This window comes from Pholcus phalangioides, unplaced genomic scaffold (assembly GCF_987345545.1).
Source record: "Pholcus phalangioides strain wild (caught in Gottingen) unplaced genomic scaffold, Ppha-v1.0 ptg000015l_1, whole genome shotgun sequence".
Classification (NCBI taxonomy): Eukaryota; Metazoa; Arthropoda; class Arachnida; order Araneae; family Pholcidae; genus Pholcus; species Pholcus phalangioides.
Genome location: NW_028301608.1, coordinates 3,302,942 through 3,511,459, shown reverse-complemented (window position 1 = coordinate 3,511,459; position 208,518 = coordinate 3,302,942). Strand labels below are relative to the sequence as shown.

General features: G+C 36.5%; 8 protein-coding genes across 11 annotated transcripts; 1 reads left to right on the top strand and 7 right to left on the bottom strand.

Annotated features, from left to right (window-relative positions):
• Positions 1-5,129: 5,129 nt before the first annotated feature.
• LOC149075262 (transmembrane protein 216-like) lies at positions 5,130-38,362 on the bottom strand. 2 transcript variants are annotated; one of them, XM_089242581.1, is made up of 6 exons: positions 38,208-38,362; positions 23,646-23,659; positions 18,504-18,597; positions 17,157-17,249; positions 9,834-10,035; positions 5,130-5,301 (listed from the first exon to the last, which is right to left on the bottom strand). In XM_089242581.1, the coding sequence occupies exons 1-6, from the start codon at positions 38,218-38,220 to the stop codon at positions 5,286-5,288; spliced, it is 432 nt and encodes a 143-aa protein (XP_089098707.1). In that variant the 5' UTR covers positions 38,221-38,362; the 3' UTR covers positions 5,130-5,285. The 2 variants fall into 2 exon arrangements, with proteins under 2 accessions (XP_089098707.1, XP_089098708.1); XM_089242582.1 differs by lacking the exon at positions 5,130-5,301 and having other exon boundaries at positions 9,830-10,035.
• Positions 31,740-38,201, bottom strand: LOC149075263 (caspase-2-like). Its single transcript, XM_089242580.1, has one exon. It carries the CDS (start codon positions 38,048-38,050, stop codon positions 36,782-36,784), a length of 1,269 nt encoding a protein of 422 aa, XP_089098706.1. The 5' UTR covers positions 38,051-38,201; the 3' UTR covers positions 31,740-36,781.
• Positions 38,363-58,215: 19,853 nt separating the features above from the next.
• On the bottom strand, positions 58,216-63,244 carry LOC149075261 (caspase-2-like). Its single transcript, XM_089242579.1, has one exon. The coding sequence runs from the start codon at positions 62,666-62,668 to the stop codon at positions 61,709-61,711; it is 960 nt and encodes a 319-aa protein (XP_089098705.1). The 5' UTR covers positions 62,669-63,244; the 3' UTR covers positions 58,216-61,708.
• A 4,728-nt stretch (positions 63,245-67,972) lies between these two features.
• LOC149075260 (ATP-dependent DNA helicase PIF1-like) lies at positions 67,973-69,172 on the bottom strand. Its single transcript, XM_089245382.1, has 2 exons — positions 68,683-69,172; positions 67,973-68,460 (listed from the first exon to the last, which is right to left on the bottom strand). Exons 1-2 carry the CDS (start codon positions 69,170-69,172, stop codon positions 67,973-67,975), a joined length of 978 nt encoding a protein of 325 aa, XP_089101508.1.
• Positions 69,173-89,296: 20,124 nt separating this feature from the next.
• On the top strand, positions 89,297-141,535 carry mRpS33 (mitochondrial ribosomal protein S33). Its single transcript, XM_089245381.1, has 3 exons — positions 89,297-89,876; positions 104,568-105,687; positions 141,246-141,535. Exons 1-3 carry the CDS (start codon positions 89,297-89,299, stop codon positions 141,355-141,357), a joined length of 1,812 nt encoding a protein of 603 aa, XP_089101507.1. The 3' UTR covers positions 141,358-141,535.
• Positions 108,447-110,335, bottom strand: LOC149075259 (caspase-6-like). Its single transcript, XM_089242578.1, has one exon. The coding sequence runs from the start codon at positions 110,128-110,130 to the stop codon at positions 108,799-108,801; it is 1,332 nt and encodes a 443-aa protein (XP_089098704.1). The 5' UTR covers positions 110,131-110,335; the 3' UTR covers positions 108,447-108,798.
• LOC149075258 (mitochondrial intermembrane space import and assembly protein 40-B) lies at positions 122,367-139,174 on the bottom strand. 2 transcript variants are annotated; one of them, XM_089242575.1, is made up of 3 exons: positions 138,933-139,174; positions 129,507-129,590; positions 122,367-124,055 (listed from the first exon to the last, which is right to left on the bottom strand). In XM_089242575.1, exons 1-3 carry the CDS (start codon positions 138,952-138,954, stop codon positions 123,709-123,711), a joined length of 453 nt encoding a protein of 150 aa, XP_089098701.1. In that variant the 5' UTR covers positions 138,955-139,174; the 3' UTR covers positions 122,367-123,708. The 2 variants fall into 2 exon arrangements, with proteins under 2 accessions (XP_089098701.1, XP_089098702.1); XM_089242576.1 differs by having other exon boundaries at positions 138,913-139,149.
• A 17,179-nt stretch (positions 141,536-158,714) lies between the features above and the next one.
• On the bottom strand, positions 158,715-200,180 carry LOC149075256 (solute carrier family 41 member 1-like). 2 transcript variants are annotated; one of them, XM_089242573.1, is made up of 12 exons: positions 200,076-200,180; positions 196,036-196,270; positions 189,239-189,715; positions 183,543-183,650; positions 182,247-182,318; positions 181,669-181,813; positions 175,003-175,149; positions 174,191-174,338; positions 173,999-174,072; positions 171,920-172,054; positions 159,508-159,656; positions 158,715-159,106 (listed from the first exon to the last, which is right to left on the bottom strand). In XM_089242573.1, exons 2-12 carry the CDS (start codon positions 196,192-196,194, stop codon positions 158,921-158,923), a joined length of 1,800 nt encoding a protein of 599 aa, XP_089098699.1. In that variant the 5' UTR covers positions 196,195-196,270; positions 200,076-200,180; the 3' UTR covers positions 158,715-158,920. The 2 variants fall into 2 exon arrangements, with proteins under 2 accessions (XP_089098699.1, XP_089098700.1); XM_089242574.1 differs by lacking the exon at positions 200,076-200,180 and having other exon boundaries at positions 158,781-159,106; positions 189,239-189,678; positions 196,036-196,164.
• Between the last annotated feature and the right edge of the window lie 8,338 nt (positions 200,181-208,518).

The window sequence follows — 208,518 nt, the reverse complement described above, 5'->3', positions numbered from 1 at the left end:
AAAAAAAAAAACAATAATAATAAATAAATAAATGAAATAAATCAAATGTCAAAACAAAACTTTCACATAATTTGTAGTATTTTTGGCAACAGCAAGGAGTGCAATTTTATGAAATACGCATTGCATGATTTTCAGGTAAGTATATGCAATTATTAATCAATATAATGTTGCAATGCTTAAGATCAAATAGATTCATAATTTAACTGATTGAGGAGCATAGCCAAATCAAAAGAAACTCTCGATGTCACTGATTGAAAAAAGATATTGCTTCATGTGTCTTTTGAAAGGTAATAAGTTAGTAATGTTAAGGATAGCAGGTGGTAAAGAGTTGCAAAATTTAGGGATGAGGTAAGTAAAATGCTTCTTCAGAAGAGTTTTGTGGATAAGTGGTAGAGAGTATATATTGTTCAATCTAGTTGAGAAACGGGAACTGTTCAGAGGTAAAGCAAATTGTCGTTTAAAAATAATTATAGTAGATTTGTAGAAATAAAGCTGACGTAGGGGAAGGATTCCAAGACTGTGAAAAAGTTGTTTTGAAGGAGTCAAATAGTCACTTGTGATAAGTCTTATTGCTCTTTTTTGGAGTTTTATTATTGGTGTAAGATTTGAAATGAAGTCGCCACCCCAGATAGCTAAACCATATAACAGAAGGGAGTGAAATAATGAGTAATAAAGTATTAACATGAATGAGTGATCTATATATGGTTTTAGGTAATATAGTTTGTAAATCACATAGCAAAATTTACTTTGCAAATATTTTACATGAGTTTTCCATCTGAGGTTATGATCAATATGAATACCTAAGTATTTAATCGTGGAAACCTGTTCGAGATTCTGGCAGTTACAAGTTGAAATGTTTTGGCAATTATTATTGTGGAATATCAGATTATGGTTGAAGTTTATATTAGTCATAGAAGAGAAGAACATAAACTTCGTTTTTGTTACATTTATTTGTAAGTCGTTACTGATAAACTAATTACGAATTATTAATAAATCGGCGTTTATCAAATTTGCAAGTGAATGGTCGTCATCAGTTGAATAAAGCAATACTATGTCATCTGCAAATGTTATGATTTTACCAGTTAATTCAATGTTGCAAAGATCATTTATGAATATGTTAAATAATAATGGTCCCAGAACAGAGCCCTGAGGTACGCCTTTGATTGTTTCTAATGGATTACTATGATTTTATCCAACTTTAACTATTTGAGATCTATGACTAAGATAAGAAGCAATTAATTTATGTGCATTACCTCTGATACCAAAAATATGTAATTTATTGAGTAAGATACGACGGTCGACACTCTTAAATGCTTTTTTTATGTCCAGGAAAATGACAATAGCCTTTTTGGATGTATCAATTTTTTCTACAATATACTTAGTGAATGTTAAAAGGGCAGTCTCTGTGTTTCTGTTTGGAAGAAAACCATATTGATTGATAGAAAAAAAATTTACATGCGAGAGGAAAGAAAACATTCTATTCTTAATGATAATTTCAAAAAGCTTTGAAAGTGACGACAAAACTGAAATCGGTCTAAAGTTGTTGAGATCATTTGGATCACCATTTTTAGTAATCGGGGTTACAACTGCTAATTTTTATGATTCGGGATTTCATATATGGGCATAAATGAGCATTGAAATAAATAGATGTGGGTCTAAGTCTATTGTCTATATGAGATGCTTGTAGTTTCTTCGATCTTGCAGCCTTGAGAAATCTGTCTCTGTTTGATTTATTGTCAAACTGCATCACAATAGGCTTTATTTTATCCTTAATTTTGGTAGGTACACGGTGAAAGGCTGTAACACTATCAATCATTTCAGGAACAACTTTTGATATTATGCTTGATTTGAGAGATTCTATATCTTCGTCCGATGACTCTGGAAGTCCCTGGATTTCGATGTTGCAGCGGCGGGAATATTGTTGAAGTTCTCCTACTTCACTTTGCAGTGTTTTGAGTTCGGATTTCAATATGGAATTTTTAGATGCAAGATGTTGTTGCTTGTTTCGAAGATCGGTTATTTCGAGTTGATACTGACGATTTTGATCGGAGATTTTAGAAAATTCTGCTGCAATGTATGATTGAAAGTTTTGAAATTGCGATTCAAATGATTCATTGATAGCAGAAATTATTTGTTTGAGATCGGTGGGTAAATCCTTCATACGATGTTGGAGATTGATGGCCGGAGATGAAAATTGGGGGGCTTGATGTGATAACAATTTAATTATTTTAAGTTATAAGACCATATTGCAAGAAATACTTTGCTTAGGTACTTAGGTAAGTTTGCAATAAAAACAGGAACTTAAGTCATTTGATTGAATGATAGTTTTCATTAGTCGTTGGATATACAAGGGTTGTTTAATAGATAAGGATAATCTCTGAGATATTAGCACAATTACTTTTAGATTATTGTAATTATAATTAATATTTATAATTTTAATTATAATTTATAATTAATATTTGTAATTGTAAATCGAGAAACTATCCATTCTTAGAATAAGACAACCATAAGTATTCTTTATGGGCATTGTATAACATTTTATCATGTGTATATATTGTTTATAATTTGTGTTAATTGCATTTTTAATTGGGTTGCTGTATTTTTGAAATATATGACAACCATATTTTTATGGGCATCTTTTTATCAGCCACCTCATTGGGCATTTTGTCTGTTGTGGCGTTGTATTTGTATTTGTATATTTATAATTATATGTAGTTATAATTATCATTCTTCTCAAAACCTGTCAGAGCTTTGTGGTTTATTTTTTGGCATTGTTCCAAATTCAGATTGTAGCAATTACTTCGGAAATTAATTATTATAAGTGCCTTGCAGTAAAACAAACAAAACATTTGTAACTAAAAGAGTTGAGCTGCACAGAGCAAAGTTGAATTGGAGAGAAAATTGGAGAGACAATTCATGGAGACTCTGCACTATCATTAGAAGCCATTTATTTGTGTATTGACAAATTTAAACACAGGTCACCCATTCACTGAAGAAGAAGAGTGTCTTGCCTGAAATCATTGAAAAATTCAATGGCAGCATCATGGAAGATCGCAGATTAAAAGTGCTTGAGGAAGTTGATGTTGTGGGCATTTCAATTTCGCAAAATTCATGAAAAATTGGAAATGAAAAAGCTTTGTGCCAGATCGTTAGGTCCCAAATTGTATGTATTTGTTCTCTGGTCTGTATTTGTACATATATTTGTGTTTTGTGATTCATAAATATTAAGGAAAAAGATGGGTGCTACGATTACTGACGATTGATCAAAAGGGAATATAAAAAGTTAAATTGTTGTGATATTGGTTTGTAACCCTGAAGACTTTTATAGCCAATTTTTTGACTGTGAGTGAAACATGTATTCACCACTATACGCTAGAGTTAAAACAACAGTCAAAGCAGTGGATGTAATCCCAAAGGCTGTATTGTCTTCTAGAAAAACGATAGCCAAATTTTTTTTTTTGGGGGGGGGGAGTGATTTTGTAGGATACTATTGTATAGCAACCAATAATCCAGCAGATGGCGTTAGTCATCCATGATTGTTGCTGTGAATGCTGCGAGTGCATACTTATATATGTATATGTGTACTACGAACAGAGAGAGTCGAGACTTCGGAATGTCCGGATGTGTTTGTACTCAACTGTGATGTAAATAGTTAAGTTTAACCAATAGTAATTTAAATAGTAATAAATTTATGTAATAAAGTATTTTAAATCAACATGTACAATATAGTGAATCCTTACACTATAATTTTTAAGACGTTGTATATATAGACTACTTTCAGAAGGGTCAGACAATAATTGGAAAACATTGTGCCATGTTTCTGGGGAATTTAAAAACAGCTGCACATGAAACGGCCAACATTGACACACACACACAAAAGCCTATCTCACCAAGCCTCCATCACCAATGCTCCACAGCAATGGCCAAATTGCATGAATTAGGCCTTGCGCAAATCTCTCATCCACCAAATTCTACGAATTTATTCTTGCGTGACTTTTGTTCCCCAAAAAAAAAACTGTTCATCAAATGAAGCAGCTGTAAATAACTTTTCTGGTGAGTTAATTGAAAGGAGTTGTAGTTTTCTCACTGGATAAAGGGAAATTTGGGCATCAGTGAAAAAAAAAAAAAAAGTATGTGAACCTTGAAAGAGAGGCTATGTTGAGAAATAAAAATTTTCTAAAAAAAAGAAGGTATCTAAAGGTAAATAAGGTACAGTTTTTTTAACCTTACTTATCAAATGTCCTTCACAATCTTATTGATTTTTTTTATAATTCAGGATTCCAAAATTCTTTATGAATATGGTAACATTAGGGATTTCAAAATCCATGACATCCCTCTGATTTTTAGGCACTTCAATAGAAATTTAATTTTAGAAATATTTGGTGACACCATTGACCAATCTCAGTAACTCATAACACATCACTCATTTCACTTCTGAAACATAAATGGCAGCACTGAAAAATCAAAAAACACTACATGTGTTAGGTACACACACACAACTCACTAGGTAGTGAATCGCCCATAGATAGTGATAGACTTGAGTCGTGCTTGGTTTGAAAGAAAAGTCTCAGTAACTTGTCTAACCACAGCACACTGGTTGGTAATCTCTTGATTATTAAAATAAGAACAGGGGCTGCCAAATCCCTTTTAAACATAGAAATTGCTCTCATTCGTAAAAAAAATTGCATCCTAGAACAAAGACTAAAAAAGGGTAGTCTTGAGATATTTCATTAAATATATATATTTCAGTACCTTGAATTATCCAGAATCTAGACTTTTTGAGACTCAGATTATTAAGACCCTATTGTGGTAAATAGTTTCTATACACGTATATACTCATGTATAAGCCTTTTTTTTTTTGGTTGAAAAATTTGTTACTTAATTTGGCAGGGGGGGGGGGATTGACTTATACATGGGTCAGTTTTTAAGAAGAAAATATTTAGCCCCACTTCACCAAATCATGTAGCTACATGGCCTCCACACGGCTAGCTTGAACATTCGCAAAATCATTGGACTACTTTAGATGGTGTTACTAATCAGTAAAGTGATTTTTGTACCTATGAACCCACAGAACCAATGATGTTAAAGGTGAAGCAAAAAAAATCAAAGACAGCTCATACATGAGTATAGACAGTAATTAATGGTTTTCATTTTCAAATGTAAACGTCATTTATTGAAAAGGTATATGTAAATGAAACTACAAAATTCTGCTAATTGTATGTATAAAAAAAAACTTTTAATTTGGTCTGTGACGGAATGAAACACCACAACTGATCTGTTGACTATCACCTGATGGACAACCTATGAAAGAAAAATAAGAATGTCATCTGAGCTATTTCAAGCAGTTGCTGCAAAGCTAGTAATAAACTAGAGGGAGGAATTAAAAAGACTGGTATAAATATCAATTATAATTATCAACTAAATTTTTCCCTTTCAAAAAATACAGTGAAACCTCCCAACAGTGGGATTGTGAAAATGTGGCCATTATTTGGAAGTAATTGTTGTTGAGAGATTTAGTACTTAAAAAAATTTGATTTCATTTACAATAATTCTGGCTATAATTAAAATAAGTGGATGCATTGTACCTATAAAACTTTTTCAAATTGCCAGAGATTTCTGATAGGAAATTTTTTTCAATTGTTAAAAAACTTGGCAGTTTTCCTTTTTTCATCTTAACAGTAAGGTGTCAAGTTCTTCAGATGCTTTTGTTTTGTACTTAAGGCTAAACACTTTAGTAGGATTGTGCTAAAATAACTGAACTGTTCTTTGAAACCTCGTTTGTCTGTCAGCCACTTTTCATGCACTAATGCCCATACTATCTTGATAACTTTAAAAGTTTATCTTTGAGACAAGGAAATTTTCATTTTTATCTTAAGGAAGGAGTGAACGAAGTAAGAAGATGCAAATGGTTTTAACAAGAAAGTGACAACTTCATGAACAAAAACATGTTACTATACTGTAAACCTCGTCTCCACTGAAATGCATTCTTCAATAAACTGTACTGATCCTCTGTTACACCAGCCATTTGTCATTATTTAGGACAGTGTTTCAATTAGTGATTACCCGAGGGACACCCCCCCCCCATCAAACTGCAAAAGGGAATCAAGGGCACCCCTTCCCCTCCAGGCTACGCTATAACTGCTTGTTTATTTTCACTACAATTTCTGCTTTGTTCTTTTCAGAAACATATCCAGTGTAGCCCTTAACAACTTCTTGTGGACCCTCATCTTCAAAACCACTGACTTATGGAAGGGAACCATGCTTATTCTCACAAGTTTAAGGGCTAAAATTCCTAGAGAAAAAAAATCTGGGCTGTTTTTTTCCCTTAGGATATGCATCATTTTTATTTTGTCTGCATGTCCAAAAGTGGTCATGCTCAACGTCAATGTTAATCCAACGGGATGCATTTCGTCCTACAAAACTGTGACCATTGTTTGGAGATGACCATTATAAAAGGTTTCACTGTATATTGAAAAAAAAATTAACATGTTATAATAGAAAATAAAATTAAAGACTAATATAATTTTTTATATAATTTTAAAATATATATATTTTTTAATTTCACAACAGATTGTTTCAATACAAAGGAATTTTCTGAATTTGAGATAATAGAGCTTCTAGATAAATAGCTTTTACTGGAGTTAAAACTATTTACTTTATAAACTGGATTTCAACCTGGCTCCATATAGAAATACTTTTCCGTCTGACTCTATTATTTCCGCTTTTTTTTTATTCATTATTGTTTTGTTTCACTTTTCCCGTGTAAGTGTATTTCATGATTTCTGGGGTTATTGTAAATGAAAACAAATATTATGAGTATAATGAAGCAAAAAAGGCTTTCGTGGCCATAGTGTAAATTAGAATTTAGCTTAAAAGTTTTTGGGTGTTTTGGCCGACGTGAAGTACAGTTTTCATCTTTCGACGTTTCGTAGACCTCTTTTTATAGTAGGCTTCTCAGACCTCAACAGATGTCCCCCCTCCCCTTGTCTTGTCTCACTTATACTGGGTTGGGGGATAGCTAAATGGTTTTGTGTCCACTCAAGGGCGCGGTAGCCCGGTCGATAAGATGCTCGCCTAAAGTACCAAAGGATGTTTAGAGGTGTCGCGAGTTCGATACCCAGTTCGTCCTTGTCAGAAAACTTTCCTGACACAGGGGTACAACAAAAAACGGCGACTTGACCGCAGCAAAAATTGCTACCGCAGGGAGTCCCCCATCGAGGGGTTAGCGCACCAACCCCTCGACGAGTATAAAAAAACAAGCCTGCCGTTCGGAATGGGCAATAAATTGTAGGTCCCGGTCTAATTAACCCTCGTGTGCAGAAAAATGACCGTGGTGCGACAGAAATGATCAAATGATCAACTCATCGTGTCACATGTGTTGTCCTGGGATGATTTGCTGGACTGTCTTATACATAACTAAGTGGATAGGATACATGCGCTTTGAATGGGGGGAACTGTCTACTTTTGCCCCGCCACCCTATGTCTCAAAGGGTGATCCCAATCAGAGGCGTAAGCAGGATCAAGGAGGGCACAAAAGGCATGCGAGAAGGGTTGCGATGAATTTCTTGAAGACATTTTGAGTTCTTAGCCTTCAAATGACATTGAAATTAACAAAAATTTATCATAATAACACATATAAAGCTATTGTCTTCCAAATTTTAATTAAAAATTTTTTTTTTGCATCAAAAGCATTTTTTTGATCGTTGGGGTGGGGAAAATCCCCCTATGCTTCCCCCCCGCATGTCTCTGATCCCAATATACATTAGGAGGGCGAGGGTAAAAAAAGGCTAAAAACCTGCTGATGTAATACTTGAATGGCCCACTTATTAGTGAGATATGGTCGGATGGATTTCTGTGCTTTTTCCACATTTGCCTCATGTATATCAACAAATCCAAAAGATTTTGTCATTTTCATTATTTCATATCTCTGATTTGCAAATCCATTTTTCAGAATTAACAGCAAATAATACGGATCGATTACGTAGTATGGAAATGTTTGTCAACAAGGGAGGAAGGAGAGAACACCTTCTACATAGTCTTGCAGCCGAATAACGATAACTCACAGAGAAAAAAAAAGTTTGGATAAACCTGAGTTTCTCAGAATAAGGGGTCATTCAAGTATTACGCCAGCATTGATGGGGAGGAAGGGGGTTTCCGATTTGTGACTTTTGATGACGGGGGGGGGGGGGGTTTGGATGATGCTTACGTCATCAAGCACCCTTTATGAAAATATGAAATATTCTTAATGGCATCTTACAAATGTGCAAAAACGAGAAAAAATCTTTCGCTAGTTTGTGGGCACCTGAACTAACATTCACCCTAATGATAAATCCCTTACAGAGCCACTTCAGGAATCTCTAAATGTTTCATGAATCCTTCAAGTGATCAGGAAATGTGTCCGAGCTGCTCAAGTGCTCTGGAACAGGGCAACGCATTACTCAAGTGATCCGTAATTATGCCACAAATCACTTAAGTAATCTGGGAATGTTCCATGTATAACTTGAGTACCACACTGTGGGGGGGGGGGGACTGCTTAAGTGCTCTAAAATTGTGCCACATGTCACTCAAGGGATCTCTAGATGTGCCATGGATCGTTTAAGTGTTCTGGAACTGTGTCGCGGGCTACTTAAGTGATCTTTGAATACGTCACGGGCCTACTTCAATGATCTTAAAATGTGTCATGGGCCACTTAAATGCCCTGGAATTGTGCCACGTGTCATTTAAGCGATCTGTAAATATGCCACTTAGTTCATTTTTACAAAATTGGGTTTGAGGGGGGAGGGAAAAGCTACATCAGATAACCTTCAGGGCCACATTTAGTCCGTGGGTCAAGGGCTTAACATATATGGCTTAAAGGGTGGGTTGCAATGAATTTCTTAAAGAGAAATTTTTTGAGTTCTTACCCTTCAAATAGCATTGAAATTAATAGAAATCAATTATAACAACATATAAAGGTATTTTCTTTCTGAATTTAAATTTTAAAAAATTTTACGTTAAAAAATAAATTGTTTTCGTCTGGGGGGGAGGCACACGAGCCCCCTATGCCCCCTTCTCCAGCGTAAGTTTCTGATCGTTATGAGGTGGGGACAGTTTTGATGATATTATGAAATTTTTCTGACAAGGGGGAGCGGGGCCAGAGTTTTGCTGATAAGGGGGGTCGAAAATGGATAAAAATTTGCTGATGCAATACTTGAACGGCCCCTTAGAAAACAAAAAATTTCGATGGAAAAGAAATTAATAACATTATCTGAAGTCCCAATAACTGTAAAAAAAAATTTCCTCAATATTATGATATTGGTCAATTCTGTTCTTTGGAAAAGTAATAACAATACCCATATGATATTGTTATCTATAATTTTAATAAACAGCATTGACTATATTTCAAAATTCAACTTTTCACTTGATCCCATCGGTAAAACATTAGAATGTAATATGTATTGGTATCTGTGTTAACTGTATTGTCTTTATATGTTAATTAAATTTCAAATTTAAAAATTGTGTTATAGCAAAATCACTTCAAGCAAGGGATAAGGGGTCATTCAAGTATTACGTCAGCATTGAGGGGGGGGGGGGTTCGGATTTGCTGACTTTTGATGATGAGGGGGAGGGGGGTTTGAAGGTTGCTTACGTTATCAACTACCCCATTTTGAAGATACAAAATATTCTAAGCTGCGCTGACGAAAGTTTGCTGATGGGGGGGGGGGGGTGTCAGTGTTTTGCTGGCAAGGGGGGAGGGGGTCAAAAATGGCTGAAAATCTGCTTACATAATACTTGAATGGCCCTAACTGTATGTTAATGTAAGAGCAATTTGCTAACTTGCTCACTCTATTTACCTTACGAATGTCATCAAACTGAAAATTGCAAAAAGTGATTGCACTCCAAGTAGTATGAGAAGCATAGTAGAAAGTATGATTTCGATCCTCAAAACATATGTCTGCCATGTCAAGAAGTAAACTACACTCACAACCACAGGTATTGTCAAAAGAAGGGAAATCGCAACTGTTAAAATTCTTTCAGTCAAATTCCCTTTTTTACCTAGAATATTAAATATGTTTTCTGTAAAATGAACATAATTTTCAAATAATACAATAGTCATGTATCAATGAAATTAGCTTTTTAATGCATATAGAATTTTCACTGATGAAGCTATGAAAATCAAAAATAACATGAATGAAAAGGTTAAAAAAATATTTTTTTTGATAAATGTTTTTTCTAAATGCATTTTTTAAATTTCTCAAGAAGATATATTGAAAACAAAATTTTGAAACAATTCATATTTTTATTATATTGACACCAAATAAAAGTAACAAAGCATATTTTTAAATGTTTTACATCTAGTTGCCAAAAGGCATTACCTTAGTTTGACTGTGATAAGGAGCGTTAGTGGTGAAATCACGACCACCAGCATTGTTTCCAAACAAACATGAGCTACGCAAGATTATAAAAGAAAATGCCATGAATGAATGAACGCCAGGGTCTCTGCCACCGGACTTATCCCGTTGCCGAGATCTCAAAAAAAAAAAAAAAAATGACAGAGGGCATAGGTGAGAGTCTCTGTTTAAATTATTTTTCTAAAAAAAATGTGATCGAATAAGTAATCGATAACTCCTAACTCCTGTGAATATGCAATGTTAAAAATATAATAATAGTTCGTCTCTACTTCGCTATGAAAGCTTTTTATTTCTCAAATAATTTCATTTCATCAATTAATTCTTTTTAATCAATTATATCTTTTATTACATCTGAAATTTTTCCTGATAATTTTGAAATTATTTTTTCATTAATTTAAAATTTTCATCAATTATGAAATTATTCCTTTCAAAAACTCTTAATTTTTTCCCAAATTATTAGTTTAAACAAAATTCTGAAATTACTCTTGCCATTCCAAAATTATTAGCTCAATAAAAGTGATTTCTATCAGTAATCCTACCAAAATTGACACCAGTATGAAGGAAAGTCCATCTCCACTGTCCTACAGTCAAAGTTGATGCACATAAATTATCTGGCAGAGTAAGATTCTTATAATACATAATGTGCATAACAAATGAAAATATATTTGAATGGTCTTCAAAATGTGTATCATGAATAATAGGCTCAAACTAATCCCATATTTCTACCCACTGCTTCTTCATGGTTGCATCATTTGGAAGTCTGCAGGGCTCCCACTCGTCCTTCTTTTCCTACTTTTTGGTAAAATGTCCTACTTTTGTCCTACTTTCTTGGTTTTGTCCTACTTTCTTACCAAATCCTATCGACAAAACTTGTGTAATTGGTTTTAATTGAGCAGGAAATTATTGATATATTGCCAAATATTACAAATGTTGGAGAATGCAATTAATGATTCTGCCAAAGCAGAAATTGTATCATTTTTAAGGTAATTTAGAGAGGGGGGGGGGTATGTGGACCATTTGATTAATTTTTCATTTGCTTAGTTTGAGAGTTCAACAAGTATAGTAGTCATTAAAAACTTCTGTCTGGATGGAAAAATAATTTGGTATTTATTACTTCGTGGTCTTGGACAGTAACTTTCATCATTCAAAATTATGGTGCAAATAGGTGAAACAACAGTGTGCATTTCAAAGCAGTTGGATACGTAGTCCTATTCTAGGTTTGGTGATTCTGATGCTACCCAATGACATTCAGTTGTCTTCTGTATTTTTAAGGCATAAACAATATTTACAATGCTCAGCAAAGAGCTAGAAATGGAAATGCTTCATTTATCAAAAATGATTACACTGGCATTGAACAGTAAAATGTGAACAAAACAGAAAAATTTAAAAAATGATGAGCAACACAGTAAAACTATCTGGTTCACCTTGCCTTATATATGTCGGATCTTGTAATTGACACATTTTTTGCATTGTGCTTTCAAAAGTAGTCTCGAAGGTGCATCATTCTTAAAAAATTTATGTCTTCGAAATTTTCCGTGCCTTGTCGAAGAGAGTTGACAAGCTCGTCACTTTGGAAGACTCCAAAAAAGAATATAATGTATATGAGGAGAGACAGCAAAGAATTATCTGTTGTTGCTAGTGCACTGTTTTGGCCAAAAATTGGTTTTGTAACCAAGTCATTTGTCATTTTGTTTTGGCTTGACTGAAATAGTGCTAGGGGAAAAAAAAGTTAATTCAAAATTAAAAAAAAATGTTTTTTAATTATTAAAAAAATTTTTTTTTTGAAAAAAAAAAATTTTTTTTTTTAGGGATTTTTTTCCATTACGCTATGGTTATGTTGTCTAAGGGAGTTACCCTCCCCCATCCTACTTTTTAGTCCTGCGTTTTCCTACTTTTTCTCATTTTTTAAGTGGGAGCCCTGAATCTGTATAAACTGCAATCATCTCTGTCACTGTAGTGTTTATAATCAAGCACAAAACACATCATTTTTTATAGAGGAAAAAAAAAAAAGACCTGAGAATAGTTTGTTAGATTCAATCACAGGGAATCAATGATTGGTGAATTTAGCATGAGAGAAATAAAAAACTTTTATAATTAGAGATGAGAACTATTATTATATTTTTACCATTGCATGTTCACAAGAGTTTGAACTTTTCATTTCAAGAGCTCACAAGTCTTATTTTATCATATTTTTTTGTAAAAATAATTTAAACAGAAGCTCATCTACATCCTATGGTGTTTTCCTTTATAATCTCAAGAAGCTTATGTTTCAAGGAAACAGTTATTTTCCGGATATTATGCTGAGGTGAGCTCGGAAAGAAAAGTCATCACGTCTCCGCCGGGACTCGAACCCAGGCCCTCTTGCATACCGGGCAAGCATGCTACCATCTACACCACTGGAGACACATGAATCTGCCTTCCTAATTTCACGCACTGTGTCGTGAGGCGCTGAAGTAGAGGCATTAGTAGCCTCTCTTAACTTCAGGAAATGGCCCCTGGGTGGGACGGTTTAGAGAGATATAGATGGCTTTTTTCTCAGCCAGAGATATCAAGGAAACAGTTATTTTCCGGATATTATGCTGAGGTGAGCTCAGTTTCACGACACAGTGCGTGAAATTAGGAAGGCAGATTCATGTGTCTCCAGTGGTGTAGATGGTAGCATGCTTGCCCGGTATGCAAGAGGGCCTGGGTTCGAGTCCCGGCGGAGACGTGATGACTTTTCTTTCCGAGCTCACCTCAGCATAATATCCGGAAAATAACTGTTTCCTTGATATCTCTGGCTGAGAAAAAAGCCATCTATATCTCTCTAAACCGTCCCACCCGGGGGCCATTTCCTGAAGTTAAGAGAGGCTACTAATGCCTCTACTTCAGCGCCTCACGACACAGTGCGTGAAATTAGGAAGGCAGATTCATGTGTCTCCAGTGGTGTAGATGGTAGCATGCTTGCCCGGTATGCAAGAGGGCCTGGGTTCGAGTCCCGGCGGAGACGTGATGACTTTTCTTTCCGAGCTCACCTCAGCATAATATCCGGAAAATAACTGTTTCCTTGATATCTCTGGCTGAGAAAAAAGCCATCTATATCTCTCTAAGCTTATGTTTGTTTAGAATCATCACTGCTGGTTGTGACATCACCACTAAAGCGCCCTATATAAATCGAAACATCTGTATGATGACTGAAATTTCAATATTTGTACCAGTTTGGAACAAGAAGAACATTTCTCATAAAAATTTGGTAAATTAAATGGAAAAATGCAATTTTGTTGGTAATCTAACCTGAAATGCAGTTGATTTGGTCAATATGAAAAGTAAAAAAGTCTTGCATTTGCTGGTATTGGGCATCATTCATGAAGGATATAAATACAAAAATTAATTAATATCTTTGGCGTATGCGGGGGGGGGGGAGGGGTTTCGGGGTTTCAACCCCCCTTGAGCCAAGATTATAGTGTTATTTTGCAGGGAAAAAAAGTAAAAAACCCCCGCGAGAAAATTCTGCGTACGCCTATGATTAACATTATGCAAACTATATTCATATCCTCTACAAATCGCATGACAAATTAATTTTATTAAATATCAAATGTAATATACATAGTGATTCCATAATTCCCTTGTTGCATTTTACTAGCAAACCATTGGTCTTATTTATCCAATTAGGAAAAGGATTCAAATAATGTGTAGAAGTCATATATATATATACACACATATACAGGGTGGTAACTATCGATCGCCCAATAATTACGCATGGGAAAAGTGTTTTCCGTTTTTGGATCAGACAAATATTAAGTGAGTTATAGGGTTTTGCAATTTTGTGACGGGTCATTTTTCTAATGTCAGTTATGTGCCAAACTACGAACGAAAGTACATTTCTCCACCAGCAGCGGGTTGTTACTTTTTAAAAATTAACTGAAATATTCAATCCCATTAGAAGCCAAGTTCTGCTATCTTCCTCCACGATTGGCATTTTTTCTCTCCATGTAGTGTGATATTATAACCTTGTTATTATGTGTAACTTACATATGAGCTTCTTTCCCTATGTTGACAAATTTATCACCAGATTTATAAAGTGTTAGCTAAATGTGGTTTGACTGCAATTTTTTCAGCCGAATCAACATTTTTTCCAAAATGTGCAATTTGTTTTCCTTCAATATCAAGTCAAATTTTTTAAGGGAAGGTGCATACAGTGCGTATGTGTTTACTGCACGCTCGTTATTTTATGTCGTTTTAATCAGATAACATGTTGATTAATAAAACCGCAATATTTCTTTGGATTTTTTTGCACTTTCATCAAAACTATTATGCGTAAAAGGCTCCAATGAAGGATGTAAAAATGGTAGCTTGACAAATGTGTGACTGGTGGAAACAGTAAAATAACAATTCAATCAGAAACTTTTAATCAAACTTATTGTTATGAATTGAAATATTCAAAATAATTTTTGGTTTCAGATTTTTTCTATTGGTTACACTACTCAATACTGATTTTGTTCTAAAAAAAATTTCAGTGATTTTAGGGTGCTTTTGGGACACTGATTCCGAATCTGACACATTGGTTTTATCAGATCTGCTCTAGTTTTTGGGATGAAGTGAAAGTTGAATTTCAATGGTAATACCATAAGCCAGGTGCAGATCTATGTGGGGGGGGGGGGTGATCGGAGTGATTACCACAGGAGTTTTTCACTAGGAATTGTGTGTAATTATTGGGCGGTCGATAGTTACCACCCTGTGTATCATTCATGTTGCAAGGGGTTGTATAGTCATTAAAATACAAAAATTTGCTTTTTACATGACACCCTGTTTTCAAAAACCCAATTGAAAAGTTGTTGCCTTGTCTCTTCTGAGGATAAGGACCTCCTCACACGGGGAAACTAAAGTCCTGCAACTGATAAGAGAAACAGTTTCCTAAAGACGAGTACATATATCGCTATAGAAACCCTCACACGGCGAAATTAGAGACGAAATATCAAGCGCAAATCGATCACTTGGCGACTGGTATGCTAGTCGCCAAGGTTTCTTTTGTTGAAGTCTTGGTTTCTTTTGTTGAAGAAACCGCCTCTAGCATTCCTTCATATTTTCATCATTCGAGTCAATTGAAAATCAATCTAGAGAGAGTATATATAATTATCAGTTGAAAGGATTTAATGAAATTTCGACAGAATTTCAGCTCACAGGTAAATACATAATTTCTTTATTTAAATTGGCATTATTTTGAAATTATGAAATCAGGGGCGTCGGAATTGTTTCGAAACTGTGGGTGCTCATCTTTAGCTTTATATCACAAATTTTAATTTCAGAATCAATTCTCGGGGTGCTCGGATCCATGCCACAAATTACCGTGGGTGCTTGAGCACCCTGGCTATGACGCCACTGAATAAATTGTAAACCAGGCCTGTCATTTCAACTTTTTTCCGGGGGCGGGGCAAAGAACATATACTAACTGTAGGTATATATATACCAGTTCTAGTGTATTTTTGAAAGCTGGGGCGGCAATATTCCCCTGATCCCCCAGACAGATGACGGGTCTGTGGTAAATACATGGGCCCACCCACGGCATTTCAAAAGAAGATGGAGCATCATGAAAATTAGATTGGGTAAAAAATTTCAGGAGTAACCAAGTGAATATGCCACGTAGGGCCTCAGAAAAAAATACAAGGCTTGGGGGCCCACAGGATGCTCTTAAAAATGGCCCTGGGTAAGCACCTCCAGAAATTTTCAAAATACCGTCTATTTTCACAACATGTACCAAAACAACCACGTGTTCTATAGGGATGTTCCCTGATTTTCCCCCTTCCTTAGAATGTCTGTAATTTAGGTCATGTACATGCACATCTGTGTATGGGAGTATTCTGTGAAAATCATTCTCTGAAACATAAACAACAATTCATGTTGTTTGTCTCTAGCTTTACCTACAGTTTATTTTTTGCCTCTCGGAACCGTAGCTTTTACCATTTCATTTCCTGAAACTACTCAAAATCTTACGTGACAATACTTTAACTATTAAACAATAAACAAATATAATAATCAATCCAACATATACGTACTGAGAGGTATATTTATTGAAGAAAAACAGACATTTTATTGTGATTTTTTTCCCATTGAAATCAGTTAAAGCAAATGAAATGATACTAAAAAATTATAAAATGTTTTTTTTTACCATTTTATTTTCATTTCAAAATGATATCATTTTGTATAAAGAAATTGCGTATTTATCTGAGAGCTGAAATTCTGTAGTAATTTCACTTTTATAATGGAAACTATTTTACTTATTTCTTTGTAACGATTTTTATTTTTTGATAAATTTTGATTTTTCCTATCCCTGTTAACAAGATAGTACCGGAAGATAAGAAGGACAACTATACACTGTGCTGTTTTTACTCAGTTTCTTGGGCTTTGAATATTTTTTTGTAGCTCCGTGTGATGGAGAACAGGCACCTCGACTCGTTCAAGTCAACTCAACTCTCAAGTTTAGGCAACTCGAGTTTGATTTTAGTTTCCCCCGTGTGACGAAGGGCAACAAAAAAAAGTTCCACGTTTGTATGAGAAATATTGACTGAGATGTTTGAATTAAAAAATTGAAAAAACAGCATAAACCAACAACACGTAACAGCATAAACTGACAATGTTTCTTTTCCTCGTTTATGTGGTTCTTTCCAAACTTTGCTCTGATTTTTGAATTCAAATATCTCAATTGGACGTGGATTTTTTTTTGTTTGCTGAAAAATGACTCAAGGAGATAATCAAATATTTTATTATAGATAAATTAAAGATACTTACCAAAGAAATTGCGCATATACTCTATGATAGAGAGGAAGAGAAGAAGTAGAATTTCAGAAGTAAGGTTTCCAACTGGATACGGGAAATTTATACCTGGGATAAAAGTTCATAAAATTCAATAAAGGTACAGATTGATGTACAGTAGAACTTTTGTTAACGAGCAGTTTGGTTAACAAGCAATTCGCATAACGAGTAAAACTTTCAAAAAAATTTTTGATTTGATTAATGAGCAATGATTCCCATTACGAGCAAAAATTTTGCTCTTTATTTATTGTCACGTTATCACAACTGAGCTGATGGTTTTTCACTTTCCTCCACACATTTACTGTGGAATTGTGAGCAATATTCTTCAACTCGAAAAACTAACACCCATGTATGAGCTTGACTGGTTATGATATGAAACTAGATGTCGCATTGTAACCATGCACATGAGCGCTTAGAGCGAGTTTGTTTTTTTAAATATAAATTCTGCTTGGCCGAGAGGTGACTGTAGACCAGTGGTTCTTAACCTTTGGAAACCTGCTGCCCGGTAAATCTCTATTACGTAAGTGAAAGGCCAGGTCATATACCCAACTAATGAGAAATTAATGGAAAAAACAAAACTCTGCGAATCACTCAACGGCCTGGTGTGACTAGTGTTAGGGCCCGATACTGGGCTGTATTCTGGTGGTTGAGAAACGCTCTTGTAGACAAACTGATGAACCTCCATTGCTTGCAACATAAAAATCTTATAGAGGGAATCTTTTCTGAGGACGAGAAAAGTGCCTCGCATCAAATAATATGAGAGAAATGTGTAAAATGCGGGAATCTGTGCAAAATTCTGTAGAAAAGCATCAATCAAATAAAGCTATAACAGTGTAAGAGAAATGAAACCGTCCAAGAAAAATGAAAATTAGCGATTTTTGAGAAACCCTAAAAAGGAGGCAAAAGCAAGTATCATTAGATATATTCTTTTCCAAAGTCGGACAAAGAGAATAAGTTTGCAGAAAAATTGGGTACTTAAGTCACCTAAAACACTAGCCTTCCTCTCTCTCGTCGTTTAAAGTAAGTTTATTTGTTAACATCATATTGCATGTTTATTTATGGCGTTATTATATCATATATATTTTATTGTATTATTTATTATATTATTATTGTGTTGTATTATTGAATGAAGCCATTTTTATTAGTCACTTATTTGTGAATGAATAATTGTGGAACAAATTATACGAATTTCCATTATTTCCTATGGGGAGAAGTTTGATTCGAATAACCAGCAGGTTAGCTGAACAAATTAAGCTCGTTAACTGAAGTTTGACTGTAGTTTCTTATTCAAGTAAAAAATCATTCAAGCAAAAGAGTACTTACCTTTGTATATTATTAAAAGAATTTCAGCGATAATATACATTGCAAAGAACCACCATTCAAAAGAAAGCAAGATCTGGTATGAAAGGGAAGACAGCTGTAACATATTAAGGAAAAATGTACTATGTAGAATTACACACACTATTAAAAACTAAGATACTTGAAAGCTCCAGACAAAGGACTATTATCTGTTATTCTCAAAAAAGTGAGACGTAGCACCCAAGGATGCTCTGAGATTGGTCAAGAGTGTAGCGGGATATTCAAGGGTAAAACTATACCAAAAGTAGTAAGGAGGCTGTGATTCCCAAGATGGGCGTTAAGGTCCCATGGGGGGACATTGGAATGTTCCAGAGGGGTGGTGGAAACTACGGGTATAACATGGGATCCTGTGGGTTAGATTGTGTTGGGGGCGATGGGAGAAAAAATTTCTGAAGAAGGGGGGGGGTGCCAATGGGACAAAAAGGTTGGGAAACTATGCCCTAGACCAGTGGTTCTAAACCGGGGGCCACATGGCCCCCCTAGTGGTACTGGGATACTTCAGGGGGGCCACAGAAGAAAATGGAGAAAGTGGCCATGGCAAGTGGTTTGGAGGGCTGCAGAGAGCTGAGAAGAAAAATTAAGGTGACTATTCACTTACAGAATCTAACAAAACCACCCATAAAACCCAGGGCCGTCTTAGGGTATGGACCCACCCGTGCCTCACACCTGCATTTTGCAGCAGGATCCCTAGGATGGGGTTTTTTTGCAGGCCCTCGGCTACATTTTGCACAGACCCCTCCTCTATATTAAATTATAGTGCGAAAAACCAAAAATTATGAAAACCATATCAGGCCCGGGGCTGCAGTTCTGTCAGTCCCACTCTTGTGAGGGGTCATGCCCGGAGGTCTCATGTCCATAAGTGGATCCTACCTTATGATATTTTGTATAGTACTATAAATTTTGAAAATAAGTAGGAAATATGTAGGCTGCTTATTTCCAGCTAACTATGAGACTACCATAGCATCACTTTGCCTAGGGGGGCCCATGATGTTGAGACGGCCCTGAATAGAACTCGGACTAGCGTGGAGCTCAATAAATTCTAGGCCAGTGGTCTGGAGGCCAATCTTATTTGCAAAATTTTCATTCAGTATAAATTCACTGAAAAAATCAATTCAATACGTATAAAGGATTTTGCGTATCTTTTTTATTTACAATAACCCCAGAAGGCATGAAATGCACTTATACTGGAAGGGGAAAAAAAAAAAATAATAATAGTCAGAACGGGAAGCACTTCGCATATAGAGTCAGGTCGAAATCCCCAATAGTGGAAGCAAATCTTGCGTAAAAGGATCTTGCTTCTAGATGAGGGCCGTAAACTCTGGCTAAGACGGGGGGGGGGGGGGGGCACGAGAAAAAAATATGGTTCAAAGGGGGCCACAGGCAAAAAAAGGTTAAGAAACACTGCCCTAGACCATAGTTTCCCAACCTTTTCGTCCCATCGCCCCCAACGCAGTCTAACCCCACAGGATCCTATGTTATATCCGTAGCTTCTACTGCCCCCTTGGAACATTCAACGTCCCCAGGGGGCGTTAATGCTCACGTTGAGAAATCACTGGTCTAGTCAGAATTGCATGGATCATTACAAAAGTAAAAAGACTTTGGGTATCCCTGGTCTATATAGTCATAATGGGGAAGGCTGTGTGAGTGTACACACATCATTGACTTTACTTCTGGCCTGAATGGTGATCTTAGCTCTAGTATTTTTTCATCATAGAAGGAAAATTGTACCTGCATAGTTGTGTGGTCATATGCTGCATTTGCCTCTTTCAGAAAACACAGATTTAAAGATGTTTTGCAGTGCAATACCATTTTACTAAACTAAATGTATAACATATTGTTAAAAATTATGTTGAACACATGAAAAATTTCGGCAAACAGAGAATTTTTGCTTTATTTCTCAACACATTTATGGATGGGATATTTAGACAATTCACTAGAATCCCACTAATCTAAACCTTGCTAATCTAAAAACCTGCTTAATCCGAACGGCTCTTGTAAAAGTTGATGTGTGTGAGAAAGTGGAAGAATCAAAAATAGAAAACAAGAGCTCATAAATTCTGTATTGTAATACGTTATATTTTTCTTACGGACAGTGAATATATGATTACAGAGCCATCTTCAACAGAAGCTGGGGCCCAGTGTGTCTCAACAATATTACAATTTTGGGGCACCAAAAAAGACCCCCCCCCCATTAAAAAAAGAATTAAAGCACAGAAATTGAAAATTCGGCACTGATAGCAATTTTAAATGAGAAAATTTTCCCAAAAGTAATGATGATTCAAAATTAATGAAATTATTTCAGAATTGATGAAAATTCAAAATTAACAAAAGAAAAAATTTCCAAAATTAATGAAAGAAATAATTCCAAAATTGATGAAAATTTAGAACTAATGAAAGAAATCATTTTAGAATTGACAAAAATTTTGAAGTCACAAAAAAAAAAAAAAATCTAGAATTGATAAAAACTCAGATTTAATGAAAGAAATAATTCCAGTACTGATGAAAATTGAGAATTATTGAAACTAATAAAATGCCACAATTGATAAAAATTAAGAACTAATGCAAGCATAATAATTTAAAAATTGGTGAAAGCCTCCAAAAATTTATGAAACAGCACCTGTCGCATATCCCCTAAGGGTGGCTCCACATGATCATACCTCATAATGATGAATTACATAGTTGCCTTGAAAAAAATTTTCCATCTTCATTTGATGAAGCGATGAATACCTAGTAGACAGATGATTATGCGGTTCGTAGCCATCTCAAAAATATACGTGTGAGCACAGGTTGTATTATCATGCTGCTTCGCATATTGCAGGGCAGTTCCACAACTTCTGAATGAGTCTTTGGTGGTGGAGCACTATAATCTAAGCCATCCCTTGACGAAAAGCCATTGCCAGTTGAAACTCCAGAGACGATTTCTGCACCCATGAAAATTTAATGGCTTTTGGAATCTAATAATAACATTTTGACTACGTCTTTTTCCTCTGCTTCCTTGCAACCAGACATCAAATTCTTTTGTCGTTTCTTGATAATCGTGAAAAGCGAGTGTTGGCCATAATTTTTTCTAGGTTTTCTTCAACAAGGTTTCTGTCATGTTTTCCCCATGATACTGCAGCCAAGTAAATTAAATTTTTTACTGAAAGGAAGATAATCATCAGATTTTATTGACTTTGTCATTGTTAAATAGAATTATCTGATCTGTAACTTTTATCCCACCCTTAAGGATACGTACTATTATTACAGTTTTGAAAGAGTCATGTTTAAAAGATTAACTAACTTTAAAGATTAATTAAAAGTTTAAACTTTTTGCTAATCTGAACAGGTCCCGTCCCAGTTACTTTGGATTAGTGAAGTTCTAGTGTAATTTATTTGGGTATATGTTTTCCCTTATCTAAAACAATTGAGAGACCAAATTAATGAAAATTAAAATACATACACATTTTTTTCTGTATGCCTTGAATATTTTTAACTTTGTTTCTACAAAATATAAGTAAAAAAATTGAGCTCTAATACTAATAAGTATACAGCATAGTTGTTATTCAAAAATTTGGCCATTGATGCAGTACTTTCAGATGAATTTTGGAGTGCATTTTCAAATTTATCACATACGCATGTATATATATGCCACTGTTTATTTATTCAGTGAACTAAAATTCTATAGAAATATTTTATTTATAATTGGTGAACATTAAAATTTCATTACCTTTTCATTTAGCATTTAGTCTTCTTTCTTTAAAGGACAATAGGAAGTCATTTTCTGTTGTATATACACTGAAGAGCCAAAAAAACTGGTGCACCTGCCTAATATCGTGTAGGGTCCCCTGCGAGCCTGCAGAAGTGCCGCAACACGATGTGGCATGGACTCGACTAATGTCTGAAGTAGTGCTGGAGGTAATTGATGCCATGAATTCTGCAGGGCTGCCCATAAATCCGTAGGAGTAAGAGGGGGGTGGAGATCTCTTCTGAACAGCACGTTGCAAGGCATCCCAGATATGTTCAATAATGTTCATGTCTGGGGATTTAGGGGGCAGACGGAAGTGTCTAAAGTCAGAAGAGTGTTCCTGGAGCCACTTTGTAGCAATTCTGGACGTGTGGGGTGTCGCATTGTCCTGCTGAAATTGTCCAAGTCCTTCGGAATGCACAATAGACATGAATGGGTGCAGGTGATCAGACAGGATGCTTACGTACCTGTCAGAGTCGTATCTAGATGTACCAGGGGTTCCATATCACACCAACTGCACACGCCCCATACCATCACAGAGCTTCCACCAGTTTGAACAGTCCCCTGTTGACATGTAGGGTCCATGGATTCATGAGGTTGTCTCCATACCCGTACACGTCCATCAGCTCGAAACAATTGGAACCGAGACTCACCAGACCAGGCAACGTGTTTCCAGTCCTCAACAGTCCAATGTCGGTGTTGTCGGGCCCAGAAGAGGCGTAAAGCTTTGTGTCGTGCAGTCATCAAGGGTACACGAGTGGGCCTTCGGCTCCGAAAGCCCATATCGATGATGTTTCGTTGAATGGTTCGCACGCTGACACTTGTTGATGGCCCAGCATTGAAATCTGCAGCAATTTGCTGAAGGGTTGCACGTCTGTCACGTTTAATGATTCTCGTCAGTCGTCGTTGGTCCCGTTCTTGCATGATCTTTTTCCGGCCACAGCGATGTCGTAGATTTAATTTTTTACTGGATTCCCGATATTCACGGTACACTCGTGAAATGGTCGTACGTGAAAATCCAAATTCCATCGCTACCTTGGAGATGCTATGTCCCATCTCTCGTGCGCCAACTATAACACCATGTTCAAACTCACTTAAATCTCGATAATCTGCCATTGTAGCAGCAGTAACCGATCTAATAACTATGCCAGACACTTGTTGTATTATATAGGCGTTGCCGACCACTACGCCGTACTCTGATTGGTTTCATATCTCTTTATTTGCATATGCATGCCTGTACTAGTTATTTTGGCTCTTCAGTTTATATGACATACTTTATAGCTGATAGCTATTCAAAATCCAACACTCTGGAAGTTGCCAAATTTTTGAATGTTAACTCTATTAAAATGAAAAATACTTAAATAGGTTTCATCAAAGGATACAGCTTTTCCTTCATCTATAAAAAAATAAAAATAATGAATGAAACACACATTTGCAAGCTCATATAATTATATCACACTACAAAAAAAATGCTAAAATGATGCAGATAGCTATTAAATGTTTGATATTTTAAAGGGTAGCTTACCAAGGGTTTGAACTCAAAAGCAAAAAAAAAAATTCCTAAGTCATTTGAAGACTGCTTATCATTTTTCAGTATATTTTGAACTAGTATGTTTTACCAGTTATATAACTTTCTTTACAAATGTATGAATATGGAAATAAATTTAACACGCCAAAAAGAATGAGGCCAGTGAATTTGAAAAAAAAAATTCTTGTTAGTATACAATATAAACACCATGAACCATTGGCACTGGTCTACCAAACTGACATTTTAATGAAGCCACCAAGCTGTACTACAAGTGTTACCAAAGAGCTTGGAAGCAGGGGGGGGGGGGGGTCTGGTGCCCTGGGCACTGAATCAGAAGGGGGTGCAGAATTCACCCCAGGGTTGTCATTTCAAATTTTTCCAGGGCGGGGGGACAAACCTTTTCCGGGGGAGGGGGGCAAAGCACATGTGCGCTCCCCGACCCCCTAAATAACGGGCCTGGAATTCACCCTTTACGTGTTTCTTCGACATTACAAGGGATGCCAAAATGCCAGCTTGCCCTGGGTGACAAAATATCTAGTTGCGGCCCTGGTCCCAGAGGTTAATTTGGAATTCTTACACACAGGTAACAGACACAAACATTTATTGAATGTATAAGCAACATGAAATTTTATTGTTCCTCTAATATTTTTGGGGATATGGTTCAGTTTTCTGGGAGTAAGAAACACTTTCTTTACATAAAAGACCAGAACTTGATGAATACTAGGCACTAGGTTTCCACTGTGGCAGAAACATTGGCATGATGGCAGAAATTTTCTATTTTGTAATTACTCAATTGGAGTCAGAGGGCAACAAGAGGCTTCTTCATATTTCCATGAAGAAGCATCTTCTGGCAACACATTTACACATTATTCGAATCTGCTTGATTCGCTCAGTTTAAAACTAAGAGGGTGTTTCTTTTAGCATGTGATAGTCAAAAAAACTTATGGTCTCGCTAATCTGATACATAGGTATTAAACTCATGACACCTCTGAAAAACTTCTTCAAACATTCTTTGGTACAATATGAATTCATTTGGAATATTATATGTCCCTGTTCTAAAATTCTTCTGAATTGAGACCAAATCCAGGCTGTGTGTAAATATTATTAGGATATTTGAGACTTTTTTATGATAACCCACATAATAATTTTCTACAGTTTGGGAATTGCCTTGTGTGCAATTAAGTTCACCAGATGAATATTCAGATATCTCTGATGTCCCAAATTTGAATAATAATGCCTCTAATTTTAAGCCCCAAAAAGAGATCCTGATGAAGTGATTGAGCAGTATCTGTGCAAGAGTTGTCAGCTAACTTTAATGGAACAATTGCACAAAATAAAGTTTAATTAGGAAAATGGTGAATAGGTAGCAGAATGCTGCTCAAAAGCACTCACATTTATTCAATAGTAAAGAATTATTGGGAGATACAATGGTCTCTTATACTTATATAAACCCTTTAACTTATAAGACGATTTTCTTTCTGCGCTCCCGGTCAAAGATATAGGTAAGTAACGTTGTTCCACTGATACCTCTCTCATTTATGTAGTCTTTTTTTTTTCCTTGTTCATTGCACCGATCCATAAGTGAGAGATCACAGTCATATTAGAATAGATTCCTGTATTTGATTTTACCAAGAGAGTTTTCAAAATGCTAAATTTGTCTCATATCAGATCTTGATAGAAATCCATAAAATTATTACCAATCATTGAAAAAAAACTAGCATCATCAACATCTAATTTTTTAATTAATAATTTAAAAAAAAGTATTTGGATTATCCCAATATCTCTTGATGATTTAATTTATCACAACCTCCAGATTTGGTCTGAATTAAATTTTCTAACATCCAATAATTTCTCATTTATAATTATTATATAATTCTCATGCACTTTTATAATCAATCATTTTCAAAAAATTAAGTTTCGCTAATGTTTATACACGGTGATCCAACTCTTTGACCTGTCATGAAATAATTATAATTTATATAATAATATTATATAATAAAATTCCACTGATTGTATAAATAATTTTTTTTTTCGAGAATTAAAAACATATTTTTTTCATATTACATGCACACTGATACTTTCAGTAGCTGTTAGTCTGACGTGTGGTCAAAATGGTTTATTTCCCAGGAGCAGGTTTTTTATGATTAAGCAATATTTTTAAATTCTTTTGTTTTAAATCATTATTGAGGCATTCAATAATGATATTTCTAATGATTTGCCACCTAATAAGACATCTTCCGATTAATATTCAGTTTCAAAAATTTGAGACTCTGGGGGACTGGAAGAAAAGAAAGCATCAATCTCAATTAGACCAGTGAAAATCGCACAAAGTAAAGAGCAAAGTTTGGAACTTGCCTCCAAAGTGTGTAAGAAAGCTGGATTTGCCATATAGAAATACTTAGAGCCCTGAAGAAATTGAATACCTATCTTGTTTGTCTTAGTCAGAAATCAAAATCTTTTGATAAAATTAAACATTCAAGATATAGTCAATGGATAAGATTGTTTATTGATGAAAATAACATTGGGTAACCTGATTCTGCATTTTTTTATAGATGAAGCTTGATCTCATCTAACTGGCTACGTTAATAGTCAAAACACCAGAATTTGGTGCACTGAAAATTCTAGTGTTCAAATTTAAAAAGAGTACATTCAATCAGAGACTGAAAAATAAAATGCTCTAACTCTCTAAAAAATTCCCAACTTCGAGGTGTGACTGCAAGAATCTCCCTGTTAAAAAGTCTCACCATATACCTACAATGGTACAAATATTCAATTATTACACTTCACTTCTGAAATATAGACGGCAGCACCGAAAAATCAGACACTATCTACACACTCATACTTATGGCACAACTCAATCAGTAGTAAATTGCCCATGGCAATAGACCAGAGTTGTACTCGGTTTGAAAGAAAGAGAAGAAAAACACCTGTAAAGAGTGGCCACAACCTAGTAAAAAGAATTTGTGTTTGATGTGAATGTTGTTTTTGTATTGTGTATTCATAAATGTTCTTTCATTACAATGCGAGTATAGTTTTCGCTTTATTTCTTTGTAGCATTCAAAAAATATTTCATATGTTGCATAACCTTTGAATCACTCTGTATATGAACTACCGCTAGAACAGAGGAAATTGGGAAAAGAATTTTCACCCAAAAAAAAAGGAAAAAAAAACTAATGGCACATCTCCCGATAATGCATTTTTATAAAGATGATCTGCTTTGTCAATCAAACATCACTGATAACAAAAAAAAGCTCAGATAAAATCATGAACTGAAAATATGATTACAAATTCATTTTCTCTTTGTAATCAGTTGCAGTGTTTTTGTGTAACAAAATTGCATTATAGAATGTAAATAAAATATTTCCTATAAATAATTACAAAAATTTATTATCCAAAATTACAGGAGATCAATATTTTTGTATTTTCTTCCCTCATAAAAATGGATTCAACAGATAAAAATTTATACAACTGTTCAAAGTACACTTGTGATAGAAGCATGTGTCATTAAACATTAACAGATTTTAGCATATGCTCCATAGGAAAAGACTTCAAACTTTCTTGCAATTTATATGCATAATCAGAAACACATTTTAAAATAGATTCCATAAAAAATTTTTTTTGTAAACTAGCATTAGATTTAAAAGAATTTTTTTTTTTTGCCGCATAAAATACAGTGGATAACACTTGGAATGTTTCCCCCACCCCCATAGTACAACGAATTTTCACGGTTCCAGCTCATACTAATACTCATTGAAATTTCTTGTTTAAAGCATTTTCCAGCTTACATTATTTTATGATGGTTTTTTGAAAAACGTTATAAGTTGTATCCACTGTAGTAGTACAGTAATTACACACAAAAAAAAAAACACTCCTTTTAATGTAATAAGTGGGATCCACTGTACTACTACAGTGGATCCCGTTTATTACATTCAAGATAAATGTTGTTTGAATATGCAAATTACTCTGAAATTCTTGCTGTGACGAAATAATTTTTATCTGGAGAAGGAGTGTTTTCATAAGCCGTTTGAGAAGAGAATAAGTCAGTTTATTATTATATAAATATCACTATTGGTTAGAGCTGAATTGCTTCTATTGTTCCCGCATTGCTTTTTGCATTTTACCATTGGTCTTTTAATTGTACCTGCAACACACTTCATTTGGCCCTTGGCTTGATTTTATATGCAATAGCATGTTTTAGCAACAGGAAAGAAAGCTCCGTCAACCAAAAAAACATGGTCGAGACGACAAAAAAAGTTCCAGTACAAGTAGATTTTTCTCAAGGATCACCCCATAATTGTGTCCCACATAGGTAGAATTTTTCTTCTTGAGCCCCTCCCCCTTTCCGAGTTATCTTAGTAAAAGTTGAAACCACGAAAATGAGTCGTACTTAACGGAAAAGTGCTCGAAGTGGGAGCCACTGTACTATAAAATGTAGATTGCTTAAAAATGAGATTTTTTAATAAAAATAAGGCAATGGACACCAGTTTCTAAAAGATATGCTTTTTATGACAACATCCCCCAAGCAGAATGTTTTGCATTGTTCTGCAATGAGAGCTTTCAGTAGATTAAAAACAACTGTTTTAACATTTAAAACTCCCATAATCATGTTTTCTGTAACAAAGATTTCTTTTTCTTTACATTTTCCCCCAGGATTGTGTTCTGCACAGGGTTGTTGATTTTTGATTTTTTTTAAATGAAATATAATATATATTACTAACATACTATTCATTAATCTATGCTTTCTTTAAAGAATATAGAATTAAAGAAATTTAAATTTACAAAAATAAAGGCTATTTAAAAAATATTTGTAAACTAAAGATAAAGAATTATATATATATACTTGTGAAATATTTCAGAACATTTTATTAAGAAAAGGGGGTGAAACACTTCTTGAATAGATATCGTACATCAAGTATTAAAAATTTTACCCTGTGTGAATAATTGTTCATTTGTTTCATTAGAAACAATGGTTTGAATGCTTTGCCTACTCTTAATCTGTTTCGCTATTTGGAATGAACTACACCTTGAAAAAATCTTTTCAATGCAGGCATCAATGATTTGGCTGTAGTTAGCATGTTTACAAATCACATATCGCTCTCTGTAATCACTATCTTTACCCAAAACATTAAAAAAACAATTCCACCATTCCAAATCAGACATTGTAGCAACAACCTTAGGGTGAAAAAAAAAAAATTTTTTTTTAGCATGAAATATATATATATATATATATATATATATAGTTCCAACTTTCCCAAAATCTTTAATGTAATTGCCAAGAAACCAGAGCCACATTTTTGTTTGATAAATTCAAGACCCTTATTTCTCTCTTCTTTTGTGACATTAACTTCCGATTAGAAGTTAACACTGATGAGCTTAGAATAAATGCATCAAAGTGTGCATCTGTTAATGATTGTTCATATATATTTTCATACTCTGATGGCAAAACCTTTTTATTGTTTGATGTTGATGCTTCTTTTATCTTCAATTGCAGCTTTTTCCATGCCAATACACATTCCGGTATATAGCAGTTGTGTGTGTGTTCCTTTGTACAAAATCATTAATTTTGGCTATTGGTTTCAGAATTGCAATCATGTCCTTGACATTTTTTTTGAATCAATATTTAAGATTTCAATCTGATTCTAAAGATATTACAATCTGAGATTTGTGGTCTTCACAAACTTTGGTAACAACTGACGAATTTTTAACATAAGAAGAAAATCACTATAAGTATTCCATCATACCTCTGCAGAAAAAGACCAATGCACTTCCACCTTACACATAATACCATGCTTTTGAGAGATGATTGCGGAAGTATCTAAATATACTTGTAACATACTCTGTTACATCAGTTTTAACCAAATCTTTGGCTAACAAGTTTAAAATGTACCAATATGCAAGTCCTGAAAAGCCAAGCTTTTCATATAGAGTCTTTCTGGAAGAAACCATATTTGCAGTAACAAAACTTGATATGTTACATTTGAAGTTTTCTTCTGTTCACTTCACTGAACTAAAAACCACATTTGCTAAATAATTTCTAGCATGTGATAAGCCGGATGTGTCAATAGTATCAACATGGATTACCACACCGTTTGATAATGAACAGAATTTATTCATTATGTATATCCATCCATCCATCGCCATGCACTTTTTGATTTTCTAAGTCACTTAAATTTTAGGTAACCATTTATCAGCTAAATTTGTACGACTATGGTATCTGATATTTGATATACATATTAATATATATATATTATAATATTATAAAAATATTTGCAAATATAATATTTAAATTAATTGATATTTAAAATAATTTTATAAAAATTTAAATCACTTTAGAGCTGCATAAATAATTTTATTCAATTTCAACAGATAATTTTTCATATCTGAAAAAAATTGATTTAAATCAGTGATTTTTTTTAAAAAATCAGTTGATTTAAATCACAACCCTGGTTCTGCGAATATTAAAGTTTTTGGTATATTCTGCTTTGGGGGATAACATCAACCACAAAAATTTAACACAAACTTTGTGAGTTTTGTATACAACTAACAAAAGAGAGACATGCACAATGTATATTTTCAAAAATTTGAGTGAAGTGCCATCCACTCCAATCATTGAGCAATTGCGTTAATATAGTCTTTTTTTTACTATTAGGGTGAAGATACTTCTTCCAAATGGTATGATTTTTGTTACAATGATTTAACAATTTAGTAATAGAATGAATTATATATAATGAAGATTCTAGCTCTCCAAAACAAAAAACCTTGACAAAAATGAGAATTTTTACCAAAATGACAAAAAACATCTTCAAAATATTGGTGCATTGCAAAGAGACATTACTATTTAAAAAAAAATTGTTTTCATCAAAAATAACTACAAAAATCTCTTTCATTGTGAGATTCTCAAAATACTATATTATCAATATAAGCCACATCAATAAGAACCCAAAGGAATAAAAATCCTCCAAATATGTTACAATACATTATTACAAATATATTTCAAAATACAGTGACACTTCGGCTAACGAACGTCTTGGCTTACAAATTTTTGGCTAATGAAAATTTTTTCATGATTTTTCTGCCTTGACTAATGAATACAGATTCAGCCAACAAAAATTTTGGTTGACATGGATAACATAAAACAGCCATGTCATGAGCTGAATTTTAGTGCCAATCATCATATAATTTCTGTCACTCAAGCCCACCCTAGAATTTTTCCAGTTTTACTTTCACTTCTATTTCTGAAAGTTATTGAATCATTTCGTATAAAATGATTCAGCCAATTGAAAATGCATAAAAAAAAAGGAGCCTGTGTGTTCGAGCAAGTGTTCTTTCAGTGCAAGATTCTTATCATCAAACAGTCTTGGCATTCTACGACAAGGAGCTTATCTTTCCTATCTGCATGTAGGTATCAGACACAGAAATGAGCTGACCAAATCACAAATGGATGGAGACACCTATGAGCTCAACTTGGTTGTGTAGAACTACATAGCGTAGAATAAAAAGATCTCAGTACCTCATCTTCCTGTAAATTCTTATTTAATTTTGAAGGTGTACATCCTTCAGTCATTTTGTCTTTTTTATAGTGCTGCTTGGTGTTTTAAAAAATTGTCTTTAAACTTTGAACCGAATCTGTAATGAATTAAATGAATTTTCATAGAAAACTGTGGGAAATTTTTTGGGATAATGAATATAATTGTGGAACAAATTATCTTCATTAGCCAATGTATTACTGTGTATAAATTGCATTAGCAGTGCTTTGGTATCTCAATACTTTCTAGGTGTGTGTTTTGTACTTAATATATTTCATTTTTCTTTATTTTCTCATAGAGTTGTGAATAAATGGAATAGCTTAACCCCGGGGGTTGTGAATTCTAACACAATTGACACGTTTAAAAAGAAATACGATAAACATATTGGGGTAAATCGAGAAGCTATCCATATTTGGAATAAGACAAGCAGTGCATTGTGTATTTCATTATGTATGTATATATAGTATTTACTTTATGTAATTGTACTTTTAATTGGGGGTTGCTGTATTTAAGACATATATGAAATACATATTTTTTATGGTCATCTTTTTTCAGCCACCTCATTGGGCATTTTGCCTGTTGTTGCCTCGTATTTGTATATCTTGGGTGTCATAATGGTGCCAAGTGGATAACTTGGTAACCAAACATAGGGTCCAGTGTGGAGATATTCTCAGGTTCCTTTGTAGGAATAATAGTTTTTTAAGTTGATTTATTATATTTTGAATACTTGCAACATTTTCATGGTTGTGGCACAACCACCCCTTGGAAGAAATTATTTTTCAATTACAGTAGTATTCTCTATTATAGCAAGTACCTGGTGTACTCCCCACATTGTTTTTAAGCCCCCCCCCCCAATATTTCCAATACTTCACTTCTTGATTCAAAAAGAGCTTCATAAATGACACAGTAGCGTTATTAATTGTTCATAATCTATAATGTAGATATTACCCCTTTACATTCACATATTACTTATTATTGTGTTTTTAATTTTCAAAAATATATAACATATTTTGAAATAGAATGATGTTTTCTGAATCCCCCTGTACAAAACTTTATCTATTGATTATTTGGTAAGTAGCTGTTTAGCTGAAATGAAACATTTTTTAGTTATGACATATTTTAGCTTATGTTGCAAAAAATAAAAATAAATTTCTTATTTGGATGTTTTCATTTTGGAAAATCTCTCATGACCCACACTATGGGAACCACTATTCTAGAATATGTACTTTATTCCGTTTCACACGAATTGAATAAAAAGAAATGTTTTTAAAAATAATTTAAGGGAGTGGATGGAGATGAGTGCAAATCACAAACTAAACCCAGGCACAGAAAAAAAATTATGAACTTGTTTTCTATAATTTGTACATAACACAGTTGAGCCTGTAATTATCCAAAAGAAATGGAAGCTAATCCCCACTTAAAAAAAAATGAATATGAACAATGTTTCTTAAGTTTATTGCAGTTTTGGTGCACAGCTGAAAATGTTTCAGCCCACACAAAATTTTTATGCACTAAGCAATTCGCTATACTGTACAGTGATACCCCAGCTAACAAAATTTTTTTAGACATTTTTACCTTGGGTAATGAATATTTTGGTGGATGTGAATTCACTTGATAACATAAAACAGCCACTTCGTGAGATGAATTTCCGTCTGATCATTATCAGAACTAATTTTCCTTGAGCCAGATTAATTACCAGTTGAATCAGTGTGTATAAGTTTAAAGAACCCTTCCCTCTGTTTTTCTTTCAGAAAGATTTGAAGCCATTTTGGGTAAAATAAATGATTAAGCAAACTGAAAAACACATTAAAAAATAGCCTATACTTGGATGTTTTCAGTGCAAAACTCTTAGCGTGAAACTGAATGGTCTAGACATTCTATAAGATTTTTCCATCTGCATAAGTATGAGACAGGAATGAGCTAACCACATGATACAAGAAGATACCAATGAACCTGACTGGGTTGTGTACACAATGTAAAATAAAAAGACCTTCAGTATCTCATCTTCCTTTAAATTCCCTTTCATTTGATTTTGGAGCTGTTCATTTCAGCCTTCGTTTGGTTTTGTCTTTTTTGCACTGCGCGTCTTCAGTATTTCATAAAACTTTTTTTTTTTGTAGCAATCAATGTTTTCTAACAACCTAGATGAGTTCAAATAGAGCCACTTGTGCAGAGCAACAACAGATCTGCACAGCTATAAATAAAACTAGAAATGTTGATTGATAGTAAATATTGTCTTGAATAATAGTTGTATCAGCTACAAAAGCTAAACGTTTTAGGAATTTGTTACATTCATATAAATTTCACATGAAAAATCTGCACTTAAATCATTTTCAATATTTCTTTGATGATATTACATACACCTGCTAGCCTAAATATATATCAATGTGTGTAATAATTTATTTTGGTTGTTCTCATACAAGAGGTTTTATTGCATATTCTACAACACAATAACTTTCGTTATTTAATAACAAAAAGATGAATAAATAAAATTGTCAAATGATTGGGCAATTAGTAAATTAAGGAAAATAATTTATAACCAAGATTAATGATAAATAATTTAAGAAGAAATGATTAGTAAATAATACAATTAAAAAGTAACAGATCATTGTTACACAAGTTTTTTTCTTCTCAATTTGGGATCGATTGTAAAATCATCAAGCCCCACACATCAACTAAACTATACCGTAAATCAGAGTGATTATAATTGAAGTCCCCATACTCTGAGTAGAAAAATTTTAATTCTATTATTAATGAAATGAGAAAAAAATTCAGTTTTTGATTTACCAGGTGAAAAAGTGGTGCTTTTTTATTGCATTTTACATTTTCCCATGTAACATATATATTAAAGTTTCAATGGATTTTTTCTCAAAAAAATGCTTATCCGAATACAGCCAAATTTTTAGTATATCTTAATGAGACCATGCGAGAGATTTATCAAATTAAAAAAAATAGTTAAATTTTTGACCGTGAGGTCAAAAAGTGGCACTTTTTTATTGAATTTTTCTTTTCCCCATGGACCATATATAAATAGTTTCAATGGGTCCGAGTGCCAGTAGACTGAAACTGGGCCCGAGCGGAGCAGTGGTAAGATGCTCATCTTCCACTATGAAGGTTACCATCAAGGTCCGTGGGTTAGAATCCAGGCATTGAAGGTCAGAAGCAAGTTCTTTACTTACTGATCCTGGGGCGATCACCGATGGATGGGAAATTCATTGGTCAACCTTGGCAGAGTTGGGTTCACACAACTCTGCTGGTTGGAAATAGCCGTATGACGAAATATGGCCGGAGTTGGTACGCGGTAAAGTAGTAGACTGAAACTACTCAGACCTATGTAGTGCCCATTCTTGTACACATATTCCATTGAAACTTTAATATGTATGTTACATGGGAAAATGTAAAATGCGATAAAAAAGCACCACTTTTTCACCTGGTAAATCAAAAACTGAATTTTTGTTCCATTTCATTAATAATAGAATTAAAATTTTTCTACTCAGAGTATGGGAGCTTCAACTGTAATCATCCTGTATAACAATTTCTCTTACAAAAGCTCATGCATAATGATTATCGCTGCATTCTGATGCAAGTTCTATTCATCTTACTTATATACATACAAGACCACAACAGGCAAAAATGCCCAACGAGGTAGCTGAGGAAGCATTCTTTATTAGATTAAAATAATTTTATTTTCAGAGAAAGGACTTGATACGAAATTAATAATTTTTATTTTGTGATATAATTCCAAGCTCTCTAATAGTTATAAAATCTATCTGACTGGCATAACCAAGACACACAAGAATCAAAATATTCACTTGTATACACACACCTTAAGTATAGCATACAGCAGACTATCGATAACCTGGTCATACGTTAGTCTCTCTCATCCAGTAATCTGGTGTTTTTTCGGTGGGCTTTCTTGAGGTGTGGAAAAGGAAAACATGTCATTGCATTTCTTTGCACAAAAATTGATATTATTAAAATTTCGGTTTTTCTAACTAGCTTCCGATAATCCAGTATTTTGGTAATCTGGTACAACCCTAGTCTGATGTGCACTGGATTAGCGACAGTCTGTTGTATTTCAATCAAGACGACACACTTATCAATCAAGAAATATTATAGCATGAATATTCACACCATCAGTTAGAAAAAATAAATAGCCTAAATTAAAATCAATATATGAAACTCTTCCCATATATTCAACACAGCAGACATTTTAAAATACTTTTAAGACACAAATACTTTTACAGGACGAGTTTCTCAGGCTAAACGAATCCACTAGGGTTCATCTTTTACGTTCCCTTTAATGCTAGCGGTTGTATTAACTTCCAGGCAAACCAGTAGGCTAATATGGAAGAAATATTGTTGCATTGAACTCAAATGACAATTCTTTAGCCCAGAAACAGTTTCTACTGGTGATGGCTGCGTAAGTCTGATCAGTCACATAAATAACTAAATATACATGTACAATATACATTTTATATATATAATTTTTTTTCTCTCTCTTTGATTAGCAATACAAGATGCAACCAGGGCTTGACATATTGGAGTAAAATTAAGGCACTAGCCAAAAACCTCTTAGGAAGCATTCATATTTCCCACTGAGAAAAATAGTTAAGAATAATGTTTGACTTTCTCGGGATTTTAATGACCCCCTTACAAGTGGGACATGGTGAATTTTTAAAAAAAAACATTATGTACTCTCTTTGGATGCCATATCAGTAATCACAAATAGAAACTGTTAGAGTGATAATACAGTCGAATCACATTTTAACGAATACCGTTATAGCGAAAATCTCATTTATAACACACATTTTTCTAATCCTCCAGGTAAGTTTACATAGGAACAATACGAAAACCTCGAGTTCCTTTATAACGAAGTGATTTCTCCGGTCTCTTAGAATTCGTTATAATGGGATTCGACTGTACTATGGTCGTCATAAAGAACCTGGGATTTAACAAGCCATGGATATAACCACTTAAGTGTTAAATTTTCCGTATCATCTACGTATCACAAAATTAGAATATTTAAAAAAATTTCTAATAGTAGGCTATCTATCACGATCCAAGAAAATCCATTATTTGTACAAAAACTTCAATATCTTAATGATCAATGCATCAGATACTGATATTCGGAACATATTTGAATACATATAGTTTCTAATACTATAAGCATCAATAGCATAAAACCATTTCTAATGAAGCTCAGTTAAAATCATACATAACACAACCATTATTTTGAATAAAATGCTTTGACCTATTTAACAAAAATAATTTTTTACCAAATCAATAGTCTTCAGAGATTACGGCACAAATGAATTGAAATCTTATGCAACAAATGCCCTCAAAACAACTGTTATACAAATATATTGAGTCACGAATACAAATATATTGAGCTAGATATATTTAAAACAACAAAATCATTCTTAATCATTTGTTAGTTGAAGGAGAGAAAAGAAAAAAAAAATCATATTTTTGGATTGAAATAAAGTTTTTTATTCCAGCCGTCCACGGTGCACGATGTCGCCCCCATTTCCCCATCATTAGAGACATATTTTTGCACATTCCGATTAACCTGATCTAACATTTCTCGGAGAGGCGTATTCCATGAAAGCTCCACGAAAACACGCACAAGTTCCTGACAATACCAAGAACCTAGAACTTCATTGCGAATAGAAATATTGCCTTCAACGGTGGAATAAGATGTGAGCATGTCTGTTAATAAAGGCAACCTTTCTATTTTCTCAGTTTTAATTTCAACGTTCCTCACTAATGCATCAGCCTTATCTACATTTGTAGCACTAGCTTTCATATTGTATGTATAGGCATCGTCTCCTCCTTTTGGCACTCCCGAATCATGATTTTTACCTCTACAAGCTTGAATAAAAAACATTTTAGGTTTCTCTTGAAGAGCCGGACAATTTCTGTTATTGAACATCGCTTTGATGTCCGATATAATCACCGGATCTCTATCTACTCCCAACACAACATTATTCAACCCATGAGTGAGAATAATCACTACGCAAGAATCACATTGCTTATGTTCTGGAAGATTAGCAAATTCCTGTAATTCGGTTTCCATCTGTTTGGCCTTCAAATCAGTCCTGAATATCACTTTGTAACCTAAGTCTCTGAAAACCATATCAAGTCTTATAGCATCCTTCTCAGATCCTAAGCGAATATCTTCCTTGAGAATGAAATTCACATTATTTATCAAGAGGCAAAGACCCCTGGGTTTGCTGGTCATTTTATATATAAATTCCCCGGTCTTTAACTCAACAGCTGCTTTCACACAGAGCTCACTGAGACTTCTATCAGAAGGGGCGTGAGCTTTAGTTCCTTTTGGAGACACTGTCGATTCACCATACGCCTCTTGGTCAAAATTGAATATCTGTGTTTTTGGCAACAGTTGCTCAACAGTCACCAACGGTACTTGCACATCAACCTCGACAGCACCCTGATCTGAATATTTCTTGAACAACTCTGTCGCCTCCCTGTGTCCAGATGATTCCAAGGCTTCGATGAATTTACCGAAGGCGTTGGGACCACGAGTCCGCAGTTCGAGAAGTAGATTTTGTTTCCTGTCAGTTTCGGTCTGATGACTGTAGATGTCTTCCAACATATGTCGAGTAAAAATTTTTTTGGGAATGAGGAAACACATCAATTGACTGAGATCAATCAATTGGGCCAATTGCTTATGATTGGTTTTTAAAAAGTTCCTGTGCTCAGTATTCATGCTGGATGTTTAATGAGTGAACATGCATGTGAGAAATACAGTGTTGAGATGTGTGCAAAGCAGCGAAGTGTGGGGGGGGGGGAGAGAGAAAGACCACACCGCACAAAGGATCATGCACAACAGTCTTTGAAACAAGCAAGCCAAGTAAACATCGTACCTGGTTTCACCATCTCTAATCTAATACTAGGCGGTCATGTCCAAATGCGCGATGTTTTATAAATATTTATTTCAACTGCGATCACTGTCAAAAGCCTTATCTCATTTCATGACACACTCCGTCCACGATATCATCACCCCATCTCAGTACCTCTGTCCGGCTCTGACTCATTCCATAACATCATGATGCAATCGCACGTTCAAATTCAAACAAGTGCAGTCAAGTCAAATAAGGCACCTAAAAATGAGAAAGATGACTCCTTATCCTCCATCTTCGAGCCAAAAACTGTTGTTTTTGGTCGGCCGTGCCAATACCAGACCTGCACAAGCGACTTTACCGCACACCACATCCGGTCATAAACTGAAGAGCCAAAATAACTAGTACAGGCATGCGTATGCAAATAAAGAGATATGAAACCAATCAGAGTACGGCGTAGTGGTCGGCAACGCCTATATAATACAACAAGTGTCTGGCATAGTTGTTAGATCGGTTACTGCGATTTTTGTAACTAAAAGCTCGGAGAAAAAATGGCGGCTTATTCGTCACGCGTTTGAGGTCGGCTTTTTCTTCCTGTTTGCTAAATTTTCAGGGTTTTTTTTTTCTCTGTTTCGCTTAATTCTTCGCTTTTGTTGTTTTTTTCAGTGTTCAAACGTATATATAATATTTTTTTTGCTCTTTTTGGCCAACTAGTTAGTATCTGGGGTGTTTCTTCAGTGACGTAGGTGTAGATACTTCTAATACTGCATTGTTCTCTCCCAATGAATACCATCAATCATTGAATTCTCTATCCTCTAATATGTTTTCTCCCATGGAGACATTGAATGACTTACCTTCTACATCGGCGGAAAATAATCTCTGGGTTTCGGACATCGGCCCCAAGGACATTATTCAAAATCTATCTGGATCAAACTTACAGTTCACCGTCAAGATTGTTGGAGATACGACCATCCCTAAATCAAAGCCCAAGGAATTACGTATGTGCCTTGAACAAAAATTCCTGAATGCAAAACTCATCGATGAAATCCGATTCGCAAGAAATGGTGACCTACTTCTCACTTCAGCATCACCTGAAGTTGTATTGGAGGCCCTATCGCTGTCCTCTATTGGAAATATTCGGGTCAGAGCGACTCTACTTACTGATACATTATCTTCAAAACTGCTTCTGAGAGATATTCCATGTTCCGAAAAGCTGAGTGATGTGGCGTTAGAGCTGATGGACAATGGTTTGGTTCCATTGTGCATTAGACGTTTTGTGAAAAATAAAATACCCACAAATACTTTGTTAATTACCATCTTGGGCAGTTCCATTCCTGCTGATCTCAAATTATGGTTCCAAATCTTCCATCCTCAAGAGTTTATAGAAAAACCAAGCCAATGCACTCGTTGCTTCAAATTTACCCATCGTACTAAATTTTGTCCAGTTACGATCACTATCTGTAGGACCTGTGGTGATCATCATGATACAGAATCATGTTCAAATGCTCCTAAATGTATAAACTGTGCTCAAGGTCATGATCCCATGGACAAGAAGTGCCCAACATATATTAAAGAGGCAGAAATAATCAAGTACAAAACAATCAAGCGGATTCCAATTCATCAAGCTCGCAAATTCTTCCAAGATAAATCGCCAACTTTTGCTGACAGAGCAAGTATAAATTGTGTGCCATCTACTATCACAGACTTAAAAATCGATATCCAAAATTTGGTCCGTAAAGAAATCGAATCAATGCATGAAAAAATAATTGAAGATGTGAAAATCTCCATGCATGCACTGATCACTGAAGCTATTCAGTCAATTGTTCCAGATCTGATATCTCAAGTCATCAAGGAAGCTGTACCACTATTGTCATCTGCACTTAACAGTGAGCTGATCGCATCCGCATTCACCAGTGAACTGCCTCATAAGAAAAATAAAGTACAAGTTCCTCTTTCAAAGGATACTCCTGCACAGCAGCCATTGCTAGAGTCCCCTACAGTCACACCAAAGCGAAACTGTTCAAACCATTATAATCAATGATAATTTTTTTTGTTTTTCTTTTTCCCCTCTCTTATTTCAGTACAAGTCGGTACTGTTTTTGTGTTCAACTGCTAGATTTGCAGATATGTTCATTTTCAATTTTACTTCATTGAATAAGCTATTCATGGTTTTCAAGATTTTGTTCTTTCTACTTTAGTCAAGATTATTCAATTTTCTGTATGTTTACATCATTGAAGGTGCTTCAATGGAACTTGCGCAGCATCAATAACAAGAGATTACACCTTCTTCGTTTTCAAAAAGATTATGATGTACTTTGTCTCCAGGAGACATTCTTTACATGTAATGACCGTTTCCACTTACCAAACTTTATAATATACAGATGTGACCGAGACAACAGCTCAGGCAGAGGTGGTGTTCTCACTGCTGTTCGCTCTACATACCCTTCACACGTTATTCATAAATTCTGTCTTCAAGGCGTTGAAGATTTATCAAGATTCATTTCCATAACAAGTACATTCATATAGCAAACACCTATTTGGCTGACACTTCCGAAATCCCTACAGTCATGAATACTATTCTTTCTAAAATCTCATCTCCATTCATCATTGTTGGTGATTTTAATTCGTCCCATTCTTCTTGGAACAGTCCTCGAACAGACACAGCTGGCAGAAATCTTTTTTTGTGGCTTCAACAAAACCCAGTTTGTCTGATCCAACCCAAGTGTGCCACTCATTTTTCAAGCAATTCGTCGAACACAATAGATTTATGTTTTTGTTCTTCAAACTTAATGGGTAAAATTAACTGGTACAGCAGTGACTCCCTTTACGACAGTGATCATCTGCCTATTTGTCTCGACATCAATCTTCGGGTAAATAAATTTTCTCGCAAAATAGCCATCACAAACTGGGATTTTTTCAAGGAAAAGTTGACATCATTTGACAATACTTGCTCTTTTTCTGATCATGTAGAAAAATCCTGCATATCAGCTACAAAAAAGGTGCAATCACATCCTCACCAGTATAATGAGTATTTTGATTCATCCTTAAGATCATTGCTCATCTGCAAGAAAAGGTCATTCAGACAATATCTGAGATGCCCTTGTCCTCCGTGTTGGATCATCTTTAAGAAAAATAATGCAAAATTCAAGAAGGAGCTCAACCTCCGAAAAAGGGAATTTATGTCAGAAAATATTTTTATTCATGCCACTTATCCTAAGATTTTTACAATTCTTAGAAAACTCAAACTCATCCAGTCTAAACTCCAAGTGGATCGTCATCTTGTGTTCCAGGTTAACAATTTAGAAGTGGTGGACCCTATGGATCAGCTAAATCTTCTCCAGTCATCTCTTATAAATAATTACACTCACAAGGTCTTTGACTGTTTCAGTGGCCCCCATCAAGACTTCTCTAGTTTAATGAATGTTCCGATTACCATTGGAGAGCTCAAATCTGCAATTCGTCGTACTCCAAACACATCGCCAGGTCCTGATGGTATCAACGCTAAATCATACTCTTTAATTCCTGACTATCAAATTCATCTTTTGTGTGCTGAATACAACAAAATTTGGCTCTCTGGAACTATTCCAGTGGATTGGAAGTATGGAAAAGTAATTTTTTTACTCAAACCTAATAAAAGCCCAAGTTGTCCTAAGTCTTATCGTCCACTGACATTAACAAACGTAAAACTGAAGATTTTGGAACGAATAATTCTGTACAGACTCAACTGGATCTCATTAAAATACAAACTCTTCCCAGCGAACATTTATGCCTTTAAACCACGTTCTGGATCTCAAACCTTCTTAATGACTTAAAATGCTTTATTTCTAATACTTTCAGGCTCAAAGAATTTGGCGTCATTGTTTCTCTTGATATTAAAGGCGCCTATGACTCTGTCATCTATTCTGCTCTTTTATACAAGCTCAAATCTTTTGGGTTTCATGGTACTTTCGTTAAATGGATGGAGAATTTTTTGATGGACAGAAGATGCATCATTAGTTGGAGAAACCATCAGTCAGATTGGATTGACTTAAAAAGGGGATTGCCTCAAGGATGTGTTACTTCTCCATGGCTATTTAATATTTATATTTCTGACATTCTTTCTCACCTTCCCAACTCCATTCATCCCTTCATTTATGCTGATGACATTTTTCTTTGGATCAGTAAATCAGACTTGAATGTCGTTACAGACGAATTGAATTCTGCCTTAAACCTTGTTTCAAATTGGATGGATCAGTGGGGATTTGTTCTGTTGACTGAAAAATGCAGTTACAGCATTTTTACGAAAAAAAATGTTCCTTTTCTCCCAAATATCCAAATCAACGGTGCTCAGATAAATTACGAGGAAAATATCAAGATTCTTGGAGTTATTTGGGATCAAAAGCTGAGTTGGAGCCCCCAGATCAATCACATTTCCAAAAAAGCCATTAACATTTGTAATATCATGAAGTTGATTGCAGGCAGGCTTCGTGGAGCTAAAGGGCATAAACTTTTGGCTATCTGTTCTAACATTACTTCAAGCTTTATGAATTACAGTTCATTCTTGTGGCATAATAGCTCCAAGAAAAATATTCAAAAGTGTTCTGCTATCTATCACCAATCTCTTCGCATTGCTACTGGTCTTCCAATCTCAACACCGATTCCTCTGTTACTCAGCATCTGTGGAAAACCTCCATTTTCACTGTTTTTGTTAAAAAATGCTACTAATCATATTATCAAAGCAAGAGCTTCCCATTACAGCTCTGTGTTCAAACATATCTGTTCTAATTTCAGTTTTGACCGTCAAGGCTTACATACTAAAATTTTGGATCCTTCTATTATTCAATTCATCAAGGACAACAATTTACTTATTCCTCTTCAACCTCTGTTTTTTGCGAATCCTCCTTGGCTTATCACCAATATTGATTTCACAACCAGTTCTCTTCCATTTCAAACATCATCAAATGATTTCCTCACAAAGCAACTTTTTTATGAACATGAACAAAAATTCTGGTCTTGTTCTACTATTATAGCTACAGATGCCTCAAAAGGAGCTCATACCTCTATTGGAATTTTCTGTGCAAAAACTCGTAATTCATTTCAAGCAGCGCTCCATGATTGCTCATCTGTCTTCACTGGAGAATGTGTTGCAATAATGATCGCAGCACTAAAATTCATTGTCAGTAATGAAAACTACATAATTTTATCCGATAGCAAATCAGCTATTCAAGCAATCGCCAACATCAACCCAAAATCACATTCCGTGGTTTTAGCAACTTTTTATGCCTTATATTTAGCATCATTGCGGGCGACAAGAATCTCATTAGTTTGGTGTCCAGGCCACAAGGGGGTCTTCTACAATGAGCTTGCAGATCATCTAGCACGTACAGCAGTTGATTCCGAAAATCCAGTTTTCCCTACATATGCTTACTTCGAGGATGTGATTAATCTTTCACACAAAAATTGGCAATCATCAATTCATCAATATTTTTGTAATCAACCCCTTTATCCAGTTGCAGATCGTTTCTTCGATGCTGTTAAAAAATTTTCGCCCTATTTTACTAGCCGCAAGTTTGAATCACTCTTTTATCGTCTCATGACCAACAGAGCACCTACCAATGGTTACCTTCACAGAATTCATCAAATAAGTTCACCTATCTGTATCTGTGGCAACAATTGTGAATCTAACAATCATTTCTTATTTACGTGTCCTAAATGGTCAATTTTTAGGGAATGCTTTCTGCAGAATGTAGGCCTTGGTAATAATCAGATATCTGACTGGCACACACTCATTGAAGTGACTCCGAGCACTTTGATCAAGGAATTTGAAATTTTCATGGGAAAATGTAACCGTTTTTAACATTGGCTGCTTTCATTTTTCTAGAAGCTGAGATTTTTGTGGTTTTTTTTCTTTGCATCATCTACCAGTTTGTTTGTTTTGTTTTGTTGTTTTTTTTTTTTTGCTAAGACTGTTTCTTCATTGTACTTTGTTCCCCACAGTTCTGTTGTTCCTGTTCATCTTCGCAAATGTTTTTATACAAGATTGCACTCTGACGTTTTGAACTAAAGCTGTCCTAAAGCCCTTAGCAGGCATAGAGGACGTTAATCTATCTGTATCGGTTACTGCTGCTACAATGGCAGATTATCGAGATTTAAGTGAGTTTGAACATGGTGTTATAGTCGGCGCACGAGAGATGGGACATAGCATCTCCAAGGTAGCGATGGAATTTGGATTTTCACGTACGACCATTTCACGAGTGTACCGTGAATATCGGGAATCCGGTAAAAAATTAAATCTACGACATCGCTGTGACCGGAAAAAGATCATGCAAGAACGGGACCAACGACGACTGACGAGAATCATTAAACGTGACAGACGTGCAACCCTTCAGCAAATTGCTGCAGATTTCAATGCTGGGCCATCAACAAGTGTCAGCGTGCGAACCATTCAACGAAACATCATCGATATGGGCTTTCGGAGCCGAAGGCCCACTCGTGTACCCTTGATGACTGCACGACACAAAGCTTTACGCCTCTTCTGGGCCCGACAACACCGACATTGGACTGTTGAGGACTGGAAACACGTTGCCTGGTGTGGTGAGTCTCGGTTCCAATTGTTTCGAGCTGATGGACGTGTACGGGTATGGAGACAACCTCATGAATCCATGGACCCTACATGTCAACAGGGGACTGTTCAAACTGGTGGAAGCTCTGTGATGGTATGGGGCGTGTGCAGTTGGTGTGATATGGAACCCCTGATACATCTAGATACGACTCTGACAGGTACGTAAGCATCCTGTCTGATCACCTGCACCCATTCATGTCTATTGTGCATTCCGAAGGACTTGGACAATTTCAGCAGGACAATGCGACACCCCACACGTCCAGAATTGCTACAAAGTGGCTCCAGGAACACTCTTCTGACTTTAGACACTTCCGTCTGCCCCCTAAATCCCCAGACATGAACATTATTGAACATATCTGGGATGCCTTGCAACGTGCTGTTCAGAAGAGATCTCCACCCCCCTCTTACTCCTACGGATTTATGGACAGCCCCAGTGAAGGTAGGTAAAGAACTTGCTTCTGATGTTCTATGCCCGAATTCAAACCTATGAACCTTGATGATAACCTTCACAGTGGAAGGCGAGCATCTTACCAATGCGCCATTCAGGCACCTGCTCTAGCTAGGGTTGGGCGTGCTCCTAGTGACATAATCGTTAAAAAAAAGCAGGGTAGTGTAGCGATAATGAGACATTCTTTCTCGTTAGCCCGATAGCGATAATACTGACGTCAAACTTGCACTCAAAGATGGCGAATGAGTCAGCTTAGGATATGAAGCACACGCCCTCCTCCCGACAAGGGCGAAACTGACAGGGCTTCAGCCCAGGAAGCTTGGGACCATTTTTTTCACACTATAAAGGGGTCCGTGAACATTCCAATTTGGTGCATGGCCCCCACAAGGGATGGGCTGACAAAGCTCCAGTCCTGGGACCCGGTGTGATTTTAATCACTTTTTTGTTTTTTCACGCTATAAATTCATCATAAAGGGGGCCCCCGTGAAAGTCTGGTCGGGGGGCCCGTAAAAGATCCCAACCTAGGGGACCCTGCTGCCAGAAGCGGGGCCTACCTTTAGTGGCAGACATTCGGCAAAAGGATTTTCTCGGGCTAAAATGAGCGGTCCTGATATATATATATATAGTTTCTTTTTCTATTTTTAATTTTGATTCTTCAAAGAAAGAGACTTATTTCTGGATATTGGTGTGAAGGTTAACTTCGAAAAGAAAAGTTGTGTGTTTCTACCTCCTCCTAACCAGATCATGGGTCCACCGCTTTGTCTCTGCCGGGAACCGAAACTGGGTGTTGGTCAAGCGCGCTATCCAATTCACCAAAGTGCAGCTGGTTAAAGAGTTAGCTTTGCCGAAAACAAAATTCCTCAAACTTCATAAACACGGGCTGGAAGTTGTGTAAACCCAAGGGTTTGAACAGTGTGAACAAGCTTATGGGGCCCCAGGGAATTGTTGCTGAGACGTTTGCTAGTGCATTCCAGAAACAATTTTCCCCCAATCATATACAACATATTGACACCCAACACGAACTTAGAAGGAAAGCTGCCGAATACATCCATCATCACTTACATTCTAATCCCCAACATCTACAACTTACTGATGTCATGGAGGTGTCTGATATTATCTCCAATCTCAATACAAAAAAAGCTTGTGGAGCAGATGGCATCAGTAACCTTACTCTTAAAAATCTTCCTAGTAACATGTTATTCAACTTGACAAACATTTTTAATGCAGCCATAAAAAAACATTACTTCCCAAAGCCGTGGAAGCATGCGATGATTAAAGCTATACACAAATCGGGCTCGGACCCCATGCTGCCAGCTTCTTTCCGACCCATGAGCCTGCTTTCCAATATCAGTAAAATTTTTGAAAGGGTCATTTCGACCCGACTGGAGACCTACTTAACCACTAATAACATCATTAGACCCGAACAGCACGGCTTTCGCCATGAGCACTCTTGTGTAACGCAGCTCATGCGGGTCACTGATTTCATCACCACTGCAAAAAATAACTACGAGTTTGTCGCGGCGGCTTTCCTCGACATTAGCAAGGCTTTTGACCGATGTGATCACCCGACCCTTCTTGTTAAACTCATTGATCTTGGCTTCCCTCCTCATTATATACTTTTCTTTTATTATTACTTGACCGGGAGAACATTTAAAGTCAAGCATGGTGACAGGGTATCCACAGTTAAAAAAATAACAGCATCGGTCCCTCAGGGTAGTGTGCTCGGCCCTCAGCTTTTCTTGATATACATCAACTCCTTTCCGGCACCACAGGTGGGCATACTTGCCCTTTTTGCGGATGACGCTGTGGTGCTGTGTAACGCCAGGAAAGCTTCGCAAGCCGTAAACAACCTGCAGGAGACAACTGATGAAATTATGGACTGGTGTGAAGAAAACGATCTAGTACTCAACCAGGAGAAATGTCAGTTTGCATGGTTTGCTAGTAGAACTAAGATCCCACCCTACAGACGATTGTTTATTGGTGAGCACCCCTTGAGACCTGCACGAAAGGTTAAATATCTGGGGTGTATTTTGAACAAGACTATGACATTTACTCCTCATATTAAGTATGCCTGTAACAAGACCAATAGCATTTTGGGGGCTCTCAACAGGATTATTTTCCCTCAGGCGAAGCTCTCGATTAAGAATAAAATTTTACTCTTTAAGTCAATTCTTCGACCCACCCTCCTGTATGCCTCCCCTGTTTGGGCGCATGCCTCGATGACTAACATTCGAATTCTTCAACGATCTCAAAACAAAATCCTAAGACGCTTTACCGGTGCCCCTTGGTACGTCAGGAATGAAAACATCCGCAGAGACCTTCGATTAGACAAAATCTTTACCTACATTAAGCAGCTTAATAAAAAACAGTATGAGGCCATGGAAAACTCAAATTTTGAACACATCAAAGAGTTGGTCAATTATAATGTGGCCCCTACCCCTAGAACGTCGGCTAGAAGAATATCCTTTCGTAGGCCGAAACAGATTTTCCATCTCAGATGGGAAAATCTTAGACAAACACAGCTGAGTTGGCTATTTTGTATATAGTTTTCGTTTTGCATTATTGTAACTTATCCATATATCTGCATTTGCACTGTTTATTTTACTCGCATATACTCGCATTACTCACATATTTACCCGCATTTACTCACATTACTCGCATTTATATGAAAAATTGGAAAAAAAAAAAAAAAAAAAACTTCTCCCTTAATGAAGGGGACATGCTTTGAACTGGTGTAATTATCTTTTTTGATGTGGTGGACTTTTGTTTTTTGGAACTCGCAAATTTCTATTTTTCACATGTACATGCTCACTGCCTCTTTCAGCTAACCTCCTTTGCTGGTGTGGGGTGCTTGTGACTGTTGGTTGTGGTGGCATATTTTTGACTTCCTTACCTGGCAGAGAGATCTGATGGCCATGACCATGACGCACGGATTTGTCCTCTTTATTCTACACATTCACACACTCTCACTACTAACAGACAAACTCTTTCTCTCTTCATAGGCCTATCTTGGCCCGTTTGGATGTCCCACTATCAGCCCTTTGGAGCTGGGGATAGGGGTAAGCATCTGATGCTGGTCTGGTCTGGTAAACACGGAACAATTGCACTTTTTGCGGACGACTATCCTGTATTATGTACAACGCAGGCCTACAACGTTACAAATATTCAATCATTACACTTCACTTACAATTTGAAGTATAGATGGCAGCGCTGAAATATTAGACACAAACTAGCTACATACTCAGACTGTTAGGTGCACTCACTTTGTTCCAGACTCTGCCACGAAGCTGGACTAGAACAGATCTCGGCAACGGGATAAGTCCGGTGGCAGAGACCCTGGCGTTCATTCATTCATTGCTGTATTATGTAGCAGCAGAAATGCAACACAAGCTTTGGAAAATTTACAAGACACAATTGATACTATTGAATATTGGTGTGATAAATCAGCGGTCAAATTAAGTTCTGGAAAATGTAAATTTGCTTGGTTTAATCGTCGCCATAAACTCCCTACACAACCTTCTTTTCGGTGACCAAATGTTAAGACCCGTGGGCCAAGTTAAATAACTAGGCTGCATACTTAACAAAAATCGCTCCTTTTCATCACATATCAACTTCGTCAAAAACAAAACAAATGGTGCAATGGGAATGTTAAACAAGATTACTTTCCCACAAGCCAAAAAAAAAAATTATCACTTCAAAACAAAATTATTCTGTATAAAACAATTCTCAGACCCACCCTACTATATGCATCTCCTGCATGGGCACACTCCTGTAAAATGAACATTAAGAACTTGCAAACTGTGCAAAACAAGATTCTCAAAACGTTTACAAAAGCGCCCTGGTTTATTAGAGGAGCTAATATTAGAAGAGATTTGGGGGTATTCCCGTAACCCTCGAAAACTGAGATGGCCTGCGCACCTCTTTCGCTATCGTTCGTGACGTCAGCAACAGAAGATCCACTATTGTCCAGTGTACAGAACCAGTTGTACACTTGACATCGGCATGTGATGGTGATGCTCGTGGCCACGTGTCTCGATTTAATTTCATTATAAAAGATCATTCAAATCATTTTTATAGTTTAATGATAATTTTAAATTAAGGATGCCGACCCCATGCTGCGTTCCACGATGTAATGGAAATTATAAAAATGGGCCCTCAGTTAAAGTTTATAGTTTCCCCTAAAACGATGATGTGAGAGCAAAATGGACGAAAGCTATCAACAGAAAAGATTTTACGCCAACAAAATATAGCAAGGTAAGATTCTCCAATTCATTATTTTGTGTGTGCTTGAACTATTATTTCCTAAATATAATACCAAATATTTATAATATCGCACCAAATAATTATATACACAGTATAGTTATTCTAATTCTGAAATTTTCACGTTTTCCTGCTAAGAAATGAGTTGCTATTCAATGGTTAATAATTTTTTCACACATGATATTACAGTAATTAGACAGTTTTGTGTGTTGGCTGAGTCATGAGCCACTAATTGTGATTTATTAATCAAGCATGTTACGCTTTTAAGGCGACACAGGACATGCGAAAGGCAATAAATGCAGCATGTAATTAAAAATTCCTGGTTAGGAAATAGGAAACATAGTTCATGAGATATCGTGCTCACAGCGACAAAAATTGATTTGAGAAAAATGCGTTTAAAGATTGAAGTATGAATTTTGATTAAATTATTTTTTCTCGAGCCCAATACCATACGGATTCATGGGAACAGCCTCAATGTTCAATAATATAATCAGTTTTTAACATTGCCATCATGTTTCCATACTTTAATTTAGCATTTTAATGTTTTGAGATGCCTGCCACTTCAAACGCTCAAACACACAGCAAGTTGAGAAAAGCCACAGATTAAAGAACTAATGAGGCAAAAATTCACTTGAATTTATTTTACAGTCCGTATTATTTTACCATTTAATGTGTTCTGTAAGTAATATTTGAAATTTATTATCAACTAACCCAAGAAAACTGACAAGAAATTAGTTGGCATAGTCAAGGACTCGTTGATTTGTGAATTTGTGGTAAAAAAAAATATCAGTGTGTGTGTGAGGTTTTTCTTCATATAAGTAGTGGCGGCATTAGCATGAATAGATTTTGAGATTTTGTGGTAACTTTTTGATAGAAGAAACATGATTACAGTTTATTTTGGAAGACAAAGTGTGCAAAAGTTTGTAGACGAGAAAGTTTTCGAAAACTATCAACAACAAATCTCATTGCATTGACATGCAAGTGCATGACATTTCAATTTACCTAATATTATTTACGAGAGATTGCTTCTATAGTTTTTCTAATTTATCTTGTATTGTAGGTTTGTGAAAGGCATTTTCTTGAGCAAGACTTCCAGTGCTATGCCGAGGCTTTTGATGAGAAAAAAAATGTCTCCATAAGAGTCAAGCTGGAAAGACCACATTTGAGGGCCAGAGTTATATCATCACAGTTTCCAAATCAGCCATCCTATTTATCAAAGCCTTCGTCATCAAGAAGGGTGAGATGAGACAGAGGCAAAGAGACAGAAGCGAGAGAAAGCACACTTCTTTGCTGCCCTTGAAGAAAGCCTCCGACAGAAGGATGAACTGGAAAAACTCAAGCAATTTACATCACTCTCAGAATTTGCAAGCAAAATTGAATTTCTGGACACTGTATACCGGACAGTCATCAACAGAGGTAATGAAATTCTATTGTGCCACATTGTCGATGCACCTGCTCCAACAATTCAGAGTTCTATAGTAATTTCTAATGATCTCAACATCACTCTGTACTGTAATAACATCAAACTGGAAAAACTTGGCAACTGAGAACTATGAGACCACTGCAACCATGAGAATAACAAATGCCAGTTTATCAGAGTTATTGAGTTATGCAGGTTCTACTGTGTATATATAAATAAAACTTGTAAAATTCTATTGAATTATGTAATGCGCAAATGTCCTATTTTTTCTAGTACAATGATATTGCAATATTAATGTTGCTCATTATGGTCCAGCAAATATGTTGTAGATAGTGAAACCTCACAACAACGATACTTGGATATAATGATAAATCCCTCTACAACAATATTTTCACAAGTCTCGTTTGGAAATGTTTATACTGTTATTGTTAAACTGCTGCCTCTCTTTATAACAATCTCTCTGCAACGACATTTTTATTTTGATCCGAAGAGTATTGTTTCACATCGAGGTTTCTCTGTAATTTGATGTAGCCTACATAGTTGAAATTAGAGCATGATATAAATGTGATTCAATGAAAGCAAGCTATTTTCCAAGCGTGGAAATCCAACTTATTTTTCTGAAATGTGTTATGTCTTTTGATATGTTGAAATAAAATTTATTTCCCAACAAATAGTTTTTTAATGAATTTTTTCATTCCTTGGGATGAGAGCAACAAATTTATAGATGTGTCATAATAGTCTAAGTTATGATAAAAAGAAGTAATTTTTTTTCATTGAATGTAGCGAAATCTCGGATGAAATAAAGGCATTAACAAATAAATAAACCTTTCACTAGCCGAATCCACATTTGGATTGATTTTCATTTTTCTCCCATCTGATCTTAGTTAACTATCAAATTATTAGATCAAATGAGAAATTTTCAGACTTTTTTTTCTCATGCCAATATAAATATAAAAGAAACTCGAAAATGGAGGATTTTAAGAAAATCGTAGCACAAGAGCTGCCCCATGAACAAGGTTTTTTGCTTTTAAAAATGATGATCGTAATTTGGTCTTCAGGGAATTTTTTAATTTTTAAGCTTTACTCTTTAATCAGAATACATTTTGAATTGAGCTAAAAATTTTTGCAATAAAAGTTTATAAACAAAGAACTCGTCTATATAGTTCCACTCTTTCAACTGAGCACTTCTCAATCACAGTGCGAAAAGCTCTTGAATACATCGAAATTCACGGAAGAAGTGGATCCACTAATGGTGACGTCACAAACGAGTATGCAGGCCATCTCAGTTTTCGAGGGTTACGGTATTCCCCACGTATTTGACTATATTAAGAACATAAATAAAGATCAATTTGACAGAATGAAAGAATCCACACACCAACATCTTGCAGATATTGTGGATTATGATACACAAGAACTGAGGAAATACAGAAGGCCACACCAAATTTTTCATTTAGATTGGAATACATTATAGCTGCCTTCTCGCTAGTAAAAAGTTGTATATATTGGTTTAGAATTGAATCCTACATGTAGCTTGTTTTTCTGTTGGGATTTCACCTCTCACATTTTAAATGGAACCCATGTATATATACAAATACAAATACAACGCCACAACAGGCAAATTGCCCAACGAGGTGGCTGACTTAAGAACATCATGGATCCCCGAGCCCCTACCTACTACTGCTACACCACATATGCACCCCCCAGCGGAACCCCTCAACGAATCGGTACATGCGGGAATGTGCGTGTACGTGTAGTGCAACCTGACGTAAAGTTTGTTTCTGTGTAATGCTTGTTATGTGTAGTGCTGTCATCTGCCCCCAGTTTTACTAACTATGAGTGAAGTGTTATGGTTGAATGATTTACCGTTGTAGGACTGTTGCTCTCTGTGGCGAGACTTTTTAACGGGGAGATCGGCTCGCATTTGCGCCTTGAAGTTGGGAACCACAGAAAACCAACTTCAGCCGACCACCAATGTGGGGTTCGAACCCGGATCCTCGCATCACGAGTCCGGCACTATACATATAAATAATTGTCTTTTCATATTGTAAATAATATTGGTTAATGAGCACTTACTGAATGGAACTCATTCTATTTTGGTCTCATTACTTTAAAAAAAAAAAAAAAATTTCTTACTTGGAACAATTGGACTGAATTATCATTATTGAATTTTGTGTACTGTGACAAGAGAAAAATGTCTTATTACATAGTGATAGCTCTATATTTTGAGCAATTCTAATCTGAACTCTTACATAAATGGCAGAAAATTTCTGCTAAGTACTTGGATAAATTTCATTTTCGTATGTGAGGTTTTTGCGCTGTGACACGCATTCATAGGGTGACCATACGTCCCGTATTTCCCCGGCAGTCCCGGTTTTTTCGGTCGTCCCGACTTTTTAGCGAAAGTGTTCCGGTTTTTCCATCTCTTTATTTCTTCTCTAAGGGGTTTTCCCGTTTTTTACACGAAGCATACTCGAAGTTTTATTCTTTATTGAAGTCAAAAAATCAAATTATTTTCCCACTCATAAATAACATTATGATAATTACAATTATAAATAAGAATATAAATCTCTCACATTTGTCTTGGTGAACGTTTATTTCGTGGAATTCATTTAAATTTACTGCAATTTGAAGTAATGCTTTATTTCCCGCCATCTTGATTTTTAACTAATTTCGCCGATATTTGGCAACTTTGTTTACTTTTAGCGTCATTTTAGCGATAATTGGCGATGTCCCGTATTTTGAATTCCGATTTCCTGTATTTCTTACGAAGAAATATGGTCTGCCTACCCATGCAGTATTTTCTCCCCTTTTTTCCACCCGTGAACTGAACTGACTTTATGGTGTCGAATGGTGTTTGTGGCGGTGTGCTTTTGAAATCCCAAATTAGGGACCTGGTACGAATGTATAGGTTGTGGTGGCAATAACTCCCTGGCATAATTTTGTTTAGCCTGTCTTGTTCACTTTGACCATATTTCCTCTCTTTTTTTCCTTCATACACTCCCTTTTTCTTTTCCTCTTCATAGGCCTTCCTGTCTATTTCGTATGCCGACAGTCGTCCTAGTTGGATGGGGAATCGGCTCTACATTCTATTCTGGTCATAAACACGCGTAGTGTGGCGTCATGTGCTAAGTGGAGACCGGTAATTCAGAAGGTAAATTATTCTTCGAGCGCTTTTGGTTCGTTGTAGATAGTCAGGGTGTCTACCCAGCACCTCTCTGCTTATGACATCAGTAAGTGGTCCATTTTCCCTCAGAATATTCGGGGGGAAAAATTTCCTGCTCGTGCCAGTATCATCGTTGTGAGGAAAAGAACTGATCGGGCTGAGAATTGGAGATTTCTATGCCCCACATCCAATCACTATGCGGTATTTCCCAAGTTGTCGCCTGACGTCAATAAAGTTTTTTGGAAGTCATAAAATGCCTCAAACATCACGTGATAAAATGGTCATTATGTCCATTTTGGAAAATTGAAGCGGATCAGTGTTAGGCCGCGACTCTCATGACGCGAGACATTTTGTGAAATACTGTTCTACTTCACTATGCGTTATTACATCTACCGTTGGTTCATCTTCATCACTTTCAACTTAATCGTTGACTTTCGTAATTATTTCTCCGTCATCCAAAAAATGATATCCCGGATCGTTGCTATCAATTTTCAACCACTGCGAAGATCCTTTCACAACAGGACTGGAATACAGGGAGTTCCTGAAGCATATCTACGCTCAGTTCACGATTGTTGATTCATCGAATCGAGGGCCAATTTCGGTGGACAAGGGAATAATAATTATTTATGAAATTCATTTTTTATGAGAAATAAAATTTTTCTCAAAGATCCTTCAGTATTTTTGAAAAGTTGGAGTGGGAAGAAAGTAACATTCCCAATCAAGTACTCTTTGGTACATTTGATTACGCACCATCTGTGAATGTTCCCGGACACATAATTCCATTATGTACATAGGTTTTAAACATGGGATACGCTCATTGGCGAAGATCACAATGACGTCATTTAAGATCTAGGGAAATTCTAACTCCGAAACTTTCTCGTGACGTACTAGCCGAAGAGCCGAACATTACCGTTTCAGACTATGGCTGTTACGTTTGGCAACTTATCGCCAAACACCAGGATTCATTAAAGATCACGAAATATTACAAAGATATAAAATTTTATAGCAACATATGATTATCATAATAATGATATACAATATAATATCACAACTCAAAAAAACATGCTTCCGACTACTTTATTAATAAATGTCGTTTGCGGCCTACGGCCCGCAAACGGCTTCGTTCGGGCTCGGACGTCGCTTCGCTACTCCGGCCGTTACAGGGGACCCCTGCCCTCGGACTGGAACTCGAGTGGGTTTACATTGTAATTCGAACCCACAACCTTCGATACACCGACTGGCACACGCCTATTGCAGCTAAAATTAGGTATATGGCGCCAACCAACAGTCGCCGGAAAAACGCGCGCCAATAAATATATCGCGCATGCGCATTACATCGAGTTCCGAAGTCACGATCGGGTGTGACGATTTAGTGGTCTTAGCCAATGAGGCACATCCCATGTTAAAAATCCTATGTACGGTATGGAATTACGCTTCCCGTACCCGATCATAGGGGCCGTTCAAGTATTACGTCATCATCGATGGGGGGGAGGGTTCCGATTTGCTGACGAGGGGAGAGGGTGGGGTTTGGATAATGCTTACGTCATCAACCACCCTTTATGAAAATATGAGTTAGGATTCAGAGGGGCAGAGCTGATGACGAAATTTTGCTGACGGGGGGGGGGGGGAGATGGTCAGCGTTATGCTGACAATGGGGGGGGGAGGGGGTCAAAAATGACTAAAAATTTGCTTACGTTAAGCCGCGTATACACTAGCGCGCGGATCGTGCAATGCAACCATTCGCAAGCGCTCGCAATGCGTTCAGTGGGTACGATTTCCGAAACGAATCATCATCATCAACGATGGCTCCATCCGAGAGCTGTTTTAACGCCATCTGTAGGTTGTGAGCGGCGGTAACAACTATTGAGGAACGTAGATAGGCCAGTGAGTAGTTTTTGTCATAAAAAAAAATGTCTCGTGAGGTAAACTTGGCTTTAGTTGTAATGAGTAGTGCGGTCATATTAATGGCTGGGCTAAATAAAAAAGAGAGAAAACCTCGACGTTGGTGGAGGACGGAGCTGTATAAAAAACGGTCTGGCGCGGAATTAATGTTGGACTTAAAGGCTCAGAGTATGAGTGGGCAATACAAAAATTTCTCAAGGATGTCTCCCGATTTCGAGGATCTTCTCAAGAGAATAGGACCTTTAATTTCGAAGACGGAAACTCGTATGCGTTCTCCTATCTCCGCTCAAGACAGGTAAGCTCATATTGTTCATACGTTTTGCTTGTATTCCCCCCCTTCCCTTCTTTTTCAATTTTAAAAAGAAAATCAAATCATTGCAGACACAAATTCCTTTTGGAGTTTTATAATTGTCATGTTTAATTCTTTTGTTACATTTATTAGTCAAATTAGTTCCTTATAATTGTGCATATCTTATCAGCTATAAGCAGCACATTTTAAAAAATGTGCTGCGATAAATGTGTAGTTCTTATAGAGCGATTTAGACAAGTTTTGGCGTGAATTTGATAGTAATTGTAGTTGCTTAATAGAAAATAAGCAATACGAAGTCAGCCAATGCATAATGCGAGTATAAATTTATACAGGTTGGCTGTAACGCTGCGATACCTCGCAACTGGAGATTCGTATACCAGTCTGCAGCAATCAATTGGACGAATAATTCCAGAGGTTTGTGCAGCACTTATCCAAGAATTGAAAGGATACGTTAAGGTAATTTTAAAAAATTTAGCTTGTTCGATATTTTTTATTGGTTTCTTGTGGCTCCCGACTTCCCATTTGAAAAACAGTAAGCATCAGACCCACAACATATATATAACTTCATTACACGTTAATACGGATAATCTCACCACTGGATTTATCACATTGCGGAGATATCTTTCAGCCCAGCTTCGTGGCAAAGTTGAACACATTATGATGTGGTTGACTGCACTACACACATAACTCGCCTCTTCCATAGGAAATGGTAGTAAATTGCAGTATGGACAGTTTGAAAAAATTACTCAAAAATGTTTTCTCAAAAATTTCAGTTTAAATATATTTATTGACAAAAGAAAAAAAAAATTACACATAATCATCGAAATCATCATGTGACTGTTGGCTATGACTATTAAAATGACGATAAATGACAAATTTATTAGGACTATAAATGGCTTTCGCGAAATAAGACGAGGAAAAAAAAATTTAGGCTCTAGATAGGCTCAGAAGCACGTACAAACACGCACACCGATAATGACGCCGTCCAAACTAGAAGGAAGAATCCCTTTGTGTTCGTCGAAAAAACCGACTCCCAGTGGACCGGTTCAAACAGATCAAGAATGATTCGTTAATCGTTCGCAACACCGTACAAATTACTGAACAACCGATTGCGAACGCTTGCATTACACGATCCGCGCGCTAGTGTATACGCGCCTTAATATTTGAACGGCCGCATAGAAAAAAAGTATACTTATATTTTTCTCAATGAGGCCCGATACTCCTTTACGGAAATTTTTTTTTTGTCCCATTGGTGCCTGTGAAAGAGAAGTTTTACTGTATACTTGTTGGCCTTACCCATCGGTAAAACATCGAGGACACACTTTGAAGCGCCGTTCGACGGTACGGCATTGATGCACATTTTACAACGCACTCCTCCCCCCCCCCCCCCCACACAAAATACAGTAAAAACTCTCGGATGCGGTCACCCCTCTTTCACGGTCAAATAATTTCCCATTGTATGATTGAAGTATGAATTTCTATCCGCCGATTAATGGTCATCCATCTTTTAGGTCAAATTTTTTTTTGCCTGCAAAAAAGTTCTACTGTAACTATAAAAAAAAAAACTGTTTTCTGTTATTTTTGTTGCGCTCATAATCTTATATTACATGGAAGGAAAAAGAAAAAAATCCCTTTTCTCCCTTTCTGTTATCAGCACTTGAACAAAAGTTAATCTCTCCCACTAGCAGTTGATTGACGCGGAGGGAAGGATAACATGTTATCAGGCAAAGCTCCCTGTACAGAGCTAGCTGGGTTCGAGATGAGAGGCTTTTAAGACATGATAAGGGGTCACTAAAGCATTACGCCAGCATTGGGGGGGGGGGGAAGAGGAGGGGGCTTCGGATTTGATGACAACGGGAAAAGGAGTTTGAAGGTTGCTTATGTCATAAACCACCCCTTTTTTGAAGATATGAAATATTCTAAGCTGCTGACGAAATTTTGCTGACAAGGGGGGAAAGGGGGGGGGTGCTGCTGACGTAATACTTGAATAGCCCCTAACTCGGGATTGCTGCTGCTGTAAGGGTTAATTGTTAGAACCTTATTTGATTGACATTGATTCCTTACATGCTTTTTTTTTATTGCAATAACTCTTAAATGAGAATAAGAAAGAAAAAAAAAAAGAATTTCAAAATGAAAATGTAAGGTCTTCATACAGTATATTGGAGTCAAATAATGGCCCAAAACAAGATGGTTCTGGACAGTTTCCTCTCAATAAAATGAGAGTAACAAAACAAAATTGCAATAAAATTTATTTTTAATTTGATTAATAAACTGGAGTGTATAACACATGAATAACACATTCTGATTTCATGGCATCGTGTCTTTCAGTCTCAGAAAAGTAAAAAAAAAAAATTATTGAGGGCTATTTTTCATGAAATTAAAATTATTTTTGGCTTTTAAGAAATTTGGCTGGTGAATAAAGAATTTTTTCGATTTGTCTTTACATGGAGAAAAAATCTAGGCGCCAACCAAATATTTTTTGTGCGAAGTTTCTCCTTTTGGCCAATAATCACAGATAAAAATTTTAGGTGACAATACCAGTTTTTTAGTCACTATGGCAACTAGGATTTGTCAAGCCTTGTCTGACAGTGCAAGTTAAATATCAAAACACATATCTAACATATATGAACATATAGCTAACACATTACAAGCAATAAAATGCTTTAAAAAATATTTTCCAAAAACGTCAACATCTTCATACAAAATACAAATATCAACAGAGAAAAAAGTTAATATGAATTTAACTTCATCAACAACATTATAGCAAATTTATTGATAGCAATACCCGACAACATTCACTTGCAAAGGGATTATGAACTTCACTTGAGTGTGAATGAAATAGATCTAATACTGTAGAACAAAGAATATTTTTTTAAATTGAGATGAGGCTTAATCACAGAACAGATGTGCTATGACTATTGTGTGTGATGTGAATAGACCTTATCTTCTTTTCCAACTTGATTCCCAAACAGCATCACATGAAATTGGCCAGGCATTTAACCATTGTTTTGGGTATAAAACTATATGGTGATTCCCATCCAATGTGTTATGATACTGTAAGATGTTTGATAGTCATTAGTCCAGGATTACACTATAAAATTTTAATAAAAGTTCTTTTATCAAACTCAAAAAATGCAACCAATAAGTGCATCAGTTATGTACGAACATATGCAACCGGTGATCTTATTGGTGGAATTTTTCAAATTTTATAAAAGATATTTTATCAAACTTTTATAGTGTAATCCTGGCCTTAGTGAAACAAGTATGAAAACTTTAGGAATTCCTTCATCAGACTGGTGAAACACAACCTTTTTCAATCTTTAGAACAGATTTGTACAGCAGGGTGCGGCTGACAAGGCTCCAGCCCAGCACAATTACCATAATTTTTTTTTGCCTTTTCATGCTATAAATTCACTGTGAAAGGGCCTGTGAACAGTCTGGCTAAAGGGCCGCCCAAAAATTTCAGCCTGGGGACCCTGCTACAGAATATGGGGGAATCAATTATAAAACACACTGTGTTTTATAATTGAAATACCATTCAATTTATTTGAAGTTCCATTTATTTAAACATCTAAACTTTCTGAAGAAATTGTTAACTTCATAATGAATATTTTTATTATTAGCAATAACTCATTATAGATTCAATAATTTCAAGTGCAATTAAATTGACTTAACGTTTTTCATAACCATTGCTGGATGAAAAAATATCAGAATTTTATCTTCATATATTATAAAGTTGGATACATGAAGGATATCGTTGAGACATTTGGGAAAGCAAGTTCACTCCACAGACCAGTATTTACCAAATTAAGTAATATAGTGTACCTGGGGTGGTAGATTGCTGGGATAGACCAGAGCAGCAGCACAGGGTATATATTGAATACTATGGATAATCACTAATTTAGTTATTTAAAATTCATCTAATTCTAAATAACTTTTTAAGGTTTTAATCTAAAGGTTTCTAAAATCTTCGTATAATCAAACTTTTAAAACCTCTCACCATGACCAGCAGAATATTCTCAAACTAAAAGTTGTCATTGGGGGGTGATTATGGATTGGTTTCTTTTTGAAACACCCTGTATTATAAATTACTACAGAATATTCTTATTGAAAATAATAAAAATTATTCTCAAATTATTTATTAAGAATATCTTCATTGAGGAGAATATTCTCTGGAAGGACTATTATAAATAACTTGAGAATAATTCTTATTTTCGATAAAAATATTCCGCAGTAATTCCTCAAAAGTTGTTTTCTGTCTTCAACAGATGATTTCACTGCCACAACTAAACGCTTATTTACACATGTTAAGTGATTTAGTAGTTTAAAAAAATTTTAAATTGTCCAGTTTTCAAAAAAGTGTTTACATGTTAAGTGATTTAGTAAATGTCCATGGAATAATTTTCATAGGAGGCCATGCCCAACTAGCACATGTGCATAAAGTCTACTCAAAGGGAAGGAGAGCGTTTTTTTTAGGCTTGTAGCTCCCACAACCAGTAATGTGAAATAGAATTGGCCCAAATTGTGTCTCCAACTGTTTACATGTAATATATTTGGCACAGAATTTTTTTCTATCGTTTTATATTTTAAAACTTATTTGATATTATATCACAACCAATGAAATGAAATAATAAATATCAATTATGTATACTTAATATGTCTATATTATATATATATATAATTATTGCACATTCTTTTTTCTTTGTTTTTTTCCATTTCTTCCGTCAGAAACCAACCTGGATTACAACTAATATTTTATAAATATAAGGCAAAAATCTCAGGTTGGGACCGTTGTCCCCCCACCACTCTGAATGAACCCACAATTTACTAAGCAATTTTTCCAGTGGATTCAGAATAAAAATTTATAAAAATATGGTCAATATCTGGGGGGTCTCCCTCTTGTGGGTTACTATATCAAAGCCTATAAAAAAACATTTCAATTCACAAAAATCCTGTATGATAACATGCTCTGTAACGATATAACAATATTACTTCATTCCCTGATTCGGCCACACTTCCCATAGTGCTGATATGTTCCATCTATAACGATACTTTTCCCATATAGTCCCTTGAGCATCATAATATAAGAGTTCCACCGTAACTTAAAATCACAATGCCCTAAAGCAAATAAATTCATATGAACATTGAACCACAGCAGGGGTGTAAACAGAACCAACTTTTAGAGCACTGGTAGATTTTGGGGTAGAGACAAAGAATAACTTTCATAGAAATTCTGAGTTACCAACCAACATTCAAAAGTATAAAAAAAAAGAACTTTCTATCAATATTTGAACTTTTCATCATCTTGGAAATAGGGGCGCTGGCCTTTTGTGCATGCATACACCTGTGCATCTTGGTCAATAATTTTCAAAAAATGTTCTCAACATATAACCACTCTGGATTGAGGAAATAAACATGTCCTTAAATTTTTGGGTTAAAGTAAAGTGTTTTGTTCCACCCATCCATGGTGACAGATGTAGCTTCCTTCTCACCATCATGAGAGACATATTTTTGAACTTTTCGATCAACTTCAGCCAGCATTTCAAGAAGCGAAGTATTCCAGGATCGCTTCATGAGCACGAGAACAAGTTCTTGACAATACCAAGCACCAAGGACTTCATTACGAATAGAAGTGTTGCCCTCAACAGTAGAATAAGAAATGAGCATGTCTGTTATTAAGGGCAATCTATCATTTTTTTTAATAATTGAAACATCATTTCTTGGTAGGGCATCAGCCTTCTCCAATCCTGTTTCTTCAGCTTTTATTTTGCACACATCTGCAAAATCTCCTCCTTTTGGCACTCCACAATCATAATTTCTCCCTCTACATGCTTGAACAAAAAACATTTTGGGCTTTTCATGGAGAGCCGGACAATTCCTGTTATTGAAAATTGCTTTTATATCTGATAATTTCACTGGATCTTTGTCTGTACCATATATAATGTTATTTTCTCCGTGAGAAAGAATTATCACAACACACGAATCATAAAGCCAATGTTCAGGTCTGTTAGCAAATTTTTGCAACTCTGAATACATGTCCAAAGCCTTCAAATCTGTCTTTAGTATCACTTTGAAGTTAAGATCTGTAAACACTGTCTCCAATAATATAGCATCTCTTTCAGACCCTTTGCGCTCATCTTTCGCAATAACAAAATTGACATTGTTTATCAAGAGACACAAACCTCTCGGTTTACTGGTCATTTTATAGATAAATTGTCCCGTCTTCAACTTGGTTGCTGGTTTTACATTCAATTCCCATACTTCACCACTAGAAGGAGCATGGCTTTTCGTTTTTCCTTTAGTCTTCTCTGATTCACCAATGGCTCTTCTGTTCAAGTCAATTTCGCCTGTTCCCAGCAACAATTCTGTCACAGTTGTCATTGGTGTTTGAACATCCAAATTGACACTTGCACCAGAACATATTTTAAAAAACTCTGCCACTTCCCTGTGTCCTGAAGAGCTTCAGTGAAGTTATGGAAATCATTTGGCCCATGCCTTTGCAGCTCCAGAAGTAGGTTGTGTTTTCTATCTGTTTCAGTCTGAGCGCTGTAGATATTTTCCAATGTCTGTCGAGAAAAAATGTTCTTTCGAATCAGAGAAACCATCAATTGATTGAGATCAATCATTTGAGCCACTTTCTTGTAATTCGCTTTTAAGAAATTCTTATACTCGCCATCCATGATGTGGATTTGGAACAATCAGTTGATGACACCACAATTCTCTTTGTGAGACGTAAACGGCGCCGTAACTGCACGCACGTCCCGATTCCGAGAAATGATCATTTTCAGTGGAAAAACAATTTTTTCTCAATTACAGCACGACTCATAATTGTCGAATAATTCTTGTCATCCATACCTGCCAAAGCTGCATTAAGAGACCTTTTTCAAGCGGCTTTGATACCTGCTGCTGCTTCTTCAATTATACACCTGACAAAGCGCTTGAAGCGCTCTGCCTGCTGACGGCTTCATGACTCATAATTCCATTCAATACGATTATACAGGGCTTTCGGCTACTATAACGATCCTCTGATCATTAGCAGAAATGAAGAATTGTATTAAAAGTAAAAAGAGATGCCAAAATCATGACAAAAACAAAAGCCAAAAACAAAATCAAGGAAATGAGAATAAGAAAGGCTTTCGATTATATTCGAAATAATATTGTTATATTATTCCATATTCCCTTTATATTATATTCACAAATACAATAACAATAATCAAAGTATGCAATTATTTTGTCAAAGTTAAATCAAAATAACAAAAACCGTGAAAAAGACATTGTCACAGATAATGACAAAAGCATTAAATAAATCATAGTCACAGATACTGACAATAATAAAAACATTATTTAAAAAAATAGTCAAAGGTCATTAGTTATTACAATAACAAAAGCACAACAAACAAAACAAAGCAGTCACATATATAAACATTCAAAGCTACAAATATAAAGGCCAGGACCGGTCAAATACATAAGCCGGATATATTGCATATATACTAGCTGATACCCGGCGACGTTGCCCGCCCCGTAAAAAATTTATATATGTATAGCTTATTAATTATTTCTTAATCAAAAAAATTTCTGCATCAAGTAAGAAAAAATTACTTTTATTTTTAAATATTCTAATTAAAATCTTCAGGCAATCGCTTGTGGATACACAATATTTTTTTCTTTTTCCATCTGGTGTGTAGATGTACAAATTTTTGCTATTACCAACAAATGAACTATTTTTGCTATTACACAACAGTGACGAAAAGGTGTCCGTGTGAAAAAATGGGCTCAAGTAGGTTGATACCTGCCACTGCTAACGACTGGCCTTGAGCTTTGTTGATTGTCATGGCAAAAGCTAAACGAATCGGGAACTGTAATCGCTTGAAAGTGAATGGCATTTCTTCGGTGATAATTGGGATACGTGGAATTAAGACTTCTTTTTCTTTGTCACATCCAGTTAGAATCGTTGCTTCAATGATGCAATTGTGCAATTTCTTCACGCAGAGTCTCGGTGTGTCCAAATTTCTTAAAAGCATTATAGGTGCTTCGACTTTGAGGGTCAAATTGTGTGGTGGCACACCCGGAATATCCAAAGGAGTTCAGAAAATCTGCAGGATACAGAACTAAACGTCTGTGACAGTGTCAACCGATTTGTAAGATGTGGAGTCTCCTGGAATAATTTTTAGGATTTTTTCGTTGATCTTGTTCACATTGTAATTTTTCGGTGCCAGAATGGCTCTCTCACAAAGCCACTCATGGTTTTGGTCATTTTGTTGAATGTTTGGGAAGACTTTGTCTGCAAGTTCTTGAACTGAGTTTAACAACTGGCAAAATCCATTTGGGAACGTAATCGGTCCAGTTCTTGCGTCTACTGGTTGGTCAACTGATGTGAAAATGATAGCAGTCCTGAGTCATTTTGCAGTTGAACTCGCATGTTGGTGGATAATGATAATTTTTCAACTTCGTGCCAGAGTGTTGATGATTTGAGGCAAGCATTGAGTTCATCAGTTGGCGTTGAACATTTTTATTCCCAGTTTTGTCAGCGTAGTTGTTGTTCTCTGTTGTTAGCGACGTCATAAGTCCAGCTTGTGCAGCGAATATTATTCAAACGCCTTTTACGCATTTTTTAAATTGAAACTATACCTCTACGATGGGCTTTTGATGAGCTAAAGGCCGCATTAGCACTTACAGGATACCCTCTATATAGGCTAGCAGAAATAAACGGCGCTCTTGCCAGGTTTTCTTCAATTACTGGAAGGATTGGAAAAGTTACAAACCGTTATAAAGGAATAAACTGTTATAACAACAGAATTAACGGTGTGACAAACCATTGTAAAGGCATATATACACGTCTGAAACGCATTGTTGGAAACCACGGTAACCAAAGTAAACGTTCCGAAATTAATTGTTGAGTCCCCAAAACCATTATTGCCTGACAGTTTTTCTGCCCATTTCGGGCATTTGCCCAGCTCTGACGAACTTTTAGAGTAGCCTGCGGTTCAATCTCGGACCTGTTTGGTATATATGCAAAATCTGGCGACGATCGGTCTAAAACTGTAGATTTGTATAAAGAACATACATACATACTTTCGCATTTATATATAAGACTAGCTATAATACCCGGCGCTGCCCGGGGTTTCTTCAATGAGGCTGTTAGAAACACGTGATATCTCCCTCTTTCTTTGAGGGACATGCAAACCGTGTCTAAGTAAACCAATATGGCGACTTCCTGTGCGACTCATGAAATAAACAAATCTAGATTTAAAGAAACATAGAAATGAATATATACTTTTCTTTCCTTTTTTAAGGGGTGCTATGTATTTCTATTCCCCCCCCAAAGTTCAAGTTAATTATCTGCCTGTTTCAGCTTTCAAAAATGCTTAATTAAAGCTGTGGAATTTTTTTCGATGCACTTTACGGGGCCCATAACTAATTTTAAAAACATCCTAAACTATATGAATTTATGCAAATAAATATCAAAAGACAATACGGAGACATTAATTTTCATGCTTGAGAAGATATAAATAAAAAGTTGAAATCAATGTTATTGCATGGATATCCAACTCAAAAGTAGATCCGGCTAATTACTTCATACATTATACTTAATTTTCTGGGTTTCGTATCTCCAAGCGAATTCAATATTTCAAAAATCGAGAATTCAATTTAATTTTTAAAATTATTGATGTGGCAGAACCCCCCCCCCCCACTAAATTTCCGTATTTATGCAGTTAAATCGGCAAATTTTAATACTGATTTCTATGAGGATCACCCTTTTCCTGACCATCAAAGCGATGATGGTGATGATGAGTCTATTCAAAAAGCCTCATTACTGAGAGTATTGAAAATGTGGCAAACCATTATAAAGGCATAAACTATTATACATAACTGACAGCATTAAAGAAGTGACAAACCATTGTAAAGACATAAACACGTCTGAAACTCATCGCTAAGGAACCACGGTAACCAAAGTAAACGTTCGGAAAGTGATTGTTGAGGCCCAAAAACCATTGTTGCCGGACAGTTTTTTGCCAATTTGGGGCATTTGCCCTGGTCTGGCGAAATTTTAAAGTAGCCTATCGTTTGAGTCGGGTCCCATTTGGTATATATGCAAAATTTGGCGACGATCGATCTAAAATTGTAGATTTGTATAGAGAACACACACACACACACACAGAAAATCAATTTTATATATATAGACTATGACATGAATGTCGCTCTCCACTTGTTAATACAAGATATACAGAAGACTGGATGTTGTGAAGATATTTATTATTTCAGATGTTAATTTTTTAAGGAAGGAAAAAACGCATCTCTGCCTCTACCGGGAGTCGAACCCGGGTCCCTCGATTGCCGGACGAGTGCTCTGACCACTAAGCTACAGAGGAGATAGAGATTTTCCTTCGCTAGAGCGTATATATGCCGAACGGAACCGTGCAATGGACGGTGAAACCGATCAGCTAATAGCTCATGGACGACGAGCCACCAGAGGGCTATATATATGACATGAATGTCGCTCTCCACTTGTTAATACAAGATATACTTCTGTATATCTTGTATACAAGATATACAGAATCTTTATATCTACATATCTCTCCACTTGTTAATACAAGATATACTTCTGTATATCTTGTATTAACAAGTGGAGAGCGACATTCATGTCATATATATAGCCCTCTGGTGGCTCGTCGTCCATGAGCTATTAGCTGATCGGTTTCACCGTCCATTGCACGGTTCCGTTCGGTATATATACGCTCTAGCGAAGGAAAATCTCTATCTCCTCTGTAGCTTAGTGGTCAGAGCACTCGTCCGGCAATCGAGGGACCCGGGTTCGACTCCCGGTAGAGGCAGAGATGAGTTTTTTCCTTCCTTAAAAAACTAACATCTGAAATAATAAATATCTTCACAACATCCAGTCTTCTGTATATCTTGTATATATAGACTAGCTATAATACCCGGCGTTGCTCTGGTACAAAAATGGGAAAGAAAACATGTTGCGAACTTGTAAAGGATAATAAAAATGAGAGGAACATTTTATAAAAACAAAAATGAGAGAAAAACATGCTACTAACTTGTATAACGACAAAAATGAATGAAAAACATTTTGCGAACTTGCATAATTAAAAAAATAAATAAGGGAACATGTTTTGAACTTGCACAATTGCCAAAATGGTAGAGGAATGCGGATTTGTATAATTACAAAAATGCGGGAGAAAACATGTTGGGAACTTGTATAATAACAAAATTGAGAGATAAAACATGTTGCAAACGTGTATATTAACAAAAATTATAGAAAAAACATGTTGTGAACTTGCATAATTACAAAAATAGATAAAGGAACATGTTGCGTACTTGCACAATTGCCAAAATGATATAGAAATGCGAATTTGTATAATTACAAAAATGCAAGAGAAAACATGTTGCGAACTTGCATAATGACAAAATTGAGAGATAAAATATGTTGCAAACGTGTATATTAACAAAAATGAGAAAAAAAACATGGTGTGAACTTGCATAATTACAAAAATAGATAAGGGAACATGTTGCGTACTTGCACAATTGCCAAAATAATATAGAAATGCGAATTTCTGTCATTACAAAAATGCGGGAGAAAACATGTTGCGAACTTGCATAATTACAAAAATTAAAGTATGTTGTGAATTTACAAACTATCATTCTAAAGCTTTATGATAAACAATGTTTTTAGTCTTTCCTTCCGGAGCAAATATGTACATATAAGTTTTCAGGTGATCCCACCCTGGAGCATGCGACGTAAAGCTGGCCGTGGGAGAAGCATGGATTTTCCAAATTGATACCTGCAACTTTGAGAGATTGTCCTTGAGCTTTAATGATGGTAATGGCAAAGGCAAGTTTTATGGGAAATTGCAATCTCTTGAAATCAAAAGGCAAGTCAGTTGTTATCATTCGTGGAATGAACACATCTTCACCTTTACCACTGCCAGTCAATATTGTCGCTTCTATGATGTTGGCCATAAGTTTCTTGATGTTTAGCCTGGTTCCATTACACAGTTTTGGAGGATCCAGATTTCTCAGAAGCATAATTGGAGATCCGACTTTTAAAACCAGTCTATGAGGTGGCAATCCCGGCGGTTCCAAGGAGTTGAGGAACTCTGTTGGGTAGTAGGTGGCTTGATCATTTTCAACGACTGTGTCAAACGATTTGTAAGCAACTTAGGGATCGGGAAGCTTGCTTTGTATTATCATGTTTATTGCATTAACATTGTCGTTTTTTGGTGACAAAATTGCACGCTCGCATAACCATTCGGTGTTTTTAAAATTTTCACGGACGTTGGGAAAAACTTTGTTGATAACTTCCTGGAGCGACGGTAACAGCTGACAAAAATCAGGGGGGAAAGAAAATAGCATGGTGGTCGGATCCGTTGGAAAATTGCCATTGCCAAGACGCAGTAATTCATGCGAGAATTTTTGCATCGACGGATTTCTCTGTAAATAAACTCTCATATTTATCTTTAGTGATAACTTTTTAGTGTACTTCCAAAGATGAGATGCTTTGAGACATGCGTTCAGTTGGTCCACTGGCGTTGAACGTGGGATGACAGGGAGAGTTTGGCGAAAATCTCCTGCAAGAACAACTACAGCACCTCCCATTATACTCGAGTTTCCTCTGATATCTTGCATGGTTCTGTTGAGTGCTTCAAGAGACTTTTTGTGGGCCATTGTGCACTCATCCCAAAAGATGATCTTGCATGCCTGAAGTACTTTGGCTTGACCAGTATGCTTGCTGATGTTACAGACGGGATTTTCCGACCATGTCATATTCAAAGGCAATTTGAGAGCCGAGTGTAGTGGGTGCAGTTCGTCCTCCATCCAGTAACGTTGAAGCAATTCCAGAGGAAGCCACGGCGACAGCAATACCACCATCTTTACGTATCTCGGCCAAAAGCAAGTTGATGAGGAATGTTTTTTCTGTACCTCCTGGTGCATCAAGAAAAAAAAGTCCACCATTTCCATCAGTAACAGAATGAAAAATAGTACTGTATGCATCTCCTTGTTCTACAGCCAGGGATTTTTGAACTATCACTAAACCACACATGCACCTCGTACATATTCCCCTATGGAACCTCTCACTATTAGGTGTATGTTGGAATGCGTGTATGTGTTGTGAACCTAACGTGAAGTTTGTTACTGTGCAATGCTTGTAAGTGACTGCCATATATTTATCAAACTGCGAGTGAAGTGCAATGGTTGATTGTTTGTACCGTTGTAGGCCTGTTGCTATCTGTGGCGGGGCCCATAGAAATTCTTGACTCATATTTGATTCGCAGGGGCTTTTGAAATAGGTCGTAAAAATCCACTTACAGACAGGGATTCTTGAGCTGTGAATCTCAAACTTTGATTCGCAGGGGTTTCCAAGATATGTCAGATCACGATACAAACGTGATTCATAGGTGCTTCCGAGATGTGTCATTCAAAGCCACTAAGAGACAGATGCTCTTGAGTTATTGTTCCTGACCTAAACTTGATTTGCAGGAGCTTCAGAGATGGATCGTTCAAATCTTCCCATAGTCAGGGATTTTTTAGCCATTGGTCATGACCCAAACCTGATTTGCTTACCTTGATTTGCCATGGCCCAAACAGTGATGGGGCTACGACTCAAACTACATTCGCAGGAGCTTCATAGGTAATAACTGATTCAAATTCACTTACACAGAAAAGGATTCTTAAGCTATGTGCCACTACTGGAACTTGATTCGCAGGGGCTTCTAAGATGTGTCTTATAAATACACTTACTTTCCTGTCACGAATGCTCTAATTGCGTCACTGGTTTCAATATTTTTTTCGAAAAACTAACAGCCCCATGATTCGCGAAACTGATCTTGTTGATTTTCGGTCTCCGCTGAAATATGTTATGTTATTTGTTTAATCCATTATACCCATGCTTTTGGAGATGGTAAAGATTTATGATCAGCCATATTGACTTCGGAGGAATCAATTGCCCGCGGCAACGTTTGTATTTTAGGCAGTAGATGTTCTTGAGCTATGGGTGATGACTCAAACTTAATTCGCAGGGGCTTCCGAGATGGGTCGTATAAATTCACTAACAGCCAGAGATTTTTGAGCTTTGGGCCACCACGCAAACTTGATTCGCAGGGGTTTCTTACTTGAGTCGCTCAATTCCACTTGCAGTTTTTTTGTTACTATATCAAGATTCCACGATCGATTTGAACGCCAGAACCGCTGCGGTCCTCCACCACTTGGAGTCCTGTCGCAAATGCACTTATTGCGTCACTGGTTTCACTAATCTTGAAAAATAAACACTCCCATGAGCCGCGAAGCTGATCTTGTTGCTGATTTTCGATCGCAGCTGAAAAATGTTAAGAACCTCTTCTCTTGGAGATGGCGAAGATTTATGAAACGCCATATTGACTTTGGAGGAATCAATTCCGAAAGGCCACGTTTATAATGACAATTCGTGAAATTCCAATCATAATTTTTGCCTTGTTAATTGATATAGCATGGATACACTATATAATTTTATTTTAAGGATAACCATCCACGTTATTCAACCGGTATATTTATTTTCTGATAGACTACAAGAAAGTAATCCAGTTGAATACGACATCAAAAACAGTTTTCCTAAAGGAAATATGAAGGATCAAATAATAAACTCGTGGGAGTATATTGAGCAGAGATTCGTCTTTTCTCGGATTTCTGACACGGTGTAGAGACAATTGGTGAATCCCTCGAGTCCTCTCTTCTCGTTTTTATTCCTCTCTTTTGGTATCGTTCTTCTCGCCAAATCTGTCCTTTTCGTTTTGTGTCGTCACTTTATCTGTAACAAGGAATTCACTGCCGAGATCTATTTTCTGGATCCATCCATCCATCCATTCACTTGCTATAACTCTGTGCGCGGAGAACCCCCTGGAGTATCCAATAATTCTCGGAGGGCGCTGCTGAAAATAAAATGGGGACAATTACTTTTGTGTTCGTCTTCTTATCCCCAAGTGAAGTCGATTGGCATCACTATTCCGAGTACTTATGGTGCTGTTACCATCACGATTGCCTTGCACTCGGTGGAATACTTCAAGTAATTTATAAACCATTCCTTGAGAATTACAATGGCTTTTTTTTTCCTTTTGTTTGAATTGATAGTTTTTAATTCATTTTGAAAAGAGTTGTACTAATCTGTATTAATCTCCCCAGTGTTTAAAATAACGGTGGATGAATTCGAGTGAGTATTCTTATGTGGTTCTGAATTGATAATAGAATGATATTATCCTCACTGAAAAGTGTGATAAGTGAAGTAAAATACTGACACTAGTTATCGAAATTAAAAATGTCTAATCACATTCACAGCACATATTTCTACAAAGGTTGAGTTAAGAGGTATGCTTCCAATTACAAAATTTTTTCAAATGTTGTGCAGTCACTTAAAATCTCAAAATTTATTTGAGAGGTCGTATACATAAAAAATGAGGGCATTTACTTTTTTTATACAGTCCCCGTGTAATAAAAACTCTGATTATTGATGTGTAGATCCAGCTCTGAAATGTCATTCGCAAAAAAAAATTCATATTTTTCTACAAAGGCCACAACAAGCAGAAAAGCACAACGAGGTGGCTGAAAACAGATACACATAAAAAAAATATGGATTACAAACTTAACTGAAATGAAGAAACTCAGAACAAGAACAATTATCACGAGAAAACAAATAAATACTAAAATAAAACTAATAAAGCAAATGATTATGATAAAATAAAGTACACTGTCTCCCAAAGAAAACAAATTATGATTGTCTCTTATATCTATGTATGGATAGCTTCCCGCTTTATCCCGATATGTTTATCGCACTTTTCTTGAACGGATAAATTGTGTTAGAGTTCATGGCCCCTGGGGTAAGCTATTCCATATGCTCACAACCCTATTAGACAAAATTTCCTGCGACACAACGGCCTAGAATTGTCCTTTAAAAATCGATACAGGCTGCTCAATCGGCGATTTACGGTTTTAATTCATTGAAGATGTTTTAAAATTCTTTCAATGGCGTATATAGTGAGTGGTCACTTCAACATGACCATCTCGTTAATATTTTGTTGGATCACTTTTAGCCTTTAATTCAGCGTTGATTCTTCTTGGCATGGACTCTTCGAGAGTTGTTGACAGGTAGTTCGTGAAATCTAAGACCACGGCTTGATAAATTTGTTTCCAGTAGAGTGAGATTGGATGGTTGTGGATCTAGATGTCTGATCTGCAGGAATTTTACTATAGACGGATATTTTATGCATATATAAAAATCATTTAAACCATACAGATTATCAACATTCATAAATTAATATTCAACATGACCTTATTTATTCTTGGTAATTGTTAGCGAATACGTGAGAATTTTCGTATCATTCAATCTAGTTTGTACACTTATATAAATACATATATTAACAATATACTTAATATAACAAAAAAATAAATCCATTTTATTCCAGACGAATTTGCGTTTTCTTCATATCACTTTCCGAAGTATTATGCTACATGCATGTGTGGTCGAATTTACTTTCGAGAAATGAGATTTCCCTTTTTTGTTTGGAGAAATATCTTGAAGATGATGAAAATTTGTTCTACATTCATAAGGGGCTTGTTGAAAGAAACATACGTTTCCAAATGGCTTTTATTGTAGCTCGTTTTTCTCAATAAATCTCTATCAAGGACATCAGACACGTTTTACGAAGGCGCATCGAGACCAAGCTGAGTGAGAGTTTTTCCATTCATCGCTAAACATACATTTTCAAGCAATATCAAGCTTTTATCGAAAATGTCTAATGTGAAATTCAAGTCCAAGCCTGGACACGCTTTTCGTGCTTGCATAAAAATATCTTCGCTCAGATTGGTTTTGTGCTTTTCCCACAGATCTTTGGGGTTAGATGGGCTGCAAGTTGTGAGTATGATTGCAAAAAGTTTTCGTAATTGAGCAGGAAAGGACGTGAGTGACGCTTCAGATAATGTCATCTCCCAATGCTGGTCGTCTTCTAGCAAACCGTGCTTCTGGCATGCTTCCCTGAATGTTTGACACACTTCTCCTTCAAAAGTTTTTAGATCTGTGAAAGAAGTCGGACCTCGAATGGTACGGAGCAATAATCTCAGATAGTAGCACTCTGCATTGTTTGGGTGAACTGTATAGACTCGTCCTAATGTGTCCGTTGCTCGAACATCGTATCCTGGTACTGGATAGCCTTTTTTCCTCTTTGTGAATATTTTTCTCGATGTGTCCCATGCATAATATTTGGAAATTTCTGAGTACAGCAACGTTTTTGCAAATAGATCTTGTTGGCACAAAAAGAAAAAGGCTGTCAATGTTGTATTTGGGGGTTGGGTAGCTTTCTCTCGAGCGTTTTCGTCAGTGAAATAGATTCGTTGTCCATTTTCTAGGTGAACGCTGAGATGAACAACTGGTGGATAACGATCATGAATTGGAAAATTTAGAATCCTCCAAATTGCTTCATTACTGCTGATATACCTTCCCATTTGATATTTTGTGATCTCGTCATTTGGCCTACTTCCGTCAGCTAACTCGAAAACGGCCATGTCACTGCCCTTGTTGACATACTTACAAATGTATTTGATTGATTTCATGGAGTTGCAGTATTCGACATTTATATGAGCCTGGAACATCTTCGAAAGCAGTGAAGTATATGGTACGACCCATTTGTTGTCCACTTCAATCTCATTACAACTGTTGTTCACTTTTTAATTTGATATTTGCTGTGTGTCCACCGTCTCCAGGTTTTCGCCTTCTGTGTAGAGGATAGCCATCATCTCCTGTTTCAGTTTCATGCCTCAATTGTCGGGGATATTTTTTCGAGCACTTTCCATCCATCATGCATGGCGAATTGGAATTAAGGGCTCCCATGGTCCATGAATCATATTCTTCGTAATGACTTCAAACAACAGAGGATCTTTTTTTGGATCTGGAAGTTCTGCTGATATGACACTGTCTATCTGAGTTGGACGAATCTTATCTTTGAGCCATATTAGCATATGAGCATGTGGAAGTCCTCTTTTTTGCCATTAGACTGAATACATCCAACAGCGACATTCCCCATAAACATAACTCTTGGTTATTACGTCAATAAACTTTGTCAGTTTTTGTTTAAAAACTCTAGTGGTCAAATCATGTCTATCACTTGGCACTTGACCGACCATAAGTTCTTCTTTAACCTCGGGCCAAGCAGGATTACACGTGAAAGTGATGAATAGATCTGGACGGCCATATGATCGAACGTAAGACATAGCATCTTGAGCATACTCGTGCATATGCCGTGGACTTCCGGTAAACGTAGCCGGTAAAATGACCGTTTGGCCGATGTCATACATTTCCATCGCTAGCTACGGCATCTCTCAAGTGAATGTAGTCATCCACTCGTAGCTTCTTTTGGTTCAACCTTATGAAAAGGAGGCGCTCGCTCTCAATTTTTGCATACATATCAACGACAAATTGATGAAAAGGTTGGCGACATTTTAAAATGTGGTTTGAACACTGATCCCTCATCATTATTCTATATGCATAGAAATCATTGGCAGATACTTTTTTATTGGTTGATAACCCTGTGTTGGGATCAGTTTGCTTAAGATTGAAGTGATATCCATCTTCCCCTTGCCAAAACAGCAATGGATACTGAAGGGCATCATATGAGCGATGCGTTTCCGAAATTCTTTGAAGAACATCATTTCGTTTGTGAATGACTATGTCCCGGCTATCGAATTCATTCCCAACCATGATTATTGCCACCTCATTAATGGTGGGAGAATTAAAGCGTCGCTCATGTTCACCCATAGGTTTCTTGTCCGCTCGTATAACGATTTTATATGCATCAGAAGGCATTTTTTCCAATGCCGTTTTGAACAAAATAACTAAATTGTTATTATTATGAAGAAGTCTCTGCAAATTTAGTACTACATCTTTTCTCATTCCTGAAATATTGTCGCAGCGTTGGTTGGCTTCGATTTCTTCATTGCCCATAAAATACACTTGTGGAAATTTTGGGCTTTCTTCGGTTTTGGGAAGAAGAGATCCAGCTTTATGATAAATTTGACCTTGAATTTTGAAAGTTGGCATGAAACCTGTTTCTTTTACAGTTGCTGTTGTGCCAAAAGATGTCATTTGGAAGCATGAATTATACTTTCTTATATTTTGCAAGAAATGCTTTGATTCTGATGTTGTGCCCGACACGTAAGAAAGCAATGGTTCCGGAGGTTCATTTAATTGCAATATTTTCACTTTTCCATTTGAACAACACATTCCTGGTGATTCAGTTTTGAATTTTTTAGCTTGACAATAATTACATTTCTGATTTATTTTTCCAATTACTACTTTAGGATGGTACTGATAATTGCAGTTTGGATTATAACTGAATGCTGCCAATTCCAAGTCAGATGCTGTTTCTTTTGATTGGCCATGACGATTACGGTCTCTTTCTAATCGATCTCGACACTGCTGAGCTGTTTCTTCTACTCTAGCTGCTGCTGTTCTTGTCCGATCCTGCTCCAGCCGGCTCATTCGTTGATCCGTTGATTCTTCTTCTCTAGCTACTGCGGTTCTTGTCCTATTCTGCTGAAGTCGGCTCAATCGTTGATCCGTCGTTTCTTCTTCTCTAGCTGCTGCGGTTCTTGCCCAATCCTGCTCCAGCCGGCTAACTCGATGATCTGTTGTTTCTTCTCTGGCTACTGCAGTTCTTGTTCTATTCTGCTCAAGTCGGCTCACTCGTTGATCCGTCGTTTCTTCTCGTCTAGCTGCAGCGGTTCTTGTTTTATTTTTTTCAAGTCGAATTCTGCGTCTGTTCATTGTTTCCACTGCTCTTGCTGCTACAGTTCTTCTTTTGTTTTCTTGTCGTCGACATTGGCGTTGGTGAAAGTTTTCGGTGGTTCTCAGTACTTCAACTCTTCTTTGGTTTTCACAAAGTCGTGATTCCCGATTTTCCAGCGACTCCGATTTCCTGGATAATCTGATTTTTTTTGTTTTTGGATTGATAAATCCTATCGCTTTTCGTTTTTTTGGAGGCATTTTGGTTACGAAACACTAAATAAAAATAATTTGGAATTATTGTAAACACAAAAAATCAAGCGTTTAGATAGATATACTGCATCACTTCTGAATACAGAGATATTTTCTATGATACTGACTTGGCCTTTGTAACAGCTTGGATTTCCATTTCTCCTAGCAACAATAGCTGATGCTACACGGTTTTCTCCATGTACTGGCACCATTAAAGAAGTGACAAACCATTCTAAAGGCATAAAAACGTCTGAAACTCATCGCTAGGGAACCACGGTAACCAAAGCAAACGTTCGGAAAGTGATTGTTGAGGCCCGAAAACCATTGTTGCCCGACAGTTTTTTGCCCATTTGGGGCATTTGCCCTGGTCTGGCGAAATTTTAAAGTAGCCTATCGTTCAAGTCGGGTCCCATTTGGTATATATGCAAAATTTGGCGACGATCGATCTAAAATTGTAGATTTGTATAGAGAACACACACACACACAGACAGAAAATCAATTTTATATATATAGATATATAAGGCAACAATATTGTTTATTGCTAAGTTCCCTAAAATATAAGATTGTAACGAATCTATTTTTCCAGTATGGACATTTTTACTAACTCTCTGTGGCCTTACAGCACTTAATGCGTTTTGTTTGTTTATACGTTGAAGTTGAGAAGAGAAAATCAATCTTCCAAGAGAAGAGAACGTGAGATGGAATGTGGCTTCCGTCCTGGAACACGGAGGAAAGAATAACAGGAGGTAACATCAGGAACGAAAATTGAAGCCGTTGTGGCAACCCTCTGGGCTGACGAGTAAGCCCAAACAAGCCGCTCTTTTCCCTATACTTAACATGTGTTTTGCCGGATCGAATTCTTTTAAAATATTAATAACTAAATAAATTTAAGCACCATGACCATTCAATGCGTCTTCAGGTAATCTACATGATCTAATAAAGGGGAAAAATAAAATCTTATCCTTATATAAGAGGTTGTTATATTTTTAATTTATTTTTGAAAAAGGGGAAGATCACTTTTCACTCCCGACTTGTCATAGGTTTTTAGTTCAGTGCTTCAATTTATTTTAAAAATTTGATGCATCACATTAATGTCTATGGATATGATTAATTAATATAATATGAAGCTGCAATAAAATGCAATTTCATATTTTTTTCTTTTAACTATTTATCTTGCCTTTTTGTTTCGTTCATCATTGTGATAGATCCGGGACATTTCCAAAGTGTTTCAGGCCCGGGGGCGCTCGTCTTAAGCTTTACATGAGGAATTTTGATTTCTGAATCAGTTCTGAGGTGCTCGAGCACCTTCTGACAGGGCCGTAGCTAGGATTTTTGCAACCCGGGCAAACATGATTCAGCCGTCCGGGGCAAACAGCATTTTGCCGCTCCCGTGCCTCAAAGTACTTGAAGTGCTCGAACGTCGTCCGCCACTGTGTATTTATGGTTTTGCTGCCTATAGGCTGCACAAATTTCGCCACCCTTCTTCCGTTCCACTCTCATATTCTTGAATACGTATTACTGGAAATATATGCCGCCTATCTGAACTTGAACTTTCCACTATGTAGATGTATTGAGAAAAAAATATTAAAAAATAATAAACATTTTTTACGAGCCGCGATAAGTCATCTCTCTGGCCTATAGTACACTCATGTCCATAAATTAAGGATAATTCAGAATCACACGGAAATCGAAATCTAAAGTAAAAATTTCACCTGTAGAATTATCACACACATCTGCAAGAATGATATGCAAATTTCAGGAAGCCACCAGATGATGCCGATAGTACGTCACAATGACGAGAGTGTAAGAGGGGGTATATAAGGAATGGTGGCAAAGAAGTGAAATTGTTCACAAGAGTTCTGTAAGGCGCTCAGTGCCATACGCGAATAGTTATGACACAGAGGACGCATGTGGATGATTTTTTACGTGGTAGAATTATCGGCCGCCTGGAATGTCGGCGTACTCAGATGGAAGTATCCGAGGAACTTGGAATTGCCCAAAGTGTCATCTCTAGGCTTTGGCAACGATTCCAAGATAACGGAAATGTCAGTAGACGTTACAGTACAGGTCGCCCCTGAGTTACAACGCCGAATGAAGACCGGTATTTGGCAGTAACTGCCAAAAGAAGCAGACGGAGCACAGCATCCGACCTGTCTCATCAGCTATCTGCAGCCACGGTTACCACAGTTTCAAGGCAAACCGTGTACAGACGTTTGGGAGATATTGGTCTATATGCTCGCAGGCCTGTCAGATGTGTTCCGCTCACGGCAACTCACTGTCGGCAGCGATTAGCCTGGAGTAGAGAACATGCAATGTGAACATCGTCACAGTGGGCTTGTGTGATGTTTTCCGACGAGTCCAGGTTTAGCTTGCAGTCTGATTCACGTCGGACTTTCATATGGAGAACGCCAGGTACCCGTTACCACCAAGACAACATCATTGAACGACACCGTTACGGTGGTGCAGCATTGCTCGTTTGGGGTGGAATTATACTGAGTTCCAGAACAGATCTGCATGTTCAAACCGGAACCATGAAAGCCCAAATTTATCTGGACATCATTCTGGAACAACATGTACGTTTGTTTAGGGGTGCCATGGGCGCAGAATTTGTGTTTATTGATGACAACGCCCGTCCTCACCGAGCAAACATCGTAAACGAATGCCTTGAATCTGAGGATATAACCTGTATGGAATGGCCAGCATTCTCACCAGACTTGAATCCGTTAGAGCATGTGTGGGACATGCTTGGTCGACGAGTTGCAGCCCGTCAACCACCTCCTACATGTGTACCGGAACTTCGGAGAGCATTGCTTGCTGAGTGGAGTGATCTTCCCCAAGATCAGATCGATAATTTGATACTCAGCATGCCTAGGCGTTGTACGGACTGTATTTCATCGCATGGGAGACATACAATGTATTAACCATCATTCCAACCATGTAATAGTACGTTTTTGTAAAGGAGATATTTTTTACAATTGCTCCAGGGACTAAAAATCATAGTTTTTATGAATGGTATCATACATACACCATCGTTTTTGTTCCTTATCTTTTGTTTAATAAATGGGCTTTATGAATAAGTAACGTTTGTTTTGTTTCTGAACCTTTATTTGCCGGAGCTGGCATTATCCTTAATTTATGGTCATGAGTGTATTTAGAAAAACAATCTGGGCTGTTTTTCTCTCTCTTCATTTTGTACCAATTACTTTGCTTTCAAAGTGACGTGTACGAAAATTTGACAAAAAAGTTTCGAATTGAATTTGAAATCTAAAATTGTGTCTGTGTTCGAGTTTTTGCCTGGAATGAAGAAATATTTCTACAATATTTTAATATAAACAGCTGAAAGGCATTATATATGCTAAGGTTTTCGCAAAAAAAGTCAGATTTTTTCAAACACCATCAAGTGTCTTTAAACATTGTATTTCTCTCAGCACTGAGGTGTTACATACTTTGGCATGATTTTTTTAAAATTAGAATGCCGAGAAGAAATTTTGTGGCACAAGACATGGGTAAATTTTGGTTATTTTTGTAAAAGGTTCCATGTTGTTGAAGTTAATATTCGAAAACAAAAGACAACTAAAATTGTAAAAGCTTTCGTTCAATTGTATAAATATATCCAAAGAATTTGAGGGGGAAAAATCTAGCTCCTAAAGTGAATAGTAAATTTTTAAATGATTTTTAAAAACGGGGATGTTTCTCATAGGAAAGCATGGGAAGCCACGGTTTGTTTAAGCTTACTTGGTCCCTTTAATAGAGCGATCACTGGCTTCATCTGGCAACCCAGATTCCCCATGCTTTCTCAACGGAGGCGCTGGTCGCGTCACCTCCTGTTATTCTTTCCTCCATGGTCCTGGAAGGTTGTCTGTTTTGAGTGTGCTTCGAAATAAAGGCTTCTTCGTTAAGTTCTGTAGTTTCGTGTATAAATTGGACACCCCCTCCAATATCAAGTGTATAGGGATATTCCACCACCTCACGGAAAAGAGACGCACCTCCGACACGACGTCCCCTTATAAGACTAATTTATTTTCCTTTAATATCGGACGAGTGGGGGTTTCTCTCCATCATTCCCCCCCCCCCCCCGGATTTGCGCTTATCTTCCTCTTTTTTTCTAGTTGATTACTCTAAATTAGAGAACTTGACTAAATTAGTAAGTAGTTTTTGTGTCAGAGGTTGGATTAGTTATAATTACTTTGAAAATTTATTACAATACAATACAATACAAATACAACGCCACAACAGGCAAATTGCCCAACGAGGTGGCTGACTTAAGAACATCATGGATCCCCGAGCCATTTTTTGGAGGACCTACCTACTACTGCTACACCACACCCTCGCCCGCGGAACCCCCAACGAATTGGTACATGCGGGAATGTACGTGTAGTGAAACCTGACGAAGTTTTTTGTTTCTCTGTAATGCTTGTTATGTGTAGTGCTGCCATCTGCCACCAGTTTTTCTAACTATGAGTGAAGTGTTATGATTGAATGATTTATCGTTGTAGGACTGTTGCTCTCTGTGGCGAGACTTTTTAACGGGGAGATCGGCTCGCATTTGCGCCTTGAAGTTGGGAACCACAGAAAACCAACTTCAGCCGACCACCACTGTGGGGTTCGAACCCGGATCCTCGCATCGCGAGTTGTTTATTTATAATAAACAATTTTTTAAATATTTCTTGAGGTATTGTTGATTTAAGTACAAAAATCAACATTTTCTCCGCAAAAACCCTCCCCTCCACATTCGGAAATTTCATTATTAATGGATGAAATTTTCTCATGGGAGGGGATGGGGGGGGGGGTTATACACCGTGGCGGACTCTATATAATATCTTTTTTTTCTTTTGAAACTAGCGAAATTCTCACATGAGGATTATAGGCAGGAAAATACGTTTTTTTTCTTGTTTATAATTCTTATTCAAGATTCATATCGATGAAAGAGAAAAACTGAAAGAAATAACTCCCTTTTTTAAGATGCTGAAGAAATCTTACAACTCTTGAAGAAAACTAATACTGCATAACAAAAATAAAATCGAAAATTGCATTAGGATCTTCAGATTTTCATCGCCATCAAACTCATACTGAGATTTTTGGCCCCTTCTGAAAGGTGGTTGTCATATCTTGTCAAGCAATCCCAATTCTTGATAAAGAATTTTTACTGCATTGATTTGTGATTAAGACCTTCCATCTTGAAAGATCATTCATTGGTTGACCACTCTAAAGCAGAGCTGCCACAAAATATTTCTCTCGTTGCGACTCGGTGCTGTAAGGATGTGCGTGGCTAGTGCATATTTCCTCGAAAGTGTACCCCCCCCCCCGCCCCCCTAACGTTTACGAATTCAAAGTGTCAACAGTAACGAAATTAGTCTCTCACCGATACCTAACACTTTTTTGAACAGTGATCACTACCCCCCCCCCCTCACTTGAAAGTCATAAAAAACAGGGCACTACAATCGATGATTTAGATTCGTCTTTTGACTCCACCAACATAGCTGTATCTAGCTTCCTATAGTTTTGCTCTAAACTGATGGTTATCAATTTCGCCTACTCTTGAGGGCAAGACCACTTACATTGTCAACTTCTGCACAGCCCTCAATGTGATCGGAATGAAAAAAAAAAAAGAGTTTCATCGATGGTCATACATAGCTGAGCTGATTAACTTTCAACTGTTTTACATCTCTCCTTCTAATGGCAATAAAAGACTACCCAAAGTGCTCTTGAAAAATCCTGCATTTTTTTCAGATGTTCTCTTCACACATTTTCATTTCCTAAACACGGTAATAATAATCGCCCAAGTTCCCAAATTTTTTGGTTCGCGGTGCCATTTGTGAAGGACAAATCTGTCTAAGCTAGTCTCAAATAAAGATTGGATTGTATACGAAAGGGCCAGATTATAGGAACAGGGGAAAGGAAGAGGTGACTAGACCAGAATTAAATTTTTAGCTAATTCCCAGCTCTCGGGGGTCGACTGTCAGGAAGAGATGTCAGCTCCCTTCGTATAAAAATAGTAATTTTCTTTGAGTTTGCAAAGAAAATTACTATTTTTATAGTAACTTCTTTGCGTTTGCAAAGAAAACGCATTTCCAATAGCACCAATAACTTTTGACTTCTGGCGTGCCTGCCTTTATGTGTCAAAAGTATGAAAATGCTTTGCCTTGAATCACAACATAAGCCTACTTAACACCTACAGTGCGGTTTGATTAATGTCAAGACAATTATTCGAATTCCCAAACAAAATGCATTACATACGGAAATATGAATTAATAAATCTATTTGGTGAGACATATTGTGTCCGTCCTTGCCCCCCCCCCCAGTAGCTTACCAAGGCGAAAAATAATGCCGCGGAGAAAACATCTATCCTAGTGAAATAAAGCAGAGCCGGACTTAGGCAGATGGGATGGGTGTAGCTGCACTGAGCAGCAAAAACGGTATAAAAGTATATTTTGATTACATTTCGACAAATTTTTCACAAAGCAATAACTTAAAATTTTGTCCAAGACCTCTTAAATTGAGACATCAAACCCTCAGGCCAAGGTTTTAACAACAACCCCCCTTCCCCCCGCCGACTAAGTAAACTGAAACGTGCAGATGGATCTGGTGCCGGGGCGCCGGACCAGAGGAGGTGCTAAATTCTTTTAGAATTATTAAAAATTGCACAGGATAGGCCCAATGCATGCTTGCCCGGCTGAAAAAGTATCTAGTTGCGGCCCTGGGTAAAACGCATCCAATATATAGGTGCCGGGAGGCTCACTTGAAAATTTTTTCAGTGGGCACTACCGTCCAAATTTATTTACAAATGGTCTTTTTTACGACCATTCAGTAGTGGCTTGATAGTCATTCTCGGGTGTCAATATAAGCCCGATGCACACGAGTGTGTTCATGGACACTGGGAGGTAGCGTATGCAGGATTTTCTAGGAAGGGGAGGGGCAGTGTGTGTTTCACATTTTTTTTCCCTTCCCCGGGAGGGGAATTTCGTTTTTTACTACAAAAATTCACCATAATATCGGGAAATACTATGGGGTGTGAATACATATCGGGTGTACAGTAGGCACAACCCCCCTTCCCCCTTTGCGTATATTGATGCACTGGGACTGGTGTGGGGGGGGGGGAGTGGAAATCCAGTTTCAGCCCTATCGAATGGGCGATCCAGACATCAGCCCCACCCAGGGCCGTCTTAAGAGTATCATGGGCCCCGGGCCAATTGATTTTTCAGAGGCCCTACCAAACAAATTCTCGAAAATTTCAACCAGATCTTATTTTTGTGAGGCCCCTCTTTGCTTGAGGCTCTCGGGCCGTGCCCGGGTGGGCCCATGAATTAAGACGGCACTGCCCCCCCCCCTTTTGTTCCGGTGCAGGGAAAATGTACACTTCCGTTCCAACCTCCATGTTTGGTACGTCTACTGAAATAATTTTCTGTTTCCTAGTCGGAAGCCTCAATTTTCCCTCCAATTCTAAATTCACTTCCCTGTCCTCAATCTCTTTCATTCTCGTCGAGTTTGTTGACTGGAAAAGTCGCAAAATTTTTTCCTCCTACACGAGTCCAAGCTGAGATTAATTCCAAGTGAGAAATACTCGGATCCATCGTCAAAGAGCTCAGGCGGAAGGCCTGAGTTCTTTAGTTAGAGACGTGCAGGCTGAGTGTAAAAGGACGAGGCGTGGAACGAAGGAAGCCGCAGGGCTCGGCACGGGTCACTTTTTTCACTAAAAGTCACTTTTTTAGAAACTGGTCACTTTTATTACGTATTTTCAGGCCCAGGTCACTTTTTCCACTTTTTTAGCAAAAAAACCTCGGTCTCGCGCGCTTTTCTGCTGTTAGTGTTTTTCTTTTCTTCAAGGAGGAACTTTACCTGTTCAATATCGCTAATTTTCTCCCTCCCTTCATTGAACTACGATCGAAGGCATCTTATCTTCCCGGGAGCATACCGTGTGACGTCAGCATAACTTGATTTCAAGGCGCTTGGAAAAAGTAAGCTCCTTGGTTAAAGAATCGTCATTTTATGGAAAAGCCGGTCGGAAAAAAAACTAGCATAAAAGGCGTACTTACAACAAAGAATTTTTCCCCCCCCTATACTACCATTTTTTCTTATTTCCCCACGTGCTCACTCGTTCTTTCATTTTCATCTTATTTTAAAATTGATCCTTTATTTTATTTGTTTTAAAAAGTTTTAGTCCTAAGGGCCAAATTCCTTTCTCTGAGCATCGAGCAAGTTACATTTGTTGTTTGTTCTATCGTTACTTTTGTTAATTTTTTTTAATGTTATTTGAAATGACGATTAGAGAGCCCGTGCAGAAACTAACTTACGCGCAGCGGGAGAATACCAAAGCGCGTATTAAAGACGCGTATTATTAATACGTATTAATACGCTTTGGAGAATACTCTTGTAGCTGGCCAAGGTTAAAGAAGCTCGCATGTATTTTGAATTTACTTAAAATAAAAAAAAAATCATCCGATTGAAAATCGCGATCTATCGACAAATAAAATTCGTACTATTTTTCTAACTGGATTTAAATCTCAGCACGAAACCGTACCCCCAAATTTGGTCGAAAGGAGAACTATTTATGAAAAGATCACAGAATCCTGCAATTCAACATTTAGTTTAACACAAGGGTTTCCAAATCAGATGAAAATTTGTCATCAGGCTGATAAAAACTCAGTTGACGTGCATGCGAGCCGTAACTGAAGGCGGATTTAACGATGGGCACACCGAGCGCGCCTTTGGCCCCTACTTCACATTTTTTCCTAATTTAAAGGGCCTAATATTAATTTTTTTTATGCCCGGGCCGTAACTTAATTTAGAGCATCTTCACGATACTGATTGTTGACTTAATATTGTTGGATTGTTTTCCTTTTTTTTTCTCTCCATGCACGTGCGGGAACCGGTTGTTCCGACGCTGTATGCAAATCGGCGGCGGCGTACCCTCACGGGAGCACGGATACATAGACTGGTTTTTTCTCTATAGGTGAGATGTCTGTTTTTTCCGCATGGATGTATGTCGGGATTCGATTTGTTTCTCTCTTTTGATTGCCGGCCGTATTTTTGATGAACGAAAATGATCTTGTTTTTTGTTTTTGCAACTTTTATGGAAAAAGAGTTCAAAATGAATGAGTCGGTACGCTCTGCCCCCCAAGAAATATCGACATCTTGCGCGCCATTCTTGATGTGTAAAAAAAATCTTATTTTTAGACCTCGGAAGTTATTAAAACTTTTGTCTCGAGTCTGTTATGACCGCAATAGGAGAGGGCGGGGGTTTGGTTCCACGGGTGTTGAACGAGGAAAGGTGCCGAGTTTACTCATTTTCTGTTAAAAAGAGTGGATACCGACCCGGATTGCTACATACCGTGATCAGATCCAAAAGCGGGGGGGGGGGCAATGCCTTGGACGGCGTTTTTGATGGAATGGTATATTTAAGAAAAGGCAATAAAAATTCCTTTGCAAAATTATCGAATTTCACAGTCAAGGGGCAGTAAAATTACGTTTCCCCTCCAGAAAAAACAATTGTATTACGGCCATGGTAAATCGGGTGTCCCGGATGGGGACGAATTCACTATTTTTGTTCGTTGAAAGTTACGGGAGGAGTCAGCGCTAACGTGGCGACTTGTTTTCGCGCTAAAATAGGTAGCCCTGACAGCAGCATCCATAAACTCTGTATCAACCGCATTTATAAACCCCGTATGTTGTTGATTCGATTTTTCTGTTCATTTCATCCTAATTTTCCGTATTTCCCGATATATTTCTATTGATTTTCGCATATTGCCGCATATTAGGTTAATTCATATTATAAATTATATATTTTTTTGTAATTTTTTATGTGCCCTTTGTCAGCCATCTTGAATTGACTACCGCAAAACGGCGATTCCTTGGCGCGAAAAAAAGTCGCCACGTTGGTGCTTACAAGGTTCATGGGGAAATTTACCGGGGAAGGCCGCTGAGTATCTTTTTCTGTTAAAAATTACGGGGGGAGGCCAAAATTATACTGTTTCCAGGGGTAGGAACACTGCGCCAAAATTAACATCTTGCGCCATCCTGCTCCAATAGTGTTTTCGTATTTTTCTGCGCCAAATAGCTAATTTTGCTTCGTATGTCCAGAATTTCTTACAGGACGCCAAAAAGTTTTTGCTCCTGCTTACCGTGAAACGATTCTTTCTAAGAGCGTGTTTTATATATATATTCCACTGTACGCCTTATTTAAACTGTCGGCCTTTCCATCGTGAAACCCCGATTGTGCAACTGAAGATAGTTTGCAATGGTCTTTCAGCTTTAAAGTGCAAATGCGAGTCAGTTGCCGTTTAAAAAAAGTCGCCACTGGAAGCAGCAGAAATTACTGTAGTCGATCGTCATTGCGTCAAATCCAGATGTTTCGTGAAAAAAATTTCCATTCCGGAAGTAAAAAGTGTGTTTTCGCCGAATTACGAATGTTAATTTAGAAACTTTGCCGAATAACGAGTGTCAGATCGCTAATCCCGCCAAATAATGCGTACTTAATCGCCAAACGTCGTGTTGATTCTTCCGAAATTCTCCCCCATTTTGCAATATCTTTCCGAGTATAAAAAACTTGAAGTGCTGCTGTTCAAGACAGCAAATAGTGCCCTCAGTAAGCAAAAATCATCTTAAATAGACTGGTGTGAAAAATTTTATGACAGCCTCTCTTTCAAACAAGGTGTCAAAAGCCTGAAACACCAAAAACAAAAAACAAGCTGATGAAAAGATTTTTGATAACAAAAGACAGTGCAGTTTTATTTTGAAAAGGGATGAGGGTTAACGAAAATACTCTTGTTAATTTCCCTGCTCCAATAAATATCTGCTCCAAATCCTATATTTTGTTGCTCCAAAACTGATCCGAATCCTATATTTTGCTGTTCCAAATCCTGAATTTGCTGCTCCGAATCCTGAATTTTGCTGCTTCAAAGCTGCTCCGAAATGGACTTTGTCATTTCCCACCCCTGTGTTTCTGGGTAAAGGAGTAAATGTGGTTTTTTTTGCACGGGTGTATGTTGCGTGTAAAAAAAGAGAAAATATATATTTTTACAAATTTTTCTTTCGAAAAGCAAACAATTTCAAAACTGGTTTATTTTCTCCCTCACCCAAGGACAGTATTATTTTGGTGCCCCGCCTGTAAAATAGTACTCGCCCACTTTTCTCAGTCCAGCCATAGGTGGAGATACTTTAAGGTCTTAGGGGTGTGGCACGATGACAATTGATATACATCATATATATCTTTGACGTATCAATAAATATTGGTTTTGCTGGAGATGCCCTGGACCTCCCCCTTTCAGGGGGGGGGATCTTACGTTGCTTCTATGTATACATCAGTAGGCTCTGCCATTGACGCTGGGGGGAGGGTGGATTGCCCCTCCCTCAACATATAATAATTAAAATAATTTAGTTAATTTAATAATTTGAATACTTTATTCAATTTAATAATTTAAATACTTTATTCAATTTAATAATTTAAGTAATTTATAATTCAGTAATTTAAGTAATTTATAATTCAGTAATTTAAGTAATTTTTTAATTTAATTTAAGTAATTTTTTAATTTAATTTAAGTAATTTTTTAATTTAATTTAAGTAATTTTTTAATTTAATAATTTAAAATGTTAAAAATTTTATTTTATGGTTTTTAATCATTAAGTAAATTTCTTAAAATTTGTTGGAACATATTATACAAACCTAGGTATGTAAATCAAATTTGTACTAGTTAAAAAACGTTTGAGTACATTTTGTATACTGTCATTCATAGCATAATATGAATGAAAAATCCACTGGAATGTAGATGGGACAAATTCTCTCATCAAATTTTGTGTTATTTCATTTTTTTCCCTTCTTTGAAAGGGAAAAATTTTTCCTGCTTTGAAGTTTTTCCTGCTTAAATTGATTTTAAGATGGGTTGTGGAAAGCAACATGGGGGAAGGCATTGCTGCTGTTACTTAAAAAGGATGTAATGTAGTTATTCTCTCACACATAGTTGTTGATAAATTTGATAAGTTATTCAAAACTTTTCTGGTTAGCAGAATGCGTTTGAGTTTGATTTAATTATTTCCCGCTATTATGTAAAAAAAGCAATTTCAATGAGTTCTATTGAAATGCAAAGTTAAAACTAAATTCAATTTCAATTCATTCAATTTGGTAATAAAAATTCATTGTCCATTTGGTCTCTCTCTCTAAAAATATTTTGGTCACTATTTGGTCACTTTTAAACATTTCGGTCACTATTTGGTCACTTTTAAACATTTCGGTCACTATTTGGTCACTTTTAAACATTTCGGTCACTATTTGGTCACTTTTTCAAACATTTTGGTCACTAATTTCACTAATTTTGAGGCAGTGATCCGTGCTGACCCCTGAAGCCGTCGCCGGGAAAAGGATTCATAGTGTCGTCCGATAGTGGAGATAGTGACCGTGAGTCATCAGAAGAGCTGACGGGTGTCAAGCGTCGAAAGGGTAAGTGTTGCATTTATTCAGAGCACCCGACGATTAACTCTTTTTTGGCGGGAAATTGTTTAAAATGGAAAGGGATTTCATATGCGCACTCGGTCATACGCCGTCGGTAAATGTTAAGGCGTCTTGGGCAAAACTAATTACTGTCACCAGGTATGCAAATCAGGATGCAGATAATTTTCACGAAATTGTATTTGACTGTTTTCATTAGTAGTTTCAAACATTAGTAGTAGAATTAAATAGGCAATATGAAGAGCAATTGCCAATAGGTAGTTCTATATGCAGTGATCCCGAGAGGATCAGAAAGTTGATTGATTTGTATTATAAGTGTACTGAATCTAAAAGTAGTAAAGGTATGTTGAAAAAACAAATGGATCTAGTTAAAAAAGTAGTGACATTTTTTAGAAATGAGTGTAGTCACAAGATCCCAGGTAAGAAAGACAGGAAAAAATCTAAAGCAGTAAAAGATGATAGTGTATATTCAGAGGTGCAATTCTCGAGTTCAGAATCTGTATCTGAGGGAGAATCAGGTAAGTCAAAGGGTGTATTTAGCCCAAAAGGATTTTCATACACTATGGTGCAAAGAAATAACAGTGAAAAAATCAAAGAGTGTCTAGCGGAAGAAAAAAATCAGACTTTAACTGATCTTCAGTGCAATAGAAATGAGGAAAGTGTCACAAGTAGTGAAATAAGAGAAAAAATAGTGGAAAACACACATGATATGGGAAGCTGCACGGCATTGACCAATGATAAAGGTTTGGAGATAGCGAAGGCAAATAAGGAGGTAAAGACAACTCCAGCAGAGCAAAAGAAGAGGAGTACAGTGGTACTAACATATGACTCTGGACTTGGAGCGCATAACTTTGAAGAAAATAGTAATGAAGTTGCGAAAAATCATAGTAATGAGGAATTTCAAGAAAATAATAGTCAGATAGTAAATAAATCGAGGAATAGTGCCAAATTTGGTTTTTCGTTCAAGCAGCTAGAAGAAGTGGAATCCTCAAGTGATGAAAGTGATCAAAATACTGAAAGAGAGGAAGAACAAAACGGTTTTCAAACCATACTTAACAAAGGAACAAAAAAAGCAGATAGGAGGAAATATAAGCCTCCAGATATATATCTGACTCAATTGGAAAACTGGATAACTCTGAGGAGTAAATTAAATGAGATATGTGAAAAAAGTTTTAAAGGAATACAAAGAAGAGGGGACTGGGTACTGCAAGTGGAGTGTATAAAGGACTGGGCAAAAGTAAAACAATTTCTAAATACCAATGGATATGAGTTCCACAGTTTCAAATTGAAGGAAAATGAATCAATAAAAGTAGTAATAAAGAATATACACGTGTCGTGTACCACAGAAATAATACAGGAAAATTTGGAAGCATTGGATTTTGAAATTGACTCAATTAACAGACTGGTGAGCTTCAGAAGCAAAAAGGAATTACCAATGGTCGTTATTGAGATGACAAAAAATAAAAATAATGAAAAAATTTTCAGGCTTGATAGCCTTTTGAACATGGCAGTAAGAGTAAAGACGTGGGGGACCAGTTCAATGTTTTCGATGCCAGAGGTTCTATCACAGCCAGGCCAATAATGCTAATAATGCAGCCAGGTGTATGAAATGTGGGCAAGGACATATGACCCACGAATGTTTGAAGAAAAAAGAAGATGGTCCAGGTTCGTGTGCGAATTGCTTAGAGGATCATATCAGTGCTTGGTCAGGATGCAAAATGAATCCAAGAAATAAAGGACTGAGGTGGTATGACCAAGGGGAAAAAAACAATACAACAAGTGATTGGAAAAGTTTCCCAAAGAATATAACAAAAATACCAATAAGAACTAATCAAGCTTCAGGATGGACAGGTCCAAAAACAAACATTCCTCAAGCACAAAGACAAACTAAACAAGGGGAAAAGATTCGAAAGGAAATATCAAATGTAAAAAATGATAAAGTATGGATAAATCCTAATTGGCAAAAGAAAAAGAACCTTTTGACAAGACAGGAAAAAAAAGCAAGAAAATGAAAGGAATGCTGAAAAAACAACAGGCAGGGAAGAAAATTTTTGGGAACACAGGAAAGAAAAACAAGATACAGATAAATTTGCAAAAAGGGAAATGAAATCATCAGAAGCAAGAACAGTTGTTAAGAGGAAAGACAGACGAGAATGGGAGGAGGAAAGAAATGATGAAGGTGAAAATTCAAGTAATTTGAACTTTATCATAGAAAAAATAACTAAAGTAGCCATGAAATATATATGGAAATTTCTGGCTGCACAAAGTAATGCAGGAAAAAAAGAAATACTGACAGAAGCATTTAAGCAAATCACAGAAGTACTTTTACAATGAACAACGAGAGCAGACCCTTGGAGGTGATTCACTGGAATGCAGATGGACTAATTAACAAAATAGCAGAATTGAAAGAATTACTCATAGATAAGAAAACGGATATTTGTTGCATAAGCGAAACACACTTAAAACCAGGATGGCAGGCAAATATCCAGAATTACAATTGTGTGAGAAAAGACAGAATGGATGGAAGGAAAGGAGGTGTGGCAATATATATCAAAAATAATTTTAATTTTGGAAAAATAAATACTACAGCTTCCTCAACCACAGAGACAGTAACAGTGGATATTGAGTATAAGGATAAAAAACTGATAAGAGTTACTGCCATCTACAAACCACCGGGTAATTCGATAGATCTAGGGCTGTTAAAAGAAATTATGGACTGTAACCACACAAGTATAATAATGGGTGATTTTAACTGTAAAGATACTTCATTTGGTTGTAAAAATTTCAATCGCCAAGGAAAAATACTCAAAAGATTTTGTGAGGCAGAAAGGATAAGAGTGCATACAGCTGAAGATTCAACTTATTTTCCAAGAATTATGGCAAATCAGCCAGATATACTTGACATCATGTTATCCAAAAGACTTAATATTTATGTAGAACCTAGAGTGCTAAATGAATTGGATTCTGATCATTTACCAGTTGAAATAATCATGGACTTTTCAATAATGCACAAAATGGTAGTAAATAGGATCACAAATTGGAAAAAATTTCAAGAAAAACTGCAACAGGCACCGATCCTTACAACAAACCAAAACACAAAAGAAGAAGCGGATGAAATGATTGAGAAAATAACAAATCAAATTTTAGATTCAGTAAAATATGCAACTACGGTCACGGTCAATCTCTTTCCAACTTCACCTGCAATTTTTCGTTTTTGAGTGTCCCGTTTTTCGCATCCAGCTCAAGACCTCTGTCTCTCAGGAAATCATACCCCACAACTGCATTGTACTTATGGCTCAACTTACCTTCTACTACATATAGTTGATGCGTTCGAGTCCCCTGCAATTCCTACCTGGACCAAGACGCATGCAGTGTGCATTAAAACTTGTCCCGTCATTCCCCGTATTTCTATTTTAGGGTCTCTTACATATTCATTCGCGTCCGGGAGAACGAAATTTTCTTCATCGTGTCCGCTGCAATAATACTCAGGCAAACCCCCGAATCCACTAGAGCCCGCGGACCATGACATTTTCTATTTTTATACAATGACGACCGTACAATCGGAAGAGGCAAACCACCAGCGGTATTTTGACATAGGTAATGAACCAGTTTTCCCTTTGGCCTCTTCAATATGGACGGAGATACGGGAGGGGGGCAATCCCCCCCCCCCAGCGTCAAAGGAGGAGTCGACTGATCTAATGTATATTTGCATATATGAATTGACATCATCATCATCGTGCTCCCCAGCAATAATAACTGTATCCCCCCCCCCCACAGACTTCCAAGTCTATCTCCGCCTATGATCTTCAATGTCTATCAACTGTACCTGAGGCGAACTGATGTACAATAGCGTCGACACAATGCATCACTATCGTGTGGTGATGAGGCCGATGCGCCTAACGATAACCGGGGACGCTAGAGTAACACGTGGCTGCGGGCAGAAGCAGCAGCAGCGGATGCAGAAGGTCGGAAGCTGCGGTCTACAGTAGCTACAAAAGGTTGGAAGCTGCGGTCTACAGCAGCTACAAAGGGTCGGAAGCTACAATCTACAGCAGCTACTGGTCGGAGGCAACGGACGGCAGCCCAGTGATATGTGGATGAAGTAGGGCGCCTAACACACACACGGCGTTGCTCGTACTGTTAGCGATCTCAACTTGAGTGGGTGATATCCACGGATAGTGCAACAGGAGGTGGTGTCTTCTTTAATATTGGAAAATGGCGAACATTTCCACTGAACCACGATGAGAACGCAGTGACGGTGCCATCAACAGTAAGAAATAGTGAACATTCCCACATAGAACTGAACTAAACGAACGATGAGAATTCATAAATTGACCATGTTTCTGATTTGACTTACCGGGCTTCCTTTCTGGATGGGGGCCAAATGTTTCCAACAGGACTCTACTTCCTGGTGGAAAGCAGGCGTATTCATATGTGCTGTCGGATTTCTAGCAATTTTTATATGTTCTGTTTAATAACATGTTTAAGAGGGAAATGATGATCACTTTAAGCGAATTATGCTTACATTACAGTATTTTATTTAGCAAAAAAAGGGTTTTTTTTAGAAAGCATCACTAAGTATTTTAAACTCACGATTGGATTTTAAAAAAAATGTCATTGCACTAACATATATAATTAACCAATTAGTAATTATCAATAATTCGATCGTAAATTGCATTGTGTTTGACATACAAAAACATAATTACAGTATCCCAGTGATAAACGGAGGCAAGTTTAAAGTATAAAAATACTTAATTTAGAAGTTTAAACACAGCAGACATCAATATAGGCACACTATAATGTATCTCATTAACACTATAAAAGTTTTTTGTATGTTATCAGCACAATAGCAGGTAACCTACCTTTATCTAATGTATCTGAGGCGTTACACATTACATACCAATTCAACAATTACATAACTGGACATTACGGGTTAAGGGAACAATAGATTGGTGTATTCACCCCGGTACTCGTTGGTGATCTTCTTGCCTTCCTAGGTCTGCACCTCCTCCACACGGCACTTCGATTTTTCATGTACCTGGACATACCATCATTCTCGGCTCATTGTCCCACGACTCTCGAGTCCTCTCGACTCCTCGCTATTCCAAAACCACTTCCATCAAACCAAAAACTCCTCACTTCTCTCTTCTATCTATTTTTAACTTCTATATTCTATGTTCCTTCTCCCATCAGGCCTCCTGATTTTACATCCTCGTCGGCTCCTCCTTAGAACCCCGGATTCACTCCGTTTTGTAATTTTTCTTTCCGTACTGCATTTTAATTTGAGGCGTCAAGCAAGGGCAATTCCACTGGACTTTCGCGTGACCATTCCTGAGAAGATCTGTGCTATTCATCTGCCCTAATAAATTTCGCCCCTTCTTATATAATTAGAACGCCGACGTGCACCGGTCACCTTCATATTAATACCTAAGGCCACCCCCATGTTACTTGTAGAGCACAGGTGCTCTAATGGGCAATGCCGCTTTGTATTTAAATTTCCTCTTTTGATCCATTTCTACGCGAGAAATATCCTTACTATTCATCAATTCTAAAATTTCATTATTCTCGCTCTCCATAACTTCTCCACACCTACGCCTCAAGAATCGAATCTCATTCCGTGACAGCTCCTATTCAAGTATTTTAGAAAAACACCTTTCTCCTGTCACCAAGCCCTGGGCCTTGCCAGGTGACAATTACACACCCGTGTGAAAGTCGCACCAGCAGTTTGCTTAAGGATAGCCTATGCATCACGATTCGATCTTTTTCAATATATTCTCACTCTTCAATACCCTCTCTTTCTTTTCAAGTTGCGTTCAAATTGCATCTTCTTTTTAGTGGAGGTGCCAAATCTATTGACATACACTATTCATGTATTTTGAAATGTATGACATCCATATTTTTATGAGCATCTTTTTCTCAGCCACTTCGTTGGGCATTTTGCCTGTTGTAGCGTTGTATTTGTATTTTCCATTTTACATACCTATTCCATAGCTTCATACCTTGCCACATGAATTGTGCTCCATCGGCAGTTGGCTTAAAGCACCTTCTTTTCTTACATAACTTTTTATAACTCGTGACCCTCCTGAACGTGTCCTTTACAACTACCAAAAGCCAAGCCTCAATTAATACTACAACTGTTACCTAGTCACAATTACCCATTTAAATAAATTAACAATTTTAACTAATTACCTTTATATTCAAATAATTACGAATAATTATGAGCGGAGCGGACCCGCTCGTATTCCTCCCTTCCCAGAAAAGAAACCAACAACATCAGTTTTGGTTTCGCTCAGGAACCCCCCTTCCCTGTGGATGTGCGAGTGAGCCACCGAATAGACAAGTAAAACCTCCCATTCTTAGAGGAGCTACACAGACCACTCAAAGCTTCCATCAAGGCATATCACACAGAGCACTGGAAGCGTGCATAATATATACATTTTTTGTACAATAATTTTTGTTTATTTTTAGTCGATTTGCTATTGAAAAATGCATTGATAAATTGGAGAAATTTTTTACTAAAATTTACAAGGATTTTCTATCACTTTCAGAAATTTGAAGTCGTTATCCTCCTTTAACTGTTTGAATATTTAAGTTTGCTTTCAATGCATAAATTTGTTGGTTTAAATGTTGTTTGTTGGTTTGTTGGTTGGTTGAAATGTCTCGCGGAACATCAGTGGAAATGTCTACCTTGTTTGCACAACTGTTCCGCGATGACACCCCGACCTGCTCAAACTGTGGGAAAGACCACACGAGTAACTTTCGTGGATGCGAAGTCTACAAAAAATTATATGCAAAATTCCAGGAGCAAAAGTCTTCCTCAATGGTGGAACAAAATGACGAATTCATCGCTCCCAAAGAAATTCGGAGATCAAGAAAAAATTATACGAACACGTCGTTTCTCCCACGAAGTGTATTACGCAAATTTAATGAGCGAAAAAAGAAAATTTCGCTGGATGTACAAAAAATGAAGGAAAAGAATGCGATTGGCCGAGCCAGCCCTACGGACCTCCCAACGGAACTTCTAACTCAGCGTGTATCAGCTGAAAAACACAAGTCCCGATCTACGGACCTCCAACGCAGTGCTGAAGTGAAACGTAAAGCGACAGACGGGGCGAGTGAGCAGCCCCGATCGAGCGACGTCCATTCACGGCGCAGCCCGAGCCCACTGCATACCGTAAGCAAGGCGGGTAGAGCCAGCGCACCACCCACGGAAGAAAGCAACAAGACACCCGGACTAGGCCAACGTGATTTAGTGGCAGCTAACCCGGACTCTGATGCGATGGATGCTAGTGATAGCCCCGCAAGCGAAATCTTCCAAATAGCACAATTATACATGAAGAGTATAATGAGAAAAACATCACGCAAAGACAAGCGTGAACTAATCCAGGAATTTAAAAAAGAAGCTGGACAGTATCTCGCCCACTAAAAAAAAAAAAAAAAAAAAAAAAAAATTCCTGAATAGCTTGCAGAGTAGCAGCAAGCAACTCAAGAGCAATTAAAGGCTCATAACAGCCGGTATTAATTAATCGGCATTTTCTATCTTTTTCTACGTTTCCCTTAACCATCTTTCCAAGAATATTTTCTCCAAAACATATATAAAAACTTAAAAATTTTGAGGCATTCCTGAATTTATTCAGAAATGACTCTGAAAATAATTAAAAATATTTCTTCTATCTCTTTTCCTAGCTTTTTAAAAATACTAATACTATTCCTCTTTCTCTTCACCTTTAAGCTAATATTTTTTATCTCTTACAAAATTGCATATCATGTGACTTCTCTCGTCCAATTAGGTACATGAACGCAACCGACGAATGAGGTGCGACCATGGCGCAAGATGATGACGTCAAAGGAGCGATCACTTTTCCTCCGAAATATTAATAAGTAATATGACTAACCAAGCTCGTCTAGACATGTTTAATTTAAAAAATTCCTAGTTAATTAATGAAATTCTTTAATTAACTGTGGGTCCCCCACTAGACAGTTCTCCCAAATTCTGACCGACATACATGCACTCTACACTTACACGAACATTTGCGCCCTTGCCTTTCTCTTCATAGTGGTCCCCCGCGGGCCGGTTTTGAAGGCGGCAGATGTCTGTAAACAGATAGGCCCCGCCAGAAATCTTTGAACTTGAACTTGAACTTGGTTCCGCGATCAGATACGAAAATGAAGATATCGTGTAGTTACGCAAATTATCGTAGAGGCTGAAGCAACATGATTGGCTGTGTGGAATCAGTTACGAAAAAATCGCGGAACAGCGGTGCATTTGCGAAATATGTGACCCGGTCGCCTCAGCTAAGTTATGGGCCTGATGATATTACAGAGTTCACGCGAATGCTGAAAATTATCTAGGCCTATGTTTTACGAAAACACATTGAACAAACACTAATGAAAATTGAGATATGATGAGAATTAGAAATTCATTAAAGAACAACATAATTCCAGAAATGATGAAAAAATTTCCATAATTAATAGAAAATGATTTCAGAAATAATTCTAAAATTAATAAAAAATAATTGAAAATTATTTAAAAAAATAATTTTCTCTCCAGAATTGATAAAAATTCAGAATTTATGATATGGTATCACGAGTATCACGAGAGCTGATACTGAGATTCGGCACGGTCATTTTCGAGAGTAAGTGTGTGAATAGGTAGTCAGATATTTCCAGCTAAGTAGGAATCCCAGAACACCACTTTTTCCGGGGGACCCATGATGTTATTAAGACGGCTCTGCATATGGGAGTCGTATACTTTTCTGCAAATACTATCAATCAGGAAGAACTACTAAGTACTATAAAACCAATACTTAATAATAATAAATATACTTAATAAATAAAAATACTTAATTATAATAAACTTTATACTTAACTTACTAATTTTTAATCGATTTCAAATGCTACTTTTCAGAAAGGTTGGCAACTAAAAATTTCTCTTGAAATGATTCTCTGTATCCTCCCTGTATGTTTACGAGGTACATGTATGACAGGGGTCGTACATGTACCTCGTTTTTCAGGGCACCTTCCAATGTCCTATGAACAAAATTATAGACCTCTGGGTACTCCCCCCTTCCCAAAAAAGAATTGACCCTACGTACGCCCCCGCTTTAGCCACATAAAACTGAAAGTATATCCGGTATTTCTGTGCTGAATGTGTGTGCTCAAATAGTATCTATTTTTCTGAAGTACACTGGTTAATAACGGGTCATCAATTTGTTTCCCGCTATTACAGCGGCATTTGGGACTCCACACCAACCACGTATGGTTCTGGTTCAATTTGTTTCGAAGAATAACAACATATAATATTGTTTTTATTTGACAGATGGCAGCAAGAGTTCCAGTTTCATGCCAATCTCTCTACGTAACTTATGGAAATACATAAAACGATATTATTCACCGTCACGGGTCGAACGAATTAAAAAAAGACATTCCATCATAGTTCATTCGAAAAAGGAAAAAAATTCCTCTATGTATGTCACTGGGCAGATCTCGAACTCCAAGCTCGCATAAACAAAATGTTTGGTTTTTGAAATAATTGAAGCCAACAAATTCGTAACTGGATCGTAAGTAAGTATAGATAATATATGATCAAGGCCGTAGCGGGGGGGGGGGGGGGAAGGCCCTGGTCCTCCCGTAATGTGAGAAAATGACTGAAAAGGGGGAAAATGGCAAAATCGATTGTTTGACCAATTTGGTTCCCCCGAACGAAATTTCTGGCGACGGCACTGTATATGACCCAAATTTGCATCGCGACTTGTTGGTTAAGGGAGCCACTTTTACGAGGCACGTTCACATTCAAGGATTCCCAAGACGCTTCAACTCAGCTAAGATGTTTTTGGTAGTTTTCTAACTTCTAGGTGCAAAGACGAACAGGTCTCTTACAGGGCAATCTTAAGAGCACCAAGAAAGTTTTCTGAGGCTTCACTAAAAATGCTTGACTACGAATTTAAATGCTCACTCTCGAAAATTTAATCAGATGTCATTTTTGTGAGACCACCTTCTTTTCTTGAGACTAACCGAGCTTAGCCCGGGTGGGCCCATACGTTAAAACGGCGTTGGTCTCTTATGCTATGGCGTCGATAGCCATCGCTATCAGATGAAGCGGAAGAGTTCCAATTTCCTGCCCAATATAAATCATATGGGCACACAGGGTATTGATGTAATTACATCCACTGACTTATTGGCAAACAATGATGCCAGCACTTCGGGAGAAAAATTTAATGAGACGTCCACAGTGAACACACAAAGAGTTATACATAATAATTCTAAAATGATTCATGAAATTAGTGAAACGGATGAAGAGGACAGGAATGCTCACAGTGACAATAACGATGATTTTGTTACAGTTAATCGAGCAAAAAAGAAAAAAACTAGTACTCAAATGAATACTAACAACAATGAAAATGTTGTTAATAAGAATGGTGGCAAAAATGTACTGTCGGGTCCAAAGGGAATACCCCCCATCATACTAACTGATTGGGGCAACAAATGGTTGCAAGATTTTGCAGAAATAAAAAAAAAATGTGATATATTGCCTCAATTTAAGACAACTGCTAACACGCTGGTATTCCAAGTATATTCTGAAAGTGATTATCGTACTGTAATAAAATTGTTTGATAATAAGAAATACAAATACTATACATACCAAATGCAGAGCGAGCGTACGATAAAATTTGTAATTAGGGGTCTCCCCGCTAATGTAGACACCACAGAAATTAAAATGGATCTGGAAAAGAAGCAATTTCACCCTATTAAAGTGTCCAATATGAAAAATCTTAGAACTGGTAGAGCTCTACCTTTGTTTTTGATTGAAATACCGATTTCTGATAAAAATCTTGCTAACATAACACAAATTGCAGATGTAAATATTGAAATTGAGAGGTACCGAGGTGCTCAGGGTCCCATTCAATGTAGGGCGTGTCAAATGTATGGACACAGCTCTTATGGATGCAAAAACGCCCCGGCGTGTGCTTTTTGTGGTGGTAAACATGAGACTAAAAATTGTAGGGACAAGGGTAACCCAAGAAAAATTAAGTGCTTTCACTGTGGTGGCCCTCATACGGCCACATATTCTGGCTGTCCAAAACGACCAAGTGCAAATCTGAATAGAGCTAGAATTTTCTTACCATTGTTACCACCTGATGTAAAAGAACAACATGAATCTGAGACACTATCTACAGTGACTAATGAAAAGTCACTCAAACATGACCACAATATTGTACAAGCTGAAAACTTACAAGAGACTGTAATAATAAACTCATCAGAAAAACCAAAAACTTGGAATATTGTCAATATTAATGAAAAAACTGATGTCACTCAGATTTCTAGGGATATAGAGAAACAAAAAATTCTACACAACACCATATATAAAGGTGTACACCCGCTTGCCATAAAAAACAAGAACCTGGAAGTAACTCCACTTGAACTGACTCTACAACTCACTGAATTAAACGCAAAAAAAACATTTTCTAAGGTGCTTCACCAGTTATTGATAACATCTGAACGAAAAAATATTTCTTCTATATCGGAAGCTTCAACAACCAGTTTCTCTGAGGAAATGCTGAATACTGGCGACTTAAATACATCTGGTGAAGTTGGAAATCGAGGGCTCACAGAACTTACACATTCTACACAAAAACCTACAAATCCAGTACACACAGAGTCACATATACAGGACACAACGACTGTGAATCAGTTTGGCCGAGACAGAATCATAAATTCAAATGAATTCAAGCAACTTAATGTCGTCCTTAGCAATTTTCTTGGTGCTGCTGGTTTCTCGCACGTAAAAATAAATTTATTGATACAAGCTTTGATTAACATTTTACTTCTACCCAACAATTAGTACGCTAAGAGAATCTGCACCTAGACCATTGAGCATAATGGCTTGGAATGCCAATGGTATAAAAGATAAAATTCCAGAACTTAAAGAGGAATTATTCACTAATCAAATAGATATCTTACTTTTATCTGAAACATTCCTCTTACCAAGCCAACGTATCAAATTAAATGGTTTTAAAATAATAAGAAATGATCGAATTCATAACAGAGGAGGAGGTACTGCTATTGCAGTAAGAAATAGCATACCCTTCCAAGAAATAAATCTCCCGTTGTCTTCTCAAATGGAAGCAACAGCGGTTACAATTCATGTCAATGGTATTAATATGATATTCTGTGCAATGTATAAACCTCCCAGGAACTCTATTGATTCTGTTTTACTTGATTTCTTGTTTGATACAAATATGCCTATTATGATTGCTGGTGACTGGAACTGTAAGAACAGACTGTTTCATAGTCGTGGTAGCAATAGATGTGGTAGAATATTACGCCTTTATTGTTTGAGAAGGTTTTTATGTATTCACTCCCCCAAGGTGCCAACCCATATTCCACCTCAAAATAGATATAGGCCGGATATTATAGATTTTGGTCTGTCAAAAAACATCCTTTACGAGGTGGAAACACATACTAAAGTTATCTTAAGTTCTCCACATAACCCTGTATTTTTTCGGATCAATTTCTTGTGCCCACGTAATAAACGTATTTTTAAACAAATTAACTGGACAGGATACAGGAACATGCTTGAAAATGAATCACCCATTACCTTGGTAGATCCAGGTGCTAGGGAATTAGATGATGCAGTAATTCAGATAACTCAGACAATAAAAAACGCACTGCATGAAAATACAACAGAAATAATCCAACCAGATAACCAATATGGTCTTCCAAGGGACATATTACAAAAAATCAGACACAAAAATAGAGTTCGTGGTCTGTGGCAAAAATATAGAAGAAGATCAGACAAAATAGCACTTAATAGACTCACAAGAGAAATAAAAACGGAAGTCACTCACTTTATTAACAATAGATTTACTGATTTTATTGAAAATGCAAGCGCAGAAAATAATAACATATGGCGTGCTTGGAAATTATGTAAAAAAAAAGGCATTTCCAATGTCAACAAAATTCAAGGGGATAACGGAATTGTTTTCTCAGAGGAACAAATTGCAGAGACTTTTGCAACAGCATTTGAGAGACAATTCTCCCCAAATCACGTGCAGGACATCGAAACTCAAGTTCAAATGCGACATAGAATAGCAGAGTTTATTCAACATCATAGACTCTACGGTTCTCAACACTTCGAACCAACTGACATCATAGAGGTATCGGACACTTTATCGAAGCTAAACGTCAAAAAAGCTTCAGGTGTCGATCATGTCTCCAACTCTGCACTAAAGAATCTTCCCACATCAGTTATTGTTTCACTCACTAACATTTTCAATGCATTACTTTTTGCTAATTATTTTCCAACTTCTTGGAAACACTCGGTTGTAAAAACCATTCACAAAACAGGCACAGACCCATTGATGCCAAATTCTTACAGGCCAATCAGTCTTTTATCAAACATTAGCAAGGTATTTGAGCGAATTGTTCTAATACGCTTCGAAAAAATTAGCACCGAGCTCAATCTGGTAAGACCTGAACAACACGGATTCAGAAAAAATCACTCTTGTGTTACTCAGCTAATGAGAGTAACTGAATATATTACGAGTCATTTTAACAACAGAGACTACGTTGCAGCGGTCTTTTTAGACATTTGCAAAGCATTTGACAAGTGCGATCACCCAACACTACTTGTCAAACTTATTGACTGCAACTTACCACCTTATATAATAATCTTTTTCTATAACTATCTTGTTGGGAGAACATTTGAGGTTAGAATCGGAGAAAAAGATTCGTCAAAAAAAATAGTACGTGCATCGGTTCCACAGGGAAGTGTGTTGGGCCCACAGCTCTTTTCAATTTACATTAATGATATCCCGGCACCTTCCAATGGAATAATAGCCCTATTTGCTGATGATGCTGTGGTATTGTGTGGCAATAGAAGTGCAACACAAGCGGTCAATAACTTACAAGAAACAATCGATGACATCACGGACTGGTGCACCGACTCAGACATAGTTTTAAATCAAGAAAAATGTAAGTTTGCTTGGTTCACACACTGCCGAAACACTCCCCAGAATAGAAGAATTCGCATCAACAACACAACACTCTGTCCAGTCTCAAAGGTTAAATATCTCGGCTGCATTCTAGACAAAACCTTATCATTCATACACCAAATTAGAAATGCACGCAACAAGACTAACAATATCATGGGTGCACTCAATAAAATTACCTTCCCACAAGCAAAGCTAACCATGAAAAATAAAGTCTTACTCTTCAAGTCAATTCTTCGGCCAACGCTAACTTACGCCTCACCAGCATGGGCACATGCCAACAAAAATAATATAAAAATCCTTCAACGTGGACAAAATAGAATCTTCAGAAGATTTGTAAGAGCTCCATGGTTTGTTAAAAACGAAAATATACAAAAAGACCTTGGTATTCCTCATATTTTTTCATATATCAAAGAACTCAATAAAACACAATTTGACAACATGGCTGATTCGGAGTACCAGCATATACGTGACATTGTTGACTACCATCGTGACCCAACTCCACGTATTTCGGCAAGGAGGAAGGCCTATCGTAGGCCTCAACAAATCTTTCATCTCCAATGGGAGAATGAGAGATAATAAAAAAAAAAAAAAAAAAGTAAAATACTATGTACATAATTCTGACAATTTGGCATCTATTTATTTTTTAATATTTATCTTTCTCCTTTATGTTTTTCACCCTTTGATAATTGCATATGATTGTTTTGATTGTGGCACCTATTTAACTTGTGCTTGGCACCTATTTAACCATATCTAACCGCATTTAACCGCATTTAAATCAAAATCAAAAAAAAAAAAAAAAAAAAATTCTCCATACTGGCGAACTGAGCTGGTTTGAGGTGTGTATTTGTGCGACCTGCTTTCTTCTGTGATCTGGTTTTTTGAGGGTTTCTTGTGAAAATTATTTGTATAATATGTCAATGGACTGCTTAATGTAGAATGATGTTTAATGGAGCTTGTCAAATAAAAATTGCATTCGCATGTACTTGACCACTGCCCATTGCCATGTATGCTGGATTTCTTTCTCCGTAGGTAGAAGAGTTGTGACGGCATTTTACACGACCAAATCCCTGGGCTTAATTTTGTTTTTTAGCAGTGACCGACCAGGACCATTCCTCCCAATATTTGTCACGTTTGTTTCTCTTCTTTCTTCCACTGTACATACACACGCACAACTACACTACAATTTCTTTCGTTCTTCATAGGCCCTTCACGGCCCGTTTGTAATCCCACAGTCAGCACACACGGAGCTGGGAATGGGGGAAAAACTCTAATTCTGGTCTGGTCTGGTCCTGCCCAATATAATATAATAATATAAAAAAAAAAGGGAAAGGGGTCTTTAGCCATTTAAATGTACAAAACATGCTCTTTTTTCAACACTCCTTAATTTCATGGCCACTTATTTAAAGGGCCTGTTTGTGTGTAGCTGCAGTATTTCATATTATATTCTTTTTCTCTATCGCCACTAGATGGCACCGCGTACACAATTATTATCTATGTTATTTTTCCCGCCTTTTGAGGCAGATGTTCTTTTGTATCGGCTCGAGTCAGTCGTACCTTTGCTTCATCTCATTAATAAACGTTTTTTGTTATAATTGAAACCTTTGCGTTCTCCGTATATAACGGCGCGTTCGTCGTTCGTGTACATTTTTTGGCGCCCGAACAGGGACTCACTGCATAAAGTAGTCCTGACGAGCTTTGGCTGCCGTGACGGAGGTGCCCACGACGACAGTTGAGCTTTCCGACGCGGACACCCGTACTGAAAGAATTCTGCTGCAGCTGGCGGAACAACAACGAGTGCTTTCGCAGTTGATGACGCGTTCACCGTCTACTACTACTGAGGTAAGAGACAGTTATTTGCCTCGCATAAACATTCCGTCATTCGCGGGGTCGTATATAAACTGGAACAGTTTCAAGGACCTGTACGAATCGATGATTCACAAAAACGAGCATTTGACGAACGTCCAGAAATTCAGCTACTTGAGGGCCTCTTGGAGGGTGATGCAGCGGCGTTGATCAAACACATACCAGTGTCAGAAGCCACATACATAGAGGATTGGGAAAAATTGCTTCGTTTTGATAGGAAGGTGGTCATAATTTCGTCCCTGATAAAGACGTTTCTCGAACAGCAACCGGTTTCTACTCCTGATGAAGCGAAACTCAGACACATTGCCGATACTTCGGATGAGATTATTCGAAGTTCGCCTGCCATTGCCGATGAAACTGTTGCTCTGGACCCTTGGTTGATTGAAATCTTGCTGGAAAAAGTTGAACCAGAAACGCGACAGCTTTGGGCTCAAAAGACAGCAGAACAAGATTTTCCAAAGTTCGGAAACTTCGTCGAGTTTCTCAATTCAAGATGCGCTGCCCTCGAGATCTTCAATCCTGAAAGGTCAACAAGCGGAATTCAGGTGCCACAGAAATCAACATCATCACCTAGCGGTCTCAACAGTAGCTGTCCATCATGCCACGGACCTCACGGACTACATAAGTGTCAGATTTTCAAATCCTGGTCAGTGGCCGAGAGAAAAAACTTCGTTCGCAAGAAACAGTTATGTTTCAACTGTTTCTCCAGCTGTCACAAGATATATGAATGTTCGTCGTCGTTCAGGTGTTCGCGATGTGATCAGCGGCATCATTCAACTTTGCACGAAGTTGTGCCCACTAGTGTTACCGCAGCGTTATCGGATATGCCTGTATCTACCGCGTCTAAGGTGTATGATCCCACAGTGTTGCAATCAAATATTTCCGCTAATGCTTCTTTCTGTACGCTATTGCCCACGGCTCAAGTGTGCGTCTTAGATGCATCAGGTAACCGTCATGTTATCCGTGCACTTCTCGACTCGGGCTCTCAGTGTTCCTTCATCAGTGAAGCATGTGTTCAAGCATTGAGTATTCCCCGCAAAAATGCCCGCTTGACTGTGAAAGGAGTGGCAGCTGTGGACGCTGGTACCACTAGAGGGTTAGTGAACTTAAAATTGTATTCTACCTATGATGATAATCATTATATTGATATTGATTCGTATATTTTGAGAAAGTTAACGGATCCATTGCCTACTGAGTTTGTCCGTTCGGATGAACTAATTCTTATGCTGATTCGCATAAATTAGCTGATGTTTACTTTGATAAGTGTAAAAACATTGACATTATTATTGGAGCTGAGCATTTTTTCTCTTTGATACGCCCAGGGCAAATACGGGATAACGATAGTGCACTCATCACCCAAAATACATTGTTTGGTTGGGTACTGTCAGGAAAGATTCCTACAAAATGTAATGGAGCTAATAATAACTGTCAGTCTAATACTTATTTTATATGTCTTCATTCTGAATTGGATGTCGATGAAACACTTCATGGTTCCGACGAGATTCCTACAGTGCCCCATGAAAACTCTCTCCCCCTGAAAAGGAATTTTGTGAGAAGCATTTTCAAGAGAATTATCAACTGTGCACGGTAACTTATGGAACATCATCGGCCCCCTTCCCCACTACTAGATTATTGCAATCAATGCCCACTACTAGATTATTTGACAAACGCTATAAACATTTGTTCGCCGCCGCAGCTTATCGATGTTTTGAAAGAGCATGGTTTTCATTTGAGAATGTGGCGTAATTCATTGGAACCAACTGAACATATTTCTTGGGATGTCCCTTCTGAAAATGCATTCTTTGAAAGTTGTCACGGTATCTTACGGGTGGGAGGACGTTTGCAATATTCCTCTTTGAATCGTTCTCTTTCAGCTTGTGGAGTTGACTTTGCAGGACCTGTCAACATACAACATACACATCCAACACATTCAATGATTTTGTTCACATGGAGGTGCTAAAAAAAATTATTTACAGTGATAATGCCATAAAATTCATCTAAGTAGAAATGTTATGTTCGAGTAGTCGGCATTCAAACTACTAGAGGTATTTTTGAAATTTTTTTTTAATTTGTTAATCAGATGCTAAGATATGTGTTCTACTGATGAATCAAGAATAATATGACACCATGTATATATTCTTGATAGGGTGGGAGTATGTTTGTATGTAGCTGTAGTATTTCATAATATATTCTTTTTCTCTATCGCCACTAGATGGCACCGCGTACACAATTATTATCTATGTTATTTTTCTCGCCTTTTGAGGCAGATGTTCTTTTGTATCGGCTCGAGTCAGTCGTACCTTTGCTTCATCTCATTAATAAACGTTTTTTGTTATAATTGAAACCTTTGCGTTCTCCGTATATAACGGCGCGTTCGTTGTTCGTGTACAGGGCCCCTTCAAAGATTGCGTAATAGTCGCTCCGTATTCTTCTTTTTTCTCTCTCCCCTGTAACACTGACACCTATCTCTTGACCATTGTATTGCCACCTGCAGGCAATTGACTTTATGGCTTTATTTCATCTATTTTATTTACGCATCCCTTCCATGGGAATATGCTCCTTTTCTCTACTGCTTGTAGGCCTGTTGCTCTCTGTGGGAGTGACTTGAAGTCTGTGACTAAAGTCAACGTGTGATGTTATCGGCTCGCATTCACGCCTCAATGTTGGGAACCACAGAAAACCAACGTCAGTCAACCAATGACAGCGGTGGGTTTGAACCCGGTTCCTCTCGATGATACAAGCAGGCTGCAGACCATTCAATAGCTGCTGGAAAATGCAAGGCGGAAGATCTACGCATTTATAGAGATAACGATCGAGTTGTATAACGGTGCTAGATTCGGTTAAGTAATCGGTCTGGAAAAATAGTCCTCAACTGTACAGACAGAAGCACTGGGGTGGGAGGGGGGATGACGTAAGTATTTGGAAGTCTTGATCATGTTATTTAAACAGCTACAAAGACCACAACAGACAAAATGTCCAGCGAGGTGACGGAAAAAAGGTGCCCATAAAAAATATGGATGTCGAATCTCAACTAGTATATCAAACAGCTACCCAATGAGAGTAATAAAAACCAATAATTATGATAATATAAATATACTGCCCATAAAAAAAAATATGTCTCATCTAAGTATGGATAGCTTCATGTCTATAATATTCAGATATTTCGGGACTATGTGGTAAGTCTCATCACCTTTCTTGGGGGAAACCGTGCGACCCAAGAACGTCAATGAACATTTATTCAGGTGAAAGATTAGCAATGATGACTCTAAACGGTTGAAAGTGGTTATCAGGAATAGTAACGGCCTACTGAAACACCTGCACACGAATATTCCACAAACTGCCTAGTTTCAGACGCAGTGATGCTTGGATGAGAAGCTGGCAATTTTTTAGAACTTGATAGCTAATTATCTTTAATCCCAGTTACAAGGTCTCTTCATGTAAAAGTGGGTTTCACAGGAGGAATTCCACACACATTTCCCTTTTGGACTTTTTTTTTTTTAAAGTTTTCAATTTACAAAGAATTTGTTCAATAAACTCTTTTACAGAGATGACGATCTGAATATGATAATCTAATTAACGAGTGTTCACACAGATCGCCTGAATTTTACTTTTATTTTTTCAACTGGGGTACTCCCTAGAATTAGTTCCTTTAAGACGACAGATGAGTATGAATGAATTTAATTAAATTAATAAAACAAAATGTTTCCGACATACAAAACCAATTTTGAGGTCTGAGCATTTCATTTAGTTGGGTGGACTTTTTTTAAAGTGATGTTTAGAGTGTCTTTCACAGGCGACACAGAGACTAGGAAGGATAAGGCCATTTCGAAGGACTAGATAAAAATGGTCATATAAGTGGGATTAATTTTAATTTATACGATGAAAGATAATTTGTACACACATAATAGTTGAATACATTTTCCGGCACTTCTCACTAGGTAGTAAATTGCCTATGGCAATAGACCTGAGTTGTGCTCGGTTTGGGAAAAAAAAAGAAAAAAGTTGAATACATTTATAACAAAAAGATCAGTTTATATCAAAAACTGATTGAAAAAAGATTCGAATTCCAACTCTACTTCTAACACGTTAAATGGGCGTAAAATAATTACAGACGAAACTTGCTTATTTATCTAAAAAACGAAGTCCTATACGCACACACAAAAGATTGAATAAAAATAATAATAAATATTTGCGGAAATTTGCGCGTTCACAGCAAAATTTTGGACATCATACCAGAGATAGGTTCGGTGTACCAAAGAAGTAAAATCAAGACGCACACGCTTGCAAACAGCGCAACTAAAATATACGGCAATGCAACACGTAATATTCGGCTCGCGAGCCGATATATCCGTGATGGAAGAAACGGGCCAGAAATTTTCGGATTGAAATACAACTTTTTATTCCAGCCGACCGTTTCATAAGATGTCGCTTGCTTTACGGCATCCACGGATTCGTATTCTTGGACTTTCTCGTCGACTTCATCCAACATCTCTCTCAATTCCCAATCGCAAGCTTTTTCCATCAACACTCGCACGAGTTGCTGACAGTACCAGGCACCGAGAATCCTGTTTCGAATAGCGATCTTACCTTCGACCGTCGAGTAGGATATTAACATATCTGTTAACGTAGGAATTTTTTCAATGGTTTCGGCTTCCGCTACTGAAACCACTTCGTGTGATTTCTCGTTATCATAAATCCTGCAAGCATCGGCTTCGTCTCTTGACTTTGGCACACCATAATCATGATCTCTTCCTCTACAAGCTTGAATGAAGAACATTTTAGGCTTCCCTTTAAGCGCTTTACAATTTTTGTTGTTGAACAAGTCCTTGATCTCCGATATGGATACAGGGTAATTGTCGATTCCGTAAAGAATGTTGTTCAATCCGTGAGTTAGGATTATTACAACACAACAATCGTAAATCCAATGTTCAGATCTTTTCACGAATTTTTCTAGTTCTTCCTTCATTTTCTCCCCTTTCAAATCCGGTTTCGGCACCACGTCGAAATCGAAATCTTTAAATACCATTTCCAGTCTCTCGGCATCTCTATCAGATCCTTCCCGCTTTTCGTTTTCGAAGTCTACGTTGTTAATTATGAGGCAGAGGCCTCGAGGCTTACTGGTCATTTTATAGATACGTGGGCCAGTTTTCAACTCCGTCCCCGGTTTAACGGTCAATTTGTAAAGCTTGTCTTTATTTGGAGCATGCGATCGAGTCTTTCCGAGTGACTGGATTTTATGACGTGGCTCCGGATGAGCATCTCCACATTGGACGGTAAGGGCTTGTAGACCTTCTCTTTTCGCGGAATCAACTGCTTGTGCGTGGCCAGAAATTTCGAGAACTTTGACGAATTTCTGGAAATCATCCTGGTTTTTGGTAAGTCTTTCAAGAAGTCTGCGTTTCCTTCCGAAATCAGTCTCTTCCTGGTAAATATCCTCCAAATCACTATGGGGCAGTATTCTCTCAGATATCAAGAACGGGGCTAAATGATCCAAGTCTATAAGACGTAAAAATTCTGAGGGTGTAATGCTCAGACACATTCTGCATTTTCTGTTGATTTCACTAGCATATAAAGGCAAAGCTCGCAGACCTCGACACGTTTAACATCAACGAATTCGAATTTTTGAAGTATTGCGCGAAACTGGCAAAAAACACAAAATCATCGGTGATTGCCACTTCCCTATAAAAAAACATCACTTCATAGATAAGCAGCTGCGAACGAGATAATACCTGCTTCGACAAAAAAGTCTGTCACATGTGATGAATGATTTCTTTTTTCAATCTGAACTTTAACAATAATCTTCGATGACGACCCAGTTCCAATTCTATAATCTCTGTAATCAGTTCCATTCAATGAATAAGACAGAGCAGATAAGCATATTTATATCTCTCTTTGTGTAATGTACAGTACCACATTTTTAAATACTTTATAATAAGTCAGGTTCGATTCCGAATTTTTTTCGCTTTCATAAAACGATTTTCTTTTGCATTTTTCACGTTGGTACCACGGTACCGAGAGAATTATTGTATGTAGAATTATAGACGGTGGATTTAGTTTATGGACAAAAAATTAAAAAATTTTGAGTTATAATTTTCTTGCGAAACGCTAGAAAATTTGACAAATATTTTACGATGCGTGGGCGCGGTTATAGCAGTCACAGCTTCCAAATACAAGAAAGCTGACAGAACTGCGGGTTGCGCCAAAGATCAATCTCATATACTACAATGACACGCATATGGAACGATACTCAAAAGAAACGGAAAAAAATATCGTTTTAAAAGCTCGTTTTCGTTATATTTACACTCTGAAAAGTGCATCGAAACCAGAAAGTAATACACAGAGTTTTATACAGGGTGTCCTGTAAGTTCTGATTCAGCCTTTATCTGTCATCAACCATTCGTCATAGAAGCATGGTTCTAATTTAAAAAACCCTCAAAATGCTTTCAGGAATCACTCCGTACCAATTTTGAAAATATAGTGTGTGTAATAAAATAAAAAGTCTAAAATTTTTATACGGTACCCCCATCCTCTTCCAATTAGGAAGTTGTTACCCAGTCTCTCCTGACGCCAACAAAAATAGTTCCACGCTTTTAAGTGCAACATTAGTCGAAATATATGAATTCAAAATTGGAGAAAGGGAAGAACAGCATAAATGAGAGGATGAAGCTTTGTCCGTAAGTCTATGCTGTTCTTTCCTAACTTTTCTCAGATTTTTGAATTCAAATATCTCAGCGAATATTGTACTAAGAAACGGGATTTTTTTATTGTTGGCCTCAGGAGAGTCAGGGCAACAACTTTCTGATCGGAAGACGGGGAAAAATATAAAAATTTAGATTTTTTTTTACTACGACACGCTATATATTTTCACACTCAAAACTGGTACAGAGTGATTCCTAAACACACATTTTGAGCATTTTTCAAATTAGAACCATACCTCTACGACGAATGGTTGATGAGATAAAGGTCAAATTAGGACTTACACTACACCCTGTATAAGCGATTATCATTATAGAAGTATCGTTATACAAGTAAAATCTGTTGGACACCCACCGTTTCATTAAAATCCGTCCAAATTAGACAGCCTCTCCAATTTGACATCTCAGAAGTCAAAATATAGAGATACAGTATTGTGGACATTCTGTATTATAAGATTGTGGTTCGTTCCATTCAAAGCCATCCAATGCATGTAGGGAGGTGTCCAAAGTGACAGGATTTACAGTTTATGAGATTTTCATTGTATTGTAAAAATCCATTTTCAAAGGGCCTCGGCTCAAGGATAAAAAGACACGAGAATAATTAGCAGACCATAACAGTCGAACTTTCCTCAATAGGCTACGTGTCGTTCTCTTTTATTTTTCTTTTCATCACAAAAAGCATTACTCTGTATCCATTCTAGTTCAATTGATTTAAAAAAAAGTAAAATCCCCCCCCCCCATTTTTTTAACTCGGCACTCGATCACACATGTATAAATCAATCACGTAAAATCATCACATGGTAGGGCCAGAACTAGAGGGAGGCAGAGAGGCAACTGCCCCAGGAGCCAAAGTTCAGGTGGAAGCAAAAAAAATCCGTTATAAAACTGCCAAATTTTAAAGTGGTGGGGACAAAAAAATCTCCTTTGCCCTGGACGGCAATATAATCCCTCTAAAATCCTAGTTCCGTCCGTCACATAGTATATACAGGTTTAAAAAGTTAGAGCAACATGTAAGGAATTCTTCATATTAAAACCTTAGAGATCAAAACCCATTGCTGTTAAAAAATTATAATATATCCATAAAAGAAAAAAAGACTTTACCTTGTTTGCAAATATGGACGTATTGAGACAAATTTTCCCAAGTCAAAATCTTTCATCACACCGGACAGATTTCCTAGAAAACGAATCGCAGTTTGAAGAATGGGTAAAATATTATGTTCATGTACTGTATAATCTTCCAAATAGACTGACACAAATACGGTTTTTTTTTCTCTCATAACTATTAGTTTAACGCTTAAACGACCGCTCACGAGATTTCTCGTGTTTCAATGCTGCGACGTAAAAGACCGGCAAACGAAATTTCTCGATTTTTAATTTCCTATATGTATTTGTTTTTCATTTTCAAACGTGAAAATCGCCGGTCTTATTAGAGTAAGCCTACGGGAAATAATATGCGGTCATTCAAAAGTGTGTTAATGTTTTCTTTCAACTCACTTGAAAAAATTTTATAACACACACACGATGTTCTTTGTTTAAACTTAAATTTTATTAATACAGTACAATATTTTGCATCGTATGTATTAAAAACTTAATATCATACTCGAAACAACAGATAAGCCATTAAGGATTATCTGTTGTTTCGAGTATGATATTAAGTTTATAATTAATTTATAACTGAGGTTTCCTAGCGGATGGTGCCTACTATCCATCCTAGCGAATGATGAGATTTATGAATGATGATATCCTATTTCTCGCAAATATAGTAGTATATTATATACGCGTGCGACTTCACTTCATCACCATAGTTCGCCACCAAATGGCATTTGTGTCGCAGGCTCCTCATAAGCTGAAAAACACTTGAAGGGTTGGCGGTGGGGATGATCACAATATCAGTAAATTATTATTTTTGATCACAGTCTACCTCTATCATTGACGCTGGGGGAATTCATGAAAGACAAAAGTTCGGCAATGGCAGTCGACTAATACGTTTTTTTTTCTCAAGAAGCCCGTTAATGGAATATTTTCTCGCAAGTTGAAACTTTTTTTTTTAATGAAATGCGCTGTGTTCGTAACTTGGATTAATACAAGAAAATCAAAACACTTAAAACTCGAGATACCGTGGTATTTATTTTTAATACAATTAAAACTTTGGTTACTGTGATGTCCTTATAAGAAATGACTAAAAGAACTAAAGTGATAAGAACATACAACGCCACCTAGTGTTGTGTAAGGGGAACTATAGTTCCCTCGGACATCAAGTAGACAAGATGTCTAAATGTTCTGCTCTTTCTGCTTTATAAATTCTTCCTATATACACTGCTGGCCACCGTAAATGCAACACCCTGAAGGAAGCATGCAAATAATATGAAATTTACAACATGCATTAGCGGAGGTGAGATATGCAAATGATTAGAATTTCAGCGCAGACGCACATCACGCGCGCCTGTGGCGCCACTTCAAAGCGCTATTTAAGGCTTGGAGATTTCGACGATTTGAAGTACGGCAATTGTGTTTTTCTTGTGGTTTTTTCAAAAAAACGATCAATTATGCCTCGTAGAAAACAGCGATCATCTTTTGATCAAGTATCCGAGTTCGACAGAGGAAGGATAGTGGCCTACCGAGATTGTGGATTATCTTTCAGGGAAATCGGTAGTCGTGTTGGACGAAACCAAACAACTGTAATGCGGATATGTGATCGTTGGATGCAGGAGGGTACGACGGACCGACGTGTTCGATCGCATCCACCTCAGTGCACCACTTCACATGATGACAGGCGTATGGCAGTGACGGATCGCTCAGCCACATCACGAACCATAGCACAGCACATTCAGTCTGTATCGCATCATCCAGTGTCTGCGCGTACCATTCGACGCCGTTTACAGCAGAGTGGTCTGTCCCCAAGACGTCCATTGCTTCGTCTACCCTTGACGCAAAACCTCAGACGTCTCCGCCGCCAATGGTGCGATGAAAGAAGGATGTGGACGGCACAATGGAATGAAATTGTCTTTACTGACGAGTCACGCTTCTGTCTGCAACACCACGATGGTCGGATTCGAGTCTGGAGACACCGTGGAGAGAGGATGCTGAACAGCTGCGTTATGCACCGCCACACTGGTCCTGCACCGGGTATTATGGTATGGGGCGGTATTGGATATCACTCTCGCACTCCTCTAGTACGCATTGCCGGTACTTTAAAAAGCCAGCGCTACATCTCCGAGGTGTTGGAGCCAGTTGTCCTTCCTTACCTTCAGGGCTTACCCACAGTCATATTTCAACAGGATAATGCGCGACTACACGTGGCACGCATTGTCCAAAGCTTCTTCGTCAATCGCCAGATTGAATTGCTTCCCTGGCCAGCTCGCTCTCCGGATCTTTCGCCGATAGAAAACATGTGGTCCATGGTTGCTCAACGATTGACCCAGATTACATCCCCAGCTGCCACACCAGATCAACTTTGGCAACGCGTGGAAGCTGCTTGGTCTGCTATACCCCAAGAACACATCCAAAGTCTCTTTGAATCAATGCCGAGGCGTGTGGCAGCGGTGATCTCCAACAATGGCGGCTACTCTGGCTACTGATTTTGGCAGGAACCACACTTCACAGAAGTCTATAAATTTAATCATTTGATGCTTGGTCAACATGTTATCTACAAAATAAATATTGTTGCGATATCTCTTGTCTTTCTTGGTGTTGCAATTTGGGTGGCCAGCAGTGTATATGTATGTAATCTATCTAAGTCTAACGTAATAATAAATACTCATCAAAATAAATACCCATGTGTTACCCACTCGGCTAACAAAGTGTTAAAGAAAACACAACAAGTGGCGACGAGGATCATCTCAAAAGTTGGATAGAGTATTTACTCGAAGACTGCAAAAGGTAGGAGAAAAAGTCTTTCATACATCTCTGACGATGGAAAATTTGATTGAAGAGTTAATAAGACAGAATCAAGCTCTAATGGAAGCTCTCAAAGAGCAACGAGGCTCAACGTCAACAAACCAAAAAGTGACGGTTTCGTTTGATAAATACGATGAAGCTTCAGAGACTTTCGATTCGTTTATAGAACGTTTCGAGGCGTTTTTAGACATTCAAAATGTCCCAGAAGAAAAACGTGCTAAAGTCTTAATTTCGAGCATTTCTGCAAAGCTCTACAACTTGTTGAAAAATTTATTGTCTCCGGGCAATCCATCGGAGAAAGAATTCGCCATTTTAAAGAATGTTTTGAGGAACCATTTGAATCCTAAAGCATTGATTATAGGGAGTAGGCACATGTTTATAAACGGAAAGCAGAACGAAGGCGGAAGCATCAGTTCGTATATAGCCGAATTGCGACATCTCGCAATCGCGTGCGATTATAAACAAGAGATGTTGACACCATGCTTCGGGATGTTTTCGTTAGTGGGCTCCGAGATAGAGCGATCCTCGATCGTTTATTTGAGGAAGACGACATCGAGCTAGACAAAACAATAAAGATCGCGCTGGCGATGAGATCATCGGGAAGCCGGCAGAACTGAAGGTAGTGAAAGCGGGGAAAAGGAACACGAAACTGCCCACGCAAAACAGAAACTACTCTGCCGCGGCTGTCAAATATCAGCCGTGTATACGATGCACAGGGACAAATCACGATAAAGACTCCTGCAGATTTATTGCTAGCAAATGTCGCTTCTGTAAAAAAATCGGGCATATAGAAAAAGCCTGCTACGCGGCAAAGAAGACTTAATCGACACCTAACAAACAGAAACAGATTTCAGTTGAGGAAAACGAAAATGACGTTTCCATGTTTGGGTTAGAGAGGGTATTGAGTGAAGAGCCGAAAAAGCCTCCGATGATGGTTACTGTCAACATAGACAATAAACCAGTGAGTATGGAAGTTGATACAGGTGGAACAGTATCAGTAATGAGCTTACAGAGATTCAGAAAAATCTCGAAGAAAAAAGTTCAACCTACGAATTTAGTATTCCGGACATACAACGGAGAAAAAATTTTCCCAGCGGGATATGTGACTGTGAAAGTGGAGTACGGAAAACAGAAGTTGCACTTAAACTTATATTTGGTGAGGGAAAATTTAGACACGAATTTTGGCCGTGAATGGATATACAAAGACTACCAACCAACTACCCAAAATACCAACTAGACTGGAACTCTCTTAAGGCTGTGAGGACCGCTAATGACATGGATCCCAAAAAATTGTTGGATGATTATAAAGAGATTTTCGACAACAAATTAGGTGAGATAAATAACCATGAAGTGGAACTAAAGCTAAAACCAAATGTTACCCCAGAGTTTCGTGGAGCGAGAACTGTGCCCTTCGCATTAAAAGACCGGGTTGAAAAAGAAATAGACCGGCTTGAAAGAGAAGGCATTATCGAGCGAGTTGAAACTTCAGATTGGGCTACACCAGTTGTTCCCATGGTGAAACCAGACGGATCCATAAGGTTATGTGCAGATTATTCTGTAACATTAAATCCTAAGCTAGAGGTGCCTCAGCATCCCTTACCAACGTTTGAGGAAATATTCTCATATTTAAATTGGGGTAAACGATTTTCAAAATTGGATTTCAGTCATGCATATTTGCAAATGAAAGTGCACCCTGACAGTCAACGACTCCTAACCATAAACACTCATAAGAGGTTATACGCCTGTAAAAGATTGATGTACAGCCTAAATGCAGCTTCAGCAATATGGCAAAAGTACATTGATGGGTTATTCCAAGGAATAGATGGTGTAAAAGTTTTTATGAATGACGCCAGAGTGACCGGAACAAATGACGAGTCACATCTCAGGGCTTTGGAAAAATTTTTCAAAAAATGTCAGGAGCATGGGCTGAAGTTAAATTTGAAAAAGAGCACATTTTTTCAAAAAGAAATAAATTTCTTAGGTCACAAAATTGATGAAAATGGCCTAAGTGAAACAAATGAGAAAACTGAAGCAATTTTGAAAGTTCCCGCACCGAAAAACGTTCAGGAAATGAAAAGTTTTCTGGGCATGGTAAATTTCTACGGGAAATTTTGTCCTAATCTGAAAACCATTGCCTATCCTCTCAATGAGCTGACAAAAAAGGACGTTCCGTAACGTTGGTCTAAAAAGTGTGAGACTGCATTCAAGAAGATCAAAAAGGAAATTTGCACAAAGCGAATCTTGATGCACTATGATCTTACACTACCTCTTACTCTTGCTTTGGATGCTTCTCCAGTAGGAATAGGAACAGTTCTATCACATGTCTTACCAGATGGAACAGAAAGACCAATTGCCTTCGCTTCTCGTACGCTGACAAAAACGGAACAGAGATACTCCCAGATTGACAAAGAAGCTTTGGCAATTATCTGGGCAGTAAAGAAATTTATGCTTTACTTGAAAGGCCGAAGATTTACTCTCATAACAGATCAGAAGCCTTTGGTAGTGATATTCAGCTCGAAGAAAGGTCTACCAGTGTTGACGGTTACTCTTCTGCATTATGCCTTGATCTTACAAGCATATCAGTTCGATATCATTTATCGTAACACACAGAACCATGGTAATGCAGATTGTCTTTCCCCGATTACCTTTAAGATCGGAAGACTTAGTTGTCAAGGATGACATAGAACTCTTCCAGTTGAATCAAATCGAAACACTACCAGTGAAAGCTCAACATTTAGCAAAAGAGACACAAAATGATGAAGAGTTGGGTCCATTGCTGAGGAAATTGAAATTCGGCGAACCTTTAGGAGGGAAGGAACTCGAGTACACCTTGCAGGACGGATGTATAATGCATGGCCAAAGAGTTTTTATTCCGAAGAAATTTAGAAATTAAATTCTTGATGAACTCCATCAAGGCCACCTGGGCATTGTTAAAATGAAAGCAATTGCTCGATCCTACGTCTACTGGAGGGACATTGATAGCGACATAGAAAAAGCTGCTAAAAACTGTCCAGATTCAAGTCCGATCCAGTGAAAGCAAGAGTACACCATTGGGAATACCCGATTGCTCCGTGGGAGAGAATTCACGTAGATTTCGCAGGTCCCATATTCAAGCATATATTTTTGATCGTAGTCGATGCTCATTCTAAATGGATGGAAGTATACCCGATGAAATCAACAAACACGTTCAAGAAAGTTGAATGCCTACGGGACTGTTTCTCTCGATTTGGACTGCCTTTAGTGTTAGTGAGTGACAATGGTCCTCAGTTCGCGTCACACGAGTTTGAAATATTCATGAGGAATAACGGGATAAAGCACAAAACGTGTGCTTCCCTTCAAACCATCAAGCAACGGGCAGGCAGAGCGATACATTCACACCTTAAAACAATCCCTTCGGGCGATGCAAACATTTCCCGGAAACATATACCAAAAAGTGAGCACGTTTCTGTTGAATTACAGAAAAGAGCCAAATGCGACTACCATGCAAAGCCCAGGAATGTTATTCCTAAAAAGAGAAATCCGAACTAGGATAGACCTAGTCTTGCCAAATATCAAGAACAGGGTTCAAGAAAGAATCAGAAATGAGGTCACAGACTTATATGACCGAACTTTCGAGCCAGGAGATCGTGTGGCTGTGCGAGATTACAGATCCGCCAATAACAAGTGGAAGTTCGGAACTGTTCTCAACAAAGACGGAGTTCTACACTACACTGTAGATGTAAATGGAACTCTCTTCCGACGATAGATGTAATCTATCTAAGTCTAACATAATAATAAATACTCATCAAAATAAATACCCATGTGTTATCCACTCGGCTAACAAAGTGTTAAAGAAAACACAACAAGTGGCGACAAGGATCATCTCAAAAGTTGGATAGAGTATTTACTCGAAGACTGCAAAAGGTAGGAGAAAAAGTTTTTCATACATCTCTGACGATGTAAAATTTAGTTGAAGAGTTAATAAGACAGAATCAAGCTCTAATGGAAGCTCTCAAAGAGCAACGAGGCTCAACGTCAACAAACCAAAAAGTGACGGTTTCGTTTGATAAATACGATGAAGCTTCAGAGACTTTCAAAATAAATACCCATGTGTTATCCACTCCGCTAACAAAGTGTTAAAGAAAACACAACAGTTACTTTAATTTTTAAAACAACTCACATTTTTGAATAGAATGAGATAGATTTGTTTTGGTGCACAGTGAGACAGTAAAAAAAATTGTAAATCACTACATCCAAGAAGAACAACGGCATATTAGCAAATCAGGACGAATTCGGGGGAACAAATCCACTCCACACGTACCAATCAGGGGTCTGTTCAGCCGAAATTTTGTTTTGTTTTTCGAACCCTTCACAAAATACAAATTAATAAAACCATAAATCTGGCATTTCGTTTCTTTTGTGATAAATTAAATTGACTCAAAACGCTTTCCACAAAATTAATGACCATTTTCACAAAAATAAGGAAAATTTTCACAAAAATAGGACCCTACAGGTCTGAACAGACCCCTGACAATGTTTATCATGTTCATTACTTTGCTGCAGAAGCGGTGGTCATTCATGTAAAAAAAACTTATACTGATGGCTTAAGGGTGGATGATGATGGCGCTCAATGATAATTACCAGCATAGATGTTGGCGTTTATGTGCAGGGCTACCCCATCCCACGAAGAAGATTACGGTGCATTTTTGCTGCACAAAAGTAACCCCCTTCTTAAGAAAATCCTGCATGCGATACTGTCCATCGATCTAGCTTATTACCTTCCCCCATTTGAGAAGTCTCTTTCCCTCCCCACCCAAGTTCCAATTTTATTTCCCATAATGAAACATTTCCTCCTCTAGAAAATGAATTTGTATCTAAAAATAAGCATCGTTTCTGGCACGAGAAATATTCACAAGTACCCATAAGCCGGTGGTTCTCAAACTTTTGTCACCAGCGGCTCCCTTTCCCAATTCATGATTCATCTGAGTCTACCCAGAAAAGTTTAGTAAATATTTTCTCTTATAAAAGAATCACTTCAAAGAATAAATAGGCACACACACATCAATATCTCCAGCTCCCCGTGAAACCCCTTGGAGCCACGAAGCACACTTTGAGAAACACTGCCATAAGCGGATACAGGATCTTGGAAAAGAGGTGGCGGATTTCCACTTCCACAATCCTGCCTATACGAACAATACAAATTTTTTGGAGAACGAGAATACTGTATCCGCCATAGAGTAATAATAGTATATATCTTTAGCCTATGGTATCCGCCTATGCACGTACCCGACCGGACGACGCAGAGCAACACCACCTACAGAACAAGGCCTCCGCACGAAGCTTGTGATGTCAATGAAGGTCATTTCTCCTATTGTCATTGGATATACTGCAAAGGTAAAAATATCGCATGCGTCGGCCTGCTATATCCAATGGTAATAAGTGAAATGGCCTTTTTCCATGATGTCACAAGCTTCGTGCGAAGGCCTTGTTCTATAGGTGGTGTTGCGCAGAATCAGAGAAACTTCAGGAAAACGTGCATGCTTAGAATCGCGCAACTTTACAAAATTTATTCTCCGCTCGACCATCTTCTGCTCTAGGTGTTGGCTCGACCCGACACGGTGCTTGTGTGTCTGTCTTCGCGGTCACGTTAGGATAGGTGCGAATATGTTTACACATGAATACATCAAGAAATATTAAACACGGGGCGCATGGGCGGTGTTACGGGGGGGGGGCTGCCCCCCCCCCAGCATCAAAGGTGAAGTTGACTGATCTAATGTATATATGCATATATGAATTGACATCATCATCATCGTGCCCCCCCCCCCCAGACTTCCAAGTCTATCTCTGCCTATGACAGGATGCAACTAGAAACGAAAGTTTATTCTGCTGCCCGGGGCCAGTACTCCCTTTTAGCGCTCCCCCCCCCATATTTTAAATGTAAAAAGAGTAAGCCGTCTTGAGTCGCCTGTCTTGCTCCAGCGCTAGGGGCACCAGATCCCCCTTGTCCCTAGACTTCCCTATTGCGAATATGATTATACATCTGCCACGGAGAATGCCTGTAGATATAAATCAACCTTTAAACAACGTTTCAATCGTATTGCCCCAATGACATCTAAAATCTTAGAATTACCAATATATATATATGATACGATTGCCAATACAGACAGAGAACTGATGGAATGCACTTCTCATGCAATAAGTACTGTCTCAAACTTTCCTCAATCGGCTGTGTGAAATTTCATTTTAGATTTACAACGAGGTACTGTAGTCAGTCAATGTCTACATTATTAAAAATTATAAATTTAGAGAACAGAAAAATATATCTAATGTAATTCCACTGATTTTAAAAGCTAAATATTTTAACACAAACAATGCCTTTAAAGACTAAATAGTATCTACCAAAAACAGCAATATTAGAGAGCTAATGTGTGGCATTTTCCAACAGCAACATAGAAAAGTTGCTAGATGAGTATTTCACACTATCAGCTACTTGAGAATTTATGAATAATAATTTCTTCATGTCACAGTCTCAATGCATAAAAACACAAATACCACATAAAATCACACACACATGATTTTACCTAATAAAGATAATATCTATACAGGGTGTACAACAAAGGGGGGGGGCATTTTACTGGCAAGCCATTGATTCTAAAGGTATACTCCTGATTAGAAAAAGTTTTCAAATCATGTGTAGTACTCAGATTTGTCATTCATGTTTCAATGAGTTGTATAGTTATTAAGATAAAAAAATTTAACTTTTTACACGATTCCCTGGGTGCCCCAAAACCCAATTAGAAAGTTGTTGCCCTGTCTCTCCTGATGCCAAAAAAATCTATGTTTCTAAGTGCAACATTTACTGAGATAAAAACATGGAAATTTTTTTTGTTGGGATCAGGAAAGACAGAGAAACAACTTTCTAATTGAGTTTCGGGGCACACAAAAAAAACAAAAAGTAAATTTTTTTTTCACTTTAATAACTACACAACCCCCCTGAAACATGAATGACATATCTGAGTACAACATGTTATTCGGAAACTTTTTCTAATTGGAAGTATACTTCTAGGATCAATGGTTCACCAATAAAATGCCATACCCCCCTATTTGCTATGCACTCTGTATAAATAGATGTCTCAGGATAGCAAAAACATATTCACACAAGCAGTTAATCTTTCGTTATGCAAAATGCAGTGAAATTGCTTCATTAAATTTTTTACTCAGCACTTTATTAGAAAATTATGCATTTCTACTATATATATATGAACACACTTTCTACACATTACATATAAATATATATATATAGGTGGACAAAAAAATTAATATGCACTCAGGAAGTGTGCATTTGAAAAAACATTGCATTTGAAAATTTCAGACTGAAAATAAACATTTAAATTAGTGGTTTTATCCACTAAATCAGTATTCAATTATTTAACCTCCTATTTTAGAATCCAGACAGGATTACAAAAAATTATCCTTTCAACAACTCTGATTCCATCTTCGTATTCGGTAACAACTTAGAGATCTGACTGTGATGATTCAACTCAAATGATCTAAATCATTTAATTTTTTGTAATTACCCAAGGTTACTTGTCGCAAACTCTCAAATGCATGTTTAGGAAAATATGGAAAACAACTTGAAAGTTATGTGTTTATATACCCTTTGAGCAAAAACATTTCCATAATAATAATTTGCTTGATAAGCTTGATTTAAAAAAAAAAAGGAAAACCTTCTGCCCGGTTCGAAAGATACCTTTATCATGAACTTATTTTCACTAGAAGCACAAATGCATTTCATGAAGTACAAAGTTAAATTCTTACAAACTTGGTAGTTTGTTTAGATTCTTGTAATTTTCTTGATTTTATACTTGTTTTATTTTCTTAATGTTAACCACAGAACCATACAGAAGTTTTGATTTTACATACTTTTTAAAATGTCTCAATCAACATATCCTGAGCATCAAACTGAGTTTTTTTATCGTTATTTTGATCAATTTTGTTGAAACTAACTCTCTCTGAATTATATTTTTCTATATTCAGTGAATTAAATGACTGCATGTGTGTACTTCATGTGCTATTTCGTCTCACTGTTTCATGAAAAACTAAATTTTTTAGAGATTAAAAATTTATTTTCAAATTTTATTTTTCCACACTACCATCACTTTTATAGCTTATTAACTGGGAGCGTACCACAGTTCTAAGCTGATTCAAGATGGCTATCCTTTGTGCCTCCACACAAGGAATTTAAACCCAGACCTGTCAAAACAAAGGTTGGTGCACTAACCGCTTGTCTGGAGTAAAAAAGTTGTGTAAAAGCTGACAGTAAATATTTACTGAAATTCCAATAATAATTTTTTTAATTTCAAACTTTTTTCCCGTACGACTGATGACAAAGTATAGAAACATCTCATTCACACATTCACAATGTATTAAGTATGTCCAATCATTAACTCCTGTCATTCTCAGTGCCTAAACATGAAACTCTGATGCAAAAGTATCAAGTTTATCACTTGACACATATATTCTACTGGTAACTGTTCCAAAGATATCTATTTCTCTGGAACTGATACGGTGCTATCCGATGAATCCGAAGTTTCACTGACTGCAGCTGTCTCAGCTTTTATTTCTTCCCCTTTGTCAACATGGTTTTTATCAAATTCCATTTGTTCTAATTCTTTCCTTTCATCTTCATCATCTCTGGCATACAATTTCGGATACCTGGCCATGCAATCATTGAGATCCCGAAATTTCTCAAGACACTCGCTGCCTTTTGGTTCCGCTGAGCTGTAGTGGAAACAGGACAAGGATTCCCTGAATTCAACATTACAAGGACCTATGACCATAGACCCAAGGCAAGGGCAACTCCAGTTTATTTCACCATTTGGCAAAACTAAACCTGCAAAGAAAGATACAAAAATATATAGTATACCCATCAATTTACAAGATGTATGCTTTATTTAACAAATTTAGCAAATATATTTTTCAGCATCTTCAAAACAAAGAGCCAAAGGTGATGGTCATTTTTTGAAAACGTTAACAGCTGTAACATGGCTGCCATCCCATCCAGTCAGAAATTAAATGACGTTGATTCAGTGTACAACTTATTAGTCTGCTTGAAAGAAAACCACCATAGTTGTAGACCACCATGCCGAGAAATGCAAATTCCAGGAGAAAAATCTGAACTTATAGAGCCAATTGAATTGTTTTATGCCTATCAAAAACATTTGTTTTACCATCAACAGTCATAGTTTTAGCTCCATGTTTGATTAATTGAAAATAGAGTCAGACACATTAAGTACACATGTATTCACTTGCATAACTTTTAAATTAGATGAGCTCAGCTAAATGAAAATGTAAGTAGAACCATGAGATATTTTTGTACACCTTGTGCAAGATTTCATACATGCAGATCAAAAGAACAAAGAATTGTAAAACAGTCTGTAAAGTTTAAATACAAGAATGAGTATACAGTGATGCCTCGGCTTAAAAATTTTTCAGTTAATGACCATTTTAGTTCGTATGAATGCATCTGAAAACATAAAACATGAGCTAAATTTTCGTGCCAATCTCAATAAATTCAATGACTATCTACTACTTTACAGCACACCAACTTCAGTCATATTGCCATACAGCAATCTACTACTGATCGAGTTGGGTCTGAAATAAATGTGCCATTTATCAGGGGTCGCTTCAGGTTCAGTGGAGGAAGAACTTGCTATCCATGTCCTTTCCCAGGATTGGACCCACAGACCTGACAGCAACCTTCAAGGTGGTAGACGAGTATCTTACCACTTCCCCATTCGGCACCAATGAGTACCTACTACTTTAGACACACCAACTCCAGTCATATATTGTCATACGGCAATTTCTAACCAGTGGAGTTGAATGTGAAATGACGGCCCCATCTATCTGCAGTCACCTCAGGCTCGGTAGGCAAAGAACTTGTTTCTGATGTTCTTCCCCAGATTTGAGCCCGTAGACCTCGATGGCAATCTTCATGGTGGAAGACAAGCAATTAACCACTACGCCGCTCAGGCGCCCAATGAGTACCTGTAATTAGGGTCAGATTAATTTATTTCCATCTCGCAATCACTTTGCAGATACACCTATATTTCTCTTTCAAAGAAATTTTGAGCCATTTCATATAAAATAAATGATTAAGCTCACAGAAAGTGCATTAAAGAAGAGAAAAGTCTTAGACTTGAAATGATTAAAATGCATACGGGTAAGGCTCTGAATAACAAGCTGAATTCTGGACATCCTAGGAGCTTATTGTTTTCCATCTGCACGTGCGTGAAAGAGAAATGAACTGACTAATGTCACAAGCACAATACCCCCACCTGATGAACCTGATAGCATAAAATAGCCTACATAGTGAAAAACTGAACTTCTTTTCATTTATTTTACATCTTCATTTAAATTTTCCTTAATCTAATTGTGAAGTTGTTTATCTTTGCCTTGGTAGTTTCTATTTTTTCCATATGAGCAACCGAACGTTCAGATTTGGTATTCAGCTCAAGTGGAAACTCGCTCATCATGATTAGTGGTTAAATATTTTTCCTCTGAAGATGCCACCCATTGGTGTCAAAATACATTTTTAGGATTTTTTGTGCTTTCATGTAGCCTATTTGTCTTATTCATTGGTGTCTTCTTACTATTCTTGGGCAAAGTTGATCAACTCTTCCATGTTTTAAGTTACTTTGAAATTTTGGGCAGTTCCTAGAATGAATTAAACTATTTCCTGCGGAAACCTATAGAAAACTGAGTTTCAACTAACGAAAATGTGATTCCAGAATAATTTATTTGTTAGCTTAGATATCACTGTATATGCCAGTAATTTATGAGGGAAAAAGGATAAACATTTTCAAATGGGATATTATTGTAGTTTATCGGAGAAAGAAACTGGAAAAAGAATTTTAGCTAAAGATGGATGATGATTTTTTCTCAATTAAGATACATAGAATCAATAGGCTTTTATTAATATTATGCCAAAGTGAATAGGGAAAAAGTGTCGTTTCTCTCCACCGGGAAACAACACATTTTTCATATTCACCTCAGCATAATATCTAGAAAGCCTATTGATTTAAAGTTCCAGCTAATTTATAGTTTTTGAATAGAACTGAATGTGGATGAAACATCAGAAAAATTGTAAAACAAATGCAAAAATAAAAAGTTCAGGGAGAAAATTAACATATGAATTGCATATGATAGCCTTTTTATAAAAAGGCTATCATATAAAAGGTTTCATGAAGACCTAAAATGTCAATCTGCTCCATACATAATGATAGCTCGATAGGTAAAAACAGTTTGGAGAAAGTTTTTGGCGATTTGGTAAAAAAAGATCATGAAAGGGGAAAAAAACCTATAGTAGATCATAACTACAAATTATGGTCAAGAAATTAACATATTAAAACGAAAATTATCTTACTCTGATATGGCAACATAAAATATGTATTGTAACTAAAATTAGTGCAATAAATAAATGTTTAATATTTATTATTATTTAATTTCTGTGAATTTAAAGAAATAAAAAAGCCTTATTTTCTTTAACTTAATATGAACTAATATTGTTATTGATTGAATGTTGGCAATGAAATGGTATGAATGAGTCAAAAGACACAAGAAAAAAAAATTCGCTTGAATATACACCAAACAAATATCTTTAATTTTGCTGTTGCATGGAAGAAACCAAAAAATACAACCACAGCTATGCTGGAGAAAATTGTTGCATGACAAATATCCTAAAACCATTTTAAAGATTTACATTTGATTTCCTTTGATCATAGCACCCCAAACTTTTCGTTCCACATTGCCCCCCCCCCTCTAGCCAACCCACAGGATCCTCTGTTACGCCCGTAGCTTCTACCATCCCCTTGGACCATTTTATCACCTCCCAGTGGTTGCTATATTTGCCCACTTTGGGAAACACTGGATAAGATGATTGGCACCTAGTTCCCCCAACCCCAATTTGTCGAGTCCTGCATTATGACCACACATACATTCAGAACACACGTTCCGGCACAAACAGATTAGGTATAAATTACTCAGGGAAATGTTTACGAGGCATATGTAAGGATCCTGGTCCCTACAAGGGTGGGTTGACAGAGCTCTAGCCCTAGGACGATTGTCATTATTTTTTATTTTTTCACGCTATAAATTAACTATGGAGGGGCCAGTGAAAAGTTTGGTTTGGGGAACGCCAAAGGACCCAGCCTAGGGAAATCACAAAATTTATATTTTGTTTTTTCTTTACATAACTTCAATGATATTGAAGTAAAATTAACCTAGTATGCATGTTACTGATATGTGGTAAAGTTCTCAATTAAAAGTATAAGAGATCTTTGGGGTAAATATAGACTTGAACTTAATTCCTACGATACAGTGCAGAAAGAAAACTGCTCCATTTCTAGATTTTGTGCATGGAAAAAATTGCAGAAAAATACAGTGAGCTGAACTTAGCACTTAACTATAGTATACTAAGTATTTTCAATGCATTATAATGTGGCACTAGGGTTCCCCCAATTAAAAAACAGAGGAATAATTTTTTTGTATAAAGCCTTGAATTCTATGCCCTAATTTCTGATTCAAAATAATAATAGATGTTATACCAACATAAATATTGTTGAACTTTACTTTTCATATTAAAATTTCAAGTTTGCTCATTTTTTTTAAACTAGACTCATTAAATCTATGAAAGAATAAAAATGTGTAAACTATTAAGCAACATCATGAAGTCAGAAACACATCCATTAATTATAAAATAAACAATCTTGTCTCAATAGAATTTGTTTTATTTAGTAGATGCTGAATGACCTTTTGCTTGTACATAGAATGAATTAAGATGTCGGCACCATATGTGTGATACTGAGTTGATACCACTCATTCACTTTAATCGAGGAGGGGAAACATGAATAAAAGCACTTTTGTCTACAAAAAAAAATTTTAATCCATGAAGTTACTTTGGGCTCAATGATAAAGATATATTTTTGGTGTTCATATTTTTTGCTTGTAGTTCGTTTGTAGTTTATTCATTAATGCTTAATTAAATGTGAGCAATTAGGAGAAAAAATCACTTAGGTGTTATGAAAATATATTCTTAATGATAAACAAGATTTGTTTTAATTAATAAGCATTGTTAGTTTTAATCAATAAAAATCTGATTTAAATCCAAAAAATCTACTCTTTTTGATTTTTTTTAATCATGATTTTTTCGTATCCTGATTTTAAGTGGATCCTACTGTCCATACAGTTAGTATGAACTAATGAATTTTAGATAGGTTGAACTCTGATAACTCAAATATCTGTTTAAGTAGACGTTTTGACTAGGCTCCATAACTTTTTTTGTATTTTTGTGTTAAAATTTTCCCTTGGCTTGAAGTTTTCTTCTTCCTTTTAAGACAAACTTTTGAGAATGGGAGAAATTTAAAAAATAGCATTCAGCAATATAATATAGCATTTAGCAACCAAATTTAGCATTTAACAATAGAATTTGGCATTTACTAATTGAATTTGACAGTATCATTTGAGTGGCTGCAAAGTGAATGATGATTTTCTCATGAGACAGTAAAAAATTACTGCATTTTACTGCGAAAATATATAGTCTATACACTTTACTTATAATTCACTTAATTTATACGAGTATCATGTATGCAGCGTTTCCATAATACAGTATGCACATCTAGTTTATTTCTAAATATATCCTCATTCAATAATTAAATATAATTAAATTAGAATAGCTTTATCTTTTCAAATTTCTTCATCTCCAGTAGTTTGACATGTTTTACTACTACGACTGTTATATTTTAATAAATCTTTTTTTTTCCCAATATGAAATTGGAAGCTCTGATAAGTGAAACTAATGATAACTCAAAAGTATTTTGTCGGCAGCTGCTCATTCGGCTTATCAAGATTTGACTGCATATTTATATAAATTCAAGTTAAAGTTATCAATTTTTTCTCAGACATCAGTGGGATATTGTCTTTCAATATATTCAGAGCTCTTCTTGACCATCCCCAAAACAGAATATGTCGAAATCTGTGACGTTCGTCACAGAATATTCAATGCATTGCTGTAGAACAATCTGGAAGAATTTTAAGAAAAATGTAGAAGACACTATTAGGGGAATTTTTACTGCAGAACATTTCCAGTCAGCAAAAGGTTTGTTGCAGAACAATACAAAACATTCTGCTTTGGGGTTAACCATATTTCATGAAGATAAAAATAGGATACAGGGATGGATAAAACAGGACCTGGAGCAGATCATCATCAGTTGACCTAATTTGAGATGAGTGTCAACCCTGGTGTAAGTGAGTGTACCTATTTAATTGTTATAAAAGGAAAACTCACCAGCAACTTCATCATCCTCTGGAAGCTCTATAGTGCTAGGCTTCTCCAAGTCTTCTTTTGACAAAAATATAACTTTATCTTTACCTATGTAGGAGAAAGAAAAAAAATCTTACTGAATAGGCTATTTGTATATAAAAAATTACTAGACTAAGACTTTTTCCCGCCAGAGGTCTATGGTAATGTTACATATTGCATTAGTAAAGTAAAACAAATATAACAATTGATTTCTTCAAAGAGGTTAGCAGTTTCAATGCTTTATTTTCCTAGTTCTGCATTTCCTGCCGTGAATGTGTAATGAACCTAAAGACCAGGGCTTGACAAATCCCATGCATAACTCAGGTTGCTATATAAAATCGGTATTGCCACAGAAAATTTTTAGAACCACTACTGTAATATACTAATAGACCTAGTACAAAAAGTTTTTTAATCTCAAAATTATTTTTGAAAAAGTTGGAAATGTTTACTTTTGTTCTCCCAACAATCAGTGGTCAGCCACGATGGTTGTGTATGTGCAGCGATTGTGGAAGATCTGTTCCATATTGTTTTCACTCTGGAATTGTGACAACCTGATATGATTTGAACTTGAATTAATACGTAAATTTTGATCAAATGTTGGTGGTGATGTAATTGTTTTGTTGTGAGACAGGTTGGGTGGTAGCCTGTTTGGGCCAAGATAATTTTTTGGCTGTGAATAAAAACATCTCTGACCAAGAGTCAATATGTATTTACCTTTGTCTTTCAACATACGATTGATTCATACTTTTACTCTGTAACCAGGGTTGGTAAAAAAACCGGTTTTTTTGAAAAAAACCAAAAAACCGGGTTTTTTGGTTTAAACCGGTTTTTTGTTTTAAATAGTATTAACATTAAAAACAATGAAATTTCTGAAAAATCATTCAAACTTCCAATAATTAACAAAAATAAAATGTTTATTAATGTAATTAACACTATTTCCATGCTAATTAATCAATAAATATTTATTAAATTTTAACAAAAACCAACTTTTGCCATTTAATTATTTTTTGCTTAACTCAATGGATTACTGTGTGTTTGAAAATTCTTTTAATGTTATTATTAATCATATAATATATAAAGGTTTTTCTCCAGTTACTTTCAGTATACTTAATTACGAAGTTATTTTGCAAAAAGTAATAAAAATTAGGTGAATATAATGCATTTAATGATGCATAAATAATGCAGATTAATTAACGATGATTTACGATATACAGGGTGATTATAACTAAGGTTCTGATTTCAAAACACTAAAAAAAGAGCGATTGTCAGAATGACTTGAAAATTGACATGAATATTCCTGAAAAAATTCAATTTTATTTGGTAAAGGGGAAAAAATAATTAAAAATGTAAAATTAATGACATCATCCAACATGTGGGAAATTTGCTCGCAGCATGGAAACGATAGCCAGTCAAGGCAAGATTATAACTTAATTATAGCATTGCACGAGTCCATAATTCACGGAAACATCATAAAAAAAATGAAGTAATTGAACAAATAACTACAACTTACTCAAAAAATGTTAAATATGTTGTCCACCCATGTTCTGGCTATGAGGTTGAAAGCACAAAAATTCTTGTTCAACAGCAGAATCGGAATATGCCATGGTCATAATGTGGATGTGCTTGCAATTCAGCTTTATTAAACCAAACGCGCCCCCTTTCCCCCATTCATATTCCTGAGGAATGAGGAACTTCTAACATATACGGAATGTGCTGGAGATTACAATTCATCAAAGTTTGCAATCTGACCACTGTTTATAACATTTTGAGGTACCCCCACAGCCAGTAGTTGCAAGGGTTAAGGTGCATCCTGTCAAAATGGGTCTTCAGCAGCTGCTTTGCTGGTATTGCAATGTGCATCTTGATAGAAGTTCTATCCACACACTGATGCTGTGGAAGTGCCGAAATGATGTGGTTGCACAAAATAGATTATACTGCTGGCCAAGTACAGCATCATCTACTTGCACATTTTGCACTTTTTTCTTTTGCGAAAGAAACGTCCATTGCTTCAGGAGTATCCATGCAAATTTTCAGGTCATTCCGATCAGTACTTATTGTATAGTTTTGGAATCAAAACTTAAATTATAATCACCCTGTATATAGCTGATTATTTTTTATAAATCTGTTACTACTATACAGTAGAACCTTGATTAACTGGGCTTAACAGTGTGTGTGTGTGAAAGTATAAAAAAACAACTATTGAATATTAAGACTGGGAGATATACAGTAGGAGATGTGCTACTTCTTATGGGAATGAAAATGTATGTGAAGTAATGTAACAACTAGTACACTAGTCTTTGTCCTTTAAGGACAGCTGGTGTCTTTATTGGATTATAGGACCACCTGCCCCTAGCATGATGGTGTCACTACTGTAGCTGCTTCTTTGTGAAGGGAAAAAGAAACCCTGTGAGATAATACACCACTACATTTAGATGTGTGATGCAATCCTTATTCATGAATTTGCTAAAGATAGAGCATCAGAATGTAGCCAAAGGGTAGAAAATGTTGTAAGAATGAGAAATTTTGGCTTTTGTATATAACTTTAAATAACTAAGATACTTCAGATGAAAAATGTATATATATATATATATATTCTGGCCACTTTTATGAGACTTTTTGAAAAAAACTGCTTATAAAATCTTATGTCATTTAAAGATATACCGTCAGAATGTACCCCAAGGATATAAAATGAGGTAAAAATGAAACATTTTGGCTAATAATGAACAAATATGATATTTTTCAGGGAAAAAAATGATATTTAGGCCACTTTTATCTGATTTTTTGAAAAAAACCAGTTGGTTAAAACCAAGGTTTAAACCAAACAACCCTGTCTGTAACTCAAATAAATTTTATTGTTCATTTTACCTTTTGCTAAGAAAGCATAATCCCAAAATGTGAAGTTGAACAAAATTAATCTGCCCCGGGCTTGTTCAATCAGTTGTTCCCAGCAGGTTTGGCTGCCTTAACAAATCGATCTGAGTTCCAACCAATATTGTTGAAATGATCAGTCTCATTTGAAGTATCATGATTTCATGGACGTTGAGAGAATGCTATTCCCTGCAACATGACTTTACATTTCAGCTGATCATGTGGTTTTTCTCCTCTACCGCTAATAACTCCTCTATATCATCTCTGACAGCAGATTGGTCACTAAACTCTTACCTCTTGGTGATGGCGCCCACTGGAATTTCCTTATACAAAATATCTCGACATTAACCTAAAACTTTCTCATGGACTGAGTTGTGCTTGAGCATCTGTTGAAAAACAAAATGTCTTGATGGGATATAGTCCTCTGGAATCTTAGTGTGAGAGATCTAATATTTTTTACCTAGTTGCAAGATCTATCGAATCTAATTGAGATAAGAGCCTGATCATAATATGTAAGCAATACAATTTTTGTGTGCATCATGAATTGTGTTTTGTTCGCAAAAAGAAATCTTTAAGTTGTCATAAATAAATGATCCGTTGAGAGAAATACTGATCTTTAGTGAACTCCTTTTGTTGTCTGCGGGTTTTGTGTCAGCTGGATGTATTGATGCTGGGCTGGACAAATCCTACTCGACAGGTTACCATGGTGACTAAAAAAATGTGTGATGTCACCTAAAAATTTTCACGTGTGTAGAGATGTGAGGTGAGAATATTCTCTGGAGAAATATTCTCCTGGATGCAAAAATTGGAGAATAATTGAGAATATTAATTTTTCTTTTAAATAATTTAAATTTTTTTACTAATTGCATTTATATTGTGAAATATAAATCAGTTTTCATCCTGAAGCATTTACAACAAAACAATTTTTGGTATAATCACCCCCAATGACAACTTTTGGCTCTAGAATATTCTCCAGGTCATGATGAGAGGTTTTAAAAGTTTGGTTATACAGATTTTAGAAACCTTTAGATTAAAACCTTAAAAAAATATTTTAAAATTAGATAAATTTTCAGAAATAAGTTTACAACCAAAGAAATTAAACCAAAGTTGATTGATAAAGGAAGCTGTTCTTATATAATCACCTTCATTCTAAGAAGACACAGAACCGTTGTTTTCTTCAATGCACATGCACTTAAATTCTGTATCACTCACATTTCTTTAAAAGTTGTTACCTGTTGGTTTAATTTTTTTGCTTTCAAACTTTAATATTGTAGTCTACTAACTTCAATATACCCATCTTCTTGATGGGAAGAGAGACAGGGAAGGAGAATATTCTCTCGAAGGACTATTATAAATTACTAGAGAATATTCTTATCAAAAATAACTATTCTCAAGTCATTTATCGAGAATATTCTCTGGAAGGACTATTAATAATAACTTCAGAATAATTCTTATTATTTTCTATAAGAATATATAACCCCAGTAATTTATGAAAGTGGTCCTTCCAGAGAATATTCTTAAAGATATTATATGTAACTATATTATAAATAACAGGAGAATATTCTCATCAAGAACTTATACGAATATTCTCTGAAAGATTATTCTCTCGAGAATTTTACATCTCTACACATGCAAGTACTGTAGGAAACTACTAACGAGTACTGAATTTTCGGGACAATAATGATGAAACATTTTTCCAATTAATTTTTATTTCTACAAAAGAGTTTGAACAAGTTCACAAAAAAAACTTGTTTTCCCTCAGCTCTTTACAGATAAATGGCAATTTTTGTTCCAGTTATAAAACAAAATGATTGTTCTATATAAGAAATTAGTGATAATTGTTCCATCCTGCAAAAAGGTCTCGTGCATTGTAAGAGTGGCCCAGGGCAATCAACCCCAGAACTCATTGATGTTGTTTCCGCATTTTATACCTCATGAAATGGCTTTGATCATTGATCATTTTTGTCTCAGCACGATTATTTTCTGCACACAAGGGATAGTTAGACCGGGACCTACAATTTATTGCCGATTCTGAATGGCAGGATTGTTTTTTATACTCATTGAGAGGTTGGTGCGCTAACCCCCTGATGTCGGACTCCCTGCGGTAGCAATTTTTTCTGTGGTCATTTCGCCATTTCTGCTGTACCCATGTCAGGAAAGTTTTCTGACAAGGATGAACCGGGTATCTAACTTGCGACACTTCTAAACATCCTTTGGTACTTTGGGCAAGTATCTTATCGATTGAGCTACCGTGCCCTCATGAAATGGCTTCAATTATTGTTGTTGAAATGTATTCAAAGACAGTGATTGGGGATTAGCTGTCTATAGGTTCCCCCCCCCCAATTCTTTGTTGCTGTGACCATGAAAACAAATTTCTCCAAGAATGATCTGTTTGTGCGCAACAACAGTTTGTTATTAACTTATTCCGAGAAGTTTTTGGCCAATCACATGACTTCTACTGCTTCAAGAATGAGGCTTGAGTTACGAAGAGAGACTTCATTTTTTGAAGATGTTTACATTGGAATAACGCAGGTGTCAGGGGGTATATAATCAAAGTATTCAAATTTCTCAACGAAATGGATAGTATGGACCATGAATTATTAATACGCCGTCGATCAACTGCTTTGACAAAGGGACACCAACATTGATTGTGGTAAGGGACAATTCTAGGTTGTGGTGTTGCAGGGAATTTTCCTCTAATAGGGTTGTTAATAAATGAAATAGCTTACTTCCGGAGGTAGTAAATTCTAATACAATTGACACTTAAAAATAAATACAACAAACATGTTGGAGTAAATTGAGAAGCTATCCATACTTTTATTTATTTATATATATATATGACAAGCATAAATATTTTCTATGGGCATTGTAATAGTCTTTAATTCTTATGACTGCATTTTTAATTTGGTTGCTGTATTTGAGAAATATATGGCATCCATCATATATAAGGAAAAGATGCCCATAACAAATTTTGTTATGGGCATCTTTTCCTAAGTCACCTCACTGGGCATTTTGCCTGTTGTGGCCTTGTCTTTGTATATATAATGTAACACAATTTGTCTGGGCGTTACAGAAATTTAATTTTTCTACTCTGGCATATTTTTAAATACACTTCACCACTTTCAACAACGTATTCAATTCTTTGTCATTAAGAATGTTTCTTACTTCTGTATGGTACAGTCCTCTCTTAGAAATTATGTTCTCTATCATGGAATTAAATTAGGTTAAGTTAGGAATTAATGTTAGCAGTAAGCAAATGAATTTTATTTCAAAAATTGCTAGGTGCGGATCCAGGAGGGGGAGGGATAAAGTAAAAGGTCATGCTGTACCCATACATCCTGTATTTTATGGCGCAGAATTTTTTAAATAACATTTTTTAATGGGGACGGGATCCCCACTTCAGATCTGTGTCTGTATCTAGTGACTAAAAAATTTGCTGGCTCCTAAGTTCTTTGTCCAGCCCTGCAATGAATCTGAGGATGCAACAAATCACAGTGCGTAGCATGTTACATTCTGTAGGTAAACTGCATATTGTATATTGTTTTTCCTATTCATGAATAGACAAAGTGTTGAGCTATGTGACTCACATTGTAAGCAGAAGTCGCTGTGTGGTCATGTAGGTATCGTGCTGGACTCTCGTCCTGAGGATCCCAGTTTGAACCCCACTTGACGGCACAGTGGTGGTCGGCTGAAGTTCGTTTTCTGCAGTTTCCGGCTTCGAGGCACTAATGTGAGCTGAGCTGGTCTCCTATTTGAAGAAGTCTCTCCGTAGAGAGCAGGCAGGCCTACAACACGATACTGACAAAACATGAAAATTCAAGCATTTCCATCTTTACTTCAGAAAATGGAAGCCAGATGGCAGCATGAACACGAAACAAGCGCAACTCAGCAACATAAATATGTTAGGGCCAAGCATACACATCAGAACACACATTCTCTCTCACCGGCATGTGCCAATTCATTAGAAATTCCATAGATTAATGTGTACGAGGTGCATGGAGTGCCATCTTAACACATGGCAGAGAGCCTCAAGAGTACAGGGGCCTCATGAGAATAAGATCTAGTTCTAATTTTCTAGAATTTATCTGGTAGGTCCTCAGAAAAGCCACTTATCTCAGGGCCCACGATGCTTTTAAGATAGTCCTTGGCGCATGTTCGGTTAAGTAGTAGTTGTAAGCAGTACAAAACACCTGTTCCTAGGAAAACAAGGCTCAAGAGATGTATAGCCTGGCATCTCACAAATGCTTAAATCACCATATGAACAGCAATAATCTAAAATGAACAAATTACCATATCTAACTTCACATGACCATGTAATTTGAGAGACATAAAGCGACCAATGGATTATTTAGTGATACCTACTTACACGTCTTAACAATTAAGTTCTCAAATCAACTGCTTGCCCAGCAACCTTAAAAAAACCTCTGCAGGACTGAACCATTATGTTGATAACGAATTAATCTTCGCTCTTAAGAAATTTGGATAGTGCTGAAATACAAATTTTTTTGGATTTCAAGTATTCTATAAAATTTTATGGGACATACTATTACCATGTTCTATATACAAAGCGAATAAAAATACCCAAAAATTTTATGTAGAAAATTTCAGAAACTGCCGCAGCTGGAGAGTTAATTTTTTTGAAGGAAAGACTTTTTTCTGGATATTATGCAAAAGGTGAATTCGGAAAGAAAGTTCTACCGGTCTCCACCGGGAATCAAACTCAGTTCTCTTGCAAACCAAGCAAGTGCACTAGCCTTATAGCCCATTCCTTTCTTATTTACACACTATGGTATTATTTGCTGAAATAGAGGCTCTGTATCCTGTTTTAACTTCAGCAAATGGCTTCCAGGTGGGGGCAGTAGCAAGAATATGATTTTTTTTTCTCAGCCCAATACATGAAGGAAACACTTTCCTGCATGGAGTTTAGATACCCTTCAGAAAGTCGCCAAATGTGACAGCTTGGTTAAGTTTATTTTCTCTGCGCTTGTCTGCTCCAACTGGATTTTATAATGTCTTATTTGTCTACTAGGGCTTTAAACCTGCTCAGTGAAATATTAATAATGGTGTCATTAATAACAACAATAATACAGATATGATAGTAAGATGGGTTTTTTTCTGGTTTAATCAAAATGCAGTTCGGTGCATCAAGTTGACGATAATGATGGCTTGTGAAACTGAGCCCTGCTATCATTTCAAATCATTCACAAATATTCTAACATATTTGCATTTTGGTAGGCCGCTGCACTTATTCATTTTTTAAAATTTATGTTTGGGGCAAGGGAGTCATGAGCAGTCATGACAAATGAAAAGCAAAATCATATCTATGGTTACAGCTGTAGGAATTCTAATAGGTTAATTTTCCATAAGCGTGGTCACCGCCAACACTGCAACTTTTTTTGACACGTGCCAAAATGCTGCCGCTTTTGAGACAGCCAATTCAAGATGGCAGATAAAGAACACATGCAATTGCACAAAATTCAATTTATTTTACATTACATCAAATCAATCTAATACGCGGTAATGTGAGATAATCGATCGAAATATGCGAGAAATGCAGTAAACTAAGAAGAAATTATACACAAAAAATTGAATTAATGAAATATACGTGGTTGGTTTGATAAAGGGTTGCCAAAACTAGCAAACACTGTATCTGCATCAAGGTTACCAATTTTGGTGCAGAAAAAAGTCGCCATGTTGGCGCTGACCATGCTTATGGAAAATTAACAACTCTACTACATTCCCTTTTATATCTAAATTGCATATTCGCATGCAGGTATGTCAGCGATTGGACAGAACATTTTCTACACTATTGCATTGTTGTTCATTGTATGGGGGTGCTGTTGCTGCATATTCTGCTGTCAGCCACACTTCAGCACAGATTTTTTTTCCCAATTATTCACTGTGTTAAACTGCTTTTGTTCAGCCAAAGCCCAGCAATGACTTCAAGCCCTGTAGAATAAATTTTTCTGATGAATCTGATTTTGCATTAACGATTTCTCTTAAATTCAGTACTACCAGTGTACTGCCTGTTCAATTCCGTGGATGCACATATGGATTATTTCGATTTATAACGTGGATTATTATTGTGCCACAGAAGGATGGAAAAAAAAGGAAAACAGGTGAGATGCAAAAAGAACTTTTTATTCCCTACATTATGAGTCTGGTTGCAACCCAAGATCTGGTTGCAAAGTTAGTGCCCATAAGGGTAATTCTTGATAAACCCCATTTCACCTACACTTTTTTTCTGGATTTTATGACGAGTTGAATTCGGAAAGAAAAGTATAAATGAGGAAGAACTGGTTATGTCTCCTGTGGTGTATACGGATAGCGCGCTTGCCGACTGGGCTCGATTCCTGGCGGAGACCAGTAGCTTCCCTTTCCGGGTTCACCTAGGCACAGTATCCGGGAAAAGGAAGTCTTTCCTTCATACATTGGGCTGAGGAGAAAAAAAACAATCATAAATTATCTCACTTCAGCTCCATTTCTTGCTCATTTCGATTTAATAACAAGAGAAATTCTCTACCGTTCATTTCTAATACTTGCCATGATCAACACAGTATGACATGATTTTCGAGATACCGGTACCGGCTTCAAACACACCAACAACGGAGAAGAGAGTTCAGCACGCAAATGACTTGGAGACCCGAATCCGTCAATCGCGCTGACGATTGTCGTCTGAACAAAATCAATTAAAATACCCCCTAAAAACACTAAGGAAATCCCCAACAGGTCACAAATCCTGTGAATTAGCTAAACACACGAGGAAAATCATATTTACAAAAGTGCAAATAAATTTCTGATAAGGCAAATTACGATAAACCGTGAAACTGAAGAAAAAAGACAAATTTACTCAAAAAATAAAATAAATTGAAGTTCAAAAAGGTATTTTAATCCGAAATAAATTTTTTTTCATATTTTAATTTTTTTATAATTTAATATTCAATAAAAAAATAAGTACTTTTTTTAACTGTTTGAGAAGTGCGATGATCAAGGCCGTTCATGTTTACATAGGTCGCCTTGATTGGACGAATGGTATGTCGAACTACGCTCGTCGGATGGCGCGTTTAAGTGCCCGAATATTTGTTGACGTGGCCCGACCCACGAACAGTAAGTCCATGAAGGTGGTGAGAAAACTCAGTGAAAAGCCGATGGATCTCAACCCGGACATTGTTGATTATTATCCCCCGCATGTTGAATATTCGAAATTGATATTCGCTTTGCGGGAACATGGCTTATTCAGGTAATGTAGTGCTTGGATAAGATTCCGTGATACAGCTGTAGTATAATCCGGAGTTGCATAACCTCCGGCCCGCCAAGGGGTTCAATAGTGCAATCCACGGGTGCACAACCTCCGGCTCGCGAAAAGCGCAACGGTAGAAAAGTATCAATGCACACCACACGATAACCGCTTATGCTAACCATATATCCTTAATAAAGGTACGGGAAATTGGGAGCCATACGGGATATCGCCAATTGTCGAATTCAAGTATATAATTGCCAATTACAGCCAAAAAATTGCAAACGCAAATAAAGTGCCTAATTACAGTCAAAAAATTGCAAACGCAAATAAAGTGCCTAATTACAGCCAAAAAAATTGTCAAAAGCATTAGTTCATGTCATAAAAATAATCTGTTGGCAATATTTTCTTTGTAGAGAAAAATGCTCGAGAGCATGATGAGAAGTCGTCATGAGCGAAGCAGGGTCGTGCTTTTGGATGTCTTTCTTGCCAAAGAGAAAAATTATCATCACCTCGTCAAAAAAGGATAACACTATGGCTGTTAAATGGGAAAAAATCTGATAAAAAATAACAAAACAGCATTCTAAGAAATCAAGATTTAAAATAAAACATCTTAGACCAAATACCACTACGGCTGGAATGTAAAAAATTATTTAAAATGGAAATATGAATAAACAACCTCAGAAGACAGTTCCTATATCTAACGTATCTATCCCATAACCAGGATGGGCTGTGTATCCCTGTTTTTAAAAATTAGAAACATCTCCAAGCCTTGGCTACTGACAGTGGCGTGAGAGCTGGGTGTGCTGTGTTGCTCAAGCACCTTTGATAATTCATGATACAGATGAGTACCCACTGAATTGATTCAGAAATCAGAATTTCTTATATAAAAATCAAGATGTGCTCCCACAAGTTCCAATGCTCCTGCAAAAGTGACCTAGAATGTGCAAGCACATGAGCAATTAAAAGTGACATGTAGAGAGATCAGAACAGTGACCTAGATAGAGGATCCAAGTCAGTGAATGATCGAACCTATAGAGAGGTTGTGGATGACCAAAGGAGTGATTAGGAGTCATTCAAGTATTACATCAGCATCAAGGAGGGAGGGGTTTCGGATTTGATGACAAGGGGGGGGGGAGGGTTTGAAGGTTGCTTACGTCATCAACCACCCCTTTTTGAAGATATGAAATATTCTAAGCTGCTGACGAAATTTTGCTGACAGGGGGAGGGATGTCGGTGTTTTGCTGACAAGGGGGGAAGGGGTCAAAAATGGCTTAAAATCTGCTTACATAATATTTGAATGGCCCCTCAGAGAGGATCCGTGTCAGGGAACAGAGAGAGCAGTGGCAATGGAAACAAGGAGGGTTGCTGTAGCCTCCCACTGTAATTCATGACATGCCAAAGCACTCACTGAATTGATTTAGAAATCACAATTTCTTACCTAAAGATCAAGGCGAGCACACATAGGTTCTAAATACTTCCAACGCCCCTGGTTGCTGACATACATAGCCAAGGAGTTGGTGCTTGGCAATATCACAATTTTTTTAATATGGGTAAAAAAATAAATAAATAAATTGGAACGTGTGTGAGAACAATATTAATTGAATTTTTTTTTGCAGAGATGAGCATCTCGATTTCAAGGAAGAAATGGTTCGACTCAGGGCTCTGAGAGGAAAGGTCAAGCCCAAGAAAGGAGAAGGAAAGCGAGCTCAAGCAAAAAGTCAGCTTTAGTTTTGCCTGTTAATTATGACTGATGGAGAAATTCGAAATCGTACTGTATCTTTTTTTTATTACATCTAGCATATTAAAAAAAAGTCCTTATGCAACATTAAATTACTTTTTTTTAAATCTTTGTACCACAAACAGATCAGAATAAAGTAATGATTGGCTAATTCATTTGAAACATAAAGATTTAGTAGTAAAAGTTCACGTAGTAAAACCTTAATTGACCAAGCCTTCATTAATTAGTTGTGTGGCCTTAAAGTACTTGTGTTGTCACAGTTGTGAATTTTTCATGGTATACTGGTGCCACCATCTGTCGTAGCCGGTCAATTTGTCGCACTCAACTTGTCGCGCTCAACTCGTCGCGCCTCAATTTGTTGCGGTACAAATTCGTCGCAGTGCCAATTTGTCGCGGTACAAGTTTGTCGCAGTATCAATTCGTCGCAGTGTCAATTCGTCGCGGTACAAATTTGTCGCAGCTCCAATTCGTCGCGATACAAATTCGTCACAGCTCCAATTCGTAGCTGTACAAGTTTTCCGTCGTGTCAATTCGTCGTGACGTTAGTTTATATATTACAGCGCAGAATCAATTCGTCGAACCGTCGATTCTTCACTGTACATGTTCCACGCGAGCTTGTATGTAGGTTTTTGTCTTACACGTGAAATAAAAACATGAACAAAAGTGTACACGCAGTTAACTGAAAATAATTAATTTTTGTCAATGCAGAAAGGTCATCGAAATTAAAATTACAATATCAATTACATTTAAAAATTGAACTGCATATAAAAGTTTAACTATATTTGAAAATTCGGTTATAAAAATTTGAAATGTTAAATAATTGATTTTTTCTGTGATAAAATTTCAATATCAGGTGGAAAAATTTCGGTTTGTATGATATTCCCCAAATTACAGTGAGCCCATCTTTAACGGTAAATTTCTATGTGCTCCATTACAGTATCTCCATAAGAACCTGAAATATTCAATTAATTAATAATTCAATTCAATTAATATTTAATTTTCACCGTATAAGCTGCACTTCCCGCTTTTGTTGGGATTTCTCACAGCGAAGGGAGTTGGTCGCAGATCAAGGGTAGAAATGTACAGTGCTTTTTATGAATGACGATTCGATGAAGTTTTCATAATGCCTACAGGATCAGCACCGACAAAGGCAATGTAATCACCAATAAAAAAGATGACTATGGGTCAGTCGCATAGATATAATATAACCATTGATCTTATGTTTATAATCAGTCGTATATCTTTGGGTGGCTTGTTTGAATATTTTCACATAGTTTTCATTAGCGTCTAAGCTTTTGGTACAAGGTTGGTGTGCTCGGTTTACATATTTCTGTTGGCATAAACATCGAATATTGCAAAACCGAACGTGGAAATGATATGTTGGTTTACGTGTGTGTTTAAAAGTTTTTCCCCCATAATTCATGTTCCAAAATTATAAAAACTTTTAATACAATTCAATGAATTAGCCTATTATTAATTTTCTTTATTTGAGTTTTTTGTTGTATCTTAAAGAGAGATACAGGTTATACGGATGACAAAAAATAATGTAGTACTTTTTAAAATTAAATTGTTTGAATTCAATTTAAATTGCAATAAATTGAAATCTTCTACGTATCTTTAAAACAAAAGAAAAAAATTATCGTAGTTCAAAATACCATCACGTATTATTCTATAAATCATCATCGGGTTTTTACTGCGATATTCACGTATATAAGTGTAAATAAAATGATACTCAAAGCACTGAAAATAAATAAAGGTTTAGATATTGTGGAGTGTTTATATGTACGATACGAATTGTTTTTAAAATTAAAATTATCCTAATAAATGTAGGCTATAATCAGAGGCGGATTTATAGTTTTCCCACCTGTGGGCTATTCAAACCTTGCCTTCCTTCTTTCTTTCTAATTCATGTTCTTGATCACCAATTACTTAATTTTGGTCACGCCCTTTCACATGAACTTGTCATCTTGGGATAAAGCCCGCATACCCCCTCCCCACCTAGGAAATATACCTCTGAATATAATAATCTTACATTGTCTGTTAATGTTAATTCACTTGTATTGTAAGAAGAAATTTTTACTAATCGTTGACTGGAGCCGTAGACTAAGCACACCAGCCTTGTATCAAAAGCTTAGACGCTAATGAAAACTATGTGAAAATATTCAAACAAGCCACCCAAAGATATGCGACTGATTATAAACATAAGATTAAAGTTTTTATTGTATCTATGCGACTGACCCATAGTCATCTTTCTTATTGGTGATTACATTGCCTTTGTCGGTGCTGATCCTGTGGGCATTATGAAAACTTCATCGAATTGTCATTCATAAGCACTGTACATTTCCATCCTTGATCTGCGCCCAACTCCCTTCGCTGTGAGAAATAGAAATCCCAACAAAAGCGGGAAGTGCGGCTTATAGGGTGAAAATTAAATATTAATTTAATTGAATTATTAATTAATTAAATATTTCAGGTTCTTATGGAGATACTGTAATGGGGCAGATAGATAAAAGATAGGCTCACTGTAATTTGGGGAATATCATACAAACCGAAATTTTTCCACCTGATATTGAAATTTTATCACAGAAAAAATCAATTATTTAACATTTCAAATTTTTATAACCGAATTTTCAAATATAGTTAAACTTTTATATGCAGTTCAATTTTTAAATGTAATTGATATTGTAATTTTAATTTCGAGTGTCATGTACATGAAGAATAATGATCTAATTAAAAGTCTGATTTCATTCTTTTCACTCGAGAGTTGTTACTTTAGAGTTGAAAAAAAATCAAAAATCGATTGACATTTGCAGTGGTGACAGCGATGCTGTTGGTGCCCAGGGTACTTTATGGAATGGGTATGAGCACCAGAGAAATGATTCAGAAATCAAAATTTCCTACTTCAAGATCAAGACAAGAACCCACAAGTTCCAAACACTTCCGGCATGCTTGGCCAGTCAAAGGTGCCGACATGTAGGAAACATTGAGGAGGTGGGGGGGGGGCTGAAAATCGCCATTCATTCCGTTTATAAGGGACTCAAATCCCGACAAAAAGTGGGAAATGCGGCCTATACGGTGGAAATTAAAATTTAAAAATTTATTTGATCTCAATTTTTTATTTGGGTGAGCTCTTCAACATCCCTCACTGCGAGAAATGGAAATCCCGACAGAGATGCGACTTATATGGTAAAAATTAAATTTTAAAAATTGAATGACTTCAATGAATACTTTCCTTCATTTGTTAAAAATTAAAACAGATGGGCAGGGGGAACATTTCCAATAAATGAGAAAAAAAATTAGTTCCATTTTTTACGCCTAAAGCACCTACCCTATTTATAAGATCACAACAAACATATGAATTTTAAAGCAATTCAAATTTGTCGCGATGAAATGAGCTTGCGACAAATTTGTACCGCAACGAAATGAGCCTGCGACAAATTTGTACTGCGACGAAATAAGCCTGCGACAAATTTGTACCGCGACGAAATGAGCCTGCGACAAATTTGTACCGCGACGAGATGAGCCTGCGACAAATTTGTACCGTGACGAGTTTGTAGCACGACGAATTGCCGCTGCGACGAATTGTCCCGCGACAAGTTGAGCGCGACGAATTGACCTAGACCCGCCATCTGTCTTCCATGATTTAAAATGGATATGGCAAACACTCGAATTTTCACGTTATGTAAGTACATATCTTGTTGAAGGTTTGCCTGCTCTCTGTGCAGAGAGGTCTTTATTAACTGAGGCACATGTCCAGATTAAGGTCCTAGTAGTTCACGTCCATGTAAGCTCCATGTAGTAGTGGCAAAACACAGCTGCATGGATGGAGCGGGTGAGATGGCAATGTTTTCCCCAATATCTAAGATGTGTATGGGTGACCTATACATTTTTATGTTTGTGTACATGTATTGACATCTTGGTCCCCTTCACCCCTCAAGTCCATCTCCGTCTATGAGGGCTTTATTTTCCGCCATTTGGCAATTCTACAGAGATTGTCATAATTAACAATTTTGTTCAAATTTGGCTACCATTTTTGGCAACAATTTGCCATTGTTTTCGCTCGCACTTTCCTATATTGGAGATATCAAATTCTCGTATTTTTTTCTGGGAAAATATGGTCAGTTCAGTCTGATGCAATTCGAAGTCCATGTTGAAATACAGTGGCAGTTCTTGCTGCCATATTTGAGAATTTCATTAATGAATCACAAACAAAAAAAATAGGACTTGTACTGTCATCTATTATTTAAGAACCAAATAGAAAACTACCAACCAACTAGTACTATTTCTAAATTATAGATGGCAGCAAATTCACGAAATAGGATATTTTTTTTATGCTCGATGGTTAGAGCCGTTTAAATTACAAACATGGCGGCCCAGTCAGAATGTTTCTGACTATATTTTTAATACCGGCTACCATCGATGTGACGCTCTTCCTGAAGCCGTGTTTTCCTAGGAGCAGGTTTTCTGTGCCGCGAGCAATGTGAATCGCCCATCTCAACACGGCGTCCACTCATCAATCAGAAAAGCAGTATGACTATTTTCCTACAGAGCGCAATACGGCTCACGACAACGCTTTACATTGGGCGTGATTGGCAGACTACTTCTGGAGGAGTCAACTGTGCCGTGCGTTTTGCCGATGTTCTCTTCATTTTTGTTGTTTCCTTTCCTTCAAACCGGAGCATGCTGACGACAGAGTAGCTGATGCCAAGGCCATATACTATATAGCCGCCCTGATCTGATATGCCACACAGGACCATCTTAAGAGCATCATGGGGCCCCCGGGCCAAATGATATTTCTGAGTCCCTACCAGGCAAATTTTCGAAAATCTCAACCAGATCCCATTTTTGTGAGGGCCCATGCCTTAAGGCGGCACTGGCGCCATGCTAGAAAACACAAATGTGTAGCGTAATTATGTAACGTTTCTGCCGGTGCAAAATGGTCTAATTCGGTTCACACGGCGCAAAAAACCTATTACTAGGATTAGAATTTCTGCGCAGTGTGCAGCGTGAAAATGCTGATTGGTTAAAAACCTGAAATTCCTGTTTTTTGACCAATCAGCATTTTCACGCTGCAAATACTGTAGAAACCTGCTCCTAGGAAACCTGAAACCTTGATTAGTGGAACCCGGGGTAATTGCATACCCCCTGGGTCGTGTCCCTGCTAATCAGAGACAGTAGTGCACTTGGTGCCATATGGGTGGTAGATTATAGTGTAGTGTAAAATTCCTTAGAATTTCAAGGGCCTCAATTAAAAGGAGGTTATTACCCTGTAATCTTGTTGAGTAATGAGTAGGGTAGCTCATTTATAGGTTGAATACAATCATAAGGTTTGATAGTGACAGTGTTACTACCAGATAAGAATATTATACTATTATAATGAGATTAAGATTTATTTTTATGTACATGTATACAATATATCCAATTGAGTGACCAAGCATTAAACCGAAAAGAAGGCCAAAGCACACAGTACTTTTTTTTTTTAAGGAATCTTAGCAGGGTCAATAGTGTTTTCAACACTAATACATGAATTTTACATATTAAAGAAATGCACTATTTTTGTACAGATTTATACAATGCTACATAATTACAGCAACAAAAAGGGGAAAAAATATTTATGAACAAAAACTACTTACTTATTTACACAACTTACCAAGAGAGAATGAATTTTACTCATTCTTGCAAAATCCCTCAACACAGTCAAAGTCCAGTCAGTTGAGGTCTATCTATTTTTAGAAAGTTTTTCTGTCTTTTGAGTCGTAAAATCTGATCCTCAGGATAATTCGAGATGTTTCTTAGACGTTTATATTCTGAGTTGTCTAATCTCTCAAAGAATTTCCTTGATATCTTCTGACCTTTCTTATATGGTTGTTTCGTACAAACCAACTTGCATTAAGTAGGTGTCGCAAAGTCTTGTTCTGATATCTTTCAAGACGCACTAAATTCTTTGTATTAGCATACAACCATATTGGTGCAGCATATGTGAAAATGGGTCTTATTGCTATTTTGTACAGGTGAATTCTATTCTTAATAGTTAGGGCAGATCTTCTTGTGCACAACCTTTTTATCATCTGCTTGGCTATATCTGCTTTAACGATGACTTCATTACAATGTTTTTTGAAGCATAGCGTTTTATCAATAGTAATGCCAAGCTAATGATTATGAGTTGTTGGAGCTATTAAATTCCCATCAATTTCGATGTAAGCTGGAGTGGGAAGTATTCTTTTGGAAGTAATCCACATAAATACTGTTTTGTTAGCATTTAATTCAACTCTGCTATTTTCACACCATTCTTCTACTAAATGGAGAAGCTCTTGTAAATTGCTAAGTGCTTCAGCAGGTTTTTTGTTGGTAGATATAATCATAGCATCATCAGCATATAATGTTGTGATACCTACAGGAGCAATAGGAAAGTCCATCATATGCAGATTGTGTAGATGGGGCCCAAGAATGCTGCCTTGAGCGATTGAAGATCTGATTGTTTTTGTAGAGGATACACTATTGTGGATTTTAACTGAAAAAGTTCTAGAATGGAGATAGTGACGCACAAATTTTATGATATAATAAGGAAAATTTTTACGAATTAATTTGTAGATAAGCCCCTTATGCCACACCTTATCAAAAAGCTTTTCTTTAAATCCAGGAAGGCAACAGCTGCAGTGTCTTTATAAATTCTAGCCTGTTGGAGGGTTTCAATAACTCTTAATAGTTGGGTAGAAGTCGAATGCTCTTCTCTGAATCCATGCTGTTCATGGAATGAAATGGATTCTACCCAGAATGGAATTATCAGTAACAAATTTATTAATTCTTGTTGCAATGATTCTTTCAAACAATTTTCCCAGAGTACTTAGAAGAGATATTGGCCTCCAATTATTGTGTGGGAAAATGTAAGTCTTGTCTGAGCTTAGATATGACTTTAACAATTGCATATTTCCAGTTGATTGGAAAGTATTTTAATTCCATGAGTTTGTTAAAGATCTTGACAATATATGCTATAAAATTCTCTGGAAGATGCTTGAGTGCTTTGTTGGTAATTAAGTCATGCCCAGCTGCCTTTCTAGTTTTTAAGTGTTTGATAATTGTTTTCAGTTCATCAGTATCAGTAGGATAAAGTGACTCAGTATTATCTGTGGGTGGATTGTTGAAATATCTATTGATTGTACGCCTAACATGTTAAACTCTGAAATTTGATGTGTTTGTATTAGGCGAAAATTGAAGCTCAAAGGCATTAGCAAACACTTCAGCTTTATCTTTGTCTGTATAGACCAGTCCATTTGGTCCATGTATTGCAGGTATTCTATTTGTCTATTTTTACAGGAGTTGTATATTTTGAAGAATTTCATCTTCACAGTTAGCTGCTTCAATGAAGTTGATAAATCTTTGACTAGTAAATTCTTTTAATTTCTGCTCTAGTAACTCTTCTTAGATTAATATACTTTCCCTTGTGATCAGGATCCTGAGATCTTTGCCATTTTTTTCTTGCTTTATTTTTCTTTCATATAAGATCTCTTAAATATTTTAGCAAGGCAAGAGGATTGTTAAATGATTTATTCTTAGATGAGTTTTCAATTGTATTTCTTATAGTTGAAGTAATTGAGTTAATTTCTTCAATATCAATTGCATAGTTACTGACAGGGTTGTTTGGTTTAAACCATGGTTTTAACCAACTGGTTTTTTTCAAAAAATCAAATAAAAGTTGCCTAAATATAGTTTTATTCCTTGAAAAATATCATATTGGTTCATTATTAGCCAAAATGTTTCATTTTTACCACATTTTATATCCTTGGGGTACATTCTGATGGTATATCTTTAAATGACATAAGATTTTATAAGCAGTTTTTTTCAAAAAGTCTCATAAAAGTGGCCAGAATATATATATATATATATATATATATATATATATATATATATACATATACACACATACATTTTTCATCTGAAGTATCTTAGTTATTTAAAGTTATATACAAAAGCCAAAATTTCTCATTCTTACAACATTTTCTACCCTTTGGCTACACTCTGATGCTCTATCTTTAGCAAATTCATGAATAAGGATTGCATCACATATCTAAATGTAGTGGTGTATTATCTCACAGGGTTTCTTTTTCCCTTCACAAAGAAGCAGCAACAGTAGTGACACCATCATGCTAGGGGCAGGTGGTCCTATAATCCAATAAAGACATCAGCTGTCCTTAAAGGACAAAGACCAGTGTACTAGTAGTTACATTACCTCACATACATTTTCTTTCCCATAAGAAGTAGCACATCTCCTACTGTATATCTCCCAGTCTTAATATTCAATAGTAGTTTTTTTATACTTTCACACTGTTAAGCCCAGTTAATCAGGGTTCTACTGAGTAATAATAACAGATTTATGAAAAATAATCAGCTATATACAGGGTGATTATAATTTGAAGTTTTGATTCCATAACTATTCAATAAGAACTACTGGTCAGAATGACTTGAAAATTTGCATGAATATTCCTGAAGCAATGGAAGTTTCTTTTGCAAAAGGAAAAAAAAATACAAGTAGTGCAAAATGTGCAGGTAGATGATGCTGTACTTGGCCAGCAGTATAATCTATTTTGTGCAACCACATCATTTTGGCACAGCATCAGTGTGTGTGGATAGAACTTCTATCAAGATGCACATTGCAATACCAGCAAAGCAGCTGCTGAAGACCCATTTTGACAGGATGCACCTTAACCCTTGCAACTTCTGGCTGTGGGGGTACTCAAAATGTTATAAACAGTGGTCAGTTTGCAAAATTTGGTGAATTGCAATCTCCAGCACATCCCCTATATGTTAGAAGTTCCTCAGGAATATTAACATGGGGGCGCGTTTGGTTTAATAAAGCTGAATTGCAAGCACATCCACATCATGACAATGGCATACTCCGATTCTGTTGTTGAACAACAATTCTCTTGTTGTCAACCTCAGGTTGGACAACATATTTAACATTTCTTAAGTAAGTTGTAGTTATTTGTTCAATTACTTCATTTTTTTGTGATGTTTCCATGAATTATGAAATCGTGGAATGCTATAATTAAGGTATCATTCTGCCATGACTGGCTATTGTTTCCATTCTGCGAGCAAATTTCCCACATGTTGGATGATGTCATTAATTTTACATTTTTAAGTATTTTTTCCCCTTTACCAAATAAAATTGAATTTTTTCAGGAATATTCATGTCAATTTTCAAGTCATTTTGACAATCGTTCTTTTTTTACAGTGTTTTGAAATCAGAACCTTAGTTATAATCACCCTGTATATCGTAAACCATTGCTAATTAATCTGCATTATTTATGCTTCATTAAATACATTATATTCACCTAATTTTTATTACTTTTTGCAAAATAGCTTCCTAATTAAGCATACTGAAAGTAACTGGAGAAAAACCTTTATATACTATATGATTAATAACATTGAAAGAATTTTCAAACACACAGTAATCCATTGAGTTAAGCAAAAAATAATTAAATTGCAAAAGTTGGTTTTTGTTAAAATGTAAGAAATATTTATTGATTAATTAGTATGGGAATAGTGTTAATTACATTAGTAACCATTTTATTTTATTTTATTATTAGAAGTTTGAATGATTTTTCAGAAATTTCATTATTTTTAATGTTAATACTATTTAAAACAAAAAACTGGTTTAAACCAAAAAAACCTGGTTTAAACCAAAAAAAAACCCGGTTTTTTGGTTTTTTTCAAAAAACCCAGGTTTTTTACTAACCCTGGTTACTGACCTCATTGGGTGTATTCAACTCAGATAATTTTTGTTTGAAGAGAGGCCAGTTAGTGATCTTCCTACTTTTAGTATTCACTGGAACTTCAAAATTGATTTCTATGCAAATAGGATCATGATCAGAAGTGAAACATCTACAGTCTACAGGGAGCAGTCTCTGCCAGATGTCTCTCTATCATCATACTCTAGAGCCACCACAGCAGATGTCATATATCGACAGATATTCTTTAGGCACAGGGGTAGGTACAACAGGTACTTCCCCATATATACCGACGGCTCTAAGAGCCCTGGGCATGTCGGTTGTGCCTACATCTGTTGTGAGGAGACATCTTTCAAACTTCCCGACACATTCTCTATTTATTCGGCAGAGCTGTACGCAATCCTTCAGGCTCTACGTCATATATGACGCAAACGCCACCGACGATGCATCATTTATAGCGACTCTCTCAGCGCATTGCAAGCACTGTGTTCTTTTACTTTTCCCACTCATCCATGTATTCATGCCATTTTTCATGAACTGCATCACCTCATCCATCACGGTACCACAGTAAAATTTTACTGGGAACCGGGTCATGTAGGAATACCGGGCAACGAAAAAGCAGACAATGCAGCTCGAACAACAACTAACATTGACAATAGCCTTTTGGTACCTGCCAGTGACCACTTCTCAATCCTCCGGGAAGTGATGCATTGCCGCTGGCAGGACAATTGGAACAATCAAATTAATAACAAATTACATGCCATCAAGCCCACACTTGGCCATTGGCGTTCGAGCTGCAGAACTAACCGAAAGGAGGAAGTTCTGCTTGCCCGGTTACGCATAGGACACAGTCGCCTAACACAATCATATTTGTTATTACGAGAGAGTCAACCAGAGTGCCCTCATTGTCAAAGTCCATTGCTCATGCTTTTACTTGTTCACATCATCGTCATCATTTTACGACCGCTTTTGGTCAAAGTCATCTTTCACTTCATGACATTTTAAATGACCATAGCGATGCATCTCGCATTTTTAAGTTCATCAAAGCCATTGGATTTTATAACAAATTATAGCTTTTTACAATTCATGTCAGTGTTTTACGTTTCCTATCGCTTTTTATCATGAGCAGTCTTATTTTTCGATATGACAAAGGGACAATTTTTCTTGTTTTTATATATCATTTTTTTGGCGCAGTTTGACCAAACTGGTCCTTGCGCCAGCGAATTCAAAATTCATTCATTGAAACATCTACTGAAATGGGAATATTAAGATTTTTAGCTATTATAATGTCAAGAACATCAGGTAGAGAGTTTGTATTGTCTGCAGTATTGTTCTAAGTATCTGCCTACTTGATTTCTTCTAGTAGAGTTCCATAAGGGTGGATTTGACATTCATATCTCCAGATAGTATTGCAGGACATGAGCAATTGAAAAAGTTTAATAATTGTCTGTCGAAATTATTATCCGGAGGTTTATATATAACTTCTATTCTAATTTTAGAGTTATTGTTTCTATGAATTTCTATAGCCAATGCTTCACAACTTCTAGAGTCTGGAAAATCAATAATATCATAATATGTCTTTTGATATATATGGCTACTCCGCCTCCTCGATCAAATCTTATGTCCCGACGTATACAATCGAAGTTTACAACTTTAGCTTGATAACAAGGTTTTAGAAATGCCTCACCAACAAGCGCTACATCAATATTTTCATTTTCGAGGACTTCACTAAATTCTTGAAGATCATTAAAAATACTTCTGGCATTCCAGGCAATCATTTTAAAATATTTAACATTGTAGATGTGATTATTTTCCATTGATGTTGTTTGTAAGTAGCTTCATGGAGGCATCAAAAAAGATATACTTTTCCTGATTTGTTTTGGCCATTAATATACGTTTAAAGCAGTCTCTCATAAGAATTATTTCTTGAATTGGAAAGGGGGTAGCTTCAGCCGAAAATGCATCACTATCTTCTACAGTTCTACTGGGTATTGAGTAATTATGTTCACTAGTAGTGGTCTCGTTAGAAAAAGTCATATTGTTTATTTTTCCCATAGTAGTACGTCAAGGCTTGGAAGCTGTAGCGTTATTTGTAGAAGCAAGATTAGACCTGCTTGTCATGGATTCAGTCTCTGTAGTGTATTCATGATTTACCTCGACTGTTTCCAGATTTTCATTCTTCTTGTTACGCTTAGGAATAGCTGTAATACCTGCATAAGAAGTATTGATTTACCTTTATCTTTTCTTCTTGATTTTAGCGCTTGTTGATTATCACTAGATTCAGTATTATCAACTAGTACACTAGTTTTCTGTGGTTTTCTAATTTTGGAGCTTGTTTTTGAGTTCTCTTGCTTATTTTGATCAGTAACTTTCTTCCTGTTACCTGGATAGGCCGTACAGCCTCTGAAGGAGGCCGGGAAACCCGGCTTAAAGCCAGGTTTTCCTAGAAGCAGGTTTCTGCAGCGCGTGGAGCATGAAAACTGATTGATTGGCTAAAAAAAACCTGAATTTAAAGTTTTTAACCAATCAGCGTTTTCACGCTACACATGGTGCAAAAATTCTAAGAAAACTCTGCTTGAAGCCAGGTTTTCCGTGCTGCGCGACACCCCATCCACTCAACAATAAGAAAAGGGGTAAGACTTTTCTTACAGAGCGCAATACGGTTCACGACAGCGTTTTGCATCGGGCGTGATTGGCTGACTGCTTCTGGAGGAGTCACGTGTTTCGCCGCTGTAGTCTGCATGCTCCGGTTTGAAGGGAAAGAAAACAACCAAAATAGAGATCAACGAAATGCACGATGCATTTGACTGCTCGCTTTCAGGAGTCGCCAATTACACCCGACGTAAAGCTGTTTTTCCTAGGGGTAGAACTGTTGCGCCGTGAAAACGCTGATTTGTTAAAAACCTAAAATTCAGGGGTTTTTTTACCAATCAGTATTTTCACGCTGTAGAAACCTGCTCCTGGGAAAGCTTGGCTTAAAGGCTTGCCTTGTCACGCGACAAAGAAAACCTCCTAGGAAAGTTGGGAAAAAACAAGCCAATGGTTGTCCAGATATATACGAAAAAATAGAAAATAATCTGTAACATTTCTATACAAGTTACTGATGTAATAAATATGGTCGATCTTGACTTCTTGTAGTTTCTCCTGAAAGTCATACGGCTTTGACTTACATAATTTCTATGTGAAAAATATTTCCATGGTGAAGGAAAGGGTTACGATAGGCAATCTGACACTAGGAGGGACCCGCGAATCCTGAAATGTCTGCATGATTTGGAGATGCAAGCAACCAGATCTTTGGAATGGACAAGTCATGGGTGCTCCATCATGATACAGCGCTAGCTCACAAGTCCTCCTGCTGTCGAACTCTCACCTGTCAAGTATTTTAGACCAATTTACAAGAACAATGAATTGCAGTACATACTTATCTTGAACAGGTTTCTTCCTATTGAAATTGGAATGTCATCTGTGAGAATAATAATTGTGTCAAGTTATATATAGAGCACAACCTCTCTTGTATCTAACGACCAAAACATCTCATATAGAAAGCCATCAAGCAACATGATTACAGACAATTAAATCCCTATATTGAATAGATTATTGAATCATAAATTGTGTTGTATTCCCTTTGATTAATGAAGCAAAAATTTTGCCTTTATATATATGTATATAAAGAAATATTTCTAAGAAATGAATTGAAGCAAATTTTCCACAACACCTTTATTTTATTCAGTTGCATTTCACACAACGTTAATTTTAAAAATCACAAACAAATCCCAAAAAATTCCTTCAACTAGACATGATTGTGCTGCCATTGACTTTCAATAACACCAATGCAATGAAGCTAGGCATTAGTAGAACACAATGGGGGAGGTGGGAAGGAAAATGCAATGTCTATGAATCTAATACACATTCATCCTCTATGCTATCACAGTTAAGAGGACTAAAATACTGTAAGTATCGATAAGTAATATATATATCTGATCATTCTGATATAGAGAAATCTTAAACCATTTAACATAAAGATATCGAACACCGATAGAACATTAGTTGAGCTGATGTGAATTCTTGAAATTACTTTAAATTCCTTAAGTGAGATATCCCATTTTAAAAGCTTCGAGTATTAAATTTCTTTTTATTATAAATCATTGCTCAAAAACTTTAAGTACTCTTCACTGTTAAATATGTGTACTAGGAGTATTCTTTTAAATATCTGGATAAGATGCACTACAGTAATTTTAGCGTTATAAAATTGGATGGATTAGCCAAATGAACACGAGACAGTTTGCCATGTTATCACATTTCACATAAGAGCACCGGTGATATTAAAACCTTAATACTACAAATTAATTTAATCAGCTGTACAAGTTTTTTTTTTTGTAATTCCCCGTAAGTAAACATGTAAATTTTGATACAACTTTTTGACTAAAACCGGAAAAATACACAATAAAAAGCTGGAATAATTAATTAGATCAACCTATAGTTATAATCCTGCTCAACGCTTAAAATCCAATGGAAATCTACACTTTATACACCAATTCAAAAAAAAAACTGATTCCAATTCTCTCAAACAGGAATCGAAAATTATTGGTAATGAATTTCACAATCGCTAATACAAGTTATATCCAGCACAAAAAGATCTAAAGTTACATTCATTTACAAATGTTCTATATCTCAGACTAGAACATTGAAGGTTATGTCATTAAATATTCCGACCCTAAACGAAAACATTCAATACTAGAAAGATCAAAGTGAATGACAAGAAAATCGGATTAAAGTTTCAGAGTATAAAACTATTAAAAAAAAACAATTACAAAAAAATCAGTGTTATAAGCCTACATATTTACCATACATTAATCAATAGCGAAGTATGCAGTTTATTTTTTAAAAAATAGAGTTTCTCAGAAACTCTAGTTCTATTATCGTGTAATAGAGAGAAAATCTAAAAGTTCTAAAAAGTCAACTGGGTATTTCAAATTAGATATTATATAGATTTACTTAGATATAACCTAACCAGGAGTCGCCAAGCCGTGCCACTCTTGAAAATTTATTCCTCTGATCATATTCCCTGCTTTTTATCAAGCATCATCTTTTCCCTTATCATATATTTCACCCCATTTTTTCATAAAAAATTATTGTCACTTTTTAAACTCTGATTGGAAGTTTTCAAATGAAAAACAAACTGCATTAAATAAACATGATCTTCATAGCTATGTTAACCCATTGACACCAGTTAGCAAGAAAGAATTTGCCATTCCAAATTTTAATTTTTTTTCATTGCCAATAAATGTGGGGTGGGGGGAGTGGTTCCACTCTGTTTTTTTCTTTCTAAAAATCGAAGCCGTCTTTAATGGGTTAGCACAGGGGCCTTGTGAAGAGATTTAGTAAGCGTTAGGCAGGTACTTTGAGCTAGATGGAGGACTCTGAATACTACATCATTTTCCCACACACAGGGGGCCTTAAAATAAGTCTTCTAAATTATGTCGAAAATCAGCATGAAATCCTATTCCAGTGTGGCCAGATAAGATGTCAATATCTCATCACTTTAATGCGTTTTAGTTTGAATAAAATTACACAAAGAACCTGCCATACCAAATATAGGTTTCAAAGTGTACAAGACTATTGTGGGAAAAAATGGTTAAAAAATAAAAGAATTTCTTTGACTGAATAATTAAAAATATTTCTTAAATCTTTTGTAAAAAGACTGCACCACGGATTGGCCACTCCTGACATAGATAAAAATAACTTGACTTGCAAACGGTTTCCGGGTTATTAGGCCATGGTCTAGGAGATTTTCTCCCCAACGCAAGTCTCCTCAGATGATGCCTGCCACAGATGTGGGCGAGACGTCAGGAAGAAAATCTCTTAGACCATGGCCTAATAACCCGGAAACCGTTTGCAAGTCATTTAACGCTGACCATGAAAGCCTGACAATATATGGACAAAAATAATCTTTTATTAATGGATTTCCAGAGCTATATTTAAAAAAAAGATGGAAGTGCCTTTAACAAGGGGGGGGGGGGGGAAGGAATCTGATCCCAGTACCTGTAGTTTTGTCAAATACTATTGATAGGTGAGTGGCATAAATAATGTAGGCTATATATACACAATCAATAAAACTATTTTTTTTCAGTACTCAAGCACTAGAAAAAAATCAAAAGCGGTGGGAACATTGTTTTAGAATGCCAGCATACACGTCACTGAAAGCAAGCGGTGCTATGATCTATGTATAAATAACATAAGTACACAGCATTCTATTCCCCATAACTATCAAAAACCAAGATCATTTGATTGAAAAAAAAAAAAAAAAGATAAAAATTTGAAATAAACACTGTGCAGTAACCAAACATATTTCTTTTATACAAAAGAAAAAATAAAGCTTCAAACACTATAAAAAATAAAATATATAAAATAGTCTTGTGATATAAAATTTTGTGTAATTTATGCAGTATCACTGGCTGGTATGCCCAAAAATAACAATAAGGATTTTTAAAACGAATTAAAACACGTGTTTTAACAGTTAAAAGTTAATTAATTAAGTTATATTCATACATTCTTCAAAAGACTGGCCGAGAATTCTGAAAGTTAGTTTGTCGATAATGAAGTAAATATACTTTTAAATGTAGTAAATATCCTTTAACTAACAAGATGTATGTATTGTTGACGAATGAAAATATACAAACACAATCTTAAAAACATGCAAATCTTATCTGGATTTCATTACTGATTACATAATAATCACAGGTTAATCGATAAGTGCATTAATGTCTATACTTTTAACTACCATAAATGGACACAGTCAAGAGTGTTTTGCCATTTAATTGCTTTTCACAGTGGTTCCCAATCTAAACTCCATGATCTCATATTAGAGGCTTTGAAATTCAGTGTGCTGATACAATGGACTCTGTCTGTTTCTGTGTGTTTTCTTGGGAAAGATTCTGAGGGAACAATCCTAATTTCTTATGAAGTGTTAAGTAGAATTTTAATATTATGATCAGTGCGATTTGTGTAAGATTGCCGAAGTTTTACCCAGTTTAAACACAAAGTCTGAGAAGCTTGGCTAAATGTTTTGTGGGAGTTTGTTTTTAATGGGGAAAATCAAGAACCACTGTTCCAATTCAGACAGGCACTTAATGCTATTTTCATTGATAAATGCATATTCCACAGATTTGGAAAATATTTTTTGGGAACCTTCATTAACATCGGACAAGACTGTACACAGATAAATAGTGATTCTGTATTTTTCTAAGCTAAACCCTAATATGTGCACACACATGCAAAGCAATATTACTATTTCATAAGTTAGAATAGTGAAATGTTGCGGTTAAATGAATAAAATTTCTATAAAGCAATGATAAAAAAATGGTTCGTTAAGCAAAAATATTTAACTCAATTTGGTGAAAAAAAAAGATCTTTCATACATAAATGTCTATATATACACAACTTGGAACTGTCAATACTTGACAAATAATTCGGAACTTAATTTAAATAATCTTAGACGTAGTGAAATGAAAATAAATCAATAATGAACACTTTTAGCGCATCACCGATTATTTTTGATAAACTTGTTCCCAATAAATAAATAATATAATGTGGATGCCTGATATACAGATGAAACTGATTTTCAGAGTGCATCATTTTCTTTTTCATGTGGACATGTTGCACTGTGAAAACCTGAGACTAGTTAACTCCTCAAAAAGGCCCCGAACTTTGAAGCTCTTCCAATAAAAAGGGGAAAAAAAGAACTTTCTTTCTCTCTCAACCTATCTATTATGTATATATCTCCCCACCCTAACTAAAAAAAAGTTTAATGCACTTTCTATTGTGGGTTTTAATCTCCCGCAGTTGCACCCTCATCTCCAACAGCAAAGAGAAAAATAAATGCAAGGGCGAGCAGTGAAGTTCCAAGAAGATCACCCAATGCCGTCAGATATGGAATAGAGGAATTATCTGGATCTATCTTGCGTCTCCACATCCACTGGATCATGCAATATGCGATGTACAACAGTAAAAACACCTGACAATGACACAAACGGAAAAATAAGTTCAGAAAATTTTAAAAAATTATCTGCAGTGATTCATAAATTAAAAGTATGATAAGATCAATCTATTTTTAACATCTTCCCCATTTACGAACTTTTGATCTTCAATGAAGCGATCGACAGATTGATACTTAGACATTTGACTGATTATGACATGTTGATTTGGTATTGTTCTTTCTTTTATAGGGTAAATGTTTTGTTCCGAATGAGACTATAATATTAACCTTAAATGCTATTTACCTATTTTCAATTCTAAGAAAAAAAAAATATTTTATATATTATATGTACAATATAAAACAATTTTTTATACATCCCTACTGAAATTTCTCTTTCACACTTTTTATAGATATTCACATTCAAAAATATGTTATCTTACCTGAATAATAGCAGCCACCAAGTATACCATGAGAAAAAGAGGTGTAACAGCAGTATGTCCTGGTTTCAACATATAAATAATGTACACAAAGATGATGTGCCCTGGTAAGCACATAAAAAGTAAAACCCTAGCAGATCGAGAATTCAGACCTGAAAGAAAAGAGAAAAACATTTATATAAAATACATTTGTACAACGACATGTTTCGAATCAATAATAAACTCTGATCAAACCTATAATTTCATAAACATAACTTGTTTCAGAACCTAATTTCTTTAGTGCACATAAGGATAGCGATTCATTCCAATTTTTAATTTACATAGATTTTATAATTTTCAACTATAATCCAAATTTGAATACATAAGGCTGACTAATTGAAATAGGTGGCATTACTTAGCAGAAGAAAAAATAATAATACAAATGAAAATTCAAACTACCTAAAACATGATATCTAATAAAAAATTTAAAAAAATTATATCTTTGTTGGGCATTGCTGACGTACCATCCTTTCTCTGATTGAATTTTGGTTTTATTGGTGCAAGGACCAATTAGGTCAAGCTGCACCAAAACAAATACCCATATAAGATAGGACTTGTTCTTGTCACGTCAAGAAAGTAAAACTATGCATGGTGAAAAGCAATGTTGTGTGAAATGTAAAACAATGGCGCAGATTGTAAATATTTACAACTTATTGTAAAAACCAACAGTTTTGATGAATTTGACAATGTGAGATGTATCGCAATGGTCATTTAAAATGTCACGAAGTGAAAGACGACTGACCAAAACCGGTAGTAAAATGATGACGATGATGTGAACAAGTAAAAGCATGAGCAATGGTCAACAGACTGACAATGTGACACTCGACTCACTCATAACAATAGATATGATTGTGTGAGGCGACTGTCCTATGCATAACAGGGCAAGCAGAACTTTCTTCTTTTGGTTAGCCCTGCAGCTCGAACGCCAAGTGGCCAGGCTTGATGGCATAAATTTATTTAGTTGATTGTTCCACTGATCCTGCCAGCGGCGATGTATCACGTCTCGGAGGATTAAGAAGTGATCACTGGCAGGGACAAAAAGATATTGTCAATGTTACATGTTGCCTGAGCTACAGTGTGTGTGTATGTCAGCTGTCATTGCCCAGTATTCCTACATGACCTGGTACCCAGTAAACTTTACTGTAGTACCGTGATGGATGAGGTAATTCAGTTCAAGAAAAGTGGCATGAATAAATAGATGAATGTGAAAAGTAAAGGAGCACAGCGCTGAGAGAGTTACTCTATAAATGATACATCATCGTGGTGTTTACGTTGTATATGATGAAGATCTTGAAGGATAGAATACAGTTCCGCCAAATAAAGAATGTGTTTGGTAGCTTGAAAGATGTCTTCTCACAACAAATGTGGGCACAACCAACATGGGCAGCACTTTTAGAGCCGTCTGTACACCACCACCCTTTCTCACTGTTATCAATTTCTAACACGAGGGATGGCAACGTATTCCAAGGAATCTATGATCTGTTCAGGGAAGTGTTAGAGAACACCATTCGTGAACCAGCTTTTCAACCCAGACTGTCACAGTCAGAGGTTAACTCCCTAACCATTGGACTGCCAGGTGGCAGTATCCCAGGTTAGATCTATGATTCTCCAACTTTGAAAGACTGCTGCCTGCTAAATTTCTCTTTAAAAAAAAATTTTTTTTACCCATATAATCTAGTCATGTAGCCCCCCCCCCCCCAATTCAAATTTTACAACTTTAAGGAAAAAAAGTCATGCTATAATCAGTACATGCAGGGCCGTAACTAGAGGCTTAGTTACCCGGGGCAAGCGCACATTTTGACACTCCCTTGTAATTTTGAAGGTGGTGTTTCAGAATGAAATTTGCGCGCCCTTGGGTCCAGCGCCGGGGCACAAGACCCGCCTGCTCCCCCCCAGTTGTGGCCCTGAGTACATGCTAATTTTTGGTGGCTATCTAGTCACTAAAATCTTGAGGAATAGAAAGAATTGCTGGCCATTTGTTTTTTTAGAAAAAAGTTTCTTTCTAATTGCTTTTTTCCACCTGGCAGTATAGTGACTAGAGAGCTAGCCTCTGACAGTGCAGGTCTGGTTTCGGGCATGAATGTCTACTAACACCAGCAAATTCCCTCTGGACAGATCACACAGATCGCTTGTGAATACATGAGGAACATGTACACGTTAAAAATATGAACCATGTACAGTAGAACTTTGGTTAACGATTGATTTGGTTAAAGAGCAATTTGCATAACAAGAAAAAAAATTTTGGATCAAATTTTGACTTAACGAGCAATGATTCACATTACGAGCAAAAAAATTTTAATGCATGCAACAGTTTATGGATGGTATTTCTTCTGACGAAGAGGGAAGTGAGTAGAAGCCCCTCACTTCAAATGAGATTAGAGAGATGCATTGGCATATGCAAAAGGGTGTTTTGGGGTTCTAAACCCCTCAAACTAAGATTATAGTGTTGTTTTGCAGAAAGAAACGTTAAAAAAAACCCCTTGAGAAGAAAAAATTAAACACACACCCCCCCCCCTTGAGAAAATTCTGCGTACGCGTATGGAGAGATGTATAGAATATGGGAATCAGCACAAAATTTTATAGAAAAGAACCACTCAAATAAAGCTGTAGCACAGAGAGCAATGAATCTATCTGATGTGACAATGCAATTTCCCATTTCTAAATCCTAGAAAGGAGGCAAAGGCAAGTGTCAATGGACAAGTTCTTTTTCAGTCACACAAAAAAGATAAGTTTGCAAACAATAGTGTCTCCATAAATCATCCTAAACGATAGTCATCCTCTCCCATCATTTAGAAAAAGTAGTATGTTTATTTATGGTATTATATATATATTATTGTGTTTAATTATTGGTTGAATGCCATTTTTCTTGGTCATCTTATGTAAATGAATTATTGTAGAACAAATCAGAGTTTCCATTATTTCCTGTGGGAAAGCTTGATTTGATATAAGAGCGATTCGGATAACAAGTATGTTGGCAAAATGCATTATATATAAGCTTGCTAACCAAAGTTCCACTGAAAGCATCACCTTTCAACATCTTCAAAAATTTATTTTTTGTGCATCATTCATAAAAAATACTTTCATTCAGAAATTAAAGATTAAATTATGCTGACAACCGTTTATGTAAATCCCAGCAACACAAAACGATAAAATTACAATCATTCAAGAGCCAAACTATTAACTAAATCTGCTTTGAACCACACATGACTGTTACGCTTCAACATAGAACACGTCCGATTGTAAACAAGAGACATAAGTGTAAAATGGAAAAGGTATAAATTTTTCTTGGTAAAGCTTGCAAATGACTTGTCATTTTTTTCTTCACCGATATGAAAGGTCCATCAACGTAGGCATCTACTTGTCTATACATCAGTGGTTCTCAAACTTTTTCAATCACAACGTTTTTGGCAAAGCACTGATTAGAAAACATACACACCAATACACTAACTCAGGGGTTATCAAACGGTGCCCCGTGTGCACCTTCCAGGAGCTCCACGGCAACTCGAGAAAAAAAATATAAATCAGTAAATTTGATAGATAAATAAGAAGCCTACAGATTTCTGTCGTAAAAATTATGTACAAAAAAAAGCTCCTCGAGTCAAACAGGGCTCCGCCATAAAAATTATATACTGGATAGGGCTCCGCAAGTCAAAAAAGTTGAGAACTGCTGCACTAACTCTTCACAACACCCCCTAAGAATAGTAACGCACACTTTTAGAACCAATGCTCTATATAATTCGTCAAACCAGGATCACAAACTGTATCTGAAATAATTTCAAGAAAAATTTGTAAAGGCAATCACCTCTTTTAGCCCATCAAAAATTAACCAGGCAAAGTGTTGGCCTATTTCATCTCCATAATCTGTTACCCTTCATATATTTATTAAAAAGAAGGCATATGACATATATATACAGTAAAACCTTGTTAAGTCGTCACCCTAATAAGTCGTCACTCTGGTTAAGTCATCATTTTTCTTCAGGCCCTTCCACCTCTCATAGACAACAATGTTATTAAACCCTCGTTTACTCATCAGTAATTTCGGTTAACTCATCACTATGAAAAAATTTAAGAAAGAGGAACATTATTTTTATGGCTCCCATTAAAAAAAAGAGCTTTTTAACAGCATTGCCATATGCTTAAAAGTCACCATAAAATCCTATATACCCAAACGGAACAGTTTAAGTAACGAAAGTTATGCTGGGGAAGTTCATTTGCCGACTAATGTTTTTGGAATGTTGAGGACTGTTCAAGCTAGATCTCATTTCTGCATGGGCTCTACTGGAGAAACCGTGAGACAGCCAGATTCTGTAGCAAGAAGCAACGTAATCACTTTGCCCCCGCCCCCCAGGGCATCTCCGGCAAAACCAAAATTTATTGATGCGTCAAAGATTACACATAGTGCAAGGAAATCAAAAATTATGCAAATAGAAGAATCAAATTAATCAAGTCAAAGTGCAACGGGGATGGATAATAAATAATCATAAAGCATAGGCTCTACTAATTTAGGGCTTGAAATTTAAACAAAATATCTTTGTTGAAAAAAATTAGACATTCTTTCCCAAATTGGTCTTTTTATTTATTTATTTACACACCTCAACAGGCTGAGCCCAATTACAGAGATGGGAAAAGTAATGGAAATCAATAGAAAAGCAAATAATAATAATAATTTACACATTAAAGAAAAAATCATCAACAAATGTATAATACAAAAATATATATGCGCAGCGGAAGCAAACATTGAGAATTCAATATGAGGAAGACAAAACTACCAAAATAGATGAGAAAACATAAAATATACAAATTCATATAGTACCTAGTAGAACATGGAATCCCTGTGAAATATAACAGGGAATTCACATGTATTACAATGCTTGCATGCTCGCAAAATTGGTGAAGCATTTAAAATGTTCGTGCCTGCACGAGGAAAATAAAAGATATTTCGGGAACTATGAACCCGTCGCTCGCGAGATGGCACAGAGATATTAATTAGGCTCGTCAAATAATAGTCGTCGATTCTGCCGTGAAGAACTTTATGAAGGAATGATAGATCTCGCTTAGTACGTCTGCTATCGAGAGATGTCATCTTGAAAAAAAAGAGAAGATCCGAAGTAGGCGCATCTGGGACGTACACCCCAAAAGCCTTTCGGAATAATGACCTCAAAAACTTTTTCTGTACACGTTCAATACGTACGTTCATCACTGCAGGAATATGGCCCCATATCACTGAGCCATACTCAAGTGAGGGCAAGACATACGCGAAATACAGCCGTACTGCAACGTATGTCTTTATCTGCCAATGAACAAAACAGTTTCAAACAACTATTTATTTCTATTATTACAAATTAAAACATTAGTTAAGACATCAATTCAAGGGCAAACCCTTCACTAGTAGGAAAATCGCAAAGTATACTTATAGTGAAACGACTAGGGCGGAAGTGATACTCAGCTATGGTCTTAAAGAAACGATGCTCGACCACAGATGTCAGTAGAATCACACAGACTTCGGCGACGAACCCAAGGCGTCGACGAGGCGGCGGAATTGGATCACGGACGTCGACAGAACCACACTTTGTCTTCACCGATCAAGCAGTAGAAGTCAGATGACGGATATCGTGACGAACCCAGGGCGTAGATAAGGCGATATTATGTCCCAAACATTGGTAGAACCACACAAGGTATTCGGCAATCAAGTGATGGAGTCCTGTTAACGGATATCTCGACGAACCCAGGGCGTTGACGAAGAGGCATCATTAGATCATGGACATCGGCGTGCTACACGTGGATTTCGGCGTTCAAGCGGTGGAGTCTGATGGTGGACGTCGTGACGAAAGGGTAGCATCAGATTGCAGCGTCATACGAGGAAACTATCAGATCACTGCTATTGACCATGCCAGTCAATGCCAGATCGCAGTTGGCAAGATCTACGAAGGCATTAAGATCGAGAACGGACACCAGCAGACATCCCTGAACGGCATTCTTGGACAGCAACTGACGGGAACATCGGACCTTCCGAGTTGTTCGGATGATTAGCGATTCTAGCGCTATATGAGACTGAAGGCTGATTTGAAGCACGGACGTGATTATATATAGCTCCCAAATCACTAAGCATGCAAATGAGGAGTAACACACATGCATCGACATCGGCGTTCCAAGCGGCAAGTTCGGAAACTAGTTTCCCTTTCTTCCTAAAACAGTTCATAACACGTCGGTACCGAAAACGTCCATAGGTAACAAATTTTAGTCGACAGGAAATAATTATAAACATACAGTATCATAGACACAACACAAACTCAATAATAAAACATAACACATGCACTACCATTACATCAGGGGCAAAGGTCAGGCGAGCATCAACAAGGCTATGTTACAGTACCATCGCTGGAACTGAGGTGAATGGCCCAGACGACCTTACGAGAAAGCCAAGTGACTTGTTGGACTTCGACAAGACACTTTCCGCGTGAGTGGTAAAGTTCAAATCACTCTTGAAAATTACACCTAAATCCATTACCATGCTATTTCTTTCTATAGCTGCTGTATCTACGGTGAAATTGTAAAGCAATGGATGTAATTTTCACGTGAATGAAACGACACTGCACTTTGAAACATTCAGACCAAGGTTGTTGTCACAACACCCCCAAAGCAGAATGTTTTGCGATGTTCTGCAACGAGCCCTCAGCTGACTGAAAATGTTCTGCGGTAAAAATTTGCATATACATAATAGCGTTTTTCTACACTATTCTTAAAATTCTTCCAGATTGTTCTGCACCTGCACTGGTTGTTCTGCGACGTACGTCACACATTTCGGCACATTCTGCTTTGGGGACGACACCAATCATTCAGATGAAATATATCATTTTTAAGAGCCAAGCAGTCTTCTATGGACTGAATTGATCGATGAAATTTTAGGTCATCAGCGAACATGAGGCAGCGGTTATTTTGAAGAGACAACGGTAAGTCATTTACAAAGATGAGAAAAAGTAACGGACCAAGATTGGACCCCTGAGGAACACCAGACGTGCTTGTATATGGTTTAGAAAGATGTACTAACGATGTTTGTTCTGTCACTCAAATAGTTAGCGAACCAAGCTATAGATTCATTTGACAAACAAAGTTGCGAGCGTAATTTCGTTAAGAGTACATGATGATCTACGCGATTGAAAGCCTCTTCAAAATCTGTGTATATGGTGTCTATCTGAACATTGTTCAGCGGTTGTCAAAAAAGCGAATAGAATGCTTGGTCTCATTTTCAAAAAGGTCTCTTCGCGTTCTCCTAAAGTCATTCTTCCGCTTTTTCGAGGCTTAGTTCATCCTGGACTGGAGTATGCTGTAAGGTTTTGGAGACCATACCTACAGAGGGACATAGACTTGATTGAAGGGGTGCAGAGAAGAGCTACGCATGTCCTTATTGGCACACAGGGCTTGAGTTATGAAGAGAGACTTCATTTTTTGAATATGTTTACATTGGATGAACACAGGTGTCGAGGAGATATGATCGAAGTGTTCAAAATTTTCAATGGGATAGATAGGATGGACCATGAACTTTTAGTACACCGCCAATCAACTGCTTTTACAAGGGGACACCAGTATCGATTGGTGAGGGACAATGCAAGGTTATGGTGTCGCAGGGAATTTTTGTCTAATAGGGTTGTTAATAAATGGAATAGCTTACCCCCGGAGATAGTAAATTGTAACACAATTGACACGTTTAAAAAGAATACGATAAACATGTTGGGGTAAATCGAGAAGCTATCCATTCTCAGAATAAGACAACCATAAGTATTCTTTACGGGCATTTATAATATTTTATCATGTGTATATATTGTTTATAATTTGTGTTAATTGCATTTTTAATTGGGTTGCTGTATTTTTGAAACATATGACATCCATATTTTTATGGGCATCTTTTTATCAGCCACCTCATTGGGCATTTTGCCTGTTGTGGCGTTGTATTTGTATTTGTTCCCCCATTGTCAAGAGCAACCGACAGATCATGGGTGAAGTTCGCAAGGTTGGTTACAGTTGAGCGTTTGCGAACAAAACCGTGTTGAAACGGACTCAACGAAGGCGCAAAGTGATTACACAGTTTTTCATAAATCAATGATTCTAGAATTTTGACGAATGAACTTAGAATCGAAACTGGTCGGTAGTTAGTTACATTGGATGTGTCGCCCTTTTTATGAATGGGAACTATGCTTGCCAATTTCCACGATGAAGGGAAGCAACCTGTACTCAATGATTTATTAAATATAATTGTTAACGGACATGCCAGTAATTCACCACAACCTTCGACTACGTAAGCTGGAATACAGTCTGGTCCGATGGCCCTCGATGACTTGAGCTTCCTTATAGCGCATAAGACGTCAGCTTCCCTAAACTGCATATGGGCGAGATGGAAGAGGTCAGTTTCAGTCAAAAACTTCCCTTGTGAAATCGACTGTAAAGAAATATTTCTATTCGTAAACACAGATTCAAAGTAATTCGCGAAGGCATTAGCGATTTCTTGGCCATTGAAGAAGTAGAGCCATTAAAGTGCATTGTACTTGGAATAATGTCACATTTTCGTTTGGACTTTATGAATTGCCAAAACAATGAAGGATCCCATTGAAGACCATCTTCAATATGTTTTAAGTAGTCCCTATATGCAGTTTGAATCTTTTCCTTGCATAAGCGTCTGACCAAACAGAAGTGAAGTTTAGGCTCCACACTCCCGGTATGAAGATATTTTTTCCTAGCTTGATGTTTTATGGCGATGCTGTTAATGATTTCACTGTTGAACCATGGAGGGAATTTACGTCAATGCGCTTTCTTTTGTGGAACACAAGAGCCGAGTACCCGATGCAGACTTTCATAGAATAGACTCACCACAGAGTCAGCGTCATTAATGTGAAGGAGACTGTCCCAATTCAAATTTCCTAGCAAGTGGTACAGCTTAACAAAGTCGGCTCTACTGAACTGACAGGAAGTTATTCCACAATTTCTTATGTATTTCGCCTGGCATTCAACTTGGAGAAAAATTTCAAGCGACGGATGGTACCTATCTTCTATAATTAGAGGACATTCACAGTGTTCAATACGGTACGCTATCCGATTGTAGCAGACAAGAACAAGATCGAGAAGTCCCAGATTGGTGTTTGGCACTGTGTTAACTTGCTTCAGCCCATGATAGTTCAGGTTATCCAACAAAATATTTACAATTTCACAAGCTGAGATAGGTTGAGGTGGATCCACTGACCAATCAATATTGGGTATATTAAAATCACCCATGATCATAAGCTCATGCATTTCGAAACAGGGAATGCTTCTTTAACAGCTTGAAAGAACTCTATGTAATCAGCACTTACAGATTTAGGTGGAAAGTAAACATTGCAAATAGTGAGTATGTGATGATCGGAAGGCCTAACCTTAACGCATATAGATTCTGGGGAACAACACCATGTAGCTAATTCAGTGCTTTGTAGGTTTTTATTAACTGCAATTAGAACGCCACCTCCTTTACATGTGGTTGGATGAACATAACGATCTCGCCGATAAATTACATATCTGCAATCAAATAGCTTGGAATCACACACACTATCAGTCAACCACGTTTCCGTTAAGCAAATAACGTCATAATCCCCGGCCAAGAGAGCAGTGTAAAACTCGTGTGACTTCGATCTAAGCCCATTCACATTTTGGTAGTACATTCTAATACCATTGCCATTGGGCTTATTGCGTCACACATTCGTTTGAGCAGTCTGATCAATCCTTACACACATTTTGTGTTTCCGGGTTAGCTCGAACATTTGTCAGCATACGTCGGGGGTGTAAAACCATTGTACCACAACACCCACTGGTCAGAAAGAACTGTCTGTTAGTAACTTTGTGCCGACATCACCAGGCACAGCTATCCTGAAAGATGCATATGGAGCTGCCTCCGAGCTCAGACGCTCACAATCGTTAACCAAAATATCTTCAGAACTCATGAAGTTCTTCACATCGTCAGCTGAAGTGCTTTTCTCACATCTTCCCAGATATATTAGTGTATCCCTAGGGACCACAGCACCTGCAGACAAAAGACAACTTTCCTCCAGAGAGCCTTTCAGTAAATTTCTTCTACAACGTTTTCTGGTCACATCGGTGAATGGGGCATCATCACCATCATTGACACCAGCTCCAGTCATGGTGTTGGTTTGTAACAATAGTTGGGAACCTTTGGGGAATTTGCCAAACCTGCCTCTATCTCTTATTTTTGAAACATGTTTATATAGTTGTAATTGTATAATCTTTAATAGAATTTATTATGTTATCTTACCTTTTTATAACCGTGCACGGTTAATTCAATTAGTCTGTGATATTTTCATTGTTCATATTCCGGTAAAATGTGCGATCTTGATCACATCGCCATTTTAATTTATTGTTGCCATTCTTATTTTTGTAAAAGTTCCTATAAAAAATCTATTGTCATTTATTTATGTAAATTAGACGTTGCATTTTCCTATTGGCTGTGCTCTGATGTGTATTTTTCTGAGATGGTCGGTCCCAGGAGTTGGATCGTTCCGTATTTCCTTTTATAGGTATAAATTCCCGCCACCACTTCACATTAAGCCGCATTCGTTCCCGCCTTTCAACTCGAGATACATCACTTTAGGTGAAGGTGGTCACCTTTGGGTGAGTCATCTGAAGTATGAAATAGTTCGTCTCTCTGTTGCTATTACATCACCGGCTGGTTCCGGACCCATCATGCCACGTCTCTAGTCAATCGTTGTCGTTCCTGTCATCGTGCATCCGTCCGTCTTATGATTCCGCATCGCTTCCAATCGCCGAGTTTGCAGCTCTTCCCGCTTCGGGTCGTGACCTTCTGACAAGGTTGATGAATGGTTCCGCATCGATCATTGCTTCCGATCGTCATCTCGGCCGTTGTTTGCAGCTCTTCCCGCCACGTGGTTTCGTCTCGGATCGCAGCCGGACTAGATTGATGAGACAACGGACTTGCATTGATGTACGGTATGAAAATTTGAGAAATAGTTCTGTTATTCCTAACTTATTTAATTGTCAAAGAATTAATAAATTTACTTTTGTTAAAACTAGAAATTTCTTTGAAATCATTTGTCTCTCTCCTTTGTGTATCGATTGCACCAATTTCGCCAGACCAGAATCCTGGGTAGTTATGCTGGGTTGTCACAGGTTGTGACGTTTGCCGACAACGAATCCTGCTTAGCCTGAGGCGATACAATTGATACAATGGAGCTTTGCACAGACTTGTTCACTCCCTTCCAGGAAAGAGTTGGCACAGTTGGCGTTTCTTTCTCACTAGTGGTGATGATGGAAATTGCTGAAGCTACACTGTTCTTTGTTGGGGATGTTTGCTCATTCTCCATGACTGAACATTTTACCTTGAAAAATACGTCCAGAAACTGTATAGAGTCCAGCATTTCACACATCATGGCCTTGGCACCTTCACGCATGGCCGTGTCCATGTTGTGACGTGAACAGAGTGCTTGGTAAACATAATCCAATTCATTTTTGAACAGAGAAACACCACGTGAGTCCATATTCATCGACGCCATTGGCGACATACTTTGGTTTACTTTATCCTGCCCAGGGTCCCTCCACCAAGTCAAAAGTGTTCGCAATTACTTTGTAGTTGTATCATGAACTACCGATGAAGAATTAAAAAACTAAAATTAAATTCGATGTACATTTATGTAAAATTAATGTGCACACAATAGAGAGTTCTGTTATGAAGATAAGCTACCTATTCTAACAGTTGCTCTGTTAGTCTAAATTAAAAATTACTCAAGTATAAATCAAAGTGTACAGTACATTTGACCACAATAATTTAAGTAATAAGAGATAAAAAAGATACAAAATTGCTATTATTTATTCTTTCGCGATCTATAAATTTTATTAATATTGTTATCTTGATTCATACTTTAATAAATTTCATATTACTTTAAATTTATACGATTTTCAAAACATTGCACATTGGAACTGACGGCACTCCGCTTAAGCCGTCATAATTTTTTGATAACTTGAGGTGACGACTTATCGAGTTTTTACTGTATATTCAAGTTACAGTTTCGTAGCTAGACCAGTCAGAATTACCACTAAAACATTTTCCAGCACGTTTCATAATTTGTTAGTTCTTAAGAAGACATTGCTAGGATAATGTGTGGCCATATAATAAAGGAAGTGAAAAATCACAGAAAAATATCTAGATTAAGAGCAATTTTTGTAAACAAGCTAAACTTTTTTGGTGAGAAAAATAGCTCCAAAATAATGTCGCAATTCAATAACCAATGAATAATCGCATAATTTATCTAGAGCTCTGTAATAATGTTTAAGCTGATAAATGGGAATCATGATTTGAATTTTTTAAAATAAATTTTATACCAACCTTTCCCAAAGAACACCGAGATGGGACTGACACAAGCTTTAGACTCCGATGGTGGAAGAGTACCCATTTCTGTGGTCCTGTTCAAATAAGTGGAAATTCTGCTTGCCTGGACTGCAACTAAATTTCCTCCAACACCTAACAACAAATATGGTGAATGATTTTATCAATGCTGAATAAAACAACAGCTTATCTGATTATATATTTTGAATGAAATTTGATTTTAATTTTCTGAGGCAAAAAACTATAGGATCATAGATCATGTCAAGCAATGGCTTGAATAGCTTTAAAAATCGGCTCACAGATAATTGAAAGTTACAGCCTATCCAATAACTTTTGATGCTTCTAATGAATTTTCATAAGCATTTCATTTTAATCAAATTGAAAATTACATTTTATTCCAGGATAATGTCTAATGTTCATCAATAACATTCTATATATAATAAGTTTCCATATGAAATGAAAAGTAACTTAAACATACAACATTCAATTTTAATGGATGGTTTTCTACTCAACTAAGATACATGAAATCAATAGGCTTTCTGGGTATTATGCACAGTTGAAGTTGAAAAATAAGTGTCGCTTTCTCCACCAGGAATCAAACCCAGGACCTCTTGAAAAGAAATTATCCTTCTCTACTGCTGTATCCTGGAGGCCATTAGTTTATGAGAGGCTGCTATGTCTACTCATTACACAACAGGGGTTCTTAAACTATTTCCACCCGCGGAACCCCCCTTTTCCTTATTCAATGCTTATCCGCATGCTCCACCAGCTCCAACAAAAGGTTGGAGGCGCACAGTTTGAGAACCCCCTACATTACCCATTGCATGTGTCTGAAGGAAAAAAAGACAGTTTTTTATGGTATAATGGTCAGTGCACTTGTGTGAAGGAGGTCCTGGGTTTGATTCCCGGTGGAGAAATAAACACTTTTTTCCACATTCATTTCATCACAATATCCAAAAAAGCCTACTGATTTCATTAAATTTCAATGTTTGTAATTTTTTATAGTTTTTGAATGAATATTGCACGTGATGTATACGAAACCGAGGCATTGGGCTAACGGGCATTTTTGTTGATATGGATGCACATAACATAAAAAAGGCAGTGTCGCGAGTTGAATTTTAGCGAAAAATCATGACAATCATAGCGAAAATCATGGAATCTTTTACAGATGTACCTCCACTTTTTCTGAAAAATTTTTCAATTTCATATTCTATTTGATAGATAGAAAATGCACTGAAAAAAAGAGCTCATATTTTCAGAGCACAACTCTTAACACCTTCACTGAACAGTCTGGACATTCCAGGCACATATCTTTTCCATCTGCATGTACAATAAAAGAAATAAGCTTGCAAACCATAAATGGTTGGGGACACCTACGAACTCAACTGGGTTGTGTCAACACCAGCTTTAGTCTATTAAAGCTGGAGTTGGTTTTATGCACAGTGTAATATAAAAAGGTCTTCAATATCTCTCATCTTCCTCGAAATTCTCATTCACCTAATTTAAAGTTGTTCATTTTAGCTTTCAATCAGTTTTGTATATTTTTTAGTACATCTTGGTGTGAAAAATTTACCCTTAAATTTTTAGCCATATTTGGAACGAATCAAACACTTTTCCCATACACACCTATGGAATTTCACATTTCAGCTAACAAACATGATTCCGGAACAAATCATCTTTGTTAGCTGAGGTATCACTGTACACTGAAGACTAAATGGTTAGCCAGTTTGATGATGCACATAAATATAGATCACTTCGTATAAACTTTCATTTTCAGAATACCAAATCTCCTGTAATTCAAAGTTTTCTTATATGTTGAAGACTAATGGGCAGTTGCTCTCTTCACCTCCATTTAAGACTCAACGAATTGTGCACTTAATCATTTAGTTATTTAATGTTACAAAATATGTTAATGGAATGTCAGCAAAATTGATTTATTTCCATAGATTTAGACAAAATATTTTTCTGCAATTTGACAGTTTTACCATCAGATATTAGTTTCGCAAAAGATTAATAAAATTGTGAGGCACCATTTGTATAAGAAAGGAGTTATTTTTTAAAAAAAGAGCAATTCATTACCATTGATGACAGGCTGGTAGACTGCAATGCCTTTGAATTTTGCAATGGCGAAATCTAGCACACAACCCCCAGCACTGTAAATAATGAAATACGGTTAGTTTTCCAATCAAGCTAAAATATTTCTCATACACAAAAAATATTAGCAGACCAAACAACAAATGCATGTTCATAAATACCACAAACACAACCTACCTAGAAATCAACACCGCACTTATAACTGGTACCCATCCATGATATAATACTTTCTTAGTGTATTTGCTTCGTAGGGCGATGACAATCCAAAGAGGAACCATCAAAAGGAAGACTACAATCAGGAGAGGAGCAACCCAATTGTCAGTCACTGTGGAAATATGAGAAAAAGACATGCTAAAACTACCTTAAATGTTTCCCCATATTGCACTACACAAATATTCAAAACTTTTTTTACAGTAGAACCTCGATAACTTGACATGCAAGTAATTTGATTACTGGGCTAACTCAACATTTATTATTTTCATGGTTGGCATAATACTAAAGTAAATGAGGAGAAACCTCTTCAACTTGACACAAAAAGCTAAAAAGCTTAAGTCGGTACGATACACTTTTTGTCACCACAACTGATTTTTCAAAATTGTCCATGGATTGGCTAGTTAATAAATTTTCATGTCATTTCTCTTGTATATATAAACAACTCGATTTTTTTTCCCTGCAAGTTTTCCTCTTTTCGCAATTGCATTGCTCATTCGCAAATAATATATTTCGATACATTTGCGCTTTTCTCACCATAATTAGAGATTATTCTGAAACTTTTCATAGAAAATTGCATATATATACGCAATGGAATAAAATTGTTCTACTATATATACATAAGTACATGTACATGGCATAAATGTATAAAAATTTGGAGGGTACGAACAAATGAAACCTTGCTAACATGAACCCTGCTTTATATATCTTAATATTTTTGGGGTATAAAATTCCCATTGTATTATAAATCAGCGAAATAAGAAAAAAAGGTTGCTTACAAACAATTCCGTATAGATAATTGCTGATAGATGCCAACAATGCAAGTGTTGTGACATCACCAAGAGATGCTGCAATAGGTGTAGCAACATTATCTGGATTTATATGTATTTTTCTTGAGAGCAAAACAACACCAACTGTGATGAAACCTGCAATCAAAATAAATTAAGTTATATGTGTCTGTAAAAAATATGAAATATACAAACACAATAGGCAAATTGCTCTTAAAATACTAAAATATTCAAATAAATATTTTAAAAAACTAAAGAAATCTATGTTAACAAAAAACGAAGGCTGATCAAACAAAAAGTATCGGCAATGTAAATATTTAAAATAAATCCTAAAAACTAGGGCTGGTACGATTAATCAATTGTTAATTGTAATTAAAAGTTTTAGTTGAGTTAATCAACTCGATCAATTCGATTAAAATCTACTTAAACGTTGGAAATTTAACTTGATTTGTTCAATGAAACCAATGGAATTCTTAAATTATGCGCCTACATATAGTATTCTGGTAAGCGACCATATTTAAAAATATTTGAATCAATATTTTGATCATACTTTTTGCCATGGAGAGATGCAATTCGATTCAACAAAAACTTATGACTTTGATTTCAAAGAATAAAATTTGTTGTTTCCACTGTCGGGACGTATGTTAGACAGTTGCGTGTAGTTTCAATTCAAGACAGACATGCATTTTATCTTACATGAAGGGACAGACTTTATTTACACAATGTTATGTACAGGATGAGAAACGAACTGAGTGATAACACGAATAATCACACGATGGTGCTTCGAGCACATACATCAATCATCACTCTGGGGAAGTGGCTTTCTTTTCTCACACGTGTCGGCGGCGGTGCCACACCACTATGAACAGTAGTTTTCCTATTCTTGGCAGCATCAGCTGTCCTCCTCACATGTACCATTTGGGAGAGTTTCTATGTATTAAAACAAGCAACAGTATAGTTGAAAGTAATTTCGAAATCAATGACCAATCAATCTAAAATAACAGATTTTTTTTTAAATAAGATCCAAAGAAAAACATCCAGAATTTGACAAAATATATTAAGCATTCTAAATTGCTTCAAGTTGGCAGTTAATTTCTTAATCCACTATTCCCTACATTTACTTACAGGTGCATGAAATGAATAAAAATATTTTAATTGCATCTATTAATATTATATGGTTACGATAAAAAATTTGATTAATCGATTAAAAATTTTTGATTAACCAGTTGAAAATTGTAATCAAAATTCCCAGCCCTACTAAAACCAAAGTTTACAATTAAATCAACTGGTTTTTTTTTTTTTTCAAAAAACTTGCTTTTTTCAGTTTCTTTAACTATTTACTGAGAGAGATGGTGCTTTAAAATCTCTATATAAAGCATGTGATTTGAATATGACAAATTACACAGGTCTACAAAAAATAGCTCAAACAAAATCAGTTTTGATAACTGATTTTTATATTTCAGTGCCTTTATTCCAAAAATCTAATCCATATTTTTTTCTATCACATGAATTTGTTTTGTGAAAAAACCTTATTTTTATTTTTTCACCTCATAAATACATACTTCAAATTTATATTCTAGCTTTATTATTGTCATGAAAAGGTGGCTTAAGTGCAAGAAAGAACTGATCCGGGAAAAAAAGAAACTGCAGGGGAGTGAATTCTAGTTGGGGGCCTGGAGGAAGAGAAAAAGATACATGGGGATTGTTCTGGTTGACGAGTGCAAGAGGGTTTTTCTTTTTCCCCGATCTGCATTCTTGCACCTAAGCCTCCTGTGCATGACAATTATAATGATAAGCCCTAAAATCGATGAAATACTTTTGGCAATAGTTTACTATATTTATTCGTAATGCATAGTTTCAATGTGATTCATATGCTGCTTATGTATTACCATTGAAATTTGATTTCCACTTTTTCTCAAGAAGTAGAGCCAATATGACAAAACTAATGACAGATTCGGAATCAGCAATGTCAATATACCCGAAAATCACTGAATTATCTTTGGCGATGATTTACTATGATTTTTTTTAATGCGAAGTATCAATGTGGTTTGTATGCTGCCTAAGCATTACTATTGAAATTCTCACTTTATCTCAAAAAATTGACATGATGGAATTTAACTATTTTTCCAGTAATTAGCATCCAAAACACTACTATAAGAAACATAAATTATTTTCAAGAAAGCTTTTTCCATCGCAGACCTGTGTTATTGATCGTAATCATCAGGGCCTGGATGTTGATAGCATTTGCACATTCTTCACACTTTTCCCCTTCGAAGGCAATTTTCCACGTGTTAGGTTATTTTTTAGCATTTTAAGAATTTTTTTTCTTTATTTGAAAAGGTTAAAAAATTATCGTGAAAAAAAATAAACTGTAGAATTTTGATCCTATTGAGCTTGAGCAATTTTTTTCACTATTTAAAACGATTGACTGAGAACATGAAAAATACTTGCATGTACTACAGGGAAAATTTTATAATCTCTGAATTCATGTTGAATGATTTTGATATGTATGATACATAAAGATTTCGAAATCTGTTTGGACAGGGAAATATTTGAAAGGCAGATGGCATACAGTATTTTTGTGTGTTTCCACCATCCAGTTCTTACAGAAAGAAGACATGGGAACTTATTGATGGTAGGGATAAAAGTCAGTGAAGCTTTTCAGGTGTGTTAGGCCAATTTGCTACTATGAAATCGGACAAAATGGTGAAAAAACACCAGCGGACTTGGAAAAAATTGTAGATGTCTTGACTGGAATGTCTAAAAATTTTGAAATTGAAGTGGAATCAACTTTAAATCAGATTTTTTAACCCTTTAAGCAGCAATGACAAGATATTTTGCCTCCATAAACGCCTCCTATTTTATCATTGACAAGTCCAGGTACTTTGTAAAGTTTTCTCATTGTAAAAATTTTCCCTATACCCTTTAGTTTGCACCTACTGAAAGTCGGAAGAAAGCCAACTTCATTAAAGATATGGCATTTTGAAGGGGGTTTAGTGATTTTTAATTGCCCCTTTAAAGGATTCAATATTCTTAATAACATCTGTTGATGTTGAGAGAATTTTTTGTTTTTACAAAACTTGCAAAAACTTCATATCTTTTTGATTTCTTAAATTTATTCATAAATTATAAATTTTATATTTGAAAAATTTCATTTACAGTTTTCAGTGAAATATATTGTGTTGAGAATAAATTTACATGTGATTTTTAATACTATAAAAAAATTTCCTTTCACTTTAGGACAATCGGTTTTTAAAGAAATTTGTTTTATTTTAATAGTATTTGTTTTTAGAGCATTTTTTTTATGGCATTTTTAGGACAACTGGACCTTGGTAGTCATAGATACAAAATTTTTTATGGATGTTTGGAAAGAATATTTCTTAAATTGCTAAAATATAACAAGAAATGCTTGGTTAATACAAATGCAAATACAACGCCATAGTCAAAATGCCCAACGAGGTGGCTGAGGAAAAGATGTCCATAAAAATATGGATGTCATATTTCAAAAATACAGCAACCCAATTAAAAATGAAATTAATAAAAATTATAAACAATATATACATGTGCTAAAAATTATACAATGCCCATAAAGAATACTTATGGTTGTCTAATTCTAGGTATGGATAGCTTCTTGATTTACCCCAACACGTTTATCGTATTTCTCTTTAAATGTGTCAATTGTGTTACAAATTACTACCTCCGGGGGTAAGCTATTCCATTTATTAACAACCCTATTAGATAAAAATTCCCTGCGACACCATAACCTTGCATTGTCCCTCACCAATTGATACTGGTGTCCCCTTGTAAAAGCAGTCGATTGGCGGTGTACTAAAAGTTCATGGTCCATCCTATCCATCCCATTGAAAATTTTGAACACTTCGATTATATCTCCTCGACACCTGCGTTCATCCAATGTAAACATATTCAAAAAATGAAGTCTCTCTTCATAACTCAAGCCCTGTGTGCCAATAAGGACACGGGTAGCTCTTCTCTGCACCCCTTCAACCAAGTCTATGCCCCTCTGTAGGTATGGTCTCCAAAACCTTACAGCATACTCCAGTCCAGGACGAACTAATCCTTGAAAAAGCGGAAGAATGACTTTAGGAGAACACAAAGAGACCTTTTTGAAAATGAGACCAAGCATTCTATTCGCTTTTTTGACCACCGCTGAACAATGTTCAGAAAACCTAAGTCGCTCGTCAATGAGGATTCCCAAATCGGTGACCCTAATTGCATCCGGGATAGTGACACCATTCAACTCGTAAGAAAACCATGGGTTGTTCGAACCAAAATGAGCGACCATGCACTCATCAATGCTAAACGTCATGCTCCATTCATTTGCCCATGCTGCAATCATGTTTAAGTTGGCCTGGAGCAACTCCCTATCATTTTGATTCCCGATTACCCCCATTAGCTTCACATCTGCGAATTTGCTGGTAATCCCATCAATACCCTGATCGAGTTTATCGATAAAAAGTAAAAAAAAGTATGGGGCCAAGGACATTTCCTTGAGGAACTCCACTTGTGACGCCTGTCCAACCAGAGAATTCTAATATGGTTAATTATATATATGTTCCAAAACATTTTTCTTTCCAATAACAGATGGAAGTAGTCTTGTTAAGAGCCTGACAAGCATGTAAATAAAAATTAAGAATTTAATGGTTCGCTCAAGTCTGGTATAATTTCTTTTACATCATTTTCTCTAATTAAAATTCACCCTTAGAAAATTAGCTCTCGTCTGGGCCAGCTGGAGATATTACAGACATTGAAGTCAAATATCTGGAAGGTTGGTCATTATGTACACTGCAAATGAAGCTGTCTCGAGCAACCGAATGGTTATAGAAAAAATGCCTGACCAAGGTTGAAAGGATGTAAAGAAGAGCCACATGTGCTCTCGTTGGTATACACAAGGTTTCAGCTATGAAGAGAGATTTGATTTTCTGAATATATTTACGATGGAAGAATGTAGGGTGTCTGGGATATAATTGAAGTTATTAAAATTTCAAACAGGATGGACAGAATGGATCATGAGTTATTAAGACACCATCAATCACGTGTTTTAACAAGGGGAACACCAGCATTGATTAATAGGGGACAACTCTAGGTTGTGGAATCACAGGGATTTTTTCTCTAAAGGTTTGTGAATAAATGAGCTTATCAAGAGTCATGAATTCTACCACAATTGACATGTTTAAAAAGAAATATGTTTACAATGGGATGAATCGAGAAGCTATATGGTTGTTATGTCTAAGTATGGATTTTTTTTATGGGCAATGTATTTTATTTTATCATGACTTTTTTTTTGTTTTATTTTAGTCTCATTAGTTTGTTTCTGATAATTGCTCTTATTTTGGATTGTTGAGCATTTTGCCTGTCTTTGTATGTGTATGAGAACCTATATACATGCAAGTGTCCTTCACTTTATGTAATTAATTGCACAAAATTATCAAATAAAACAAAACTGCATAAAGTAAAGTGGATGAAAAAGGAGGCTAACCTTTTTTAGTGAAAAAGTCTAGTTCAGCTAATGAGCAGCATTCTTTGTCTTTCTATAAACACTTTTATAGCAAACTATAGAATTCTTTGAATATTTCTTGCAAATGTAATTATAGTATGTAATTCTAGAATAGGAATTTGTCAATTTAAATGAAGTTTAAAAATAACATGTTAATTAACAAAAAAAGGTCATTTTTCTCTTTACAGCTTGTTGACAACAATGAAAAGCTGGGGTCGCGGTAGCCGGTTGATAAGATACTCGCCTAAAGTACCAAAGGATGTTTAGAGGTGTCGCGAGTTCGATACCTGGTTCGTCCTTGTCAGAAAACTTTAGTGACACAAGGGTACAACAAGAAACGGCAACTTGACCACAGCAAAAATTACTACCACCATTACAAATACAACGCCACAACAGGCAAAATGCCCAACGAGGTGGCTGAGAAAAAGATGCCCATAAAAATATGGATGCCATATATTTAAAAAATACAGTAACCTAATTAAAAATGCAATTAATAAAAATACAATTCTTTTCAAGAAGACAAAATATACATTTTGATCAAGAAAGAAAAATTCAGATATCTCAATAAAATTGAGCAAAATTTATATTGCAATGTTTTGTTTTTCCAAGGGCAAAAACATTGAATTCACAGTAATCCTTGATACCATCATTCATATTGAACCGTTGCTTCTTGAAATTAATATTGTTCATCAGCAAAAAAGAGACTTTTCATTATTCTTTTCATTTTCTATATCTCAGACTTTTCATTGTGACCTTCCACCAAGAATAAACAGCTGTTGATACAATAACTGGCAAAACGCCAATTAAAAAAAAATAAAGATCATGCAGCTGTGTTCTCGTGTTTGTGTATTGCCGATAAAAAGGCTATATTCGCAATTTGAAATTGCAGCTGTGCATGAGCACAGCAAGTGTTTTAAATCTGTTTCGGTCATGTTAGATCTACTAAAGAGAGGAGAAACAATTGAATAACTGTAAGAAAAAAATCAATTAAACCATAGAAAAAACTTGCGGGTGAAAGTAAAAAAAAAGCAAATCATATGTCAAAAATAAACCAGTCATACATGAAAAATTTGTGAAAAAAAACAAGAATCATTCAACTTACTGCCTTAGTTTTTGACATGTATAAATTATATATCACTTACCAAGAATCAAACTTGCAATAGATGCTGTTATCAGACTACTCGCACAGAGCAGTGTAGCCTCATGTATATGGAAAGAATGTTCTTGCACAATTTCAACTACAATCGCAAAAACAGCAGCAAAAAAAGCAACAACTGTAGCTTGGCACTGAAATAGAGAAGTTTACTTTACAATGTTTACAAAGATCAGTGCAAATCAAATATGATGCATAAAAAGCACTGGCAACATACATTATCCTGAGCAACATTTTCAAAACATTTTGCTCTCAACTCCACATTAAACCTTAGCTGGGTGAACTAATTATAAGTATGAAATGTGATGAAATAAATTTTACTTAATGAGACACTGCTTTTCAAAATGCTGGACTCTTCTCTCTTCTATATTAAATGTAAAAAATATCTTGATTTTGATCAGAATTTATGAATGGAAATCAAACTTATTCCAATAAATACTGTGGATTTTGGTTAGTAACAATTTATAACTGTTACACGAAACCTTTGTTGAATGTCTGAATTTTCTGTTTCACAAAGGGAAAAAAATCAATTTGTCATAGAAAAATGTATGCACGATACTTACTTACCTGGACAAGGGCCATATTGCCATAGGTCATTTTCCACTGTTCTCGTAAATTATCAAGTTGGCCCAAATTTGCCTGAAATAAGACTTTCCTAAATATATTGATACAAAAATTACAATAGAATTACAAAGTGTATCCAATTCAGAAACATTAGAAGTCATTATTATACACAATTTATCCTAGAGGAATGCACTGCTAACACCACTATGATCAAAGATTTTTTTGCCACAATTGGCCAAATTCACAAAATTTGCTAATTTGTACAAAAGTGTCATTTTTATACATATTATATGCAAAAAAAAAAAGAAAACTCAAAAGCAACAGCTTATCTTAGCACGAGGTCATGGCCAATGTACATGTTTCTTTACAGGTACAAGAAAACCTTCTTTCATTTGTTCAATTGAATTTTGATGGATTTTTTTATGTACTTATTTTTTATTAATACCATAGACATTTTCATCAGAATATTATATATTTTGTTATCATTCCAGTATTGTTATCACAACACAGGAAAATCTTTGTCTAAAGTTATAAAATTCTGGTTTTACATTAGACTTTTTTTCAATCTAGTCTTGGTTCATTTTATAGCTGAAGTTGTACGAAATTCTCCCCTCTCCTTAAGTTATTGCTATCAGCCTGCAGACTAAATAGGAGAGCTATTTATTCTCTGCTCCAGAGAAAGGCAATTTTTCCTCAGCCAGCAAACCATCAAGAAAAGACTTTCTGGATATTATTGTCAAGGTGACCTCAAAAAGAAAGTCTGTTCCAAAAAAGGTATTTTTGAACATGATTTCTGTAATTTAAAATGCTGTCCTCATAATGATGCTATGATCATATTTACAAGTGGTGCTACATTCACAATGGACCTCCTACAGTGGAGGCAAACAGCTTTAGTTCTACAACCAAAATTTTTTAGAGATTTATAGTATACAGATATTAAAAATATATAATCAGAAGCAGATTTAACGGCGGGAGCATGCCCGGGACCCTAACTTCTAAAGAGCCCCGAAAAACCCAAACTTAACATTTTTTCCAATTCAAGGGGCCCGATATTTTCTTTTGCGCCCGGGGCTTTGACTTTCATCCGTCACTGATCATAATCCACATTAACAGTTCTATTCTAACCAAGGTGAACTACAAGGACTTGCCACATAAAAGAAATAATAAATAGAAGAGCAAAACTATCCCATTTTATGAGATACACAGGCATTTTATATTTTACAACTATACAGTATCAGGATGACAAAGCATTCACTTATTTCCAACACAAAAAATTACACCATGTCAGGATGTCAGTACCTGAGTCGATATTCTTGCAGCCAAGGTCATCTCTAGATTTCCTTTGAGACCGAGAAGAGCTGGTACCAATATAAATAGTTGTGTTACATTTTCAAACACAGGCCAAGCCTACAACAGAAATACAATAAAAAAAATTATTGACATGAAAGAAAAAGTATTGCAAAATATGTTTACAGTCAGTAATATTTTATTTTTAAAATTAAAAAATAAATATATCTGCAAATTTTTAAAGTGATTGACTGATTTTTAAAAAAATCAGTTGTCCTTGGAATCACAAGGTTGCAGAATTATAACCTTGATTTGCTTGACGCAGCAGAACTTAATGAAAATTCATAACCAGAATATTTCAATCACGGTTAATGAAAAAAAAACAGTGCAATCAGTGCCAGGAACCATAAATCAATAGCAAGATGCACACACACACAAACAGAATAATTTGAATATCAAAGGTGTTTTGGAAATAGTTCTGGCCTTGAAAACCTGTCACCTTATTTCACTAGAGACAAGGTCATGAATGAAAAAAAAATTATTCAAAAAGAAATATCAATGATTACTCTTTAAAAGAAAATTAAACACACAACAAATAAGAAAATACTGAAAAAGAGATTTAATGACTGTGGTATAATATTTTGATTTTAAAAATAGGCGAAGCTTTCATAAACAGTGCCAATACAATGCATGAAACTGCTACACTATTTTTAATTTAAGGAAAAATAAGACATTATCACTTTTTTTTATCAGCTAGTTGGATACCTTATTTTTTTTTTTTTTTTTTTTTTTTTTTCAAATATTTCCAAATTTGTTTCCAAAGTTAAATAATACATGAAACAGTGAAATCTCAATATTTGTTGTCAAGAGGCCTGAGCCTGTACAGAGCAACTAATTAAAGATAAAGACGAAAGAAACAAAAAAATAACACAAAACTTATAATAAAAATAAAAAAAATAAAAAAATAAAGAATAGTTAAATAATGAAATGAATTTTCAAATAAATTTTTCTAATAATTATTCTGATATACAAGTTCACATTTGATATAATAACAATTGATATGAGGCAACTACAGGCGTATGGATAATAATATAATTCGCTTCTATAATTGAAAATATACATCTATATCGTCTATTGCTATTAGAAATTCAAAAAGGGATTTTTTAAATGATGCAAACCTAGATATATTCTGCATTACCAACGGTAAAGCATTAAATAGTTTAGGAGCAAGGTAGTAAAAATGTTTGCGAAATATTTCTTTTCTAAATGAGGGTATGCGATAAATTTCGTTTGGTCTTCTCAATGATATGGACTCTCTTTGAGTGCATATTGATTTATTACGATATATGTAGAGTATGATTCGGTAGATGGCGTTATGTCTTATGGGGAGTAGGTTTAAATTTCTATAAATTGAGATTTGAGAACGAGCACTGTAAATAGTTTTAAAACATCTGTTTTGAATAGAACAAATAGGCAGCAGATTTGTCTTGTAATCGCCACCCCAGATGATGATACCATAATTGACAATTGAATAAAACCAGGCATAGTAAATTACTCTCAGAAATTCTGCTGTTACCTTTTGTTTCAGATAATAGAATTTATATACAATAAAACGTAGTTTTTTCGCTATTTCTAGCGCATGAAGTTTCCATTTTAAATTGCTATTAATATTAAGTCCTAGATATTTGATATTTTGTACCTGCTGAATTTTTTGGCAGGAGCAGTCGAGGTTCATCAAACATATTGGGCTATGGAATTTTAGATTAAAATCAATTTCAGAGTAAATTAAGTTGAAATGAATGACTTTAGTCTTTGAAAGATTTAGGGTTAAATCATTGGCTAGGAACCACTTTCTGATTAAGCACAGGTCTTGATTTATTTTAGTTGTTAGTGTATTAAGATCGTTGGAAGAATATAAAAGAACTGAATCATCGGCGTAAGTAATCATAGTACAATCATTTGCTATCTAAGTTTGCCTGAAACTCGAATGTGTATCCTTATTGAAACACTTATTACAAAACATTTTAGAAAAATAACTTCCAAACATGTAACATGGGTGGAGTAAAACATCAGTATATTCAAACATCATTTCCATGGGGTTTTTTTTTCTAAAAGACACATTCATGCTTCTAGAGTGACAAGGACATATCAAATATTTATTTTTTTAAATTTTGGTGGTACCAAATCTTTTTTATGCATTTCAAGACAACTCAAGCCAGGGCTGTTTGGTTTAAACCACGATGTTTTTAACCAAGTGGTTTTTCAAAAAAACCAGTCTTTTTTTCAAAAAGCACATAAAAGTGACCTAAATATAATTTTTTTCCTTGAAAAATATATTTAGTTCATTATTAGCCAATATGTTTTATTCTTACCACATTTTATATTCTTGGGGTATATTCTGATGGTACATCTTTAAATAGTGTAAGATGATATAAGTGGTTTTTTTTTTCAAAAAAAATCTCATAAAAGTGGCCTGAATATAATTTTTTTTTGTATTAAGTACCTTGGGGTTGTTTAAAGTTCTAAATAGAAGCCAAAATTTCTCATTCTTGCCAGATTTTCTAACTATTGGCTACATTCTCATGCTTTATATCTTTAGCAAATTCATGAATAAGGATTACATTACACATCTTGATGTAGTGGTGTATTATCTCACAGGGTTTGTTTTTTCCTTCACAAAGAAGCAGCACCAGTAGTGACACCATCATGCTAGGGACAGGTGGTCTTATACTCTAATAAAGACACCAGCTGCCCCTAAGGGACACAAAGACCAGTGTTACAGTAGTTACATTACCTCACATACATTTTCATTTTCTTTCCCATAAGAAGTATCACATCTCATCACCCAGTTTTAATATTCGATAGTGTTTTTTTTTACTTTCACCATTAAGCCCAGTTAATTAAGGTTCTACTGTATAGTAGTAACAGCTTTATGAAAAATAATCAGCTATACGCAGAGGGAGATTGCAATTAAAGTTTTTATTCCAAAACTACAATAAGAGCTACTGGTCAGAATGACTTGAAAATTTGCATGGGTGCTCCTGAAGCAATGGAAATTTTTTTGGCAAAAGTAAAGAAAAAGTGTAAGTAGATGATGCTGTACTTGGCCAACAGTATAATCTATTTTGTGCAACCACATCATTTCAATAGTTCAACAGCATCAGTGTGTGGATAGCACAACTTTTATCAAGATGCACATCACAATACCAGCAAAGCAGCTGCTGAAGAAACATTTTGACAATAACAGAATGGCCCGACGCCTGGCCAGCCGTCAGTTTACCTGACCTCAACCCTTGCAACTTCTGGCTGTGGGGGAAAGGGGGGTAACCTCAAAATCAAAATGTTATGAACAGAGGTTGGATTGCAAACTTTGGTGAATTGCAAGCATATCCCATCATTACCATGACATAGTCTGATCTGTTGTTGAACAAGCACTTTTGTGCTTTCATTTCATTGCCATTTTTTGGGGTAGACAATATATTGAACATGTCTTGAGTAAGTTGCAGTTATTTGTTTAAGTACTTCATTTTTGTGATGTTTCCATGAATTATGAAATTGTGTAATGTTAATTAAGTTATCATTTTGCCCTGAATGGCCATCGTTCCCATTCTGCAAGCAATCTTAGTTGGATGAGTACAGTGTCGTTAATTTTTCATTTTTAAGTATTTTTTTCCTCTTTGCCATATAAAATTCTATTGCTACAAGAATATTAATGCAAATTTTCAAGTCATTTTGACAATGGCTCTTCTATATAGTGTTTCAAATCAGAACTTTAGTTACAATTACCCTGTATATCGTAAATTGCCAATTAATCTGCATTATTTGTATTATCCGCTTCATTAAATGTCGACGTTGTTTACATTGATTTCCAGAAGGCATTCGATCGGGTCCAACATGGCAAACTCTTGAAGCGTTTACACGAGATTGGAATAGGGGGCAACTTGCTGAATTGGATAGAATCGTGGTTAAGAGATAGGTCGCAACGAGTTATGGTGAACGGGGAATTCTCTGGTTGGACAGACGTCACAAGTGGAGTTCCTCAGGGAAGTGTCCTTGGCCCCATACTTTTTTCACTTTTTATCGATAAACTCGATCAGGGTATCGATGGAATTACTAGCAAATTCGCAGATGATGTGAAGCTAATGGGGGTAATCGGGAATGAAAGCGATAGGGAGTTGCTCCAGACCAACTTAAACAAGATTGCAGCATGGGCAAATGAATGGAGCATGACGTTTAGCGTAGATAAGTGCATGGTCGCTCATTTTGGTTCGAACAACCAACGGTTCTCTTACGAGTTGAATGGTGTCACTATCCCGGATGCAACTAGAGTCACCGATTTGGGAATTCTCATTGACGAGCGGCTTAAGTTTTCTGAACATTGTTCAGCGGTTGTCAAAAAATAGAATAGAATGCTTGGTCTCATTTTCAAAAAGGTCTCTTCGCGTTCTCCTAAAGTCATTCTTCCTCTTTTTCGAGGCTTAGTTCGTCCTGGACTGGAGTATGCTGTAAGGTTTTGGAGACCATACCTACAGAGGGACATAGACTTGGTTGAAGGGGTGCAGAGAAGAGCTACGCGTGTCCTTATTGGCACACAGGGCTTGAGTTATGAAGAAAGACTTCATTTTTTGAATATGTTTACATTGGATGAACGCAGGTGTCGAGGAGATATGATCGAAGTGTTCAAAATTTTCAATGGGATGGATAGGATGGACCATGAACTTTTAGTACACCGCCAATCGACTGCTTTTACAAGGGGACACCAGTATCGATTGGTGAGGGACAATGCAAGGTTATGGTGTCGCAGGGAATTTTTCTCCAATAGGGTTGTTAATAAATGGAATAGCTTACCCCCGGAGGTAGTAAATTGTAACACAATTGACACGTTTAAAAAGAAATACGATAAACATGTTGGGGTAAATCGAGAAGCTATCCATTCTTAGAATAAGACAACCATAAGTAATCTTTATGGGCATCGTATAATATTTTATCATGTGTATATATTGTTTGTAATTTGTGTTAATTGCATTTTTAATTGGGTTGCTGTATTTTTGAAACATATGACAACCATATTTTTATGGGCATCTTTTTATCAGCCACCTCGTTGGGCATTTTGCCTGTTGTGGCGTTGTATTTGTATTTGTATTAAATACATTATGTTCACCTAATTTTTATCAGTTTCTGTAAAATAGCTTCCTAATTAAGTATAATGAAAGTAACTGGAGAAAACACCCCTTTATATTATATGGTTAATAGTAACATTAAAAATTTCCAAACACAAAGTATACCATTGAGTTAAGCAAAAAATAATTAAATTGCAAAAGTTGGTTTTTGTTAAGAAATATTTTTGATTAATTAATACGGGAATAGTGTTAAATCAACAAATATTTTATTTCAATTAATTATTATAAGTTTGAATAATTTTTCAGAAATATTGTTTTTAATGTTAATGCTAATGCTATTTAAACCAAAAAAACAGTTTTTGTTTTTTTTACCAACCCTGCATCAAGCAGCACCATCTTAACATGTGGGAGGGGAATTAAAAAAAATCATTCTACAGCTGGCACAAAACAAATTAGAAAACTCTCATGCTGAAAAAAAATCTCTCACTATTTCGTAGAAGTTCCCAAAATTTTTATGAAAGTTTATAACAGTTTTTCTACATTTAGGCTACTTGTTGCTAAAATTTGTGGAAAAAAAAAACTACAAACCTGAACAATATCCAATACGATTCCTGCAGCAACAGTTCCACAACCAGCAATTAGAAATGGAATGAAGACTTGAAAGATCATGGCCCGCAACGACTCTGTTACGTATTCCGAATCACTGGTTTCACCATCACCATCCAATCCTAAGATAACGTCGCTCTGATCTTTATCGTCCAGATCAACTGATCCATCCTTGATGCTGCCTTCATAGGTCTCGTTCACTGTGCCTGTAAGCAAATTGCTGTTAACTGAAGTTGGAAGGATGTTTGCAACTGAGTCAGGACTGCGCAGACATTCGTCATCTGGTCCAGTGACTGTCAATGACAGAAGCTCAGACTGTTCACAATCAGCCGTAGGAAGAGAGGCGGATAGTTCCCCTTCCATGATTGCATGAATTACCATTTTGGGTGCCAAAAGGAGTGACAGACGAAATGACTGATCTTCTAGAAATAAATTTTTTATTCGATTCACATCAAAACGCTGAAAAGGAAAAATATGGGAAAAAAAGAAAAGTATTGCTTTACGTTATCGCTCATTAACTACACAGAGTTGGGGAAAAGAATTTAGAACAGCATTAAAAAAACTTATGAAAAATCAGCACAAAAAGCATTGTAAGGGTCACTCCAAAAAGTTTTCACAGTTGATTTATAATTTACAAAAATTCATAAAATGAACTTTTACGAGCATTGAAAACGAAATAATTTGTTTTATATAATCTACAGATCCCTATTTTTCCTCTCATTTTTCAATGTACCAAAAAAAATTATTTGTGATCATTTTTAGGTGGAATTAAATGATTCTCAATCAAATATTTTGTTTTTAGTATACGGGAGGGGGGGGGGCATACCATATATACTCGTGTACAAGCAGAGTTTTTCAAATGAAAAATTTGTTCCTCGATTTTGAGAGGAGGTTGGCTTATACGTGGGTCAGTTTTTTAGGAGAAAATATCAACCCCCACTTCATCAAATCATATAGCTACATGGCCTTCACATGGTTAGTTTGAAGATCTGCAACATCATTGGACCACTTTGGATGGCGTTACCAATCAGTAGATTTTTGTAGCAATGTTCAAACCCACAGCTTTGGTTTCAACATCAGTTCTAAAACATTAAAAACATTGTTGGCTTTCATACCCGGTGGATCAGAGTTGATTTTACAGCCTTTAGATGTGAGCATCAACAAGCCTTTTAAAGATAATTTAAGGAACTTATGGACTAAATGAATGAGTTTCAAAACTGAAGAAACCAAGAATGGTGCCTTAACGAAAACCGACATTGGCCTATAGGTGTGCCATTGGGTTCACAAGGTGTGAAATTGTTTCCACAGAAATCATTAAATCTTTTGAAAAGTGTTATATCAGTAACATGATGGAAGGAACTGAACACTATATCCTCTTTTTAAAGTGACGACGGTGATGACAGCACAGTTTACGAAAACACTACTGTACTTACTGGCCTTCAATATAGAGGTAAGAGAATCCGAAGAAATGGATTAGAAAGTTTGAATCATTCTTCATTGTAACTCTTTCACTACTTGAAAATATTTCCCCCCCCCCTAAAATGTGTTGATTTTTTGGGGGTCGGCTTATACATAGGTTTTTAATTTATTACAGTTCATATAATCCTGAAGTGGGAGGGTCAGCTTTTACACGAGTACATACGGTGATAAAAAAAAAAATACATGAAATCTTTGAGGATGAGTGTCCAAAAAGAATAGAAATTCTACAGTTCATTCTAAAACTAAAAATATGAAAAAATAATTGTCAAGCCGCCTGGCAGTCGAGTGGTTAGGGAACTAGCTTCTCACTGTGCAGGTCTGGGTTCGAATCCCGGTTCGGGCATGGATGTTTACTAACACTAACAAATTCCCTGGACGGATCATGCTGATCCCTTGGGAATACGTGAGAATCACATTAACATTAAAAAGGAGAAGAATTGAGCTGCCCTAAAATGAAAGGCAGGTGGAACGTAAAAATAAAAATTTCATGGCCCCTTGATATAAAAAAAAAGTCGGTTAATTTTCGGCTTTCTTTATACATATACAACCAGACTCATTTATAACAAAGTAGGAAAAAACAGTGAAACTATTCATTACACGTGAACTCAATTACTTCAGTACTTGCTATAAAAATGAAGCATTTAAAAAAAATTAAATATAATTTAAATGCATGATGTATATTTTTAATAATCTGAGTGTTCTTAAAAACAAAAATAAAATTAATATATTTTTAAAAAGGTTGAAAATTGAATTTGTATCTTATGTAATTGAATACGCCAATGAAATTATTTATCAATCGTTTTTTCCCCTTGATATTATTGTGGAGTGACGTTAAAAGTTCTGCATTGAAATAATTTTTATCTAATATGAAAGAAAAATGTATATAATGCCTTTTTAAATAAGAGCCTGATTATTGGAACATTTTTCAGTCACTTTTTTTAACCCATTTAAAAAAAAAAAGAAACAGCCACAACAGTACAAGCTTTTTTACTGAATCTCTCCTTGCAGATTCTCAATTCACCATCGAATGCTTTCTTTTTTGTTCTTGAAAATCATGAAATAGAAAATTTTGAAATATCCTGAATTTCTTTGAAACAGCTTTGTTTTAAATTTTCAGCTTTCAACCAACTGAACTTCAAGTTTTAATGCAATAGAAAGTAATTTGCACTTGGCATTCTCAAATACGATCAATTCACAATAAGTGACCCCAATAACTCGAATATATATTCAAGTCGAAGTTTTCACTCAACCAGTAACTTTTCCCGCTTTTAATGTTAAAATTTTCCCTAATATAACTCAAAGTTTCCTTTCTTCATTTCAAAGTTTTTAGGAATGTGGGAAATTTAAAAATAGCATTTAGAAATAGAATTCAGTATTTAGCAATAGAATACAGCAAATTCACTTAGAGGATTCATTTGTCTTGCAAAAATTGAATGATTTCTTTCAAAGGAAGAAAAATTAAAAATCATTATTTATTGACAGAAAATCATCTTTTATATACTTTATATTTATAATTAGTTTCATTTATACGAGTATCATGTATGCATATAGAACTGGGCTTAATAAATCCTAGGTGCCAAGTCACCATGGTGACTAAAAAATTAATGTTGGAGCCTATAAAATGCTCTTTGTGTAGTTACTAAATTGTAGGGGCTGAGGGCAGCACAAAATGTTTGGAATTTATTTATTTTATTTTTATTTCATATCTGCAAAAATGAAAGAGGGTCACCGTGCCCTGAAAAAGGCAAAAGAAACATTATTTTGCACCTTTTTCTTCAGGAAAAAAATTCAGTGTCAAAATAATTGTTCTGGCATTTTGATTTTTTTTTCTTTTAGATTTTTCCAGCAATAATATATTATGACAGAGAAAGATGTATTTTCCACTTGTTAATGCAAGACATACTGAAAAACTGGCTATTTATGAAGAGATGCTGATTTTTGGAAGAATTTCATCTTTGCCTCTACCGGGACTAGAACCTGGGTCCCTCGATTGCTGGTTCTCTACTAACTATAGAGAGTGACAGACAGAATATTTCTCCTTTGGAGCATATATATATATATATATACTGAATAGTACCATACAGTGGACGGTGAAAGAAATCAGCTAATGCCTTGTAAATGACATCAGGCCACCAGATGACGGACATAAAGATATACTCCCCACTTGTTAATACAAGTTGTTGTAGCAGCAGAGAAATTTTTTTCCCAAAAATCAGCATCTCCATATAAATCGCAAATTTTTCAATATATCGTGTATCATGAATGCGTCCATTTCCATAATACAGTATATATTCTAGTTTATTGTTAAATATTTTCATTCAATAATTAAATATAATAAATTAGAATAACTTATCTTTTCGAATTTCTACATCTACAGTAGTTTGACATGATTTATTAAAACAATATTTGAGTAATTACAATAAAATTGTGTTTTTATTTGAAAAAAAAATTCCACTCTGTTCAACTTATTGGAAATTCTAATTTCAAACAATAACTTCAAATTTTTGTCAGCTGCTGAATAGTTGACTTATCAAGATTTGATTGTATTATAACTTGCCCGCTATCACAACTAACATCTGAATCTAGCAAATGCGCACTAGAGGCATTTCAGATGGTAGATCCTTTGGGATGAATAAACAGTCTTTTCTTCCTCATAAGGTTAAGAGAGAAATGAAGAGGATTTTACAATACTCAAAATACTCTAGTAGAATGCCTTTCAAAGAAAGAGGGCGGGGGGGGGGGGGTATTATATCAGTTGTACCAACACATTGTGCTACTACTTTCAAAAAGTTCTGACAACACTTCTTTTACCACGGAAGAATAAATATAGATTAAAAATTGTTTATTTGGTGTTTTCTTGAAAGTAACTATCTTGTGCAATTATGCATTTTTGTCATTGTTTATTTTATAAACAATGGAAATAGATGGAAATGCATATTTTAAGCCTTTTCTGTCACATCCTCCAGTGCTTCTGATGCTGCTCGCCAAAAGAGTACACAAGGAGTGCTCCTTTGCAACCTGAAAATAGTTGCCCCTCGAGTAAATTCTTTATCTGATGAAAAAAGAAAAAGTCACACGGAGCAAAAGATCAGGAGAATAAGCTGGTTGCAGAATCTGATGTTTTGACAGGTAATCTGACATCAGGGAGACCTGTGGGGCCTTAAACATCTGCATGATTCAATGAGACGCAAGCTACCAGATCTTTGGAATGCCAAGTAGTCTGTGCACCTGCTCACAAGTCCTGCCTGATGTCAGTTTATCTGTCAAAACATCACATTCCAATACCTCTACAACCAGCTTATTTCCCTGATCTTGCCCATGTGACTTTTTCCTGTTTCCTTGGATAAAGACCTTGCTTAACCCTAGAATGATACCTATACGTCTAAGAGACATAGTTCGTATACGTATCATAGAGCATACATTTTTAAGTACCATTCTAGGGTTAGGGAGCAACGATTCTCAGGTTCCGAAGTGCAGCAAGCAGGCGACAAAGGCACCAGAGAATGTGACAAAGACTTCCAATCCGCATTTACATCTTTGTATGAACAATGGCAAAAATGCATGACTGCACAGGATAGTTGCTTTGAATGAAACATCAAATAAGCAGGTTCTATCTGTATTCATTCTTCCATAATAAAATAAGTTTAGGAACTGGCTCTAGAATTTTTAAAAATTCCTTTTCAAAACCTGTTTTTTGCTAAGCACGAGTTTCGTTTTATTTGCTAATTTTTCTCCCGAATGTGATAAATTTCAGTTGGAAAATAGTCTTGATCCCTAGAATGGGGTCTCGGGTGGGTCCCCAGACATCTCTAATAAATTTATAAATTAAAAAAATATCTGCCTCCACTCCAAGAGACCTGGAGCCTTTGCCAGTCTCCCTTCAACAGTCAATGGGTTTGTGTAATGAATTGAGCCATTGAGTTAGGGGCAAAATACAGTCAAATCCCATTTTAATGAATATTGTTAAAGCAAAAAAAAAAAATCCCATTTTAATGAACACACTTCTAATTCCCCAGAAAAATGCAAAAACCCAGAATACCTTTATTAAGAGATTTCATTATAATGAAGTGATTTCTCTGGTCTCTTGAAGTTTGCTATAACAGGATTCAACTGCACATAGGAATAACAACATTCCCCTGCTGCACTTCAATGGCGTACCCAGAGGGGGAGCGGGACAGTGAATGCTTCCCCAATCAAAATTCTGCCAACACTAGCACCTATCTTTCTAAAAATTACTAACAAATTCTTCAAAAATTACGACAAGTATGAGGGGGGATGATTTGTGTTCAATTCATATTAGCCCAGTTTACATGTACAATATTGCAGTAGCATTGGGAGTTCCGGCACTGGCATGACAACTTTTTTTCCCCCACATCGAAAAAAAAGAAAGAAGAAATACTGTATTCACATCCTCTGAGATTTTCGCTGTGCATACCCCTTCTCCATAATCCTTTGTGATTTTTCCCCCTATTGCAGAGTGAAGGACACCAGGTGCAGAGTTGCCATTTTTGCTGCCAAATTGGACTTGGTTCAGCAAGAAATTTTTTGACTCTGGAGTAAGGCGGTTTTTCCAATAGTATTCATGACAATTTTCTCATTTTTAACGTAACTATTGTAAACAGAGCTATTGCGTTGAAGACAAGGTGCCGCCCTTTTGAGGGCATGCAGAAAATTCAAGGTCATACAGATCCACATGCAGTGATGGTGACTTGTGGGAAGAATTTGCCAAAATTTAAATAGGAAATTTCTTAGCATTTGTGGGAAATAGAGAGTTCTCATCAAACAAAAGAATATTTTGAAAAAATAAAAAAATGCAGTGTAATACTTTTGTATTGTAAAATACTTGACGACGTATTTCCCCTAATAAATGTCAGCACATTTTCAAAACATGAGAATTTTGAGGGAAATTTTGTTCGACAAGGTTACCATTGAGGTTGAAATTTTGCTCGACGAGGTTACTATTGAGGTTGAAATTTTAGCAAGAAGTTTCTTTGTATACTTAAAATTTATTTTAATTGTGCCTAAATGAGGAACAGAATAAGGCACCTAATTATATTTCGCTCCCCTACTGACAAATACCTGGGTACATCACTGCTGCACTTAGCAGTTTTCTATTATTTTTCGGATAACCACACAGTTTTCAGTGATCCGAAGTGGACTCTGTCCTATTCGCCTCTGATTATCGACACTCCACTGTATAAATACATAGGAATTTCACTGCATTAAAATTTGTATTAGTTGATCCAAAAACAGACAATATCAAAAACAATGGATAGAGTTCAGTAATTACATCAACTTACCTTATTGCTAGGTTTGTCTACTAATGCCTGGCCACTAGAGGGCTGAAAAGTTCTTGCAGCAGCTGAATGTCCTGCGCTGGCCACGTCTGTAGTACTGGGTTCACCACCAACCTCAGGAAGGCGTCCACTTCCTTGCAGCTGGAGACACTGATTCTGCATATATGCCTGGCTGTGTCAGAAGAGGAGGACACCATGCTGATAGCAACACTAGTGTTGTTCATGACGCAGTGCTACACTGAAATATCCAAAATCATTTATATATTCACACACATACACACATTTTATATATATATTCCTGTTATCATTCACAATGTGTGTTTCAACATTTTTGAGTTCAATTTTTTTTTTTGGTGACCAAAGATTCTCCCTTACTCCACAATTTAAGGTAACTTCCCATTGTTCGGAACTAGAAAACTCAAACTGAAAAATCACAAATAAGTATGAATGATCAATGAGTGAATTCGTGTGAATGACATTTTCAATTTTTGAGAAAGTTCTGGTTGAGTAAGCCAGATCCAGTTAAAAAATAAAAAATTTCCTTAATTTCGAAAACATTCCACTGCTTATTTACTAGTTAGATTTTTAACAAATAGAAAACTGCAGTTGATTTATTTATTTATAAATAATGAATGTGAAATACAGTGATACCTTAAGTAACGAAGGAGATTCATCCCGGAAACACATTTCATTAACTGAAATCTTCCTAAGCCAAAACACAATTTCTCATAGGTTTCTATCAAAATTATTGATTTGTTCTAGATTCTGCTCAAAATTTAGAGATAAGTTTACCGCTCTAAAAAAAGACAAAAACTGACCAAAGACTAAAATGAAAATTTTAAAAATTGGATAAATGAGAATCTACAGGAAGATGAGAGATATTGAAGATCTTTTTATTTCACACCAATGTACACAACAGGGTTTAAGCTACGGTCACATTTTTTGCAAAATGCGAAAGAAAATCGCAGAATGCAAAAAAAGTAGCCGCCACTTTTGCAAAAATGCATACATGAGGTACACAACGAGTAGACATCCAACCATCAATCATTACATTAGGGGTCATTCAAGTATTACGTCAGCATCAGGAGGAGGGGTTTGAAGGTTGCTGACATCATCAACCACCCTTTTTGAAGGTATGAAATATTCTAAGCTGCTGACGAAATTTTCCTACAAGGGGTGGAGGGGTCAAAAATGGCTAAAAATCTGCTGATGTAATACTTGAATGGCCCCTTAGCATTGTTATTGTAGCATTTTGCTGAAGCTTTTCCCCTCATTTTCGCTGTTTTGCGAAATTAATTTTTTTATCCAGCTTAAATCCTGGTGCACAACCAACATCAGCTTTTGCTAAAGTTGGTGTTGGTACAACTCAGTTGACTTCGTAGGAGTTCCCATCCATTTGTGATTCGATCACATCAATATGGTTTCTGACACATGCAGGTGGAAAGGATGAGTGCCCAGAATGTCCAGCTTACACTGAAAAAACGTGTGCTCTGAAAATATAGGCTCCTTTTTTTCAATGCATTTTTTATTTTGGCTAAATCTTTCATTTTACATGAAATGGCTGAAAAAGTTTCAGAAAGAGACGTGGAAGTACATATGGAAAAATATTTTGAGGTGGACATGCGCTGATCAGGCTCAAGTAAGAGTAATTCTGAAAATGTTGTGGAAAATCATGGCATGGCTGTTTTATATTAGCATGTGCATCCATATCAACGAAAAAGTTTGCTTGCTTAATCCGTATTTGTTATCGAGGCAAAAAATCTTTGTTGGCCGAAACATTTGTGAACTGAGACATCACTGCACTGTCAAACCTCTCAAAACTGACAGGACCAAAAAAGATTTCAAGAAATAGTTTTTTTTAATAAGAAAGGAAAAACACGCCAAAAATAACGAAAATACTGTACTATATTTTAACAGGGCTGGGCAAATCACAAAAAAATCTAAAAAAGTCAAAAAATTTTTATGTCTGAAAAAAAATTTCCCAAAGAAAAAGCATCGAAATAGTACCTCTTTTAACCTTTTCTGGGCATAGTGACCCCCCCTTTCATGTTGGCACGTATGCTGCTATGAATTCCGAACATTTCGTGCTGCTCTCAGCCTGCAAAATTTAGTGACTACACAAAGTAAATTTTAAGAACCTATGACAATTTTCAAGTCGCTACGGCCACCTGACATTTGTCCATCCTTGATTTTACAACGTACTAACGAAATTATTGGTCTAGTTGCAATCAACGTTCAATTTAGCTATATGCAAATACACTAACATATGTTCATATTTTTTTTGCACAATTCTATTTTATTTACACACCTTATTAAAAATAATCTGTACGCTTAGATTGATGCTTGATTTTTTGCACTTTGAGCCTTCACAATGCCATCTTTACTAGCAAGAGCTGCAAATATTTTGGACCTTGCCTTATCTTTTCATTTTGCTCCAGAAAATGACATTTTTACAACATGTGTTAAAGCATTTTTCACAGTTACTTTTTCTAATTCCACTAGAGCATCCAATACTATATTTACCGCAACAATTGTGGTATCAGTCAAGGTGCTCATTTCCCGAATCAAGTGTTTTTAATAATGCCCAATGTTCGGAAATTTCATTCTCAACATTGCCCCGGGAATTGTATAAATTTGAGTGAACCTCAGATCTGAAGTTTTCAAGAAATAGAGGTTTGACTGTATAATTGTTCAACTCTAAGCACGTACATACATAAATATTTAAAAATTGTAACAGCAAGATTAAATGAAACATCGCTAACTTGACGTGTTTCACTCAATATGTGTATAGATACTCTCTTTTGGGGGCATCGAGTTTTCAAGGTTCTACTGCACTATATCTACAGAGGACCAGTTCTGAACATAATTATAATATTTTGGTGATAAATAAAATCTGTGCCCCCTCAGTTCTGTGTCTTCTGCGATGCTGTAGTTTGCGAGATTCAAGGTCCAGTATTGCCTCTACTGCCCCCGCTAATCTGCTTGAGCGCAGATAGAGAGGGAGATGATCATCCCTCCCAAGAGCCTTAATACTATAGAATAAATTTACCTGTCCCTTAAATTACTGGATGATCAAATGCACCTACACAATAAGTCACTTCCCTGAGACATCACCCTGTATCTACAGTATCTACCTGCCTCCCCTCCATTCACAGCTGAAGATGTCTGTCTTCATTTCATTTGAATCAGAAGATGCCTGTCTCCACTCCAATCGCAGCTGGAGATGTCTGCCTTGGCTTCATTCGTAACTGAAAATATCTGCCTCGGTTTCGCTTACAGCTGAAAATGTCCGCCTTGTTTTCATTTGCAGCTGAAGATTTCTACCTCGGCTTCATACAGAGCAAAAAATGTCTGCCTTCGCTCAAGTGTGCGGAAGATAGAAACAATTGCCTCTCTCAAGAGGATATTAATACAGAAAAATTTGTCTAATTCAAAGAACTTACACAATTCGCCCCTCCCGACACGTCCTGGATTCGCACCTAAATGTGTTCCATTGACCACAGAGGGTTAGTATCACCCCCTTTGGGAACCAACCGAAAAATATGTCAAAGAGCACTACAAACAGACTTACATCCATATTCTTGGTCCCGCTCCAACAAAATTAAACAAGAAAGGAATCTCATAATAATTCTAAGCATGAGAAGAAATACAAAAAAAAAAGAAAGAAAAACTTAAAGGTCATGGATTACAAGGTCTGAGTATAAACAGCCTTCACAGCTTATTGATTTTCAAAAAAAAAAAAAACCACACACATTTGAAGGGAGATAAAATATGAAAAAAAAAAAACACAAACAAAGTTCATTGAAGCGATTGAAAATGCATCAATGAGTAAATACATCAAAGACAAATGAAAAGAAAAAAAAATGGGCATGATGGAGAAAGGCTTAACCACTAGAAGACTTCTATTTTTAAATCGTTAAAAGTAGAAAGAAAGATAATCTTAAAATGCGAGCGAATATGAAACATACGAGTCTCATCACCGATTGATTAACGAAGGATAAAGCAAAAGCCCTTTTAAAAATGTTGAAAATTCTATTTGTTACCTGTGTAGCGCTGACAGCTGACGGACCCTGATAGTCGGTCAGTTTAGAAAAGACTGCAGCAGAAACGCGAAATCCGTATTCCGCGAAAAACCGCACGGGTGACGTAAAAACAGGATGACGTAAGATAGTCGGTGACGTCAGTCACGACGGATGAAACACTGTGTGTGTTTTCCCTTTCTTATTCTCCCCCCCCCCCCTCCATTACTTTCCTTATTTTTCATGCGGGGATTTGTTTTATGAAAGAAATTTTTTTGTTCAGCTTGTGTGTGTGTGTGAGTGCGTGACTCACTTTTAGTGAAATAAATAAGAAAAAAAAAGTCACATTACACACGACTTGCATTCAAATGGTGAAGAGAGTTGACGAATGATTCAAAACTACCAGGGCTCGACTTTGATTTGATGGGGCCTTGGGCAAAAGAGGGGGGGGGGGACTCCTTGATCAACACCTTCTAGAGCTTTAGAAGGTATTGCCTACAATACCCCTATCCAGTCGCCTACTTGATAGTGTGGTCTCAAGGCGCGTGTACACTAGCGCGCCGATCTTGAAACGCACGACCCCCTGCAGCGGTTCTAATTCGCTCGTACGTACACAAACTCCCTTTGTGTTCCTTTCTTTAATTTGTGTTCCTTGAAAAAACCGATTCCAGGTGCGACCAGTGAAAGCAGCTCAAGAATCGTTCACAACACCGTACAAATTACTGAACAACCAATTGCGAATGCTTTCATTGCATGATCCGCGCGCTATTGTATACGCGCACCTTAAGAGGTTTGTACGTCAGCAAATACAGTGCATGTTGCTTGTAAACATATAAAAAAAGGATATGTACTATTTTAAATGAGAAATGTAAAATAAAAATTAATGTCTGACTTAGTAGGACTTCTTTTCCTGCCGAAGCGTCTTAGTCTTCCTTAATTCCCTCAGTGGATAATACTGCTAATTTTAGTCAAAGAAAATGTCAAAGGGATGAAGTAATAAGTTGATAATTGAGTTAAAAAAGTTGTAAAAGGTGAGTAAAGTTGCTAACTATTGTTGAAATTGCCCTACTGACACATTGCCTTGGATCCGTTCTTGTTTGAGGGCCCGACCAAGATCCCAGCTTGGAGACCGAGGCTCATGGCCTCCTACAATTACGAGGCTAACAGGGCTGTAGCCCTGTGGCTCAGGACAATTCTGATCATTTTTTGCTTTGCTTTTTCACACTTTAGATTAGCTTATAGAAGGACCCGTGAAAAGTCTGACCGGGGAACAGCAAAAGATCCCAGCCTAGGGGCCAGGGCTGGTCCTAGAAATTCTGCCGCTTGAGGCTAATAATATTTTGCCGCCCTTAACCTACGACTATCTGAAAATAGAGATTTCCTCTTTCACCTCTATTACCTTTATACAGTGGTTCCCGACGTGTTGGTCCCACCTATCCAAAGTGTCACTTCCTTCCCCTCCAAGGAGAGGGATAACATTGATGATTTAAGATGTCGCGAGAAGATTTCCTAAATAAAAACGTCCCGATGAGAGTAAATATGCCAAATCTCTTCTTTGAAGGAGGAGGGGATGCCATATGGCCTTAGAGTGCTTATATTTCTTCTCAATGCACATATGGCACTATATTGGGCGCACCTGTTTACATACCTCTTTTCCTGTGGGTTTGAAAAAATGTCTGTGCTTCAAAGAATTACAGTTATTAGCACACATATTCATATATATCATATAATGCATTAAAATTCTACATATAAAATTTACTACAAATAATTTCAAGAAAAATGTTATTCAATCAAGTATCACAAATGTGTTTTTGCTCACTTTTATGAGAAAACATGAAAATTAATAAATTAATATTTATTCTAAATCCAAAGACAAAATGTACTTATTTAAAATCCGAAAACCGCTCTCCTCATTTCCTAGTTTTTAAAAACCGTGATTCTGCGCGTCATAATGCTTATACCTTGTTATGTTGCGTAGCACATAAAGATAAATTTTTCCTACCTTTTTATTTATAAGTTGCTGCGAAATGCAGAGCCGGATTAACCATTAATCAAAATAAACATGTTCTCAGGGCATAAACAAAAAAAGGGGCCAGAAAAGCAGAGAAACCAGGACCGTCATTTCAACTTTTTCCGGGGGGGGGGGGTAAAGAACATATACTCAATGTATGTATATGTATATATATATATATATATACATACCATTTTTAGTGTATTTTCAAAAGCCGAGGGGGGGGGGGGGGGGAACGGCCCCTCCCTGACCACCCCCCTCTCCCCAAATGACGGGCCTGAGAGAAACTAAGTTAATTGCGAACAACTCGCTAGTTTTTGTATTGAAATTTCACTGAATTTCCATAAAGTAAGCCCAGAGCCGTCTTAACAGCATCATAGGTCCCTCGGGAAAAACAAAGTTTTCTGAGGGCCCCACACATCTAGCTATAAATACCTGCCTACAAAGTTGCATGCTTACGTTCTCCAAAAAATTTTAACCATATAAAATTGTCATGAGGCTTCACCGGCACTTGCGGCTCCTGACACAGGGCCGTCATTTCAACTTTTTCCGGGGGGGGGGGGGGAAAGCACATGTACTCAATGTATGTATATACAAGGTTATCAGCGAATAAGCCCTTATTTCAAAATTAAATATCTCTACAACAAAGATCAATAGAATTATGCGGTAAACGGTACGTTTATTAGCAAAACTGTAAGAATGCTGTACAGAAATTTCGAAAATTTAGTTTTTTTTTTAATTTTTTAAAATTTAAAAAAAAAAAACTGCCTCAAGGCAGGCAGTGTTGGCAATGTTGGCAATGTAAACTTGCATTATAAGGACCCGGGTTCAAACCCCACTGTTGCCACAGTGGTGGTTGGCTGAAGTTGATTTACTGTGGTTCCTAACTTTCAGACGCCACTGTGGTGGTCGAGTGGTTATAGTGACGGACTCGCGATGCGAGGATCCGGGTTCGAACCCCACAGTGGTGGTCGGCTGAAGTTGGTTTTCTGTGGTTCCCAACTTCAAGGCGCAAATGCGAGCCGATCTCCCCGTTAAAAAGTCTCGCCACAGAGAGCAACAGTCCTACAACGATAAATCATTCAATCATAACACTTCACTCATAGTTAGAAAAATTGGTGGTAGATGACAGCACTACACATAACAAGCATTACAGAGAAACAAAAAAAACTTCACGTCAGGTTTCACTACACGTACACGCACATTCCCGCATATACCGATTCATTGGGGGTTCCGCGGGGGGGGGTGCATGTGTGGTGTAGCAGTAGTAGGTAGGGCTCGGGGATCCATGATGTTCTTAAGTCAGCCACCTCGTTGGGCAATTTGCCTGTTGTGGCGTTGTATTTGTATTTTGGGGTTCCGAAAATCTGCATTTGTGTGAAAAGAAACCACTGCATTCGCCTAAAGTTACTGACTGCATGGGCTACGGTATGCGCCAGAGGCATTATCGCCCCTTCTTCGTGCGAGAAACGATTACTACTGAACGTTACGTTACAATTTTGGAACAATTTGTCAGCACACATGGCCCAAAATCTCCAGTTTTGTTGTTTTTTTTTTTTAATTTTAAAAAATTGAAAAAAAAACTAAATTTTCGAAATTTCTGTACAACATTCTTACAGTTTTGCTAATAAACGTACCGTTCACCGCATAATTCTATTGATCTTTGTTGTAGAGACATTTAATTTTGAAATAAGGGCTTATTCGCTGATCACTCTGTATATATCTATATACCATTTCTAGTGTATTTTCAAAAGCCGGGGGGGGGGGCGTTCCCTAAATCACGGGCTTGGTTCCCGAGCTGTGGCATCCTAGGACACAAGCAAAATTATTTTTCTGAACACCTCCCTCCGCTTAAAAATACCTGCTTAGCAACTTACATAGTTATTCTCGAAAATTGTAAACAGATCTAATATATAATTGTCATAAGGCCCCAAGTCATGCGTTAAGGTTAAAAGCAAAGGGGTCGGGGGGCACCAAAATCACTTGAGTGCTTAAGGCCTTTCTATGGGTTAATCCGGCCCTGGCGAAATGACATCCCTGAGTCAGTGCCGTCTTAAGGCATGCCCCCCCCCGGGGGCCTCAAGCGCAGAGGGGCCTCATAAAAATGAGATCTTGAAATTTTCGAGAATTCGTTCGGTAGGGCCTCAGAAAAATCAATTGGCCCGGGGGCCCATGATACTCTTAAGACGGCCCTGCCCTGAGTTTATACGTTTTACCAGAGGCGTAGTACGCAGGAGAGAACATGGGATGGGGCTCATGCCCATAGACGCCGGAACCTAAGGGCTGAGGCCATTTGAACCCCCCCCCCCCACCAATAATTTCTGAAAAACAATGCAATACCTGCGTACGTGCTTTAGTCCCATGTATATGAGACGACCAGCAAGTTTCAGCTCCCTTCAATGTTTTCTTCATGTCGGCACCTCTGCTCTTGCCCTCCCCAAGACGATGAAAAATTGAAGACATTTTCAAAAATTGTAGTAAAAGAATGAAAATATCGAAAGGAAATAGCTTGAAACCGTATGTTACCTTTACCCATTTCTGTAAATTCTGAATGTTTTTTAAAGGTTAGTAGCTCAAAATTTCTCTTTGTGCTTCCGTAACCCAATGTGTCTCCCTCTAAAGCTCGATCTTGCGTTGACGTCAATGGTGGTGACCAGGATGCAGGTTATTGAAATGCGGTAGGAGTTCTCATGGTGAAACGTGGGTAATGAAAATTCTACCACCACATTCGTGGACCAGAACACTCAGAACTCTTCATAGAGGAGAAGGTACAACCTTGAGTCTGGCGCCTTAGACCGCTCGGCCATCCTGACATAAATTCTACCACCAGTCATTGTCAGTGCCATCTTAACGCATGGGCCCACCCGGGCACGGCCCGGGGCCTCACAAAAATGAGATTCTGTTGAAATTTTCTAGAATTTACCAGGTAGGGCCTCAGGAAAACCAATTGGCCCGGGGGCCCATGATGCTCTTGAGACGGCCCTGGTCATTGTACCGCTTGATCAGTGTTTGGCGCAGTACATGGATGAAGATACGGGAGAGGGGGGGGGGCCCTCCCTTCAGCGTCAAAGGTAAAGCCAACTGATTTAATAATATATAGGAATTGGCATCATCATCATCATCGTGGGCCCCCCCCCCCACCACCAGACTTTAAAAGGTGCATATGCACTCCCGAATGGTTGATGACCATATCGCAGCAAATCCGTCGGAAAAATATGATATTTGTTTTTGGTGAAGTTGTGCTCTCTCAAACCCCCCCCCCCTTTGCTATTGCGATTCGACCATACATTCTATGACCAAAAGTGCTTGTTTGTCTTATATCACCTCTTAATATTTATCACATGAATTTAGGATTACCGTGTATATTACATGTGAGAAAGACATCAATTAACTAGAATCCCCTTACGCCACCTATCAAATAAAGCTGTTACAATTCTTCGATTGAAATTAGTGACCGAATTTTTATTAATACGTCGTAAGAAAAAAGCAATATGATATGATATTAGTTAATATTTTATAAGCAATAATATTAGTTAAATTATCAAGTTTGCCTCGAAATTTTAACATTTGCTATTTGTGCGGTTAAAATAACGTTAGTAAAACTAGCAATGCAATCATTCTAGGCTTTCCGTGATTGTAATGAAAAACAATATAAAAGCCAAGGACGGCTACACTTTGCGGGTTTTACTAACGTTATTTTACCCACACAAATAGCAACTGTTAAAATTTCGAGCCAAACTTGATAATTTAATTAATATTATTGCTTATAAAATATTAACTAACTAGCTGATACCCGGCGACGTTGCCCGCCCCGTAAAAAGTTTATATATGTATAGCTTATTAATTATTTCTTAATCAAAAAAAATTCTGCATCAAGTAAGAAAAAATTACGTTTATTTTAAGATATTTTAATTAAAAACTTCAGGCAGTCGCTTGTGAATACACAATATTTCTTGTTTTTCCATCTGGTGTGTAGATGCCAAATTTTTGTCGTGAGGCCCATTTACCGCCGGCTGGTCACTGCTCGGCTCGTCGACCTCCATCAGACGTGTGGGCGGGGCTTGGTCCATGTCGCTGTCGCGCGATTGGCTCTCGTCCGTCAGCTTGTCTGTTGAGGCGGGACTGTTTTGGGCGGCTTCCTCGGTGGGGACGTCGTCTTTGGCCTTTTCGCCGTCATCTTTTTCCTGAATTTTTCCGGGATCGCTTGACTTTTCAGGATTTTCTTTGGTTTTTGGATGTCCTTGGATACCATTCTTCTCTTCCGGAGGGTCTATGGTCTCCGTCATTGAGGTACTTGAATCTTGACTGGCCTCCTGGACAGACGATTTCCGCATGAAAAGTGGGATTTCGTCCCATTTCCTGGCCCTTTTCCAGATGTGTATGTTTATCTCATTCACATAGTCAGCCCAGATTTGCTCGTTTCCATCCTCATCGAAGAAGCAGTCGTAGCCTATTACGAAGGCCTGGCTAATATTCCACCTTAGCTGCTGCTTGAAGAGGGGAATCTCCGGGTCATCTGGTCTGGCTGCTATGGCTTTATGGTTTTCCATGGCTTTCCTCAGGAATTCATCACCCGTGCAAAAGAAAACTTCAGTTTCTGGGCGTCTGATTCTTGGGTGTGATTTTTCCCAACAGTCATAATGGTCCCTGATGGTGTCCAGGAAAGCGATGGTGGCTCGGTTCAGGTCGGCGTTACGCGCCTTCTTCCGGCTGTATTTTGCAGACAGCTTGTGCCATTCCTCGTTTTCTCTGTCCTCATCCAGGATCATTTCGTGCAAAAAACATGCTGGTTGTTGGGCAAGAAGCTTACGGTCTGCCATATTCTTTTATTTTACTGTTTCAATCAAAAATTTATTGTTGGGGTTTATTAGTTGGTAGAACCGACTGAGTACGGATTCGTGCCTAAACTTTGCTGTACTTCACAGCATTTCAATGTTCCCTAACATGAGAAATGGGGGGAGCTCAATCGGAGCGTGCTCGCTCTCTCGTGTCTCACGCGAGAATCCCTGGGATTACCAACACGCGACGTAAAGCTGTCCGTGTGAAAAACAGGGCTCAAGTAGGTTGATACCTGCCACTGCTAATAACTGGCCTTGCGCTTTGTTGATTGTCATGGCAAAAGCTAAACGAATCGGGAATTGTAATCGCTTGAAAGTGAATGGCATTTCTTCAGTGATGATTGGGATACGTGGAATGAAGACGTCTTCTCCTTTGGCACATCCAGTTAGAATCGTTGCTTCGATGATGTAATTGTGCAATTTCTTCACGCAGAGTCTGCTGCCATTGCAGAGTCTCGGTGTCTCCAAATTCCTTAAAAGCATTACCGGTGCTCTGACTTTGGGGGTCAAGTTGTGCGGTGGCACACCCGGAATATCCAAAGAGTTCAGAAATTCTGCAGGATACAGAACTGTCTGCGTTGTGTCTGTCAAAGTGTTAACCGATTTGTAAGATGTCCCGGAATAATTTTTAGGATTTTTTCGTTGATCTTGTTCACACTGTCATTTTTCGGTGCCAGAATCGCTCTCACAAAGCCACTCATGGTTTCGGTGATTTTGTTGAATGTTTGGGAAGACATTGTCTGCAAGTTCTGGAACTGAGTTTAACAATTCGCAAAATCTATTTGGGTACGTAATGAGTCCAGTGCTTGGGTCTCTACGGGAATTCTTCCATTGCCAAGTTTGATCAATTGACGTGAAAATGATAGCAGTGCTGAGTCATTTTGCAGTTGAACTAGCATGTTGGTGGATAATGATAATTTTTTAACTTCGTTCCAGAGTGTTTTGATTTGAGGCAAGCATTGAGTTCATGAGCTGGCGTTGAACATTTTTATTCTCAGTTTTGTCGTCGTAGTTGTTGTTCTCTCCCCAGTAGCACAACGATGTAGTACAATATTTGCACCATATTGTTATATATCGAAATGTCAGAGGAATATCAGATGTCATAACTATGATATAGAACGATCTCGTCTTATATTTTGCAAATTATTTATGATGTTAATCGATCAAGTCTTTAATTTTTCAGCCGAATATGTATTTGATTCCATGTGAATAATCTGTACTTTGAAGGGCAGCAACTTGGGACAATAAATTATTTTAATATAGTTTGAAAAACATAGATCTATATCGTGCACCTGACAAAGATATATATCAGATACACAATATGCTGATAAATCAACATATTGTGTGCCTTTAAATAAAAATATTTCCTTCAAATAAAAATTTGGAGAAAATTTAAAGTCGAGCATACAATTTTTTGTTTGAATTGAAATTAAAAACGTTTGAATGAATAATTTTTATATGAAATTTTGATTTTAATAGGATTGATTATGTTGATATATCAAAATCATTTCGTCAGTTATAATTGAATCCTTACTGTGTATGTTTTACATCGTAGATGTTGGTATTTTAGGAGGAGCGAGAACTTATCCACCGTAACTTTAATTGCCACTTTATAATT

Coding starts and splice junctions, on each gene's coding strand:
- LOC149075263 (XM_089242580.1), bottom strand. CDS start 38,050: ATGAATACTGAGCACAGGAACTTTTTAAAAACCAATCATAAGCAATTG.
- LOC149075262 (XM_089242581.1), bottom strand. Junction 17,250..18,503: donor TCTTTTAATAATATACAAAG/GTAAGTACTCTT, acceptor CTTTTATCCCAG/GTATAAATTTCCCGTATCCA. Junction 10,036..17,156: donor GTATATGCGCAATTTCTTTG/GTAAGTATCTTT, acceptor TTAATATTCTAG/GTAAAAAAGGGAATTTGACT.
- LOC149075261 (XM_089242579.1), bottom strand. CDS start 62,668: ATGACAACTGTGACAGAATTGTTGCTGGGAACAGGCGAAATTGACTTG.
- LOC149075260 (XM_089245382.1), bottom strand. CDS start 69,172: ATGGTGGTATTGCTGTCGCCGTGGCTTCCTCTGGAATTGCTTCAACGT. Junction 68,461..68,682: donor ATTACTGCGTCTTGGCAATG/GCAATTTTCCAA, acceptor CCGATCCCTAAG/TTGCTTACAAATCGTTTGAC.
- mRpS33 (XM_089245381.1), top strand. CDS start 89,297: ATGGTGCAAAGAAATAACAGTGAAAAAATCAAAGAGTGTCTAGCGGAA. Junction 89,877..104,567: donor AAACTGGATAACTCTGAGGA/GTAAATTAAATG, acceptor ACTACTACTGAG/GTAAGAGACAGTTATTTGCC. Junction 105,688..141,245: donor GACGCTGGTACCACTAGAGG/GTTAGTGAACTT, acceptor TTTTTTTTGCAG/AGATGAGCATCTCGATTTCA.
- LOC149075259 (XM_089242578.1), bottom strand. CDS start 110,130: ATGTGTCTGAGCATTACACCCTCAGAATTTTTACGTCTTATAGACTTG.
- LOC149075258 (XM_089242575.1), bottom strand. CDS start 138,954: ATGTCATACTGTGTTGATCATG. Junction 129,591..138,932: donor GTCATACTGTGTTGATCATG/GCAAGTATTAGA, acceptor TCTCCTACATAG/GTAAAGATAAAGTTATATTT. Junction 124,056..129,506: donor AGAGGATGATGAAGTTGCTG/GTGAGTTTTCCT, acceptor CTTTCTTTGCAG/GTTTAGTTTTGCCAAATGGT.
- LOC149075256 (XM_089242573.1), bottom strand. CDS start 196,194: ATGCAGAATCAGTGTCTCCAGCTGCAAGGAAGTGGACGCCTTCCTGAG. Junction 189,716..196,035: donor TAGACAAACCTAGCAATAAG/GTAAGTTGATGT, acceptor TTTCCTTTTCAG/CGTTTTGATGTGAATCGAAT. Junction 159,657..171,919: donor CTCGGTGTTCTTTGGGAAAG/GTTGGTATAAAA, acceptor CTTTTCTTTCAG/GTCTGAATTCTCGATCTGCT.